The 240,363-nt window shown below is 43.4% G+C and overlaps 9 protein-coding genes and 1 pseudogene across 25 annotated transcripts in view; 6 read left to right on the plus strand and 4 right to left on the minus strand.

Moving 5' to 3' along the window:
* Nucleotides 1-16,000: 16,000 nt before the first annotated feature.
* Nucleotides 16,001-18,100, plus strand: LOC112263919 (annotated as a pseudogene).
* Nucleotides 18,101-32,779: 14,679 nt separating this feature from the next.
* Nucleotides 32,780-43,253, plus strand: LOC112262621 (ELMO domain-containing protein 3). Its single transcript, XM_024438264.2, has 13 exons — nucleotides 32,780-32,865; nucleotides 33,566-34,061; nucleotides 34,799-34,873; nucleotides 35,473-35,547; nucleotides 35,685-35,754; nucleotides 36,102-36,164; nucleotides 38,426-38,514; nucleotides 38,644-38,767; nucleotides 38,877-38,999; nucleotides 41,547-41,677; nucleotides 41,813-41,889; nucleotides 42,075-42,202; nucleotides 42,302-43,253. The coding sequence occupies exons 2-13, from the start codon at nucleotides 34,026-34,028 to the stop codon at nucleotides 42,517-42,519; spliced, it is 1,209 nt and encodes a 402-aa protein (XP_024294032.2). The 5' UTR covers nucleotides 32,780-32,865; nucleotides 33,566-34,025; the 3' UTR covers nucleotides 42,520-43,253.
* A 26,480-nt stretch (nucleotides 43,254-69,733) lies between these two features.
* Nucleotides 69,734-99,408, plus strand: LOC112263920 (adipocyte enhancer-binding protein 1). The gene is made up of 22 exons (XM_042331392.1): nucleotides 69,734-70,603; nucleotides 82,976-83,176; nucleotides 83,852-84,580; nucleotides 87,183-87,266; nucleotides 89,416-89,493; nucleotides 90,083-90,148; nucleotides 93,123-93,200; nucleotides 93,413-93,522; nucleotides 94,010-94,149; nucleotides 94,228-94,312; nucleotides 94,576-94,720; nucleotides 94,805-94,896; nucleotides 95,087-95,210; nucleotides 95,309-95,505; nucleotides 95,803-95,979; nucleotides 96,155-96,327; nucleotides 96,513-96,977; nucleotides 97,080-97,210; nucleotides 97,472-97,611; nucleotides 97,711-97,810; nucleotides 98,028-98,194; nucleotides 98,284-99,408. Exons 1-22 carry the CDS (start codon nucleotides 70,351-70,353, stop codon nucleotides 98,653-98,655), a joined length of 4,107 nt encoding a protein of 1,368 aa, XP_042187326.1. The 5' UTR covers nucleotides 69,734-70,350; the 3' UTR covers nucleotides 98,656-99,408.
* Nucleotides 99,212-112,223, minus strand: pold2 (polymerase (DNA directed), delta 2, regulatory subunit). Of its 7 annotated transcripts, none has more exons than XR_006084800.1 (13): nucleotides 112,063-112,223; nucleotides 111,488-111,728; nucleotides 111,266-111,387; nucleotides 111,020-111,143; nucleotides 110,765-110,879; nucleotides 110,247-110,445; nucleotides 109,967-110,047; nucleotides 109,689-109,846; nucleotides 109,368-109,495; nucleotides 106,005-106,106; nucleotides 100,538-100,994; nucleotides 100,041-100,108; nucleotides 99,212-99,910 (listed from the first exon to the last, which is right to left on the minus strand). XR_006084800.1 is itself a non-coding variant. In XM_042331393.1 (11 exons), the coding sequence occupies exons 2-11, from the start codon at nucleotides 111,720-111,722 to the stop codon at nucleotides 100,834-100,836; spliced, it is 1,425 nt and encodes a 474-aa protein (XP_042187327.1). In that variant the 5' UTR covers nucleotides 111,723-111,728; nucleotides 112,063-112,223; the 3' UTR covers nucleotides 100,428-100,833. The 7 variants fall into 7 exon arrangements, 1 of the variants encoding a protein (XP_042187327.1); XR_006084798.1 differs by having other exon boundaries at nucleotides 100,006-100,108; XR_006084796.1 differs by having other exon boundaries at nucleotides 99,212-100,108.
* An 8,370-nt stretch (nucleotides 112,224-120,593) lies between these two features.
* Nucleotides 120,594-126,298, minus strand: sb:cb288. Of its 7 annotated transcripts, none has more exons than XM_042331398.1 (6): nucleotides 125,890-126,298; nucleotides 124,945-124,996; nucleotides 123,384-123,452; nucleotides 122,871-123,007; nucleotides 122,486-122,570; nucleotides 120,594-122,105 (listed from the first exon to the last, which is right to left on the minus strand). In XM_042331398.1, the coding sequence occupies exons 2-6, from the start codon at nucleotides 124,982-124,984 to the stop codon at nucleotides 122,080-122,082; spliced, it is 357 nt and encodes a 118-aa protein (XP_042187332.1). In that variant the 5' UTR covers nucleotides 124,985-124,996; nucleotides 125,890-126,298; the 3' UTR covers nucleotides 120,594-122,079. The 7 variants fall into 7 exon arrangements, with proteins under 7 accessions (XP_042187332.1, XP_042187328.1, XP_042187329.1 ...); XM_042331394.1 differs by having other exon boundaries at nucleotides 125,938-126,267; XM_042331395.1 differs by having other exon boundaries at nucleotides 122,877-123,007; nucleotides 125,938-126,262.
* A 2,469-nt stretch (nucleotides 126,299-128,767) lies between these two features.
* On the minus strand, nucleotides 128,768-133,607 carry LOC112262624 (synaptobrevin homolog YKT6). Its single transcript, XM_024438274.2, has 8 exons — nucleotides 133,444-133,607; nucleotides 132,797-133,002; nucleotides 132,435-132,517; nucleotides 131,687-131,787; nucleotides 131,281-131,385; nucleotides 131,089-131,154; nucleotides 130,682-130,783; nucleotides 128,768-129,787 (listed from the first exon to the last, which is right to left on the minus strand). Exons 2-8 carry the CDS (start codon nucleotides 132,898-132,900, stop codon nucleotides 129,752-129,754), a joined length of 597 nt encoding a protein of 198 aa, XP_024294042.1. The 5' UTR covers nucleotides 132,901-133,002; nucleotides 133,444-133,607; the 3' UTR covers nucleotides 128,768-129,751.
* A 28,005-nt stretch (nucleotides 133,608-161,612) lies between these two features.
* LOC112262625 (hexokinase-4) lies at nucleotides 161,613-173,151 on the plus strand. Of its 3 annotated transcripts, XM_024438276.2 has the most exons (11): nucleotides 163,857-164,028; nucleotides 165,314-165,476; nucleotides 167,500-167,654; nucleotides 167,805-167,924; nucleotides 168,374-168,469; nucleotides 168,620-168,719; nucleotides 168,873-169,056; nucleotides 171,153-171,308; nucleotides 171,484-171,717; nucleotides 171,853-172,040; nucleotides 172,470-173,151. In XM_024438276.2, exons 1-10 carry the CDS (start codon nucleotides 163,948-163,950, stop codon nucleotides 171,998-172,000), a joined length of 1,437 nt encoding a protein of 478 aa, XP_024294044.1. In that variant the 5' UTR covers nucleotides 163,857-163,947; the 3' UTR covers nucleotides 172,001-172,040; nucleotides 172,470-173,151. The 3 variants fall into 3 exon arrangements, with proteins under 3 accessions (XP_024294045.1, XP_024294044.1, XP_024294043.1); XM_024438277.2 differs by lacking the exon at nucleotides 163,857-164,028 and adding an exon at nucleotides 161,613-161,644 and having other exon boundaries at nucleotides 171,853-173,151; XM_024438275.2 differs by having other exon boundaries at nucleotides 171,853-173,151.
* A 505-nt stretch (nucleotides 173,152-173,656) lies between these two features.
* myl7 (myosin, light chain 7, regulatory) lies at nucleotides 173,657-179,451 on the plus strand. Its single transcript, XM_042331401.1, has 7 exons — nucleotides 173,657-173,758; nucleotides 174,269-174,370; nucleotides 178,210-178,285; nucleotides 178,380-178,484; nucleotides 178,801-178,879; nucleotides 178,993-179,041; nucleotides 179,260-179,451. The coding sequence occupies exons 1-7, from the start codon at nucleotides 173,756-173,758 to the stop codon at nucleotides 179,362-179,364; spliced, it is 519 nt and encodes a 172-aa protein (XP_042187335.1). The 5' UTR covers nucleotides 173,657-173,755; the 3' UTR covers nucleotides 179,365-179,451.
* A 5,689-nt stretch (nucleotides 179,452-185,140) lies between these two features.
* On the minus strand, nucleotides 185,141-201,227 carry agpat9l (1-acylglycerol-3-phosphate O-acyltransferase 9, like). Of its 3 annotated transcripts, none has more exons than XM_024438281.1 (14): nucleotides 201,129-201,227; nucleotides 199,136-199,308; nucleotides 198,366-198,432; nucleotides 192,142-192,290; nucleotides 191,679-191,824; nucleotides 191,160-191,234; nucleotides 190,964-191,053; nucleotides 190,685-190,769; nucleotides 190,316-190,431; nucleotides 189,886-189,941; nucleotides 187,195-187,280; nucleotides 186,922-187,050; nucleotides 186,436-186,515; nucleotides 185,141-185,736 (listed from the first exon to the last, which is right to left on the minus strand). In XM_024438281.1, exons 2-14 carry the CDS (start codon nucleotides 199,277-199,279, stop codon nucleotides 185,622-185,624), a joined length of 1,338 nt encoding a protein of 445 aa, XP_024294049.1. In that variant the 5' UTR covers nucleotides 199,280-199,308; nucleotides 201,129-201,227; the 3' UTR covers nucleotides 185,141-185,621. The 3 variants fall into 3 exon arrangements, with proteins under 3 accessions (XP_024294049.1, XP_024294046.1, XP_024294047.1); XM_024438278.1 differs by having other exon boundaries at nucleotides 190,685-190,778; XM_024438279.2 differs by lacking the exon at nucleotides 201,129-201,227 and adding an exon at nucleotides 200,398-200,527 and having other exon boundaries at nucleotides 190,685-190,778.
* Nucleotides 201,228-214,622: 13,395 nt separating this feature from the next.
* Nucleotides 214,623-240,363, plus strand: part of adamts12 (ADAM metallopeptidase with thrombospondin type 1 motif, 12) — a 69,133-nt gene continuing 43,392 nt past the window's right edge. Inside the window, 14 exon segments of the mRNA XM_042331403.1 lie at nucleotides 214,623-214,977; nucleotides 215,205-215,566; nucleotides 235,762-235,945; nucleotides 236,133-236,262; nucleotides 236,501-236,594; nucleotides 236,864-236,947; nucleotides 237,271-237,395; nucleotides 237,561-237,710; nucleotides 237,791-237,934; nucleotides 238,088-238,232; nucleotides 238,577-238,669; nucleotides 238,799-238,944; nucleotides 239,045-239,214; nucleotides 240,188-240,321. Of these exon segments, the coding sequence (XP_042187337.1) occupies nucleotides 214,860-214,977; nucleotides 215,205-215,566; nucleotides 235,762-235,945; nucleotides 236,133-236,262; nucleotides 236,501-236,594; nucleotides 236,864-236,947; nucleotides 237,271-237,395; nucleotides 237,561-237,710; nucleotides 237,791-237,934; nucleotides 238,088-238,232; nucleotides 238,577-238,669; nucleotides 238,799-238,944; nucleotides 239,045-239,214; nucleotides 240,188-240,321 (2,079 nt within the window). The 5' untranslated portion in view covers nucleotides 214,623-214,859.

Consider the following 240,363-nt stretch of genomic DNA (forward strand, 5'->3'; position numbering starts at 1 on the left):
TGTCTCAGGGGGAGTTGGGATATGCATAAAAACACATGTCCAATTCACACATGCGTATTAATATATGTGTGAAATAGGACAAATATAAGCTCTTCAATATTGTTATTATTAGGGTTAGGGTTAGACTAATGTATGGACCAATGGGACGGCTAGCAGGAAGTTAGACAGACAATGTAACTGAATGTTGTTTTTTATGAGTCTTAAGATTTAAACACTGTCCTTATGCCTCAAAACACACACACTGTACTTGGCTAGTGGTGGAGGGTGGGAAGTGAGGAGAGGGAGGATAAGAAGGAAGTGAAAGGAGGGTTGAAAAGAAAGTGGGATGATCTCCTGCTATTGTTGTACATTAGAGTGCTGAGTATAGACTTTTTAAAGCCAAACCAACTGTGTCCTGCAGTTCCTAATAAATCAGCTCTGTGCTGGCGTGAGCACCTCTCTACCATCTGTGTCTCATGTCTGGGTAGCAAATACAACAGTCAGGGTTTTCTCATATGGATGGATGGATACAAGATTCATCAGTTTCTTACATTTCCATAAGATTAGTTGATACTACGATTCATTACAGTAGTTGATGCTATGATTCATTAGTTGATACTACGATTCATTACAGTAGTTGATGCTATGATTCATTAGTTGATACTATGATTCATTAGTTGATACTACGATTCATTACAGTAGTTGATGCTATGATTCATTAGTTGATACTACGATTCATTACAGTAGTTCATGCTATGATTCATTAGTTGATACTATGATTCATTAGTTGATACTACGATTCATTACAGTAGTTGATACTATGATTCATTAGTTGATACTACGATTCATTACAGTAGTTGATACTTTGATTCACTAGTTGATTATTGTCCGGTTTCATAGACCCAGATTATATCAATTCAAAAGCAGACCAAATTCCTTCTCTGTTCACCAACAACTATAAATGTGATTTCATGAACATTCATTACAGTTTTTCTTAATTGCGTACAAGAAATGTTGGGATATGTTTTGACAGGTATCTATAGCCGAACAGCAATGATCAAATGCTCAAATACTGTACATTTACAGATTAATTTTTTGCCTTAGTACCGGACTTGCATATCTTAAACCACATTTTGTAAAACATCAAATACAAAATGTCATCAGTGAATACAAAATTCACTTAAGTGTTTTGTTCACAAAATAGTAACATATTGTTTTCGTCAGAAGAGAAAAGTGTGTAATTGTGTTCACTGTTTCCGTCAATCAGTAAATACTACTGCATGGAATTCTAAATCATCCCATCAGTGTCAGACCATGTACAATGGAAATATATGGAAATATTTAGCCAATAGGACTGTCTAAATGTAATGATATTCTTTTACAATATTGCAGAGAATGTAGTTGGGGCCACTTCTATGTAACTTTGGGTTAAAACTAAGTCATCAACTCCAGCATTGTGACCTTCCGTTATAGAGCCTTGCTTTGGTGTGGACTTAGGCCTATACTATACATTTATATCAGTTGTGTTCCTCCATTGTATTCACCTTTCCTTATTTCTAGTGTTCTTCTGTGCGCTAATGAGAAAACCAACCTTTGTATTGAATACATGGAATTGGATTGTGATTATGCTGATGAATGAATCCTGCACACAATGTGCTTTCAAAACAAATCTGAAATAATATTTGATTTGATATGTATGACATTGTTTGGTGAAATATGTATACAGGGTGAGTAATTGCCCATAATTCTGCACCTTTGGATAGTTGTACTCATCTTTAAAACAAAAACTATGTAGGTCAAAAGAGTTCATCTTCAAAACTGGATGGCGAAACTAACAGTACAGATACTGTAGATAGCAATAACAACTGTAGAGGCACATAACAAAAATACATGGAGGAGCTTATTCAAAGAAGATCAAGTCTTATATATATTTTTTAAATAAAGTGAACTTGGTGGAAAATGTTTCCCTGATCACAACAGACCACAGTTGGGAGAACTGGACAGGTTTCCACCCTACCGAGGCCTCCCGAGTGGTGCAGTGGTCTGATGCATTTCACAAATGAAGAATCAGAAATGCCTCCTTGTTAGCCTGTTCCTCCAGTTGAAGCACACACAAATATTTCGCAAGTTTTTTAGTCTCGTGATCTGTTCCTTTATGATTCACCCACACACAGGGGGGTGGCAGGTAGCCTAGCGGTTAGAGCGTTGGGCCAATAACCGAAAGGTCGCTAGCCTTTTTGTCCCTGGCCGTGACCCCACTCTCCTAGTGGAGCAGTGGTCTAAGGCAATGCCTCTATAGATTCTGGGTTCGAGTCCAGGCTCTGTCGCAGCTGGCCGGGTTACGGGAGGGTTTGGCCGGCAGGGATGTTCTTGTCCCATCGCGATCTAGCGACTCCTGTGGTAGTGTTTCCTCTGACACGTTGGTGCGGCTGACTTCCGGGCTAAGAGGGCATTGTGTCAAGAAGCAGTGCGGCTTGGTTGGGTTATGTTTCGGAGGACGCACAGCTCTCGACCTTCGCCTCTCCCGAGTCCGTACGGGAGTTGCAGCAATGGGACAAGACTGTAACTACCAATTGGGGAGGAAAAAGAGGGTAAACAAATGTAAAAAAGGTTTCCACCCTACCTATTTCTTATTGGGGGATAATAAAAGGAAGAGTCATCCATGATTCACCAAACAATATTTTGAAAGACAATCATTCACCACTAACTGAAATTAATTGTAAGGATTTGTTTCTATTAATAGTGTAAATGAACAACTATACAGAAAGACTCATGTGAAGGCCTAATTACAGAGGAGGAACTTCTAGATGCAATGAAAGCCTTAAAGGCCGGGAAAACTCCATGGATGGATGGCATACCAGTTGAAGTATATCAAATCGATATATTCAAAGGTCCTCTATTAACATGTTTTAACCACTTCTATAAAAATTGTAGACCTTAAAATGCTCACTAAGGTCTGATTTTACTATTACTGAAGCAGGACCCAGATGGTAAAAATAAAGATCCAGTCCACTTAAAAAAAACGTAACACTTCGGTGTTGTGATGCCAAAATCCTAGCGATATGCATAGCACATAGAATTAAAAAGGTAATCAAACAGTTTTTTTTACATGGACTATACATTGGAGATAATGACTATTTTACACCTAACGTTACTATACATACTCTTTTGCCACACGGAGCCCTGCTGATCCACGACGACTGGTCTCCCGAAGTAACAGCACGAGGGGGCTACAACAGACTTCTTCCGTTGCGACATTCCTCTAAGGCCCTTCTGCTAGCTTGCTAGCGCTGGCCTGCTAGCTGCCTGAATCACTTGTTTCCGGCCCGAGCCATTCACCTGACCCCTATTATCACTCGGCTACGCATGCCTCTCCCTAATGTTAATATGCCTTGTCCATTGCTGTTTTGGTTAGTAAGTATTGTCTTATGTCACTGTAGAGCCTCTAGCCCTGCTCAGTACGCCTTAGTTAACCCTTTAGTTCCACCTCCCACACATGCGGTGACCTCACCTGGTTTAAATGATGTTTCTAGAGACAATATCTCTATCATTGTCACAAACTGCATAGGTTTACCTCCACTGAATTCACATCCTACCATACCTTTCTCTTTACATTATGCCTTGAATCTATTCTACCGTGCACAGAAACCTGCTCTTTTTACTCTCTGTTCCGAACGTACGAGACGACCAGTTCTTATAGCCTTTAGCTGTACCCTTATCCTACTCCTCCTCTGTTCCTCTGTAGAGGTTAATCATTGCCACTTTTAGTGAGTTTGGTACACATCCGGTGGATAGAGAGCCGTTTATTATGTTCAACATAGGAGGGCCAAGCACAGGAAGCAGCTCTTTCAGTAGTTTAGTTGGAATAGGGTCCAGTATGCAGCTTGAAGGTTTAAAGGCCATGATTATTTTCATCATTGTGTCAAGAGATGTAGTACCTAAACACTTGAGTGTCTCTCTTGATCCTAGGTCCTGGCAGAGTTGTGCAGACTCAGGACAACTGAGCTTTGGAGGAATACGCAGATTTAAAGAGGAGTCCATAATTTGCTTTCTAATGATCATGATCTTTTCTTCAAAGAAGTTCATGAATTTATTCATGCTGAAGTGAAAGCCATCCTCTCTTTGGGAATGCTTGTCAAGGATTTCCTCCTCTTCTTCCGAAGAGGAGAGGCGAAACGGATCAGAGGACCAATATGCGGCGTGGTAAGTGTCCATGGTTCTTTTAATATGTAAATGTACACATGAACACTACAAAACAATAAACATGGAACGTGTGAAACCCTAAACAGTCCTATCTGGTGCAAAGACCGAGACAGGAACAAACACCCACAAACACACAGTGAAACCCAGGCTACCTAAGTATGATTCTCAATCAGAGACAACTAATGACACCTGCCTCTGATTGAGAACCATACTAGGCCGAAACATAGAAATACCCAAATTATAGAAAAACAAACATAGACTGCCCACCCAACTCACGCCCTGACCATACTAAATAAATACAAAACAAGGGAAATAAAGGTCAGAACGTGACAGTACCCCCAAAGGTGCGGACTCCGGCCGCAAAACCTTGACCTATAGGGGAGGGTCTGGGTGGGCGTCTGTCCGCGGTGGCGGCTCTGGCGCGGGACGCGGACCCCACTTAACCATTGTCTTAGTCCGCCTCATTGTCCGCCTCCGTGGCTTTCTACCCATGGCCACCCCTCTCAATGACCCCACTGGACAGAGGAGCAGCTCGGGACAGAGGAGCAGCTCGGGACAGAGGAGCAGCTCAGGACAGAGGGGCGGAAGCTCGGGACAGAGGGCAGAAGCTCTGGCGCCTCTGGGCTGAGGGGCTCTGGCGCCTCTGGGCTGAGGGGCTCCGGCAGCGGCGCCCGGACAGGCGGGAGGCTCCGGCAGCGGCGCCGGACAGGCGGGAGGCTCCGGCAGCGGCGCCGGACAGGCGGGAGGCTCCGGCAGCGGCGCCGGACAGGCGGGAGACTCCGGCAGCGGCGCCGGACAGGCGGGAGACTCCGGCAGCGGCGCCGGACAGGCGGGAGACGGCGCCGGACAGGCGGGAGGCTCCGGCAGCGGCGCCGGACAGGCGGGAGCCGGCAGCGGCGCCGGACAGGCGGGAGACTCCGGCAGCGGCGCCGGACAGGCGGGAGACTCCGGCAGCGGCGCCGGACAGGCGGGAGACTCCGGCAGCGGCGCCGGACAGGCGGGAGACTCCGGCAGCGGCGCCGGACAGGCGGGAGACTCCGGCAGCGGCGCCCGGACAGGCGGGAGACTCCGGCAGCGGCGCCGGACAGGCGGGAGACTCCGGCAGCGGCGCCGGACAGACAGGACCACCTGCAGGGAGGAGACAGAGAGACAGCCTGGTGCGTGGGGCTGCCACAGGAACCACCAGGCTGGGGAGACCTTCAGGAGGCTTGGTGTTAGGAGGAGGCACCTGAAGAACCGGGCCGTGGGGAGCACTGGAGCTCTGGTGCGCAACCTTGGCACCACTTCCCCAGGCTGGACAACTACTTTAGCCCGGACCCTCCAGAGTGCAGGCACAGGTTGAACCGGGCTGTGGGTAAGCATGGGAGATCTAGTGCTTACTACACGCACCTCTCCCTTAGGCTCCACTCCCACATTTGCCCGGCACGAGCGGAGCGCAGGCAGAGGACGCACTGCACCCTCCCAGCTCCCGGAGACACAGCACGCAGAGCCGGCGCAGGATAACCTGGACCAAAACTGCGTACCGGCGACCAGACCTGCTGAGCAGGCACCATACGCCCTGGCAAAATGCCCACACTCGCATGGCACTTTCGGGGCTGCCCTATAGCGCACCGGGCTATGGGCACGCACTGGCGACACCGTGCGCTTAACCGCATAACACGATGCCTGACCAGTAATGCGCTGCTTATAATAAGCACGAGGAGTGAGCTCAGGTCTGCTACCTGGCTTAGTACCACACCTCGTCTGCCCCCCAAAAAATTTTGGGGGCTGCCTCTCGTACCTGTCGCACTGCCGTGCTGCCTCCTCATATCGCCGCCGCTCAGCTTTCACTGCCTCCAGCTCTGATTTCGGACGGCGATGTTTCCCAGCCTGTGCCCAGGGTCCCTCTCCGTTCAGTATCTCCTCCCATGTCCAGGAGTCCTGTGATGCTGGCCGCTGTTGTTGCTGCTGTCGTCGCTGCTGTTTACCACGCCGCTTGGTCCGAGTTGGGTGGGTGTTTCTGTCACGGATTTCCTCCTCTTCTTCCGAAGAGGAGAGGCGAAACGGATCAGAGGACCAATATGCGGCGTGGTAAGTGTCCATGGTTCTTTTAATATGTAAATGTACACATGAACACTACAAAACAATAAACATGGAACGTGTGAATCCCTAAACAGTCCTATCTGGTGCAACGACAGAGACAGGAACAAACACCCACAAACACACAGTGAAACCCAGGCTACCTAAGTATGATTCTCAATCAGAGACAACTAATGACACCTGCCTCTGATTGAGAACCATACTAGGCCGAAACATAGAAATACCCAAATTATAGAAAAACAAACATAGACTGCCCACCCAACTCACGCCCTGACCATACTAAATAAATACAAAACAAGGGAAATAAAGGTCAGAACGTGACAATGCTGCTTTTTAGTTAGCTTTGCGACAGTATCAAAAATACATTTCGGATTGTTCTTATTTTTCTCAAATAAGTTGGAAAAATAGGATGATCGAGCAGCAGTGAGGGCTCTTCGATACTACACGGTACTGTCTTTCCAAGCTAGTCGGAAGACTTCCAGTTTGATGTGGCGCCATTTCCGTTCCAATTTTCTGGAAGCTTGCTTCAGAACTGTGGTATTTTTTGTGTACCAGGGAGCTAGTTTCTTATGACAAATGTTTTTAGTTTTTAGGGGTGCAACTGCATCTAGGGTATTGCGCAAGGTTAAATTGAGTTCCTCAGGTGGTTAAAACCTCTTTGGGCTGAGATCCCACTAACAGGATCGATATGACAACAGCTAGTGAAAGTGCAGGGCGCCAAATTCAAAACAACAGAAATCCCAACATAAAAATTCCTCAAACATACAAGTATTTTACACCATTTTAAAGATACACTTCTTGTTAACCTCTAGCGACGAGCAATCCCGTATCCGGGAGTGTAATCATAGCCTCAAGCGCATTACCATAACGCAACGTTTCCTATTATGAAAATCGCAAATGAAATGAAATAAATATATTCAAACACAAGCTTAGCCTTTTGTTAACAACAGTCATCTCAGATTTTCAAAATATGCTTTTCAACCAAAGCTACACAAGCATTTGTGTAAGAGTATTGATAGCCTAGCATAGCATTAAGCCTAGCATTCAGCAGGCAACTTTTTCACAAAAACAAGAAAAGCATTCAAATAAAATCATTTACCTTTGAAGAACTTCGGATGATTTCAATGACGAGACTCTCAGTTAGATAGCAAATGTCATTTTTTCCAAAAAGATTATTTGTGTTGGCGAAATAGCTCTGTTTTATTCATCACGTTTGGTTAAGAAAAAGACCGGAAAATGCAGTCACTACAACGCCAAACTTTTTTCCAAATTAGCTCCATAATATTGACAGAAACATGGCAAACGTTGTTTAGAATCAATCCTCAAGGTGTTTTTCACATATCTATTCGATAATATATCAGTCGTGACAGTTGGTTTCTCATCAGAAGCAAACGGAAAAATACTGCAGCTGGAGATTACGCAATAATTGCAACGGAGGACACCAAGCGACCACCTGGTAGATGTGTAGTCTCTTATGGTCAATCTTCCAATGATATGCCTACAAATACGTCACAATGCTGTCGACACCTTGGGGAAGCGACAGAAAGCCTAAGCTCATTTGTGGCCCATTCACAGCCATATAAGGAGTCATTGGCATGAGGCGGTTTCAAAAAATGCGGCACTTCCTGATTGGATTTTTATCTGGGTTTCGCCTGTAACATCAGTTCTGTGGCAGTCACAGACAATATCTTTGCAGTTTTGGAAACGTCAGAGTGTTTTCTTTCCAAAGCTGTCAATTATATGCATAGTCGAGCATCTTTTCGTGACAAAATATCTTGTTTAAAACGGGAATGTTTTTCATCCAAAAATTAAAATAGCGCCCCCTATATCCAAGAAGTTAATCCCACCACGGTGTCCGATTTCAAAAAGGCTTTACAGCGAGAGCAAACCAAACGATTATGTTAGGTCAGAGCCAAGTCACAGAAAAACACGTTTTTTTCGATAAAGTTGATATTTATATAAAAATATCTCAGTTTACATTGGCGCGTTACGTTCAGTAGTTCCAAAACATCCGGTGATTTTGCAGAGAGCCACATTAATTTACAGAAATACTCATAATAAACATTGATAAAAGATACAACTATTATGCACGGAATTATAGATACACTTCTCCTTAATGCAACCGCTGTGTCAGATTTCGAAAAAACTTTACGGAAAAAGCACACCATGCTATAATCTGAGTATGGCGCTCAGAGACCAAAACATCCCAAACAGATATCCGCCATGTTGTGTAGTTAACAGAAGTCAGAAATAGCATTATAAATAGTCACTTACCTTTGATGATCTTCATCAGAATGCACTCCCAGGAATCCCAGTTCCACAATAAATGTTTGTTTTGTTCGATAATGTCCATAATTTATGTCCAAATACCTCTGGTCTCAGTCTATTTTATAAGAATTTGTAAGATTCCTATTTGCATAAAATAGACGGAGACCAGTCTTATCAAAATTAGATAATAGTATTTATTCTCGGAGCTCGCTGCCATGGAACCACGAACAACAGTTTATATACAAAATATGACATCATAGGTTATAAAATGTCCTTTCTCCTATCGACCAGGACAAAGCAGGTTCAAAAGTTTATTCCAACCCCCTAGCTCGCTCACTCCAGACACACACTTATCAAGATTAACTTCTGAAGTCTTCATCTATCACTATTCAGCAGACAGTTCCTGATAATGGAAAACCTAGGGAGACACTCGCTGCCTTATCTAAACATCCCAGAGCTAAGATGAGTCGGTTCAACCATAGGTTAACGACCCTCTTTGCTTACTTAAAATCCACAATCCATTCCTCCCCTACCCAGCTGGAATGGTGTATATTATGTTTAATTATGGGGCCACAGATGGGATGGGGCCACAGTGTCTCCTGACCCCTCCTGTCTCAGCCTCCAGTATTTATGCTGCAGTAGTTTGTGTCGGGGGGCTGGGGTCAGTTTGTTATTTCTGGAGTACTTCTCCTGTCCTATTCGGTGTCCTGTGTGAATCTAAGTGTGCGTTCTCTAATTCTCTCCTTCTCTCTTTCTTTCTCTCTCTCGGAGGACCTGAGCCCTAGGACCTGAGCTCCAGGACTACCTGACATGATGACTCCTTGCTGTCCCCAGTCCACCTGGCCATGCTGCTGTTCCAGTTTCAACTGACCTGAGCCCTAGGACCATGCCCCAGGACTACCTGACATGATGACTCCTTGCTGTCCCCAGTCCACCTGGCCATGCTGCTGCTCCAGTTTCAACTTCCACCTGACTGTGCTGCTGCTCCAGTTTCAACTGTTCTGCCTTATTATTATTCGACCATGCTGGTCATTTATGAACATTTGAACATCTTGGCCATGTTCTGTTATAATCTCCACCCGGCACAGCCAGAAGAGGACTGGCCACCCCACATAGCCTGGTTCCTCTCTAGGTTTCTTCCTAGGTTTTGGCCTTTCTAGGGAGTTTTTCCTAGCCACCGTGCTTCTACACCTGCATTGCTTGCTGTTTGGGGTTTTAGGCTGGGTTTCTGTACAGCACTTTGAGATATCAGCTGATGTACGAAGGGCTATATAAATAAATTTGATTTGAATTACCCCCTGTTTCATGCCACACAATCCCTTCCTTATGAATTAACATTATTAATCAGATATTGTAAAACAGGGTAGAGTTCAATTAATTATAGTTCTATTTAAATGTATATATTGTTTAGTCATTATACATAAAATTCCTAACAGAGACAATCAACACTTGTCAACCATTTTTATTAATGAAGCACGCACTACACTTAAATCGCTTTGGATTAAAAGTGTCTGCTTAATGGATACAACAATACACAATACAAAAAGATAAATTGATTGCATTTGACTAGAAGTCGTCTCATCATAGAAATGCAACGAGTTACAGTATAAAGAAATCAGTCAATTGAAATAAATTCATTATGTCATTATGGAATACAGATATGCATCTGTTGGTCACAGACACTTTTTAAAAAAGCACGTTGTGGATAAAAAAAAAACAGTCAGTATCTGGTGTGACCACCATTTTCCTCATTCAGCGCGACACATCTGCTTCGCATAGAATTGATCAGGCTGTTGATTGTGGCCTGTGGAATGTTATCTCACTCTTCTTCAATGGCTGTGCAAAGTTAATGGATATGGTCAGGAACTGGAACATGCTGTCTTACATGTCGATCCAGAGCATCCCAAACATGCTCAATGGGTGAAAAGTCTGTGGGACATTTTCAGCTTCCAGGAATTGTGTATAGATCCTTGCGACATGGGGCTGTGCATTATCATGCTGAAACATTGAGGTGATGGCGGCGGATGAATGGCACGACAATGGGCCTCAAGATCTCACGGTATCTCTCTGTGCATTCAAATTGCCATCAATAAAATACAATTGTGTTCATTGTCCGTAGTTTATGCCTGCCCACACCATAATCCCACCGCCACCATGGGACACTCTGTTCACAATGTTGACATCGGCACACCGCTCGCCCACACAACGCCATACACGTGGTCTACGGTTGTGAGGCCGGCTGGACGCACTGCCAAATTCTCCAAAACAATGTTGGAGGCGGCTTATGGTAGCAAAAATTTACATTAAATTATCTGGCAACAGCTATGGTGGACATTCCTGCAGTCAGCATGCCAATTGCACGCTTCCTCAAAACTTGAGACATCTGTGACGAAACTGCACATTTTAGAGTGGCCTTTTATTGTCCCCAGTACAAGGTGCACCTGTATAATGATCATGCTGTTTAATCAGTTTGTTTATGCCACACCTTTCAGGTGGATGGATTATCTTGGCAAAGGTGAAATGCTCACTTTAATATATATATATATATATATATATATATATTAATCTTTATTTAACTTGGCAAGTCAGTTAAGAACAAATTGTTATTTACAATGACGGCCTAACAAAAGGCAAAAGACCTCCTCCGGGGACGGGCTGGGATTAAAAATAAAAATATATAAATACATATTCAATCAATCCCTATCCCAGTCTGTTGTCCCCACATGCTTCAAGAGGGCCACCATTGTTCCTGTTCCCAAGAAAGCTAAGGTAACTGAGCTAAACGACTACCGCCCCGTAGCACTCACTTCCGTCATCATGAAGTGCTTTGAGAGACTAGTCAAGGACCATATCACCTCCTCCCTACCTGACACCCTAGACCCACTCCAATTTGCTTACCGCCCAAATATGTCCACAGACGATGCAATCTCAACCACACTGCACACTGCCCTAACCCATCTGGACAAGAGGAATACCTATGTGAGAATGCTGTTCATCAACTACAGCTCGGCATTTAACACCATAGTGCCCTCCAAGCTCGTCATCAAGCTCGAGACCCTGGGTCTCGACCCCGCCCTGTGCAACTGGGTACTGGACTTCCTGACGGGCCGCCCCCAGGTGGTGAGGGTAGGCAACAACAGCTCCACCCCGCTGATCCTCAACACTGGGGCCCCACAAGGGTGCGTTCTGAGCCCTCTCCTGTACTCCCTGTTCACCCACGACTGCGTGGCCACGCACGCCTCAACTCAATCATCAAGTTTGCGGACGACACAACAGTGGTAGGCTTGATTACCAACAACGACGAGACGGCCTACAGGGAGGAGGTGAGGGCCCTCGGAGTGTGGTGTCAGGAAAATAACCTCACACTCAACGTCAACAAAACTAAGGAGATGATTGTGGACTTCAGGAAACAGCAGAGGGAACACCCCCCTATCCACATCGATGGAACAGTAGTGGAGAGGGTAGTAAAGTTTTAAGTTCCTCGGCGTACACATCACAGACAAACTGAATTGGTCCACCCACACAGACAGCATCATGAAGGCGGCGCTGCAGCGCCTCTTCAACCTCAGGAGGCTGAAGAAATTCGGCTTGTCACCAAAAGCACTCACAAACTTCTACAGATGCACAATCGAGAGCATCCTGCCGGGCTGTATCACCGCCTGGTACGGCAACTGCTCCGCCCACAACCGTAAGGCTCTCCAGAAGGTAGTGAGGTCTGCACAACGCATCACCGGGGGCAAACCACCTGCCCTCCAGGACACCTACACCACCCGATGTCACAGGAAGGCCATAAAGATCATCAAGAACAACAACCACCCGAGCCACTGCCTGTTCACCCCGCTATCATCCAGAAGGCGAGGTCAGTACAGGTGCATCAAAGCTGGGACCGAGAGACTAAAAAACAGCTTCTATCTCAAGGCCATCAGACTGTTAAACAGCCACCACTAACATTGAGTGGCTGCTGCCAACACACTGACTCAACTCCAGCCACTTTAATAATGGGAATTGATGGGAAATGATGTAAAATATATCACTAGCCACTTTAAACAATGCTACCTAATATAATGTTTACATACCCTACATTATTCATCTCATATGTATACGTATATACTGTACTCTATATCAGCTACTGCATCCTTATGTAATACATGTATCACTAGCCACTTTAACTATGCCACTTTGTTTACATACTCATCTCATATGTATATACTGCACTCAATACCATCTACTGTATCTTGCCTATGCCGCTCTGTACCATCACTCATTCATATATCTTTATGTACATATTCTTTATCCCCTTACACTTGTGTCTATAAGGTAGTAGTTTTGGAATTGTTAGCTAGATTACTTGTTGGTTATTACTGCATTGTCGGAACTAGAAGCACAAGAATTTCGCTACACTCGCACTAACATCTGCTAAACATGTGTATGTGACGAATACAATTTGATTTGATTTTTGATTTTATTTACAGGACTAAACACACAAGAGAGACCGAAGAAAACAACATAGCAAGGGAGCAACACATGGCAACACAGCAATGTAGCAACACAGCATGGTAGCAGCACAAAACATGGTACAAACATTATTGGGCACAGACAACAGCACAAAGGGCAAGAAGGTAGAGACAACAATACATCACGCAAAGAAGCCACAACAGTTAGTAAGAGTTTCCATGATTGAGTCTTTGAATGAAGAGATTGAGATAAAACTGTCCAGTTTGAGTGTTTGTTGCAGCCCGTACCAGTCGTTAGCTGCAGCGAACTGAAAAGATGAGCGCCCCAGGGACGTGTGTGCTTTGGGGACCTTTAACACAAAGTGACTGGCAGAACAGGTGTTGTATGTGAAGGATGAGGGCTGCAGTAGATATCTCAGATCGAAGGGAGTGAGGCCTAAGAGGGTTTTATAAATAAGCATCAACCAGTGGGTCTTGCGACGGGTACACAGCGATGACCAGTTTACAGAGGAATATAGAGTGCAGTGATGTGTCCTATAAGGAGGATTGGTGGCAAATCTGATGGCCGAATGGTAAAGAACATCTAGCCGTTCAAGAGCACCCTTACCTGCCGATCTATAAATTATGTCTCTGTAATCTAGCATGGGTAGGATGGTCATCTGAATCAGGATTAGTTTGGCAGTTGGGGTGAAAGAGGAGTGATTACGATAGAGGAAACCAAGTCTAGATTTAACTTTAGTCTGCTGCTTTGATATGTGCTGAGAGAAGGACAGTGTACTGTCTAGCCATACTCCCAAGTACTTGTATGAGGTGACTACCTCAAGCTCTAAACCCTCAGAGGTAGTAATCACACCTGTGGGGAGAGATTGTTGTTGGATTAAGAAGGCTTTGTTGTAGAGCATTTAACACAAAATCCGGGGAGGGGCCAGCTGAGTGTAAGACTGTATCATCTGCATATAAATGGATGAGAGAGCTTCCTACTGCCTGAGCTATGTTGTTGATGTAAATTAAGAAGAACGTGGGGCCTACGATTGAGCCTTGGGGTACTCCCTTGGTGACAGGCAGTGGCTGAGACAGTAGGTTTTCTGACTTTATACACTGCACTCTTTGAAAGAGGTAATTAGCAAACCAGGCCAAAGTCCCCTCAGAGAGACAACAATACTCCTTAGCCGGCCCACAATAATGGAATGGTCTACCGTATCAAAAGCTTTGTCCGAGTAAATAAACATAGCAGCACAACATTGCTTATAATCAAGGGCAATGGTGACATCATTGAGGACCTTTAAGGTTGCAGTGACACATCCATAACCTGAGCGGAAACCAGAGAGAATATTATAGACATCAAGAAAGCCAGTCAGTTCAACAGTTATGATAAACAGGGCAAAATAGAAATAGGCCTATAACAGTTATGATCAACTTGATCTCCCCATTTAAATAAAGGACAAACCGTGGCTGCCTTCCAAGCAATGGGAACCTCCCCATAAAGGAGAGACAGGTTAAAAAGATCAGAGATAGGCTTGGCGTTGATAGGGGCAGCAACCTTAAAGAAGAAAGGGTCTAAACAATGTGACCCAGATGTTTTTTGGGGGTCAAGTTTCAGGAGCTCCTTTAGCACCTCGGACTTAGTGACTCCCTGCAGGGAGAAACTTTGTAGCGGGGAAGGGGAAAAAGAGGGAGAAGCATCGGGGACAGTCGCATTAGAAGGGGTGGGAGATGAGGAAATGTTGGAATGGCAAGAAGGTGTGTCTGAGTCAAATAGGAATCCTGACTTAATGAAGTGGTGATTAAAGAGCTCAGCCATTTGCTTCTTGTCAGTAACAACCACATCATCAACTTTAAGGGACATGGGCAGATGTGAGGAGGAGGGTTTATTCTCCAGGTCTTTAACCATTTTCCAGAACTTCTTGGGGTTAGACCCACAGAGAGAGAACTGCTCCTTAAAGTAACTAACATTGGCCTACCAGATAACCTGAGTGCAATTATTTCTCATTTGCCTGAACGAGATCCAGTCAGCCTGAGTATGCGTGTGACGAGCCTTTCACCAAATGCAATTCTTGAGGTGGAGTAACTCTGCAAGATCACGGTCGAACCAGGGGCTGAACCTGTTTTTAATCCTAATTTTCTTTATGGGGGCGTGTTTGTTAACAATACCACTGAAAATATTTAAAAAGAAGGTCCAAGCATCTTGGACAGAGGAGATAAAGCCGATTCTAGACCTCTTTACAGAGGACAGCTCATGAAGGAAGGCTTGCACATTAAAGTTTTTAGCAAGCGTCTATGACAAATCAGGACAGGTCGTTTCACTGAGCAACCATTACGAGCACAGGCTGTAAAACAGTGATCACTAAGGTCATTACAGAAAACACCAGACTGGTACCTATCAGGTTTATTTGTGAATATAATATCAAGAAGAGTAGCCTTTTCTGGGTGTTTGGAGTCATACCTTGTGGGATTGGAAATAATCTGAGAAAGATTTAGGGAGTTCCATTGCTTTAGGACTTGGTCAGGTGGTTTAAGCATGTCCCAGTTTAGGTCACCTAGCAGGACAAATTCAGACTTAATGTAAGGGGCCAGGAGAGAGCTTAGGGCATGTAGAGTACAGGCTGGTGCAGATGGAGGACGATAGCACCCAGCAACAGTCAACAAAGAGCAATTTGAAAGTTTAATACTTAAAACGAGCAAATCAAATTGTTTGGGGACAGACTTGGTGGAAACAGCCGAGCACTGAAGGTGGTCATTGGTAAAGATTATCACTCCCCCACTTTTGGAAGATCTCTCTTGCCAAAAGAGGTTATAACCACAAAGGTTAACATCAGCATTCAAAACACTCTTCCTTAACCATGACTCAGTAATGACCTGCACATCCGGATAGGAGCTGTAAACCCACACTTTCAATTGACCAATTTTATGTAATAAGCTTCTGGTGTTAAAGTGCAGAAAACCCAGGCTTTTGCGAGAGCAGAAATCAGTGATGCAGATATCAGAGCACAAGTCAGAATTGGGGCTAGCAACAGTAAATGGGCCAGGATGTACATGCACATTTCCAGATATCAACAGTAATACAATCAGGGCACGGCAGAGGACAGGGAGAGCACTGCAGTGCTGATTCATGACATCTGAATGTGCATCAGTTGGCAACAAGATCAGAACAGGGATGTCACTAACAGGGATGTTTACTTTTGATTTATTTAACCTTTATTTAAGTAGGCAAGTAAACACATTTTTGCACAACATTTGAGAGAACTAAGCTTTTTGTTCATATGGAACATTTCTGGGTCTTTTATTTCAGCTCATGAAACATGGGACCAACACTTTAAATGTTGTGTTTCTATATTTTTGTACAGTGCAGGTTTTTGACTCCCTTCCTCCTTCACTAGATTCTCCAGAAGATAGGTCAGGAGACCATGGTGACCCACGAGGTGTCTGGACCCACACCTGGTAACATGGTGGGGCCGCGGGACTTCGTTGGTGTTCGCTATGCCAAGCGCCGGGGGTCCACGTGCTTCCTGGCAGGCATGTCTACTCAGCACCCTACCATGCCCGAACAGAGGGGCGTTGTCAGGTAGGCTTGTTCATATACTCAAGGGACGGACAAAAAGATGGATGGATGGCTATAAATCACTAACAATACATCATAGAAAAATAATATTTGTAATATTGTGTTGGACTTCAACATACACACATATTCTACACCGTATTGTTGACTTTGTCAGGGCGGAGAACGGACCAACATGTATAGTGATGTGGCCCAGTGTTGATGATCCAAACAAGTCCAAGTTCACCTGGTTATTAAGCATAGATTAAACGGTAAAAGGCCATTACCCTGCATCTCATCACTAGGCTAGACAAATACAACTGTAACTATATTGTTTGACTTTCACCCTCTGCTAGAAGCATTTTCATCAAATCCTTTCTGGAACTTATTGCCTCATAGATACTGTTTGTCCTTTTATCACGGTCACTGACTAACTTTGATGGTTGAAGGTGGTTGTATTGACAATCCTGAGCCCTAGATTCAGTCAGTTCAGCGTTAGCCCGCGATAACCTGCACCTGCATAGCAGATCATTGTTTTTATTTAGGTGATATGTCGGAGGTGTAACTGCGTTGGAGTTGTCAAATCAGTGAGCGGATGCTCCTGTGGTCATTGGCCCGAAGACACACCCGTTCCACTTGTGCTGGAAGTTGAAAATGAATGTGTAGGCTATATAGAAATAATGAAACTCAAATGACATGTAATCAGTTATTCCTCAACACTGCCTATGGCAATGTCCGCGATAGGTATAACACTGGAAGCCGCTTGTGAATTCCACTTCTGACACCGTCATAACAACAGCTATGTGGGAGTCTGGTAGCGTGACTCTGATTTGGATCTAGCCCTTAGATACTGTTTTTCATTGTGTCTTTCTCCCTGTTTCACCCTGTCTCTCTCCCTGTTTCACCCTGTCTCTCTCCCTGTTTCACCCTGTCTCTCTCCCTTTATCACCCTGTCTCTCTCCCTGTTTCACCCTGTCTCTCTCCCTCACAGGGTTGGATCCCAAAGACCATCATAAACAAAGTGCTCTCTCAGACACAAGTAGATTTTGCCAAACACCTGAGGCAGAGGATGGCCAGCAACATTGATTCTATGGAGATTGTGCCAGCCTGTTGACACACCATCTGTCGTGCCCTCTGACCTTTCGATTGGCGTGCACACCAATGGCAGGCCACAAAATGGACAGCTCTGCCCAGTCCTTAGGACAGAATTGGAGTACAATTGAGTGAAGCCTTGTTCTTCTGAACCCTGGCTCCAGTAACTGTCTAAAGTGGCTCTCTCCCCATGTCCTTCTCTTCATACCAATCTCAAAGAACTGGTCTATATCCTCCTCTAACCTGTTCACACACAAATCCAGATGAAGAGGAGAGACTAGGGAAGGACACTTAAGAGTAGATGTGCCTATTTTACACAGCACACACCCTCTTCTCAAAACATGCACACATTCCCCTTTACCACGGAGTCTGTGATCCAAATAACTTTTTATCCAGCCATAGCACACATTGTTATTGTACCTTCAATGTGAAGTGTTATTTAAACATTATATTTATTGTAAAACAATGTCATTGCATTACACTGGGTTAGGATGAGTGCCAAGTGAATAAATGATTCCAACATAATTCAAATGTACAAGGATTTTTCTTGTACTATTATTTAAAGACATCTTGACGATTGTAACATGTCTCACTTGACAAAATGTGGGAAAGCACTTACCAATCAAAACACTGCAGTACTGTGGGCCTGGGCCTTCAGTACATTCCCTGGGATCAAGTCAACAGCACAACTAACGCCAAAGGGGAAGTCTGCCCTCTGTTAATGTCAACCTTGTAAAATCTTCCCATGATGTACAGAAGTGGTTCTCCATCCTGGTCCTGGGGACCCAAAGGGGGGCATGTTTTAGTTTCTTCCTTAGCTCTCCACACCTGATTCAAATCCTCAAAGCGTAAAGCATTGATGATGAGTTGAATATTTGAAGCAGGTACAGTGGGGCAAAAAAGTATTTAGTCAGCCACCAATTGTGCAAGTTCTCCCACTTAAAAATATGAGAGAGGCCTGTAATTTTCATCATAGGTACACTTCAACTATGACAGACAAAATGAGAAAAAAATCCAGAAAATCACATTGTAGGATTTTTAATGAATATATTTGCAAATTATGGTGGAAAATAAGTATTTGGTCGATAACAAAGTTTATCTCAATACTTTGTTATATACCCTTTGTTGGCAATGACAGAGGTCAAATGTTTTCTGTAAGTCTTCACAAGGTTTTCACACACTGTTGCTGGTACTTTGGCCCATTCCTCCATGCAGATCTCCTTTAGAGCAGTGCTGTTTTGGGGCTTGTGCTGGGAAACACGGACTTTCAACTCCCTCCAAAGATTTTCTATGGGGTTGAGATCTGGAGACTGGCTAGGCCACTCCAGGACCTTGAAATGCTTCTTACGAAGCCACTCCTTCATTGCCCGGGTGGTGTGTTTGGGATCATTGTCATGCTGAAAGACCCAGCCACGTTTCATCTTCAATGCCCTTGCTGATGGAAGGAGGTTTTCACTCAAAATCTCACGATACATGGCCCCATTCATTCTTTCCTTTACACGGATCAGTCATCCTGGTCCCTTTGCAGAAAAACAGCCCCAAAGCATGATGTTTCCACCCCCATGCTTCACTGTAGGCTTTGTTACTTTGGTCCCAGCTCTCTGCAGGTCATTCACTAGGTCCCCCCGTGTGGTTCTGGTATTTTTGCTCACCGTTCTTGTGATCATTTTGACCCCACGGGGTGAGATCTTGCGTGGAGCCCCAGATGTATGTCTTCCATTTCCTAATAGTTGCTCCCACAGTTGATTTCTTCAAACCAAGCTGCTTACCTATTGCAGATTCAGTCTTCCTAGCCTGGTGCAGGTCTACAATTTTGTTTCTGATGTCCTTTGGCAGCTCTTTGGTCTTGGCCATAGTGGAGTTTGGAGTGTGATTTTTTGAGGTGGTGGACAGGTGTCTTTTATACTGATAACAAGTTCAAACAGGTGCCATTAATACAGGTAATGAGTGGAGGACAGAGGAGCCTCTTAAAGAAGAAGTTAGAGGTCTGTGAGAGCCAGAAATCTTGCTTGTTTGTAGGTGACCAAATACTTATTTTCCACCATAATTTGCAAATAAATTCATTAAAAATCCTACAATGTGATTTTCTGGATTTTTCCTGTTCCTGATTTTGTCTGTCATAGTTGAAGTGTACCTATGATGAAAATTACAGGCCTCTCTCATCTTTTTAAGTGGGAGAACTTGCACAATTGGTGGCTGACTAAATACTTTTTTGCCCGACTGTATGTAGTGCTAGGGCAAAAACTAAAATGTGCACCCCTCTGGGTCCCCAGCACCAGGATTGAGAACCACTGTATAGTTTTAATTGTTCCACAAAGTTCTGTATCTTTCTAGGATATGGTGACTGCACTCTAAGGGAAAAGGGCTTTCGGGGGAGAAAAAGGGGCAATGGGTTCGTCAAAGAGACAGGTTTTCCTTAAATACAAGTTAGTGGCCGTGTTCGAGAGGATCAAACTTGAAATGTATCATGGGTAAATTGTGAGTGACTGACTGATCTACAAATAATATTGAGTAGTTATTATTGTTGCAAGGTTCTTTGTAGATCAGCCAGTCGGCAGTCGCCTACAGATTAGCCTACAGATGCAGTCTTTTTAATTGCACTCTTCAAAGCATAGCACAGCATGCTGCACAGCACAGCATGCCTCACTCGCAAATCTATGAAAGGCAGACACAAAATAATTTCATTTGGATGGAGAAATCTGTTTTTTATAGGTAAAGGATGTTTTCTGAACTAGAGTAACAGCTAACATCGAAGTAATGAGCCAAATCTAACATGAAAATTACAGTGCAGTGCATGATTGTCACAGCTAACATTGGGATATTCTTAGCAGCTGTTTAAACTCTAAACTGTAAACACTTCTCAGGCAATTAAACTCATAGTAGAAATGTTGGCTGTTGCATACAGAGATTATTAGATGATTGTGAATAGTTAAGAGGTCTGGTTTCTGTTTTGTAAAATTAATGTATTGGAACCATGTTTAGAGGCATAATAATTGACGTTTGCATGAAATCCTTCACAGTTGAGTACAAGCAGATGTGAACAATAGTCTTCAAGGTACTCCAAGGCCTTGGTCCATACCAGAGCTCTCCAACCCTGTTCCTGTAGAGCTACTTCCTAGGTTTTCAGTCCAACCCTAATCTAGTGCACCTGATTCTAATAAATGGCTGGTTGATAAGATGAATTAGTTTAAGTCAAATCACATTTTATTGGTCGCATACACATATTTTGCAGATGTTATCGCAGGTGCAGCGAAATGTGTCACGAATCCCGCTTCCTGAGTCTGTGTTTGCCTGTGTTTCTGTCCTGGAGTGTGTTTCCGGTGTCCTGGAACGCATCCTGTCTGGTTGCCGGGCGAATTAGCTTGTTGGGAGATCATGTTCACCCGCACCTGTATCCCATCAGTAATCTGCACACCTGTCCTGATCATCACCTCTCCCCTTCAAAAGCTCTGACCTGACATCCATTCCCTGCCGGATCGTTAGCCATGAACAGTATGTTGTGCCATAGTATCAGCCTCAAGTTGGATAGAATTTGTTTTGTTGTTTTTTACGTATTGCTTACCTTAAACTTACCTCCGTTTGTTCTGTCTTCAGTTACTCACCCGGATCATTTACCCCATTCCCGCCTGGTCGTCGGAGGATTCCGCTACCCCATTGGATCCACCTATTTACTCCCATCAACTCACCACCGCTGCCCGCTACGCCACCTGGATATATCTACCCATTCACATTCACTTGTAAATAAATACTCACCTTCTTCCTACTCTCCTTGTCCTGGTCTGCTTCTGGGTTCGATTTTGAAAGAACGTGACAAATGCTTATGTTTCTAGCTCCAACATTGCAGTAATACATAACAATACAAAACAATACACACAAATATTTTAAAAAATGAAAAATTAAGACATTTCATAACAAGTAATGTCAGATTCTAGAATATATACAGTGCATTCAGGAAGTATTCAGACCCCTTCCCATTTTCCACATTTTGTTAAGTTCCAGCTTTATTATAAAATTAAACATTTCCCGCACGCAATAACCCATAATGACCAAGCAAAAACAGGTTACATTTTTTTAAAACAAATTTATTAAACATAAAAAAACTGAAATCCCTTATTTACATACATATTCAGACCCTTTGCTATGAGACTCAATTGAGCTCAGGTGCATCCTGTTTCTACAACTTGATTGTCCACCTGTGGTAAATTCAATTGATTGGACATGATTTGGAAAGGCACACACCTGTTTATATGAGGTCCCACAGTTGACAGTGCATATCAGACCAAAAACCAAGCCATGAGGTTGAAGGAATTGTCCGTAGAGCTCTGAGACAGGATTGTGATGAGGCACAGATCTGGGGAAGGGTACCAAAAGATTTATGCAGCATTGAAGGTCCCCAAGAACACAGTGGCCTCCATCATTCTTAAATGGAATATGTTTGGAACCACCAAGACTCTTCCAAGAGCTGGCCACCTGGCCAAACTGAGAAATCAGGTGAGAAGGGCCTTGGTCAGGAAGGTGACCAAGAACCCGATGGTCACTCTGACAGAGCTCCAGAGTTCCTCCGTGGAGGTGGGAGAACCTTCCAGAAGGACAACCACCAACCAGCAGAACAGACAAATAAAGAACCCCAAGCCCAGGGGATCTCACCTCCTCTGAGTACCCCCCCGCATCAGCCACCCTGATAGCCCTCCTGACAACCCCCCCCACACCCACTGAGGACATACAAAAGACAGATTGTCCCCCTTATGGACTCAAATGGGAAATGTATACAATAAAAACATTTTTTCCCCCCAAACACAGTGTCTAAACCCTGTGTCCAAGCACCTAGCGCGCCCTAGACCTTCTGTCTGAGGACCAACTAGGTTCACCTAGCCACACAATAATACACACAGGCACAAACGACCTGAGAACACAGCAGGAAAGGGTGGCCACAGCACTGAAGGGAGTGATTGAAAAAGCTTCTTCTACTTTTCCCAATGCACAAGTGGTTATCTCCACCCTGCTACCACGAAAAGACTTCCACCCTGCTACCATACAGCAGGTAAACACAAGTATTTCCCGTGACTGTGCCTCAAAACCAAATGTTTTCTTGGCCCACCACTCCACACTGGACTTGAACAGCCTCTATGACCAGGTCCACCTATACAAGGCAGCAGTGCCCACCTTCGCCCGGACTCTAAAGGACGTCGCTCTCAAACGCAGCCCCAAAACTTCAGAACGGAAGAAACAGATCAATAGATACCACAGCCAGACCAGCGAGACACTCTTCCAGACCTGCTGGACCCCCCCCCTGGACCTACACATAGAGGTCCCACACCGAGAGGACCTACATCCAGACTACAACACCACCAGCCATATACACTCCCCACCCCAACCAATCAACACCCCCAAGTCAACCATGCCCACACCCAATTTAGGACCTCTCAGATCAGACGTATGCCCCTCCTGCCCACCCCATGCACCCCACCCCCACAAAGAGAGCCTCAACATGGAAGTCACACATACGCCCAGACTGTGAGTGGGCAAAAATGGCCCAACCCATACTCTTACACTAACCTAAGTCAATGGCATGTACCAGAAGCTCAGCAGGCTCTGCTCACACTTACTGGCCTGAGGCCAAACCACACGAGCAACAACATTGGACACTTTATGGAACACAAAGCCTTCACTATCTCATCCTGGAATATCCAAGGCCTGAGATCATCTGCCTTTGGCCTAAAGAGCAGGAACCTGGACTTCACCAAAGAAATGGGAAATTGTCATCCTACAAGATACCTGGAATATAGGAGATGTACCCACTGGTTGCCCTCTAGGTTACAGAGAGATGGTAGTCCCATCCACCAAACTATCAGGTGTGAAACAGGGAAGGGACACAGGGGGTATGCTAATTTGATATAGAGCAGACCTAACTAACTCCATGAAATTAATCAAAACAGGAACATTTTACATTTGGCTAGAAATTCAAAAGGAAATGATCTCAACAGAGAAAAATGTCCTCCTGTGTGCTACCTATATCCCCCACTAGAATCCCCACACTTTAATGAAGACAGCTTCTCCATCCTGGAGGGGGAAATCAATCATTTCCAGGCCCAGGGACATGTACTAGTCTGTGGCAACCTAAATGTCAGAACCGGAGAAGAACCTGACACTCTCAGCACACGGGGACAAAAACCTGCCAGTAGGTGACAGCATTCCCTCCCCCATATGCCCCCCTAGGCACAACTATGACAACATAACCAACAAAAATGGGTCACAACTCCTGCAGCTCTGTCTCACGCTGGGTATGTACATAGTCAATGGTAGGCTTCGAGGGGACACCTATGGTAGGCACACCTATAGCTCATCTCTTGGCAGTAGTACTGTAGACTACTTTATCACTGACCTTAATCCAGAGTCTCTCAGAGCGTTCACAGTCAGCCCACTGACACCCCTATCAGACCATAGCAGAGCAATACTCAATCATGAGGCATCAAAGCCACAGAAACTGAATAATATTAAGAAATGCTATAGATGGAAGGAATGTAGTTTGGAAACCTACCAAAAAACAATTAGGCAACAACAAATTCAATCCCTTTTAGACAACTTCCTGGACAAAATGTTCCACTGTAATAGTGAAAGTGTGAACGAAGAAATCGAACAACAATGACAAATGGTTTGATGATTGATTTGAAAATTATTTGATTTCTCCATACTGACTCTCATCAGGAAAACTGCCGCGAACTGCTCAAAGGTCAGACCTGCCAATGTACAAATATTCTGTGCGTCAGAGCGCATATAGCTCCAACTCCAATCTCCTGTTTTAAATGTTTCAGTTTTTGATAGAAGTCAATCTGAGGATGCCAGTGCAACCCTCTTGTAACCAAAATCAGTCAGAGCAATGATAAATACATTTGAGACAAGGCACTTTAGTATGGGTTTAGTATGGGTTTCGATAGCAGGCTCGTTAGCTTAGCTCACCCCCTCGCTATCACCTACGTGTAACAGTTTTGGTACAGTATTCTCTGAAGAAATCTGAAGAGCTTAAATTATTAGGAAATAAAATGATACAACAAAATATTAAATTGCAATGCTTTCCAAGTGTCCATTTGGTTTCTGTAGCCCCCTATCCGCCCATTCACATCACATGTGATGACTAACAGCCAGGTCTTGGTGTTTAATAGCAACTACAGTGAAGCATAAATTACAAGATGGCGCCGAAGAACATTGCTGACATTTTACATTCTCCCAACCAATTGTGCAATAGTTTTTTTGTTTTTTTTTGCGTTTTATGTAACTTATTTTTTAACTTATTGTGTACATAATGTTGCTGCTACCATCTCTTAAGACCGAAAATAACTTCTGGACATCAGAAAAGCAATTACTCACTATTTAATTAACGAGTCCGACGAGAACGATTTACTGCTTTCACTGGAACAGTCCCAGATCCGCACCTTTTGCTTGAAGAAAAGACGCCGGAAAAGGGGACACAGATCGGGGATCCTTCTGAGAAGCAGGAGGCGAGCAAGTAAACTCCCAACGCCTTCCTCCCAATTCTCCTTACTAAGGTGCAATCGTTAGAAAATAAAATTGATGACCTTATATTAAGATTATCCTACCAACGGGACATTAAAAACTGTAACATCTTATGTTTCACTGAGACGCGGCTGAACAAAGAAACTGACAATATAGAGCTGGCAGGATTTTCCATGCACCGGCAGAAAAGAGACATTACAAGGGGGGGTCTTTTTGTCAATAACAGCTGGTGCACGGTCTAATATTAAATAAGTCTCGAGGTATTGCTCGCCTGAGGTAGAGTACCTTATGATAAGTTGTCGACCACACTATCTACCAAGTGAGGTCTCATCTGTATTATTCGTAGCCGTCTATTTACCACCACAAAGCAAAGCTGGCACTATGACCGCTCTCAACCAACTCTATAAGGCCATAAGCAAAGAAAATACTTATTTTCCACCATAATTTGCTAATAAATTAATTTAAAATCCTACAATTTGATTTTCTGTTTTTTTTTCTCATTTTGTCTGTCATAGTTGAAGTGTACCTATGATAAATTACAGGCCTCTCTCATCTTTTTAAGTGGGAGAACTTGCACAATCGGTGGCTGACTAAATACTTCTTTGCTCCACTGTATGCGAGAATGCTGTTCATCGACTACAGCTCAGCGTTCAACACCATAGTTCCCACGAAGCTCATCACTAAGCTAACGACTCTGGGACTAAACACCTCCCTCTGCAACTGGATCCTGGACTTCCTGACGGGCTGCCCCCAGGTGGTAAGAGTAGGCAGCAATACGTCTGACATGCTGATCCTTAACACTGGGGCCCCTCAAGGGTGTGTACTTAGTCCCCTCCTGTATTCCCTGTTCAAACACGACTCCAACACCATCATTAAGTTTGCTGATGACACAACAGTGGTAGGCCTGATCACCAACAACGATGAGACGGTCTATAGGGAGGCAGTCAGAGAACTGACAGTGTGGTGCCAGGACAACAACCTCTCCCTCAATGCGAGCAAGACAAAGGAGCTGATCGTGGACAACAGGAAAACGCGGGCCGAACAGGCCCCCATTAACATCAACGGGGCTTTGGTGGAGCTGGTCGAGAGTTTCAAGTTCCTTGGTGTCCACATCACCAACAAACTATCATGATCCAAACACACCAAGACAGTTGTAAAGAGGGCACGACAAAGCCTTTTCCCCCTCAGGAGACTGAAAAGATTTGGCATGGGCACCCAGATCCTCAACAGGTTCTACAACTGCACCATCGAGAGCATCCTGACCGGTTGTATCACCTCCTGGTATGGCAACTGCTCGGGTTCTGACCGTAAGGTGCTACAGAGGGTAATGCGAACGGCCCAGTACATCACTGGGGCCAAGCTTCCTGCCATCCAGGACCAATATACCAGGCGGTGTCAGAGGAAAGCCCATAAAATTGTCAGAGACTCCAGTCAAGTTATAGACTGTTTTCTCTGCTACCGCATGACAAGCGGTACCAGAGTGCCAAGTCTAGGACAAAAAGTCTTCTCAACAGTTTTTACCCCCAGTCCATAAGACTCATGAACAGATAATCAAATGGCTACCTGGACTATTTGCATTGTGTGCCTCCCCAACTCCCCACAACCCCTCTTTTCACGCTGCTGCTACTCTCTGTTTATCATATATGCATAGTCACTTTAACTATACATTCATGTACATACTACCTCAATTGGCCCGACCAACCAGTGCTCCCGTGGCTAACCGGGCTATCAGCATTGTGTCCCGCCACCCGCCAACCCCTCTTTTACGCTACTGCTACTCTCTGTTCATCATATATGCATAGTCACTCTAACCATACCTACCTATCTACATACTACCTCAATCAGCCTGACTAACCGGTGTCTGTACGTAGCCTCGCTACTTTTATTGCCTTGCTACTGTATATAGCTTGTCTTTTTACTGTTGTTTTATTTCTTGACTTACCTATTGTTCACCTAATACCTTTTTTGCACTATTGGTTAGAGCCTGTAAGTAAGCATTTCACTGTAAGCTCTACACCTGTTGTATTCGGCGCACGTGACAAAAAAACTTTGATTTGATTTGTGTTATTAGGTTAAGCAGACTGTGTTTGTCAATTGTTGTGACCTAGATGAAGATCAGATCAAATGTTATGACCAATGTATGCAGAAATCCAGGTACTTCCAAAGGGTTCACATACTTTTTCTTGCCGCTGTATATACTGTATTTTATAACATCTATTGCATCTTGCCTATAACGGACATATTCTTATTCCATCCCTTTACTTAGATTTGTGTGTATTAGGTACAGTTGAAGTCGGAAGTTTACATACACTTAGGTTGGAGTCATTAAAACTTGTTTTTCAACCACTCCACAAATATCTTGTTAACAAACTATAGTTTTGGCAAGTCGGTTAGGACATCTACTTTGTGCATGACACAAGTTATTTTTCCAACAATTGTTTCCAGACAGAGTATTTCACTTATAATTCACTGTATCACAATTCCAGTGGGTCAGACATACACTGAGTTGACTGTGCCTTTAAAGAGCTTGGAAAATTCCAGAGAATGATGTCATAGCTTTAGATGGGCTAATTGACATCATTTGAGTCAATTGGAGGTGTAACTGTGGATGTATTTCATGGCCTAACTTCAAACTCAGTGCCTCTTTGCTTGACATCATGGAAAAACCTAAATAAATCATCCTTGGGAGCAATTTCCAATTTCCAAATGCCTGAAGGTACCACATTAATCTGTACAAACAATAGTAGAAAAGTATAAACATCATGGGACCACACAGCCGTCATACCGCTCAGGAAGGAGACGTGTTCTGTCTCCTAGAGATGAAAGTACTTTGGTGCAAAAAGTGCAAATCAATCGCAGAACAACAGCAAAGGACCTTGTGAAGATGCTGGAGGAAAAAGGTACAAAAGTATCTATATCCACAGTAAAACAAGTCCTATATCGACATAACCTGAAAGGCCGCTCAGCAAAGAATATGCCACTGCTCCAAAACTGCCATAAAAAAGCCAGACTATGGTTTGCAACTGCACATTAGGAAAAAGATTGTACTCTGGTCTGTTGAAACAAAAATAGAACTGTTTGACCATAATGACCATTGTTATGTTTGGAGAAAAAGGGGGAGGCTTGCAAGCTGAAGAACACCATCCCAACCGTGAAGCATGGGGGTGGCAGCATCATGTTGTGGGGGTGCTTTGCTGCAGGAGGGACTGGTGCACTTCACAAAATAGATGGCATCATGAGGAATTAAAATTATATGGATATGTTGAAGCAACATCTCAAGACATCAGTCAGGCAGTTAAAGCTTGCTCGCAAATGGGTCTTCCAAATGAACAATGACCCCAAGCAAACTTCCAAAGTTGTGGCAAAATGGCTTAAGGACAACAAAGTCAAGGTATTGGAGTGGCCATCACAAAGCCCTGACCTTAATCCTATAGAACATTTGTGGGCAGAACTGAAAAAGTGTGTGCGAGCGAGGAGGCCTACAAACCTGATTCAGTTACACCAGCTCTGTCAGGAGGAATGGGCCAAAATTCACCCAATTTATTGTGGGAAGCTTGTGGAAGGCTACCCGAAACATTTGACCCAAGTTAAGCAATTTTAAGGCAATGCTATCAAATACTAATTGAGTGTGTGTAAACTTCTGACCCACTGGGAATGTGATGGAAAAAAATAAAAGCTGAAATAAATCATTCTCTCTACTATTATTCTGACATTTCACATTCTTAAAATAAAATGGTAACTGACCTAAGACAAATACTTTTTACTAGGATTAAATGTCAGGAATTGTGAAAAACTGAGATTAAATGTATTTGGCTAAGGTGTATGTAAACCTCCGACTTCAACTGTAGTTGTGGAATTGTTCGATTATTTCTTGATATTGTTGCAGTGTCGGAACTAGAAGTATTTCGCTACACTCGCAATAACATCTGCTAACCATGTGTATGTGACCAATACAATTTGATTTTAACGTAACAAAATGTGGAAATAGTCAAGGGGACTGAATTTCTTTCCAAATGCACTGTAAAAACACTGAGCGCACAAAACATTAAGAACACCTGCTCTTTCCATGATATAGACTGACCAGGTGAAAGCTATGATCTCTTATTGATGATACTTGTTGAATCCACTTCAATCCGTGTAGATGAAGGTGACGAGACAGGTTAAAGAAGGATTTTTAAGCATTGAGACATGGATTAGGTATGTGTGCCATTCAGAGGGTGAATGAGTAACACAAAATATTTAAGTGCCTTTAAACAGGTTATGGCAGTAGGTGCCAGGCACACCGGTTTGAGTGTGTCAAGAACTGCAACACTGTTTGGTTTTTAACACTGAACAGTTTCCCATGTGTATCAAGAATGGTCCACCACCCAAAGGATTCAACATGCGCCAGCGTCTCTGTGGAATGCTTTTGATACTTTGTAGAATGAACAACGAATTGAGCCAGTTCTGAGGGCAAAAGAGGGTGGCACAACTCAATACTGGAAGGTGTCAATGTTTTGTGCACTTTGTGTATATAATGTTGTGATATAGACAGTATATGAATGGAAAAGGTGTGCACAGCAGTAGTTATGTAGGATGAGCCTTGACTAGAATACAGTATATACATATGAAGTGGGTAAAACAGTATGTAAATATTATTAAAGTAACCAGTTTTTAATGACTATGTACATAGGGCAGCAGTCTCTACAGTGCAGGGTTGAGTACTGGGTGGAAGCCGGCTAGGAACAGTAACTAAGGTTCAGGGCAGTGTGATGGCAATTGCGTCATCCTTGGATCTGTTGGGGAGGTATGCAAATTGTAGTGGGTCTAGGGTGTCGGGTAAGGTGGACGTGATACGATCCTTAATTAGACTCTGAAAGCACCTCACAATGACAGTCATTTACTTCAGTTACCTTCGTTTTCTTGGGTACAGGAACAATGGTCGGCATCTTGAAGCAAGTGGGGACAACATACTGGGATAGGGAGAGATTGAATAGGTCTGTAAACACTCCAGCCAGCTGGTCTGCACATGCTCTGAGGCCTCGGCTTGGGATGCCGTCTGGGCCAGCAGCCTTGTGAGGGTTAAGACGCTTAAATGTTTTACTCATGTTGGCAACAGAGAATGAGAGCTCACAGTCCTTGTGAGCGGTGGTGGCCGGTGTTGATGGCTCTGGGTTTTCCTTCAAAGCGGGCGAATAAGGTGTTTGGCTATTCTGGGAGTGAGGCGTCGGTGTCCGCAGCGTGGCTGGCTTTCCCTTTATATTCCGTGATTGTCTGGAGTCCCTGCCACATAAGTCTCATGTCTGAGCCGTTGAATTGCGACTCCACTTTGTTCCTGTATTGTCGTTTGTAAGTTTTCGCTCCAACTCTAATCTAGCGCTCCCGCTTCTAATAATTAGCTGATTGATAAGATGAATCAGGTTAGTTCAAAGGAAATCAAATCAAATGTTATTGGTTGTGGACACATATGTTGTTGATGTTATCGCAGTTGCAGCGAAATGCTTATGTTTCTAGCTCCAGCAGTGCAGTAACACCTAACAATACAACTGGGATTGTAGTGAAAACCTACAGGAGGGTAGCTCTCCAGGAACAGGGTTGGACAGCCCTGGTACTGTTCACATGATACATGGGAAGAGAATAAGATACTAAACCTATTTCATGAGTAAAGAGGGAAGGGAATGTATGACCTCACAACACAGCCAAGTGATGATAAGTGAAGTAACTAAACAAAATAGACAAAAAACAACGATCTGACTATCAAGTACACTCCATGACAAAGATGACAACCATGGCTCAATTCCCTCTTCTGAAAAAGCCTTTTCTATGTCCTCAATGGTAACGTAGCTCCCATGCCTCAGTCTGTTTCTCTGTGGCCGCCTGGCCGGCTAACCCTGATGCTGGATGGGATGGAGAGCACCAGTCTAACTATCTAGTGTACGTCACTCCAGCCCACCCATGTTCTACCACAATGATGTCAAAGGTTTACATAGCTGGCATGCCAGGCGGGATCTGGTCAGAGAGATGTTATTTCTCAGCGTACATGTCCACGCTGAGCCCTGTGAGCTGACCACACAGCCAGGGACAGTCAATCACCAGGAATAGCTGCTTTCCTACCAGCAGTTGCCCTTCGCCATTGGATAACTGTTAACACATTGGTGAACTAACCGCATGTAGAGCTTATCGTAAAAGTTTTGGCGAAATGTTGAAATATATTCAATTTGAGGTATTTCTACCCCTTAATATGTATTTAAAAGCAGAACAACATGTGAATGTGCTAAGTTAGTCAACTAATACAATGTGACTTGGTTCAAGTGTTGGACAGTTTTGTGATTTTCCCTTAAAGTTATGATTGGGTGGGGTTAACCTGAGTTTAGGGGCGTGTTCCTCTGCCTAGGCCCTGCTGACGCCTGCCAGATCTTACAACGCCTGGATAGGTATTTTACTTATCAGCTAACCAAATAATTTGTCAAAGCAATCTGTCAGTCGATGACGTGGCACGCAATCATTGGTTGAGCAGGGGAACGCAACCTAGATCTGTGACAATGTGAAATGGTCCATTTTTATTGTCATTTTTTATTACTGGCCAATCTACCACCACCCCTCTTCGGAGGACAAACATTTATTTGTTAAAAATACATTTTTGTTACAAATACATTTTTACATACATGGTACTTTTATACATAATATTCCATAACATATATGTATTTTATATACACATGTGGATTCATAGGATTAAAAAAAAAACATTTGGATTCATAGGATTTTTTAAAAAAGCATTTGGATACATAGTGCTCAGACATGTCCAGTACACAGAATATATATTATTTTCAGTCACAACTACTACAGATTAAATCCACTCCTCAATTGCTCTCATCCCATCCCACCTATCTCCATAGACCACCCTCTCTTGATGTCCTTGACCCATATAATATTTAACTGTGCTGTGATGTCATACATAGATTCTGAATCTTTCTAATCGCATATCATCAACAGATTGTAAGGTTAATTGTTTTGCTAAGTGTATTATTATGTTGTTGATTGATTGACTATGACTTTCCAGATCGCCCAACAGTGCTATTTGTAGGGTTAATTCATTTTAAATGCCAGATGTTTTTGAGGGGTTTGAAGGATGGACGATATGAAATGAAGGTCACTTCATTTTGACCTGTAGACCTTCAGTAGGTCTACCATGCAGCATCCTGCCATATCACATAAAGGGCCTCAGTACACACACAAACACGTGGCAGGTAGCCTAGCGGTTAGAGCGTTGGGCCAGTAAGGTGGAACAAATCTGTTTATGTGTCCTTGAGGAAGGCACCTAACCGTAAATACTCCAGGGTTGCCATTGATAATGGTAGACCCTGGCTATGACTCTCTGTGTGTGTCTCAGGGGGAATTGTGATATGCAAAAGAAATTCTGATGTGTATTATGCACACTTGTACATGTGTGAAACAAGACAAATATAAGCACCCATATATATTATCACACACACACACTTTATTTCTGGCCACTTTACAGGACAGGTGCATTATGGTTATATACGTTTTTATATTACCATAAATTGCTAACAATACCACCTATTTGCATTGTCCAGTACAATCAAGGTCCATTCTGGGAAACGTATCCCTGGGTTAGCTTTAACCATGACGTAATCGAAAAGGAACCAGCACAGGCACGGCAGGAAACCACAATTCCCAGAATGCACTTGACGTTAACTGTGGAAAGGGGGAAGGGAAACTGAGATTGGAGGGAGAGAAACTGAGGTAAAATCAATAGTATTAAACTATGATATAGACAATCGCTGTTGTTTGATGAATGTTTAAGAAACTGAGGGAAATCTAAAATATAAAAAAACGTTTTTTTAGTCTCCAGAAGGCCAGTAGCTACTGTAGTTAGTGATATGCTTGTGGAAACAGATTGCATGATTGTGGAAAAAGGCTAGCTGGGTGACAGTTGTTGAGTTAGATAATAGCCAGTTGCCTGTCTTCGCACAAATTATATGCAACCAAAAGAAAACATGCATTCATGATGTATGTAGATAAATAACAAGATTGACCTGACATTAAAAGCAATGTACTGTAGACTAACTAGCAGATAGCCTGCCAGCCCCGCTCAGTGGTCAGCCCACGTAGCTTCCTACAGCATACCGGTAGTTAGCTTAGCTATGTCAGTTACTGGGAACGTTAACCAAGATTCAGATTGTACCTTAACGTTTTTTTTAAACTAACCACTTTTTTGTGTAGGGTGTGAGTTGATCTTTGGCACTAGCTACAGTAGCTCACGTTGGCCATTAGTTGGATAACGATTCTATGTACTATAGCTAGATAATCATTCAATGAGTTTGGATACTTTCCCCAAAGAAAAAAGAACGTCATTGATCAGTGTTTATGAACAATTATAATTTCGCTTTTGGCATTATATTTATGAGCTACCCACCTTATTTTTTTCTGCCCCAAATTGCAGATATCCATGACAACCAGTTTGACATACCATGTCATGAGTGCCCCCTATTGGTTGGATCTTGTCAAGGAGAAGGCACACTTCACCAAGACTCACCCCACCTTAGTTTGAGCATTGTTATATTGTGGATGTGAGGTGCCAACATTGAGTGTCAAAGCAATGAAGCAGCTGGGAAAGAGAGAGGCCACCCTAGATCTGCAGTGTCCATACCCAGCTCTACAGCCCCTCTAATGGGGCAGGATGCAAAACAAAATGTATTCAATGAGATCTACCTGTTGACTACTCAGGACCGAGAGAGCGAGAGGAAGGAAGGGGACGTTTGACAAATAGTATTTGTGGAAAGGGACACAGCAGACATGGGGGTCTTCCCAATACCTCTTCTGACTGCCTCATTCTGGGGGAAAAGGCTTTAAAGGGTAGAACAGGGATTACACAGTCACACACAGACACACACACTCATGCCATGGAAGGGGACAGTGGTGTCACAGCACACACAGAGGTAGGTGGTTTAACCTTGCATAGCCTAACCTTTTAAAGGAGTTTAAACTGTGTGTAAACTATGTGATTGGCAGTCTCACCAGCTGTATACAATGAAATGGAACAGTATCAGTCAAATTCCAAATCAACATTTTGGCCTTGGTTGCAGTCTGTTTGATCTGTTCACGTTACCTGGATACTGGCTGTGTGATACCATCACAGGTGTAGACGGTTTGGGTGTGGTGGTATTCGATCAGATTGCACATAGACCTGTTACTGCAGCAAGTTTCCATCTGCTTCACAGTAGTACTGTATACACATCTATTTCTCAGGTGCGCATGGCTGAGTTCCCTTTTGGGGGACCTAATTAACTGCACGTATCTCTGTGTCTGTCTATTGACACATCCTTAAAATGTGTGTTGTTTAGGGGACTTTCCCTCTCCCTTCTGTTTTTAATCCCCTTTGTTTTAGTGAGTGAAGGAGGAAGTAATGAAGCAGCTTCCCCTCTAGAGTGTTTACATGGGGAAATAAAAAGGTGTCCACTAACAGTTCGCTCTCTGCTTAGCAATAATCTCCCTGCAGTGTCTACCTGTCTGTCTGCCCTGGCACTGTGCCACCCTGCCCAGGTGAGAAGGCTACCGGCTAATCCTCTGCTGCATCTAATTCCACAGAGACGGTCCTGCACTCTTTTCTCTGGTGCTGTGTGTGTGTCTGAATCTGTGTCTGATGATGCCTCTTGTTCTGTGCTGCCCCCCTCAGGGTCTGAATGGTGTGTTCCATCATGAATGTAAAGAGACAGAGGAGCTAACCAATGGCCACTCCAACCACAAACCTGTGAGTACAACAACTGACCAGAGGATCCCGTTTAGAGATGTTTTTTTACAATGTTTATTAAGAAGGAATTGTTGTATATACCTCTTGTGTTGTCAGAGTTATGTACTGGTAGTTTTTTAGTCCTGCTGTTCTATGCTGCATTATAGGGCTGGGAATTACCGGAGACCTCACCATACGATATTATCACAATACTTAGGTGCCGATACAATATGTATTGCGATTTGACGTTCCAAACATATTGCTAACTATATGTCTGCTGCAGAGAGACTAGAGAGCGTGAGAAAACTAGTTTTGATCAGTCATGGAAATAAAAGTGCTGAAAACATGTTGACTCACTATTTAAGAAGAAGATGGAGAATAAGCTATTGGATGAAAAATAAGGGAGTTTTGGCGCCGGTACAGCCGACTTGTGCTAGCTAACGCTACCTACAGTTTGTTTTTAACAAATTGATACTTGGAGTCACATATAATACAATATCGTTCCCAAAATAATATTGTGATATGTAACTATGAACCCCCCCATCACTATTGCATTGTGTAACCTGTTAGTAAACCTGTTGTTTTGTGTTATGTAACCTGTTGTGTTTCTGTATTCCCAGGTGATGAATGGACTGATGCCAGGTCATAGTGTGAAAGAGCATGGCAACGGTAGTTCAGTGCTCAAATCTCTGCCAGTGAGTTGCTCTATACTGGCCCTCATGATGTAAAAAATGTGACCGAAACCATCCATCACAGCACCACTGTCACTGTTCTCTTTCTATTAGAGTGTCTGTGTTTACATATATTATATATTTTATTGTGATTCGTCTAGATTTCAGCTCTGAAGCAGAATGGCCTTCTGCAGTCCCTGGCAGTAGGAGGAAAGCAACCCAAGACAGAAAGTAAGACAAAGGAACAACCATATATCCTAGCTACCAGGCCTCCCTAGCACGTCCCCTCAGGAGCGAGGTTGGAGAGATGAGGGGGGGCAGTATATTATATGGTTATATATTATATTATATGTCATGGTCTAGAACAGGGTTTCCCCCAAAGCTCAGGTCTACCCCCCCAGGACTACACAGCTGATTCAAATAACAAACTCATCATCCAGCAGATTATTTGAATCGGCTGTGTAGTGCCAGAGGGGGTCACCATATCAACATGGCTGAACGATTACTCCTCACCTGTGTATGTTGTTGCAGGTTAGCTGTGTCTGTGTTGTGTTCTCCTCACCTGTGGGTGTTTTCAGGGGAGAGTGCGGATGTGGAGCAGGCTAGAGAGGAGTGGGAGGCTCTAGAGAGTATCCAACCAGGTGAGTTGTTGTTAGGGGCAACATCTCCCTACTCCCTGGCTGCCTGAAAGCTACCTGTATTTCTCTTCCCCTGTCATTTGTGTGTCTGTATTCGTGTTTTATTTTTATACATAAGTCTGTAATGTCTTTGTTAATGTTTTAAATGTAAATTGTAAAGTATTTTTGTCTCTTAATGGGTTGGAACCTAAATCATTTCCGAATCATTCGTTCTGAACAGAACCATCATTTATTTTGTTCTGTTCCACTATTCTGACCTGCGAAATAAAGTTTTGAACCGGTTCGAACCCCAAAAATGTTTGTCGTTCCTATTTTAACCTGTAAAATCCATATTTATTTTACATTTAGCTCATTAAATGACTTCACCAATCAGTGCGGATAGAGCAGCTTGCTATGCTGCGTTCAAGTTAGTTGTTTCCATGCGTGGTGGACAGACAAGTGTAGGGAGCGAGATGCAATGTAAATGTTGCACATGGGGAGAGAGGGTGGAGGAGGAAGCTTGGCTCCACCCTCTCTCTATCTCTCCCCACCTGCAACATTTCCATTGCATCTCGTGCTATACACTCGTTTGTCCAATTTATGTAAATAGCTTGCCTGCTCCATAGCAAGCTTCTCTATCTGAAGTAATTTAATGTTGAGCTAAATGTTTTTAAAAATACACACCTACTCATTCCAGGGTTTTCTTCATTTGTATTGTTTTCTACATTGTAGAATAATAGTGAAGACATCAAAACTATGAAATAACACATATAGAATCATGTAGTAACCAAAAAAGTGTTAAACATATCAACATATATTTTGTTTGAGATTCTTCAAAGTAGCCACCCTTTGCCTTGGTGAGAACTTTGTACACTCTTGGCATTCTCTCAACCAACTTCACGAGGTAGTCACCTGGAATGCATTTCAATTAACAGGTGTGTCTTATTAAAAGTACATTTGTGTAATTACTTTCCTCAATGTGTTTGAGCCAATCAGTTGTGTTGTGACAAGGTAGGGGTGGTATACAGAAGATGGCCCTATTTGGTAAAAAAAAAAAACAAGTCCATATTAAAGCAAGAACAGCTCAAATAAGCAAAGAGAAAAGACAGTCCATCATTACTTTAAGACATAAAGGTCAGCCAATCTGGAAAATTTCAAGAACTTTAAAAGTTTCTTCAAGAGCAGTTGCAAAAACCATCAAGCGCTATGATGAAACTTTCTCTCATAAAGACCGCCACAGGACAGAAAGACCCAGACTTACCTCTGTTGCAGAGGATAAATTCATTAAAGTTACCAGCATTAGAAATTGCAGCCCAAGTTTAAGTAACAGACACATCTCAACATCAGCTGTTCAGAGGAGACTGCGTGAATCAGGCCTTCATGGTCGAATTGCTGCAAAGAACACACTCCTAAAGGACACCAAGAAGAAGAAGAGACTTGCTTGGGCCAAGAAACATGAGCAATGGACATGGAAATCCGTGGAAATCTGTCCTTTGGTTTGATCAGTCCAAATTTGAGATTTTTGGTTCCAACCACTGTGTCTTTGTGAGATGCAGAGTAGGTGAACGGATGATCTCTGCATGTGGTTCCCACCGTGAAGCATGGAGGAGGAGGTGTGATGGCGTGGGGGTGCTTTGCTGTTGACACTGTGATTTATTTAGAATTCAAGGCACACTTAACCAGCATGGCTACCACAGCATTCTGCATCGATACGCCATCCCATCTGGTTTGCGCTTAGTGGGACTGTCATTTGTTTTTCAACAGGACAATGACCCAACACACCTCCAGGCTGTGTAAGTTCTATTTGACTAAGAAGGATAGTGATGGAGTGCTGCATCAGATGACCAGGCCTTCACAATCACCTGACCTCAACTCAGTTGAGATGGTTTGGGATGAGTTGTACCGCAGAGTGAAGGAAAAGCAGCCAACAAGTGCTCAGCATATGTGGGAACTCCTTCAAGACTGTTGGAAAAACATTTCAGGTGAAGCTTCTTGAGAGAAGGCTAAGTGTGCAAAGCTGTCATCAAGGCAAAGGGTGGCTACTTTGAAGAATCTAAAATATATTTTGGTTACGACATGATTCCATATGTGTTATTTCATAGTTTTGATGTCTTCACTATTATTCTACAATGTAGAAAATAATAAAAAGAAAGAAAATCCCTGGAATTTGTGGGACTGGACGAACTAACGAAATGATTGGAAAATAATTTTGGTTCCAACCCCATGATCATAAATCCTCCATTCTATGTTGTATATGAGTCTGTTATTGACCTGTGTGTATCCAGTGGTCAGTGAGGAGTCCAGTCCCACCCCTCTCATCTCCTTTAACGAGGCGCTGCAGCACTTCCAGACTACAGACCTTGGAGAGCTGCTGGTAAGGTCCGTCTGTCTGTCTGTCTGTGTATGGGGGTTTGAGGACTACATTGTAGATTCTCACTCTCACCATCAATTGAGAACATTTTTCAGTTTCAGTTTGTATTTTGTCCCATATCTCTCTCTGTAGAAGAAGATCCAGCCCACCATTCGCAGGACGGGTCTGGCCACTTTCACACACTTCCTGTTTGGCCCGCCGCGACTTCACCGGGAACTACTGGAGGAGAGGGACCTGGTCTTTGCCATCGCACAGTGTAAGAGAGAGAGAGAGTGTGTGTGTGTGCGTGTTTAAGAGCGAGGGCGAGAGATGAGATTTGCAGACAATAAGAGATCGATTGTGTGTGTGTGTGTGTTCCTCTGTAGGTTCTCTGGATAACAGTCAGGCTGTACACCTGCGTGTTCTACAGACCATCTATAAGAGGCTGACAGGCAGTAAGCTCGACTGTCCTCGGTTCGGGACACACTGGGAGAATGTGGGCTTTCAGGGTGAGAGACGTCTCCTGCATCATACTTTATTTCAGAGGTCACCAACCTTTTCTGAGTCAAGATCACTTTCTTAGTCTAAATGTAAGCCGAGATCTACCGCTCAGATTTTCTTTTTACATGACTTAAAAAATGTAAGCCTATGCAACATTAACCAATTAAAAACAGTTCTGTAGCAATGAGGATTGTGCAGTAAGCTATAAGCCCAATACATTATCACTGCATATTGGCTTGCCAATGTTGTACTTCTCAGACCATTTAGAAATTATACTTCAACATTTTTGGTATGATCACACTGGTAATAAATAATTTGTTGTAAATACATATATACACACTACCCTTAAAAAGTTTGGGGATCACTAAGAAATGTCCTTGTTTTTTAAAGAAAAACACTTTTTGTCCGTTAAAATAACATCAAATTGATCAGAAATACAGTGTAGACATTGTTAATGACTATTGTAGCTGGAAACGGCTGATTTTTAATGGAATATCTACATAGGCCCATTATCAGCAACCATCACTCCTGTGTTCCAATGGCACGTTGTGTTAGCTAATCCAGTTTATCATTTTAAAAGGCTAATTGACCATTAGAAAACCATTTTGCAATTATGTTAGCACAGCTGAAAACTGTTGTCCTGATTAAAGAAGCAATAAAACTGGCCTTCTTTAGACTAGTTGAGTATATGGAGCATCAGCATTTGTGGGTTCGATTACAGGCTCAAAATGGCAGAAACAAAGAAATTTCTTCTGAAACTCGTCAGTCTATACTTGCTCTGACAAATGAAGGCTATTCCAAGACTCAAGCCGCTAATAATAACAGCGTAAGCTTATCGGAACACTTCATTCATTGCAGCTGCAGTGCTGGTTGTAGCGTGAGTAGAAGTAGGGAGAACGCACATTTTATGACTTATAAAAGTGTTGGAACAAGGTGTTGACAGTGCTGAATAATAACAACTTAAACATGAACTCACTCATAAAAACAGCAGCTCTTGGCTGTTTTCGTTGAGTCTGTCTCTCGTCATGGTTTTGATATCTCATAGTATCAACTTTCTGTGCGCTCAAGGCTTCTTTTTACAGTCTACGGTGTGAGGAAACTACAGAGGGCTGTTGAATCAATTGCACCTACTGCCAACAGCGCAAAGCTATTCAAAAAATAGCAACATAAGGCTTTATCGTTAGGTTTTTTACAGAAATGTTTGGTAATCGAATAGGAATGCCTTGTCAATCGACCAGTGGGTGACCACTGCTCTACTAGATGCCACGCTCACACAGAGATGAAAAGATGAAAACCCTCGAGTCGATTGACGCACCGGCACATCAATTTAAATGAAATGTTTAAAAAAACATCTCCATCAAAAATCTTTCCATTTAAGAGAGATATTTGTTTTGTATTGGATGAGTTTCAATCCTCCACATCTGCCAGTGTCGCACTTCCGCATCTGTGGTGAAAGGTGGCAGAGCTAGAGCGGTGTTTGTCAGACCATGAGACATCTGTGGTGAAAGGTGGCAGAGCTAGAGCGATGTTTGTCAGACCATGAGACATCTGTGGTGAAAGGTGGCAGAGCTAGAGCTGTGTTTGTCAGACCATGAGACATCTGTGGTGAAAGGTGGCAGAGCTAGAGCAGTGTTTGTCAGACCATGAGACATCTGTGGTGAAAGGTGGCAGAGCTAGCGCGGTGTTTGTCAGACCATGAGACATCTGTGGTGAAAGGTGGCAAAGCCAGAGCGGTGTTTGTCAGACCATGAGACATCTGTGGTGAAAGGTGGCAGAGCTAGAGCGGTGTTTGTCAGACCATGAGACATCTGTGGTGAAAGGTGGCAAAGCCAGAGCGGTGTTTGTCAGACCATGAGACATCTATGGTGAAAGGTGGCAGAGCTAGAGCGGTGTTCGTCAGACCGTGAGACATCCTGAAAATCTGTCTTCTCACAAAGTCTGTAGCGTCTGAACTGTTTGGCGTAGAAAACTATTATGCCCAGCCAATGGAAAGATGAGACTTTCATGAACATGATGTTCTCCGTTTTGCTCTACAACCCCCACAAGTGTCACCGGTGACTTGTCTGAAGGTAACCGGTAGAGGTTTTAAAAAACAAATGGATGTATGAAGGGAGTTTTGTGCCTACCCAAAAAAGGGGTTAAATATATATTTTTTATATCCTAGATTTAGGGCAGACACTTCAAAACGTATAAAGTTTCTTATGATACATTTTTGTACTGTCCTTTTTTTGCCATTAATGAATGTTATTCAATGTTTCTACATCCTTTAATAGTAAAGGCCAAAATCAATATTTTATAAAAAATCATTTTTTAAATAAATATTTTTATACCTAAAGGGGTCCTAAAATTCCAAATCAAATAGCTAAATGATCTAGTACGACCATCTTAAAACAATTCCATATGTCAGCTTAGCACCCCACCTTCAACCCCAACGTTTTAGACTAAATCATTATTGATTATAGTTGAAAAGATTTATATTTTATAAAGAAATGAACAAAACACTGAAATGATAACGTGTGTGTCTGTGTATTTGTGTGTATGTGTTTTCTGTGTAGGTACGGACCCAGCCACAGACCTGCGTGGTACAGGTTTCCTGGGGCTGATGCATGCCTTGTACCTGGTAATGGACCCTGAGACGCTGCCTTTAGCCAGAGACATCTTCAAGCTGTCCCAGCACCCCACACAGGTACATACACACACGGGCCACAAACTGTTCAGGTGAGGGCAATTTCAAAGAAGTGGGGACATTATTCAAGTACGCAATCACACATTTAATAGTCTATTTACAAACCTCTACTCTTTCTGCTCAATCTTTCTCTAGAACTTTCCTTTCTGTGTGATGTCCATCAATATGACCTGTATCGCCCTGCATGCACTCAGAGAAGAGGCCCTCTCCAAGTAAGTGTCCTGCCCTACTCCTCTACGACAGACAGACAGAGATAGACAGTGACAGAGACAGACAGACAGACAGACAGACAGACAGACAGACAGACAGACACAGACAGACAGACATTGGCTTGACTGTCACTCACAAGAGCGAAATCCTCATTTGTTTGTGTGTTCTTCTTTGTGTGGTGCTTCAGGGAGTGTAACCGTCGACAGCAGGTAGTGGGGGTGTTAAATGAGTTCTACGTTGCCACGTTCCTGCACCTCTACCAGCTGTGGAAGAGCCAGCAGAAGACCATCTCTGACTCCGGCTTCGTCCTGAAAGGTAACTTACTTTGTTTGTACTCCAGGCTTAACCGAGTCCAGTTGTTAACATCCCTCTGGAACACAATCACTTCCCCACTGTGCCTCTGCTCCCCTCCAGAAGTGGAGCTGTTTGCCAAAAAGAACCCCAAGCAGATGCTGCGTCGACTGGACGTCTTCTTGAGGGAGAGGAGGTACCCGGACCCCACGGCCCAGCGACCCTCACCTTGCCTGGGGGGGAGAGGGGCCAGGTCTGAGGGAACCAGGGGCAAGGAGATGCACTTCACTGGAGTGTGTGAGCTACCACTAAACATGGAGGGAGAGGCCAGGCTCATCTGACACACAGAGAGTCTGTGTGTACGGCTAGACTAGTCTGAGCTAGAGAGAGAGTGTGTTTGTGTCAGTTGTGTGTGTAGGGACCCCACCAAGCTTTGACCCACTCCCTGCGGTCCTTTCCCATTGATGCTGTAAAACTGCTGTCAGAACAGTTTGTATGGAGTCACTGACTCCTCTCCCAACAGATGTACTTGTCGGTGTGGCATGGGACTGATGGATGAATAGAAGATGTCATTAAATAGAGAGAGAGAGAATGAAAGGTTAGCGTTTCAAGGACTGGTGTGGGTGCAGGCTTTGCTCCAGACAAGCAGTAGCACACCTGATTCTACTAATCATCCAATCATAGTTGGTTTATTGAGGCCAAATCAGAAGCTGCCAAACCCCAGGGCTTCTATGTGTCTGCAGCCCTAGTAGAGTTTTGGAAGGGTGTAGGGTCATTGACTGTCTTCTACTGTCAGCAGAACTGTGTGTGCGTGCACTAGGTATGGAGATTAAGGTGTGTGTTGGCTATAGGGAGTTGGAACAGTGAGGCCTGTGTTTCTGTATGTTGTCAGGTCGATATGTGTGTGTCTGGGTTCGGATGGTTCTTGTCCCAGTGCAGGTTAAATAGGCTTTTGTGTGTGTGTGTGTCTGTGTGTCTGTGTGTCTGTGTGTCTGTGTGTCTGTGTGTCTGTGTGTCTGTCTGTGTCTGTCTGTGTGTCTGTCTGTGTGTCTGTCTGTCTGTCTGTCTGTCTGTCTGTCTGTCTGTCTGTCTGTCTGTCTGTCTGTCTGTCTGTCTGTCTGTCTGTCTGTCTGTCTGTCTGTCTGTCTGTCTGTCTGTCTGTCTGTCTGTCTGTCTGTCTGTCTGTCTGTCTGTCTGTCTGTCTGTCTGTCTGTCTGTCTGTCTGTCTGTCTGTCTGTCTGTCTGTCTGTCTGTCTGTCTGTCTGTCTGTCTGTCTGTCTGTCTGTCTGTCTGTCTGTCTGTCTGTCTGTCTGTCTGTCTGTCTGTCTGTCTGTCTGTCTGTCTGTCTGTCTGTCTGTCTGTCTGTCTGTCTGTCTGTCTGTCTGTCTGTCTGTCTGTCTGTCTGTCTGTCTGTCTGTCTGTCTGTCTGTCTGTCTGTCTGTCTGTCTGTCTGTCTGTCTGTCTGTCTGTCTGTCTGTCTGTCTGTCTGTCTGTCTGTCTGTCTGTTCTGTCTGTCTGTCTGTCTGTCTGTCTGTCTGTCTGTCTGTCTGTCTGTCTGTCTGTCTGTCTGTCTGTCTGTCTGTCTGTCTGTGTCTGTCTGTCTGTCTGTCTGTCTGTCTGTCTGTCTGTCTGTTGTCTGTCTGTCTGTCTGTCCCTGTCTGTCTGTCTGTCTGTCTGTCTGTCTGTCTGTCTGTCTGTCTGTCTGTCTGTCTGTCTGTCTGTCTGTCTGTCTGTCTGTCTGTCTGTCTGTCTGTCTGTCTGTCTGTCTGTCTGTCTGTCTGTCTGTCTGTTAAATGTCTGTCTGTCTGTCTGTCTGTCTGTCTGTCTGTCTGTGTCTGTCTGTCTGTCTGTCTGTCTGTCTGTCTGTCTGTCTGTCTGTCTGTCTGTCTGTCTGTCTGTCTGTCTGTCTGTCTGTCTGTCTGTCTGTCTGTCTGTCTGTCTGTCTGTGTGTGTGTGTGTGTGTGTGTGTGTGTGTGTGTGTGTGCTCGGATGGTTCCTGTCTCAGTCCCAGTGCAGGTTAAATAGGCTGATGTGTGTGTGTCTGGGCTCGGATGGTTCCTGTCTGTCCCAGTGCAGGTTAAATAGGCTGATGTGTGTGTGTCTGGGCTCGGATGGTTCCTGTCTGTCCCAGTGCAGGTTAAATAGGCTGATGTGTGTGTGTCTGGGCTCGGATGGTTCCTGTCTGTCCCAGTGCAGGTTAAATAGGCTGATGTGTGTGTGTCTGGGCTCGGATGGTTCCTGTCTGTCCCAGTGCAGGTTAAATAGGCTGATGTGTGTGTGTCTGGGCTCGGATGGTTCCTGTCTGTCCCAGTGCAGGTTAAATAGGCTGATGTGTGTGTGTCTGGGCTCGGATGGTTCCTGTCTGTCCCAGTGCAGGTTAAATAGGCTGATGTGTGTGTGTCTGGGCTCGGATGGTTCCTGTCTGTCCCAGTGCAGGTTAAATAGGCTGATGTGTGTGTGTCTGAGCTCGGATGGTTCCTGTCTGTCCCAGTGCAGGTTAAATAGGCTGATGTGTGTGTGTCTGGGCTCGGATGGTTCCTGTCTGTCCCAGTGCAGGTTAAATAGGTCCAGAGCCCCTAGTTGTTTGGGGGATATATTTTTTAATAATTGAAAAACTATTTTAGTCCTTTCCTAAAGGATAGATGCCATAACAATACATGAAATTATACTGTATATGAAAATGATATATTATATTATGGATATAGCACTTGATGATAGTGGCAGAATGAGAGGGACCTCTTCTGCTAAGAAACTCAGGAAGACAATGATTCCCTGTTCCCTGTATAGAGTTCTACTGTTGACCATCTTCCCTGTAGTGAATAGGGTTTTACGTAGTGAATAGGGTTTTACGTAGTTTATAGGGTTTTACGTAGTGAATAGGGTTTTACGTAGTGAATAGGGTTTTACGTAGTGAATAGGGTTTTACGTAGTGAATAGGGTTTTATGTAGTGAATAGGGGTGTTACTTAGTGAATAGGGGTTTTACTTAGTGAATAGGGTTTTACTTAGTGAATAGGGTTTTACTTAGTGAATAGGGTTTTACTTAGTGAATAGGGGTTTTACGTAGTGAATAGGGGTTTACGTAGTGAATAGGGGTTTCACGTAGTGAATAGGGGTTTCACGTAGTGAATAGGGGTTTCACGTAGTGAATAGGGGTTTCACGTAGTGAATAGGGGTTTCACGTAGTGAATAGGGGTTTCACGTAGTGAATAGGGGTTTTACGTAGTGGATAGGGGTTTTACGTAGTGAATAGGGGTCTTACGTAGTGAATAGGGGTTTCACGTAGTGAATAGGGGTTTCACGTAGTGAATAGGGGTTTCACGTAGTGAATAGGGTTTCACGTAGTGAATAGGGGTTTCACGTAGTGAATAGGGGTTTCACGTAGTGAATAGGGTTTCACGTAGTGAATAGGGTTTTACGTAGTGAATAGGGGTTTTACGTAGTGAATAGGGGTTTTACGTAGTGAATAGGGGTTTTACGTAGTGAATAGGGGTTTTACGTAGTGAATAGGGGTTTTACGTAGTGAATAGGGGTTTTACTTAGTGAATAGGGGTTTTACGTAGTGAATAGGGGTTTACGTAGTGAATAGGGGTTTTACGAAGTGAATAGGGTTTCACGTAGTGAATAGGGGTTTCACGTAGTGAATAGGGGTTTCACGTAGTGAATAGGGGTTTTACGTAGTGAATAGGGGTTTTACGTAGTGAATAGGGGTTTTACGTAGTGAATAGGGGTTTTACGTAGTGAATAGGGGTTTTACGTAGTGAATAGGGGTTTTACGTAGTGAATAGGGGTTTTACGTAGTGAATAGGGGTTTTACGTAGTGAAATAGGGTTTCATTTGAGATGAGCATTTAGACTGGTCAGTCAAGCCAACAGCTATTGGCTGGTTTAGTCTGACCAGTGATAGAAGTCGTCTGGGAGGTTTTCTACATGCATTCCGTTACAGAGCATCCAACTGGACTTGATTGACCAGTGCCAGAGTAATGTCAGTCGTGTGTGTTATCTGACTCGATCGATAGTGCACACAAATTACACACGTGCCTAACTAAAGGTTCGTGTCCAGAGATGATATTTTTCTAAATTCTGAATTGATAGTGATGAGAACAGTGAAAGGTGTGTCTCTATGAAGGTGCAAAGTAAGCAATCCCAACTCTGTCAGAGATCACAATAATACTGGTGTGTGTGTGTGATGGTATGATGGTACAGTATGACAGGGGAGCGTACCTCTGCAGTCACAATCAGTAGCATGTTCAGGTAGCACCGGTACTGTAGCTTCCTTGTTGTTTTACCTTCCTTGTAAAGCTTGTTTCTCTTGGTCATGTGGTCTGATTTACAGTCTTTAGCGTCGGTGCTGTTACTACAGTACATTCACAACATCCCCTCTACAACAGACATGTAGTTAGTAGAGCTACTCAGTGGATCCATGTTTTGTGAGGTACTTGTAGATCTTCAGTAGCCGGTTCTTAAATATGATCTTTGTCTTCTGGGATGAAAGCAGAACAAGCAGGAGGGTCCTCTCTCTAAGAGCAGATCATCAGGTTGGATGTATCACTGGGTCAGGGGTTAAAGTGTACACATCTAGAAACATGATATAAACATCTATAGGTGTGGACATGATCAGCTACAATATGTAGCCTATCTTGTCTTATTGGGTTATTTACAAGCACATCACTATCCACATATACCCCCCATTTTCAAAAAAGGAATACGTGCTGTTTTTGTTAGTCAGCTAAAGGTGCACTCTTCTAGAATGCTGGAGGTGTGTACAGTGTAAGTGTTTTTGTTAGTCAGCTAAAGGTGCACTCTTCTAGAATGCTGGAGGTGTGTACAGTGTAAGTGTTTTTGTTAGTCAGCTAAAGGTGCACTCTTCTAGAATGCTGGAGGTGTGTACAGTGTAAGTGTTTTTGTTAGTCAGCTAAAGGTGCACTCTTCTAGAATGCTGGAGGTGTGTACAGTGTGAGTGTTTTTGTTAGTCAGCTAAAGGTGCACTCTTCTAGAATGCTGGAGGTGTGTACAGTGTGAGTGTTTTTGTTAGTCAGCTAAAGGTGCACTCTTCTAGAATGCTGGAGGTGTGTACAGTGTGAGTGTTTTTGTTAGTCAGCTAAAGGTGCACTCTTCTAGAATGCTGGAGGTGTGTACAGTGTGAGTGTTTTTGTTCGTCAGCTAAAGGTGCACTCTTCTAGAATGCTGGAGGTGTGTACAGTGTGAGTGTTTTTGTTAGTCAGCTAAAGGTGCACTCTTCTAGAATGCTGGAGGTGTACAGTGTGAGTGTTTTTGTTAGTCAGCTAAAGGTGCACTCTTCTAGAATGCTGGAGGTGTGTACAGTGTAAGTGTTTTTGTTAGTCAGCTAAAGGTGCACTCTTCTAGAATGCTGGAGGTGTACAGTGTGAGTGTTTTTGTTAGTCAGCTAAAGGTGCACTCTTCTAGAATGCTGGAGGTGTGTACAGTGTGAGTGTTTTTGTTAGTCAGCTAAAGGTGCACTCTTCTAGAATGCTGGAGGTGTGTACAGTGTAAGTGTTTTTGTTAGTCAGCTAAAGGTGCACTCTTCTAGAATGCTGGAGGTGTGTACAGTGTAAGTGTTTTTGTTAGTCAGCTAAAGGTGCACTCTTCTAGAATGCTGGAGGTGTACAGTGTGAGTGTTTTTGTTAGTCAGCTAAAGGTGCACTCTTCTAGAATGCTGGAGGTGTGTACAGTGTAAGTGTTTTTGTTAGTCAGCTAAAGGTGCACTCTTCTAGAATGCTGGAGGTGTGTACAGTGTATGTGTTTTTGTTAGTCAGCTAAAGGTGCACTCTTCTAGAATGCTGGAGGTGTGTACAGTGTAAGTGTTTTTGTTAGTCAGCTAAAGGTGCACTCTTCTAGAATGCTGGAGGTGTGTACAGTGTAAGTGTTTTTGTTAGTCAGCTAAAGGTGCACTCTTCTAGAATGCTGGAGGTGTACAGTGTGAGTGTTTTTGTTAGTCAGCTAAAGGTGCACTCTTCTAGAATGCTGGAGGTGTGTACAGTGTAAGTGTTTTTGTTAGTCAGCTAAAGGTGCACTCTTCTAGAATGCTGGAGGTGTGTACAGTGTAAGTGTTTTTGTTAGTCAGCTAAAGGTGCACTCTTCTAGAATGCTGGAGGTGTGTACAGTGTGAGTGTTTTTGTTAGTCAGCTAAAGGTGCACTCTTCTAGAATGCTGGAGGTGTGTACAGTGTAAGTGTTTTTATTAGTCAGCTAAAGGTGCACTCTTCTAGAATGCTGGAGGTGTGTACAGTGTAAGTGTTTTTATTAGTCAGATAAAGGTGCACTCTTCTAGAATGCTGGAGGTGTGTACAGTGTAAGTGTTTTTATTAGTCAGCTAAAGGTGCACTCTTCTAGAATGCTGGAGGTGTGTACAGTGTAAGTGTTTTTATTAGTCAGATAAAGGTGCACTCTTCTAGAATGCTGGAGGTGTGTACAGTGTAAGTGTTTTTGTTAGTCAGCTAAAGGTGCACTCTTCTAGAATGCTGGAGGTGTGTACAGTGTAAGTGTTGCTAGGTGACTATTAGGCTTTGTTTGTGTTGTATTTTTAACCGACCTCGAAAGAACAAGGCCTCTATCTCTGAAGCTATAATCTCATCATAGCCCTTGTTAATCTGAAACATTTACTAAAGTCATGTAATTTAACTGAACCTGTATTTCAGATTGGGAAGATACACAAAGTTATTTTATTTTAGCAGAAGTGCTTGTTCCAGTTTAGTGTGTGAATCATGAAGTACAAAAGGTGATTGTTACTGTGTGATTGTTAGTAAGGTATTCTATTGAAATCAGTCAGATTTATTTATAAATAAAGCAATTTTTACATCAGCAGATGTCACAAAGTGCTATACAGAAACCCAGCCTAAAACCCCAAACAGCAAGCAATGCAGATGTAGAAGCACGTGGCTAGGAAAAACTCTCTAGAAAGGCAGGAACCTAGGAAGAAACCTAAAGTGGAACCAGGCTCTGAGGGGTGGCCAGTCCTCTCCTGGCTGTGCTAGGTTCAGAGGAACCAGGCTCTGAGGGGTGGCCAGTCCTCTCCTGGTTGTGCTGGGTAGAGAGGAACCAGGCTCTGAGGGGTGGCCAGTCCTCTTCTGGCTGTGCTGGGTAGAGAGGAACCAGGCTCTGAGGGGTGGCCAGTCCTCTCCTGGCTGTGCTGGGTAGAGAGGAACCAGGCTCTGAGGGGTGGCCAGTCCTCTCCTGGTTGTGCTGGGTAGAGAGGAACCAGGTTCTGAGGGGTGGCCAGTCCTCTCCTGGCTGTGCTAGGTAGAGAGGAACCAGGCTCTGAGGGGTGGCCAGTCCTCTCCTGGTTGTGCTGGGTAGAGAGGAACCAGGCTCTGAGGGGTGGCCAGTCCTCTTCTGGCTGTGCTGGGTAGAGAGGAACCAGGCTCTGAGGGGTGGCCAGTCCTCTTCTGGCTTTGCTGGGTAGAGAGGAACCAGGCTCTGAGGGGTGGCCAGTCCTCTTCTGGCTGTGCTGGGTAGAGAGGAACCAGGCTCTGAGGGGTGGCCAGTCCTCTTCTGGCTGTGCTGGGTAGAGAGGAACCAGGCTCTGAGGGGTGGCCAGTCCTCTTCTGGCTGTGCTGGGTAGAGAGGAACCAGGCTCTGAGGGGTGGCCAGTCCTCTTCTGGCTGTGCTGGGTAGAGAGGAACCAGGCTCTGAGGGGTGGCCAGTCCTCTTCTGGCTGTGCTGGGTAGAGAGGAACCAGGCTCTGAGGGGTGGCCAGTCCTCTTCTGGCTGTGCTGGGTAGAGAGGAACCAGGCTCTGAGGGGTGGCCAGTCCTCTTCTGGCTGTGCTGGGTAGAGAGGAACCAGGCTCTGAGGGGTGGCCAGTCCTCTTCTGGCTGTGCTGGGTAGAGAGGAACCAGGCTCTGAGGGGTGGCCAGTCCTCTTCTGGCTGTGCTGGGTAGAGAGGAACCAGGCTCTGAGGGGTGGCCAGTCCTCTTCTGGCTGTGCTGGGTAGAGAGGAACCAGGCTCTGAGGGGTGGCCAGTCCTCTTCTGGCTGTGCTGGGTAGAGAGGAACCAGGCTCTGAGGGGTGGCCAGTCCTCTTCTGGCTGTGCTGGGTAGAGAGGAACCAGGCTCTGAGGGGTGGCCAGTCCTCTTCTGGCTGTGCTGGGTAGAGAGGAACCAGGCTCTGAGGGGTGGCCAGTCCTCTTCTGGCTGTGCTGGGTAGAGAGGAACCAGGCTCTGAGGGGTGGCCAGTCCTCTTCTGGCTGTGCTGGGTAGAGAGGAACCAGGCTCTGAGGGGTGGCCAGTCCTCTTCTGGCTGTGCTGGGTAGAGAGGAACCAGGCTCTGAGGGGTGGCCAGTCCTCTTCTGGCTGTGCTGGGTAGAGAGGAACCAGGCTCTGAGGGGTGGCCAGTCCTCTTCTGGCTGTGCTGGGTAGAGAGGAACCAGGCTCTGAGGGGTGGCCAGTCCTCTTCTGGCTGTGCTGGGTAGAGAGGAACCAGGCTCTGAGGGGTGGCCAGTCCTCTCCTGGCTGTGCTGGGTAGAGAGGAACCAGGCTCTGAGGGGTGGCCAGTCCTCTTCTGGCTGTGCTGGGTAGAGAGGAACCAGGCTCTGAGGGGTGGCCAGTCCTCTTCTGGCTGTGCTGGGTAGAGAGGATAAGAAAAACATTGCTTACCTCAAGACTTGAGACAAATCTTCTCTTTCTCTTCTTTTGGATGTCTGTTGACAAGGACAATGGCTTCTCACTTCATATAACTGCAGGCCTTATCTTTTCTCTTTCCATTGTTAGACACATACTCCCTGTGTATTCCACACCTGAAACACTAGTGAACTAATGCTGAAGCTGGTAGGCTATGTATTCTATTTCAAATGACACATGCTTGATCCACATGGCTTTATATCAGCCTGACTGCAGATCCACTCCATGTTGACTATGTTAATGAAAAGCAAATGTTCTTGTGGCTGCGACAGTATCCACTTTTGCTGTTGTATTGGTGATTGTTCCCACCTCTGACCATGTCAGGATCATACAGGAACATTGTGCTGCTCCTCCAAATTGGATTTGCATTCCCAAATCAAGGTTTTGGCTTGAATTCCTTGCGTATGTTTCCACCCTATTTTATTTTCACCGGTTAGATCTCAGTTCAGAACCAATAGAAAACGGGTCTATAGGCAGCATGCATGGTACTGAATATAACAAATCACTTCCTTAATCTCTTGCTCTTTATATGAAGGTGTTTTACTGTTGCTGTCGTCGTCATTTGTCCCCGAAAGCATTCTATGACTGTACCTTGATTGTAGAAGCCCTATTTTATAATGAGTTATTTCAGAAAAATGTGCTGATGTACAGTAATGTATTGTATGGAGAAACTTAAATAAATGCCATTTAAAACACAGCCATTTGCTTGTTATTTTTTCTCTGTGCTGTGATTTATTATTCTCAGTTTGCCTTTTTCAATGCTATTTTTAGAAACACTTAAGTGACCTGCGTAGACCAGGGTTTCTTAAGCTTGGGTTGGGACCCAAAGTGGGCCTGGGCATGTGATAGGTGGATAGTGAGTTATGAGTAAACATTTAAAATCACACACCATTTCCTCTTCATTTGGGTCATTCAAGGACAGTACATTTCTCATTTGGGTCTGGAGCTGAAACGGTTTAAGAACCTCTGGTCTAGACTGTTCCCCAGTTTTGTGGAGATACTACTGATTCTAGGCCTATTCACGCTTCAACAACAGAAATGGATTGTTAAGGTGTCCACAAACAGGTTCAGTTTGCTCCTAGCAGGACTCGGCTAGAGGACGCCAACGTCTGTGCTCACATAGACACACCCCCTAAAGCAGATTCAACCAGATTCAGACACAGCCTGATTATTTTTTCTTTTTTTCTTGAGCGCATGAATACAAATCATTTGTAGACTGCAAATTCACCACAAGAATCCCAAATGGATATAATATTTGACTGAAACATCATCATTTCAAACCTTGCTTACATTTGTGTATGATCACATGTCTCTGTGTTATACGTGGAAATACTTGGGAACAATTTTCTTAAATTAAAATCACTTGGAGCTGATTTCCTGGTGTTTTTACAGTCATGTCCAACAATTAAAAAAATATATGATTTTTCTTTTGTATTTATTTTTGCTCAGAAAACTTTGTGGCCAAATTAAACCACCCACGGGCTGTCAGTTGGGGAACCCTGCCCTAAAGCTTCAGCAGTGATGGGGTTTCTCTCGTAGTTTTATAGCTTTACCACTTGAGGGCGTCCTTTGACAGTGTAATTAAGATTTGTACAAGGGTTCAGGGTGCCAGGTTCAATTCCAGGGGTGGCAGGTTAGCAGGTTAGCCTAGTGGTTAGAGAGTTGGACTAGTAACCGGAAGGTTGCAAGTTCAAACCCCCGAGCTGACAAGGTACAAATCTGTCGTTCTGCCCCTGAACAGGCAGTTAACTCACTGTTCCTAGGCCATCATTGAAAATAAGAAATTGTTCTTAACTGACTTGCCTAGTTAAATAAAGGTTAAAAAAATATTCTTCACACTAGAACAGTTCCTAAATGAACCCCAACCCTGCACAATTTGTACAGTGGAAAGATGAGACATTTAGCCATCGCGTGTGTATTTCAACCCCACATCAGTGAATCACACATGGCTGACCTGTCCTGTCTCTTCACACTTACTATAGAGGCTAAAATTATCTCCTGAACTGACGGAGGTGAAATGGATTTGAACCCAACCCTGATTTCTACACATATCATTGTTGTCATGCCACTCCCCATTGTCCCTTCGTGTGATGGCTTCCATGTGATGGACTGTGGGTTATACAAAGTGTGATGAAATAAGTAAATATCTCCTGCAGTTGTGCATATTTGAGCCATTTGTGTTTCACGCTCTGAAGGGAGCCCGGGTTCTCTGCTTCACTTCAGATTCACAGCTCCAAACCAGCTTCTGTGTGGCTAAATATGGACACAGTGTATGAAGACCTGAGTGTTGCCAGTCCTCCACTATTACATCCCTAAGCACAACTCCAGTGTATTGGCTTGTTTGCCAGATATGTCACTGCCGCTCTAGTTTATTGACCTGTTGTGAGGGTGTCTTTCCTCCTGTTCAGGAATATGTGACTCAGTCATGCACATGGGTAGACCAGACAAACAGACGGAGCTGTGGCTCAAACCTCTCCTCTGCCGGAGAAGGAGAGGTAATAGAGAGGAGAGAAGCCAGGCAGGTTAGAGAGAGTGTCTGCTATGGAGCACCTTAACACCTTTTGACATCAGGCCCGTTCACATCCGTTAGGCTGAAGACCATCTGTGCCACAGGTACTGCGTTTGCAACGCCAGGGTTGTGGGTTCGAAAAAAGTCTGAAAATGTATACACTCACGACTGTAAGTTGCTCTGGATAAGAGTGTCTGCTAAATGACGTAAATGTTGACTGTTGTTTTCGTCATTTTTCTTTCCAGGTGCACCATGTCTCGCTCTTTCGCTACTAACAGATCTGTCTGGATGTGTTTTCAAAGAAAATAAAGACAGATGCAGAGCGCGCCAACCCATTCGTCACGCTCACGTGTTTTTTCTAATAAAGAGGCTTTGGCGTCCTCTAGCCAAGCCAGAGTGGAGGACAAGAGAGACCGATCTGAGATCCAACCAGACAGCACCTGTTGCTTCTATCTACAGTAGAGCCAGACACAATGGTTTCTCATCAATATTTTTTATAGTGTTCATATTCAAGCAATGAGAGTTTTTTTGTTTTTGTTACTATATTTGGCTTGATATGCATTCCACTGGTACTGTAACAAACGTCAATTCATTTATGGGGAAAGAATTGGGCCTCCACCAGTTCTGTCTGTCTGTAGTCCTGAAAGGAGACCTCACCTCATGCAGTGGGCTATTAGGGTGGAGTAGAGCGAGGCAGGCACTATTAAAACCGTGGGCTCCCGAGTGGCGTAGCGGTCTAAGGCACTGGATCTCAGTCCCATAGGGCGGCACACAATTGGCCCAGCATCGTCCGGGTTTGGCCGGGGTAGGCTGTCATTGTAAATAAGAAATTGCTCTTAACTGACTTGCCTAGTTAAATAAAGGTTAAAAAAAATGAATAATACTAAAAAATAAAAACATGTTTAACCCTGAGGCCTCGGAGCATATTAGTTTACCTTTTCAAAAGGGTAGACAAATTACACTTAACAAGCAATTGAAGGTGCATTTGCATAGTAATAATGTTTTAAACTTCTCCCACACTCCTTGTAAACTGTGCATACAGCATAGCATACACCCTAACACTGCAGTTTTTAGGATCAGGTCAGAGGGTTGTTCCAGCAGTCATTGGCCAACCAAAGCCAGATGGGTTACTCCATAGTTCCCAAATGCTATAGTAGTATTTATTCTAAATGTCACAGGTTTGCTACCTTTAGACCGAACAGGAGAACACTTTCTTTAAGCCTAATGTCTATCACAGCCTGTTTGCAGCTGGTGATAGTGATATGATCCATACGCCACAGAGAGGCCAACCTGCCCTGACAGAGTGAAAGTACTGTAGGAACCTACAAAACGAGATCTGCTGGACTTCTATGGCACAGGCGTTTGCACTTGCTATAACCACAGGGTCACTGGTTCAAGTCCCACTTCAATGGGACATGTTAGGTTCTAAATGAACCTATTAAAACTCACGGACAATTAGTATAGTTTAAACCAACTCTATTCACTCATTGGTCATACAGTTGCATAAGACAAGGAACATTTTCACACAAGCTCTGGTATTTAACCCTTTCTCCCATGCTGAGCCCCTCCTACACACCTGAACAGCCAATACACCCCTGTTGCTAACCAGAAGATTAGTGGTATATGTTCTTCCTCACTTCATCTAACTTGACCTCTGCCCCAAAGTGCTTCACTCCTCCCCAACTCACGGCTGTCATGTTGACACGTACCAGACTGTGTCTCTTCTCCTCCCATAGGATCCCTGATGTCTGACAATAACATATCCTGGTAGAATGTAAACATCATACATTCCCCTCTCCTTCGGTACCATGAATAAGGATATTTCATATTTTCAAGTTTAAAAGCTAGTTCCCAACACCCCTAAAACTCTGCACTATACACAGTCATCATTGTGCTTATGGGAAATCACTTTACACAGGCGACATCCACTGTTATTATAATAGGACAGTTGGCCAACACCAACATGCTCAGACCACAGGAAATGCATCTTATAAAAACATACTGTGAGCTTGTTTGGAATGCATTACTCTTCAGAGGTCCTGGGGCAATAAAGGCTGGGTAGGCTACTCTCACTGTCTTAGTGTCTCTCCACCTCTTCCCCTCCCCCTTTCGCCTACCCATAGGTATTTTAAAGCATGCAAAAGTGATTTATTTTCTAGCTTCCAGACTGTAGCTGTGTATGTTAGACATCTAAGAAGGTTTAGGAGGGGTTCAGAATGTTACAAGTCTAAAGGAAGAGCGGGAGAATGAAGGCATGAAGCTGGGTGTAGTTTAAAGATCTGTTTCCATGTGTACCTAGAGAGCCTTCTGGAACACAGCATTTCTCTCTCTCTCTGTCTCTGTCTCTGTCTCTCTCTCTCTTACTCACCCCTTTTTCCTTCTCTCTCTACCTCCTCTCCTCTCTCACGTCTCCCTCTCTCTCTCTCTCTCTCTCTCTCTCTCTCTCTCTCTCTCTCTCACATACACACTGACACATCTCTCTCTTACTCTTTTTCCTTCTCTCTCTCTCCTCTCTCTCTCTCTCACATACACACTGACACATTCTCTCTCTTACTCACCCCTTTTTCCTTCTCTCTCTACCTACCTCTCCTCTCTCTCACGCTCACTCCCTCTCCCTCTCCCTCTCCCTCTCTCTCTCTCTCTCTCTCTCTGATGTCATTGTTTCCTGCCCCTGTAGACGCTGAGCTCAGGACTGTTTGCTGAGGTACTGCTGCAGTCAAAAGCATGACATAGAAGTTGACGTCATGGACTAGACATCAACAGAACCACAGATATACAGTTGAAGTCGGAAGTTTACATACACCTTAGCCAAATACATTTATACTCAGTTTTTCACAATTTAATCCTAGTAAAAATTCCCTGTCTTAGTTCAGTTAGCATCACCACTTTATTTTAAGAATGTGAAATGTCAGAATAATAGTCAAGATAATTATTTATTTCAGCTTTTATTTCTTTCATCACATTCCCAGTGGGTCAGAAGTTTACATATGCTCAATTAGTATTTGGTAGCATTGCCTTTAAATGGTTTAACTTGGGTCAAATGTTTCAGGTAGCCTTCTACAAGCTTCCCACAATAAGTTGGGTGAATTTTGGCCCATTCCTCCAGACAGAGCTGGTGTAACAGTCAGGTTTGGAGGCCTCCTTGCTCGCACATGCTTTTTCAGTTCTGCCCACAAATTTTCTATGGGATTGAGGTCAGGGCTTTGTGATGGCCACTCCAATACTTTGACTTTGTTGTCCTTAAGCCATTTTGCCACAACTTGCTTGGGGTCATGCTTGGGGTCATTGTCCATTTAGAAGACTTTAGCTTTAACTTCCTGACTGATGTCTTGAGATGTTGCTTCAATATATCCGAATAATTGTCCTGCCTCATGATGCTATCTATTTTGTGAATTGCAAACAGTTCTATTTTTTTTCCATCAGACCAGAGGACATTTCTCCAAAAAGTACGATCTTTGTCCCCATGTGCAGTTGCAAACCATAGTCTGTCTTTTTTATGGCGGTTTTGGAGCAATGGCTTCTTCCTTGCTGAGCGGCCTTTCAGGTTATATCGAAATAGGACTCGTTTTACTGTGGATATAGATACTTTTGTACCTGTTTCCTCCAGCAGGTCCTTTGCTGTTGTTCTGGGATTGATTTGCATTTTTCGCACCAAAGTACGTTCATCTCTAGGAGACAGAACGTGTCTCCTTCCTGAGCGGTATGATGGCTGCATGGTCACGTGGTGTTTATACTTGCGTACTATTGTTTGTACAGATGAACGTGGTACCTTCAGGCGTTTTGAAAATACATCCACAGGTACACCTCCAATTGACTCAAATGATGTCACTTAGCCTATCAGAAGCTTCTAAAGCCATGACATCATTTTCTGGAATTTTCCTGTTTAAAGGCACAGTGAATTATAAATGAAATGTCTGTAAACAATTGTTGGAAAAATTACTTGTCATGCAAAGTAGATGTCCTAACCAACTTGCCAAAACTATAGTTTGTTAACAAGAAATGTGTGGAGTGGTTGAAAAACAAGTTTTAATGACTCCAACCTAAGTGTATGTAAACTTCCGACTTCAACTGTACATACTTTTAGAATTAGAAGTGTTACATACATGCAGATGAAGTGACATGTTCAAGGAGCAGACCTAACAGAAGGAAGCCATGCCAACTCATATTATCCTGTGATGGACAACATGCTGAGTCAGTCAGCAATCAGCAATGATCAACATGGTAGTGACATGAGGATGAATCTGTGAATATGCTTTTCCAACTTGGCCTTGGAAGGTATCGCTACTCTACAATGGCCGTCTGTGTCCCATTCTCTGATTAGGTTTATAAAAACTTGCAAGTTGAACAAAGGAGTGTGTTTCATTCGTGGTGAGTGGTGAGTGATTGCAACTGCAATCCAGCCCACAAACTCTTTCCACTTCACAAATTATTCTTAGTGCAAAATAGATATTTGAATGCCCAGTGCCCACTATCTAATTTATATTTCATCACAAACGATGGGAAGTTTACTTCATTCACTGTTTTCACAGGTTAAGCACATTATGATAATGAGTTTATAATGGTGGAAGTTGTTTTTGGCTGACATCCATTTTGGTCAAATCAGTATCATGCCATGTAGTCAATACTCCCACTTGGAGAGAAATTCAAGAAAACCATGACATTATGCTTTTACAGACAGTAGGAAGAGATAGAATGGGAGAGAGTGAGGGGACAGAGAGATGGAAACTACACTGAGTCAGATACAGTAATGATCCCATTTGCAAAGTTGGAAGGAATGTTTTGAGAGAAAATGGGATGCTGTGTGTACCTTGGTAGAATAAGAACAGCTAGTTTTTATGTTTTTTTTTCAGCAATCTCAGATAGTTTGATTTATATTTTATTTATAATCTCTGCATTGGGCCCCCAGTGAAATTCTTGTGATGGGTAGGACATGAGAGCATAGGAAAACCACATACACTCACTAGGGCCCACATTTCCTGGGGTTTGACGTTTTGTTTCTGCTCTCTTGTGAAATGAGTAAAACTCCAGTCACTGGAGTTTTACTAATAAACTGGCTTCTCAGTTTGAGTTTAATGTAGTCTGAACCGAAATCTGCAGCATTCTTTGGCTGGAAGGTCATCCCTGGACACAGACTGAATCCCCATCAACCGCAGTTAGCAGAGCCCTCTCTGAAATCTAACTTTCCATTACATGTTTATCTATTGTCTGCCAGGTTTTCAGTATTTGCATATTGGCATATTTTTCTGCTTTTCTCTCCAGTGGCGTGCAAAGTATGGGATTATAATGACAGAACTACGTGAGTTTGTATTTTGAATTTCGTGGTCGCAAATTGAGATTTGTGGTTGTAAATCTGATTCTCAAATGTGTAATTTGACATTTGAAGACATTCAATAAGATTTGCAAGTATAATTTATTTTCAGAATGATTACAAATCCATTTCCGAGTATGAATATTCTGCTGTGAATCAAAAATACACTTGCAGTTTTGTGAAAAGATATTTGCTAGTGAAAATATGATTAGCACTGTGGGGGCAGCACCTTTTACTCCTGACCAATCATTTCCCTCTGCCAAAACCACAACAGCCTAATCATTGGCTGGATTGTTCCATCAATCAAATCTCAGGAATTAGCACCCCACATGAGAAAGAGAGGATGAAGTAAATGAAACGAAAACGATCTACTTGAAAGTAATAATCTCTTTTGTCTGTGTTCAATATTTTTTGTGAAAAGGAATTACAGTAGTTTGCCAGCCATTGCATTGACAACCGCTATTGCGTTACCTACAGCCTCTGACGTTCATTCTAGCTTTACTATCAACTGGCTTGTTTTATCAGGCAGCTTTAAATGTGAGGGGAAAACAAATATATTTGATGGTTAGTTATCCACCTGATTGATGGGGTTGATTATAAATGCCATTAGCTAGCTATATAGATAAATTGAAACTGCTAGGGGAAAGATAGTTAGCTAGCTAGCCAACTCCCACCATAATTAATATTATTTATTTTTTATTTCACCTTTATTAGGTAGGCTACATTGAGAACAAGTTTTCATTTACAACTGCGACCTGGCCAAGATAAAGCAAAGCAGTTCGACACATACAACAACACAAAGTTACACATGGAATAAACAAACATACAGTCAATAATACAGTAGGATAAGGGAGCTAAGGCAATAAATAGGCCATGGTAGCAAAGTAATTACAATAAGCAATTAAACACTGGAATGGTAGATGTGCAGAAGATGAATGTGCAAGTAGAGATACTGGGGTGCAAAGGAGCAAGATAAATAAATACAGTATGGGGATGAGGTAGTTGGATGGGCTATTTACAGATGGGCTATGTACAGGTGCAGTAATCTGTGAGCTGCGCTGACAGCTGGTATTTAAAGTTAGTGAGGGAGATATGAGTCTCCAGCTTCAGTGATTTTTGCAGTTCGTTCCAGTCATTGAAAGCAGAGAACTGGAAGGAAAGGCGGCCAAAGGAAGAATTGGCTTTGGGGGTGACCAGTGAGATATCCCTGCTGGAGCGCGTGCTACGGGTGGGTGCTGCTATGGTGACCAGTGAGCTGAGATAAGACGGGTCTTTACCTAGCAGAGACTTGTAGATGACCTGGAGCCAGTGGGTTTGGCGGTGAGTATGAAGCGAGGGCCAGCCAACGAGAGCGTACAGGTCGCAGTGGTGGGTAGTACATAGGGCTTTGGTGACAAAACGGATGGCACTGTGATAGACTGCATCCAATTTGTTGAGTAGAATGTTGGAGGCTAGTTTGTAAATGACATCCCCAAAGTCGAGGATCGGTAGGATAGTCCGTTTTACCCTCATATGTTTGGCAGCATGAGTGAAGGATGCTGTGTTGCGAAATAGGAGGCCGATTCTAGATTTAATTTTGGTTTGGAGATGCTTAATGTAAGTCTGGAAGGAGAGTTTTACAGTCTAACCAAACACCTAGATATTTGTAGTTGTCCACATATTCTAAGTCAGAACCGTCCAGAGTAGTGATGCTGGATGGGCGGGCAGGTGCGGGCTATCGGTTCAATAGCATGCATTTAGTTTTACTTGCATTTAAGAGCAGTTGGAGGCCACTGTAGGAAAGGTGTATGGCATTGAAGCTCGTCTCGAGGTTAGTTAACACAGTGTCCAAAGAAGGGCCAGAGGTATACAGAATGGTGTCGTCTGTGTAGAGATGGATCAGAGAATCACCAGCAGCAAGAGCGACATCACAGTAATGTCTCTTATCGATGGCGGTTATGATATCGTTTAGGACCTTGAGCGTGGCTGAGGTGCACCCATGACCAGCTCTGAAACCAGATTGCATAGCGTAGAAGGTACGGTGGGATTCAACTGTTTCAACGGTTCTGCCTGTGATTATTATTATTTGACCATGCTGGTCATTTATGAACATTTGAACATCTTGGCCATGTTCTGTTATAATCTCCACCTGGCACTGCCAGAAGAGGACTGGCCACCCCACATAGCCTGGTTCCTCTCTAGGTTTCTTCCTAGGTTTTGGCCTTTCTAGGGAGTTTTTCTGAGCCACCGTGCTTCTACACCTGCATTGCTTGCTGTTTGGGGTTTTAGGCTGGGCTTCTGTACAGCACTTTGAGATATCAGCTGAAGTACGAAGGGCTATATAAATAAATGTGATTTGATGATTCAAAATTGTCAGTAATCTGTTTGTTAACTTGGCTTTCGAAGACCTTAGAAAGGCAGGGTAGGATAGATCTATAGCAGTTACTCTAGTGGGTCTAGAGTGTCTCCCGCTTTGAAGAGGGAGATGACCACGGCAGCTTTCCAATCTTTGGGAATCTCAGACGATACGAAAGAGAGGTTGAACAGGCTAGTAATAGGGGTCGCAACAATTTCGTCAGATCATTTTAGAAAGAGAGGGTCCAGATTGTCTAGCCCGGCTGATTTGTAGGGGTCCAAATTTGGCAGCTCTTTCAGAACATCAGCTATCTGTATTTTGGTAAAGGAGAAATGGGGGAGGCTTGAGCAAGTTGCTGTGGGTGGTGCAGGGCTGTTGATCGGGGTAGGGGTAGCCAGGTGGAAAGCATGGCCAGCCGTAGAAAAATGCTTATTGAAATTCTCAATTATAGTGGATTTATCAGTGGTGACAGTGTTTCCTAGCCTCAGTGCAGGGGGCAGCTGGGAGGAGGTGCTCTTATTCTCCATGGACTTTACAGTGTCCCAGAATTTTTGGGAGTGTGTGCTACAGGATGAACATTTCTGCTTGAAAAAGCTAGCCGTTGCTTTCCTAACTGCCTGTGTATATTGGTTCCTAACTTCCCTGAAAAATTGCATATCAGGGGGGCTATTCGATGCTAATGCAGAACGCCACAGGATGTTTTTGTGCTGGTCAAGGGCAGTCAGGTCTGGAGAGAACCAAGGGCTATATCTGTTCCTGGTTCTACATTTTTTGAATGGGGGCATGCTTATTTAAGTTGGCGAGGAAGGCACTTTTAAAGAATAACCAGGTATCCTCTACTGACGGAATGAGGTCAATATCCTTCAAGGATACCCGGGCCAGGTCGATTAGAAAGGCCTGCTCGATGAAGTGTTTTGACATCGATGTGGGGTGGTCGTTTGACCGCAGACCCATTACAGATGCAGGCAATGAGGCAGTGATCGCTGAGATCTTGGTTGAAAACAGCAGAGGTGTATTTGGAGGGCAAGTTGGTTAGGATGATATCTATGAGGGTGCCCTTGTTTACGGATTTAGGGTTGTACCATTGTGTGTTCATTGATCATTTGTGTGAGATTGAGGGCATCTAGCTTAGATTGTAGGATGGCCGGGGTGTTAAGCATGTCCCAGTTTAGGTCATCTAGCAGCACGAGCTCTGAAGATAGATGGGGGGCAATCAATTCACATATGGTGTCCAGGGCACAGCTGGGGGCAGAGGGGGGTCTATAACAAGCGGCAACGGTGAGAGACTTGTTTCTGGAAAGGTGCATTTTTAAAAAGTAGAATCTTGAATTGTTTGGGTACAGACCTGGATAGTAAGTCAGAACTCTGCAGGCTATCTCTGCAGTAGATTGCAACACCGCCCCCTTTGGCAGTTCTATCTTGTCGGAAAACGTTATAGTTAGGGATGGAAATTTCAGGGGTTTTGGTGGTCTTCCTAAGCCAGGATTCAGACACGGCTAGGACATCCGGGTTGGCAGAGTGCTAAAGCAGTGAATAAAACAAACTTAGGGAGGAGGCTTCTAATGTTAATGTATATGTGGGAGGTGGAACTAAATGGTGGGTTAAGGCATATTAAGCAGGGCTAGAGGCTCTATGGTGAAATAAGAAAAATAATCACTAACCAGGATAGTAATGGACAAGGCATATTGATATTAGGGAGAGGCATGCGTAGCCGAGTGATCATAGGGGTCCAGTGAGTGTTTGGGCTGGCTGGAGACATGGCGATTCAGACAGTTAGCAGGCTGGGGCTAGCACGCTAGCAGAAGGACATCGCGATGGAGGAAAGTCTGTTTTAGCCTCCGCGTTCGGTGACGTCGATAGACCAGTCGTGGTGGATTAGTAGGGTTCCGAGGAGCAGAGGGGTCCAAGTCCAATTGGCAAAATGGGTATAGTGGCCCAAGAAATTGACCAATGGATCTATTTAGCTAACAGTCCAATATACTCTAGACAGCTAGTGGGCCGTGGCTAGCAGATGGGCATTTAGGGGACGTTGTGGCGTAGGAGCCAGTTGAGTACCCCCTCGAGCAGGTTACGTCGGTAGTCCAGTTGTGAAGGATCGGCGGGGTTCCGTGCCCCATACCGGCAGTAGAAGGGGTCCAGGTATTGTAGCCCAGGAGTGGCTGATGGGCCTCTTCAGCTAGCCGGAAGAATGGGCCTAGCATGGGCTAGCTCCAGGCTAATTGGTGCTTGCTTCGGGACAGACGTTAGCCAGGGGTAGTCACTCAAGTTGCAGCTAGGTAGCTGCGATGATCCAGTGAAACGGTTCCGAGCTTGCGGTAGGAATCCAGGGATTTGGAGAGAATATAGGTCCCGTATTCTCTGGTTTGAGTCGCGTTGTACAAACTGGCAAGAGCTTTTCGAGCTGAAGGTTAGCCGATGACCGCTAGCAGTGGTTAGCTGACTACTAGATAGTAGCTAATGAGCTGGCTAGCTTCTGTTGGGGGATTCCGGTTCCGAGGTAAATAAAAATACTTTAGAAAAAACAGATCCACACCACATTGGGTGAGGTGGGTTGCAGGAGAGTATTTTGAAGTTGAGGTTTAAAATATAAAAAAAGATATGTAAAGAAAAAGATATATACATGGGACACGACAAGACGAAGGACAAAGACGTCTGACTGCTACGCCATCTTGGATCAATGCAGTGTAGCTAATGTTAGCTAGGTTTTTAGAAAATAAATATATATTTGAAGCTGTTTTAAAGACTTGTTACTGACTTTTGAACACTTGTCAAACTACTTAATTTCACTGCCTGTTTATTGATTAATTGGTGAATGAAAAAGTTGGATTAATGTTATTCATGTTTTTGTTATTGCATTTCAGGTGGAGAGGGAGTAAGAGACAGCCATTTTATATTGCATTGTAATTTGCACTGCACTATTTATTAGACCTAGATATTGTATGTACTGGTATGTAGGCTGTGTGTGACATTTAAAATGTATTTATTTCAGTCCTTGACTAATAATGTTCTGTACTCTGTATGTGTTACTGATATAGACATTTATATGTTTAAGGTAATGACTAAACATATTCCACCCTGTTACTGTATAATGGAGTGAAATGTATTTGAATCATAGGACAAGATAAGACTTTACTATTTAGCAATATAGGCGAGACAGTGTGTGCATAGGAAAAGAAGAACTGTCAACAGACAGCTTGTGACAGATAACGTGTGACCACTGTGAAACTGATAACAGGAAGGACGTCTCCCAACCATTAGGTTTGCAGTAGATTATGTAACATGTTGTAGGATATGATAAGCAATGTATGTGTTAGAGAAAACTTGTAAATAGCATTGACAGTGTTAGAGAGGAGGGCATTTATATGACCAAATGTGAGGTATAAAAGGCTATGTGCATTGTATGAATTTTTAGAGCTCTCTTGAATAAACGTTTTGACTATTGTAAGCTGGGGCTCTGTCTGTTTCATTCAACCGGAATCTTACAAATTTTAGGTTGCAGACTGAGTGGTTTAATTGAAGTTCAGTTTATGAACATTGATAACATAATTCTCATAACAGTTACGTATGCCTCTTGGAGGAGGGAACGCAACACCCCTCTACATTGTACATTGCAACACCCCTCTAAAAAAAGTATGTGATTGTAGGTGCGGGGAAGGACGACAGAGGCAGAGAAACACACTGTTTACCATGTTTAGGAATTATACATTCCCTATAATAAGGGGAAAAGGGGCAGGACGGAACCAAAGCAAAGAAAGTAAAAGTTAGAGTCCCCTCTCCTACCTTCCCACTTCTTACCTAGCCTTAAGCACCAACTGGCGCGCTAACCAAAATACAGGTGGTGGTCCACCCAGGTCTTACCTAGTGTGCATAGACAGATTAAATACTACAGGTTATGTATGCCCGCAAGCCTCTTGCCTAAACACTCCCACGGTGTGTTCCCCTTCCCCTCTGGGAACAAATGAAACAGAATAATTTACGTGAACACTTTCAATTAACCAAAAACACTAAGTTCTACTGGCATATACATATCTCTGAAGGAGCGGCTACAAAATAATATCAACAAAACTTTCACTGACCGCCACAACAACCAACACAGGACATAAACATGAAGGTATTTTCCCTAACGAAGGAACACAGGCTTTTAATCAAGCTGGAGAAGGAGTTGGTAATGAAGAGACAGCTGTATCCCCTGACGAGAGGGAGGGGTCAGAGCTCCAATCAGCGATGGGGCCAACCAATCAGCTGCTTCAGGAATCCAGGAAGCCATTTCCTGAAATATACACACACACAAACCCACAACAACACAGAAACTGGGGAACGTAACAGTATGTCACATCCTGATCTGTTTTGCATGTCCTTGTGCTTGTCTCCACCCCTCTCCAGGTGTCGCCTATCTTCCCCATTATCCCTTGGGTACTTATACCTGTGTTCTCTGTTTGTCTGTTGCCAGTTCGTCAAATCAACCAGTGGTTTGGCTCAGCGCCTGTTTGTACCAGTCTCTCTTTTTCCTCACCCTCCTGGTTTTGACCCTGCCTCTGAGCCCGCCTGCCTGACCACTCTGCCTGACCCTGCCTGCCGTCCAGTACCTTTGCCCCACCTCTGGATTACCAATCTCTGCCTGACCTGAGCCTGCCTGCCGTCCAGTACCTTTGCCCCACTACTCTGGATTATCGACCCCTGCCTGCCTTGACCTGTCGTTTGCCTGCCCGTTGCTGTAATAAACATTGTTACTTTGACACAGTCTGCATCTGGGTCTTACCTTCTAACCTGATAATGTATTATGTCATGTTTCATGTGGACCCCAAGAAGAGTAATGGGGATCCTAATACCAAAATATCACTAGAAAGCAGCATGCTGCCAGACCACCAAAGGACCCTAGAGGTATTAGTCAATGCTTATGAACTGGATATTGGATTTGAATTGCCCATTTATATCAATGACACTAACAAAATGTTTGGATTGTTCAGCAGCGTGCAGTAAATGCTAACACGGATTTGATGGTGAAACGTACTCATTATCATCTCCCTATCAGGCCACTGCATGCTGTGACATGGGCCTGGATTGTGACATGTGCATCAAGCTATCTGCCTGAAGTCTGGGGCTTTCAGTGGTACCTTCCCTTTGCTTAGAGCATGAGTCTCCTTATCTCATAGCCATTTAATATTTATTTATTATTTAACTAGGCAAGTCAGTTAAGAACAAATTCTTATTTTCAATGACTTGTTCAGGGGCAGAACGACAGATTTTTTACCTTGTCATCTCAGGGATTCAATCTTGCAACCTTTCAGCTACTAGTCCAACGCTCTAACCACTAGGCTACCTGCTGCCCTAACATGTACTGTATGAGGTCACTAAAATTCATAGAAACAGCTAAAAACACAACTAATTTATATTCTCTTATCAATGGCTGTGTTTAGACAGGCAACCCAATTCTGATCTTTTCATATTAGATCTTTTTCGGAGATGATCTGATTGGTCAAAAGACCAATTTGTGAAAAAAAGATTAGGCATGGGCTACCTATCTAAACACAGCCCATTTGTACTATTCTTCAGTCTCGTCTGGGATATATATTTTAGTTGGCACACCTGTGTGATGTCCTTTATACATTAATACAAATGTATTCACCATTCATATAAGTGGAGCATTAGATATATATATATATAAATAAAATAGATATATACTGACATGGAGTGCTCCATGTTCCTGCTGGTAGCAGGCCTCAACCTGGTTGCAGGAAAATGTACTGCATTGGGTTATGGTTGTATCCATCTCCACCAGTCTCCTGGAAATCACGTGACAAATCTGTATAGATTAACAAAAGAAAATGGTAACTGTATTTATTCAATTGAAGTCATGACAGCCATAGGTTCTTTACACAGGAGTGTACAGAGTTTTGTTTCAGGACTTCACTAACACCTCATTCAACTAATTGTGGTCTAAATTGAACAAAAATGTGCACACAGTTCAGTCCCCTGGGACAGAAATCACCCACGTCTGTATTATTGAATGAGCTTTCCAAGTTAAAAGTTTAGCGACAATTCTGCATAAAGGAAAATAACATGTGGATCTATTTCTATCTAAACTTGTGAATAAACTCCAAGAAAAATGTGATTTTCCTGGTGGCTGGGAGGTTCCCAAGTTCTTTACATCTGTCTGGGTGTTAGGGATGTGCTTCAACCTGAGAAAAGAGCAGAGGGGGGAAGAAATTAACCTCCCTGCTCAAATTTCAGTTCTGGTTCAAGTCGCTGAGAACCCCAACTACCTTTAATGTACCATAGTTTTGTAGACAGTTTTACATATTCATAAGCATGATCAAGTTGTCACGAGTTTACTTTTAGATCGCTAATCTATTTGCAGTAAAATTGGGAGGGGCATTTTTATTGCCAACTTTTTCAGTCACCAATTAATCAATAAACAAGCAGTGGAATGAAGTAGTTCGACAAGTGTTCAAAAGTCAGTAACAAGTCTTTAAAATATAGCTTCAAATATATATTTAATATTTTCTAGAAACCTAGCTAACATTAGCTACGCTGCAGTGATGATGATGATGGGAATTAGCTAGCTAGATTTCCCTCAGCTGTTTCAATTTAACTATCTAATGGCATTTCCAATCAACTTCATCAATAGATGGTTAACTAACTAGAAAATATATTAGTTTTCCCCTCGCATCTAAAGCTGCCTGATAAAGCTAGCCTGTTGATAGTAAAACTTGGAAGAATGTCAGAGGCCAGTTAGCTAACGCAATAGCGGCTGTCAATGCAATGGCTGGTCTGGAGTTCGTCTGAAATGTACCATTATGTTTCACATGATGAGCAAACTACTGTCATGCCCTTTCACAAAAAAAATGATGAACACAGATAAAAGAGAGGATTACATTCAAGTAGATCATTTTCGTTAATTTACCTCATCCTAATTCCTGAGATTTGATTGATGGAACAAATAAGCCAATGGTTCGTCAGTTGTGGTTTTGGCAGAGGGAACTGATTGGTCAGGAGTTAAAGGTCCTGCTCGCAGAGCGAAAATCACATTTCCACCTGCAAATATCTTTCTACAAATTTACAAAATGTTTTACAAGTTTACGTTACTCTTGTTAGCATGACAACAGTGACAGAACTCCCAGCGTGTATTTTTGGTTCACAGCAGAATATTCATACTCGTAAATGGACTTGTAATAATTCTGAAAATAAATGATACTTGCAAATCTTATTGAATGTATTCAAATGTCATGTTACAGGTTTAAATCTTTCACACATTTTCTTGAGTGGGCAGCTTCAAAATTAAATTACACATTTGCGAAGCTACTTGCAACCACGAATCTCAATGTGTGACGACAAAATTCTAAACACAAACTCATGTACTTCTGTCACCATTATAATTCCATAGCCAAGTGAATTACTTCATCAAGCAGGGAGGTCTCTGTGTGTGTAAGGGTATGTGTGTGTGTATAAAAATGGCAGAGATGAGATGGTTTATTCAAACATGCTACTGTAGTAGGACACCATCCACGCACGCACGCACGCACGCACGCACGCACGCACGCACGCACGCACACACACACACACACACACACACACACACACACACACACAATGTTTGACCTACCCTTATCCCCCAACATCACAGCTTGTTGGTTATAAACTGTGTGTCATGGAAAAACTACGGTCTCTCTATAAAAAAGGTCAATCTGTGATGCGTACGGGAAGATAGACTTGAATCAGAGTACTTTGGACAAAACCAAAACCCTCTTACTCACTTTGAGTCATTTCCAACCAGATGCTTATAATTTGATTTGTGAGTTATAACTCTAAACACATTTAAAAATAAGCCCTTTTGGACAAATCTCAAGAGATACTACTACTACTACTCACCATCTAAACAATCCTGCTTAGAATCAGATTTTTTTCCCCCACTGTTTTCTTTTCTTCTGAATTATTAGGCTGTCTGTTTCTGTTTGCAGCACCATAATGTAGTGCTGAAAAACACATTTCCATTTAAGCTTCCTCCAGTAGCTGCATATCTTTTTCCAATTCAGTTTGTTTTCCAATTCCTTCGTCTCAGTTAACCCGAGGTACTGGAGTGGAGACTACTTCTCTGGGGGAGGCCACAGACAGGGCAGAGCAAAGAAAACACAAAGCCCCGAAAAGGGCAAACTTTTGTCATCTGCTCAAATAGTTATTCCTTCTATGTGTGTGTGTGTGTGTGTGTGTGTGTGTGTGTGTGTGTGTGTGTGTGTGTGTGTGTGTGTGTGTGTGTGTGTGTGTGTGTGTGTGTGTGTGTGTGTGTGTGTGTGTGTGTGTGTGTGTGTGTGTGTGTGTGTGTGTGTGTGTGTGTGTGTGTGTGTGTGTGTGTGTGTGTGTGTGTGTGTGTGTGTGTGTGTGTGTGTGTGTGTGTGTGTGTGTGTGTGTGTGTGTGTGTGTGTGTGTGTGTGTGTGTGTGTTGTGTTTTGTTTCTTCTTGGCTGGGAATGAGTTTTCCTTCAAACTAATGGGAGACTTTGCTAAGCTACATCGTAAGGAAAGAATGCTACAGTTCCCCTGAAATCTGGATGGTAAGGAGAGCGGGACATTCCTAAAAACCTAAATCCAGTTTGAGGTGGAATATGTTCTTTATTGTTTTCATTTGCTTTGACTAAGTCCACTCCATGAGTCTACAGATGTTGTGGGGTTCAGTATTGTTAGCACACACACATTCTGTCCTCCCCCACCCTCTTTCCACTCTTTTACCCTCCCCCTCTCCTCCTCTGGAATCCAGCGTCCTGGGAGCCTTTCCATTCGTGCCTGTCTGTGGCAGTCTGCGGAGGGAAGAGCAGTCTGCGGAGGGAAGAGCTGGTAGAAGCACTCTGCTACAGGACTAAGCTCTATTTTCAAATATATAGAGCCAGCCTGGATTCTGCCTTCCCTCTCCTGGCTTCTCCAGTGAGCTGCTCTGCTCAATCTGTGCTGAGATCTCCTTTTGATCTGGGCACCTGTTCCAACTCATCAGCCAGGTGAAGGTGATTCTTTCTCTGTCTCCCTCAGCCATTGTTTTTGGGCTTCTTTTCCTCCCTCCCTCCCTCCTCTCTGTGTTCAGCCCTGCCTCATGCTTTGAGTGAGTGGGTTTGGCTGTGGCTTGCAGTGCGCGTGGAGCTCCAGAATATCCCTCACTAGAGTGAAGGTGTGGAACACTGGAGTAGAATACAGAACAGTGAGGTGTTTTGGTGAGGTAGAATTATTTTGTAGAATACTGATTTAGAACACTGAGGTAGAATTTCTGAGTACCGTTCTGAGCTGGAACTTTAGTAATAACTTTAATTCTGAAGTAGAATACTGTGGTGGAGTACTTGATCGGAATACTGAGCTAGAAGTATTTTGTGGAACATTGAGGTAGGTACTGTAGAGTAGGGAGAATGGGGGGTCATACTGCAGTGGTGTGTTTGGTTCTGCTGGCCCTATGCTGTGTGCTACTGCTAAGAGGAGGGGAGAGCGCAGGAGGCATAGTCTCTATAGGCCAGGCTGTGGAGGAGAGAGGGATGGATGGAGGAATGGAGGCCCTACATGGAGAGGAGTCCCAGGATGAGCCGGCTAAAGAACAGGAGCTCACAGAAACGCGAAGACAGACTGGCAAGGCAAAGAGAGCCACAGAGGAAGAAGCCGTACCAGGTAAGAACAAAGCCAACCTACCTATTATAATAAATGTTACTAAGTGGAGAGTTGGGAGCCACTGGTAGACCCCAATTGAGTTGTGGCTAGAAACATGGATGGTTTTATCTACTTGATGGGGCTCAAGAAGAAAACTGTTTTGGAACCCCTGGCTTGTGTTACACTAGTGTTCTTGGATCCAAGTCTTGGAGACTCACAAGATGTGCAGGACTTTGTTCCAGCCCAGCAATAACACACCTTATCAACTAATGATCAAACCATTAATAGAAAAAAATAATCTACATCGTCTGGTTGTTGGGCTGGAACAGATGCCTCCTTTCCAGGAGCAGGACTGGAGAACATTATGTTACATCGTCAGACAGGAGACAGGGCACAGAGGACAGGGGATAAGGCACAGAGAACATGGAAGATGAATGGAGAGCATTGGTTTCAAAAGAAGCCGGCGGTTTCCTGAATTACCCAGGCACTGTTCAGTCACTATGACCTGTCTAACAGTATACACACACATACCCTGCACACACCACTCTCACCTGTTTGTCTCCAGCTCACAAAATCAAATCACATTTTATTTGACACATGCACCGAATACAACAAGTGTACACTTTACCGTGAAATGCTTACTTACAAGCTTTTTCCCAACAATGTGGTTAAAAAGTAAGAAAATGAGCAAATAGATAAAAAGAAAATAGTAACACAATAAAATAACAATAACAAGGCTATATTTAAGGAGTACCGGTCCCAAGTCAGTGTACTTGGGTACGAGGTAGTTGGGGTGATTAATTGAGGTAATACAGTGTATTCGGAAAGTATTCAGACCCATTGACTTTTTCTACATTTTGTTGTTACAGTCTTACAGTATATTCTAAAGATTAAATCTACACACAATAACACTGAATACTTTCCGAATGCACTGTATGTACATGTAGGTTTGGTTAGGTTAGGTGATTGATTGAATTACTATGTACAGTACCAGACAAACATTTGGACACACCTACTCAAGGGTTTTTCTTTATTTTTACAATTTTCTGAAGATATCAAAACTATGAAATAACACATATGGAATCATGTAGTAACCAGAGAAGTGTTAAACAAATCAAAATATATTTTAGATTCTATAAAGTAGCCACCCTTTGCCTTGATGACAGCTTTGCACTCTCTTGACATTCTCTCAATGAGCTTCACCTGGAAATGCTTTTCCAACAGTCTTGAAGGAGTTCCCACATATGCTTAGCACTTGTTTGCTGCTTTTCCTTCACTCTGTGGTCCAAATCATCTCAAACCATCTCAATTGGGTTGAGGTCGGGTGAATGTGGAGGCCAGGTCACCGGATGCAGCACTCAATAACTCTCCTTCTTGGTCAAATAGCCCTTACTTTTTTTAACGTACTTTAAAATATATATATATATATATTTAACTAGCAGAGTCAGTTAAGAACACATTCATATTTATAATGATGGCCTTGTTCAGGGGCAGAACGACAGATTTTTACTTTGTCAGCTCGGGGATTCAATGTAGCAATCTTTCGCTTACTGGCCCAACGCTCTAACTACTAGGCTACCTACTGCCCCTTACTGTGAGGATCAACGCTGGAGACGAGAAGCAGGTACAGGGAGTGAACATTTAATGAAACACAGACATGAAACAGAACAGGAACAGCATCTGGACAGGAGAAAAATAACATCATCAATCCTGAAACAGGGAACAAACTGAAGAGCAGACAAATATAGAGGGGGTAATCAAATCAAATCAAATTTTATTTGTCACATACACATGGTTAGCAGATGTTAGTGCGAGTGTAGCGAAATGCTTGTGCTTCTAGTTCCGACAATGCAGTAATAACCAACAAGAATCTAGCTAACAATTCTAAAACTACTACCTTATAGACACAAGTGTGAGGGGATAAAGAATATGTACATAAGATATATGAATGAGTGATGGTACAGAGCGGCATAGGCAAGATACAGTAGATGGTATTGAGTGCAGTATATACATATGAGATGAGTATGTAAACAAAGTGGCATAGTTAAAGTGGCTAGTGATACATGTATTACATAAGGATGCAGTAGATGATATAGAGTACAGTATATACGTATACATATGAGATGAATAATGTAGGGTATGTAAACATTATATTAGGTAGCATTGTTTAAAGTGGCTAGTGATATATTTTACATAATTTCCCATCAATTCCCATTATTAAAGTGGCTGGAGTTGAGTCAGTGTGTTGCCAGCAGCCACTCAATGTTAGTGGTGGCTGTTTAACAGTCTGATGGCCTTGAGATAGAAGCTGTTTTTCAGTCTCTCGGTCCCAGCTTTGATGCACCTGTACTGACCTCGCCTTCTGGATGATAGCGGGGTGAACAGGCAGTGGCTCGGGTGGTTGTTGTCCTTGATGATCTTTATGGCCTTCCTGTGACATCGGGTGGTGTAGGTGTCCTGGAGGGCAGGTAGTTTGCCCCCGGTGATGCGTTGTGCAGACCTCACTACCCTCTGGAGAGCCTTACGGTTGTGGGCGGAGCTGTTGCCGTACCAGGCGGTGATACAGCCCGACAGGATGCTCTCGATTGTGCATCTGTAGAAGTTTGTGAGTGCTTTTGGTGACAAGCCAAATTTCTTCAGCCTCCTGAGGTTGAAGAGGCGCTGCTGCGCCTTCTTCACGATGCTGTCTGTGTGGGTGGACCAATTCAGTTTGTCTGTGATGTGTACGCCGAGGAACTTAAAACTTACTACCCTCTCCACTACTGTTCCATCGATGTGGATAGGGGGTGTTCCCTCTGCTGTTTCCTGAAGTCCACAATCATCTCCTTAGTTTTGTTGACGTTGAGTGTGAGGTTATTTTCCTGACACCACACTCCGAGGGCCCTCACCTCCTCCCTGTAGGCCGTCTCGTCGTTGTTGGTAATCAAGCCTACCACTGTTGTGTCGTCCGCAAACTTGATGATTGAGTTGGAGGCGTGCGTGGCCATGCAGTCGTGGGTGAACAGGGAGTACAGGAGAGGGCTCAGAACGCACCCTTGTCGGGCCCCAGTGTTGAGGATCAGCGGGGTGGAGATGTTGTTGCCTACCCTCACCACCTGGGGGCGGCCCGTCAGGAAGTCCAGTACCCAGATGCACAGGGCGGGGTCGAGACCCAGGGTCTCGAGCTTGATGACGAGCTTGGAGGGCACTATGGTGTTAAATGCCGAGCTGTAGTCGATGAACAGCATTCTCACATAGGTATTCCTCTTGTCCAGATGGGTTAGGGCAGTGTGCAGTGTGGTTGAGATTGCATCGTCTGTGGACCTATTTGGGCGGTAAGCAAATTGGAGTGGGTCTAGGGTGGAGGTGATATGGTCCTTGACTAGTCTCTCAAAGCACTTCATGATGACAGAAGTGAGTGCTACGGGGCGGTAGTCGTTTAGCTCAGTTACCTTAGCTTTCTTGGGAACAGGAACAATGGTGGCCCTCTTGAAGCATGTGGGAACAACAGACTGGGATAGGGACTGATTGAATATGTCCGTGAACACACCAGCCAGCTGGTCTGCGCATGCTCTGAGGGTGCGGCTGGGGATGCCGTCTGGGCCTGCAGCTTTGCGAGGGTTAACACGTTTAAATGTCTTACTCACGTCGGCTGCAGTGAAGGAGAGTCCGCATGTTTTAGTTGCGGGCAGTGTCAGTGGCACTGTATTGTCCTCAAAGCGGGCAAAAAAGTTATTTAGTCTGCCTGGGAGCAAGACATCCTGGTCCGTGACGGTGCTGGTTTTCTTTTTGTAATCCGTGATTGACTGTAGACCCTGCCACATACCTCTTGTGTCTGAGCCGTTGAATTGAGATTCTACTTTGTCTCTATACTGACGCTTAGCTTGTTTGATTGCCTTGCGGAGGGAATAGTTACACTGTTTGTATTCGGTCATGTTTCCAGTCACCTTGCCCTGATTAAAAGCAGTGGTTCGCGCTTTCAGTTTCACGCGAATGCTGCCATCAATCCACGGTTTCTGGTTTGGGAATGTTTTAATCGTTGCTATGGGAACGACATCTTCAACGCCCGTTCTAATGAACTCGCACACCGAATCAGCGTATTTGTCAATGTTGTCATCTGACGCAATACGGAACATATCCCAGTCCACGTGATGGAAGCAGTCTTGGAGTGTGGAATCAGATTGGTCGGACCAGCGTTGAACAGACCTCAGCGCGGGAGCTTCTTGTTTTAGTTTCTGTCTGTAGGCAGGGATCAACAAAATGGAGTCGTGGTAAGCTTTTCCGAAAGGAGGGCGGGGCAGGGCCTTATATGCGTCGCGGAAGTTGGAATAGCAATGATCCAAGGTTTTTCCAGCCCTGGTTGCGCAATCGATATGCTGATAACATTTAGGGAGTCTTGTTTTCAGATTAGCCTTGTTAAAATCCCCAGCTACAATGAATGCAGCCTCCGGATATATGCATTCCAGTTTGCAAAGAGTCAAATAAAGTTCGTTCAGAGCCATCAATGTGTCTGCTTGGGGGGGAATATATACGGCTGTGATTATAATCGAAGAGAATTCCCTTGGTAGATAATGCGGTCTACATTTGATTGTGAGGAATTCTAAATCAGGTGAACAGAAGGACTTGAGTACCTGTATGTTGTCATGATCACACCACGTCACGTTAACCATAAAGCATACGCCCCCGCCCCTCTTCTTACCAGAAAGATGTTTGTTTCTGTCGGCGCGATGCGTGGAGAAACCAGCTGGCTGCACCGTCTCCGATTGTGTCTCTCCAGTGAGCCATGTTTCCGTGAAGCAAAGAACGTTACAGTCTCTGATGTCCCTCTGGAATGCTACCCTTGCTCGGATTTCATCAACCTTGTTGTCAAGAGACTGGACATTTGCGAGGAGAATGCCAGGGAGTGGTGCATGATGTGCCCATCTCCGGAGTCTGACCAGAAGACCGCTTCGTTTTCCCCTTTTTCGAAGTCGTTTTTTGGGTTCGCCGGCTGGGATCCATTCCGTTGTCCTGGGTGAAAGGCAGAACGCAGGATCCACTTCGCGAAAGTCATATTCTTGGTCGTACTGATGGTGAGTTGACGCTGCTCTTATGTTCAGTAGTTCTTCTGGACTGTATGTAATGAAACCTAAGATGACCTGGGGTACCAATGTAAGAAATAACACGTAAAAAAACAAAAAACTGCATAGTTTCCTAGGAACAATATTGTGCAGCTGCCCGTAATCATGGTGACAGGTGTGCGTAATGAAAAGCAGCCTGGCACCCTCGAGCCTGGATATGTGTTGGGTCATTGTCCTGTTGAAAGCAAATGATAGTCCCTCTAAGCGCAAACCAGATTTGATGGCATATCGCTGCAGAATGCTGTTGTAGCCATACTGTTTAAGTGTGCCTTGAATACTAAATAAATCACAGACAGTGTCACCAGATAAGCACCTCCACACCATCACAACTCATGTTTCACGGTGGGAACCACAGATGCGGAGATCATCCTTTCACCTACTCTGCGTCTCACAAAGACACGGCAATTAGAACCAAAAATCTAAAACCTGGACTCATCAGACCAAAGGACAGATTTCCAACGGTCTAAAGTCCATTGCTTGTGTTTCTTGGCCCATGCAAGTCTCTTATTCTTATTAGTGTCCTTTAGTAGTGGTTTCTTTGCAGCAATTTGACCATGAAGGCCTGATTCATAAGGTCTCCTCTGAACAGTTGATGTTGAGATGTGTTTGATACTTGAACTCTGTGAAGCATTTATTTGGTCTGAAAATTCTGAGGATGGTAACTCTAAGGAACTTATCCTCTGTAGCAGAGGGAACTTCAAGGAACTTGAAGCTCTCAACCTGCTCCACTGCAGCCCTGTCGCTGAGAATGGGGGCATGCTCGGTCCTCTTTTTCCAATCGGTTCAACATGTACAGCAAGCTGTACAAGTAGATTTGGAAAATATCAGGGAGTGGGTTTGCTGGAACAAACTTGTTTTAAACACTAAGAAAACCAAAGTTATGTTGGTCTGTTCCACTAGGAAAAGGCCAACACAGCATGGGATACAATTAAGTATGGGGGGAGTACAAACTTAGGAAGTGGCAGAAACCAAACTACTAGGAGTGCAGCTAGACAACTGCTTATCATGGTCGTCTCAAATAACTCATCTATGTAAAACAAAATATTAAAACTGCATGCATGATCAGAAGGATAGCTAAATATTTACCGGGAAAGATTCTTAAGTAAACAACCCAAGCATTAATTGGGAGTCAGGTGATCTACTGTTCTGTGTTCTGGGGAAATGCATCCACAAGTTAAATTTGGAGGCTGCAGATTGAACAGAACAAAGCAGCAAGGATTGTTTTAAGGTGGATATATGCTTATTCGGTTGTAGTCATGCTCAATGCTCTTGGTTGGTCATCAGTCAACAAGATATTAAATAAATACATGCTTATTTTATTTCATAATATACACCATTTAAAACAGCCAAACTCTATTCACAACAGTATTCAGTTGGAAAGAGACAGACATTCAGTAAATACTAGGTGTCAAAGTCGTGTGTATAGGTGGCAGGGAAGTCAGGCGCAGGAGAGTCAAACGGAGTGTAAAATGGAGTCTTTTAATAAATGTCCACGTAACATGCTCCATAACACTAATAAGAATAGAATATAAACAAATATGGGTACGAGGACCCGTCGCGCACCTATACAATAAACACAACACTGACAATAAACAATCTCTGACAAAGACATGAGGGGAAACAGAGGGTTAAATACACAACAGGTAATGAATGGTATTGAAAACAGGTGTGTGGGAAGACAAGACAAAACCAATGGAAAATGAAAAATAGATCAATGATGGCTGGAAGACCGGTGACGTCGCCTGCTGAGCACAGCCCGAACAAGGAGAGGCAACGACTTCGGTAGAAGTCGTGACACTAGGAATAGATTGTCCACCATCTATGTGTTATCTAGACAGAAAAGAGAATGCTAAATAACATTTCGATTTAGAGCAATAAAGAAATTGAATAATTTATCTGAGCAAACAAGAAACTTTTCAATATATAAATTCAAACAATACTTTAAAACCATTTAAATATAATACATAGGAAAGCTGTGCTGGACTATGGTAGATGAAGAATCATACTTTTTAGACTGTTAGAGTATTTATCTGGTCAACATGTCAGTGTATCATGTCTGTTTGTAACAGTGTGTTATAAGTGAAAATATGATCATATTATTAATTCTATTTTAAGAACTCTTGGAAGATCAGTCCAAATGAGGACTAAAAGAGATCCTAATAAAATATAATCCCAGGTTCCTTAGCTTAGTGATTATATGGAGGGCACTATGGTGTTGAACGCTGAGCTGTAGTCAATGAACAGCTTTCTCACATAGGTGTTCCTTTTGTCATACCTATCTGGACCGTGTCTCTTGGCATGCACCAGAGCAGAGCAAAGTATACCTGGGCCTGAGACTGGGACTGGTACCTGGACTGGGACTGGTACTTGGACTGGGACTGGGACTGGGACTGGGACTTAGACTGAGACTGGTACTTGGACTAGGACTGGGACTGGGACTGAGACTTGGACTAGGACTGGTACTTGGACTGGGACTGGGACTGAGACTGGGACTGGGACTGGTACTGGGACTTAGACTGAGACTGGTACTTGGACTAGGACTGGGACTGAGACTAGGACTGGTACTTGGACTGGGACTGAGACTGGGACTTAGACTGAGACTGGTACTTGGACAGGGACTGGGACTGGGACTTGGACTAGGACTGAGACTAGGACTGGTACTTGGACTGGGACTTGGACTAGGACTGAGACTGAGACTGAGACTGAGACTTGGACTAGGACTGGTACTTGGACTGGGACTGGGACTTAGACTGGTACTTGGACTAGGACTGAGACTTGGACTAGGACTGGTACTTGGACTGGGACTGGGACTGAGACTGGGTCTGGTACTTGGACTGGGACTGGGACTGGGACTTAGACTGAGACTGGTACTTGGACTAGGACTGGGACTGAGACTGGGACTTGGACTGAGACTGGGACTGAGACTGGTACTTGGACTAGTACTGGGACTGGTACTTGGACTGGGACTTAGACTGGTAGTTGGACTGGGACTGAGACTGGGACTGGTACTTGGACTGAGACTGGGACTGGTACTTGGACTGGGACTTAGACTGGGACTTAGACTGGGACTGGTACTTGGACTGAGACTGGTACTTGGACTGGGACTGAGACTGGTACTTGGACTAGTACTGGGAATGGGACTGGTACTTGGACTGGTACTTGGACTGGGACTGAGACTGGTACTGGGACTTAGACTGGGACTGGTACTTGGACTAGGACTGGTACTGGGACTGGTACTTGGACTGGGACTTGGACTGGTACTTGGACTGGGACTGAGACTGGGACTTGGACTAGGACTGGTACTTGGACTGGGACTGGGACTGGGACTGGTACTAGGACTAGGACTGGGACTGAGACTTGGACTAGGACTGGTACTTGGACTGGGACTGGGACTGAGACTGGGTCTGGTACTTGGACTGGGACTTAGACTGAGACTGGTACTTGGACTAGAACTGGGACTGAGACTGGGACTTGGACTGAGACTGGTACTTGGACTGGGACTAGTACTTGGACTGGAACTGAGACTGAGACTGGTACTTGGACTGGGACTGAGACTGGTACTGGGACTTAGACTGGGACTTGGACTGAGACTGGGACTTAGACTGGTACTTGGACTAGGACTGGGACTGGTACTTGGACTGGGACTGAGACTGGTACTTAGACTGGGACTGGGGAAGATTTAGTCTGCTGCTGCAGTAACAGACCTGGCTGGGCTCTGAGCTGAGCATCTTGCAAACAGATTTGTACAGTCAACTTTTCTTTTCCACTGATTGTGCTGTAATCATGGGTGAACAGTGACCACAGAACCCCACTCTACAGTGGAAGGAATCACCCTCTGAGACAGAGATGATGATGAAGTTTTAATCATAAAGTACATTTGTTTCTGAGTTTCACAGATTAAAATCTAGTAAACTTCAGCACACACATCTGTTGGTTGAATCAGACCAATTTCCCAATTTGGTTGCACTAAAACCATGTATTTATATGGTAATTATATTAGTTAGTAGGTACTGTGTAACCACACTGAAGAAAAATATGAATGCAACATGCCTCAATTTTGAAGATTTCACTGAGTTACAGTTCATATAAGGAAATCAGTCAATTGAAATAAATCTATGGATTTCACATGACTGGGAATACACAGGGCCAGCCCGCTCATTTGGCAGATTTAGGCTGTGGTCGGCACATTGACGAGGGTATCATTTTCTGAACTGAATTGATAAAGATGCACCTCAAACAACACATTAAATCTCACATAATTCTGCCCAAAAACAATGTCAATTTCTCTTTTAAACAGTGGCATATGGGCTTTTTAGGTGAGCGCTGATGCCGCCCTGTGATAAGCATCTCCCACTTTGTCAAAGGCAAGGCTGCAAAATATTTTGATAGTTTATTCCCAACTCCTCTCTCTGTTGGAGAGAAGAATCGCTGCGGCGCGCAACCAACATTCCGTCCCCAAAATAATCTAACATGAATCATGTAGCAGATATAGCCAGGGTAAAACATAACCCATTCACAATAATTACAACTAAATGTCAAGAAAACAGTAGGCTATTACACCACTTTTTATTATTACCGCATGTAAGCGGCAAATAAGCGAATGGACATGATAGGCTACACCTCAGTAAACACGGACCGACACCGACGTCTACTGGATGTCTTTTTGTTGTTGTTGCTCTGTCCGGACTGGATGTCTTTTTTTGGTGCAATCCGGACTGGCCTTGCATTCCATGTCCATGGACGTTGGTTCAGATTTTGTCTGGTATCGACCGGCATTGATTTGGCCCAAACATAGACGTCTATGTTTGGTTCAGACTTGGTCCTGTCTGGACTGGCCTTGATTTGGTCCAAACATAGACGTTTCTAAATGACGTCTTTTCAACTTTTATTCAGAACCAAAAATTATGTTGATTTCAATGTCTGGAAAATGCATATTTTTATTGTCCGGAAAAAAAACACATTTTCACCTTTCATTCAGAACGTAAATTTAACCTAACTTCAATGTCTGGAAAATACTATTTTAGATGTCTTTTCAATGTTATTTTGTTTACTGGGATTGTTCTAGTTTTGCATGGGAAGGCAATTTTTTTAGGCTTGCCTAGGGCGGTAGAATGGCCGGGACCGGCCCTGGGAATACGTGGTCTGCAGTTGGACACTGCCAAATTCTCTAAAACAACGTTGGAGGCAGCTTATGGTAGAGACATTAACATTCAAGTCTCTGGCAACAGCTCTGGTGGACATTCCTGCAGTCAGCATGCCAATTGTACGCTCTCGCAAAACTTGAGACATCTGTGTCATTGTGTTGTGTGACAAAACTGGGTCGGCAGGTAGCCTAGTGGTTAGAGTGTTGGACTAGTAACTGAAAGGTTGCAAGATCGGATCCCAAGCAGACAAGGTAAACAATCTGTTCTTCTGCCCCTGAACAAGGCAGTTAACCCATTAGGTAAAAAAAAATATTTTTAGAGTGGCCTTTTATTGTCCCCAGCACAAGTTACACCTGTGTAGTGATCACTCTGTTTAATCAGCTTAATATGCCATATGGATGGATTATCTTGGCAAAGGACAATTGCTTACTAGCGAGGACGTAAACAAATTTGTGCACAACATTTTAGAGAAATAAGCTTTTTGTGCGTATGGACATTTTTATTTCAGCTCATGAAACATGGAACCAACACTTAACATGTTGCGTCCATTTTTTTGTTCAGTGTATGTTGTACAGTAGGTAGACATTGTTACATAGTTTGTAGTGTGCTATGGGATAGTTGCTACTACTGTTATACCTATTTGTCCACCATTGAGAAGATATGAGAATGACCAACCACATAGAGTCAGACGGGACAATGTTGATAATGCCCTAACAGCATGTCATTACAGTTTGACTGGGTTTACTAATGGAGAGGAATATTTTCCATGAAGACATTGCCGTTCCACAGTTATGTCACTGGCACTGATATTCAGACAGCCATGAAGAGAGATAGTGAAATGCCAATGAGGCTCCACTGACTTCTGGATTTACACAACTTTTTGCTTCCCAATATGTTACATTACAATACCATACAATACAATGCCTTCCAGTGGCGATTGAGGCAGAACCGTAAGCAGCACAAGAGGATAATTACATCCACATATTATTCATAACATGCAAAATTCTGTAAATATGTTCATTCAGAGGAAAGGCCAGAAAGAAGAACAGCTTCATTATCCATTCCACATCAAATAGAAACCTACAGTCCTAGTATGTGATTTTGGAATATTCAAATGGGACATCATGTGGTAACACTTAGATAAGCCCAGATCTCCTTGACCATGAGTATGATGATGTCGCTATAGTTCCTCTTCTTGAGGTTTGTCTGTGTGTACGTGTATGTGTTTGTGTGTCCCGGGCCTCCCGAGTGGCGCAGCAGTCTAAGGAACTGCATTGCAGTGTTTGTGATGTCACTACAGACCCAGGTTCGATCTCAGGCTGTGTCACAACTGGCCATGACTGGGAGACCCAATGAAGCAGAGCACAATTGGCCCAGCGTTGTCCGGGTTAGGGGAGGGCTTGGCTGGCCGGGATTTCCTTGTCTTATCATGCTCTAGCGACTCCAAGCTGACTTTGGTCGCCAACTGGATGGTGATTCCTCCGACACATTGGTGCGACTGGCATCCGGGTTAAGTGAGCAACGTGTCAAGAAGCAGTGCGGCTTGGCAGGGTTGTGTTTCAGAGGACGCATGGCTCTTGACCTTTGCCTCGCCGGAGTCAGTAGGGGAGTTTCAGTGATGGGACAAGACTAACTACCAATTGGATATCACGAAATTGGGGGAAAAAAGGGGAAACTACCCCAAACTTTTTTGTAGATAGAACAGAGGAGGCTTTCTTCTGCACAGGACACCATCATCTCCCCCCCGCCACACACACATACACAGCCTGTCTGCCAGACATTAGCTCAGCTGTGCCCCCTGCTAGTGATGCTGTCTGGCAGACCCACTTCCTGGTACACATGTCTAGACTGGGATCTCTGTCTTTGTCTCTCTCTCTCTCTCTCCGTCCCTCGCTCTCTCATCATTCTGTTTCAATTGCAAAAAGTTGGTGTTGATTTATAGCCGTTGTTTGAATGCCATATTGTCCTATCAATTTCAACATTTACATTACATTTACAATTGAGTAATTTAGCAGACGCTCTCATCCAGAGCGATATACATATCTGTCTGCAATAAGACTGGTAGGAGCTGTAAGGCCTCATATTGGGCCCTCAGGGGTCAACATGATCGAGTTTATTCACTTTCCTTTGCTTCTTCGTCCATCTCCAAGCCCGGGTCAGGAGAGCCCCAGAGGAGGAGGAGGGCAAAGGGAAGAAAAAAAAGGGTAAGAAGGACAAGAAGAACAAGGAGTCTAAAGCAGACAAAAAGCTGAAGGACAAGGGAGGCCGCCGCGGCAAAGCACCAACAACTCCACCACCGACCACTACCACACTACCACCGACCACTACCACAGAGGTGTACACAGAGCCAGGTAATTTAGTTACACACCACTCTAGTTAAAGGTCCAATGCAGCTGTTTTCATCTCAGTATCAAATAATTTCTGGGTAACAATTAAGTACCTTACTGTGATTATTTTCATTAATTTTTAAAAAAAAATAAAACAAAAAACAGCTTCTTAAGTAAAGAGCAATTTCTCAAGCAAGAATTTTGCTAGGACTGCCTGGGAGTGTTCTGAGTGGAGAGGGGAAAACTGACGATTAGCTGTTATTGGAAGAGAGGTTTGGAACTCTTATTGGTTTATTAACTCTTTTGCAGCCTGGTGATGGCACCAGGCAAGCCAAAACTCCATCCCACCTAAACAGGCTAAAATTTCAGGCTATCTTTATAAACAGCTCTAACGCTAAAGGGTATTATTGTAATTTTCACAATTTCACCGTATTATTCCAACTTCAGTGTGTAAATACTGTATATATGAAACACAGAAAATCTCGTTTTTGACCTCACTGGTTCTTTAAGACAGACTAGAATTGGTAAATTAACTATACAATGATTTGTCATTTGTGAGTGCTAAGTTGTTTGGGCTGAGCTGGTGCTTCAGTGTTCTAATACCAATCAAAATGTTGATCTTATTTGTACCATTGAAAAGTATATGGATTTTCTCCACAATAATAATGTTACATCTACTGTCCTGTGTCCCTCTGACAGAGGATGACTACTGGAACCCTGATGATGATAAGCCAGCCACCCCAGAGACTGACTCAGAGGATGACTACTGGAACCCTGATGATGATAAGCCAGCCACCCCAGAGACTGACTCAGAGGATGACTACTGGAACCCTGATGATGATAAGCCAGCCACCCCAGAGACTGACTCAGAGGATGACTACTGGAACCCTGATGATGATAAGCCAGCCACCCCAGAGACTGACTCAGAGGATGACTACTGGAACCCTGATGATGATAAGCCAGCCACCCCAGAGACTGACTCAGAGGATGAGTACTGGAACCCTGATGATGATAAGCCAGCCACCCCAGAGACTGACTCAGAGGATGAGTACTGGAACCCTGATGATGATAAGCCAGCCACCCCAGAGACTGACTCAGAGGATGAGTACTGGAACCCTGATGATGATAAGCCAGCCATCCCAGAGACTGACTCAGAGGATGAGTACTGGAACCCTGATGATGATAAGCCAGCCACCCCAGAGACTGACTCAGAGGATGAGTACTGGAACCCTGATGATGATAAGCCAGCCACCCCAGAGACGGACTCAGAGGATGACTACTGGAAGGGAGAGGAGGAGGAGCCTGCAGGCCCAGTGGTCGACCCAGAAGATGACTATTGGAAGGGAGAGGACCCGACGGCCACATCCCCCCCTCTTGTGGTGGATGGAGAGGTGGACACGGGAGATGAAGACTACTGGGAAGCCAAATGTATGTTTAAACCTCAGTTTCCTAAAATGACTGACAATGACTGACTGACTGACTGAATGGATGAATGGATGAATGAATGGGATAAAGGTACCAACAACTGTAAAATGTCATTTTGAAATAACTTGAATAGTAATTTCCAAGTAGTTAGTAAAGTATTTTACATACTAGCTATTTGTTTATAAGTTTATAACAGCACATACTGAACTATTTGGTTACTTGTACATTTCTTCTCCAGCTCCTCTCTATATCAAACCACCTGGAGTCTTTAACCCAGGGTTTCCCAAACTCGGTCCTCGGGACCCCAAGGTGAGCACGTTTTGGGTTTTGCCCCAGCACTACGCAGCTAATTAAAATAATAAACTAATCATCCAGCTTTGATAATTTGAATCAGCTGTGTAGTATTAGGGCAAAACCCAAAACTTCCGCCCCTTGGAGTCCAGAGTACCAGGTTTGAGAAATGCTGCTTTAACCAATGAGTTTTAAATCAGATGATGGCAAGATCATCTCATATGAAGGTCTGTCAGTGACATTCATAGCTAAGCTCAGCTCATCTGTACTTTGTGTGAAAGTTACAAGTTTTCATTACGTTACTGTGTCCATATTTCCACTACTGTTTTACTCTACCATTGCTCCATATTTCCACTCCTACAGTATCTTACTCTCCAGTACCTCTATTTCTCTCACCATATCACTCCATCGTCTCTTTCCGTTCTCATCCTCTATTTCTCTCACCATATCACTCCATCGTCTCTCTCCGTTCTCATCCTCTATTTCTCTCACCATATCACTCCATCGTCTCTCTCCGTTCTCATCCTCTATTTCTCTCACCATATCACTCCATCGTCTCTTTCCGTTCTCATCCTCTATTTCTCTCACCATATCACTCCATCATCTCTCTCCGTTCTCATCCTATATCTCTCACCATATCACTCCATCATCTCTCTCCGTTCTCATCCTATTTCTCTCACCATATCACTCCATCGTCTCTCTCCGTTCTCATCATTTCTCTCACCATATCACTCCATCGTCTCTCTCCGTTCTCATCCTCTATTTCTCTCACCATATCACTCCATCATCCTATATCTCTCACCATATCACTCCATCATCTCTCGTTCTCATCCTATTTTCTCTCACCATATCACCCATCGTCTCTCTCCGTTCTCATCCTATTTCTCCATATCACTCCATCATCTCTCTCCGTTCTCATCCTATTTCTCTCACCATATCACTCCATCGTCTCTCTCCGTTCTCATCCTATTTCTCTCACCATATCACTCCATCGTCTCTCTCCGTTCTCATCCTATTTCTCTCACCATATCACTCCATCGTCTCTCTCCGTTCTCATCCTATTTCTCTCACCATATCACTCCATCGTCTCTCTCCGTTCTCATCCTATTTCTCTCACCATATCACTCCATCGTCTCTCTCCGTTCTCATCCTATTTCTCTCACCATATCACTCCATCGTCTCTCCGTTCTCATCCTATTTCTCTCACCATATCACTCCATCGTCTCTCTCCGTTCTCATCCTATTTCTCTCACCATATCACTCCATCGTCTCTCTCCGTTCTCATCCTATTTCTCTCACCATATCACTCCATCGTCTCTCATCCTATTTCTCTCACCATATCACTCCATCATCTCTCTCCGTTCTCATCCTATATCTCTCACCATATCACTCCATCATCTCTCTCCGTTCTCATCCTATTCTCTCACCATATCACCCATCATCTCTCTCCGTTCTCATCCTATATCTCTCACCATATCACTCCATCATCTCTCCGTTCTCATCCTATTTCTCTCACCATATCACTCCATCATCTCTCTCCGTTCTCATCCTATTTCTCTCACCATATCACTCCATCATCTCTCTCCGTTCTCATCCTATTTCTCTCACCATATCACTCCATCGTCTCTCTCCGTTCTCATCCTATTTCTCTCACCATATCACTCCATCGTCTCTCTCCGTTCTCATCCTATTTCTCTCACCATATCACTCCATCGTCTCTCTCCGTTCTCATCCTATTTCTCTCACCATATCACTCCATCATCTCTCTCCGTTCTCATCCTATTTCTCTCACCATATCACTCCATCATCTCTCTCCGTTCTCATCCTCTATTTCTCTCACCATATCACTCCATCGTCTCTCTCCGTTCTCATCCTATTTCTCTCACCATATCACTCCATCATCTCTCTCCGATCTCATCCTATTTCTCTCACCATATCACTCCATCATCTCTCTCCGTTCTCATCCTATTTCTCTCACCATATCACTCCATCATCTCTCTCCGTTCTCATCCTATATCTCTCACCATATCACTCCATCGTCTCTCTCCGTTCTCATTTCTCTTCTTGCGCTCTTCTCGTACTTCATCATCCATCACCTTCCTTTCTTCCTGACTCATCTTCCTCTTCTATCTCACTCTCTTCAATCTTGCACTCCTTTCTTTCTCTCTTTTCTTTTTCATTCTCTCTTTCTCTCACGCTTTCACTCTCTCTTTCGCTCTCATTCTCTCAATATCTCGCTCGCTCTCTCAATCTCTTACTCACTATTGCACTCTCTCATTCTCTAACTCTCACTCTCTCTGTTCTCCAATAACAGATGAGGTGCCCGAGAATCTTCCTTTCCCTGACGGTAAAGAGGTCGTCCCCACAGAGAAATATGACTTGAGCTACGCTGTCACAGGTAACTCACAAATTAAATCAATGAATCAATCAATACGTACTGTAAATGTATCTTAGTCAGTCAGTCAGTCAGTCACTGCTTAGAGAGCCACATTGTATGCTGGTGTTCCTCCTTTCTAAGAATGAAAGACAACCTGTGTTCTAGTGTGGGATATGATCAACCGTCCTCTAACTCCAGGGAATCACATCAGGCTAGCTAGATCATAGCTGTTCTTTTAAATGAGAGTGAGTGGGTGAGAGTATAGTTCCACACAATCAAAGGCTTTTCATGGTTTTGTTTTTGATCGAGAAGCCTTTCACAAGATGGTTGCTCTGTTATATTCCTTGTAAATGTAAATTAAACATTTAACTAGGCAAATAACAAGCAGTGAGTTACACTAGCTTTACGTTGGTCCAAACAGAGAGCGTCTGTTGTGGCTGCAGAAATTTGAACATCACTGTATTGGAAGATTACTGCATTATCAAGGCCTTTAGTTAAATAGCCGTAGCTACAGAGAGCCTTGGAAAGCACACATAAAACCAAAGAGAGTCTGTGTCATGTTGTTAAGTAAAAAGAGAACAGTACTACCAAACAGGTTTCTGCTGGAGTCAACTTGTGGTTTTGCCAGGGCAGTTATGTCCCACTGTGCACATGCGTCAGTTCAACGTCTAGTTTTGATTTGCATTTGAATGAGTTGTCAACTAACGTTAATTCAACGTGAAATCAATAAAACCATGTCATTTGATTTATAGTAGGTTAAAAGTTGGGTGAAAAAAAGACAAACATTCTCAAAATGTCTTAAGTTGATGACTTTTTGCAAATTCAATCAGTTTTCCACTGCTGAAATGACGTGGAAACAACATTGATTCAATCAGTTTGTGCCCAGTGGGGTAGTCCTGTTGAATCAATGCAGAAACAACGTGTTACCCAGGCTACAGTATACTAAGACTGTTCTAACATTGTGTTTCTCCCTCTGATACAGTATACTAAGACTGTTCTAACATTGTGTTTCTCCCTCTGATACAGTATACTAAGACTGTTCTAACGTTGTGTTTCTCCCTCTGATACAGTATACTAAGACTGTTCTAACATTGTGTTTCTCCCTCTGATACAGTATACTAAGACTGTTCTAACGTTGTGTTTCTCCCTCTGATACAGTATACTAAGACTGTTCTAACATTGTGTTTCTCCCTCTGATACAGTATACTAAGACTGTTCTAACGTTGTGTTTCTACCTCTGATACAGTATACTAAGACTGTTCTAACATTGTGTTTCTCCCTCTGATACAGTATACTAAGACTGTTCTAACATTGTGTTTCTCCCTCTGATACAGTATACTAAGACTGTTCTAACGTTGTGTTTCTCCCTCTGATACAGTATACTAAGACTGTTCTAACATTGTGTTTCTCCCTCTGATACAGTATACTAAGACTGTTCTAACGTTGTGTTTCTCCCTCTGATACAGTATACTAAGACTGTTCTAACATTGTGTTTCTCCCTCTGATACAGTATACTAAGACTGTTCTAACATTGTGTTTCTCCCTCTGATACAGTATACTAAGACTGTTCTAACGTTGTGTTTCTCCCTCTGATACAGTATACTAAGACTGTTCTAACGTTGTGTTTCTCCCTCTGATACAGTATACTAAGACTGTTCTAACATTGTGTTTCTCCCTCTGATACAGTATACTAAGACTGTTCTAACGTTGTGTTTCTCCCTCTGATACAGTATACTAAGACTGTTCTAACGTTGTGTTTCTCCCTCTGATACAGTATACTAAGACTGTTCTAACATTGTGTTTCTCCCTCTGATACAGTATACTAAGACTGTTCTAACATTGTGTTTCTCCCTCTGATACAGTATACTAAGACTGTTCTAACATTGTGTTTCTCCCTCTGATACAGTATACTAAGACTGTTCTAACGTTGTGTTTCTCCCTCTGATACAGTATACGAAGACTGTTCTAACATTGTGTTTCTCCCTCTGATACAGTATACTAAGACTGTTCTAACATTGTGTTTCTCCCTCTGATACAGTATACTAAGACTGTTCTAACATTGTGTTTCTCCCTCTGATACAGTATACTAAGACTGTTCTAACGTTGTGTTTCTCCCTCTGATACAGTATACGAAGACTGTTCTAACTTTGTGTTTCTCCCTCTGATACAGAGGATTCTATTACACCACCACCTACCCATGAAAGCCCATGGTACGAGGAGTATGACTATGGATATAGTGGTGGAGAGAGTATGTACACACACACACACACACACACACACACACACACACACACACACATGAAATGAACTAACATTAACCCATGGCCAAATCTCCAATAGAAATCTGTTTTTCATTTCATTGGGACCCTGCAGTAAATTAAAGATTTGATAGACACAATCAAGAATTGAACCACTACCACAGAGTCAAAGTAATGGGCCTACACTCTCTCATTCCCCACAAGAATGAACAAGAGACGTGTATAATTGTCAGACTGTTTCAATTACATGGTCAGTCATCTTCTTCATAAAATTGGGTTTAGCGAGACTTTGCCAGCTGAAGTTACAAACTGCAAAATAAGCTAAGTAATGGAGTTGATCCTTTCTTCCAGCACTTATGTTTATGCTTGTGGCAAACATGAAGAAAGGGAAGAGGGGAAAAAGTTGAAGAATGCTTTGTTCACACCTGTTGTGATGGATTATCTGTCAGATAGAATAGGGAATCATGACAGCTGTTGGTATTCTATCTGCAACGTTTAGAATGTTTCACATCTGAAACATGGGGAGGTGGGGAAAATGGATTCACCCATTGAAGTTTTTCACTCCTTTGTTTACTACAGCAAAAAAACAGGAGGAGGAGGAGGAGAGGGAAAGACAAAGGAAAGAAAAGGAGAGAGAGGACAGAGGTATGATCTGATATGTGGTCTGTCTGTCTGTTCCATTATGATCTGAATGACTGTGATCCATCTGTCTGTCTGTCCGTCCATCTGTCCTAGGTTGTGGATACTTCCCATCATACAGTAATATTTGACACTACGTTTACATTTTGGTAATTTAGCCGTAAGACTAAATATCTTTGGTAATTCTTATGCAGAGCCGCTAATAATCTGTGCATTCAATTAAGGGAGGTAAAACATCCACACATTGCAACAAGTAAAACTTAGTAACACTGCAATGCCAAACGTTGTACTGTCAAAGCTCTCAGCCAATCAGAAGATCATATGACACACAGATAGAACATGTCATGTTACTCACAGATTCATGTACAGGATGTTTATCAGTCCCATGTGGTTCATGGTTCCAATAAAAGCCAAAAGAACGAAATCACAGATGTTAGTCTCTGCCTGGGCTTCACTTGCTAAGACTTACAGACGAGGGACAAAAGTTAATTCTCTCCAGAACAGGACAAATCTCAACCGTAGAAATGTGTTGTGAAGGAAGGATGGTAGGGAAGAAAGGCCTGGGGTATAGTGGTGACCTGTACTGTTTGAATTATTTATGAGCTGGAGTGGAGCAAAGAAAGAGGGAGGGATGGGCCAGCCAAGAGAGGTTACAGTACTAACAGGAAAGATGAATGAAAAGAGAGAAAAAAACAAGATAAGGGATAGAAACAGAGGAGCATAGAGTCCCGGTTAGAGAAGGAAGGCAGAGATCTAACCATAGAGTCCCGGTTAGAGAAGGAAGGCAGAGATCTAACCATAGAGTCCCGGTTAGAGAAGGAAGGCAGAGATCTAACCATAGAGTCCCGGTTAGAGAAGGAAGGCAGAGATCTAACCATAGAGTCCCGGTTAGAGAAGGAAGGCAGAGATCTAACCATAGAGTCCCGGGTAAGAGAAGAAAGGCAGAGATCTAACCATAGAGTCCCGGTTAGAGAAGGAAGGCAGAGATCTAACCATAGAGTCCCGGTTAGAGAAGGAAGGCAGAGATGGAGATCTAACCAACAGCTGTTGCCACATGTTCCGGTCTCTTTCTGTACCTCGTGCACTGTGACCATGTTAGAACCACAGGAACTGTATAATCATAATATGGAACATTTGTCTGTGTGGGATAGCCAGGGTGTGGGATTAACCAGTAAAGGGATGCCAGATGTACTGTGTTTTCAGTGTGGGATATCCAGGGTGTGTTATTAACCAGTAAAGGGATGCCAGATGTACTGTGTTTTCAGTGTGGGATATCCAGGGTGTGGGATTAACCAGTAAAGGGATGACAGATATACTGTGTTTTCAGTGTGGGATATCCAGGGTGTGTTATTAACCAGTAAAGGGATGACAGATATACTGTGTTTTCAGTGTGGGATATCCAGGGTGTGGGATTAACCAGTAAAGGGATGACAGATATACTGTGTTTTCAGTGTGGGATATCCAGGGTGTGGGATTAACCAGTAAAGGGATGACAGATATACTGTGTTTTCAGTGTGGGATATCCAGGGTGTGGGATTAACCAGTAAAGGGATGACAGATATACTGTGTTTTCAGTGTGGGATATCCAGGGTGTGGGATTAACCAGTAAAGGGATGACAGATATACTGTGTTTTCAGTGTGGGATATCCAGGGTGTGGGATTAACCAGTAAAGGGATGACAGATGTACTGTGTTCAGTGTGGGATATCCAGGGTGTGTTATTAACCAGTAAAGGGATGCCAGATGTACTGTGTTTTCAGTGTGGGATATCCAGGGTGTGGGATTAACCAGTAAAGGGATGACAGATATACTGTGTTTTCAGTGTGGGATATCCAGGGTGTGGGATTAACCAGTAAAGGGATGACAGATGTACTGTGTTCAGTGTGGGATATCCAGGGTGTGTTATTAACCAGTAAAGGGATGCCAGATGTACTGTGTTTTCAGTGTGGGATATCCAGGGTGTGGGATTAACCAGTAAAGGGATGACAGATATACTGTGTTTTCAGTGTGGGATATCTAGGGTGTGGGATTAACCAGTAAAGGGATGACAGATATACTGTGTTTTCAGTGTGGGATATCCAGGGTGTGGGATTAACCAGTAAAGGGATGACAGATATACTGTGTTTTCAGTGTGGGATATCCAGGATGTAGGATTAACCAGTAAAGGGATGACAGATATACTGTGTTTTCAGTGTGGGATATCCAGGGTGTGGGATTAACCAGTAAAGGGATGACAGATATACTGTGTTTTCAGTGTGGGATATCCAGGATGTAGGATTAACCAGTAAAGGGATGACAGATATACTGTGTTTTCAGTGTGGGATATCCAGGGTGTGGGATTAACCAGTAAAGGGATGACAGATGTACTGTGTTCAGTGTGGGATATCCAGGGTGTGTTATTAACCAGTAAAGGGATGACAGATGTACTGTGTGTTCAGTGTGGGATTAACCAGTAAAGGGATGACAGATCCTTGAGGTTAAAAGTGTCTGTGATTAAAATCACTCAACTGAAACAGTCATAAAACAGGTGTGTACAGTGTGTCTGTCTGCAACTTCATGGAGTATGCTGTGAAAGCCCATGCACGCATGCCTGTCTCTAGGTTTACTGAATACAATAAAATTCATGTGAATTTAATCAGCACATTCCTGGATTTGGAGAGATAGAAAGGAACCCAGAGGCATGTGGGTCCTCCGAGGCATTACTGCATTTGGCCACATACGCACAGGCACGTTTTCATTTGAGTGATTTAGCAGGCGCTCTTATCCAGAGAGACTTACAGGAGCAATTAGGGATATGTGCCTTGCTTAAGGGCAAATGGGCAGATTTTTCACCTGACTGAAAGGTTGCTTCTATGGCTCTGGGATTCGAAGAAGCAAACTTTAAGTTACTGGCCCAACACTCTTAACGAGCTCATGTGCACACACACACAATCGATTACTGGAATGGTAGTTAGTGATTGACTATGGGTGCTCTTTAACAGAGAGAGCTCAGCAGAGGAGGGAGGAGGAAGATAGGGAAAAAGCCAAGAAGAGACCACCCGTATTCAAAGAGCCCAAAAGTAAGTCAACTACTACCATCCAATTACAAAAATACCTTTATCATCTCCATGTCATCTTCATATTCACAATTTTTGTAATCTGACTAGTTTAATACTTCCATTTATTTGAGATAATCGGTTTCCAGAAACCATTAGCATACCTTATGATGTTTTCCAGTGTGGTTAGGAATGTTTGTGAAGTGTGTGTGACAGATGTTTTCCCCTGGTGGCAGAGTGTCCTCCCCTGGGCATGGAGTCTCACAGGATAGAATCAGACCAGCTGCTGGCCTCCTCCATGTCTCACCACCGTTACAGTCAGGGCAGGGCACGGCTCAACATGCAGGTAACCCTAATCCTTAACCCATACACACTAACCTCTCACACATTAACCCTAACCCTGAGGGTAACCCCTCACACATGAACCCTGAGGGTAACCTCTCACACATGAACCCTGAGGGTAACCCCTCACACATGAACCCTGAAGGTAAGCCCTCACACATTAACCCTGAGGGTAACCTCCCACACATTAACCCTGAGGGTAACCTCCCACACATTAACCCTGAGGGTAACCTCCCACACATTAACCCTGAGGGTAACCTCCCACACATTAACCCTGAGGGTAACCTCTCACACATTAACCCTGAGGGTAACCCCTCACACATTAACCCTGAGGGTAACCCCTCACACATTAACCCTGAGGGTAAACCCTCACACATGAACCCTAACCTTGAGGGTAACCCCTCACACATGAACCTTGAGGGTAACCTCCCACACATTAAGCCTGAGGGTAAACCCTCATCCCCTAATCTCTAAAATGGTATGGTTTCCAGGCTTCAGAGGATGAGGACAACATGCATGGTGGGGCGTGGTGTCCTAACCAAGAGGACAACATTCACTGGTTTGAGATTGACGCTCGCAGAGTAACAGAGTTTACTGGGATCATAACACAAGGACGAGACTCACACAATGAGTAAGACACACACACACGTATGCGCATGTTTTATCTACAGAGATTTAAATAAAATGGTGACTAAACTTTGTGTTCCAGGAGTGACTTTGTGACATCGTACTATGTGCAATTCAGTAATGACAGCAGAGAATGGACAACCATGAATGACGGTTACTCTGACTGGGTGAGTCTGTTAGCCTCACAGCTACTGTTTCAAATGAGGCTTTTGTCAGCTTTGCTCCCAAGCAGGGTTCATTCTTATCCTCTCTTCATGGGGTGTAAATGTTTACTGTGTCTGGCCATTGAGTCCTATATTTCTCTCTCTCTATCTCTTACCGCCACTCTCTCTCTTTACCTCTTACCTCCTCTCTCTCCTCTTATCTCTCCCTCTCGCTATCTCTTCCTTTCTCTCGCTCTCAATCTCTCTCTTCTCCTCTCTCTCTCCAGTTGTTCTTTGGTAACTCTGATAAGGACACCCCAGTGCTGAATCAGTTAGCTGAGCCCATACTAGCTCGCTACATCAGAGTCATCCCTCAGAGCTGGAACGGCAGTTGCTGTATGAGGCTGGAGGTGCTGGGATGCCCACTGCCTGGTGAGTCACACACACACACCAACACACTCACATACAAACACACTCACACACAAACACTCATGCTGTGTGTTTCTGTCTCCTCAGACCCCACCAGTGCCTACCAGAGGTTGCAGAATGAGGTGACTCCAGTCCAGTACCTGGACTTCAGACATCACAACTACTCAGATATGGTCACGGTGAGATGGTGATGAATACCACCTTCATGAACTGGATTCAGATCTAATGTTACAAATGACTTCAACATTGTCTTGACACTGATGATTGGTTAAAATCAGATGTGTTTGACTGTAACAAAGTCCTGCACAGACTGTAGGTTTCCAGAACCAGGGTTGGTGACCTCTGCTTTCCATTGTGTCTCTACTGTAGCTGATGAAGTCTGTGTCTGAGGAGTGTCCCAACATCACCAGTATGTACAGCCTGGGCCGCAGCTCCAATGGTCTAGACATTGTGGCCATGGTGATATCAGGCAACCCCACAGAACACGAGATAGGTGGGAAGAAAAAAAGACTGTCTTTTTCACAGAAAGCTCTGTACTTGTGTCATCTTTAGTATGGAAAGACTATGACGATCTGTGTTTTTCCCCCTTAGGTGAGCCAGAGTTCCGATACACGGCTGGTCTCCATGGAAATGAGGCAACAGGGCGGGAGATGGTTCTTCTTCTGATGCAGTACCTTTGTAAGGAGTACAGAGACGGCAACCCCAGAGTGCGCCGCCTGGTGGAGGGAATACGTACCCACCTGGTGCCCTCTCTGAATCCTGACGGACAGGAGAAGGCCCTCATAGCGGTTAGTACTGGGCACTATACGTGGTATTACCGGCTGTACCTCCTTTACTCTTCCAGGGTACAAATGTTTTTTTCTTTAAAGAAAAAGAAAGTTAGGTGCCAGACAGTTTCTGATTTAGCCAACTTGCTGTAGGCAAGTATTGTTTCAAGCAGGAACAGTCTGGCACCCAACTTTATTTTTCCTAAGAGAAGATATTTTAAACAAGACAAGACAAGACTAGACACATTCAAGCAAATCGTTCTGTAAGGATGTTCTTTCAGGTTCTCTCCATAACATTGTGTCCCATTGCCACCACAGGGTTCAGAGTTGAGTGGTTGGACCACAGGCCACTGGACGGAGGACGGCCATGACATCTTCAACAACTTCCCTGACCTGAACAGTGTTCTGTGGGAGGCAGAGGACAAGGGTATGGTGCCCAAACTGACCCCCAATCACCATGTCAAGATCCCTGCTGACACAGTGGGGGACGACAAGGTGTGTGAAGGGAGGGAGGGGATGGGGAAGAGGAAGGGGCGGAAGAGAGGGGATGAAGACAGGAGAGGAAGGAGAAAATAAATGTAGATGTGTGAAGAGCAGAGTACGAGTAAGTCCTATTTCTCTGTCTATCGCCTCAATATGACAGCTGCTGTTTGTTTTTCTTGTCCTGCAGATAGCTGTGGAGACTCAAGCCATCATCTCGTGGATGGAGAGCCACCCGTTTGTACTGGGGGCCAACTTCCAGGGAGGGGAGAGGGTAGTGGCCTACCCCTACGACAACCACCGCCTAACCAAGGCCGCCAGCACCAGCGAGAGAGACCGGGCACACAGCCGCAAGAAGAGACAGTACGAGGCACTTACTCTCCCTCTCTCTCGCCTACTCCCACCCTCTCTCTCCCTCTTTCTCGCTCTCCCACTCACTCTTATTCTCTCGCTCTCTCCCACTCACTCGCATTCTCTCCCAATATCTCTCTTCCTCTCTTTATGGCAAACCAAATAAACTATCAATGAAATCTAAATCATTCTTCTAGGTTCGAGGATGAGTATGACAGAGGGGCAGATTGGGATAGAGGCTACGACCGTGAGGAGCCAGAGGATGATGATAGAAACAGGGGATACCAGGAACCAGAAGAGGAGCGTTGGAACAGGGGATACCAGGATCCAGAAGAGGACCGGCGGAACAGGGGATACCAGGAACCAGAAGAGGACCGGCGGAACAGGGGATACCAAGAACCAGAAGAGGAGCGTTGGAACAGGGGATACCAGCAACCAGAAGAGGACCGTTGGAACAGGGGATACCAGCAGCCGGAAGAGGACCGATGGAACAGGGTATACCAGCAGCCGGAAGAGGACCGGCAGAACAGGGAGCTGGAGGAGGAGTGGAGGGGGCATGGCTATGGCCACAGGGAAGAGGAAGAGGAGGATGACAGAGGGGGACATCAGGAAGCAGAGCCTGAGGATGAACCCAGGACCACGGCAGACGCCTCCTTTTTCAGGTGTGTAGCCTGAAGATAACCACAGGTCAACAATCAGAATATCCCACATATCTGACTATCTGAGTGTGTGTGTGTGTGTGTGTGTGTGTATGGGGCCATCAGGTGGTTGGCTATCTCCTACGCCTCTACTCACCTGTCCATGACATACACTTCCCACGGCTCCTGTCACGGCGATGACATCACTGGCGGCGTCGGAATCATCAACCGCGCCAAGTGGAAGCCCATCACAGGAAGTGAGTACACAGTCAAACCGACAACATCCCTTTCCATTACATTGTTGTCTGCTGTTCAATAAGGAATTTGTTAGTCAACATTACATTCAGTAGTTCAACAAGGTTAAACCGTGTAATGAAACATGAATCAGTCATCAGAGTAAAGTACCCACTTTTGAGGACAATGCCACTCTCTGGTGGCCAATAATTGCTACCTTTGTCTCTCCCTCGTCCCTTTCTCCTTCCCATCTCTCCCTCCCCCCGATCCTCCTCCGTCCTCAGGTATGAATGATTTCAGCTACCTGCACACTAACTGTCTGGAGCTATCAATGTTCCTGGGCTGTGATAAGTTCCCCCATCAGAGTGAGCTGGTCATTGAGTGGGAGAAGAACAGAGAGGCCATGCTCACCTTCATGGAGCAGGTAATCACACACACACGCATAATTTACCAAACACACCTAGTCATGGAGTGGCTGTATAGTGACCGTGACCCTTTGACCCCTGGTTTTCACTTCACCCAGGTACATCGTGGGATCAGGGGCGTGGTGAAAGACAATGAGGGGAACCCCATCACTAATGCCACAGTGTCTGTAGAGGGGGTTAACCATGATGTCACTACAGGTGGGTACAGTGTCAGCCATACCCCAAACTGCCTCCTGCATTACTGCTTAACAAATCACTGTTGCCATGCACTGCCATATTGGCAGATTCATGAAACCTCAGGTGAGCACTATTGGTAACAGCCTGCTTTCCCTTTGCCCCTGAACAAACCAAAAGCACTCCAGGAGCCCGCTATCCTCACTGAATGTGCAGTCTAACCCCTCTCCTCCCTCCACAGCTGTAACAGGGGACTACTGGCGCTTGTTGAACCCAGGTGAGTACCGTGTGACGGTGCGGGCAGAAGGCTTCACCCCCCTGACCAAGCTGTGTGTGGTGGGCTACGAGCCAGGGGCAACTACCTGCAGCTTTAACCTGGCCAAGTCCAACTGGGACCGCATCAAACAGGTGGGTACTGCTACACCTACAATGAGGTTACCCATTAGCCCTTTGAGAGCCAATGAAGCACTATATAAATACTATCAATTCATCAACAGATCATGGCCCTGCACGGCAACAAGCCCATCCGCTTGCTCAGCCACGGCAACAGTGGAACACGACGGAACACCGCCTCCAACGGTAACAGCCGTGTGATGCATAACAATGGCGCTGCCGCCAATGAACCTGAGACGAGTCGCATGCGCCAGCAAAAGCGGAGGCTCGGCCGCCTCCGTCGTCTACGACAACAGAAACTGATGAGATCGACAACAACTTTGCCCCCGACAACCACGCCGGTTCCCACGACAACAGAGGCAGAGCCCACCACTGCCTGGTACGACTCGTGGCTCATAGGAGAGGGGCAAACATCGGCGCCAGAAGGTTTCACAGACTCCATCTTGGATTACAACTACGAGATCGACGATTACTAAGGGTAACACCAAGACCTTGTTCCAATACATCCTTTCTCCCCATTTCCTTAAAATAATCAAGGTAGGGAAGGAAGAAGTTGAACAGGACCAATTTGTCAGTCAAGCCCAGACTGTTAACTCAATTCCTGGACAATTAAGTGACCCCTTGAAAATCTAAGTGAACTGGATATGTTTAAGCAATATGGCTTAATCTCCAATAGGATAGATTGACTCTCTCCCTCCTATATTACTGAACCCATCCATTCTTTCAGATCTAAAAATGGGCCACAAGAAGCGTTTAGGTATATTTACAGAAACTCAAAAGGAACAATGATGTTGAATAGTCAGGCACACACGCTAATGTCAGTGTTCTGTATAACTGCTTGAGTAGGTCTTTTGATACAAAGTTCAACACAAATGAAAATGTCAGTACCGATATCTGGGAAGGTCCTTTTACACCAATTCAAGGCCTTCCTGGAGAATGTGCTTCAGAGATCATGTATATGTGCTGGTTGTAAATTAAATATATTTTTACCACCTCCACCCCTGAAGAGTAAAAACAAAGAAGCAAAATGTATTTCTTTGAAAAGTGAGGATTTATTTACATTATTTTCACCCATGACAGCAAAACCATAATACCGACAAGACATTAAAATGTTAACTTCACAAAATGTTAGTTGAAGGTTGAGAGAACGCAAGAGATTTCTGAAATGTTCCTCATAACGTAGCTGAGGAAAGTTATTTTTCCAATGAATAAAGGCTCATTTACGTACAGCATTTGTGTTTTGTTCTTCTTCATGACGTCATCTACCGTACTAAAATGGAAACAATGTGTGTTGACAAATACAGGAGTCTGGGCACCGGCACACAAACAAAGAGCTTCATTAGACAGTCCGTTCCATCACACACACCTTTCATTAGACAGTCCCTTCCATCACACACACCTTTCATTAGACAGTCCCTTCCATCACACACACCTTTCATTAGACAGTCCCTTCCATCACACACACCTTTCATTAGACAGTCCCTTCCATCACACACACCTTTCATTAGACAGTCCCTTCCATCACACACACCTTTCATTAGACAGTCCGTTCCATCACACACACCTTTCATTAGACAGTCCGTTCCATCACACACACCTTTCATTAGACAGTCCCTTCCATCACACACACCTTTCATTAGACAGTCCCTTCCATCACACACACACCTTTCATTAGACAGTCCGTTCCATCACACACACCTTTCATTAGACAGTCCGTTCCATCACACACACCTTTCATTAGACAGTCCCTTCCATCACACACACCTTTCATTAGACAGTCCCTTCCATCACACACACCTTTCATTAGACAGTCCCTTCCATCACACACACCTTTCATTAGACAGTCCGTTCCATCACACACACCTTTCATTAGACAGTCCCTTCCATCACACACACACCTTTCATTAGACAGTCCGTTCCATCACACACCTTTCATTAGACAGTCCGTTCCATCACACACACACACACACACACACCTTTCATTAGACAGTCCGTTCCATCACACACACACACTTTCATTAGACAGTCCGTTCCATCACACACACACCTTTCATTAGACAGTCCGTTCCATCACACACACACCTTTCATTAGACAGTCCGTTCCATCACACACACACCTTTCATTAGACAGTCCGTTCCATCACACACACACCTTTCATTAGACAGTCCGTTCCATCACACACACACCTTTCATTAGACAGTCCGTTCCATCACACACACACCTTTCATTAGACAGTCCGTTCCATCACACACACACACCTTTCATTAGACAGTCCGTTCCATCACACACACACCTTTCATTAGACAGTCCGTTCCATCACACACACCTTTCATTAGACAGTCCGTTCCATCACACACACCTTTCATTAGACAGTCCGTTCCATCACACACACCTTTCATTAGACAGTCCGTTCCATCACACACACCTTTTATTAGCAACATGTTTCCTTCTACTCAAACACTAATGGGATGACTGCACAGCATCATTGATCCTCCATATTTACTATATATATAATGACTGATATCTTTGCTGATCAAGAGAAACCAATGAGAGACTTCAGCAGACACTTTAAAAACATGTTTGATAGTGTACAACCTGATTCCATTTGAGGACCAGGGGAAGGGGCTGAGAACAAAGAGTGTGTGTTGCTCCTTCAGTGGCTGATGTTCATCTCACTCTCCTCATCATCACCAGCAGAGAAGGAAGAGAAGCGGATTGGCTCACAGTCCAGAGTCCGGAGGTTGACCAGGCAGGCTGTCTGAGTGCTGCTGAACTCTGGAATAGCCACCAGGAGGACTTCCTGACCTTCAGCACCTAGGGAGGGTGGGGCATGTAACTGGTCATTAGATTACACCCCATGTCACCCATGCAACTACAGTACACCAGTTGCTAAAACATATGTAGATTGCAAAAGATCCCATAAAATGTACACTGAACATTTTTTTTAACAGAACAAGTGTTGTTCCCATGTTTCATGAGCTGAAATAAATGATGCCAGAAAATGTTGCATACAAAGTGTTTACATCCCTGTTAGTGAGCTTTTCTCCTTTACCAAGATAATACATCCATCTGACAGGTGTGGCATATCAAGAAGCTGATTAAATGGCGTGATCATTACACAGGTGCACCTTGTGCTGGGGACAGTAAAATACCCCAATAAAATGTGCAGTTTTGTCACACAACACAATACAACAGATGTCTCAAGTTTTGAGGGAGCGCGTAATTGGCATTCCGACTGCAGGAATGGTCCCCAGAGCTGTTTCTAATTGATAATTTAATGTTTTTCTCTACCAACCAGCAACCTCCAATGTTTTAGAGAATTTGGCAGTACGTCCAACCGGCCTCACAACCGCAGACCACATGTAACCACACCAGTCCAGGACCTCCACATACGGCTTCTTCACCTGCGGGATTGTCTGAGACCAGCCAACTGGACAGCTGATGAAACTGGGTTTGAACAACTGAAGAAATGTTGCACAAACTGTCAGAAACCGTCTCAGGGAAGCTCATCTGCATGCTCGTCATCCTCAGCAGGGTTTTGACTTGACTACAGTTCAGCGTTGTAACCGACTTCAGTAGGCAAATGCTCACCGTCGATGGTCACTGGCACGCTGGAGAAGTGTGCTCTTCACAGGTGAATCCCGGTTTCAACTGTACCGGGCAGATGGCAGAACAACATGTATGGCGTTGCGTGGGCGAGCGGTTTGCTGATGTCAATGTTGTGAACAGTGTGCCCCATGGTGGTGGGGTTATGGTATGGGCAGACCTAAGCTACGGACAACAAACAATTTCATTTTATTGATAGCAATTTGAATGAACATAGATACCATGATAAGATCCTGAGGCCCATTGTCGTGCCATTCATCCGCCGCCATCATCTCATGTTTCGCATGATAATGCACAGCCCCATGTCGCAAGGACCTGTACACAATTCCTGGAAACTGAACATTTACCAGTTTCTTCCATGTCCTGCATACTCATCAGACATGTCACCAACTGAGCTTGTTTGGGATGCTCTGGATTGACACGTACAACAGCATGTTCCAGTTCCCGCCAATGTCCAGCAACTTCACACAGCCATTGAAGAGCAGTGGGACATGGGCTGTTGCAGTGACTGTATTACCGCCACAACAGCAGTCATGACCGCAGTAAAATTCCATGTGGCCGTTGAGTCATGGTAATCTCCTTTAAGGCACTCTGGACATGCTTTGGTATACCCAACCTGCTAACTACCATCAGGTCTTAATGGCCTGGTACTCAGGACTGTATTGTCCCTCGAACCACACACATCAAAGCAAATGCAATCAAAAATCACATCCAACACTTAGGCCTATCATACTTCTAAAACTCACCTCACTATGATGATCAATTTGAAGAAAAGTTCAACAGGGGGTTGAAACTGTAAAAACATGGTTGCTGTGGATGTTGTTTCAAAGCCTAAACTCAATGAAATGGACAGCGCTTTATAAGGTGATGATTAATGCAAAACACCTTCAAGCATACAGTGAGGGAAAAAAGTATTTGATCCCCTGCTGATTTTGTACGTTTGCCCACTGACAAAGAAATGATCAGTCTATAATGTTAATAGTAGGTTTATTTGAACAGTGAGAGACAGAATAACAACAAAAACAATCCAGAAAAACACATGTCAATAATGTTATAAATTGATTTGCATTTTAATGAGGAAAATAAGTATTTGACCCCCTCTCAACCAGAAAGGTTTCTGGCTCCCAGGTGTCTTTTATACAGGTAACGAGCTGAGATTAGGAGCACACTCTTAAAGGGAGTGCTCCTAATCTCAGCTTGTTACCTGTATAAAAGACACCTGTCCACAGAAGAAATCAATCAATCAGATTCCAAACTCTCCACCATGGCCAAGACCAAACGTCAGCCTCAAAATCTTAATGACTTGGAGAAGATCTGCAAAGAGGAGTGGGACAAAAATCACTCCTGAGATGTGTGCAAACCTGGTGGCCAACTACAAGAAACGTCTGACCTGTTTTGACTGTTTTGCAGAGGGGTCAAATATTTATTTCCCTCATTAAAATGCTAATCAATTTATAACATTTTTGACATGTGTTTTTCTGGATTTTTGTGTTGTTATTCTGTCTCTCACTGTTCAAATAAACCTACCATTAAAATTATAGACTAATAATTTCTTTGTCAGTGGGCAAACGTACAAAATCAGCAGGGGATCAAATACTTTTTTCCCTCATTGTATTACTGGAAGGGAATAACTAGTCGATGTTTTCAGTTTAGTGAAATGTGTCTTCCGCATTTAACCCAACACCACTGAATCAGAGGTGCGGAAGGCTGCCTTAAAATTGACATCCACGTCTTCGGTTACAACTCTGAATATGCAAATCTGTCCGAGGCAGCCAGCTAATCAGATGACCTGGCTGTATATTAGGGGGCTTCATTAGAGCTTATGCATAGGCTTAATGAGCCCAGGCCCAGAAAAAAAACCTGAATTAAAATGATGATTGCGCCATACAATACATAGCCTACCCCATATAACCATGGCAGAAAAACTAAACTGATTTAAGATGTCTTTAGTACATAATTGGTCTAGTCTGTACTCTAAAATCAAACAGAATGAGTAATTGCCTTTGAGTGTGGACTATATTATTATGCATACTGGATGGACTGGTTACTTTATGCTAAACCAAAATGTCTATCCATGAGTCTGGGAGAACGTACAGCCCTGGGCAATGCGGTTGGTTCATTGACTGAAGGGCGGCTTAGAGTTAGCCTACAATTATAGTGAATTTGTATTTGAATAGTCTAGTTAATAAGGCATTTTTATTTATTTTCATAATTAATTGGGTGACATTACCTTTAGCTATACAGAATCTCACCACCATGCCTTTCCATCTCCTACTCCTTTAATAAATTCTCCAGCGCGCAGACGGCCTGTCAACAGTTTAGTGAAATATGTTTTGTTTGCGGAAACATGCTACTATCGATGTTCCCGAACAAATTTCACTTGGTTTCCCATATTAAGCACTGGGTAGCTGCAGGAACAAGGTTGGAAAACCCATGGCATACAGAGTTTGGGCGGAATATCACCAGTCAGGCAGCGAGAGCATGCTTCTCAAACAGTGGTTGATGCATGGAGTGAAATAAGTGATGTTATATACATTTTTCAGCTGCTCATATTAAGCACACGCTCCGCTATAAAACCCAAGTAGCCTACAAAACGGACCGGCGGGAAAGCACTCACTATTCTAGTGCATACAGATTGCATGTCTTTTCCCCCTGCCATTTGGAAAATGGGCCATTCTAAATCTGAAACGAATGTTAAATATAGGTAAAGACAAGATTAAATTGGAGGATAGTCCGATGGGTGAAAATATGATCACTTGATGAGAGAACAACTGTGCAGCCTGAGACAAGGAACAGAGCACAAACCTTTTTTTGCTACTTTCTCAAATCATCAAAAGCACCATGCAGTCCATATATATTGATTTCTAAGGTTTGTATCATTCACAACTAAAGTTGCCAAATAACTAAATCTAGCATATAGGACCTGTTTCAAATGATCACTTTTATGCTCAATATATTCACTTCACATGCAAACTCACTCTACAATGGAAAAAAATATCCTTTCTATTTTATTCAGCTAAATTATATTCTTCTTACTATAAAATCATATAAAAAAATGGCACGGGACTAAAACATATATTGTCAGATAAATGAACAGTATGATGCATAGCCAGATAACGTAGGCCTACAGTAGGCCAACTCCTATTCTATTTACCTGAAATACACAAAAGTATTTGGACACCCCTTTAAAATGAGCGGATTTGGCCATTTCAGCCACACCCGTTGCTGACAGGTGTATAAAATTGAGCACACTGCCATGCAATCTCCATAGACAAATATTGGCAGAATGGCCTTAATGAAGAGCTCAGTGACTTTCAACGTGGCACCGTCATAGGATGCCATCGTTCTAACAAGTCTATTTGTAAAGTTTCTGCCCCGGGCAACTGTAAGTGCTGTTATTGTGACGTGGAAACGTCTAGGAGCAACAATGGTTCGGCCGCGAAGTGGTAGGCCACACAAGCTTACAGGGCAGGATTGCTGAGTGCAGAAGCGCGTAAAAATAGTCTGTCCTCGGTTGTAACACTCACTACCGAGATCCAAACTGCCTCTGGAAGCAACGTCAGCACGAGAACTGTTCGTCTGGAGCTTCATGAAATGGGTTTCCTTTGCCGAGCAGCCGCACACAAGCCTAAGATCATCCATACGCAATGCCAAGTGTCGGCTGGAGTGGGGTAAAGCTTTCCACCATTTGACTCTGGAGCAGTCGAAATACGTTCGAGTGATAAATCACACTTAAATCACACACTGGAAGTCCGATGGACTAACCTGGGTTTGGCGGATGCCAAAGTGTAAAAAAAATAATAATATCATAATGTTTCTTTAGACCTGACCAAAATAAATCAAGGATTTATTGTGATGGTGAACATTCAACTAGTTTATTCAACTTTATTAAGGCACGCATCAGCTGGCGTGTATGTGTGGAAGCCTGGAGATGCTGAACGTGCTTATCTTAATTCACGGTAAATTACTGTGAGACAGGCAGTCTTTTGCATGACAATAACCAGCTGACAAAATTTGATGACTGCCACAGCCCTAATGTGGGACAACATTTCACAGGCCACAATCAACAGCCTGGTCAACTCTATGTGAAGGCAATGTGTCGTGCTTCATGAGGCAAATGGTGGTCACACCAGATACTGACAGGGTCGTGGATCACAGTGCAATGCTCCAATGAGAATAAACAGTCATGCCAGGTTTCCAGTAACAGTGGGGACTCACCGGTGATGCGTTTGGCCTGGTAGGAGGGGGCGTTGCCACTGAAGTAGACATGAGGACATTCCTCCAGGATGAAAGGGTCCTTCAGGTAGAATGGATAACACCCTGAGAGAACACCAGATAAGACATGTACCTTAGTCTGCACAACCAGAGAAAGTGAGGGAGAAAGTGTGTGTGTTCTTACCCAGTGGGTCAGGTATGAGGTGTGTGTGTGTGTGTTCTTACCCAGTGGGTCAGGTATGAGGTGTGTGTGTGTTCTTACCCAGTGGGTCAGGTATGAGGTGTGTGTGTGTTCTTACCCAGTGGGTCAGGTATGAGGTGTGTGTGTGTGTTCTTACCCAGTGGGTCAGGTATGAGGTGTGTGTGTGTGTGTGTGTTCTTACCCAGTGGGTCAGGTATGAGGTGTGTGTGTGTTCTTACCCAGTGGGTCAGGTATGAGGTGTGTGTGTGTGTGTGTTCTTACCCAGTGGGTCAGGTATGAGGTGTGTGTGTGTGTGTGTTCTTACCCAGTGGGTCAGGTATGAGGTGTGTGTGTGTGTGTGTGTGTTCTTACCCAGTGGGTCAGGTATGAGGTGTGTGTGTGTTCTTACCCAGTGGGTCAGGTATGAGGTGTGTGTGTGTGTGTGTTCTTACCCAGTGGGTCAGGTATGAGGTGTGTGTGTGTGTGTGTGTGTTCTTACCCAGTGGGTCAGGTATGAGGTGTGTGTGTGTGTGTGTGTTTCTTACCCAGTGGGTCAGGTATGAGGTGTGTGTGTGTGTGTTCTTACCCAGTGGGTCAGGTATGAGGTGTGTGTGTGTGTGTGTTCTTACCCAGTGGGTCAGGTATGAGTGTGTGTGTGTGTGTGTTCTTACCCAGTGGGTCAGGTATGAGGTGTGTGTGTGTGTGTGTTCTTACCCAGTGGGTCAGGTATGAGGTGTGTGTGTGTGTGTGTTCTTACCCAGTGGGTCAGGTATGAGGTGTGTGTGTGTGTGTTCTTACCCAGTGGGTCAGGTGTGAGGTGTGTGTGTGTTCTTATCCAGTGGGTCAGGTATGAGGTGTGTGTGTGTGTGTGTTCTTACCCAGTGGGTCAGGTATGAGGTGTGTGTGTGTGTTCTTACCCAGTGGGTCAGGTATGAGGTGTGTGTGTGTGTGTTCTTGACCCAGTGGGTCAGGTGTGAGGTGTGTGTGTGTGTGTTCTTATTCTTACCCAGTGGGTCAGGTGTGAGGTGTGTGTGTGTGTTCTTATCCAGTGGGTCAGGTGTGAGGTGTGTGTGTGTGTGTGTTCTTATCCAGTGGGTCAGGTGTGAGGTGTGTGTGTGTGTTCTTACCCAGTGGGTCAGGTATGAGGTGTGTGTGTGTGTGTGTTCTTACCCAGTGGGTCAGGTGTGAGGTGTGTGTGTGTGTGTTCTTATCCAGTGGGTCAGGTGTGAGGTGTGTGTGTGTGTTCTTACCCAGTGGGTCAGGTATGAGGTGTGTGTGTGTGTGTGTTCTTACCCAGTGGGTCAGGTATGAGGTGTGTGTGTGTGTGTTCTTACCCAGTGGGTCAGGTATGAGGTGTGTGTGTGTGTGTGTTCTTACCCAGTGGGTCAGGTATGAGGTGTGTGTGTGTGTGTGTTCTTACCCAGTGGGTCAGGTATGAGGTGTGTGTGTGTGTGTGTGTTCTTACCCAGTGGGTCAGGTATGAGGTGTGTGTGTGTGTGTTCTTACCCAGTGGGTCAGGTATGAGGTGTGTGTGTGTGTGTGTTCTTACCCAGTGGGTCAGGTATGAGGTGTGTGTGTGTGTGTCTTACCCAGTGGGTCAGGTATGAGGTGTGTGTGTGTGTGTGTGTGTGTTCTTACCCAGTGGGTCAGGTATGAGTGTGTGTGTGTGTGTTCTTACCCAGTGGGTCAGGTATGAGGTGTGTGTGTGTGTGTGTGTGTTCTTACCCAGTGGGTCAGGTATGAGGTGTGTGTGTTCTTACCCAGTGGGTCAGGTATGAGGTGTGTGTGTGTGTGTTCTTACCCAGTGGGTCAGGTATGAGGTGTGTGTGTGTGTTCTTACCCAGTGGGTCAGGTATGAGGTGTGTGTGTGTGTGTTCTTACCCAGTGGGTCAGGTATGAGGTGTGTGTGTGTTCTTACCCAGTGGGTCAGGTGTGAGGTGTGTGTGTGTGTGTTCTTATCCAGTGGGTCAGGTGTGAGGTGTGTGTGTGTGTTCTTATCCAGTGGGTCAGGTGTGAGGTGTGTGTGTGTGTTCTTATCCAGTGGGTCAGGTATGAGGTGTGTGTGTGTGTTCTTATCTAGTGGGTCAGGTATGTGTGTGTGTTCTTATCCAGTTGGTCAGGTGTGAGGTGTGTGTGTGTTCTTATCCAGTGGGTCAGGTGTGAGGTGTGTGTGTGTGTTTCTTATCCAGTTGGTCAGGTGTGAGGTGTGTGTGTGTGTTCTTATCCAGTGGGTCAGGTGTGAGGTGTGTGTGTGTTCTTATCCAGTGGGTCAGGTATGAGGTGTGTGTGTGTGTGTGTTCTTATCCAGTGGGTCAGGTATGAGGTGTGTGTGTGTTCTTATCCAGTGGGTCAGGTCACGAGGTGGCAATGCCCCCTTTGTTTGTATCCCTAATTCTGTCCCACAATCTGCCCCCTCCGTCATGCCCAACCGATTTGTTGTGTATGCTTCATTCATGCAACTCCCTTACACACATCATACGTACTTCAAACACGAAAATAATGAAAATAAACAGAAGGGCAGGGTCAATTTGACCGTTTGGGTTTATACTTTCAGAGTTACCTACTACAAAGAAATTTTTCACCGAGCAGCTGGATGGAATTTAGCTAATGTTAAGTTAGGTAGGTAGCTGATAACCACTTTAAAATATCCACCATGCTTCACCAGGGCACAACGGCAGGATTGGATCAAAGCAGCGGGGAGGTGGAGAAGCCTGTCACCGAGGCCAAGGCCGCCGAGCCGCCGCTAAATCACCGAGGCCAAGGCCGCCGAGCCGCCGCTAAATCACCGAGGCCAAGGCCGCCGAGCCGCCGCTAAATCACAGAGGCCAAGGCCGCCGATAAATCAGAGGCCAAGGCCGCCGATCCGGTAGGGGTGAGATGTGTGTTCATACCCAGTGTGTCAGGTGCAGTAGGGGTGAGGTGTGTGTTCATACCCAGTGTGTCAGGTGCAGTAGGGGTGAGGTGTGTGTTCATACCCAGTGTGTCAGGTGCAGTAGGGGTGAGGTGTGTGTTCCTATCCAGTGTGTCAGGTACAGTAGGGGCGAGGTGTGTGTTCATACCCAGTGTGTCAGGTACAGTAGGGGCGAGGTGTGTGTTCATACCCAGTGTGTCAGGTACAGTAGGGGCGAGGTGTGTGTTCATACCCAGTGTGTCAGGTACAGTAGGGGCGAGGTGTGTGTTCATACCCAGTGTGTCAGGTGCAGTAGGGGCGAGGTGTCTAAGCCTCAGTGTATTCTCCAGTATCTCCAGGTGACTGTCCATGCTGCTGTACTTCTGGATGTCTTTCACATTCTGCCCTGACGTCCCCAGGATCCTAAGGCACACAGGGAAGACCTTTGCATTGGCTCCTTACAGACAACTTCACATGACATACACAACCCAACGTACACCTAGCTAGCACATATCTGTAGTACAAAGGGCATCAGGAAATACATTAGCTCACTTAATGCAAAAGGTTATGGCAATAAAAAAAATCCCATTTGAGCCCCAGGGTTGTTGAGACTCACCTCACCCCATCCAGGGTGGCCTGGTGTGGGTTGGAGGCCAGCTGCAGGGTGGGGTAGGAGGAGGAGAGGGGGAACATACAGTGGTGTAGGGGCTGCTGGGGCAGGGTATAGTTAGTAGGATCATACTGGCCCGGCATCACATCCACTGGAACTGACGACTAGGAGAGGAGGACACACTTCAGATAACTGAATGAATGGCACATTCTATGGCAAACTAGATAAATACTGCCCAGGCTGTGACATCCCTGGTGTAAGTGGTAGGAATCTCTGGAACTCACCACCAGCTGCATCAGCATCTCATCCAGCAGACGCATGGCATCCACAGTGCCTGCCTGGGTTTTCTTAGTCAAGTACTTAGCCTGGAGGGACAATACACAGTTAGGAAAACATTGCATGCACGCGCACGCACACGCACACACTGGACAGTTCAAAATGAACCAGTAGCCTCTAAGTCAAGACAATTCTACTATAATGATTTGATAAGTGTAAGCTACGGTAATAGCTCACTTTCTCATCAACTGAAATGAATGGATGTCACAGCTAAATAAGTCCCCTCACCTTGGTGGATGCGTCCTTGTCCTGTGTGCTTTGGCTCAGAAGGTTCCCGGCCAGTAGAACCCTGGAGATTGTCGATGCACCACTCTGCTCCCCCTGGTCACCTAGGTGACCCGTTACCATGTCAACAAGCAGCTGTAAAGCCAGCATACTGTCTGCATGACTACCGCCCAGACCCAAACCTGACAACAGCAGCACAAACCTACACACAACATAATATATTAGTTTAGTGTTGTCACAATACCACATTTTCCATGGCAAAATAGAAAAAGCAGACTCTACGCTTTGGTCCTTTAAAACCTACTTTTGTTAAATATTGTGTGCTATAGTTTGTACAATAAACAAATGTGACTCTGGGTGACAACACAAGGCTGTTTAATCCAACATTAAGACTGTTTTCCTCTAGAATTTAGGTCCGCTTCCTGTTTACTTTCCTTTGCAGTGTTGTGATACTGGTACACTTCTAAAGTTTGACATTTCACAAGGTTAGGTATGGTGTGTGTGTGTGTGTGTGTGTGTACCTGTCTGAGCTGAGAGTGGTTCTGGGGGCCTGCGGGGGGAGGTCAGCAGTACAGAAATCATCCACTGTGAATTTCCCATCATTCTTTTCTGCACCATAAATAGCAATAACACTACCTAAGAGTGAGAAAGGAGAGCGAGAAACATAAATAATAAAAACAACAAAACAAAGGAGGCGGTCATAATTACTACATGAGAACTGAGCCAAGCTTGTCTATCCTGATACACTAGGTAGAAGGTACAGAGGAGACAGAAACCTGTGACAAACTTGTCCACATCAATATTGCCCTCTAGTTTGATCCTCTGCAGCTCGTCCTCCAGTATCAACTCATCTGATTCGCTGATGTACCTCGTGCGCGGAGGCTGGGGCAGCAGATTGTGCTAAGAGAGAGAGAGATGTAGTTGAAGAGTTACTACCAGAACCAGTATACAGACTTTGGCAAACGATCCTGTTTGTTGTTTCATGACAATCAAAGTCTGATTTTATGTTAGCAACTTCTTACTTCCTCACTGATTTCCTTCAGAATGGATGGCTGCAGTTCCATGTGCTTGAACAGGGTTCCCACAATGCAACACTGCTCACCCATCTGCAGATCACACAACTTCCTGATCCGTACATCTGCACCTGACAGGGAGGGAGTCAGGACAGAGTTAACTCTCAGCAAGGTATTTGTGTATGAACTGTTGCAGCAAATTGGAGAGCTAGGTGTCAACCCTGCACTTACCCCATTTCTGCTGGGCCCTCTCCGTGAGCAGGGGGCTCATCTGCATGAGTCGTGTGGCGTAAATGTGCGCATACTGGCGGTTGAAGCTGCGCTCCCCCAGCTTGAAACGCTCAGAGCAGGGTGAGTATGCCGGCTTGACCCTGTCAAACACGGAGGGCTCCTGGTCCTCAGAGCCAGGACGACACAACAGAAGAGAACAGGAACCCTCCTGAGGGGCGCTTACCTCAGAGAACATGGCTGCCTGGGGAGAGTTATTAAGTTAAACACATGATATGGGATCTTGCATTGCAGCTGTAATGAACACGGTATCCTTGCTAGTTTGAACAGGGCTTAAACACAGTCCATATCCCATCTCCACTACTGCTAGCTAAACCTCAACTCAGCTCATAAATAGTTACAATGATTGTAACGTGGTCTGCAAATGTGAGTGTGGTTATTAACGTTAGCTCGCTAATACTTTAGCTTCCGTTAGATAGCTACCTAAGCTAGCTGCTAACGTCTTGTTGTTGTCAACAAAAGCAGTGTCCTGCGAAAGCAGAAAAACATCAATGCGTTAAATAAAGTATTTACATTACCTTTATTGGCCTTTTATTCGTGACAAAAATGCGATTTTGTTGAAATGCACGTTTACTTTTGGAGAGGAGTTTGTTCTTTCAAAAGAGCATAGCTTAGATATCTCCCGCGAAATTTGACTGTTACCCGGCGCGTACGTCGACGTTGCACAACGTCTTACGTAACAGACAAAACAGTCAGACATGTTTGTAAGGTCAAAACGGAGTTTTGAGTTCTTGGACGTCTTATTATACGTCCTCTAAACCAGGGTTCTCCAACCCTGTTCCTATAGAGCTACCGCCCTGTTCCCAGAGAGCTACCGTCCTGTAGGTGTTCACTCCAACCCTGTTCCCAGAGAGCTACCGTCCTGTAGGTGTTCACTCCAACCCTGTTCCCAGAGAGCTACCGTTCTGTAGGTGTTCACTCCAACCCTGTTCCCAGAGAGCTACCGTCCTGTAGGTGTTCACTCCAACCCTGTTCCTAGAGAGCTACCGTCCTGTAGGTGTTCACTCCAACCCTGTTCCTAGAGAGCTACCGTCCTGTAGGTGTTCACTCCAACCCTGTTCCCAGAGAGCTACCGTCCTGTAGGTGTTCACTCCAACCCTGTTCCTAGAGATCTACCGCCCTACGGGATGGTAGCTCTCTAGGAACAGGGTTGGAGAGCCCTGCTCTAAACTATTCAGCTCACTTCCTCCCGAATGTATGCCCACTGGCAGTGGGCCATTGCTATGGTAAGGACGAATTATTATGTTACATTAATAGAGGGAATGTGTGCATCTATCCATAACAGCGGGACGTAGGGGTGCTGAGGGTGCAGCACCCCTGAAAATGTAAAAAAAAAAAAAAAAAAAAAAAAGAGCTGGGCCTTTACTTGTTCTGTATTAGCAGTCCCAGAAAACTATCTCAGCACCCCCAAACTACTTCCTGCGGCTATGCATCTATCTATCAGAATATGGCACACCCACACACAACACGTTTTGACCAGAGAAGAAGCATACCCATTGAGTGAATAGAATAAGCAGTCCACATCATGTCAATAAAAAACATGATTCAGCAGGTCACAAGGTGTCACAATCACACCTGTGTGTGTGTGTTTGTCATGCCCTCATTGTCTGTTCTTTTTCTTCTCAATAATGGTTATTTTTCTAATTTGCTAATCCCATACATTACTGTATACAGTAATAAATTAAGTATTATTCATGATCATGCCATAATAACCAAAAATGTTACTTCCTGATCCAATTTTTTGGTTTTTATTTTATTTCACCTTTATTTAACCAGGTAGGCCAGTTGAGAACAAGTTCTCATTTACAACTGCGATCTGGCCAAGATAAAGCAAAGCAGTGCGACACAAACAACACAGAGTTACACATGGGATAAACAAATGTACAGTCAACAACACAATAGAAAAGTCTATATACAGTGTTTGCAAATGCAGTAAGATTAGGGAGGTAGGGCAATAAATAGGCCATAGTGGCGAAATAATTACAATTTAGCAGTTAGACACTGGAGTGATAGATGTTCAGAAGATGAATGTGCAAGTAGAGATACTGGGATGAAAAGGAGCAAAAAATAAATAAAAATATGGGGATGAGGTAGTTGGGTGGGCTATTTACAGATGGGCTGTGTACAGGTGCAATGATCGGTAAGCTGCTCTGACAGCTGACGCTTAAAGTTAGTGAGGGAGATATAAGACTCCAGGTCATTTATTCTCAGGAACAGTAGTGGAGAAATATGACTTCCAGCATCTCTTGATAAAATGTGAATGCGTGTGTAATGTGGTGTTTGACACTTATTTTAAAAAATTTAAATAATTGTAACCTTTATTTAACTAGGCAAGTCAGTTAAGAACAAATTCTTATTTTCAATGATGGGGGGGTTGAGGTGGCAGAACGGAGTGCTCGGGTTGGGGTGGAGGGTTTGAGAATAGCCTGAATCAAATCAAATTTATATAGCCCTTCTTACATCAGCTGATAAAATAGAAGTGCTGTACAGAAACCAAGCCTAAAACTCCAAACAGCAAGCAATGCAGGTGTAGAAGCACAGTGGCTAAGAAAAACTCCCTAGAAAGGCCAAAACCTAGGAAGAAACCTAGAGAGGAACCAGGCTATGAGGGGTGGCCAGTCCTCTTCTGGCTGTGCCGGGTGGAGATTATAACAGAACATGGCCAAGATGTTCAAATGTTCATAAATGACCAGCATGGTCAAATAATAGTAATCACAGTGAACAGGTCAGGTTTCCATAGCCGCAGGCAGAACAGTTGAAACTGGAGCAGCAGCACGGCCAGGTGGACTGGGGACAACAAGGAGTCATCATGCCAGGTAGTCCTGAGGCATGGTCCTAGGGCTCAGGTCCGCCAAGAGAGAAAGAGCGAATTTGAGAGAGCGTACTTAAATTCACACAGGACACCGGATAAGACAGGAGAAATACTCCAGATATAACAGATTGACCCTAGCCCCCTGACACAAACTACTGCAGCATAAATACTGGAGGCTGAGACAGGAGGGGTCAGGAGACACTGTGGCCCCATCCGATGAAGGTAGGGAGGGGACATTCCTCTTGCTGCTCTATAGGCAAGCACCATGATATTTTAGTAGATGCGAGCTTCATCTGGTGGGACGCCCAAGAAACAAGAAATGAATCGAAGGCAGACGACGGGAGGTTGAAGTCACCAAGTAGAAAGAGCGGTGAGCAATCATAAGGAAATGAGCTTATCAAGGTGTCAAGCTCATTGACGAACTCTCTAAGGGCACCTGATGGGCGATTAATGACAATGTTACGCTTGAGTGGACAAGTGACAGTGACAGCATGGAATTCAAATTAGCAGATGGACAGGTGAGAAAATCTCCAGTTGTTAGGAGAAATTAGTAGCTCTGTGCCACCACCGCGACAACCAGATGCTCTTGGAGAAAATGTAATCAGATGAAGAGAGCAGCTGGAGTAGCAGTGTTCTCTGGGGTGATCCATGTCTCTGTCAGGGAAATCAAGTCAGGGGACTGAATGGTAGCATTGGCTGAAATTAACTCTTGACCGCAGATCAGCAGTTCCAAATACAGCCAAAGACCAGGAATTGTGCGCAGGGTACACTAAATTAGAAGGGTTACAGCCAAGGGGTGGGGAGCATCTATAAAGGCTACAGGGAGAGGAGTAAACTGGGATAGAAAACACACACTTGCCAAAGCTACAAAATAGCAAAATTAGATCAAGGTAAGATACACAAGTGAGAAAGTGGAGCCTTCCTCTCTTTCCTTCCTTGAATAACTCGGCAGAACAGTCTGTTTCAGCGATGGTATTAGTTTTGTGATGAGACCGCAGCTTACAGCTGCCGCTGTGAAACCAGAGGAGACTGAAGTACTACCACTAATTGCCTAGCAGAAGTGAATAGCACACCTCCCTGTACTAATTGCTGATTACCTAGGAGAGGAGAAGCTGCTGCCCCTCCAATACAGCCACTGATTAACAAAACAAGGCACATATTGCCCTACCCCTTGATCCTGGTTAATGTGTCAACAATCATCTGCAGGTTATGAGCAGTCAGCAAGTTCACACACCAAGTAGGCTACTGGGAAGACAGGCAGCACTAAAAGTAGATGGCCCTGGCTAACAAAAATACAAAAATGATAGTCCTCTAGTTATAGAATGAAGCACATTGAAATGGAGTCTGAGAAGCTGGTTATATACACTCAATTATTATAAATTATAATATGGCCTACCAAACGTTGGAAATTATAATCAGAAATGTTTCTAAATTAGGGGTGAAAGTAGCCTAAGCCTGTAGGTCCAGTATGGAATATCAACAAAATAAACTTTTATGGAATTATTATGGTGGATCAAACTGTGCAGGTATAGCACCCCATGATATGCGAAAATGACCCTGCGCAGACTGCGAGAAACAACAGTAAACAGGATAAGATGTTTAACATGCCACAGTATCCTGTCTAAGATCAGCATATCCCAGGCATCTTATCCCGGTTATGAGAAAACCAGATAAAAGCTTTATCGAGTTATTGTAAACAGGATATGATGTCTATATACCACAACTCAAAAACAGAATACTTGAGTATACCGAATGATAACAGGATATTGGTGTGCACGTAAACGTGGTCACTGACTCTCTGACTAGGTTCATCAGGAAGTGCATAGAGGATGTTGTTCCCACTGTGATGATTAGAACTTTAGATCCAAAACAAAATCTGTGGATATATGGTAACATTCACGCAAAATAGAAAATGCGAAACATCACATTTAACCATTGCAAGATCACTGGGAACATGGATGTGTACAAATTATAAAGGGAAAGCCAGCCATGTCGCGGACACCGATGTCTCACTCCCGGACGATCTAAACACACATTTTTTCACCCACTTTCACCCACTGTGCTCTCATTCTCCATGGCCTACGTGAGTAAATCATTTAAGTGTGTCAATACTCTCAAGGCTGCTGGCCTGGACGGCATCCCAAGCCGTGTCTTCAGAGCATGTACAGACCACCTGGTTGAACTGTTTACGGACATATTCAGTCTCTCCATATCCGAGTCTGTTGTCCCCAATTGCTTCAAGATGTCCATCATTTTTTCTGTACTCAAGAAAGCAAATGTAACTGAAATAAATGGCCCCGTAGCACTCACTTCTGTCATCATGCTAGTTAAGGACTATATCACCTCCACCTTACCCGACACCCTAGACCCACTACAATTCGTATATCGCCCCAACAGATCCACGGACGACACAATCGCCATTGCACTGGACATTGCCCTTTCCCACCTGGAAAAGAGAAATACCTATGTAAGAATGCTGCTCATCGACTACAGTTGAACACCATAGTGCCCTCCAAGCTCATCACTAAGCTCAGGGCTCTGGGTCTGAACCCCTCCCTGTTCAACTGGGTCCTGGACTTCCTGACAAGCTGATCCCAAGTGGTGAAGGTAGGCAACAACACCTCCGCCATGCTGATCCTCACACGTGTGCCCCACATGGGTGTGTGCTCAGCCCCCTCCTGTACTCCCTGTTCACCCATGAGTGCGTGGCCACGCACGTCTCCAACTTAATCATCAATTTGCTGACGACACAACAGTAGCAGGCCTGTTTACCAACAATGATGAGGCAACCTACAGGGAGGGGTGAGAGCCATGGCAGAGTGGTGCCTTTAAAATAACCTCTCCTTCAATGGCAACAAAACTAACGAGCTGATTGTGGACTACAGGAGACAGTAGAGAGAGAGAGCATGTCCCCATCCACATTATTTGTAACATATTTTGTACATAATGTTTCTGCCACCATCTCGTATGACTGAAAAGAGCTTCTGGATATCAGGACAGTGATTACTCACCTCGTACTGGACCAAGATTTTTTCTTTAACTTCTTGGTGACGGGGCAGTATTTTCATGTCCGGATGAAATGCATGCCCAAATTCAACTGCCTGCTACTCATCCCCAGAAAATAAGATATGCATATTATTGGTATATTTGGATAGAAAACACTCTGAAGTTTCTAAAACTGTTTGAATCATGTCTGTGAGTATAACAGAACTTATTTAGCAGGCGAAACCCCGAGGATAAACCATTCAGATTTTATTTTTTGAGGTCACTCTCTTTTCAATGCGTTTTCATTGGGAATCCAGATTTCTAAGGGACCTTCTTGCAGTTCCTATCGCTTCCACTGGATGTCAACAGTCTTTAGAAATTAGTTGAGGTTATTCCTTTGAGTAATGAAGAAGTATGGCCATCTTGAACGAGGGTCACTTGAAGTGTACTGTTAGATAGAGGCGCGTGACCAGAAAGCATGCTACAGTTTGTTTTCCTCCTGTATTGAACACAGATCTTCCTGTCTTCAATTGTATCGATTATTTACGTTAAAAAATACCTAAAGTTGTATTGCAAAAGTAGTTTGAAATGGTTTGGCAAAGTTTACAGGTAACTTTTGAGATATTTTGTAGTCACGTTGCGCAAGTTGGAACCGGTGTTTTTCTGGATCAAACGTGCCAAATAAATTGACATTTTGAATATATATCGACGGAATTATTCAAACAAAAGGACTCCTCCCTCTGCAACTGGATCCTAGACTTCCTGACGGGCCGACCCCCAAGCCATAAGTCTCCTGAACAGGTAATCAAATGGCTACCTGGACTATTTGCATTGTCCCCACCCCAAAGCCATTTTTTTACACCTCTACTCTCTGTTTGTTATCCATGCATAGTCACTTTACCTCTAGCTACATGTACATATTACCTCAATTACCTCGACTAACCAGTGCCCCCGCACATTGACTCTGTACCGGTACACCCTGTATATAGCCTCGCTACTGTTATTTTATTGTTGCTCCTTAATAATGAGTTATTTTTCAATTTTTGAAAATATTTTTTACTTCAATTTATTTTTGTAAACACTTTAATTCTTACCTGCATTGTTTTGTTATGGGCTTGTAAGTAAGCATTTCACTGTAAAGTCCACACCTGTTGTAATAGATAGTATAAGATACAGTATATATACAGTAATGTAAGATATGTAAACATTATTAAAGTGAAATTATTTAGAGTGAAATTGTATAAAGTGACTAGTGATCCATTTATTAAAGTGACCAGTGATTGTATGTCAATGTAGTCAGCCGCCTCTCTATGTTAGTGATAGCTATTTAGCAGTCTGATGGCCTTGAGATAGAAGCTGTTTTTCAGTCTCTCGGACCCAGCTTTGATGCACCTGTATTGACCTTGCCTTCTGGATGGTAGCGGCGTGAACAGGCGGTGGCTAAGGTGGTTGATGTCCTTGATGATCTTTTTGGCCTTCCTGTGACATCGGGGGCTGTAGGTGTCATGGAGGGCAGATACTTTGCCCCCGGTGATGCGTTGTGCAGACCGCACCACCCTCTGGAGAGCGTTGCGTTTGAGGGCGGTGCAGTTGCTGTACCAGGCTGTGACACAGCCCGACAGGATGCTCTCGATTGTGCATCTGCATCTACTGAACAACGCTCTGTTTAATATCATCTGCCAGCTGATGTTTGGGAGCTGTTTTGACTATAGCGACCCCAGCTTCCAGACCCTGTTGAGCTACCTGTCTGAGGCCATGCTGATAGAGGAATCCCTATAGACCCAGGTAAGACACCAGCAGGAGGACACCAGCAGGAGGACACCAGCAGGAAGATACCAGCAGGAAGACACCAGCAGGAGGACACCAGCAGGAGGACACCAGCAGTACAAACCCACTGAAGCTCCATGGTTAATTCCTGTAGCTGTGTGAGAGAATCCCTGGTGTGATGAAGCACCTCCAAGGACCTCACAATGCTGTCTTCAGCCACTACCAAGCCATGGAAGCCTTCATCAGGGAGGAATTGGAGGGACACAGGCAGGACCTGGACCCCAGGCACCTTCCTCATAGAGACATAGAATGTAAGCGGCTCTTTCTGTTACTCTGACGTTATTTACCCCCAATGATGAGTTTTGAAAATATTAATTTGTGATTGATGAACCCCTCCCCTGACAGCACAGGGTTTGACCTTGCCAACCTGGTGCTGTGTTATCTGAGACCACCTCCACCACCTTGCTCTGAGACCACCTCCACCACCCTGCTCTGAGACCACCTCCACGCTCTGAGACCACCTCCACCTCCCTGCTCTGAGACCCCCTCCACCTCCCTGCTCTGAGACCACCTCCACCTCCCTGCTCTGAGACCACCTCCATGCTCTGAGACTAGATGTCTACCAGAGCCAGTATTCCCCACACGGAAGATGTCATCATTAGATCTCTCAACGCACCCTGGATGGCCAACAGAGACACTATGCTGGATGGTACCTCATACCAAAGGTGTGTGTGTTCTCAGTGTTGTGTGTAGGGCAGTTGTGTGTTACTGTTCATATAGTTGATGCTTACCCTGAACTCAGTGCTGTTTGATCAGGCTGAATGGGAGACACCAGACATCTTCAACCCACAACACTTCCTGGATGCTGAGGGACACTTTAGTAGGTGGGATGCATTCATGGTCTTCTCTGCAGATAATCTTAATCTCACCTAAAGAGGGTGTGTGTCATCCCTAGGTAAGCATGTGTCTGGCCAGGATAGAGCTTTTCCTGTTCTTTATTAGTCTGTTTCAGAAGCGGAGTCTGGATGGACAGGAGGGAGCAACAAGAACACCACACCACTAAGTTCCACACCAGACCGTGATGAATCCCCCACTGCCCTGCAGGAACCTCTCACCCCGTGCACTAAACACAGCAGAGATCAAATATAGACCTTTTTGTGGTTGAGGGTTAGGCTACATTAAAATTACAACAGGACAGTTTGAAAATTTTACAAGTTTATTAGTTACATAAAACCCAAAGGACTTAAGACTTGAATTCCTTAGAATCATCTAATTTTGTATGATTTCAAGACCTCCCACTAACACAATTTGTTAGTATTTGATAGAGCCAATTTTGAGCTCATTTTAAACCTCTCCTTTCCTAGTGTTCTGTTGCATAATTTGCATTGTTCGTTAATCAGGATGAATGTACATTCATCCCAACACTAAGCAGTAACTCGGGTGTAAATTAAGATTTAACTCTGAAAAGTAAAAACTCAGTAAAAGTGCAAGAACACAAATCACAGTTTAATGAAAGGAACAGTAAGTCACATCCTGAGGAAAAGTAACATGACAAAACCTGGATATCATAAGGCCATTAACTCCAGCTCAATCATTCACCTAAAGCCATCATATCACATGCACAACCAAATACATAAAGTATTAGCAAATTTCCCATTCATTATCACTTTCCTTTGCTTTCAAACACATGTAGTCAACCCTAATCAAAATCTACACACACTTTCACCCAAACAGAGAGAGAAAAAAACATACCCATGTTTGCCAGGCCAGTAGGCTTGTTGACCGATAGGAAGAACAGTGACCTGTGCTGCCTCCTTCCTCAGTAGTACAGATTTCACTGTCAAATCTCAGTGACCCGCAGACAACAGTATAGCTACGCTTCAGTTAAAGTCAGCATCTCACGCAGGCATAGCACTGTGGCATACAGTGGATCCTAGAATCATTTAGATCAGGCTCTCTCAAACTATTGGGGTCCGGCACCTCTTTTGTGATAGCAAATATATAAAGGGACCCCCTCAATCAGAACTCGAGTGAGAAAAATAGCACACACTGTGTTTTACTATGACTTCAGTGTATGGCCGGACGAACCAAGGCATGTCCCGGAGAGGAACATTTTAAAAGGCCAGCCTCTTGACATATTTTGTCATGGGGCAAAGAGTTTTGGGCAGCTTTAGCACTAATATTCTGCAATTCTACACATTTTCCCATGAGACAGAAAGAAAACTGCAGTTTAAAATACACACACACACACACACACACACACACACACACACTATGGGTTATTGAGTTGAAAAATGTATAATTGGTGAGTACTGTAGATGCCAATATCCCTGTGAGCCTCCCAGGCCCACGTTGTCCAGGGTTTAAGAACATAAATTGTATATTAATGATATGACATTTTATTGTATTTACACTCTAAACTAATTCAACAGATCTCTTGGCAAAAATGTGTTTGACCTGTTAGTAATATTCAGATTTTTTTTTTTTTTTTTTTTTTTTTTTTACATACAAAAATGTTTACAAGTTTGATGGGTCTGCAGACCCCAGCTTAACTGATTTAGATTGTTTGATCATGCTCTCTGACGCACTTCAGTTGGATCCTTTAGCCATTTGAGTGGATCCTCTTAAGGCAATTTAGAAGATCCTTTTAGATCCATTTGACCGGATCCTTAGATTCCGATCCATCCTCTGACCATGATAAGCTAGATCCATAATTATGCCATCCCCTAGCTCTATGCAAATGTTTCTGAATCTCCATTTCCTCTCTGATGTCCAGGAACATCCTGATGAGAGACTCAAGTCAGTATGAGTGGATCTTTTCGGGTCCGTTTGACTGGCCGGGGTTTGATGCAGGAGTTGGATCCATTGGATCCTCTGGCCTAGATGAGATCCTGATTGTCAGTCAGCATACTTGGCTCCTCTTGTCTCGAACCCTCACCCTCCTCTTCTTCCTATGTTGAGTGTTCAGCTGTTACTTAGTGACTAACTCATAATGCGCTGTAGGTTAAATATAAAATGTTAATCATTTCTGAATCACTTGAGATTGAAAAAAAAAAAGATTAAACATAATGTAATTTCAGGTAAAATGATCCACTTTAATCTTAAACTATGGTATCCAAATAAGTAAATAAACAATTCTGTGTTTAAACAGAGATGATTACCTCAGAGAGTAATTAGAGTTCACTTCAAATAAACTGACATTACTGGTTACTATTTGAGAAATAAAGATTATTATGGTGGCAATGTCAGACTAGATCCAAAACCTGACCCACTGGAGATAAGATTGTGATGTCACATCCTATCAAGCCTGGACAAGTATTCCTTTTCAAACCAATGTCACATGAGAATGCTGTTTGGATTGGTTTCTTGTTCCTTACCTTTGGGGTGGTGAGACCATACACTTCCACAGAACTGCATAGAGACCCAATACGAAACCAATGAATACTGCAGCTGCAATGGCTCCTACACACAGACAGATTTACGGAGAGAAATCATTGTTCACACATTTAGGAAGTATACACATTGTCACCGATGGCTTTGAGTGTCAAAAATAAACTAAATTCAGTGAAATTCCATCACATACAATATGCTACCCTCACACTACCCTGTCACGTCCTGCAACTTCAAACGGAAAAGGCGTCTTCACAGAGCAGCTCAAACTCATCTACAGGACATGTAACTGTTTGCAGCAGTACAGAGACGACACTTAGCAGTGCAATGCCAACTGCACTGCCACTTGGCAGACCATGAACTATTACTGACCATTACCGTGGCTAGCGGAATGTCACGCTGTCTTCCAAACCTCTGGCCTGCCTGGGTCTGGCCACCTGACACGTGTCTGATTAAGTCTTTTTCTTTTCCACCATGGAAACAAACATTGAGCATGTTCCAACTGAAACCTTAAAATCAGATAAGAGGATAGCAAGAGAGTGATGTCATGACCCACCCCAAACAATGTTTTTCTCAACAACAAAAAAGGCAAAGAGAGACAGAGGAATGCTAAACTTTACCCAATTTAGAATAAAAACACAGTTAAAAAGCCAGGAGCCATGGTGACAATGAGGACACCTCAGCCTGGTCGTTATTTGACTGGTCAGAGGTTTACATTTGGCCAGCCTTTATCTGGATCGTCTATGTCTAGAGGGATCCAGATAGACCAGAGAGGAGATGAAGGGAAAGGTGAATTGAGCTACAGCTTGTTTAATCTGCCCGACACATCAGTGTACCAAGGTAACAGACTAGCCTTTGTCAATGCAAACAAGTGATGAGTCTCACCTGGGATGATGCCGCTGCCTCTGGCCTGGGGGTCTTCTGTGTATGAGGGACGAGGGATGGCCGTTGACTCTTAAAAAATAAAAATAAACTCTTGAATGAGATTTGCTGTGTGTAGCAACTGTCATCAAAATTGTTAAAAGGTTGTTTGTTTGTTTCTAATAAATGTATCAGTTGGACAAGGGATGAAGATACTCCAAACTTTTAGAATTGTTAAAATCCCTTAGATATTGACAGAATTATAGCACATGAAACATTTTCCTGGCACGGACAAATAATGAATTCAGGGATTTGTGGGAATTCAGTTATTCAATTTAAAATGTCATGTTTTTTTTTATTTGTGTGTGCCTAATTTGCATATGGCTAAATTAGTTTGCATATATGTATACATTAACATAAATGAGTGAAACAGGGCTGTAACCACCAAAAACACGCTGTCTTCTAGGCCCACCTGCACTCACCTGCTGTGTCTAGGCCCACCTGCACTCACCTGCTGTGTCTAGGCCCACCTGCACTCACCTGCTGTGTCTAGGCCCACCTGCACTCACCTGCTGTGTCTAGGCCCACCTGCACTCACCTGCTGTGTCTAGGCCCACCTGCACTCACCTGCTGTGTCTAGGCCCACCTGCACTCACCTGCTGTGTCTAGGCCCACCTGCACTCACCTGCTGTGTCTAGGCCCACCTGCACTCACCTGCTGTGTCTAGGCCCACCTGCACTCACCTGCTGTGTCTAGGCCCACCTGCACTCACCTGCTGTGTCTAGGCCCACCTGCACTCACCTGTGCCTTCTTGACTGCATTAAATTACTGTTGTCCTGTTCTCTTGCATAATTCAACAAGTGTTTCAATAGCAGGATACCCTCAGATTTAAAATCAACACGCTTGGCTCTAGATTATACCCATCTATACATACTTTAAATTATTTGTGTAATCAGACAAATATAATCCAAGTGTTTATTTTTGGAAGTTACTTTCATTTCAGCGCACCTAATTTGTAAACATTTCAAAATGTATTAAATTACTTTAAATTCCACAAAAAAATGAACACCAAACAAAATAAAGTTATTTTTCTTGTGATGTAAGTGTCGAGGAGATGTGTTAAATCCCAGATGAAGATTTAGCGTTTTTATAGATGCAATGGAAAGCCAATGTTTTCAGCCATTACCAGGGTGTCCGACAGGTCCCTACAAACATTCACGCCATCAGAACGTTCAAAAAATGAGACACAAGCGAGAGTAGGAATGAGTCGCAGGAGTAAAACGGAAGCAATCAAGCCAGCAATATTTAAGTGACAAGTGGATTTTGTGGACCCCTCAGACACAGGAAATAGATAGCTGAAAGGGACAGTTCCCGAAGTGGGCGGGTCATGCACATTTCTACTGTGTGTGTTGGAGATTGACACCACACCTGGTCCCAATTCCAGTCAATTCAGGAAGTACACTGAAATTCTAATTCTCGTCAAAGCTTTTCAATTAGGAAAATTTGGAATTTAAATGTGGTTTACTTTCTGAATTGACTGGAATTTTAATTAAATTGACCCCAAACCTGACTGATACACACTCACCATTGCGCTGTTCATATGTAGCGAGGACCCATGTGTGCATTGGAACAGCTCTCTGAAAGACAGAGACAGACTGAAAACATACAGGACACACACACAATCCCAACGAAAACACAGTACTGGTGAGCACAGGAGGTTGGTGGCACCTTAATTGGGGAGAACGGGCTCCAGACAATGACTGGAGCGGAATCAGTGGAATGGTATCAAACACATGGTTTCCAGGTGTTTGATGCCATTCCATTTGCACTGTTCTGGCCATTATTATGAGACGTCCTCCCCTCAGCAGCCTCCTGTGCTGGAGAGTGGAGACAAAAGTTCCTGGGAAAAAATCCCGCCAGAGGCGTTCAGTAGCATCAGCTTGTCTGTGCATGTTGTCAGACTCATCTCCTGTTGACAGTTGCACTCTGATCCAACTCAGAGGCCTACTTCAACTCATGCAACACTAAAAAATGTGTGATTTTGAGTCAGCTTGCATTCCCCCTTCCCTGGAGAAAAATTACAAAAACTGTCCTTGGCCACTTTTTAATAACAAGACACAGTAAACACATAAAATCGGGTTTTAGCAAAAACATTGGAGGAAGTCTTGCAGAATGGAAAATTAAACTAGGCCTACGGCGCGCCATGATTGTTTGTCCAAGATAAGAACTGAGCCAGCGACAGTTTCCAAAACATCTGTAGGGTTTTTCACAGCCTGCATGAAAGTCTCCCATCAAGAAATACGAATAATCGCATAGGCAGTTTGCAGACCAATACTAAACACTTTAATATATGCAGGGATGCTCGTAGGAAAAAAAAAATAGGTTCAGTAAATTACTTTTATTCTTTACAAATATTCCCTCGTCAATCACGTTGCAACAATGTAACAGCTGAGCAAGCACGTCCACGAAAACATGCAGGCTACAAATTTCTCTTTAAAAATATCTAATGTAAATATACTGGATGACCTACCTGTTTTTATTTGTTTATTCGCCTACGATGAGTTTGTCTAACGCTTACCTCCGAGGTGTTTCCATCGCTAAATACAATTTTGGTCTGGTTTTTCACCTCCGTCCACATTTTTGCACGCGTGTTGTGAAATTAAAGGGAGTGATGACGCTCCTCTCGTCCGCCGCTGGTCGGTTGCGAGCTCACCAGGAAACCCTCTGTCGCTTCGTAGCTTTGCTCCGCCAGCGAACTTTCTCAAAACACTTTACATCAGCTGACTGCGATCTTCAGGAGGGCGGAGAGTAGGGTTCATGGGACGTACAGCCTTGATTCGTCTGATAAAAATACCTATTGTGATGTATACAAATAATTTAATCAGATCTGTTTCTCTAGTTGTTGTATTAATAGGCGTACCCTATCCACACGGGTGGAAAAACGACCCAATTGTCATACTTGAGTAAAAGTGAAAGTCACCCAGTAGAATACCTCTTGAGTAAAAGTCTAAAAGTATTTGGTTTTAAATATACTATCATGATTACCATTACTATTAGTTGTTATATCTTGTCTAGGTGGTTTGCTTGATTGGTTTATTACAAAATGATTCCCACAGGTTGGTTATAACACTACACTTTAAAACAATGAATTTACAGGACACATCTGTTCAAGGCCTTTTGTTTTTTATCTAGGCAATATTACAACTTCTGTAAACAGTGTTTCAGCTAAATAAATGTCCAAAATATGTATTAATACAACATCTTCAATGTTTGATTCCAATTCCATGATGTGCTATTTAACTAAATAAATGACAGAACATCTCTCTCCCAATTACATGATATTTAAAGTGGAGAAACAAATCACTAAATAGCTACAGCTTAACTTTAATAGCATTTGTAACAGTATTTCAGTTTTCAGCACAACTTAAACGTTTACAGAACAAAATTCCTCAGAGAAAATGTTTTTTTTGTTGTTCACCCTTGGCTTACTTCATTTGGGGAGTTGATCAGAAGTGTACAAGAGTCATCAAAGTGTCCTTCATTGGAAACACTGGTGTCAAGTTAACTATCTGTTTGCCCCACATCGAACATTATGGAGAGGGTAGTCAGCTTCTAGAAGTTACACACAGAAGTTGTGCAATAAAGCAATAAGAGCAGTTCAGGTCACAGACTAATTATGTATTTGCACACAGACGTTCACAAACACACACACACACACACACACACACACACAAAATCAGGTCATAAGACACAAAATAAAGCAGCAAGATAAACTACATCTAAAATATCAAAGGCCTCTCTCCATCTCACATTGTCCAACAACTCGTCCTCTGGAGTCTGGGAACACAATGAAAAACCATCCAAAGCCAAATAAGTGTTACGGTACTGATTACAAGGAGTGCTATCTGGGATGTTGGCCTGTGAGGAGTGTGTTTTTCACACAAAACTGAGCCAGTTAAATGAAACAGAATGCTTTGATAGAAATGTTTGTTGAACACACCTATGTTATGCTGAAAGGGGAATCTTGTCTGTTCTACACTGTTCTTTACAAATAGTCCCTCGTCAATCAAGTTGCAACAATGTAACAGCTGAGCAAGTACGTCCATAACAGGTCCTGCATGGTCAATCCGTCATCTGCAATGGCCATGCAGCATTTACAGTGATACAGCCTCTGCAGAAACCTTGCAATTCATACTTCCGCTTCACAGAGCTGTTGTGAAAGAAGTGAGTTTGTGTTTATACAGGACCTCCCACCACTACCTAACATCAACCAATCATGTCAATGCAGAGATATTTTTATTTAACTAGGCATGTCAGTTAAGAACAAATTCTTATTTACAATGACGGCCTAGGAACAGTGGTTAACTGCCTTGTTCAGGCGCAGAACAAAAGCTTTTTACCTTGTCAGCTCAGGGATTCGATCTACCAACCTTTCGGTTACTGGTCCAACACTCTAACCACTAGGCTACCTGCCACCTCAATCCCCTTCACATTGTTCAAACATTTGGGAGGCCCACAGCAACGTGGTACGGAACTCAATTTGGCCTCAGCGTGCCTCCGGATGCTCTGCAATTATGTCACACCCTCCATACAGAGTTTCCGACCACACTTTCTGATCAAGCATAAATGACCTCTTATGGTGGATCATAACTATAGAGAATGATAAAGGCCTCTAGTGGCCAAAATGCCGTTTTAGCATTGGCAGCGCCATTGAGGGCTTCCACCATACTTCCGCCATTTTAAAATAGTCAACTGGGTGAGGATTCCTACGGGTTGCAGCCTCAATGGCGCTGCCCATGCTGTGACAGATGCTATAATGGCACAGCTAAAAAAGGTGTCCTATATCTATCTCTATGATCAGAACCCATTGGTGGGTGGGTGATGGCTGATTCATTGTGAGAGCCGTCTTAAGACTGCATCCAGACAGACCAATGATTTAGATAAACACTACATGACTAATAGGGGGTGCTGTGTTGAAGCCAGCATGCCTCCATCTTGGCACTCCCCAGCATTATAAAAAATATTTTGGAATCTATAGAAATGCATTTATTAATGTCTACATTTGTTTTTGCTGCATTTATTCTACTACAGACACCTTAAATGCATACTTTTAAATTATGTGAGCTAAACATAAAAAATTAAATAAAAAAAATAAATTTCTTTAAAGTATCATTTTTCAGAGATTACTAATCTTACAACAAAAACATTTCAATATATGTAACTTTGTCCTTGAAAAATGTAATTGAAATACTGTAGAATTTCAATAATTCCTATGGAGGATTGTTCCTACTGGGGAGTACCAATATGGCCAACCAGTGGCTTCAAAGCCTCTCAATAATCAATACATAGTGTCAACAATCCAGTTTTTATATACATCAATGGTCCGGACAACAAACACTTTTTTTTAGCCTACTCTGTGAAACACAAAATTTAAAAAAGCTTTGGAGGGATTACAGCGCAACTCCAGTAGGACACTGCAAGACCTGCCTTTCATACCACATACTCATACACAGCAGGACTTCAATGTAACCCATAATTCAATAAGGCTTAGTATCTCAAGACGAGTCTATAGACATCACTACACACTGCTTTCTAAGTACAGGCTACCCAATTTAGTTTAACAAGCCCATCTGCACGAGCAATACCAATCAAAAACTGGAAAGTTTTCACATGCCTCCACAAAACCCCCATGATTTAATACGATTAAATCACTACCCTAAAACATTCTGTGGAAATGAGCAATTTGATCATGGAGTTCTGATGTCTCAGACCCAGTTACAAACAGCCACTGCTCCCCCAAATCACAATACATAGAATATAATTCCTCCAGGATACAGAGGCCCTTTAAATATGTAACTGAATATACCTGAACTACGAATGTGAGGAAACAGCACCATCTAGTGGGAAAAGAAAATACACCGACACTACAATACCTTTACGAGAACACCAGCAGATCCTGGGTTCCAGAAGTCTCTTGTTTAACGTTAGCTGTGAGTTACTACATAGAACAGAGCGAGATTGTCAGGGTTGCTTTAAAGCCAAGCATGAGAACTTAATCTCTCCTCCTTCAAAACACAAGATTCTGATACAGTCTGAAATTCAGGAAACACTTTAAGCCTTTTTTCAAAGAACAAACCACCAAAGATACAAACAACACGTTATTGATGGACCACATCCTGGCTGGCTATGAACCACCTCAATGCCTTTTGAGAGGTTACAATGAAGCAAATAAATATAATAATTTCCACTGCCAACCCCCCCACCCAACTGCCTCTGTGCCCTCCCAGTGACTGAGCGGAGGCCATTCTATCTCCTGGAGGCTGGGGCATGATGGGAGTTGTAGGATGAGCAGAAAGGCCAAGAGATGTGTCTAAGAGGACAGTTCACAGTCATTACATGACCTCGCAGCATGAGTTCTGCTTCCGTGCCTGTGGGATAGAAAACAGAGAGTGATTGATTAGCAATTACTATATCAATTGCACACGGAGGCGGCTACCGCCGTGAAGAAAATGAGTCGTAATAAAGAGTTTTAAAAAGGCAGAGGCCGCGGATCTGTAAGTAACCCCGTCCCGGATCCCTTTTCATCACAGCTGACGATCCGAATCACGTTCTGCGCACACAAATTTGTGGTCACCCTCCCTTCACATTTCTGACTGTCGATCTAGAATTATAATTCTTCAAGTTTTACAGGTGAAACATCCATTCAGCTTCTGCACACCAACTATTTGATCTCAATCAGTTTCATAAGGAAATTCATTTAGATCTTGAGTTCCACAGTGTTGTTTCAAATTAGCCTACATTGTTGGTTTGAATTATGTACAGTGAGCAAATATTAGAGCAAATGGTGTTCAACTGTAGCATACCTGTGTTTAGTTTCAATCAGCGCACCTACTTTGCCTAGTGACACACGCTGTTGAGTTTTAGGCCACGAGAGAAAAATGCAACGATTCGCACAATCATCCTAAAATCTAAAGAAATTAGGTGTTGTTACAGTAACGTTATACTATGCAATTATATTTGGTTCTGTTATGTAGGATACTATCATTGTGATCTTGCAGACATTGATTCCGCTTTGATATAACTATTATCAGCGCACCATTCACCATTCGTTAGAGTAGCCTGTTCTCTGAGCTACCGAACGAATAGAGCAGTAGAATGTAGAGTAGAGAATCCTTCACATGCAGAAGCTTCTAAACAGTCAAGAAGAAAAGTCGGATCAGCAGCCACTCCGTTTTTATAAAGCCTAAAAATAGCCCAAGTTTCATCTAAAATGCAACGACAGTTTGAACCGGAGAGCTCAGTCCAGTCACTACAGTACTTACAGTCTTATAAAAGGCTTTAGACTGGTTCCCAAGGTGTTCAGACTTCTGCACCAGATCATCCAGCTTCTCCCCTCTTTCCAACAGAGACTCCATGGTGTTGTGCTGCAGAGACAATCACACCACACTTCATATACAGCATCACACCAACCACAGGCACTAGCAGTGTTAGACATGCAGTAGTGCAAGTTTCAGCTTCCTATATGGGGAAAATCATGTTAGAGTCCATAGCAAAAGAAAGTAAGGTTGAGAATCCAGAATAGAGACAGTTTTTCACACAAATCACCAACTGGCATAAACAGTTGATTTACACTAGAGGCAATTATATTAGCTTATCTCAAGTTTGCCCATTATGTGAGAGATTCTCAGAGATGTGGTTATGTCAGGGAGTGTCGACTGAAGAGACTTACCAGAATGATCTTTGTCTCGTCCAGTTCAGCCTGCACTTTGGTCATAGCATCTGCCTCTCTGGGGTTCTGAGGAGAAAACACAGACTCCGTCAAACTATCACAATCATGGATATTCAAGTGTTCTTCAAAGTTATTTAATTGTATGTGTAATGTTTGTTGTGTGTCATTTTAGAGACAGGATGCCATGTGTACCTGGTACTTGGCCAGGTGGATGTCCAGAGCTTTGTAGTTGATGGTTTCAGGGTTTCCAGATGGCCAGTCTATGCTGTCCACTTGTCTAGAGAACTCCTCTAGCACCTGCATGATCAAACATCAAACCATTCAATCAGGATTTCTAAACTATGAGTCGAGACCCAAAGTGGGTCCTGGTCACATGAGAGGTGGGTTGCAAATTTAGAAAATACATCTATAATCATACACCATTTCTTCTTAGTTTGGAGGATCCCTACATTAAATGCTGAAACAGATACCGAAAGGGCCTGGTGAGGAGCAATAACTCTGGAAGAAAACTTGAGACGAACAAGATCCAGACCAGAGAGTAATTCTCCACTTGTTGCTAAGGGAATAATGTATCTCTCTGCACAGCATCTCTACCCACCTTGTCTAGTAGTGTGAAGGCGACCCTTTGAGGGTACTCGCTGTCTGCTATCACCACTGCACTCAGACTGTCATTCCTCACATACACGTGGCACAGGTACTCTGGAGGGAGAGGGTAGGAATTATAGGAATAACCTCCTGTGAGCAGGTCGAAGACAGCACTGTGAGCAGGTCTTTCTCCAGGCTCCACCATCACCTGCTTTTACAGCTTTCTTAACTTATAACATGGACGTAGGGTTCTTCCACAGCCCAAGTGCAGAACAGGACAATCGCTTCAGCAACAAGTAGAAGAAACTTCTAAAGAAACTTCAGTTTTATCTCAATCTCTTCATTCAAAGACTCAGTCATGGACACTCTTACTGACAGTTGTGGCTGCTTTGTGTGATGTATTGTTGTCTCTACCTTCTTGCCCTTTGCCCAACAATGTTTGTACCATGTTGTGGTCATGTGTTGCTACCATACTGTGCTGTGCTGTTATGTGTTGCTGCCTTGCTATGTTGTTGTCTTAGGTCTCTCTTTGTGTAGTGTTGTGTTGTCTCTCTTGTAGTGATGTGTGTTTTGTCCTATATATTTTATTTTATTTTCAATCCCAGCCCCGCAGGAGGCCTTTTACCTTTTGATAGGCCATCATTGTACATAAGAATTTGTTCTTAACTGACTTGCCTAGTTAAATTAATGTTAAATACATTTATTAAATTTAAAAATCAGAACACCGCCAAATGCTATGGCCCAGTGTGTCAGGAGTTTACCTTGTTCTTTGACTGAGGCTCGGCTGCCGTGTGCAGAACGCTCCACAATCAAGGCGCTGGTGAAGGTCATGAACTCTTGGACACTGCCAAAACCAAACACACAGACAATGGTGAAAACAGTGTTGGTGTTCTTGTCAATTCTAATGAATTCTGTTAAACCATGACAGGATACTATTAATGACAGGGAAGTCATCTTCTCCTTCATCTGCACTGATGTACAAGAACTGGACAGGTGACAGAATATTCCCAGTCGGAGTCCATCCCACAGTGCTTTCATATATCCTGTCTTCAGATCAGTGGAGATTGAGGGGAATCCCCTTTAGACTATTAAAATGCACCCAGGTGCCAAGAGGAAGACCCACCTGGAGCGTTGGAAGAAGCTAAAGGAGGATAGGTCATAGGCAGATTTAAGGAGGTTGGATTTTGTCGCTCCTTTGTGGAGGACGCTGAGGCTGTACAGCTTCATGATGACGCAGGGACAGAGAGTCACAGCGCTATGGATGATAGGCGTGTCCCCGCGCAGAAGCCTCAAATCAACAACAACCACAATGCCAAGAGGTCTCAATGCCTGCCGGCCAAGAAAGGGAAACAATTAAAATCACATGAGCCAAAGCAAACCAAGCATATAGCCACAAAGGACATACTCTGTAAGATTGTACTGTGTGTAGTAGGCTATCTAAACGACTGCTAAACTAGTTAACATTACCACGATAGAATCACAGACGGAACAAGGGTTAGTTAAACATATCTTTGAAATAAGTCGACATGCACCGCTTCGTCATATACTGGATCTTCATCAATATCGCTGGTTAGTTAGTTAGCTCACACCGATTGCTAGCTCGTTAGCTAAATTATTTATTTTAGTTTCCTGGCGAGATAAAGAGCAATTTGACACTGGATGAATGAATCTAAATGCGATCCCACTTCATAGAGAGCTGGCTAACGTTACAACAACTCGTGTTCTTTCGACGACAGAGTTAGCTAAAGTTAATTTGTCGTACTTACTTACCAGATAAGACTGCACTGTTTGACATATGTTGAGAATAAAATACCAACTGAATTAGTCCATAACTACAGATCGTTCACTAATGTAGTTTATTTCTATCACTCCAACCACGTCACGATATAAGCAATGTCCCACAGGATAATTGTTCCGGAATGCAACACCGCCTCATCTTCTTCTTCTATGATATCATGGCGGTCCGCAAACAATCGTTAAAGTGCATGCCGTCACCTACTGTGCTGGAATGATCTGCCCAATTCTGTACTACCATGAAAATAAAATTCAAAACCAAATAAATCCTAACTTCTACCACACCCTCCCCAACCCCATAGAACTAGATCTATATCATGTTGAAACACTCCACCCTTTCAACCATTTCAACAGTAACATCTGTTACCCCCAATATCTCTTTTGGAGTCTCCACAATAACCTTCAACCGGGCATTTCTGCTTTCCACAACCAAAGTTATATTGATAACCTTACCAATAAAACCTATGAAGTCAACTTTATTCATTATTAAAGTGTCATTTGACACCGCACATTCATGAGCACAAGATTTCTGAACAGGCCTCAAAACCATGCCAGGACCATCAGAAGCACCAAATCAAAATCAAATCAAATTTATTTATATAGCCCTTCTTACATCAGCTGATATCTCAAAGTGCTGTACAGAAACCCAGCCTAAAACCCCAAACAGCAAGCAATGCAGGTGTAGAAGCACGGTGGCTAGGAAAAACTCCCTAGAAAGGCCAAAACCTAGTAAGAAACCTAGAGATGAACCAGGCTATGTGGGGTGGCCAGTCCTCTTCTGGCTGTGCCGGAAGATGGCCACGATGTTCAAATGTTCATAAATGACCAGCATGGTCAAATAATAATAATCACAGGCAGAACAGTTTAAACTGGAGCAGCAGCACGGCCAGGTGGACTGGGGACAGCAAGGAGTCATCATGTCAGGTAGTCCTAGGGCTCAGGTCCTCCGAGAGAGAGAAAGAAAGAAAGAGAGAATTAGAAAGAGCATACTTAAATTCACACAGGACACCGGATAGGACAGGAGAAGTACTCCAGATATAACAAACTGACCCTAGCCCCCCGACACATTTGCCACTCATCAAACACTATCACCACTTTCCACTCCAACACATCACTACTCTTGCTTCCTACCTTGGCCCTCTTTATGCTTTCTTTACTAGACACTCCACTGCTTTCTGTATCATGATCTCTCTTCTTCCTATGTCTTTCCACAACCAACCATTCCGGCCCTGGACCCTCATTCTATGTTGTGGTATAAGTTAAGGATTTATTTGGTTTTTAATTTTATTTTCATGGTACAGAATTGGGCAGATCATTCCAGCACAATAGGTGGTGGCATGCACTTTAACAATTGTTTGCAGACCGCCATGATATCATAGAGCTTAAAAGGTCAATCCATCATCTGCAATGGCCATGCAGCATTTACAGTGATACAGCCTCTGCAGAAGTCAAGCCATTCATACTTCTTGCGCATCACAGAGATGTTGTGAAATAAGTGAGTTTGTGTTTATACAGGACCTCCCACAACTATCTACCATCAACCAATCATGTCAATGCAGAGATATTTTTATTTAACTAGGTAAGTCAGTTAAGAACAAATTCTTATTTACAATGACAGCCTAGGAACAGTGGGTTAACTGCCATGTTCAGGAGCAGAACAACAGATTTTTACCTTGTCAGGTCAGGGATTCGATCTAGCAAACTTTCGGTTACTGGTCCAACGCTCTGACCACTAGGCTACCTGCTGCCTCAATGCTCTTCACATTGTCCCAAAATTTTGGAGGCCCACAGCAATGTGGTACGGAACTCAATTTGGCCTCAGCGTGCCTCCGGATGCTCTGCAATTATGTCACACCCTCCATACAGAGTTTCCGACCACACTTTCTGATGAAGCATAAATGACCTCTTATGGTGGATCATAACTATAGAGAATGATAAAGGCCCCTAGTGGCCAAAATGCCATTTTAGCATTGGCAGCGCCATTGAGGGCTTCCACCATACTTCCGCCATTTTAAAATAGTCAACTGGGTGAGGATTTCTACGGGTTGCAGCCTCAATGGCGCTGCCCATGCTGTGACAGACGCTATAATGGCACAGCTAAAAAAGGTGTCCTATATCTATCTCTATGATCAGAACCCATTGGTGGGTGGGTGATGGCTGATTCATTGTGAGAGCCGTCTTAAGACTGCATCCAGACAGACCAATGATTTAGATAAACACTACATGACTAATAGGGGGCGCTGTGTTGAAGCCAGCATGTCTCCATCTTGGCACTCCCCAGCATTATAAAAAATATTTTGGAATCTATAGAAATGCATTTATTAATGTCTACATTTGTTTTTGCCACATTTATTCTACTACAGACACCTTAAATGCATACTTTTAAATTATGTGAGCTAAACATAAAAACAAAACATATTTCCTTAAAGTATCATTTTGTAGAGATTACTAATGTTTCAACAAAAACATTTAAATATATGTAACTTTGTCCATAACAAATGTAATTGAAATACTGTAGAATTTCAATAATTCCTATAGAGGAACTGCTAATTTCACTTAACCCAGCTAATTTCACTTCACCTACCTCTTTCTCTACAGCATTAGTTAGTTGGACAGGGTGTAAGTGAGGCCCTGTGGTCTCATCAAACACTATCACCACTTTCCACTCCAACACATCACTACTTTTGCTTCCTACCTTTGCCTCTTTATGCTTTCTTTACTAGATGCTTCACTGCTTTCTGTATCATGATCTCTCTTCTTCCTATGTCTTTCCACAACCGACCATTCCGGCCCTTGACCCAGGTCCTCTGGTGTCAGTACCCCTTGCAAGTCTTCAGATGTAAAATCCTTAGGTCCCAAAAACCTTTCTGCCACAGCCACAATTAACGTCCAGTTTCTAAGACTTCTTTGAGACTTGTGTCATACAGTTTATAACTGTGGCAAAGAATGCAGCAAAATCCTTTTTAATACACAAAGTATCTTTTTACTGGCAACAAACATTCTTATTATTCTTTAAAAATGCCTTCCTCACCATCTTAAATAAGCATGCTCCATTCAAAAAATGTAGAACCAGGACCAGATGTAGCCCTTGGTTCTCTCCAGACCTGACTGCCCTTGACCAGCACAAAAACATCCGGTGGTGTACTGCATTAGCATTGAATCGCCCCCGTGCAACTTTTCAGGGAAGTTAGGAACAAATATACACAGGCAGTTAGGAAAGCTAAGGCTAGCTTTTTCAAACACAAATTTGCATCCTGTAGCACAAACTCAAAAAAGTTCTGGGACACTGTAAAGTCCATTGAGAATAAGAGCACATCCTCCCAGCTGCCCACTGCACTGAGGCTAGTAAATACTGTCACCACCGATAAATCCACTATAATTGAGAATTTTAATAAGCATTTTTCTATAGCTGGCCATGCTATCCGTCTGGCTACCCCTAACCCGGTCAACTGCCTGGCAACCCCCACAGCAACTTGCTCAAACCTCCCCTATTTGTCCTTCACCAAAATCCAGATAGCTGATGTTCTGAAATATATGCAAAATCTGGACCCCTACAAATCAGCCGGGCTAGATAATCTGGACCTTCTCTTTCTAAAATTATCTGCCAAAATTTTTGCAACCCCTATTACTAGCCTATTGAATCTCTCCTTCGTATTGTCTGAGATTCCCAAAGATTGGAAAGCTGCCGCGATCATCCCCCACCTCAAAAGGGGGAGACACTCTAAACTCAAACTGCTACAGACCTATATCTATCCTACCCTGCCTGTCTAAGGTATTCAAAAGCCAAGTTAACAAACAGATTACCAACCATTTCGAATCCCACCGTACCTTCTACACTATGCAATCTGGTTTCAGAGCTGGTCATTGGTGCACCCCAGCCACGCTCAAGGTCCTAAATGATATCATAACCACCATCAATAAGAGACAGTACTGTGCAGCCGTATTCATCGACCTGGCCAAGGCTTTCGACTCTGTCAATCACCACATTCTTATTGGCAGACTAAACAGCCTTGGTTTCTCAAATGACTGCCTCGCATGGTTCACCAACTACTTCTCTGATGGAGTTCAGTGTGTTGTCTGGACCTCTGGCAGTCTCTATGGGGGTGCCACAGGGTTCAATTCTTGGGCCGACTCTCTTCCCTGTATACATCAACGATGTCGCTCTTGCTGCTGGTGATTCTCTAATCCACCTCTACGCAGATGACACCATTCTGTATACTTCTGGCCCTTCTTTGGACACTGTGTTAACTAACCTCCAGACGAGCTTCAATGCCATACAACTCTCCTTCCGTTGCCTCCAACTGCTCTTAAATGCAAGTAAAACTAAATGCATGCTCTTCAAACGATCGCTGCCTGCACCTGCCCGCCTGTCCAGCATCACTACTCTGGACGGTTCTAACTTAAAATATGTGGACAGCTACAAAATACCTAGGTGTCTGGTTAGACTGTAAACTCTCCTTCCAGACTCACATTAAGCTTCTCCAATCCAAAATTAAATCTAGAATCGCCTTCCTATTTCGCAACAAAGCATCCTTCACTCACGCTGCCAAACATACCCTCGTAAAACTGACCATCCTACCGATCCTCGATTTCAGCGATGTCATTTACAAAATAGCCTCCAACACTCTACTCAACAAATTGGATGCAGTCTATCACAGTGCCATCCGTTTTGTCACCAAAACCCTATGTACTACCACCATTGCGACCTGTACGCTCTCGTTGGCTGGCCCTTGCTTCATATCCGTCCCCAAACCCACTGGCTCCAGGTCATTTACAAGTCTCTGCTAGGTAAATCCCTGCCTTATCTCAGCTCACTGGTAACCATAGCAGCACCTACGCGTAGCACGCGCTCCAGCAGGTGTATCTCACCAGTCACCCCCAAAGCCAATTCCTCCTTTGACCGCCTCTCCTTCCAGTTCTCTGCTGCCAATGACTGGAATGAATATCAAAAATCACTGAAGCTGGAGACTCATATCTCCCTCACTAGCTTTAAGCACCAGTTGTCAGAGCAGATCACAGATCACTGCACCTGAACACAGCCCATCTGTAAATAGCCCATCCAACTACCTCATCCCCATACTGTATTTATATATTTATCTTGCTTCTTTGCACCCCAGTATCTCTACTTGCACATTCACCTTCTGCATATCTATCACTGTTTAATTGGTATATTGTAATTACTTCGCCACCATGGCCTATTTATTGCCTTATACCTCCCTTATCTTACCTCATTTGCACACACTGTATATAGACTTTTAATACTGTATTATTGACTGTATGTTTGTTTATTCCATGTGTAACTCTGTGTTGTTGTATGTGTCGAACTGCTTTGCTTTATTCTTGGCCAGGTCACAGTTGTAAATGAGAACTTGTTATTAAGTAGCCTACCTGGTTAAATGAAGGTGAAATAAATCAAACTAAAACTACAGGCTGTGGTGTGTTCACTACCATATCTTCACAAGCATCACTTGTCTTCTCAATTATTTTAATCGCCTTCTGAATAGGAGATTCAATTGACCTTTCTAACCTTTGCCACCTCAATCTCTTTCACCCTTACAGGGCACTCCAGGATCTCGGGATCCTGATCCCCCACCACAATTGCAACACCAAAGTCCTTCTACACACCGTTTTTCAGTATATTATGTCCGTCTGCAAACACTTGAAACATGGCCAAATCCTCTGCAATTCTTACACTGCAATGATTTGGGGATGAAAGCTCTAACAGCGTATCTTGCTTAACGAAGCTTCACATGCGTAGGTATTTGCTATTTATCGAAACACAACAGGACCAACATACTTTTTTATTTTTCTCCATTCACCCATCGGGTCAGACACAGGGGCACCAACCACACCAGGAATTCTCTTCATGGATTCAACCTGAACATCCATCGTCACCCCTGAAATGACTCATTTGACGGTTGATCTACTCCGAAGTTTAAAACACAAAACTTCTGTTGTTCGGATTCTTTTGAGGCTCACTGCAATCTTCCTCTGTTCTTCAGAAATACAATTCATCAAAATAAGACCACTAGTGGTCACTGACAGACTCCACTTGTCCCAGTGCATACTTCACCATTTTTGACACCTCAAACGGGTCTCCCACATATGCATCCTTACTCAACAAATGCATCCCAACAAGGAGCGATTCATTTTCATTCATACATGTATCATCCACTCCAGTTTTCGATACCACTGTTGTCCTTTCAGAACATTTGTCTTCACCAACTTGTCTCGACGAGCTGTTTGATTCTAACTCAGCATCCACTTCCGCCATCTCTCCCTCCCTTGCCACACACCGCCCTATCAGAGACAGTGCAGCGCATCATCACAATCTGTGTAGAGGGGTTGCAGTGCGTCACAAATCACCTAGCAACCACACCAGGTCCGATGTTGGAAGACCAGAGTCAGTCTTTACATTATTTTTATTTTGTATTATTATTTATTTTATTATGAATCAAATCAAATCAAAAGCAAATTTATTTATATAGCCCTTCGTACAAATCACCTAGCAACCACACCAGGTCCGGCTGTTGGAAGACATGGCAGAGTTCAAATGTCTTTACATTATTTTTATTTTGTATTATTATTTATTTTATTATGAAACTGGAACACAAGGTGGACTGGGGAAATACAAAAAAACAGAAATATACAAACAAGGCTGAGACAGGACACAACAAATACAAAAAAACAGAAATATACAAACAAGAGTACATAAACCTAACAGGTTATGTATTATGATATGTATTACAAGAGTACATAAACCTAACAGAGAGGGGTGTTACATATCAAGACTCATTTTCAATTTGTTAAATACTTTGATGGTGTGTATTGCTTTTTTGTTTTTACATTTACTGATCATTTCAAAATAATATTTCAATTCTATCTTAAATAATGTGAAAAGGGTTTGTTCTCTGCCCACTTCATTTTATGGACAAAGAATCTTCCATGAAAGATTAACAAATTAACAATGAAAGTTAAATCAGGGTCCATATCATTTGGTTCAAAATAAAACATAATCAGAGTCCCGGGACTGGGGACCCTGGCAGCGGGCGACTCTGGCAGCGCCGGACAGGCGGGCGACTCTGGCAGCGCCGGACAGGCGGGTGACTCTGGCAGCGCCGGACAGGCGGGCGACTCTGGCAGCGCCGGACAGGCGGGCGACTCTGGCAGCGCCGGACAGGCGGGCGACTCTGGCAGCGCCGGACAGGCGGGCGACTCTGGCAGCGCCGGACAGGCGGGCAAACCTGGAGGGAGGAGACGGTGAGACAGCCTGGTCCTTGGAGGAGGCACAGGATAGACCGGGCCGTGGAGGTGCACTGGAGGTCTCGAACTAAGGGCCTGCACAACCCATCCTGGCTGGATGGTGATTTTAGCCCGGCACGTGCGGGGCGCAGGCACAGGACGCACTGGGCTGTGCAGACACAGTGCGCAGAGCCAACGCAGGATATCCTGGCCCGAGGAGACGCACTGGCGGTCTGGAGAGCAGGGCTGGCACCATCCGTCCTGGCTGGAACCTCAACCTAGCCCGGCAGATGCGGGGAGCTGGAATGTAGCGCACCGGGTTCAGAGCACGTATTGGAGAGCTGTAGCGCCGAGCTGGCACTGGACGTGCAGGGCTAGTGAGGCGCACAGGAGGCCTGGTGCGTGGGGCTGGCACAGCCTTCACCAGACGGCTAGCACGCACCTCAGGACGAGTATGGAGAGCTGACTCAGGTGACATCAAATCGCGGACACGCTCCGTCGGGCGGATGTCGTGCCTCATGCACCAACACAGCAGCTCTCTCATTGCTCTCTCCTCTAATCTCCCCATCAACTCCTTCACAGTCTCGGCTTCGCTTCCTTTGCTCACCTCCAATTTCACCCCATAGCCCGGGGCCTGACCAGTCCCATGATCACCACGGTGAGCATGGGGAGTGGGCTCAGGTCTCCAACCTGACTCTGCCATACTCCCCGTGTGCCCCCCAATTATTATTAATTTTTTTTTGGGGGGGGGGCTGCCTCTCGGGCTTCCTTGCCAGCCGTGTTCCCTCGTATCTCCGGTTCCCTTCTCCTGCTGCCTCCGCCTGTTCCCATGTCCAGTCCTCTTCTCCACGTTGCTTGGTCCTTTGGCGGTGGGTAGTTCTGTAACGGCATTCAGAGGAAGAAGGTGAGGACCAAGGTGCAGCGTGGTACGTGTTCATATTATTTATTAGAAACTGAACACTAAATACAAAATAACAAAAGGATTAACTGAAACAGTTCTGACAGGTGATACAAACACTCAACACAAAACAACAACCCACAAAACCCATGTGGGACAAGGGTACCTAAGTATGGCTCTCAATCAGAGACAACGATAGACAGCTGCCTCTGATTGAGAACCACACCGGCCAAACAACAAAGAAATACAAAACATAGAATGCCCACCCTAGTCACACCCTGGCCTAACCAAAATAGAGAATGAAAGCCCCTCTATGGTCAGGGCGTGACAGTCTTTCAAATTAACATTAATAGTTGTTTCTTTTAAAATAAAATCTTCTAACTCACAACAAAATTTTCTGACATAAGAACAGTCCCAAAATAAATGGTCAAGAGTCTCTGGGTCACAACCACAAAATACACATTTGTTATCAATAGCTATTTTAAATCTGTGTATAATAAAGGTCTTTACAGGGTAGATTCTATGAATGAGTTTGTATGATACTTCAATCACCTTATTAGATATAATATTTACCAGACAACAATGAGACTTTGTTCCATTTCACTTGTCCTAGGGCTGCATTCCATTTCACTTGTCCTAGGGCTGCATTCCATTTCACTTGTCCTAGGGCTGCATTTTTCACTTGTCCTAGGGCTGCATTCCATTTCACTTGTCCTAGGGCTGCATTCCATTTCACTTGTCCTAGGGCTGCATTCCAGTTCACTTGTCCTAGGGCTGCATTCCAGTTCACTTGTGCTAGGGCTGCATTCCATTTCACTTGTCCTAGGGCTGCATTCCATTTCACTTGTCCTAGGGCTGCATTCCAGTTCACTTGTCCTAGGGCTGCATTCCAGTTCACTTGTCCTAGGGCTGCATTCCAGTACACTTGTCCTAGGGCTGCATTCCATTTCTCTTGTCCTAGGGCTGCATTCCATTTTACTTGTCCCAGGGCTGCATTCCATTTCACTTGTCCTCTGCATTCCATTTCAGTCCTAGGGCTGCATTCCAGTTCACTTGTCCTAGGGCTGCATTCCAGTACACTTGTCCTATGCATTCCATTTCTCTTGTCCTAATTCCATTTTACTTGTCCCAGGGCTGCATTCCATTTCACTTGTCCTAGGGCTGCATTCCAGTTCACTTGTCCTAGGGCTGCATTCCAGTTCACTTGTCCTAGGGCTGCATTCCATTTCACTTGTCCTAGGGCTGCATTCCATTTCACTTGTCCTAGGGCTGCATTCCATTTTTACTTGTCCCAGGGCTGCATTCCAGTTCACTTGTCCTAGGGCTGCATTCCAGTACATTTTAGCAGAGGGAATAGTAACATATTGACATAGTTTCCTTATATACATGTTATTACATTTATAGTTTAAAATGTCAATTCCTTCTAGTTGTATTGAGGTTACAAAATCCTCAACAGCTGCACTTGGAGTACTGTCATATTCTCCTAAAAGAAGAATAGCACCTTTAGGGACAGCTCTAACAACAATGTGATACTCCTCAGGAGTGAATGTAACATTGTGTGTTCTAATAAATTCTGGATAATCATATAGTTATTAGTCATAGTCATAGTCATAGTCATAGTCATAGTCATAGTCATAGTCATAGTCATTATTCAATAATTGTTTAACACAAATAATGTTGTTGTCAAACCAGTTTTGGAAAACCAAAGACTTGTTGTTGTATTTTATGTCTTCATTATTCCAGATTGTATACCTATGTGGGGAAAATTGTGTTTGTACATGAGGTTCCAAGTTAGAAGTTCTTATTTATGAAAGTTTGCAAGCTTAATAGGGATCTTACCCATATCAAAGTTACATTTAAGTAAGAATTCTAGACCACCAATCTGTTGGAATATTAAATTAGGGATGATATTCCAGATGCAATCCTTATTTCTTAAATAGTTTTGTATCCATTTAATCTTAAATATTATAGTAGAGGTTTTAAAATCCAGAGCATTCAACCCTCCCTCACTTTGGGTGCTACATATTACCGCTTGTCTTAAATAATGAGGTTTATTCCTCCATATGAAGTTAAATAATTTAGTATCAACCATTTTAGTTACTGACAGAGGCAAGGGAGGTATAAACTAATCTGGACCTTCAGATGTTGACAAAAGTACACGTCCAGATAAAGAAAGATCTCTTAATAACCAGGAGTTAAATCTATTTCCATTGTCCTCTACAATAGGAGAGAAATTTAAGTTGGCCCTTTCTTTCTGAGCTTTGCTAACTGTAATACCAAGATATGTGATCACATCTTTTACAGGGATATTACATATTAAGTCACATCTTTTCAACGCAAATAATTCACATTTCCTACTATTCAGAGATAAACCTGATACATGTGAGAAGGCATTAATACACTAAATAGCTTTCTTGACTTCCTTATGATCTTAAAAAAAATGCTGGTGTCATCAGCCAATTGTGAACATTTTATCCCTTTGTCTTGTATCTGAATACCCCTAAAACTATCCTTACTTATATGAAGTGCCATAACTTGTGTCACCAATAAAAATAAGAAAGGAGAAATTGGGCATTCTTGTTTAATTCCACGTCTAATGTCGAATCTTTGCGAAGTCCCATGGGATAATTTAACAGAGCTGTTACTATTATTGTGAAGTGTCTTAATTACACTTTGAAAATATTGACCAAAGCCAAAAAACCGAAGAGTCTCAAAAATAAAACAATGTTCAACTGTGTCAAATGCCTTGTAAAAGTCTACAAATAAAATAAAGCTATCTTCCATAATGTGCTCATTGTAGTCTATCAAGTCCAATACTAGTAGAATATTATTACATATATGTCTGCCCTTCATAAAACCAGACTGGGTATCGTCAATGATTTGTTCAAGACCTTTTTTAAGTCTTTCTGCAAAGATGGATGCAAGTATCTTTCCATAATTGTTCATTAATGTGATTGGTCTAACATCATAGAATCTTTGTTTGGTTTGGGTATTACAGAAATTAGGCCCTGTGTCATAGAAACAGGCAGGACCCCTAAATCAATTGCCTCCTTAAAAACATTCAATATAAATTCAATAATATCCTCCTGAAAATATTTATAGAATTCACTGATAATGTCATCATTCCCTGGAGATTTGTTCTCTTTTAACTTTCCGCTCATTTTTATTATTTCATTAATATAAATAATTTCCTCACAAGACTTTTGGAAGTCTTCATCTATGAATTTTGCAGTCTTTGAAAGAGTCTAGAAAGGCAGATAGGATATGCATTACTGGTATAAAGGTTACCATAGAATTCTGAAACATATTTTGAAATATCTTTGGGGTTTTCATTTTCTTTGCCATCTATATTGAGCTTATGAATTGATGTAAATTCAGAATTCTTTCTAAATTGCAAAAGTATTTTGTATGTTTTTCACCTTCCTCCAACCATCTCCTTCTTTATCTTACAAATGCCCCTTTTGCTGTCTCTTCATACATTCAGTCCATTTCTAGTTGTAAAGAGAATAACTGACCCTTTCCTTCTTCATCAAGGTCCTCTATAGAGATTAGAGAAAGTATTTCCTTAACAAGTTTATCTTCCCTCAATCTTTTAAGTTCAGCAATTTCTTTACCTCTCTTCATGGCTGTTTGTCTTATTTCATACTTCATTAATTCCCAATATTTCCCATAAGACTTAAATAGTTGGGCTTTCCTCCAATTGTCTTGTATAATATCTTTGGCATCCATCTTGAAATGATCATCTTCCAACAGTCTACTATTGAGTTTCCAATAACTCCGATTCGGTTTAACTTCAGATCCATTCATATTTAAAGATAAGAATATAACTTTATTAACTTTATAGATGGTTCAATTGATACCTTGACTACCGAATTATCTAATGAATTAGAAATCAACCAGAAGTCAATTTTTGACTGTCTGGACATGTCCTTGTTACTCCAAGTGAATTCCTTTTTATCAGGATATTTACATCTCCAAATATCTACTAATCCAAGACCAAGACATAGGTTATTAAACTCAGGATTAACTATGCTGGATCTGTTAGGAGGGGGATGTCTGTCAATCATCACATTAGATACAGAATTAAAATCTCCACCTAAGATAATTTTGATATCCTGAAATACACCTATAACTCTATTAATTTCTTCTTCAAATTCTTGAAATAATATCCAGTTGTTTTGTTTGTTGTTGGATGCATAAATATTCCCCAATAAAAACATTTCACTGTCGAAATTTACTGTTAAAATTAACAAAACATCCAGAGTGGTGAGTCTTACTACTGTTGAACTTCCCTTTAAATGCACCTCTTAAAACTGCTACACCTGCAGAGTGGTGAGTCTTACTACTGATGACCTTCCCTTTAAATGCACCTCTTAAAACTGCTACACCTGCAGAGTGGTGAGTCTTACTACTGATGACCTTCCCTTTAAATGCACCTCTTAAAACTGCTACACCTGCAGAGTGGTGAGTCTTACTACTGATGACCTTCCCTTTAAATGCACCTCTTAAAACTGCTACACCTGCAGAGTGGTGAGTCTTACTACTGATGACCTTGCCTTTAAATGCACCTCTTAAAACTGCTACACCTGCAGAGTGGTGAGTCTTACTACTGATGACCTTCCCTTTAAATGCACCTCTTAAAACTGCTACACCTGCAGAGTGGTTGTTGCCATATGATAACCAGATATCGTTACCCCATAGATTTTTCCAAAAAGACAGATCGGAAGAACAAGCATGAGTCTCTTGTAAAAAGTAAAAGTCTGCATTAAACCGTTTGCAATACAGGTAAATAGCCTTACACTCAAGTAAATTACAAATACCCCTGACATTAATTGAACAAAGAGATACAGACATAAACGTCAACCAACAACCTTGTTATGCTAATATAAGCTTTCCCTAAGGATATGTAACTCAAAAGGATTTCCATCCCATTATTAACCTCTCCAACAAAAAACGAATATTGGTCATAAAGTTACCAAAGTATTCTTACTCCCACAAGGGGGAGACATTGTGTAGACTTTACAATAAGCAGTTATTCACCTATAGTTAGTGTTTAGTGTACCAGTTCTCAGGTCAGCCTTTTCTTATTCAAGTGTTTGTGTACATTTTTATAATAAAAGGCTGCTTTTCATCTGGTAATCAGTTTTTTGGCCTGACAGTTCTGTCCGAGTTAGACTCTGGCTCTCACTCAAATGTTCTGATTTGGCCGCATTTCTTTCCCAACGATGATCACTCTTGCACCGATAAAAAAATTCAGTTTTCCCTGCCTTTCGAGCTGCAGCCACCATCGGCCACAGTTTCTCTCTTGTCACTTTGTCTGCTGAGGTCAGATCCTCCGTGAACCTCAATTTTTGCTTGATGAGGAATTCACAATTCTTCGCTCGCCTCCAAAGAAGATCCCTTGTAGATCTGTTGGTGAACCGGATGATGGTTGTCCTCGGTCTCTTGTCTTGATCCTTAAGTCTTCCCAAATGATGGACGATGTCTACATTTTCCTGAAGTTTGGCTTTTGATTTGGGAATGACAGCTCCACAGATGTCAACAGCTCTGCATTTGATGTCCTCACCCGCCTGCTCTGGTATTCCATGGAGCCTCAGGTTCCACCTGCGCTGGTATCTCTCCGACTCATTCACCTTTTGCTTGAGTTCAGCCACCTTCTTTTCATTTTCCTGGCAGATAACTTCCACTTTCTTCATATTGAGGGTTTTCACTTCTCCAAAGATGAAGTCAACTGATTTGTTAATGGCCTCAATTTTCATCATATTCTCCCTAACCATGACCTCCGAGCCATTTGCCCTTTCATTTATCTTTGTTGTCAAAAGCATTACAATATTGTTTTGCATCTCAAGAAGTGACATACCCTCCTGGCCTCTCATCTTTATTCCCTGGGGCTTGACTGGAGTGCCGGGGCGGGGTCGTAAGGTAAAGGCCTGAGCTGGGGACTGGAGGGGCGCAAGTTGTGAGCATTGTTGTCCGTGCTCACCACATTTTCATCACCCATTGCAGTATTTCCCCCCACAGTTACATTCTGAAGAGGAGTACCCAAAATCATACTACAGTGCCTTGCGAAAGTATTCGGCCCCCTTGAACTTTGCGACCTTTTGCCACATTTCAGGCTTCAAACATAAAGATATAAAACCATATTTTTTTGTGAAGAATCAACAACAAGTGGGACACAATCATGAAGTGGAACGACATTTATTGGATATTTCAAACTTTTTTAACAAATCAAAAACTGAAAAATTGGGCGTGCAAAATTATTCAGCCCCTTTACTTTCAGTGCAGCAAACTCTCTCCAGAAGTTCAGTGAGGATCTCTGAATGATCCAATGTTGACCTAAATGACTAATGATGATAAATACAATCCACCTGTGTGTAATCAAATCTCCGTATAAATGCACCTGCACTGTGATAGTCTCAGAGGTCTGTTAAAAGCACAGAGAGCATCATGAAGAACAAGGAACACACCAGGCAGGTCCGAGATACTGTTGTGAAGAAGTTTAAAGCTGGATTTGGATACAAAAAGATTTCCCAAGCTTTAAACATCCCAAGGAGCACTGTGCAAGCGATAATATTGAAATGGAAGGAGTATCAGACCACTGCAAATCTACCAAGACCTGGCCGTCCCTCTAAACTTTCAGCTCATACAAGGAGAAGACTGATCAGAGATGCAGCCAAGAGGCCCATGATCACTCTGGATGAACTGCAGAGATCTACAGCTGAGGTGGGAGACTCTGTCCATAGGACAACAATCAGTCGTATATTGCACAAATCTGGCCTTTATGGAAGAGTGGCAAGAAGAAAGCCATTTCTTAAAGATATCCATAAAAGTGTTGTTTAAAGTTTGCCACAAGCCACCTGGGAGACACACCAAACATGTGGAAGAAGGTGCTCTGGTCAGATGAAACCAAAATGGAACTTTTTGGCAACAATGCAAAACGTTATGTTTGGCGTAAAAGCAACACAGCTCATCACCCTGAACACACCATCCCCACTGTCAAACATGGTGGTGGCAGCATCATGGTTTGGGCCTGCTTTTCTACAGCAGGGACAGGGAAGATGGTTAAAATTGATGGGAAGATGGATGGAGCCAAATACAGGACCATTCTGGAAGAAAACCTGATGGAGTCTGCAAAAGACCTGAGACTGGGACGGAGATTTGTCTTCCAACAAGACAATGATCCAAAACATAAAGCAAAATTTACAATGGAATGGTTCAAAAATAAACATATCCAAGTGTTAGAATGGCCTAGTCAAAGTCCAGACCTGAATCCAATCGAGAATCTGTGGAAAGAACTGAAAACTGCTGTTGACAAATGCTCTCCATCCAACCTCACTGAGCTCGAGCTGTTTTGCAAGGAGGAATGGGAAAAAATGTCAGTCTCTCGATGTGCAAAACTGATAGAGACATACCCCAAGCGACTTACAGCTGTAATCGCAGCAAAAGGTGGCGCTACAAAGTATTAACTTAAGGGGGCTGAATAATTTTGCACGCCCAATTTTTCAGTTTTTGATTTGTTAAAAAAGTTTGAAATATCCAATAAATGTCGTTCCACTTCATGATTGTGTCCCACTTGTTGTTGATTCTTCACAAAAAAATACAGTTTTATATCTTTATGTTTGAAGCCTGAAATGTGGCAAAAGTTCACAAAGTTCAAGGGGGCCGAATACTTTCGCAAGGCACTGTATCTGTTGTGGTTAATTGTCCATCTGACGATCTCTCAATTTCTTTCCTTTTGGTTCTGGTCGTGGCAGTTTCCATGTACATTCGACAATCTAGTTTTTGTGCTAGCTAACTTATCAGGCTATCTAGTGTTGTCGCAAACTTCCTTTTAGAGGTGAATAACTTGCAGAAATTAATCAATTGGTAAATAAATACTTTGGTAAATAAACTAAACCATATTCATACAGAGTTTTATGACAGTAGAAATAATCCAATGGTCATAATTGGGTAAAGAAATCCAATAATTCCTTCAGCTACCAAAACAAATGAACTGCACTGACCACCATCTTGCGCGCCAAATCGACCAGTCAGTCTGCTGCCTGTCCATCCACATGGCTCTGCATTTTGCTACCAATGAAAACATCAAGACGATTGCCCTTATTTTGTTGTTCTAAGGACCCAGAAAACGGAGGCAGTGGTAAAACCTATTCAAGTAAATAAATATATTTTGAAAATGATAAGCAAATTAAAGCAATGTTTTATCAGCTAGCTAGCTAACATTAACATTAGACTGTGCAGTCTAACTCAAATGAGTTTTTACCCTTAATGTTAGATAAGGGTTGTAGTACTAGAGACCACATATTTAGTTTCTTGGTCTGTGTCAGATACATTTGTACTAGGTCTTGACTCGATCTCTGACAATGAGGACTCTTAATTTCTTCCCAAGACCAGCAAAGTAGAAAATGTATAATTATTAGCTTCCATTCAGTCCACGCATAAAACTGCTTAGCCAGACCAAATATATACACTCCTTTCTTGAAACATGAATATCTTAACAGCCTTTATCTATTATAGAAATGTTTGCGCAGTGGCGAATCTATAGGCCTTCAGTGTGTGACAGGTTTGTGAGTCTGAAAGGACAGAAACCGTAATCCCGGCGCATGTAGGAGAGTGCACTTTTTGTAAAACCCAGAGGGCCAGTGGTGTAGTGGAGGCTATATTCAAGCATCGCTTATACTCACTTCTCAATCCCTACTGATGTGTCTCTAAGTAAAGTAGTTGTGGTGTACGATTGATCAATTATGTAGTACAATAGAGAAATCGTGCACAAAGTATCCTACACAATCGCAAAGCACATGAAATGGGGTGGCAAGGTAGCCTAGTGGTTAGAGCATTGGACTAGTATCTGGAAGGTTGCAAGTTCAATTACCCAACTGACAAGGTACAAATCTGTCGTTCTGCCCCTGAACAGGCAGTTAACCTGTTCCTAGGCCGTCATTGAAAATAAGAATTTGTTCTTAACTGACTTGCCTAGTTAAATAAAGGTAAAATAAAAAAATGTCACACACACAGCCTAGTTTCAGCTGAATATCATCTGGAGGCAGCAAGAGTATGCAGCTCTCAACTGGTTTTAGCATGGAGCAGCTCACATAAGAATGTACCCAGTAGAGTAGGAAAGACTTTCAATTTATGATATCTAACAGTAAATGCTAACTAAGGCAACAATGGGTAGGCAAACCAGGTAATGAAAAAGTTTTGTCCCATGTGTTGTAGGCTATCAGTAGGCTATTTGTGGCGTGCAATTGATATCATGCTCTGTTTGGATCAGAGCATGATGTAAGAATTTCCACGACAGGTGCATGTGATAAATACAATTGTATTTTATTTATCTACTATTTATCTAGTGGAAATCGGGTCAGGCGGCCGATGTAGAAATCGCTCCACCTGGTTGATAAAATTCTACACTGTTCTATTTGAGTTTATGTGGGAAAACAAGCACTAGTGTAGGGAATTATTGTGACATCTAAGTCGCTGTGAAATATATTTTCAAAACCACGGAACACTGTTTTTACAGCTGTTTGAAGCTGGTGGACAAAAATTAAAGTAAAAGGCTCAAGCGGGAGTATTGGCCATGTTACAGATAAATGGGACGTGGGGGAGGGGGAGATTGGTTTTGAATAAAGCCTACTGCTGTTGCAATTCACCTAGCTTCCACACAGGGGAGGATTTCGTAGTAATTCTAGGTGTCACACCTTTTAGTGAATTAAATTTCACCAGCTAGCTTCATATTATCTAGCTATCTTGATGTATATATCATTGGTAACTAAAAACACAAACTCCAAATGCATTTGTAGCTAGCTGATTGACAACCATGGAAGAGGGTGAAAAGATTAGCAGCTCCAGCTGTCAGAGAAGGGAGAGAGTAGGGTAGACTAACATTACTCTGGATAGGGCAGGTACCTATGTGAAAATATTTTCCAGTTCTAGTCAGCAAGGAAAACTATGAGAACAGAGAGATATGGCAACACCACATTCAATCCTGTCTCATTTGAGTATAATCAAGCCTGTTTCTTTGTGATGTTTTCTGTCCTACATTTTCAAATTTTAGTCATTTAGCAGACTCTTATCCAGAGCGACATACAATTATTCCATTCATCTTAAGATAGCTAGGTGGGACAACACATCACAATCTTATTCAAGTACATTTTCCCTTAAAGTATTTATCAGCAAAGTAAGTGCAAGTTGGGAAAAGAGAAATGCCTTTTTGGAGGTGGGGAAGGGGTCTGGTGCGCAACTGTATGTCAAAGAGGTAGGGTTTCAGACGTTTTTGAAAGATGGGCAGGGACTCTGCTGTTCTGACTTTAGAGGGAAGCTAGCCCGATAATGGACTAAAGGAGCATAATATTACTCCTTATTGTCCAAGGACCTTTCATGTTCTGTTTAAAGGCGAATTGGCTCTGGAAGCCAAAACAGCCAAATACTCCATCTAATCGTTAATCGATTCTCAATTGCGGGTACAGTTCTAGAAACCTAGATGCCTCTACTTTCATATCACAACAAAATGATTTCACAAACACAAAATACACAACTGTACACCGTTAAGAAGTTAAAAACTTCTTTGGGATCAGTGTCCCTTCCACAGGACAGTTGAGCTAACATAGGCTAATGCGATTAACATGAGGTTGTAAGTAACAAGAACATTTCCAAGGACATAAACATATCTGATATTGGCAGAAAGCTTAAATGCTTGTTAATCTAACTGCTCTGTCCAATTTACAGTAACTATTATAGTGAAAGAATACCATGCTATTGTTTGAGGAAAGTGCACAATTTTGAACATGAAAATTTATTAATATACAAATTAGCCATATTTAGGCAGTCTTGATACAAACTTTTGAACAGAAATCAAATGGTTCATTGGATCAGTCTACAACTTTACACATATACTTATGCCATCTAGTGGCCAAAACCTAAATTGCACCTGGGCTGGAATAATACATTATGGCCTTTCTCTTGCATTTCAAAGATGATGGCACAAACAAAATACAAACGAGCAGTTGGTTTTGTCTTTGTATTATCTTTTACCAGATCTATTGTGTTATATTCTACTACATTCCTTTCACATTTCCATAACCTTCAAAGTGTTTCCTTTCAAATGGTACCAAGAATATGCATATCCCTGCTTTAGGGCCTGAGCTGAAGGCAGTGATATTTAGGTATGTCATCTTAGACAAACATTGAAAAAAGGGGCTAATCCTTAACCAGTTTTAACATAGTTGCAGTCAACAGTATTTTTCAGTGACAACACGTTTGTGGCATCCATCTTCCTTTTACACACGGGTGTTTCGGAGACGCAGATAGCTAATTAATGCAGATAGTACATTCAGTCTTCAGGCTGTTTTCTGTAAACAAGCGCAGTAACATGTAAATATGGCCATGTGGGAACCCTAACCCTATAAAGGTGCATATCAACCTTGTGTTTAAAAAATGCTTCCAAAACCGTACCACAAGCAATGCTTGTTGATGTTCAGACCGAGCATCGGGGCTCTTAACAAAACTCCCCCGTACAAAATACATCTTCTTCGAAAGACTCTTATGTGTAACGTAATGGAACTGAGAGTCATGATTAAGGGCTAGGGGGAAGCTTGTACCACCATTGGGGTGCCAGGACTGAGAAGAGCTTTGACTGGGCTGAGCGGGAGCTGCCCTCCAAGAGACCGTAGGTGATAGAACGGAGTGCTCCGGTTGGGATGTAGGGTTTCAACATATCAGATATAGAGAGCTGTGAAACCCTGTCTGCAGATGAAGAAGTCCCAAATGAATGTCCCAAGAGAATAAGGGTACATCCTTGTATACTTTGGGTTATACAGTGCCATCATAAACTATTGATACCCCTTGACTTTTTCCACATTTTGTTGTGTTACAGCCTGAATTTAAAATGGATTACATTGAGATGTATTTGTCACTGGCCTACACACAATACCCCATAATGTCAAAAATCTGAAATGTCTTGAGTCAATATTCAACCCCTTTGATATGGGAAGCCTAAATCATTTCAGCAGTAAAAATATGCTTAACTAGTCACATAATACGTTTCATGGACTCACTCTGTGTGCAAAAAGTGTTTAACATGATTTTTGAATGACTACCTCATCTCTCTACCCTACATACAATTATCTGTAAGGTCCCTCAGTCGAGCAGTGCATTTCAAACACAGATTAAACAACAAAGACCAGGGAGGTTTTCCAATGCCTCACAAAGAAGTGCACTTATTGGTAGATGAGTAAAAAAGCAGACGTTGAATATCCCTTTTTTAATGTTTTTTAATGTAACTTTTATTTAACTAGGCAAGTCAGTTAAGAACAAATCCTTATTTACAATGACGGCCTTCCAAAAGTGGGCTGGGATTAGAAATAAATATGTAGGACAAAACAAACATCACGACAAGAGAGACACCACAACACCACATAAAGAGAGACCTAAGACAACAACACAGCATGGTAGCAACACATGACAACACAACATGACAAAAACATGTTGAATGTGGAGGATGAGGGCTGCAGTAGGTATCTCAGATGGGGGGGGGGGGAGTGAGGCCTAAAATTGTTTTATAAATAAGCATCAACCAGTGGTTCTTGCGATGGGTATACAGAAATGACCCGTTTAAAGAGGAGTATAGAGTGCAGTGATGGGTCCTATAAGATGGCCGAATAGTAAAGAACATCTAGCCGCTCGAGAGCACCCTTACCTGACGATCTATAAATTATGCCTCTGTAATCTAGCATGGGTAGGATGGTCATCTGAATCAGGGTTCGTTTGGCAGCTGGGGTGAAAGAGGAGCGATTACGATAGAGGAAACCAAGTGTAGCTTTAATCTTAGCCTACAGCTTGGATATGTGCTGAGAGAAGGACAGTGTACCGTCTAACCATATTCCCAAGTACTTGTATGAGGTGAAAACCTCAAGCTCTAAATGCTAAGGCATTCTAAGGCATTCTTCTTACCGAATCACATGACCTTTGCTTTGAGGGTGTCCAGAACAAGGTTAAGGGCATAGAAATCTTGTTGGACACTAAGAAAGATTTGTTGTAGAGCGTATCACAAAATCCAGGTGGGGGCCAGCTGAGTATAAGACTGTATCATCTGCATATAAATGGATGAGAGAGCTTCCTACTGTCTGAGCTATGCTGTTGATTGAGAAGAGAGAAGAGCGTGGGACCTAGGATTGAGCAGTTGGGTACTCCCTTTAAATTGAGAAGAGCGTGGGACCTAGGATTGAGCAGTTGGGTACTCCCTTTATGACAGGCAGTGGTTAAGACAGCAGATGTTCTGACTTTATACACTGCATTCGTTGAGAGGCCAAAGACACCTCAGAGACACCAATACTCCTTAGCCCGCCCACAAGAATGGAATGGTCTACCGTATCAAAAGCTTTGGCCATGTCAATAAAAATAGCAGCACATTGCTTAGAATCAAGGGCAATGGTGACATCATTGAGGACCTTTAAGTTTGCAGCAACACGTTCATAATGGCAGGTAGCCCAGTGGTTAGAGCGTTGGGCCAGTAACTGTAAGTTTGCAAGATCAAATCCCTGAGCTGACAAGGTAAAAATATGTTGTTCTGCCCCTGAACAAGGCAGTTAACCTACTGTTTGTAGGCTCTCATTGTAATTAAGAATTTGTTCTTAACTGACTTACCTAGTTAGATTTTTTTTTAAAGAAACCTTAGTGGATTCTGGACTGCATATCAGAGAGAATGCTATAGACATCAAGAAATCCAGTCAGTTTAAGAAGCTCCTTTAGCACCTTAGACTCAGTGACTGCCTGCAGGGAGAAACTTTGTAGCGGGGCAGGGGAAAATGAGGGAGGAGCAACTGAGCTAGTCACATTTGAAAGGGTGGGAGATAAGGAAAGTTTGGACGGGCAAGGAGGCACTGCTGAGTCAAATAGGAATCATGACTTAATGAAGTGGTGATTAAAGAGCTTAGCCATGTGCTCCTTGTCGTTAACAACCACATCATCAACATTAAGGGACATGGGCAGCTGTGAGGAGGAGGTTTTATTCTCCAGGTCTTTAACCGTTTTCCAGAACGTCTTGGGTTAGACCCACAGAGAGAGAACTGCTCCTTAAACTAACTAACTTTGGCCTTCCAGATAGCCTGAGTGCACTTATTTCTCATTTGCCTGAATGAGAGCCAGTTAGCCTGAGTATGAGTGTGCTGAGCCTTTCGCCAAATGGAATTCTTGAGGTGGAGTAACTCTGCCAGATCACAGTCAAACCAGGGGCTGAACCTGTTTTTAATTATAATTTTAATTGTAATTTTCTTGTTAATAACAATACCACTGAAAATATCAAAAAAGAAGGTCCAAGCTTCTTTGACAGAGGGGATCAAGCTGATTCTATACCAATTTACAGAGGCCAGGTCTTGAAGGAGGTCCGATGCTTTAGGAAGATCTGCTTGCCGAAAAAGGTTATAACCAGAAAGGTTAACATCAGTGTTCAAAACACTCTTACTTAACCACGTCTCAGTAATGACCAACACATCTGGATTGGAGCTGTGAACCCACACTTTCAATTGATCAATTTGAGGTAATATGCTTCTAGTGTTAACGTGCAGAAAACCCAGGTCTTTATGTTTGTAAATTAATTTGGTCAAGCTTTGTAGCCTGTTCGGCCTTTCTCTATAAATATACAGTATGCTTAGATAACCTACATAGAAAAATATACAGATTTGTACATAGAATTAGGCATAATGATTATGGCTCTAGATTGCAGGAAAAAATTGTTTCCAGTGTTTTAAAAATGTAAGATTGAAATAAATTCGTACCTCCCCCCTCGATCCTCATCTACTTCATGCCCCTTGATGCATGACGCCCCCGGTTTCAACGTAATTTGTCAACATATTGTGACGTGGAATCTATATGTAAAATACATTGGATTTGCTAAAAGTTGTTTTGAGAATGAAATTTGAACGACAGGATTATGCCATCATGGTTACAAATTTTCAAAATAGAATTTAAATTTGTGCCTTTGAAACAACGTCAGATCTTCAATGTTATATCCACTACCAGAAAAAAATGGTGGGTAGCACCTCCTACTGGATAATTGATCTACCTGCAGCTATCCCTTTGGTCTCCTATCCAAGGTTTTAACTAAGCCCTGCTTAGCTTTGATATTTGTCACTGACTATTACCAATGTGCTATTGTTGTCACGACTTCTGCCAAAGTCGGTTCCTCTCCTTGTTTGGGCGGTGTTCGGCGGTTGACGTCACCGGTCTTCTAGCCATCGCCGATCCATTTTTCATGTTCAATTTGTTTTGTCTTGTTTTCACACTCATCTGGTTTCAATTCCCCAATTACATCTTGTATATGTTCCCTCTGTTTTCCCCATGTCCTTGTTGGCAATTGTTTATTTGTAAGTACGTGTGCATTGTGTGACTGGTGCCATATGGGTTTTGTGCCCATGTGTTTGTTGTTGTTCGTATGCCGGTAGTTATGTTTATTAAACGGCTCCAGCTACTTACCAAGTTCTGCTCTCCTGCGTTTGACTTCACTGCCACCAGTTACGCACCCCTTACAGAATTCCCGACCAACTATGGAGTCAGCAGGAGCAGGTGCCCCTGGTATAGGGGTCGAGGAGCGCATCCAGGAGCAAGCGAAAATAATCCACCATCTCGGCGCCATCATGGATCAAGTTATCCAGACACCTTGGACCATTGGGAGAGACAGGGAGGTCCACCAGCGCCTTCAACAATCCAACCCGAACCTCCACTACTCACTCCTCCTGCAACCGGTCCCAGTAGGATGCGTCTCGCCCTTCCCGGGGAGTATGATGGGACGGCGGTAAGGTGCCTGGGTTTCCTGTTACAGTTGGACCTATACCTCGTCACCATTTTACCCAGCTCCCTCGAAAAGGGAGAGGGTGTCCGCCCTCATCTCGTGCCTCTCAGGGAGAGCTCTGGAGTGGGCCAACGTCGTGTGGGGAGAAGGAGATGCGACGTTTGACTTCACAGAGTTCACCCGCCATTTCCGGCTCTGTCGACCACCCGCCCGAGGGTAGAGCGGCGGGTGAGCGCCTCTTCCAGCTGAGGCAAGAGAAGAGGAGCGACAAGGAGTTTGCCATAGAGTTTAGGACCCTGGCTGCTGGCGTGGGATGGAACGACAGGGCCCTGATCGACCACTACCATTGCAGTCTGCGCAAGGACGTCCGTCGGGAGTTGGCCTGCAGAGACACCACCCTCTTTTTGGATCAGCTGGTGGACCTGTCCATCCGGCTGGATAACCTGTTGGATACCCGTGGACGTTCAGACCGGGGTCTGGTGGTTCCATCCCCTCGCACCCCCTCTCCTGAACCTATGGAGCTGGGAGGTGCAGTGCGTAGGAAGACCGCGTTCCAGTTCGTGCACCATCTGTGGCCGCAGAGGACACACTGCCGGTCGGTGCCGGGTTGGTCCCTCTGGGAGTCGAGGCAGCAGGCAGGGCACTCTGGCGTCACCCCAGGTGAGTCTACACCACTCTCATCCAGAGTCCTCTGTTGTCCAAATGTTTGCACCTGTTTGTTTTCCTGATTTTCCCCCCGCATTCCCAGCATAAGGCGATCGTCGATTCAGGTAGAGCTGGGAATTTTATTGACAGAGCACTCGCTCTTAGTCTTATGATCCCCATTATTCCTGTGGATAGACCTGTCCCAGTGCACGCTCTGGATAGTCGACCATTAGGGTCCGGGCTGATCAGGGAAGCCACCATCTCCCTGGTCATGGTGGCGCAGGGGAGTCACGAGGAGAGAATCAGTCTCTTTCTCATTGACTCTCCTGCGTCTCCCGTGGTACTGGGCCTTCCCTGGTTAGCTCATCATAACCCCACTAATTCATGGCAACAGAGGACTCTCACGGGGTGGTCGCGAGAGTACTCGGGGAGGGGTGTAGGGATTTACGTTGGTGCTACTATGGTGGAAAGTCCAGACCAGGTCCCCAATGTGCGCATCCCTCCCGAATATGCCGATTTGGCTCTCGCCTTCTGTAAAAAGAATTACCACCCCATCGACGGGGGGATTGTGCGATAAATCTCCTGGTAGACGCGGCACTTCCCCGGAGTCACGTGTATCCCCTGTCTCAAGCGGAGACGGTGGCTATGGAGATATATGTCTCTGAATCCCTGCGTCAGGGGTACATTCAGCCCTCCACTTCACCCGTCTCCTCGAGTTCCTTTTTTGTGAAGAAGAAGGAGGGAGGTCTGCGCCCATATCGAGGTCTCCTGCGTTTGACTTCACTGCCACCAGTTATGCACCCTTTACAATTGTGAGGATGCCTGTTGTGAAATAGCCACATAAAATAGATTCACTGTCAATGTCAGTCATTTCAAAGGGTAGGTCAAAGAGCCAATGAAATGTAAGCACCATACTTTATCAATATCATCAATGATGCCATTTAAGCCTATATAGCATTTGTGAAAGTTTCAACTCAGTATTCAACCAGAAATAGACAGTACATATAACCCTAGGGTTTAGAGCTTTGGTTAACTTCCAAATTAATCTACAAGTTAATAACTGATATGTTGGATTCACGTCTCCATCTCAACCAAAAATCAAATTTAAAGAAATGTAAAATTTAAAGAATAGGACTAAATCAAATCATGATTTTGTCCTATTCTAAATCAAATCATGATTTTGTCCTATTCTAAATCAAATCATGATTTTGTCCTATTCTAAATCAAATCATGATTTTGTCCTATTCTAAATCAAATCATGATTTTGTCCTATTCTAAATCAAATCATGATTTTGTCCTATTCTTAGATTTTTATTTTCGGTTGAGATGGAGACGTGAATCCAACATATCCATTTTTATTTGTAGACAATTTGAAATTAAAGCAACTAAATCAGTGGCACAGATGTAATTATCCAAACAGAAGATACATGTTCTTCAAATGTTGATATTTGGATGTGTTGACAACCAAACACAATTCAATATTACTTTTGTAGTATAGTAAATAGCCTAAAGTTAAGGTTTTCTTACCAACTAACATAACATTATTTATTTGACCATCCATGGCAACATTGAGGTTACCGTAACTGCATTTGTCTCCTTATGTAATCATAGAATGCATGTATGTTCAAGATAGCATGCAAAGTCACAGATCTGTGGAGATCTTCAAAATTGCTATAATAATCTGCATAGAATCTCGAACAGCATTGATGTACTTTTTATGTAATCTGAACTGCAATCCAGGACATTTGGTGGTGCTATTAGATGAAGCACAGTGATGACACATTAAGTTGTTGTATAAATAAACACATTATCTGACTTTGTATTCCTATTTGAACTTGGTTGTGCTTTTAAATGCTTGAAATTGCAATGATAGCACATTTAGGTGACAACTAACCCAAAATCTGACATTGTTTTTAATTGGAATTTGGTTGTGTTTTTAGATGGTTGACAGCGTATTAACAACACATTCGGGAATTCAGCATATGTTTGGCTGTCTTTTTGAAAGGGTGAATATAAACCGAGTGGACAAAATATTAGGAACTCAGGCTCTTTCCATGACACAGACTGACCAGGTGAATTCAGGTGAAAGCTATGATCCCACTTGTTAAATCCACTTCAATCAGTGAGGATGAAGAGGAGGAGCAGGTTAAATAATTATTTTTAAGCCTTGAAACAATTGGGACATGTATTGTGTATGTGTGCAATTCAGAGGGGAATGGGCAAGACAAACAATTTAAGTGCCTTTGAACAGGGTATGGTAGTAGGTGCCAGGTGCACCGGTTTGAGTGTCAAGAACTGCAGCACTGCTGGGTTTTTCATGCTCAACAGTTTTCCGTGTGTAAGAAAAATGGTCCACCACCCAGAGGTCATCTAGAGCCAACTTGTCACAACCGTGGGAAGCATTGAAGTCAACATGGGCCAGCATCCCTATGGAACGCTTTTGACACCTTGTAGAATCCATGCGAATTAAGGCTGTTCCTAAAGTTTTGTACACTCAGTGTAGGTTGTAATCTCATTGGTCAATGTCTCAATCAAATACTATCCACGTTGATATTACGTGGTGTGCCCAGGGGGTAGTAGTTTGGTAAACTATATTTTCAGAGTAGCTTTCCCAACACTGGTATAATGTCAACAACAGGACAGGCCATGATGACCTAAGCCTCACCTAGGCTACTGTCATTTTTCAGCACCCCCAGTCTTTGTTTCCCTAAGTAATTTTGCTCCATTTAACAATTCCCACTTGGCCACTTTCCTCAGTGCTAAGTGTTTTCCATACCAGAAGTGTCCAGATAAATTGATTTCCAGGGCAACGGATTAAAAACATTGAGCATGGAGACTGTGAAAGAGAGTTCTTGGAAGCATCTGTTGATGGGGTGGTTGTGGCAGGATGAGGGGAGTTTTTCCCCCCTTGAATAGGATAGTTTTGGTTGCCATAGATATTCAGAAAAAAATAGCCCTGCCTAGTCAATGAGACGAAGCTTTGGAGCTGTATACCGTAACCGTACGCAATTGTTTTCTCAAATGGAAAAGCAATAAAACATGTATTTTTTGGATACACATTGAGATTCATATTTGGTTGAAAATTACGATCTGAGGACCAAGGTGAGAAGGACTTGATTTAACCTGATGTTGAGTAGTTTGCTTTTGGCCAGTACACTTATATAGACTGCCGCAGTGGATGCATCATTAACTGCAAAAGCACACGAATTAAGAAAAATAGTTTCCAGGCCTTTGAGTGAACACTTTTAACTGAATTAGCTATTGTTGTAAATTATTATTTTACAAAATAACTAGCCTACCAGCAGACAAAATGTTCAGCAGGGAGGAATTGGTTGGACATAAATGACTGGACATGTGTTCAACACATGTTAAATAAATAGTTTAAAAATAATAATAAAAACATTTATGTATTTACAGATGAAGACCAATCATTTCTAAGTTTGTTATTTATCTTTACGTTTTCTGCGTTCTTCATGTAGCACCTTTAAAACAAACCGCTACTTTTTAACCTGCTCCTGTTGCCCACCTGGACAACACTTTACTATTCCACAGCAGACAGCACCCATGACCGGCAGGACTTGTATTATATGGACCCTCATACGATGGACAAGGTAAAAACAGAAAACTATTACCATGTGTTTTTAATGTTACAAATTGTCATTGTGATAATCTAATCCGTGAATGGAAAATTCCCTAAAGTGCCCTTTTAAATTGTCCTAAGAAAGTCTCAGAAATCTCACCTCCTCCCAGGGCAATGGAAACTTTACTTATCTAGCAAACTGAGTTTCCAGAAGTTTAAGAATAAATCACTGCAAAAGTCCATGAAAGCATGAAACAGTGTAACAGATCATGAGGATATGAATGAATTAGCAGGTATTTGGATATATGTTCTGGATATTTTTCTTGTCTTCAGCATTCTAAATGCCTCATTATACAATTGGTTCTATATTTGCTTTACTTCTAAGTGATTACTTTCACCATATTCTCAATATAGAACGTATTATTATTATTTTCTAAGTCAGGGGTCTTATCTGATGAGTGAGGCAGGTGGATGGAAGCCTCACCCATCAGGCCATCTCAGCAAACAGCCTAGCTGGAGAGCTCTAACTGGGTTCAATTAGCTGGCATAATCAGCTGTGGAGAAGCACTTGGCACACGTTCAAGTTCCATCCATAAAAGGACCTGACACAAATCAAACATGGCTGGATTTCTCAAACAGCAGCATGCATATGCCTGTGTGTGTGTCTGTATCTCTGTGTGTGTGTGAGTATGTGTGTGTATATTCAATCAAACTTGAATGATTTATGAATTATTACACAAGTTTATACCGTTTGTGAATAAAGAATGTTTGAATTAACTAAATTCAGACGTTCTTAATTTGCAGTTCAAGGTTTGGCCAAACAGTCTACTGATAAGAAGAATTGTAGTGGACCCAGTGTGTGTCAACTTGTATGTCTGGATTATTGATGCATTTACTCTGAAACCAGGAGGTCCTGGCACCGAGGAAAGGGTCACCACGGCTATTTTTGGAGCAGTTTTTGATAACCTTTGAGTGATAAGCACAGGAACCCTTTGCCTACAAAGCTCCATTATTGATTTTATGGGCCATTCAACTTTGCAGTGTGCTAAATTTAGATGTATATTTATCTAGTTAAATAATGATAGACTTTGAGTAACGCAAAATTAACCTGCATCTACCAGTATCTGATCTGCCTAGGTACACGTATACAGGCACAAATCATGTGCATTTTGAACCCAATGACATAGGCTACTCTTAAACCCACTGATATAGGTCACATCTCTGCCACGCTTTCAAAGCAAAGACAATAATCTGCATTTCAACTATTTCTAGGTTATCTGTTCTACTAAATAAAAGTCAGGTCATCGCATAGATACAGATTGGAAATTAACTTAATGGAATTAAAAATTCTGTTGGAAAAGCAAGAAAAATAGTTTAGCTGTATGTATTTTCAGTGGTTTTTAGTTTAGATCAACATTTACCTCTGTCTGAGGTGTTTATTTAGTTAGTCTGCTTTGGGGGTTTGTCATTACCAGCCAGAATCTTTATTCAAATTGGTAAAACATTGAAATCTTGTTGGCCATTACACATGTGACAGATTTAGTCACAGCAAAGTCAAATTGACCTGTGATGATAATAGAAAGGCATAATATACACTGAGTGTACAAAACATTAAGAACACCTTCCTTGAGTTGCAGCCCTTTTGCCCTCAGAACAGCCTCATTTCGTCGGGCCCTGGACTCTACAAGGTGTCAAAAGCGTTCCACAGGGATGCTGGACCATGTTGACTCCAATGCTTCCCACAGTTGTGTCAAGTTGGCTAGATCTTTGATACACACGGGCCATTCTTGATACACAAGGAAACTGTTGAGCGTGAAAAATCCAGCAGCGTTGCAGTTCTTGACACACTCAAACTGGTGCGCCTGACACCTACTACCATACCCTGTTCAAAGGCACTTAAATATTTTGTCTTGCCCATTCACCCTCTGAATCCATGTCTCAATTATCTCAAGGCTTAAAAATCATTTGTTAACCTGTCTCCTTCCCTTCATCTAAACTGATTGAAGTGGATTTAACAAGTGACATCAATAAGGGATCATTGCGTTCACCTGGATTCACCTGGTCAGTCTTGTACACTCAGTCTATAGCTCTCCTGAAATCAGGTCATAGATATTTCATCTGACCATATGACCTTGGCCAGATGGGATGAGGCATTAGGGTGTGGGCGTTTGTGTGTGTACAGAGGCCACCATCTTCTCCGGCCAGCCCCTTTTACCAGAGCATAAAAACAGCTGAGGTCCTCATTCAACTGTATTTACAGTCCACTGGCTCTGCAGACTCACACTCTCCATACACCTAGATACACACAGAGAGTCATTTGTAAGGCTAGAAAAGATGCCGTGTGTCAGCTCCTACACGGGCCAGATGGGGAAGATGCCTTGTAACCTCAGCTCTGTGCTAGAGACAGCCCTCATGGTAAGACACACAATTCTGAAGAGTTTAGATGAGAACTAATTTTGGTATCCAGTCTAGGTTTTTTAACGTCAGAATTAGTTTACTTAGGATTGAGTTACTTGAATTGATTTTCAAATCATTTGTACATTATTGCCTTAATTATGTTATAATTTGACTACTATTATTACTCATACTGTTCTTCATGAATATTGTCTGAATTAACTCGTCTTCACACACAGACTGCCCCGTGTTTGAGAAGAAATTATGGGTGAGAAGCTTTGCCAGATGTTCAGTTCACTACTTTGTCCTCTTTGTGAAATAGCTGGATGAAATTCTGTGTGTCTTGGTGGTGACGTATTTCAGAGCAACCATCAAACAGGGCATACTGCAAATAGCAACTTCTTTGACTTTCAACTTATTACATTTTGTTTTATTTGTTTTCAATGTTTGTGTTTCAGCAGGTCACATTTTAGATGAACAAAAATGGAGAGCAAGGGTTGAAGTGAAATATTACATCTTCATTATCCCTTACTCTCCTACACAACTTTTTTTTCAATATTTGCTTTATTGTGCTATAAATTATGTTTTTTATTTTACCTTTATGTACTCCATCGTTTCCCAAACTAGGGTTCACGACCCATGTGGGGTCACCTGATTTAAAATGGGTTCGTGAGAAAAACTCTGAAATCAAATGTAAAAAATAGTGCTTGGTTCATAGCCGCTAGACGCGGTTGTAATAACAGAGCGGTTTCTGTTTTCTTCCTACAAATGTGGCTCACTCTTTTAAGTTACAAAATATTATGACCCCATCACTGAAAGATAAGGAACACGTATGTGTCTTCTGTTTCCCTCTACAATCCCACAAGCTGCAAGGGACACATTAGAACAGAGTGGATAAGACCAGGCACTAAATCAGACTGGGGGGAAAATAACATCATCAATGATAACGTTATTTTCTAAGTTTCTAGAACATTATAGCCTGGTGATCTTCTGAACTTCCCAATACCTTTCTGATGCATTTCAGTCAATTCAAACCATACTTCCTTCAGATTGAAATACCATCACAAGTACTATCAGACTGATTTGTAATAGACTGTCATAGACTCAACTTAAAGAGTAAACATTGACCGTTGATTACAACAGTTTGGGAACCCCTGCTGTACTTTATCTGTGACGTATGTAAAGTGTCCTTGGGCTTGAGAAATGCCACACCTGACGTTTCCTTGGGGGGAAATAATCTTATTCTATTCTAAAGGTATTTTATGAATGAGACCTGCTCTGACCCTGTTCGTCCCTCCCTCCCCAGGTGGAGCAGATTCTGTCGGAGTTCAGGTTGAAGAAGGAGCAGTTGAAGGAGGTGATGAAGAGGATGATGAGGGAGATGGACCGGGGACTGCGTGTAGAGACGCACCAGGAGTCCAGCGTCAAAATGCTGCCCACCTATGTCTACTCCACTCCTGAGGGATCAGGTAGAGGCATTTACCTCATTTGGGTCGCTCAACGAAATGAGTGCCTTTTGCGTATCTTTCATATTTTAAGTAGAAATTGTGCACCAATATTGCATTTTTAAAAGCCTGTTATATTGAAGGATCAGACCCTTTTTTAAAATTTTCGCCTAAAATGACATACCCAAATCTAACTGCTCAGGACCTGAGGCAAGGATATTCATATTCTTGATACCATTTGAAAGGAAACACCTTGAAGTTTGTGGAAATGTGAAATGAATGTAGGAGAATGTAACACATTAGATCTGGTTAAAGATAATACAAACAAAAAAACTTTTTCTATAAAACAAAAAATTCATCTTTGATTTCAAAGCTTGCTGTGGGACTGTGTGTGTGCAAAGTTTCAGATTGATCCAGTGAAGCATTGCAATACTGGACAATATTTTGTATCAAGTCTGCCCAAACGTGCCGAATTGGTCAATTGATACATTTTCAAGTACATAACTATAGAGAACATACAAAAATGATATGGTAATACAAAGTGTAAGTTTACACACTCCAAGGAATGTCCTACATGATGGATCATTAGCTTATACACTAACTTTCACACATCTAGATGGCCATGCGGGATGGGTGTGGAGCCAGAGACTGTAGAACCCAGTTCCTACATTTGAATATAAAAAAGTATTTTATGAAACAAAACTACGCTACATTTTATCTCTGGGAAATCAGAGCAAGATTACAGAATGTAAGTGCATTATTTACCTTGAGAGGTGAATGTATCAAACCAGTTGCCATGATACATTTTTTGTTGTTGTGGACTCTCCTCAAACAAGAGCATGGTATTTTTTCACTGTAATAACTACTGTAAATTGTACGGTGCAGTTAGATTAACAAGAATGTAAGCTTTCTGCCCATATACGACATGTCTATGTCCTGGAAAGTTTGCTGTTACTTACAACTGTCATGTTAATCACATTAGCACACATTATTGCAACCGTCCCGGTATAGGGACACCAATTCCGTAGAGGTTTTTAAATGAAGTGCCCTTTAATATAGACAACTAAGAGAATTCAACTTATCTGAATTTCAATATGAAATAGAAGTCACACCCTCTGACTTCTAGGAAGGTTTTAACCCACTTACTCACAACATTTCTCAAAGTTTTCACCAACAATGTAAAACTCTAGTTATTTTGTTGCTTTGACAGTCATTTCTGAAGATGATTAATTATTTAATGTGATTACTGATTAATTCACATTGGTCCCTCATTTTAAGGTCAACCCTGTTACGTGAACTGAACTCTTGTTTTAATGTGGTGAAATTATTCCTTTAAAAACATTTATTTTATAGAAACATTTAAATCATATTGTAAAAAAAAGATGAGCTGGTTTTAAAAATGTTGGCAATTTTCTGGTGTCTTGTGGTGGAAAACTGAGCAGGCATAACACGGCAACCCTGTTACCCATACAGGCTAGAAAGGTTTTAACAATTTCCCCTAAAAAAATAAGCTTGCATTCAATTGCCCCTCACTGTTGCACACAGCTTCCATTCTCCCTGTCACAAGCATATTTATGGCTGATTTAAGATGAAATCACCAACCCTGTTACAGTCAAACCTGTGACATTAAACACTTACTTTATTTGGCTCTTTATAGGCACTTACTATAGTCAACTTGATTGTTTTTTACCTCTTGAGATTGGAAAACATGTTTTTTATTAAGTTTATGAAGTTTGTGAAGTTATTAATTTTTTTTTGACCAAGTTACACTTCACATAAGCCACCGATTTGGTTCAACAACCCATTTATTCAATGCCTTCTTGTGAAATAACAATGTAAATTCATGATAGCTAGTCTATTTGTACCGAATGGTACATGAAAGAACATGAAAGAACATTACATTTCTTATTAGATCTAGTTTACATTCAGTGTCTAGGGCTTTTTGAAATACAATATTCCACAATAAAACTGTATTCCAAAAAACCCTGGTTGTGTGAGTGTGTGTTTGATCCTTTTTGACAACTTTCTCTATGCTGCGCTGTGTCAGAGGTGGGGGATTTCCTGGCCCTGGACCTGGGGGGGACTAACTTCCGTGTGATGTTGGTGAAGGTGGGGGAGGATGAGGAGAGGGGGTGGAAGGTGGAGACCAAACACCAGATGTACTCCATCCCTGAAGATGCAATGACAGGCACGGCTGAGATGGTGAGCGTGCAGCACTAGTGTACTTAGAAGTGTTCACTCAGAAGTGCACTGTGCTGACCAGTGTAATTAGTGTCCCATAAATCCTGTCTTTCCATTTCTCTGTCTTCCCCTCTTTCTCCTTTTCCCTCTTCCCTCCCTCTCTCTTCTCAGCTCTTTGACTACATTGCAGAGTGTATATCGGACTTCCTGGACAGACACCACATCAAACACAGGAAGCTTCCTCTGGGTTTCACCTTCTCCTTCCCCGTACGACATGAGGACATAGACAAGGTATGATATGATAAGGTATGGTATGATAAGTACAAGATCCACACAAGTTTAGAGACTTCAGATTAGAGAGTTGACCTCAGTGACTATCTGATTGTCTGAGTTAGTGTCTGTCAGAGGAGGCTGGTGGGAGGAACTATAAGTGGACGGGCTCATTGTAATGGCTGGAATGCAATGAATGGAATGGTATCAAACACATCAAACATATGGACACCACAAGGTTGACTCTGTTCCATTTACTCAATTCCAGACATTACAATAAGCCTGTCATCCTATTTTATTTATTTATTTTTACCTTTATTTAACTAGGTAAGTCAGTTAAGAACAAATTCTTATTTTCAATGACGGCCTAGGAACAGTGGGTTAACTGCCTGTTCAGGGGCAGCCTACCAGCCTCCTCTGAGCCCTGCTACCAACCCTACCCCTAACTCTAACCTGTGTGTTCCTCCCAGGGCATCCTACTGAACTGGACCAAAGGGTTCAAGGCTTCTGGAGCCGAGGGTAACAACGTGGTGGGACTACTGAGAGATGCCATCAAGAGGAGAGGGGTAGGGTTTTTACTACAGGATAAGGATTCTATGTTTACGATACACACAATTATAAATATGTTATGATAGACATGCTATGAGACATTTGTAAAACATGCGCAGTAGATTCATGTAAATAGATCCGTACTGAAATGTTCCTTTACTCTTCAGGACTTTGAGATGGATGTAGTTGCCATGGTGAACGATACAGTTGCTACCATGATATCTTGCTACTATGAGGACCGCAGCTGCGAAGTGGGAATGATTGTGGGTGAGGACACACACACACACACATTGATTGCTCATCCACTAATCTCCTGTTACCTACCACCTACTCTACCCCTCTTTAAAGCCAACTATGTTGGTGTTTGTCTGTAATACAACACACAAATCAAGTGTAATATGAGCATTGTCCTGTCCCCAGGTACTGGGTGTAACGCATGCTACATGGAGGAGATGAGGACAGTGGAGCTGGTGGAGGGAGAAGAGGGGAGGATGTGTGTGAACACAGAGTGGGGGGCCTTCGGTGCCAACGGAGAGCTGGAGGAATTCAGACTGGAGTACGACAGGGTGGTGGATGAGACATCACTCAACCCTGGACAACAACTGTGAGTAATGGAGAGCTGTCTGTTTCACAAAGAATCAACCAGGCCCTTCTAAGTTTAGGCGGTGTTCCAATCTCCACTGGTGATTAAACATTTCATAGACATAAAAGTGGCTAAATGAATCGATTCTTGAAAGTAGTACCTAGAGGTAACTGCCAAAATAAAGGAAAAGTGTTTTCATAGGGCATTGGTCCACCACAAGCCACCAGAACTGCTTCTATGCACCTTGGCATAAGTGTCTGGAACTCTATTGGAGGGATGTGACACCATTCTTCCACGAGAAATTCCATCTTTTGGTGTTTTGTTGATGGTGGTGGAAAACACTGTCTCAGGCGCCGCTCCATAATCTCACATAAGTGTTTAATTGGGTTGAGATCTGGTGACTGAGACACACACACACACACACACACACACACACACACACACACACACACACACACACACACACACACACACACACACACACACACACACACACACACACACACACACACACACACACACACACACACACACACACACACACACCCTTTAAACCCCCTGTGTTCCTTTGAGACCCCTCTTTCAAAGTCACTGAGATCTCTTCTTCTAGCCATGGTAGACAAAATAAAGGGCAACTGGGCATTTTTATACATGACCCTAAGCATGATGGGATGTTTTAATTGCTTAATTAATTAAGGAAACACCTGTGTGGAAGCACCTGCTTTCACTATATTTTTTACCAGTAGTTCCAGCTAATACTGCACGTGTATCCAGACATTCTTAGAAGCTCAAAGTAAGAGTCCAATGTGTTACTGAGAGCTGCACATAATTCTGTGACACACTGCACATGTTTCTGTGACACACTGCACATGTTTCTGTTTCTGTGACACACTGCACATGTTTCTGTGACACACAGCACATGTTTCTGTGACACACAGCACATGTTTCTGTGACACACTGCACATGTTTCTGTGACACACTGCACATGTTTCTGTGACACACTGCACATGTTTCTGTGACACACTGCACATGTTTCTGTGACACTGCACATGTTTCTGTGACACACTGCACATGTTTCTGTAACACACTGCACATGTTTCTGTGACACACTGCACATGTTTCTGTGACACACTGCACATGTTTCTGTGACACACTGCACATGTTTCTGTTTCTGTGTTTCTGAACACACTGCACATGTTTCTGTAACACTGCACATGTTTCTGTGACACACTGCACATGTTTCTGTGACACACTGCACATGTTTCTGTAACACACATGTTTCTGTGACACTGCACATGTTTCTGTGACACACAGCACATGTTTCTGTGACACTGCACATGTTTCTGTAACACACTGCACATGTTTCTGTGACACTGCACATGTTTCTGTGACACACTGCACATGTTTCTGTGACACACTGCACATGTTTCTGTAACACACTGCACATGTTTCTGTGCACATGTTTCACACTGCACATGTTTCTGTGACACACATGTTTCTGTAACACACTGTGTGACACACTGCACATGTTTCTGTGACACACTGCACATGTTTCTGTGACACACTGCACATGTTTCTGTGACACACTGCACATGTTTCTGTGACACACTGCACATGCAGCCTGAGGATAAGCACAGGTGGAAACGTGCCTCTCTCTCTCTCTCTCTCTCTCTCTTGTTCTCTCCCTCACCTGTCTATGACGCTCACCTGACTGACCTACAGCCTGTGTGGTCACTAGGTAACCAGGTTGTTTTCCTGGCTGTGGCCAGTGGCAGCCCCATATACGTCAGGGTCAGATTAATGAGCTCCTGTCCAGTGCTCAACCAGGCTAATGGCTGTTTACCGTTTGCTCTGACAGTCTCTTCACACAGGCAACCGAGGAGCTGAGCCTCACTCACCCTAGCACTTTATCTCTCTCTTCACTCACAACGACAGAGAGATGGAGAGATCGCTCTCCTGCTTTGCAATCCTTCTTATTCTTCAGCCTAGCTGGGAAATTATGATGACAGGGATATATATATAGGTTCACGTGTTATGTGACGCACGACTCTCTCTCCATCCACCTCCTCTGCCCTGCGGCTTCCCTCTACTGTCTCCCCCCCTCCATCTGTCTGTAGCTACGAGAAGTTGATCAGTGGGAAGTACATGGGAGAGCTGGTGAGGGTGGTATTGTTGAAGCTGGTGAATGAAGAGCTGCTGTTTAACGGGGAAGCCTCTGACCTGCTGAAGACTCGCGGCAGCTTTGATACGCGCTACGTCTCCCAGATAGAGAGGTGAGGGGTCAAGACACAACCGTGAAATGACAATAACATCTGTCAACACTATTAGAATTACAGCAACACAGTTTGTGCCAGTGACTGTCTTCTGTGTGAGACAGTAAAGCTATGCTCAGTAAGTCTTGGTTCCTTAGTAAATGTTGTGTGTCTTCTCACCCTGTGTGTTTCTCAGTGACTCTGGTGACAGGAAGCAGATCTACAACATCCTGTCCACGCTGGGTGTGTTGCCCTCGGAGATGGACTGTGACATAGTGCGTCTGGCGTGTGAGAGCGTGTCCACGCGGGCAGCACATATGTGTGGAGCGGGGTTAGCCGCCGTAATCAATCGCATGAGAGAACGCCGCAGCCAGGAGGTGCTGAAGATCACCGTGGGCGTTGACGGCTCCGTCTACAAACTCCACCCCTGGTGAGGAGGGGGAGGGAGAGGCAGAGAGAGAGAGACAGAGGATCACTAAGTCTGTAACATACAAATGATGCTAGTCATATCTAGTAAAAATGTGATGGATTTTATTCTAACCCTGATGATGATCTCCCTCCACAGTTTCCAAGACAGGTTCCACAAAGTTGTACGTGAGCTGACGCCTCACTGTGACATCACCTTCATCCAATCAGAGGAAGGGAGTGGCCGGGGGGCAGCACTTATCTCTGCAGTAGCCTGTAAGATGGCAGCGTGCATGCTGACACAGTGAGAGGGTCGTAACAGCCTCCCACCTATAGGGGGTGATACAGGTGAACCAGGCTGAACTGAACCACTACAGTAAATTACTCTGGAGAATCTCAATTGGTTTTGCTCAACTCGCATCCTCTCCTCCATCCTCACCTCGCCTCCTTTTGAAAAAGGTCAACGGTAATCGAGGAGAGGAAGGGAGGAAACATGTAAACAAATGACGTTTACAGAGGCGTAAAGTAGTAAAAACTAATGTAGCTAGTTGTGCTAGACATTTTATAGATAAAACTACAATTATTGTTTTGAAATATGTGCATGCTTTCTCCTCCAAGTGAACAACAGCTGAATCAAAGGGGGCAGATTTCAAAACTCTGCCGCGGAGGATGCACTTCAGTATCCTTCGCGAGAGGAAGCTATAGAAGTGAGGAGGACACTCCTCTGTTCGCCTACAAACAAATTAACTCTCTCCTTGACCACTTATCGGTTTCCAGGTCACACAGGAGAGGAGGACAGAAGAGTCGAGGAGAGGATGGACTGTTGTCCAATTAAGAACCCCCTCCCATCTAAGGTCACCCAACCCTTTTTTCGAGGCTCTCACAGAGTAAAGCATCCCTCCTCACTGGTGAGAGAGGGAATATATGTGTGGAGAACTCATTGTACTGACATATAACCCTACCACACAGCACACACACTATGGAAAACAAAGAGGCAGGTTAAATCAGTATTTTTCCTAGTGTACAGTATTATACAGAGTCTCTGTAAATTTCCTGGAGTACCCACAATGCACAGGTGGTGTGTCAGAGAAAGTACTGAACCCTTGTTATAACATGTTCACAAGCTACCACCGATTGCAGGTGTTTGAAGCCTGGTTAGGACTGTAATATAACATTCATGTGAAAAGCATTGACATTGATTTATAATATCTGTATGTTTTCAGTTTGCTGATGTCCGTACAATCCAGAGATGTTACCTTAGATACAGTAACTCAAAAGTAAAGGATTTATACGTTTCAAATTTATTGCAGTTTAGTCTTTCACTTACTGTTAGTGGGAAATGAAATGCTTCTTTATAAAAGGTATGTATGATGAGTTTAGGTCTTAATTGCTAATATGTATATCTAAGAATGAGAATGTGCTTTGTTTATTGTAAATAAAGTTGCTATAAAAAAATTAATTTATTTTGTGTGTCTATCATCATAAAACATTTAGGCTTTTGCTGTACATGACCACATACTTTGGTGTCATAAAGAACTGTAAAGTTTCTGTTCAGCAAAGTCTAAGAGTAGGTGAGTAACACAAAATCAGGCAAACACCCAACGCAACTGAAATAAGAGTATAAACAACAGCCATACCAATGGGTAACATCTCAACTCTTCATCGGTAGAGATTTTACTGACTACTCACATTGCATCACATAATACCCACAATCCTCTAAATCCCACCTCCTCGTTTGCCGTATCCCGCCATCCCCGCTCTCACCGTATCTCTGCACATCCACCCCCCTCTCTCACTCTCCCTTCTCTTCTCTCATTGTATCACCCCTCCCCCCCTGCACTATATCTCTCCCTATCTACTTATACCACCCCAGTGGAATCCTGGTCCTTGGGTCCTTATCGTGTTCCCACAGAGAGAGGTTAGAGATGGCCATGTAAGGGACTATGGCACCCACTGCAGGCTTATTATAGGAGGGCAGAAGATAACATGGGCCATACATATGAACCCTCCCCACTGATCACACATAGTCCTGGATCAAGAGAGACATCGCACCACACACTGACATGGTGAGTAGAAAAATGACATTCTCCATATTATTCATCGTTTGCCATCTAACTTTTCTTTTGAGCAATATGTCTCTGTAATATTGATCTGGAATGGATTTAATTGTTGTGATACAATATTAGAAGCGTTTTTGACTATGTAGAGAGTAAATCTGGTGTTAGCTTTCTATTGGAACTCCTTTTACAGTGTTCAAAGCCCTTTTATAATATCCTACTGTTTTGATTACAAATATAAGTCCTTAGAAAGTAAATCATGCTGAATTGAATTTAAATCATACCGACTTTGGATGACCTTGGTCAAGTAAAACTAGGATGTTTTAGTGTAAGAAGAAGAGGCTAAAATCTATGTGACATGTTTGAATTCATCACTCAATACTCTTTCACGTAGAATACATGGTTCATTTATTACATGTTGATGTAAGTGCTTTTGTTTGACTCCCTCTCTCCTCTCACTCTGGTCAGACTGAGTGACAGCAAAGATCATGTGTCTGTCAATTTGTCCTGGTTTCTCAGGCCAGTAAGAAGGCTGCTAATAAGAGACAGAGAGGAGCCCAGAAGAGCTGCTCCAATGTCTTCTCCATGTTCGAACAGTCCCAGATACAGGAGTTTAAGGAGGTATAGTTACACTTTGTCTAATTCATAAAAGTGCTATATTGGTAGTTTGGATTGCTGGTTCATAGACATTAGACATCAGAGGAAACTGCTTTAAATATAAGTGATAAATACATTTGGATAATAATTATTTATTTTATGATGAAGGTTAAAACCAAACAAAAGCAATATATCCACTGGTGAAAAAAGTACTCAATTATCAAACTTGAGTAAAAGCAAAGATACCTTCATAGAAAATGACTCAGGTAAAAGTGAAAGTCACCCAGTAAAATTCTACTTGAGTAAAAGTCTAAAAGTATCTGTTTTAAATGGACTTAAGTACAGTGGTGGAAAAAAATATTTAATTGTCATTCTTGAGTAAAAGTACAAGTAAATTCTACACATCAAATTCCTTATATGAAGCAAATGAAAAGACAAGATTTATTTTCGGGACAGTCAGGGACACACTTCAAAACTCACACATAATTTACAAATGCTCTATTTGTGTTTATTGAGTACGCCGGTTAAGAGGCGCTAGGGATGACAAAGGTTACGTATGTGACCACGATTAGACTGGTCCACTAACGCCTTTCAGAGGCCGAGCCCAAAGCTGGAGGCGGTGCGGGTCCGGATGCCACAGTGTCTGAAAGAGCAGGTTGGGCCTCAGGGGCAGCTGCCATGGAGTCCCCGACAAGAGGGACAACAGGAGGCTGAACCATGGTGGTCTCGGCCAGCATGGAGCTATCAAGTGCAGCTGGTGGCCCATCAAAATGACCCTGTCTAGCATAGCTGTGATCAGGGGAAATGGTGGGAACACATAAGATCCAATCGTGAGCGAGCGTGTCCAGACCCAGAGGTCCTGTAGGGTCCGACATCGAGAACCAGCTGGGGAAGTGAGTGTTTTCCTGAGTTTCAAACAGGTCCACCTGTACAGGTGCATCTAAATATATACATACTCTGGACTCCGACATTGCTCGTCCTAATATTTCTCTATTTCTTAATTCCATTCTTTCACCTTTAGATTTGTGCGTATTGTTAGATATTACTGCACTGTTGCAGCTAGGAACACAAGCATTTCTCTATACATACAGAGCATTCAGAAAGTCTTCAGACCCCTTGACTTTTTCCACATTTTATTACATCACAGCCTTATTCTACAATTGATTCAATATTTTTTTGCAAATTTATATATATATATATTTTAAAAAACTGAAATAGCACATTTAGAAAAGTACTCAGACCCATTACTCAGTACTTTGTTGAAGCACCTTTGTCAGCATTTACAGCCTTGAGACTTCTTGGACATGACGCTACAAGCTTGGCACATCTGTATTTGGGAAGCCTTACCATGAGCGGTTCCTCCTCAATTAAGGTGCCACCAACCTGTGGTTGGGATGTATAGAAATGATGGACAGTATGTGGATAGACTATATAGTATATCTGAATAATACATGGATAGGATAGTATATGTACAGCAATAGTTGAAAAGGATGGACTTGACTAGAATACAGTATATACATTTTAAATGGGTTAAACAGTATGTAAACATTATTAAAGTGACCAGTGTTCCATGTCTGTACATAGGGTAGCAGCCGCTAAGATGCATGGTTGAGTAACTGGGTGGTAGCCGACTAGTAACAGTGACTAAGTTCAGGGTAAGGTACTGGGCGGAGGCCGGCTATTGACCAGCCTTCAGATAGAAGCTGTTTTTCAGTCTCTTGGTCCCAGCTTTGATGCACCTGTACTGACCTCACCTTCTGGATGTTAACGGTGTGAACAGGCAGTGGCTCGGGTGGCTGAGGTCTTTGATGATCTTCTTGGCCTTCCTGTGACACCAGGTGCTGTAGATGTCCTGGAAGGCAGGCAGAGTGCCCCCGGTGATGCATTGGGCTGACCGCCTCACCCTTTGGAGAGTCCTGTGGTTGCGGACGGTGTAGATGCCGTACCAGTGAGGGGCCAAGGTGAATTTCTTCAGCCTCCTGAGGTTGAAGAAGTGCTGTTGCGCCTTCTTTACCACATTATCTGTGTGGGTGGACCATTTCAGATTGTCAGTGATGTGTACTCCAAGGAAAGCCGAGGAACACCGAGGAACTTGAAGCTTTTTACCGACCACAGTCAATGTGGATGGGGGCGTGCTCCCTCTGCGGTCTCCTGAAGTCCATGATTAGCTCATTCGTTTTGTTGAGGGGGAGGTTATTTTCCTGGCACCACTCTGCCAGGGCCCTCACCTCCTCCCTGTAGGCTGTCTCATCATTGTTGGTAATCAGGCCTATCACTGTTGTGTCCTCTGCAAATTTGATGATTGAGTTGGAGGTGTGCGGGGCCACGGAGTCATGGGCGAACAGGGAGTACAGGAGGGTCCCGAGCATGCACCCTTGTGAGGCCCCAGTTTTGAGGACCAGCATAGTGAAGGTGTTGTTGCCTACCTTCACCGCCTTGTAGAGGTCCATCAGGATGTAAAGGACCCAGTTGCACAGGGTGGGGTTCAGACTCAGGGCCCCAAGCTTAATGATGAGCTTGGATGGTACTATGGTGTTGAAGGCTCAGCTGTAGTCCATGAACAGCTTTCTTACATAGATATACCTCCTGTGCAGACGGGACAGGGCAGTGTGCAGTGTGATGGCAATTGCATCATCCATGGATCTATTGGGGCAGTATGCAAATTGCAGTGGGTCTAGGGTGCCGGGTAAGGTGGAGGTGATATGATCCTTAACTAGCCTCTCAAAGCACTTCATGATGACAGAAGTGAGTGCTACGGAGCGATAGTCATTTAGTTCATTTACCTTTGCGTTCTTGGGTATAGGAACAATGGTGGACATCTTGAAGCAAGTGGTGACAGCAGACTGGGATAGGGAGAGATCGAATATGTCCACAAACACTTCAGCCAGCTGGTCTGTGCATGCTCTGAGGACGCGGCTAGGGATGCCGTCAGGGCTGGCTTAACACTCTTAAATGTTTTACTCACGTCGGCCACGCAGAACGAGAGCTAACAGTCCTCTTGAGCGGCCAGTGTCAGCTGCACTGTGTTATCCTCAAAGTGAGTGAAGAAGGTGTTTAGCTGCGCCTTGTGAGAGATGAAAACGTGGTGCCTCGCGACACCTAGCTCACTATCATGTGAGAACTGCAAGTCCGCCGGTGCAAAACATACACAGTCTCCCGATCTTGCGGGGTAGGCGTGGCCGCCGAACCCGAAGGCTAAAACCGATGAGGGTTCCAGTGTATAGACAAGTCACACAGTCTACTAAGACAAACCCTCAGCAACTAAACCGAGTATCACCCCTTGTTGGTACACTCTGTCACAAGTAATATAAAACAACGACAAAACCCAAACGAGATGACACAAGCCAAACGAGTGGGGAGGGGGGGCAGTAGACCACCCAGATGGAGAGGCTAGCTAGCTAGCTGCTCCAAGCTATTGAATAGCTGTGGTTATACTTCTGCCCCCATATACTATAACATAGAGCTCTTACCAAGCGGATCCACTCTGGAATGAGACGAAAATAGGAGGAGGATGAAGTAGTGCGGCAACAGCTATTTAAGAGGGTCAGCCTCAGCACTACCAGGTACACAGGAATAATCTGCATTCCTTACTTGGAATGTATGCTGCTGTGTGGAAGGATACCATATTGGAGTGATCCAATATAGTGCAACATAACTTGTTATATTGATAGGTGCGTGAAATGGATTATATTGCTATCGAAATGTAACAAGTACTTTTGGATGTCAGGTATCATGTATAGAAGTAAAAGTAAAAGTTCTCAAAAATATTAATAGTAAAGTACTTAAGTAGCACTTCAAAGTATTTGTACTAGTTACCTTACACCACTGTTACTAACTTACGGTTGTACTGTGTCTGTCTCCAGGCTTTCGGCTGTATTGACCAAGACAGAGATGGTGTCATCAAAAAACAGGATCTGAGGGAAACCTATGGACAGCTAGGTATTCAGTCTCTTTACAAATGCGTGTGTGTGTGTCTGTGTGCATGCGTTCATGTGCATATGTTGGTATAATCATTTGTTTTTTTGTTTCCCAGGAAAGTTGAACGTAAAGGATGAGGAGCTGGATGAGATGTTGAACGAGGGGAAGGGTCCTATCAACTTCACCGTTTTCCTCTCATTGTTTGGGGAGAAACTCAATGGTGAGATCCCTTGGCATCACACACAATCTACTTCACAATTAGAAGGCTGAGTCTCTTTTAATCTTGCCATAGGGACAGTCATTTATTAGTGTTTCCTCTGTATGAATGTCCTGATATCAATGTTATGATGTCATGTCATATAATGTGGGTTATACTGTTGGTTATTAGGCTGGATTGTGTGTGTGTGTGTGTGTGTGTGTGTGTGTGTGTGTGTGTGTGTGTGTGTGTGTGTGTGTGTGTGTGTGTGTGTGTGTGTGTGTGTGTGTGTGTCCGTGCTAGCTGAACTATGGAATATACCGTGACTCTCCCTCTACAGGCACAGACCCCGAGGACACCATCCTCGCTGCCTTCAAGCTCTTTGACCCAAACGGCACAGGCTTCGTCAACAAGGATGAGTCAGTATCATTTGAATCTCTTCCTAGTTTGCCAAACTGTACAATGACGTAGAGTATAATGTTAGTTTATTCGATTTGTTCTGTCTTTTCAAAAATGTTTTTTTTTTTTTTAGGTTTAGACGATTACTGATGAACCAGGCTGATAAATTCACAGCAGATGAGGTTGGTAGTGTCTAACTCCTTCTTACCTCCTTAACAAGAATTCTTCTTTTTTTTTAAAATCACATAGTTGACAAATTACTAGAGAGAGAGAGGGATCAATCATTCAATCAGTAGTACAGTCCTACAAGGACAGTAGAATCAATATCTGTGCACATTTTTTGGGATCCGTTCCCAATGAGTTGCCTAACCCCACTGTCCTCTCCTGATGAAATCCTCAGGTGGATCAGGCCTTCTCTGTGGCTCCAATTGACGTGGCCGGCAACATCGACTACAAGTCACTGTGTTACATCATCACACACGGAGACGAGAAGGAGGAGTCCTAAAGACCTTCTGACACCTGATAGGGCAGAACTGGAATCTCTTCTGTGCTCGTCTTTTGCCACTACATTAAAGACATTTTCAAAAATCAACACCTGTCTGTGAAATGTTTAGGCTTGTTTCAAATCAAATCAAACTTTATGTAACGGTTTTCTTGTGTCGAAGGAGAGGAGGACCAAAATGCAGCGTGGTTACTATTCATGGTTCTTTAATAAAGCAACTACACATGAACAAACTAACAAAACAAGAAACGTGAAAACCCAAAACAGCCCTATCTGGTGCAAACAAAGAGACAGGAACAATCACCCACAAACACACAGTGAAACCCAGGCTACCTAAGTATGATTCTCAATCAGAGACAACTAATGACACCTGCCTCTGATTGAGAACCATACTAGGCCGAAACATAGAAATACCCAAATCATAGAAAAACAAACATAGACTGCCCACCCCAACTCACACCCTGACCATACTAAATAATGACAAAACAAAGGAAATAAAGGTCAGAACGTGACACTTTATTTGTCACATTGGCCGAATACAACAAGTGTATTACCATGAAATGCTTACTTACAAGCCCTAAACCAACAGTGCAGTTCAAGAAGAGTTAAGAAAATATTTACCAAATGAACTAAAGTAAAAAATTAGAAAAAGTAAGACAATAAAATAACAATAACGAGCCTATATACAGAGGATACCGGTACCGAGTCAGTGTGCGGGGGTACCATTTAGTTGAGGTAATTTGTACATGTAGGTGGGGGTGAAGTGACTATACACAGATAATGAACAGCGAGTAGCAGCAGTGTACAAAACAAATGGAGGGGGGGGGGCAATGTAAATAGTCCGGTGGCCATTTGATTAATTGTTCAGCAGTCTTCTGGCTTGGGGTTAGGAAATGTTAAGGAGCCTTTTGGTCCTAGACTTGGCGCTCCGGTACAGCTTGCCGTGCGGTAGCAGAGAAAACAGTCTATGACTTGGGTAACTAGAGTCTCTGACAATTTTATGGGCTTTCCTCAGACACCGCCTGGTATAGAGGTCCTGGATGGCAGAAAGCTTGGCCCTAGTGATGTACTGGGCTATATGCACTACCCTCTGTAGCGCCTTACTGAGCAGATGCTGTTACGGGATTCTTCCTGGGAAGGAGAGGCGGACCAAACTGCAGCGTGGTTATAATTCATGGTTCTTTAATAATGAAACTATACATGAATAAACTACAAAATAAGAACCGTGAAAACCCGAAACAGTCCCGTGTGGTACAAATACTGACACAGGAGACAACCACCCACAAAACCCAACACAAAACAGGCTACCTAAATATGGCTCCCAATCAGAGACAATGACTAACACCTGCCTCTGATTGAGAACCATATCAGGCCCAAACACAGAAACAGACAAACAAGACATCCAACATAGAATGCCCACTCAGATCACACCCTGACCAAACAAAACATAGAAACATACAAAGCAAACTATGGTCAGGGTGTGACAGATGCTGAGCAGTTGCCATACCAGGTGGTGATGCAACAGGTCAGGATGCTCTCGATGGTGCAGCTGTAGAACTTTTTGAGGATCTGGGGACCCATGTCAAATTTTTCAGTCTCCTGAGAGGGAAAAGGTTTTGTCATGCCCTCTTCACGACTGTCCAGGTCACATTTAGATGTTGCAGTTCAATGAAAGCGTTGTCATCTTTATAGTTGTACAAACTCTTGTTTCTGACAGCTGACTGACACGGAAACGGAAACAAAACTCACAAACTACATCTGAACACTATAAAATAAAGCAAAACATACTCAATTCAACATATTTAGTCCCCTTAGTCCCCTCCCACATTCATATCCGCCTCAAAGCGTGCAAGATTTAGATTAATACCCCAAATAGGACTTTTTTTAGGCACATTCAGGAGAAAGGGCCACACTTCAATGAGGGCTGTGTAGTTCCAGTCAGAGCCATATATTTATATGTGACTCTGGTTCCAGTCATTTAGGCTTTGGTTGTCGTGGATACAACAACAAACCCTTTTGTAAACTCCACTGCCAGACAGCCACCACATTCTCCTGGTCAAAACAGATGCAGAACTGGACGGACAAATTTGTACACAAGGCTTAGGATACCAGCTATACTCTTCTAAGTCCCTAGACTTAGGTGTTTGTGCGATGTTTTAGTTTTTGCAGTGTGAGATGTAGTCGTTGTAGAAGAAGCAGAGATGCCTATATCTTCTGGAGTTGCAGTAGATGTGGGGATAGATACATCCATAGCATGGGCACCAGATGGCGTGAAGAAAGAGGCAAAACCTGTCAAGAACTGTGATTCCTATCTGAGAAGGTGGGTGAAATTATCTTTACTCTCTGTTGAATTAAATAAAGGAGACATCTTGTTTAAAACAAATGTTGCATCCTGATGAAGCAAAACATATTTTTGGATTCATGTCCATGTGTGGCAATTATTGCAATGCATCAAGTTCTCTCTGCTAAAATGGTCAATTAACATTTAACAATAATACAACTATTTAATAAAACCATGCCTCACACCATTTTAGGCTATTTCATTCTAACAGCATCTATGGATGTTTTCCATCAAAAGCATGTTTTTGTTGATGTGTCAAGCAAAACGTTACTTGTACAAAACAACGTTCCTGTTTTCATCTGGCCTACCTGTGATTTGGCTGGAGGAGTGGGAGGAAGAAATAACCTGTACATCAGTGGAGGCTGCTGAAGGGAGGAAGGCTCATAATAATGGCTGGAACGGCATATATTGAATTGCATCAAACACATAGAAACCATGTTTGATTCCATCCCACTGATTCCGCTCCAGACATTACCACAAACCCGTCCTCCCCAGTTAAGGTGCCAACAACCTCCTGTGATATACATGCATAATGATCTGCATGTCGTTGTGGCAGTAAAGGGAAAACACTGCGTGAAACCTTAACACACACATTCTCTCTGTCTCCCTCATACACAACTTTTAAAACGTTAGGCACCAGAAATAAGACGTTTGACATAGTTTTGGCTGACATTACCCCTATATAAATCATACATTTTGAAGCACATCGTTGTTTGTTTTCAAACCAATAATTAGCGATCTGGGATAGGTTTAAAACGGCCCGCGACATGGTTTGTGAAATTATATAAAATGCGCACGAATCGCGATAGAAATGTTAAAAATGGCACATCCGATAACATGGGTCATATTGTTTTAACCGTTTAGGCTAGAGACGATACGCTTTATGTGTTGTAAAACTGCCATTTTCCCTCTCTGACACTCAGAGGCTGCATGACAGTGAACTGGCAAAGTCTACTCAGACTGATCTGTGGTCTTGGTTATAACAGGCGATTGCTCGCTCAGCAGCGAGCTGCTCCATTGTAACAAATGTAAAAATCTAACAGAAGACTCATTAGAGTCTGGGTCTGCATCCCCGCTAAGTCTTTTTTTTAAATATATACTGACGGAGGAATAGACGCGAAGAGCTGGTTGATGACATCTGCCACACGTGATATGACATGCTCATGCAAGAGACTAGTGGCTGTTGCTTAAATTCAACTTAATTTATAAAAACAGACGTTATAAACATTTTATAACAGGCTCTAACAGGTTCTTTAGAACGGTAGGGCTGAACAACTCGGTAGTATCATGTGAAGGTACTAGGGTATTCTAAAATGTTGGTATAAATGTATGTTTTGGTAGCACGATATAGTGCGACCCGTCATTCAGGGCAGGTTTTGAGCCCCACATTTTTTGCAAAAAAAAAAAATGTATTAAAAATACTTTTTGGGGGAGCTTGCCTGTTTTGCATTTTATTTTGGTATTAATACGTGTCACATATCAGTTTAAAAATTATGTAAAAATAATATATATCATTGAGTTAACAAGGCCGCATATAAACGTGGTCTCTTTTTTGTTTTCTTGAGTAAGGCAGCTCCAAAATGTAGGTTTTTCAGCCTAGCTCAGTGCTTTCTGTGGTGGGGCAAGCCAACAGAAAATATGGAGCGTTGCACCGTGATTGGCTCAGTGTTCTGTCACTCATGGGGTACTACGTCACCGCCAAGTCTAAGCGTAGACTTCGAAAATTCTAGAACCTTGGGTGCTGCCATAGAGTTACATTAGAAGTGCCATCCAAGAAGGCTCCAGGTCATTGGGCACAGATAAAATGACTTCAAATCACGTTATATGTACAGTAGCTTTGATTGGAATGATCATGTCAACATCATACTTTCACAATCTTAGCTAGCAGTGATCATCATGAATCAAGTCGACAATCTACTGGCAAATAATTTTTAATCCTTGTCATAGGAAGAGAAATAATGAAAATATATTATAGATAAAACGTATCGGTGCTCATTGGCCATCCAACACAAGTTGGAAACCACAAATTCAACGAGTGGTTTGGAAGGAATCAGTGACGGTGGCTGTGTGGTCCCAAATCTAGGATTAAGGGGCACTTTTCTACGTTTCAAATTATAAAATTCAACATTGGCCATGCTGTCAATGAAGCAAGATTTGTGCAGCGCTCAAAATAACTTAACTTGGAGGACCTCCGCTCCACCTTCCTGTTCAAGTGAGCCGAGCACAACAATGTGAGTCCAAAAATGTTTTGTATGCTGCTTCATAAATTATGTAATATGCCAGGGAGATATGTATACTGTAGCTAAGTGTCACGACTTCCGCCGAAGTCGGCTCCTCTCCTTGTTCAGGCGGCGTTCGGTGTTACCGGCATTTTTCATGTATCCATTTGTTTTGTCTTGTTCCCTGCACACCTGGTTTTCATTCCCCAATCAATTCATATGTATTTATTCCTCTGTTCCCCATCATGTAGGATTGTTTGTGTTGTGTATTTTGATATTGTGGATATTGTTACGCTCATTATTTTTTGTCTATGTTCCGTGTTTTGGGCACATTTTGTGTTATTTTGTGCTGTCATTTTAACCGAAATAAAAAGTGTGCCTGTTCACTACACTCTGCTCTCCTGCACCTGACTTTGACTCCGATACACACCCCTAACACTAAGAAAGTAATACTAAGCATGTTGTGTAGTAAGATGTTAGTAGCCATGTGCCTCACCCTAATAACTTGGTCTATATACCTCTCTTAACTTTGCCTACTTTTGACTGTTCTACTGTAGCCTATAACCTGTTTTAGAGAAATGAATCATTGAATATTGTATTATTTAGCCGACGGTTCTAACTGGGTGTACAGAGAGAGCACTGTAAGAACAGCCCATGTTCTGAATTCTGTCGCTGTATGTTTTAAGTGCTAAACAAATAGTTGTATTGACTAACGTTACATCTGTCCTAGCTCGCTCATTGTCTTTATTGAAATGACGGATTGCCTCCTGTCCGCTTGGCATTCCCTTATGCCAGTTTGTAAAATCTCAATTTGTTTAAGCAAGTTAGCCATGTTTTTTTAAGGGTAGCAAAAGAGGCTGAATGAACTGTTTCACTTCCAGAAAAGGCTCCACTGATAGCCAGTTGTAGGCAGTGGTAAGATGTCAGGACAGCTTTATGTAGGTCCTAACAGTTTGTGGGCACCGTTTGAGTGCAATTAATGTATTGTTTCGTGTAGTGGCTTTGCATTTTGTTGTTCATATTTTTTGCCCCACCAAGATTTACATGCTAAAACCGCCACTGCCGTAATATCAAATCCTGGTAGCGGCATACCATGTAAAACTAGTCACAGCACTGTTTATAAAACATTTAAAATCATCAATTCACAATCAGTTTTACTGATTCTGACTACCTTGTTCTAGTAGCTGAGCTTGTTAATAAACACACCCCTAAAATAGGGAACAGCGGAAGACTAATGTTTATTTTCAAACAATTAGCAGCATTGATTGATCTACTGGGCTCAACATACAGGGGGTCGAAAAAACATTCACACAAAAAATAAACAGTCATCGTATATGCATAACGAAACTCTGACATTCAGAACTCTGGGATTAAACAAAAAGTTATACGGTCACAAGGTTATTAATTCATTCGAATGCCAAACAGGATTTCATAGTCATTTCCTAGTAGAACCATTTTTTACTGCAGCACGATAAAGAGCTATTCCAATCGGACCTGCCACCTCATCTCCTTTACAGTTCCATTGCACTAGTGTTGACACAGTCTTTCCAATGTAATGCGAATTGGCTTATCAGTTATCATACAGTCTGCAAGACACGGTCAATGTTACATCCCTGAATGGTCCATCCACACGATGGCAGTCTAGTCCGTGGTCATCGGTGTTAGTCAGTCATCAGGCAGGGATGTGGTAGTGGAGGGTGTCAGTCGCTGTGACTGCTGTTGTCCTTCTCACTCCCAACCACCATGCTGCTGTACATCTTCTGCTGCTCCTCTTTAAACATATCCTTCACCTTGGCCCTCTTCAGGCCCCCATCCCTACACAGGAACAAAACACACGTAAGAAACTTTTACATTTGTAATTTAGCAGACACACTTATACATTTCCTACTTTTCCCAAACTGGTTCCCTGTGGGAACTGAACCCACAACTCTGGCGTTGCAAGCGCTATGCTCTACCAACTGAGCCCCATGGGACCAATGTTCTTTAAGAAACGAACGTATCTGTGCTCAAGCGAATCTACTGCAATTGTGTGTGCCTTTTTTTTTTTTTCCCTTTATTTTAACAAGGAGAGACCAAGGTCTCTTTTACAGGGGAGCCCTGCATATTTATTTAACTAGGCAAGTCAGTTAAGAATAAATTCTTATTTACAATGACGGCCTACATCGGCCAAACCAGGACGATGCTGGGCCAATTGTGCTCTGCCCTATGAGATTCCCAATCGCGGCCTGGATTCGAACCAGGGTTAGTGACGCCTCAAGCACTGAGATGCAGTGGCTTAGACCGCTGCGCCACTCAGGAGCATATTCACAATAAGTGAATAAAACATAACACACATTTACAAGATGACAAAACACACAAGAGAAACAATCCCATTCCTCAGCAAAGAGGCCAATGCCTTCACTGCCTAGGTCAAAGACAGTACGAGGCAGTTAGGCTGTCAAATGTTTATGCCTAGGTGCTAGTGCAAGTGAATTATCAGAAAATCCTTATAGAAGGACGGAAGGATATTCTTACCAGGACAAGTCCACTAGTCCCCCCCGATGTGCGATGGCAGACTTGACTCTGTTGGCAAACTGGACAGCATCCTCCCCTGCCTGTGAAAAGAGGAAATAGATCAGTGGCACTTGGTGCATGGCTGGCAGGTTGTGTGTGTCTGTGTGTTGTATACACACACCTGTTGGGTCATGGCTGGCAGGTTGTGTGTGTCTGTGTTGTATACACACCTGTTGGGTCATGGCTGGCAGGTTGTGTGTCATGGTTGGGTCATGGCTGGCAGTGTGTGTCTGTGTTGTATACACACCTGTCGGGTCATGGCTGGCAGGTTGTGTGTGTCTGTGTTGTATACACACCTGTTGGGTCATGGCTGGCAGGTTGTGTGTGTCTGTGTTGTATACACACCTGTTGGGTCATGGCTGGCAGGTTGTGTGTGTCTGTGTTGTATACACACCTGCTGGGTCATGGCTGGCAGGTTGTGTGTGTCTGTGTGTTGTATACACACACCTGTTGGGTCATGGCTGGCAGGTACCAGACGTTGCAGACTATAGCCCAGCTGGTCATCATCCTCAGCAGGTAGCTCACCATGTTGTACTTGGCACTGTTCCAGAACGCATCCCCAAACTGAGGGTCATACTGCGGGAGGGAGATGGTCCCACAGTTGACAGAACACCTCTTCAAAGACGTGCTGACATTTTCTTGCAACTTTCCCAATGCCATCTTTGCGTGATTTAGGGAAATGTCAACTACTGAACAGAAGCAGTGATATTGATGCCTCACCTTTATGGCTACTGGGTATATTGTTCCTCCAATCTCAAAACTTCCCTTTTTGAACATCATGACAGACGTGTTGTTGATACAGGTCCCTGAGGACACCAGAAATATGCACTGTAGATAAGCCACAACCACCACAAACATACAGTATATAGATCCTAAGATAACAATGCTCTCCAAAATGACAGAAAAGGGTGAAAACTGCAAGGCCCTGCATATGAGATATATTACACACACGTGACTTGCATATACTGTATACAGCAGTCGTTCCCAAACTTTTTAAAGTCCCGTACTCCTTCAAAACATTCAACCTCCAGCTGCGTACCCCCTCTCGTACCAGGGTCAGTACACTCAAATGTTGTTTTTTGCCATCATTGTAAGCCTGCCACACACACTATACATTTATTAAACATAAGCATGAGTGAGAGTTGTCGTCGTAACCCAGCTTGTGGGAAGTTTCAAAGAACTCTTATAGGACCAGGGCACAAATAATAACAATAATCAATCATTTTGCTCTTTATTTAGCCATCTTACACATAAAACTTTATTTGTTCATCAAAAAATTGTGAATAACTCACCACAGGTTAATGAAAAGGGTGTGCTTGAAAAGATGCTCATAACTCTGCAATGTTGAGTTGTATTGGAGTCGGTCTTGAATCATTTTCCACACACAGTCTGTGCCTGTATTTAGTTTTCATGCTAGTGAGATCTGAGAATCCACTCTCACATATGTACATGTCTTAACAGCGCAATTTGCCAAGGCAAGAAACTCTGAGCGTAGTATCCAGAAATCTGGCAGTGGCTTCTGATTAAATTTAATTTTCACAGGCTCTTTTTTTCAGATATCGGTAAGTGGACTAGAGGCAGGGCATGAAAGGTATAGAGAATCCAGTGGTATGTGTCGTCTGTTTCAGGAAAGTATCTGCGTACCCAGCTTAATCAGGTGCTTCGATATATCACATTTGACATTGTCCGTAAGCTTGAATTGATTTGCACGCAAAAAAAAAAAAATCATACAATGATGGAAAGACCTGCGTGTTGTCCTTGTTAATGGAGACAGAAAAGAGCTCCAACTTCTTAATCATAGCCTCAATGTTGTCCCGCACATTGAATATAGTTGTGGAGAGTCCCTGTAATCCTAGATTCAAATCATTCAGGCGAGAAAAAACATCACCCAGATAGGCCAGTCGTGTGAGAAACGCGTCATCATGCAAGCTGTCAGACAAGTGAAAATTATGGTCAGTGAAGAAAACTTTAAACTCGTCTCTCAATTTAAAAAAAACGTGTCAATACTTTGCCCCTTGAAAACCAGCGCACTTCAGTATGTTGTAAAAGCGTTACATGGTCGCTGCCCATATCATTGCATAATGCAGAAAATACACAAGAGTTCAGGGGCCTTGCTTTAACAAAGTTAACCATTTTCACTGTAGTGTCCAAAACATCTTTCGAGCTGTCAGGATTTCCCTGGCAGCAAGAGCCTCTGGGTGGATGCTGCAGTGTACCCAAGTGGCGTCGGGAGCAACTGCTTGCACACACGTTACCACTCCACTATGTCTCCCTGTCATGGCTTTTGCACCATCAGTACAGATATCAACACATCTTGACCACCAAATTCAATTTGATGTCAAAAAGATGTCCACTACTTTAAAAATATCCTCTCATGTTGTCCTGGTTTCCAGAAGAGGATGTCTTCCTTAATTGACCCCCCATAAACGTAACGGACATATACCAGGAGATGTGCCAGGCCCTCCACATCTGTTGACTCATCCAGCTGAAACGCATAGTAATTGTTTCAAAACATCTCCTGCCATGTCACTGATGCATCGTGAAACAGTGTTGTTTGATGAAGGCATTGTCTGTATAGTTTTTTGGGCCTTTTCTCCCCAACATTGTCTCTGCCATATCGAAGGCAGCAGGAAGAATGAAGTCCTCCACAATAGCATGGGTCTTGCCTGTCCTAGCCACTCGGTAACTCACCATATAAGACGCTTCTAGCCCAGTCTTATTAATTGTATCTGTTGCTTTTATACATGTCTTACTACTCGAACATCTTTATTTTTTATTTTAAAAATCCTGTGGCTTATTTTTCAAAAGGTCATGTTTCATTTCTAAATGTCTGCGCAAGAGTGAATGTTTCCCGTGAGAGAGTAACGGTGAATGTGATTGGATGTTAATTATGACAAGACTACCTGTATTTGACATTGTGTTGTTATTTCGCTGAACACTAGATGGTTTAAATGTATTTTTGGCAGTCAAACTAGGCTACTCAGGCGAGAAAGAAAAAAAACTCACCCAAATGTATAGCTTGGAAAATACAAATGTACTTGTTTGAAAATGTGAAGAAAATGATTTCAGTTTGGGAATACCTGGTATACAGCATATGTATATTTGTAGGTGTAGGATCAGAAAACCCTAACTAACCAAGGCACTGGCTTAAATCAGTGTCTAAGGGCAACTTCATGCTAATCCATTTGGCCAATGTAGCACTTACCGATTCGGATAGTCCGGATTTTCCATCTGTAGATGCTCTACAGATAGTTTGTTGTTAGCATGACCATCTGTTGATAAGCAACTGCTTGCTAGGGTTAGGAGTAGAATAAGGGTGAGGGTTAAGCTTGGGGTTAAGGTTAGCGTTAGGGTTAGTAGATTGTAGAGCATCTACAGATGGACTGACTATCCAAATTAAATAGAACCCACCTTCTGGAAAGATCAATATAGGAAGCTTTGTGTTGTCATTCACGTGATCCGTCAACCTGTAAATATTAATAACAGTTAGAAAACCTAACTTCATATCTGGGAGGAGTATGAACATAGCTCCAACTGGAACTATAATGCATGTCCATATCAGAAAATGTCAGTGTTAAATTATATCCCTAATTGTCAATGGCAATGACTTGTGACTAATACATTTGTGCATGAATGTGCTAGAGTTTGGTTTTACTGACAAGCACCTATAAAGCAGAGAACATATTGTAAGTAAGCTGTCTGGCAGGAGTACATTATCAGGATGAGGAAATATGATTAGATATGACTGATTATTTGTCTGTAGCCATTTTCAATGGGCATGTCATTGCTTGTCTGAACATTGTAGGTAGAGATAGGAATAACAGTGAACAGGTAAGCTCACCTCTTGGCCACCAGGTGGCGATCTTTCATATCAGCTCTCTCAAACCAGATGTGAGGACAGGACCTGGCCATGGCCCTCTGCAGCACTCCCATCAGGCCACCATGTGACTGGCCCACCTAAAACACATCAGATCAAATCCCAAATAAAGTCCTCAGAATTCCTTTCACAGACAATTCATCCGATTAGGATTAAAGAAGAATAAAGTAGTAAATTGTCAGATAAATGTAAGGTACACAAACATGTATAAAATGGTGTACAAAATAAAAATAGGCTACACAGAGAGAAAGCAGTCAATTGAGCGTCAATCAACAAATTTCACACAGTTCAGCCATTTCAAGCGAGGCTTAATGTCAGCTTTATTTCACGTACCATGGCGTAACACCCATCGTTGCAGAGAATTACGATATCAATCGGGGAGGTGTGATTGGCCACACAGATTCCTCCTTTTCTGGGTCTGTTTTCTCTGTAAAACAAGATGGAGACCACACACACACACACACACACACACACACACACACACACACACACACACACACACACACTAAAGTAAAATAAAAAAAGGACCAACAGTAGGGTCACTTGGGGACAGGATGGTGTGTAATAGCTTGCTGAGTAGAGATGTGCAAGAGGGGAGGTCAGTTAACTGACTTGTTATAGTAGTGGATGGTGCAGGAGAGGCCTCGGGCACAGATCCTGTAGCACATCACATGGACCCAATCGCTCAGCCAGGACTTCAGCCTACAGAACACACAGGCACTACCTTAAAGATGACTAAAATACAATGACGAGAGGAATGTCTCACAATCCTGTGTGAACTTGTAGATTGAAAGCTGTGTGAGTGTACCTCCAGTTGGGGAGGAATCCTACAGCAGTGGTTCCTATCACCAGCCAGGTCAGGCCTATAGATGCCAGCGTGATCCTGAAAGAAAACATTCTCACTCAGGAACATACATGACACAACACATTATGCTGGTCATGAGCCAACACTCCACACCACAGGAGGTTGGTGGCACCGTAATTGGGGAGGACGGGCTCGTAGTAATGACTGGAGCGGAATCAGTGGAATGGTAACTAATACACCAAACACATGGCCTCCAGGTGTTTGATGCCATTCGCACTGTTCCGGACATTATTATGAGCCGTTCTCCCCTCAACAGCCACCTGTGCTCCACACTTTATTGATATCTGTGGTTGTGCATCCTGTCTATTCAGCCACTAGCTGGATTATTTGTGGTAAGCACTGCATTTAATATTACTGGTACATGGCATGTATGTTTGGTTCAGGGATGTGAACTGTAGGAGAACTGAGGCCTTGCTATAGGGGAAGAGTGATTCTGAATGATTTCACACTCCCAGGTGTTACCTGAGTGGAGCCAGGATGCAGTAGCGTATGAACACACCCAGCCCCCAGACCATGGTCAGTTTGAGGCTGATGTACTGGAAGTCAATGTTGGTGCGAGTTAGCAGGTTCCACGACACCAGCTCCTCTGATGAAAACCGCTGGGTCACCTTGAAATCAGAAGAACAACATTACAAATAATGTAGGCCTACCTGTACAGAAAGAAAGTCTGGACTTTGAATAGACGTTGTACCGTTTTTCTCAATCCTGAATCAACCCCTGGCCCTAAACACTTCCTGATGCCCCTTCGTTGATATGAAAGGACTGGACGTGTGCAGTAAAGGCAATAACTAGGAAACTCATCTTAGCCTACCAGAGAGTTAAGCATTACTGTATAGCTCAGATCTATCAGGGGCCATCATAGAATATCTAGCATTAGGGGTACATTTGGAATTAGGCATCAATCTTATTCTAGTTGTGATCTCACCTCATCCTCTACGATGTCTTCGATGCCTCGTCTGTAGAAGTAGAAACAGTCGCTGAGTGTGAAGTCCCCTCCCACTGGTGGTTTAGGGCGACTGCGCCTCAACTCCCCAAGCGCCTCCTCCATAGAACCATCATCCCTCTGGATGAGGCCTGGAAATCCACACACAAAGATATCACCTAGTCAACCCTATATCATTTTCAGATGTGATCATATCGTACCGCTATCTGTAGTTGATAAAGATTCATTTGTTTTATATTTTACCATCAATACAGACAACATTCACAGAGTCACAAACAAAGAGCTTCAAAGTTCAATAAGTTTATTCATTTTGAATGACAAATATGTCAAACGACCATGGGCATGTTAGGAGCTGTCGAGAAAGGAAATGAGTCACAGAACTGCAACACATTTAGGAGTGTCACCAACTAACTCACACTGTTGCTCCATATTGAGAAATATTGGGCCGATAGCTGAGTCACTAACAACAACCCTAGTCCTGATCCTAAACAGTTTAAATCACCAATATCATTTTCCTACAAAATCCATAAGAAATGACAGGCCATCAAACATAGTAAACGGCCCTTTGTGTGTCTGTCATCTCGAGGTAATCACAGGTCTAGGATCAGATTACCCCACCACAGTGTATCCCTTCCTCCTAGAGGTCTGAAGGCAGTGAAATCAGCTGAGGAGACTCAATCTGATGACGCACGAGGCAAAGTTCAGGAGAGAGAGACAGAGTGACTGACTTTATGCTGAATTCAATCAATCCTGCTAAAGCAATGTTTATGCTGGACCCATTTGTTTTCTTTGAAAACTACAACCAGCATCTACAGTGAGGGGAGTACAATACAGAAACCATCCTGTGAGTTTTCTATATAACAAATTGAAAGAGCATCTTGATGTGCTGTGCTAGCTAGTGAACACAGCGCTGTGAGTTTGATTGAATTGCCCCCTGACAAACCAGTTTTCAATCGCTGGTTGAAAACGGTTTTCTGCCCCTCCCAAAAGATAGAATTTGTAGATAATTGGCCCTCTTTCTGGGACTCAGCCACAAACAGGACGAAGCCTGACCTGCTGAGGAGTGACGGACTCCATCCTAGCTGGAGGGATGCTCTCATCTTATCTACCAACATAGACAGGGCTCTAACTCCTCTAGCTCCACAATGAAATAGGGTGCAGGCCAGGCAGCAGGCTGTTAGCCAGCCTGCCAGCATAGTGGAGTCTGCCACTAGCACAGTCAGTGTAGTCAGCTCAGCGTTCCCCATTGAGACCGTGTCTGTGCCTCGACCTAGGTTGGGCAAAACTAAACATGGCGGTGTTCACCTTAGCAATCTCACTAGGATAAAGACCACCTCCATTCCTGTCATTATTGAAAGAGATCATGATACCTCACATCTCAAAATAGGGCTACTTAATGTTAGATCCCTTACTTCAAAGGCAATTATAGTCAATGAACTAATCACTGATCATAATCTTGATGTGATTGGCCTGACTGAAACATGGCTTACACCTGATGAATTTACTGTGTTAAATGAGGCCTCACCTCCTGGCTACACTAGTGACCATATCCCCCGTGCATCCCGCAAAGGCGGAGGTGTTGCTAACATTTACGATAGCAAATTTCAATTTACAAAAAAAAAAGACGTTTTCGTCTTTTGAGCTTCTAGTCATGAAATCTATGCAGCCTACTCAATCACTTTTTATAGCTACTGTTTACAGGCCTCCTGGGCCATATGCAGCGTTCCTCACTGAGTTCCCTGAATTCCTATCGGACCTTGTAGTCATAGCAGATAATATTCTAATCTTTGGTGACTTTAATATTCACATGGAAAAGTCCACAGACCCACTCCAAAAGGCTTTCGGAGCCATCATCGACTCAGTGGGTTTTGTCCAACATGTCTCTGGACCCACTCACTGTCACAGTCATACGCTGGACCTAGTTTTGTCCCATGGAATAAATGTTGTGGATCTTAATGTTTTTCCTCAAAATCCTGGACTATCGGACCACTATTTTATTACGTTTGCAATTGCAACAAATAATCTGCTCAGACCCCAACCAAGGAACATCAAAAGTCGTGCTATAAATTCACAGACAACACAAAGATTCCTTGATGTCCTGCCAGATTCCCTCTGTCTACCCAAGGACGCCAGAGGACAAAAATCAGTTAACCACCTAACTGAGGAACTAAATTTAACCTTGCGCAATACCCTAGATGCAGTTGCACCCCTAAAAACTAAAAACATTTCTCATAAGAAACTAGCTCCCTGGTACACAGAAAATACCCGAGCTCTGAAGCAAGCTTCCAGAAAATTGGAACGGAAATGGAGCCACACCAAACTAGAAGTCTTCCGACTAGCTTGGAAAGACAGTACCGTGCAGTACCGAAGAGCCCTTACTGCTGCTCGATCATCCTATTTTTCTAACTTAATTGAGGAAAATAAGAACAATCTGAAATTCCTTTTTGATACTGTCGCAAAGCTAACTAAAAAGCAGCATTCCCCAAGAGAGGATGACTTTCACTTTAGCAGTGATAAATTCATGAACTTCGAGGAAAAGATTATGATTATTAGAAAGCAAATTACGGACTCCTCTTTAAATCTGCGTATTCCTTCAAAGCTCAGTTGTCCTGAGTCTGCACAACTCTGCCAGGACCTAGGATCAAGAGAGACGCTCAAGTGTTTTAGTACTATATCTCTTGACACAATGATGAAAATAATCATGGCCTCTAAACCGTCAAGCTGCATACTGGACCCTATTCCAACTAAACTACTGAAAGAGCTGCTTCCTGTGCTTGGCCCTCCTATGTTGAACATAATAAACGGCTCTCTATCCACCGGATGTGTACCAAACTCACTAAAAGTGGCAGTAATAAAGCCTCTTGAAAAAGTCAAACCTTGACCCAGAAAATATAAAAAACTATCGGCCTATATCGAATCTTCCATTCCTCTCAAAAATTTTAGAAAAGGCTGTTGCGCAGCAACTTACTGCCTTCCTGAAGACAAACAATGTATACAAAATGCTTCAGTCTGGTTTTAGACCCCATTATAGCACTGAGACGGCACTTGTGAAGGTGGTAAATGACATTTTAATGGCATCGGACCGAGGCTCTGCATCTGTCCTCGTGCTCCTAGACCTTAGTGCTGCTTTTGATACCATCGATCACCACATTCTTTTGGAGAGATTGGAAACCCAAATTGGTCTGCACGGACAAGTTCTGGCCTGGTTTAGATCTTATCTGTCGGAAAGATATAAGTTTGTCTCTGTGAATGGTTTGTCCTCTGACCTATCAACTGTAAATTTCGGTGTTCCTCAAGGTTCCGTTTTAGGACCACTATTGTTTTCACTATATATTTTACCTCTTGGGGATGTTATTCGAAAACATAATGTTAACTTTCACTGCTATGCGGATGACACACAGCTGTACATTTCAATGAAACATGGTGAAGCCCCAAAATTGCCCTTGCTAGAAGCATGTGTTTCAGACATAAGGAAGTGGATGGCTGCAAACTTTCTACTTTTAAACTCAGACAAAACAGAGATGCTTGTTCTAGGTCCCAAGAAACAAAGAGATCTTCTGTTGAATCTGACAATTAATCTTAATGGTTGTACAGTCGTCTCAAATAAAACTGTAAAGGACCTCGGCGTTACTCTGGACCCTGATCTCTCTTTTGAAGAACATATCAAGACCATTTCAAGGACAGCTTTTTTCCATCTACGTAACAGTGCAAAAATCAGAAACTTTCTGTCCAAAAATGATACAGAAAAATTAATCCATGCCTTTGTCACTTCTAGGTTAGACTACTGCAATGCTCTACTTTCCGGCTACCCGGATAAAACACTAAATAAACTTCAGTTGGTGCTAAATACGGCTGCTAGAATCCTGACTAGAACCAAAAAATTTGATAATATTACTCCAGTGCTAGCCTCTCTACACTGGCTTCCTGTCAAAGCAAGGGCTGATTAAGGTTTTACTGCTAACCTACAAAGCATTACATGGGCTTGCTCCTACCTATCTCTCTGATTTGGTCCTGCCGTACATACCTACACGTACGCTACGGTCACAAGATGCAGGACTCCTAATTGTCCCTAGAATTTCTAAGCAAACAGCTGGAGGCAGGGCTTTCTCCTATAGAGCTCCATTTTTATGGAACGGTCTGCCTACCCATGTCAGAGACGCAAACTCGGTCTCAACCTTTAAGTCTTTACTGAAGACTCATCTCTTCAGTGGGTCATATGATTGAGTGTAGTCTGGCCCAGGAGTGGGAAGGTGAACGGAAAGGCTCTGGAGCAACGAACCGCCCTTGCTGTCTCTGCCTGGCCGGTTCCCCTCTTTCCACTGGGATTCTCTGCCTCTAACCCTATTACAGGGGCTGAGTCACTGGCTTACTGGGGCTCTCTCATGCCGTCCCTGGAAGGGGTGCGTCACCTGAGTGCGTTGATTCACTGATGTGGTCATCCTGTCTGGGTTGGCGCCCCCTCTTGGGTTGTGCCATGGCAGAGATCTTTGTGGGCTATACTCAGCCTTGTCTCAGGATGGTAAGTTGGTGGTTGAAGATATCCCTCTAGTGGTGTGGGGGCTGTGCTTTGGCAAAGTGGGTGGGGTTATATCCTTCCTGTTTGGCCCTGTCCGGGGGTGTCATCGGATGGGACCACAGTGTCTCCTGACCCCTCCTGTCTCAGCCTCCAGGATTTATGCTGCAGTAGTTTGTGTCGGGGGGCTAGGGTCAGTTTGTTATATCTGGAGTACTTCTCCTGTCCTATTCAGTGTCCTGTGTGAATCTAAGTGTGCGTTCTCTAATTCTCTCCTTCTCTCTCTCTCTCTCTCTGAGGACCTGAGCCCTAGGACCATGCCCCAGGACTACCTGACATGATGAATCCTTGCTGTCCCCAGTCCACCTGGCCGTGCTGCTGCTCCAGTTTCAACTGTTCTGCCTTATTATTATTCGACCATGCTGGTCATTTATGAACATTTGAACATCTTGGCCATGTTCTGTTATAATCTCCACCCGGCACAGCCAGAAGAGGACTGGCCACCCCACATAGCCTGGTTCCTCTCTAGATTTCTTCCTAGGTTTTGGCCTTTCTAGGGAGTTTTTCCTAGCCACCGTGCTTCTACACCTGCATTGCTTGCTGTTTGGGGTTTTAGGCTGGGTTTCTGTACAGCACTTTGAGATATCAGCTGATGTACGAAGGGCTATATAAATAAATTTGATTTGATTTAAGACTGATAATTGTGAAGTGATTGCGTCAGTGGATAGATAGGCAGCCACCACAGAGCCACATCATTCAGCACAGAACATTGTAAATTCTCACGATCACAGTCTGCTAATTAACAGAGACTGCTCCAAGCATTTCACTGCAAGCACTATAAAAATAAATAAAATAAAATCAGGTTTACACCGTCTCTAGGTTCTCAGTGGTATAATTAAGCAATAAGGCCCAAGGGGGTGGCGGTCCTGGGAATATACCACGACTAAGGGCTGTTCTTATGCGTGATGCAATGCGGAGTGCCTGGATACAGACCTTAGCCGTGGTATATTGGTCATATACCATAAACCCCAGAGGTGCCCTATTGCTTTTATAAAGTGCTTACCAATGTAATTATGGAGTAAAAATGTAAGTATTGTCATACTGTCAGCCAATCATCATTCAGGGCTTGAACCATCCGGTTTCTAATTTCATATAGGTTACCCCATCCCACCTAACGTGCCTTGAGCACATTGAAAATATATATATTATAAATGCAACCTATTTCAACCATTGACAGCTGACTGAAATCAGTCCTGACATGATATTGTCAATGCACTCCAGAGGAAAACCTGTTTAACTACTATGGTACACTAACATACAGGATTTGTTCTAAGGCACTTTACATGTAAATTAGCTTCTGAACACAGCAGATAAACAACAGTGTCTTTGGGAACCAGTGTTGTTGAGAGAGAGGAGAAACAGACCGAATAGAAACATTCTGTATATGTTTCTTTAAGAGTTTCTCAATGGCAACGGGAGTGTGAGTAAAGGGAGTGACTGAAAACATTTAGGTTTCTCTTTCCAACACATTGGCCAGACTTGTACGCCTAAATTATCAACCATGCAACTTTAGGGAATGCCCACAATCATTTCCTTATCAGAGACCAATGAGTAAATAAATGTCTCTATCCATTCATCCATCCTATATATCGATCAAGCAAATTAATCCAATGAGCTCTGCTCATTGGCTCACCGTTGGATGAGGAGGATTCGATTATATGCTGCTCTTTGTTGACTGTCTGGATCCTCAACGTGGCCCACTGGAGAATATGAGAGATGAGAAACATCTTTAGCCTTTGACATCTCACCCCATGACCCACAACAGGACAGGAGAGAAAGGACATACACATATTCACCCCTGAACTCTCACCCCAGATAAGCCCCTGGACAGGGTTTGAAAGTTTGTTTTTTTCCCCAGGAGGCCACAAGGTTACAGGATGTTCAGATGGAAAAGTGCAGAGAACATATGTGCTTTTCTGTCAGAAATCATGTCAGTTCTATACATTTATTGCGATTCAAAGTTCCAAACATATTGCTCACCATGTCTGCTGCAGAGGGACAAGAGCCATGAGAAAACGACTTTTGATCAGTCATGGAAATAAAAGTGCTTAAAACAAATTGGCTCCATATTTAAGAAGATGAGAACATGCTATGAAGGGAAATTACTGGAGTTTTGATGCAGTTACAGCCCACCTGCTCAAAATAATATTGCGATATGAAACTGTATCGATTTGTTTCTCCCTCACTAATGCTGTGGTATAAATACATACATTAAGGCCACAAGTCTTATATTTAGGACATGATGAATAGATAACATTTAAGACAACTATAGACACATGAAGCTGTGCCCCTCACGCTGTCTGAGTGATGCAGTTTACCAGATTTTACAGAGTGTGTAAGTATTACATTTTCTCTTTCCCATTTTGTTGTACCCCCCCCTACTTCTGAACAGAGGCAGTTTACCTCAAGGGTTTTGACCAGGATCTTCATGTATGTCTCAGAGATGCCCAGGGAGAAGCCAAACATGGCAGGCACCATGAGAAGAGCCACAATGAGGTAGACCCACACCTTCAGCCCTGCCAGGACCACCACCCAGAAATCCTCCATCGCTACAGACCTCTCTACAGTATGTCACCCTGCAGAAACAACAACAGGTGATTGATAGCAGTAATAGCATAGCAAGCTTGTGTGTAGGCTATGGGAGATAGGGACATAAACACACACATTGAACCAACATTGAAGGGTGTCAGAATAACCTCTCTGTGTTTAAGCGCAGGGTGTTGTTGGTTCAATATCTAACAGTACTACCTCAATTGCTACAGTTAAAGATATAATTCACCCAAATGACATATTGGTTTCCTTACCGTGTAAGCAGTCTATGGACAAGGTGAGACAGCAAATTAAATCCATGCTTTGATGCTTTGCATATGACATGTGAAAAATGCTAATATCGGTGATATTGACTTGCATTGGATTTGTTCCAAAATTCCTTAAAGAAAAAAAATGTAGATTTTGGAGACAGTGGCCAGGTAAACAAAACCAAAACATAGATCTCTGTCATACCATTTTCATAGACTGCTTACAGGGTAAGGAAAACATTTTGATAATTTTGTTATTTGGGTGAACTATCCCTTTAACTATAGGCTAGAGAGGGTGGGAAATGATACCACTCAGATTTCAGGACAAACACCGAACATGGCTACACATCAGGTATGTGTGTGACTATGTAAAGCAGAATGAAACAAATATATATGAATAACATAGAATGTGCAATCTATTAGATCAAAAACACAAGGGGAGCTGAAATAGGCCTTCTATACTAAAATATAAACGTGACATGTAAAGTGTTGGTCCCATGTTTCTTGAAGTGAAATCAAAGATTCCAAGAATGTTCCAAACGCACAAAAAGCTTCTCACAAACGTTGCGCACAAATTTGTTTACAATCCCTGTTAGTGAGCATTTCTCCTTTGCCAAGATAATCCATACACCTGACAGGTGTGGCATATCAAGAAGCAGATTAAATAGCATGATCATTACACAGGTGCACCTTGTGATGGGGACAATAAAAGGACACTCTAAAATGTGCAGTTTTGTCACACAACAATGCAACAGATGTCTCAAGTTTTGATGGAGTGTGCAATTGGCATGCTGACTGCAGGAATGTCCCCCAGAGCTGTTGCCAGTTAATTAAATGTTAATTTCTCTACCATAAACTACCGCCAACCTCATTTAAAAGAATTTGGCAGCACATCCAACCGGCTCACAACCATGTGTAACCATGCCAGCCCAGGAACTCCACATCCGGCTTCTTCACCTGCGGGATCGCCAGAGACCAGCCACCCGGACAGCTGATGAAACAGAAGTATTTCTGTCTGTAATAAAGCCCTTTTGTGGGGGAAAACTAATTCTTATTGGCTGGACCTGGTTCCCCAGTGGGTGGGTCTATGCCCTCCTTGGCCCATCCATGGCTGCGCACCTGCCCAGTCATGTGAAATCTATAGATTAGGGCCTAATACATTTATTTAAATTGACTGATTTCCTTATATGACCTGTAACAGTAAAATCGTTAATTACATGTTGCGTTTATATTTGTATCAGTATAATAATGAGCTAACGTAGGCGCATGCCTGAAATGACAATTTCAAATGCGACAGAAAGAAGCCCAGCAATTTGATTATAGGCTAATACAAATCTATCTAGGCTGACGATTGGAAACTCAATTTAAAATAAACTTCACCAACTTTAGATTGCGCAACATATACGCTCGTCACGAAAATCCTCAACCGGAGACGCTCAATTCATTTCAACGTCAATAGCCAATTATAAACAGAGTAGGCTATTGGACACAGCTAAACCAAATCGCTTGACAAAAAAACTGTCAGCAAATTGTCCAGACCTGGCCGGACAATTACAAAGTTTGGTTCCCGATATTCAGCCCGGCGTGGTGGATCTTACCTGTCAAACTCCAGTCCATGTTACCATGCCCTTCCCTATTGTAGAGCTCATACGACTATGTGTGAAGCTAACCACAATAGGGATTATCCACAATAGTGGAATTTGCGGATCGCTTTCAAAATAAAGGTCCATAATTGAAACTGATCCAAACGGCAACAAATAGGGGAATAATTCCACATTTGGATTAGATAATGCTAAACAAGGTTGAAATGTTGTTACATAACTTAATAATAAATACAATAATGTATTTATTTGACAATAAACAGTAAACAAACTGTTCAGATCCCACTGTGGCTGGAATAGACTGCATACTTGCATTGGGGCATATGCATTGTACAGCCTTAACTATAGAGAGCAGTGGTGGCTGGTGGGAGGAGCTATAGGAGGACGGGCTCATTGTAATGGCTGGAGTGAAATTAACGGAATGGTATCAAACACATCAAACACATGGACATCACATTTGACTCAGCTCATTAATTCCATTCCAGCCATTACAACAAGCCCATCATCAAATCAAAGTTTATTTGTCATGTGCGCCGACAGTGAAATGCTTACTGACAGTGAACGCCGACAGTGAAATGCTTACTTACTGCTCTAACCAATAGTGCGGAGAGAAAGTGTGTGTGTGTGTGTGTGTGTGTGTGTGTGTGTAGGTCAGTCAAGAAATAAAACAGTAAAAAGACATTTGAAAATAAGAGTAGCAAGGCGATATACCTGTTAGTCAGGCTTATTGAGGTACTATGTACATGTGGGTTGGTTAAAGTGACTATGCATATATGATGAACAGAGTAGCAGTAGCGTAAAAAGAGGGGTTGGCGGGTGGTGGGACACAATGCAGATAGCCCGGTTAGCCAATGTGTGGGAGCACTGGTTGGTCGGGCCAATTGAGGTAGTATGTACATGAATGCATAGTTGTGGCTATGCATATAAGATAAACAGAGTAGCAGCGTAGAAGAGGGATTGGGGGAGCAACACAATGCAAATAGTCCGGGTAACCATTTGGTTACCTGTTCAGGAGTCTTATGGCTTGGGGGTAAAAACTGTTGAGAAGCCTTTTTGTCCTAGACTTGGCAATCCAGTACCGTTTGCCATGCGATAGTAGAGTGAACAGTCTATGACTGGGGTGGCTGGGGTCTTTGACAATTTTCAGGGCCTTCCTCTGACACTGCCTGGTGTAGAGGCCCTGGATGGCAGGCAGTTTAGCCCCAGTGATGTACTGGGCCGAACGCACTACTCTCTGAAGTGCCTTGCGGTCAGAGAATGAGCAATTGCCGTACCAGGCAGTGATGCAACCGGTCAGGATGCTCTCGATGTTGCAGCTGTAGAACCTTTTGAGGATCTCAGGACCCATGCCAAATATTTTTAGTTTCCTGAGGGGGAAGAGGCTTTGTCGTGCCCTCTTCACGACTGTCTTGGTGTGTTTGACCCATTCTAGTTTGTTGTTGATGTGGACACCAAGGAATTTGAAGCTCTCAACCTGCTCCACTACAGCCCCGTCAATGAGAATGGGGACGTGCTCGGTGGTCCTTTTCCTGTAGTCCACAATCATCTCCTTAGTCTTGGTTACGTTGAGGGATAGGTTGTTATTATGACACCACCCGGCCAGGTCTCTGACCTCCTCCCTATAGGCTGTCTCGTTGTTGTGCGTGATTAGGCCTACCACTGTTGTGTCGTCAGCAAACTTAATGATGGTGTTGGAGTCGTGCCTGGCCATGCAGTCGTGGGTGAACAGGGAGTAGAGGAGGGGACTGAGCACGCACCCCGGGGAGCTCCAGTGTTGAGGATCAGCGTGGCAGATGTGTTGCTACCTACCCTCACCACCTGGGGGCGGCCCGTCAGGAAGTCCAGGATCCAGTTGCAGAGGGAGGTGTTTAGTCCCAGGTCCCTTAGCTTAGTGATGAGCTTTGAGGATACTATGGTGATGAACGCTGAGCTGTAGTCAATGAATAGCATTCTCACATAAGTGTTCCTTTTGCCCAGGTGGGAAAGAGCAGTGTGGAGTGCAATAGGGATTGCATCATCTGTGGATGTGTTTGGGCGGTATGCAAATTGGAGTGGGTCTAGGGTTTAATGGTGTTGATGTGAGCCATTTACCATCCTTTCAAAGCACTTCATGGCTAAGGACGTGAGTGCCACAGGTCTGTAGTCATTTAGGCAGGTTGCCTTTGTGTTCTTGGGCACAGGGACTATGGTGGTCTGCTTGAAGCATGTTGGTATTACAGACTCAATCAGGGACATGTTGAAAATGTCAGTGAAGACACCTGCCAGTTGGTCAGCACATGCCCGGAGCACACGTCCTGGTAATCCATCTGGCCCCGCAGCCATGTGAATGTCGGCTACGGAGAGTGTGATCACACAGTTGTCCGGAACAGCTGATGCTCTCGTGCATGCCTCAGTGTTGCTTGCCTCGAAGCAAGCATAGAAGTGATTTAGCTCATCTGGTAGGCTCGTGTCACTGGGCAGCTCGCGGCTGTGCTTCCCTTTGTAGTCTGTAATAGTTTGCAAGCCCTGCCACATACGATGAGCGTCGGAGCCGGTGTAGTATGATTCAATCTTAGCCCTGTATTGATGCTTTGCCTGTTTGATGGTTCGTCGCAGGGCATAGCGGGATTTCTTGTAAGCGGCAGCTCTACCTTTTAGCTCAGTGCGAATGTTGTCTGTAATCCATGGCTTCTGGTTGGGGTATGTACGTACAGTCACTGGGGGGACGACGTCCTCAATGCACTTATTGATAAAGCCAGTGACTGGTGTGGTGTACTCCTCAATGTCATCGGAAGAATCCCGGAACATGTTCCAGTCTGTGCTAGCAAAACAGTTCTGTAGTTAAGCATCTGCTTCATCTGACCATTTTCTTATAGACTGAGTCACTGGTGCTTCCTGCTTTCATTTTTGCTTATAAGCAGGAATCAGGAGGATAGAGTTGTGGTCGGATTTACCAAATGGAGGGCGAGGGAGAGCTCTGTACGCATCTCTGTGTGTGGAGTACAGGTGATCTAGAATTTTTTTCCCTCTGGTTGCACATTTAACATATTGATAGAGATTTGGTAGAACCGATTTAAGTTTCCCTGCATTAAAGTCTCCGGCCACTCGGAGCGCCGCCTCTGGGTGAGTGGTTTCCTGTATGCTTATTTCCTCCTATAGCTTCTCCCACCAGCCTCCACTGCTATAGAGTGTGCACCCATGAAATGGGGTACCTGCCTACACAGTGACACCCACAGCACACAACTATGTAGAGTTTACGCAAATATTATCATCACCATCCATCCATCTTCCCATCAATTTTAACCATCTTCCCTGTCCCTGCTGAAGAAAAGCAGGCCCAAACCATGATGCTGCCACCACCATGTTTGACAGTGGGGATGGTGTGTTCAGGGTGATGAGCTGTGTTGCTTTTACGCCAAACATAACGTTTTGCATTGTTGCCAAAAAGTTCCATTTTGGTTTCATCTGACCAGAGCACCTTCTTCCACATGTTTGGTGTGTCTCCCAGGTGGCTTGTGGCAAACTTTAAACAACACTTTTTATGGATATCTTTAAGAAATGGCTTTCTTCTTGCCACTCTTCCATAAAGGCCAGATTTGTGCAATATACGACTGATTGTTGTCCTATGGACAGAGTCTCCCACCTCAGCTGTAGATCTCTGCAGTTCATCCAGAGTGATCATGGGCCTCTTGGCTGCATCTCTGATCAGTCTTCTCCTTGTATTAGCTGAAAGTTTAGAGGGACGGCCAGGTCTTTGTAGATTTGCAGTGGTCTGATACTCCTTCCATTTCAATATTATCGCTTGCACAGTGCTCCTTGGGATGTTTAAAGCTTGGGAAATCTTTTTGTATCCAAATCCGGCTTTAAACTTCTTCACAACAGTATCTCAGACCTGCCTGGTGTGTTCCTTGTTCTTCATGATGCTCTCTGCGCTTGTAACGGACCTCTGAGACTATCACAGTGCAGGTGCATTTATACGGAGATTTGATTACACACAGGTGGATTGTATTTATCATCATTAGTCATTTAGGTCAACATTGGATCATTCAGAGATCCTCACTGAACTTCTGGAGAGAGTTTGCTGCACTGAAAGTAAAGGGGCTGAATAATTTTGCACGCCCAATTTTTCAGTTTTTGATTTGTTAAAAAAGTTTGAAATATCCAATAAATGTCGTTCCACTTCATGATTGTGTCCCACTTGTTGTTGAGTCTTCACAAAAAAATACGGTTTTATATCTTTATGTTTGAAGCCTGAAATGTGGCAAAAGGTCGCAAAGTTCAAGGGGGCCGAATACTTTCGCAAGGCACTGTATGTAGTTTGCACCAATATGAGCGTCATACCTCTTATAACTCTTATTGCAGGACTGCAAACACTGTGAAATGAGCCACATTAGCTAATCTATTGTGCGTATTGAACATTAATATTGGACTGTATAGCCTTATCTATGGAGTGTGCACCCATGAAATGGGTAGCCTACTCAGTGACAACCACAGTTTACAATCTAAAAGAATTTACACAAACATGAGCGTCATAGTTTTATTAGCGTCAAGTTGCCGTCGCTATTTCAACATGAGGAAATGCACTTTTAGGCTCCACCTCCGAAGAATGACGAAGGCTACTTGGTGCATTTGATGCCGCGTTCAAAACAACTGGAGGGGAAAAATAAGAGTTCCGAGTTGTGTTGACTCGGCACGAATTGGGTGTGGGAATTTCCCAGTTTATTTCCATGTGGATTTAATTAACATCAACAAATAGGGCACTGATAGTTGTCAGTGTAGCTAGCTAGCATGCTGTTAACACTATCTAGCTAGCTAGCTTGCTAACCTTATCTATCTAGCTAATTTTATATATTGTTGCTGTAATTTATTTTTTACTACATTTATTCAAAAGATTAGTCCAGAGCTGTGAACTCTCACGCATTGTCCGTGAGACACAACAAATTGACCCTCTTCTCACGCTACACCTCTTATTTCACGCATTGAAAAGTAGCCTACTGCTTACATTTTCTCTAATAGTCCGTTATATAATCCGCGCGTTCACTTTTTAATTGTGCTCCATATCGCTTTGAAATAGGGGCTTCTGCGCATGCAATTTAACATCAGGAAAGGAGCCTTTATCATTGTCCTGCCACGGCACTGTGAACCGCGGCACATTGAAGCATATGATTGGTTTAGTTATGTAAGGGATCTCTGACAACGAAAAGACAGCAGCGGAGACCTGTATGTTTTAGCAGGGAAGTTTGGTAGGGTGACCTGATTTGTAACTATGAAAATAATTTTTGTCTAAGAGATTGTGAACCCAAAAGTTCGATTCTAGAGGGGGGACAATAAATATAACAATTATTTGGTTAGGGTGTAGAGACAGATTTGATTATGTATTTACTTTATTTAGTCTGATCAGTGGAACAATTCTCATTCTTAACAATGGGCTAAAATACAGGGGAATTACTGTGCTTGTCAGCAAGAACCGTACTGTATTTTATTACTCCACTTCTTCCCAATTTTGCCAGTGTAATCACATATTTGAAATCTGATGCCTTACGTTTGTCTTTTTAAATGTATTATATGAGGCTATGCATTTTTGCAGCCATTCGTGGACAGTTTTGAATAAGTCATACAAATAACCATAGGATATTAAATGCTCCATGAATCAAATATCATTTTGTAAAACATTTTAGTATTGTGCACATGCTAGACAGAGATGGTAGGGGGACTCATGACTCAAACACATATGTTGTCTATGTAGAGTAAGATGATCGTCAACTAGTGGGCATAAACCATCTGCATATTGGTATTCATTACATTTTTCTTGGTGATTGAGAAATACAAAATTAAATTTAAAAAATTGAAATGAATAACGAATACAAATAAAGAGTAGAAATAACATGGCTATATATAGTAAGTAGAAAATAACATGGCTATATACAGGGAGTACCAGTACCGAGTGGATGCGCAGGGGTAATAGGTCAATGAGATAGCTATGTACTGTACATAAAGGTAGAGGCTGTTACCTTCATTGACCACGTTTACATGTCCAAAGTATTCCGGATAGTAGCTCATAGCACCTTTATCCCGTTCATGAGTATCCCAGTAACCGTGAATAAACAGAATATTCCTAATTGGTTCATATGGCTTAAACTGTAACTGAAATCTGGACACTGAGTGTAGGCCTATAACCTCTCGCATATAGAGTAATAAAATATTAACTCCTGCAGAATTATGCATTTCTTTCAGTAAAATTATACAACAAATGTACATTTTTACTCTGGAACAGGATTGGAGAAATGTCTTTCTTACAGCATCTCTTGAGAAAATGTGAGTATTTCAGTATTTCAATTTCAATAAAATATGCACCCAAGAAAAACTGAGTCTTATCAAAAATGTGTTTAATCGTTTTATCAGCTTTTCATTTCCTTAAAACCGGTCAAACTGATGACATTGGACATTTTGCACAGGACCAATCTTTAGTGTTTTGGAATTACTGCATTTTCTCCCAGTCCCTAAACAAAACAGACACCTTTACTGGTGTTACCTAGATTACTAATGTATTCATTATATCGATGTTAGACATTATTCTGGTGAGCACTACTTTATTTAGTCATGCAGGGCAACAACTTATGATAGATACATGCAGCTTCTCTTCTAACTATACTTGATAAACAAATGACCAACCAAATGTCCAAACTTATATGTGACCGACCAGATCGATCTTATGTACATTGGCTTGAGAATGTATTCACCCCCCTTGGCATTTTTCCTATTGTGTTGCCTTACAACCTGGAATTTAATATATATATTTTTTGTGGGGGGAGTTGTATCATTTGATTTACACAACATGCCTACCACTTTGAAGATGCAAAATATTTTCTCTTGTGAAACAAACAAGAAAACCCACAAAAAAGCTTGAGCGTGCATAACTATTCATCCGCCCAAAAGTCAAAACTTTAAAGACCCACCTTTTCCAGCTCTTACAGCTGCAAGTCTCTTGGGGTATGTCTACAAGCTTGGCACATCTAGCCACTGGGATCTTTGCTCAATTTTAGTCTCATCTGACCAGAGTACCTTCTTCCATATGTTTGGGGAGTCTCCCACATGCATTTTGGCAAACACCAAATGTGTTTACTTGTTTTTTTTCTTTAAGCAATGGCTTTTTTCTGGCCACTCTTCTGTAAAGCCCAGCTCTGTGGAGTGTGAGGCTTAAAGTGGTCCTAGATACTCCAATCTCCGCTGTAGAGCTTTGCAGCACCTTCAGGGTTATCTTTAGTCTCTTTGTTGCCTCTCTGATTAATGCCCTCCTTGCCTGGTCTGTGAGTTTTGGTGGGCGTCCTGGTAGGTTTGTTGTGGTGCCATATTCTTTCCATTTTTTTAATAATGGATTTAATGGTGCTCTGTGGGATGTTCAAAGTTTCTGATATTTTTTTTTATAACCCAACCCTGATCTGTACTTCTCCAGAACTTTGTCCCTGACCTGTTTGGCGAGCACCTTGGTCATGGTGCCACTTGCATAGTGATGTTGCAGACTCTGGGACCTTTCAGAACAGGTGTATATATACTGAGATCATGTGACACTTAGATTGCACGCAGGTGGTCTTTATTTAACTAATTATGTGACTTCTGAAGGTAATTGGTTGCACCACATCTTATTTAGGGGCTTCATAGCAAAGGGGGTGAATACATACGCACGCACCACTTTTCAGTTTTTTATTTTTGGACTATTTTGTGTATGTCCATTACATGAAATCCAAATAAAAATCTATTTTAGTGACAGTTTGTAATGCATTAAAATAAGAAAGTACTACTTAAGTAGTTTTTGGGGTATCTGTACTTTACTTTACTATTTATATTTTTGACTACTTTTACTTCACTACATTCCTTAAGAAAATATTGTACTTTTTACTCCATACATTTTCCTTGACACCCAAAAGTGTTGGAGTGTGCCCCTGGCTTTCCATAAATAAATAAAAACAAGAAAATGGTGCCATCTGGTTTGCTTAATGATTTATACTTTTGATACTTAAGTATATTTTAAACCAAATACTTTTTAGACTTTTACTCAAGTAGAATTTTACTGAATTCTACTTTTATTTGAGTTATTTCCCATTAACGTATCTTTACTTTTACTCAAGTATGACAATTGGGTACTTTTTCCACCACTGCGTATAGGGCTTTTCAGTCTCAAATGGCCATAATCTTTTCAACGTGATGGGGGCAATGAAACAATAAAGACCCACAAAGGGAAGCGAAGTGGGCGGAGGGACGATTTGCAAGTGGAGCTTGGCCAAGGGGGCATGAATTGTTGACATAATTGTAATGAAAACCCAACCTTCATTTACTCGTGATTCACTCAGGTTCCAAACTCAGTTTTACATGAGACTTTATGACACAATTATCCTATTTACACTTTGTAATCAATATTGACAAGAATAAATGTTTCTGACTCATATCAATGCCATATAGGCCATTTTATAAAACATTGGTTGTTTTTTTAGGGGGAGTCATTCTTTAAATGTTTGTGGGACACTAACAGTTTGAGCTGGAGGGAGAGATGAGCAAGGAAAGACCTGTTCTTGAGTGGCCCAGCCAGAGCCTGGACTTGAACCCGATCGAACATCTCTGGAGAGACCTGAAAATAGCATTGCAGCGACGCTCCCCATCCAACCTGACAGAGCTTGAGAGGATCTGCAGAGAAGAATGAGAGAAACTACCCAAATACAGGTGTGCCAAGCTTGTAGCATCATACCCAGGAAGAATCAAGGCTGTAATCGCTGTCAAATGTGCTTCAACAAAGTACTGAGTAAAGGGTCTGAATACTTATGTAAGTGTGATATTTAAGTGTTTTTCTTATTTTTATAAATTTGCAAAAATGTCTGAAAGCCTGTTTTTGCTTTGTCATTATGGGGTATTGTTTGTAAATTGATGAGGAAGAATTTGATTTAATCCATTCTAGAATAAGGCTGTAATGTAACAAAATGTGGAAAGTGAAGGGGCCTGAATGCTTTCCGAATGGAATGCACTGTAGCATACCCTAAAGGGCAATAATGCAGTCTAATAAGTCCACAGTGTTTTTTAAAAATGTTTATTGTTTATTGTCAAATTAATTCATTATTGTATTCATTTTCAAGTTATGTAACAACATTCCAACCTTGTTTACCATTATCTAGTCCAAAAAGGGCAATATTCCACTATTTGTATCCGTTTGGATGTTTCAATGGGGAACTTTTATTTTGAAGGCAAACAGCAAATTCCACTAGTGTGACTAGTCCTTAGTGTGGCTTTCTTTACACAGTTACTATCGTTGAGAGGGCAAGCCACCACTGTACTAAAAGAGTCTGGACCAAAGTTCACCATGTCAGGTAGAACAGCGCCATCCAATGGACAGAGAAAGAAAGGCAGACAGGTGTACATACACCTATCAAAGTAAAATTATGAATAACCTATAAAACGACATTGCCAACACTGCATTACGCTCCGTACCTTCCTTCTTGGTAGTGTGTGAATTTTCCTTAACCTGCAGACTCAGGTGAGTAAGTCCCTATTGTGAGTCTGATATTAAACCAAGCTGGTGGTCCAGGACCATAGTAGAGACACACACACACACTCACAAGCAAACAAACACACAATAACACACACACACACACAGACATGCGCGCACACACACACTCGATTTATTTAGGTCATCTCTGGGACTGATTAAAAAACCACTGTTGATTCTGACTTGGAAAGCCTTTTGGGATAAGCCAGAGCAATATACAGTGCATTCAGAAAGTACTCAGACCCCTTGACTTTTCCCCAAACATTTTACATTATATCCTTATTCTAAAATTGATTAAATAGTTTTTTTCCCCCTCATCAATCTACACACAGTACCACACAATGACAAACCAAAAACAGTTTTTAAAAAAAGTTTCCAAATGTGTTAAAGATAAAAAAACATAAACCTTATTTACATAAGTATTCAGACCCTTTGCAATGAGACTCGATATTGAGTTCATGTGCATCCTGTTTCTACAACTTGATTGGAGTCCACCTGTAGTAAATTCAATTGATTGGACATGATTTGGAAAGGCACACACCTGTCTATATAGGGTCCCACAGTTGACAGTGCATGTCAGAGAAAAAAACAAGCCTTGAGGTCAAAGGAATTGTCCGTAGAGCTCCAAGACAGGATTGTGTAGAGGTACACATCTGGGGAAGGGTACCAAAACATTTCTGCAGCATTGAAGGTCTACAAGAACACAGTGGCTTCCATCATTCTTAAATGGAAGAAGTTTGGAACCACCAAGACTCTTCCTAGTGTTGGCCGCCTGAGCAATCGGGGGAGAAGGGCCTGTCACTCTGACAGAGCTCCAGAGTTCCTCTGTGGAGATGGAAGAATCTTCCAGAAGGACAACCATCTCTGCAGTACTCCACCAATCAGGCCTATATGGTAGAGTAGCCAGACGGAAGCCACTCCTTGGTTAAAGGCACATGACAGCCCGCTTGGAGTTTGCCAAAAGGCACCCAAAGGACTCAAACCATGAGAAACAAGATTCTCTGGTCTGATGAAACCAAGATTGAACTCTTTGGCCTGAATGCCAAGCATCACGTCTGGAGGAAACCAGGTGGCAGCATCATGCTGTGGGGACTTTTTTCAGCTTCAGGGACTGGGAGACCAGTCAGAATCGAGGGAAAGATGAACGGAGCAAAGTACAGAGAGATCCTTGATGAAAACCTGCTCCGGAGCGCTCAGGACCTCAGAATGGGTCAAAAGTTTGATGGCCCTAAGCACTCAGCCAAGACAGGAATGTTTTCAAGACAAATCTCTGAATGTCCTTGAGTGGCCTGGCCTTGAACCCGATCAAACATCTCAGGAGAGACCTGAAAATAGCTGTGCAGCGACGCTCCCCATCCAACCTGACAGAGCTTGAGAGGATCTGCAGAGAAGAAGCTTGTAGATTCATACCTAAGAAGACTTGAGGCTGTAATCGCTGCCAAAGGTGCTTCAACTAAGTACTGAGTAAAGGGTCCGAATACTTCTGTAAATGTCATATTTCTGTTTGATATTTTTTATACATTTGCTAAATTATTAAACCTATTTTTTCTTTGTCATTATGGGGAATTGTGTGTAGATTGATGAGGGGGAAAAAATATTTAATCCATCTTAGAATAAGGCTGTAACGTAACAAAATGTGTAAAAAGTAAAGGGGTCTGAACACTTTCTGAATACACTGTATTTAGATTTATTGCTTTGGGATAAGAACTGATTTTTTAAAAATACTGTGAGCATGATTCTGAGTTGAAAAGCCTTTTGAGATATTTACATATATGTTTCTGGGAAAAAACAGAATCTGGTGCCTTGGCAAAGGATCATGTTCCAACAGAATGGCTGCCATGTTTCTTGTATTGGACATACAAAAAATGGTTTTCATTAAGAGTAGCTAAACACATGAGAATATTGTGTTTAGACAAGTCATTTGTCATAGGCTATTTCGTTTGAAGATTAAGCAACATATCAAACCAACAAATTCACAAACTCGGACCCCTGCCCCATCTCAGTTTATAACCGGTCATATCAGATAATGCCATCTCTATTGCTCAGCTTTGAAATAGCTAGGGGTTGCTCTTATGACATAAATGTCTCAATAAAATTGGTTTACTATGCTGTTATGCGCTGGCTGGAAAATCCCACAGGTTTACTGAGAAGTGTGTGTGTGTCCAGAGGGCTACAACATGATCCACGTTCTCTAGAAAATCTATGTGAAACTTCCTGGGAACAGGGTTTTCCTCAAACCTCCATTCATCTTTTATCTAATGAATCCGTCTATCAACTCCCCCCCCACTCTCTCACTCTCTCTCTCTCTGTTTGTCTCTCTCTCACTCACCCTCTCAAATATCAAATCAATCATTCCTAATTTATTCAATCACTCATTCAGTCCATACCTCCCTATCCTCCCTCTATCTCTCTCCCCCTCTCTCTCTCCCTCCCTCTCCCTCATCCCATCATTCACTCTGTCCCCCACTGCCTCCCAAAACCCTGCTGGTTCACTGAGAATTGTTATTGTGTGTGTGTGTGTGTGTGTGTGTGTGTGTGTGTGTGTGTGTGTGTGTGTGTGTGTGTGTGTGTGTGTGTGTGTGTGTGTGTGTGTGTGTGCGTCTGTGTGTGTGTCTGTGTGTGTAGGTCCTCCAGACCTCAGTTATTTAACATGAAACAAGGCTCCTCACTCTCATCTCTGTATGTGGCCCCCAGACAGATGAGTATGCTGGGTCTGAGTCTGGGTCTAGGCCTGGGTCTGGGTCTGATCTGTGCCTGGGCCTCGGCCTGGGTCTGGGTCTAGGCCTGTGTCTGGGTCTGGGTCTGATCTGTGCCTGGGTCTGATCTGTGCCTGTGTCTGGGTCTGAGCCTGGGTCTGTGTCTGGGTCTGGGTCTGGGTCTGATCTGTGCCTGGGTCTGGGTCTGTGCCTGGGTCTAGGTCTGGGTCTAGGCCTGGGTCTAGGTCTGGGTCTGATCTGGGTCTGGGTCTGGGTCTGATCTGTGTCTGGGTCTAGGTCTAGGTCTAGGTCTGGGTCTAGGCCTGGGTATGGCTATAGGCCTAGGTCTGAGCCTGGGTCTGGGTCTGATCTGTGCCTGTGTCTGATCTGTGCCTGGGTCTGATCTGTGCCTGGGTCTGATCTGTGCCTGTGTCTGATCTGTGTCTGATCTGTGCCTGGGTCTGATCTGTGTCTGATCTGTGCCTGTGCCTGGGTCTGATCTGAGTGGTGTGGTCTCCAGAGTGGTACAGTGGTCTAAGGCACTGAATCTCAGTGCTTGAGGTGTCACTACAGACACCTTGGTTCAAATCCAGGCTGAATCACAACTGGTTGTGATTGGGAGTCCCATAGGGTGGCCAACAAGTCGCCCAGTGTCGTCCAGGTTTGGCCGCTGTATGTTGTCATTGTAAATAATAATTTCTTCTTAACTGACTTGCCTATTTAAATAAAGGTAACGTTTTAAAAAAAATACCTAGACCCTGGCCGCAACAGTAGGTCAGGTTATGACTGAGAGACATGCGGTTTTCATTCATAAAACAATCACTTCAATAGATGGATAGGTAAATAGGTTTAATTCATTCACAATGTATCTTAAATCACCAAAGAGTCAAGACAAAAAGTAATTTCCAGGCAAATCAAGTCAAATCTTCAATTTCTAGTCCATCTTTTTAATGGTCTTGAGGGGACACGTTCTTTACTCACACCACTCAATGTGCATATGAAACACCACTTTGGCTCTTGAAAAGTAGTAGGAGTAGAACTCAAATTAAACCCTGCAGAGACTTGACCGCAAGGTATACTGAAAATGAAAAAGGAAGCTATTTTACAGGGTTATCCTACTAATTCTAGGCCTACTTAGGCATCGAATTGAATTGGAATATTGAATAAACGGTTTAGAGTATAGCGTTTGCATTGGTTTGCTCTAAAAGCACACGGGGTGAGTGAGCGAGCATTTGAGTTATCTTCCACTGCGTTGCAGCTGCACACCACACCGCTCCCCTCTCGCCCCTGGCAAGAAACGAGACACTACTAGCCTATTACTCCTCCCCTCCCACACAAAGTTGCAGCTTTCTCCCTTTCTCACACTTTTACAATGTTCTGTAACCAGCCTAAAGTTGTCCTCCTCATCCATGACGCTGGCCGTTGATGGAACGAAGAGGTCGCTAGACCACCTATAAAGCACAATTGGGACTTCAATGCCTGTGAATATTTTTAAATCTCTTGATTTTGGTTAGATGAAATATGCAATGTCCGCGGGTGAGCCAGGTTCTTTCTCTGCTACATTCTGTTTTGTTTTTGGCAGCAAGCCATGCCGAGTTCTCGCTGCCTGGCAGCCTCCTCTCTCCCGATGCAGAATCAGGTCAGTATGTCTCCGTTGTTACAACTTGGCTATAATAACTGCAACAATGTTGCGATTTTATTGTTGCAATTTCATACAAAGTTCTTTATAGCCATTGCAAGCTTAGTGCATGAATTTGCGCTGGAAGTCAGTTTTTTATAAATTATCTTTATTAATTGAATTATCTTGAAATGATCTTGTAGGCTATTGATAATTCCACTGAACTTCCTTTTCAATTTTATCCTCAGGTCGCTCTCTCCAGTCCCAGTCAGATGTGTCCGTGGTCCATCCAGTCAAAATTTTCAGAGATGGACAGTTTCTCTCCCACTCTCTGGTACACCGCTTTAAGCATGGGCGGCATAAACGAGACTTGGGGCCTTTGGAGGAACGCGTTTATTATAAGGTGAACTTCAAGGGTCGTGATTTGGTTTTCAATTTAACAGTCAACAAATATTTGGTGTCGAACGATTATATTCTGGAGAGGCGAAATGGGAGTGTGAACCGGACTGAGCACCGTACCACAGGTGAGAACGCGTGCCACCTGATCGGCACGGTGACGGATTCTACTAATGCGCGCGGGACAGCCGCCATCAGCACCTGTGAAGGCTTGGTAAGTAATCAGGATGCTGACCTTATTTAAAATTTAATTCATGCATGTGACAGAAATCCTTGTCATCGCTCATTATGTACTCTGATTTTAACACAAAGTGAGGTAGTTAAAAGACTTTGAGTCAGTGATCAATATAAGGCTTCACAATAAGGTTTCACAATAAGGCTTCACTATAAGTCTTCATAATAAGGCTTCACTATAAGGCTTCATAATAAGGCTTCACAATAAGGCTTCACAATAAGGCTCCACTATAAGGCTTCACAATAAGGCTTCACTATAAGGCTTCACAATAAGGCTCCACAATAAGGCTTCACTATAAGGCTTCACAATAAGGCTTCACAATAAGGCTCCACAATAAGGCTTCACTATAAGGCTTCACAATAAGGCTCCATTATAAGGCTTCACAATAAGGCTTCACTATAAGGCTCCACTATAAGGCTTCACAATAAGGCTTTACTATAAGGCTTCACTATAAGGCTTCACAATAAGGCTTCACTATGAGGATTCATAATAAGGCTTCACTATAAGGCTTCACAATAAGGCTTCACAATAAGGCTTCATAACAAGGCTTCACTATAAGGCTTCACTATAAGGCTTCACAATAAGGCTTTGCTATAAGGCTTCATAATAAGGCTTCACAATAAGTCTTCACATTAAGGCTTCACTATAAGGCTTCACAATAAGGTTTTACTGTAAGGCTTCACTATAAGGCTTCACTATAAGGCTTCACAATAAGGCTTCGCTATAAGGCTTCATAATAAGGCTTCACAATAAGGCTTCACAATAAGGCTTCAGTATAAGGTTTCACTATAAGGCTTCACTATAAGGCTTCACTATAAGGCAAATCCACCACATTGAGAAGCAGGTGCAGATAACTAAAATAGGAATGAAATATTTATTTAGCTCCATTGATTTAGCTTCATTGATTTAGCTGAGATAGGGCATTTAGTTTGTGTAATGTCTTGCCCTATTTCCAATTCACCTAGAAGCCACACCATCCCCAAAGTCAGGAGAACTTTTGTTGAAATGTACAGGAGAGAGGCATCAGACCAGTACTAAAATATACAGAAGAGAAGCATAAGAGGAATTGATATGTGGTATGGCTGGTCACAGGCTGCTGAGCAAACCCTCTTTTAGACTGACAGTACCCAGTCTGTTGGTCCAGCTTTCAAAGATTTCCTGAGATAGTTTGCAGAAATACTTTAGCTCCATGGCCCACAAATGACTGCGGCTGCCTCCTCTCTGCCTATACTGGGAGACTCTGTCTCCCTTGCACAATCTTTCCCTCTCTCTCCCCGCTCACCCTACCTCTCTCTCACTCTCTCTCTCACTCTCTCTCTCTCTCTCTCTCTGTACAGTGCTATGTTTCTCCTTGTTTGACCACAGACAGTAAGTGAGAATGTGGCTTCTATGGCTACTGTTTAGAAAGAGACTGAAATAAGACTTGTCACACACACAAACGAGACATCTGTATTTTTTAGAATTCTTGAATGTTTCTTATAAGAACAAAGGAAATTAATACTTTGACTTTCATCACAATGATAGTTGTGATCTTTGCTCTCTGTCTGCTGACCAGAAAACTGCTGGACAGCAGAGAGAGACAAATCAAAATATCTGGACAGCAGAGAGAGAAAAAGGAAAACAGATGAACTGCAGAGAGAGAGAGACAAAGGAAAACAGATGAACTGCAGAGAGAGAGAGACAAAGGAAAACAGCTGACAGCAGAGAGAGAGAGACAAAGGATAACAGATGGACAGCAGAGAGAGGGAGACAAAGGATAACAGATGGACAGCAGAGAGAGAGAGACAAAGGATAACAGATGGACAGCAGAGAGAGAGAGAGAGAAAGGAAAACAGCTGGACAGCAGAGAGAGAGAGACAAAGGATAACAGCTGGATATCAGAGAGAGAGACAAAGGAAAACAGCTGGACAGCAGAGTTAGAGAGAGACAAAGGAAAACAGCTGGACAGCAGAGAGAGAGACAAAGGAAAACAGATGGACAGCAGAGAGAGAGAGACGAAGGATAACAGATGGACAGCAGAGAGAGAGAGACAAAGGATAACAGCTGGACAGCAGAGAGAGAGAGACAAAGGAAAGCAGCTGGACAGCAGAGAGAGAGAGACAAAGGATAACAGATGGACAGCAGAGTTAGAGAGAGACAAAGGAAAACAGCTGGACAGCAGAGTTAGAGAGAGACAAAGGAAAACAGCTGGACAGCAGAGAGAGAGACAAAGGAAAACAGCTGGACAGCAGAGAGAGAGACAAAGGAAAACAGCTGGACAGCAGAGAGAGAGAGACAAATCAAAATATCTGGACAGCAGAGAGAGAAAAAAGAAAACAGCTGAACTGCAGAGAGAGAGAGAGACAAAGGATAACAGCTGGACAGCAGAGAGAGAGAGACGAAGGATAACAGCTGGACAGCAGAGAGAGAGAGAGACAGAGGAAAACAGATGGACAGCAGAGAGAGACAAAGGAAAATATCTGGACAGCAGAGAGAGACAAAGGAAAACATCTGGACAGCAGAGAGAGAGAGACAGAGGAAAACAGATGGACAGCAGAGAGAGACAAAGGAAAATAGCTGGACAGCAGAGAGAGAGAGACAGAGGAAAACAGATGGACAGCAGAGAGAGACAAAGGAAAATAGCTGGACAGCAGAGAGAGACAAAGGATAACAGCTGGACAGCAGAGAGAGAGAGACAGAGGAAAACAGATGGACAGCAGAGAGAGACAAAGGAAAATAGCTGGACAGCAGAGAGAGACAAAGGATAACATCTGGACAGCAGAGAGAGACAAAGGAAAACATCTGGACAGCAGAGAGAGAGAGACAGAGGAAAACAGATGGACAGCAGAGAGAGACAAAGGAAAATAGCTGGACAGCAGAGAGAGACAAAGGATAACAGCTGGACAGCAGAGAGAGAGAGACAGAGGAAAACAGATGGACAGCAGAGAGAGACAAAGGAAAATAGCTGGACAGCAGAGAGAGACAAATGAAAACAGATGGACAGCAGAGAGAGACAAATCAAAATATCTGGACAGCAGAGAGAGAGAAAAAGGATAACAGCTGGACAGCAGAGAGAGAGACAAAGGAAAATATCTGGACAGCTGTAACGATTTTCTGTATGGGAAAGAGAGTCGGACCAAAATGCGGCGTGTAGATTGCGATCCATGTTTATTAAACTGAAGCAACACGAATCTAAATACAAACACTACAAAACAATAAACGTAACGAAAACCGAAACAGCCTAATACTGGTGCACATACACACAGAACAAGGTCATCAAGACACTAAGGACAATCACCCACAAAACCCAACACCAAACAGGCTACCTAAATATGGTTCCCAATCAGAGACAATGACGAACACCTACCTCTGATTGAGAACCATATCAGGCCAAACATAGAACTAGACAAACTAGACATGTAACATAGAATGCCCACCCAGCTCACACCCTGACCAACCAAAACATAGAAACATACAAAGCAAACTATGGTCAGGATGTGACAACAGCAGAGAGAGACAAATCAAAATATCTGGACAGCAGAGAGAGAGAAAAAGGAAAACAGCTGGACAGCAGAGAGAGAGACAAAGGAAAACAGATGAACTGCAGAGAGAGAGAGAGACGAAGGATAACAGCTGGACAGCAGAGAGAGAGAGACAAAGGAAAATATCTGGACAGCAGAGAGAGACAAACCAAAATATCTGGACAGCAGAGAGAGAAAAAGGAAAACAGATGGACAGCAGAGAGAGAGAAAAAGGAAAACAGCTGACAGCAGAGAGAGAGAGACAAATGAAAACAGATGGACAGCAGAGAGAGACAAAGGAAAACAGATGGACAGCAGAGAGAGAGAAAAAGGAAAACAGCTGACAGCAGAGAGAGAGAGACAAATGAAAACAGATGGACAGCAGAGAGAGACAAAGGAAAACAGATGGACAGCAGAGAGAGACAAAGGAAAACAGATGGACAGCAGAGAGAGACAAAGGAAAATAGCTGGACAGCAGAGAGAGACAAAGGAAAACAGCTGGACAGCAGAGAGAGAGACAAATGAAAACAGATGGACCGCAGAGAGAGACAAAGGAATACAGATGGACAGCAGAGAGAGAAAAAGGAAAACAGCTGGACAGCAGAGAGAGAGAGAGACTAAGGAAAGCAGCTGGACAGCAGAGAGAGAGAGACAAATGAAAACAGATGGACAGCAGAGAGAGACAAAGGAAAACGGCTGGACAGCAGAGAGAGAAAAAGGAAAACAGCTGGACAGCAGAGAGAGAGAGAGAGACTAAGGAAAGCAGCTGGACAGCAGAGAGAGAGAGACAGAGGAAATCTCCTGGACAGCAGAGAGAGACAACAGAAAACAGCTGGACATCAGAGAGAGACAAAGGGAAATCTCTGCACAGCCGAGAGAGAGAGAGAGACTAAGGAAAGCAGCTGGACAGCAAAGAGAGACAAAGGAAAACAGCTGGACAGCAGAGAGAGAGAGACAAAGGATAATAGCTGGACAGCAGAGAGAGAGAGACGAAGGATAATAGCTGGACAGCAGAGAGAGAGACAAAGGAAAATAGCTGGACAGCAGAGAGAGATAACGGAAAACAGCTGGACAGTAGAGAGAGACATAGGAAAACAGCTGGATAACAGAGAGAGAAAAAGGAAAACAGCTGGACAGCAGAGAGAGAAAAGGAAAACAGCTGGACAGCAGAGAGAGAAAAGGAAAACAGCTACACAGCAGAAAGCGAGACAAAGGAAAACAGCTGCACAGAGAGAGAGAGAGACAAAGGAAAATACCTGGACAGCAGAGAGAGAGGCAAGAAAAACATCTGGACAGCAAATAGAGAGAGACAAAGGAAAACAGCTGGACAGCAGAGAGAGAAAAGGAAAACAGCTGGACAGCAGAGAGAGACAAAGGAAAACAGCTGCACAGCAGAGAGAGAGACAAAGGAAAACAGCTGGACAGCAGAGAGAGAAAAGGAAAACAGCTGGACAGCAGAGAGACACAACGGAAAACAGCTGGACAACAGAGAGAGACAAAGGAAAACAGCTGGACAACAGAGAGAGACAATGGAAAACAGCTGGACAACAGAGAGAGACAAAGGAAATCAGCTAGACAGCAGAAAGAGACAAAAGAAAACAGCTGGACAACAGAGAGAGACAAAGGAAAACAGCTGGACAACAGAGAGAGACAAAAGAAAACAGCTGGACAACAGAGAGAGACAAAAGAAAACAGCTGGACAGCAGAAAGAGACAAAAGAAAACAGCTGGACAACAGAGAGAGACAAAGGAAAACAGCTGGACAGCAGGGAGAGACAAAGGAAATCAGCTGGTCAGCAGCAAGAGATACAATGGAAAACCGCTGGACAGCAGAGAGCGAGTCAATGGAAACCAGCTGGACAGTGGAGAGAGACAAAGGAATATAGCTGGACAACAGTGAAAGAGACAAAGGAGAGAGTTCCATTCTGTACCTGATTATTTACTTTGGTAGAGGATTTGGAAGAGGATTAACTTTGTTCTGTAAAATGACCGGAAGAGTCAGGCCTTTCTCCTGTCACATCAGGAATGTCTTTCCTGCAAGGTCTTGTCTCACTTTCAGTCAATCATGTTTGGTTTGCAGTCATTTTTAATGAGACAAACTGTGTAAATTCATGGCCTTGGGGGTAAGCAGCTGTTGTGATAGTGCATGCGTTTCGGCTAGGGCAAAGAGACATTGAGTGTGCAAAGACCTCCATGCATTTGTTATCTAATGGTTCCTAAATGTTTCTTGGACTGTGACCTACCCATCTCAAACTTAAGTTCTCATTTACAACTGCGACCTGGCCAAGATAAAGCAAAGCAGTGCGACACAAACAACAACACAGAGTTACACATGGAATAAACAAACGTACAGTCAATAACACAATATAAATGTCTATATACAATGTGTGCAAATGAGGTAAGATTAGGGAGGTAAGGCAATAAATAGGTCGTAGTGGCAAAATAATTACAATTTAGCAATTAAACACTGGAGTGATAGATGTGCAGAAGTCGATTTGCAAGTAGAGATACTGGGGTGCAAAGGAGAAAGAAAAGAAAAAACAACCATATGGGAATGAGGTAGTTGGATGGGCTATTTACAGATGGGCTATGTACAAGTGCAATGATCTGTAAGCTGCTCTGACAACTGATGCTTAAAGTTAGTGAGGGAGATATGAGTCCCCTGCTTCAGTGATTTTTGCAGTTTGTTCCAGTCATTGGCAGCAGAGAACTGGAAGGGAAGGCGGCCAAAGGAGCAATTGGCTTTGAGGGTGACCAGTGAAATATACCTGCTGGAGCACGTGCTACGAGTGGGTGCTACTATGGTGACCAGTGGGCTGAGATAAGACGGGGCTTTACCTAGCAAAGACTTATAGATGACCTGGAGCCAGTGGGTTTGGTGACAAATATGAAGCGAGGGCCAGCCAAAGAGAGCAGACAGGTCGCAGTGTTGGGTAGTTTATGGGACTTTGGTGACAAAATGGATGGCACTGTGATAGACTGCATCCAATTTTTAGGAGTAGAGTGTTGGAGGCTATTTTGTAAATGACATCGCCTAAGGATCGGTAGGATGGTCAGTTTTACGAGGGTATGTTTGGCAGCATGAGTGAAGGATGCTTTGTTGCGAAATAGGAAGCCGATTCTAGATTTAATTTTGGATAGGAGATGTTTAATGTAAGTCTGGAAGGAGAGTTTACAGTCTAACCAGACACCTAGATATTTGTTGTTGTCCACGTATTCTAAGTCAGAGCCGTCCAGAGTAGTGATGCTGGACGGGCGGGCAGGTGCAGGCAGCGATCGGTTGAAGAGCATGCATTTAGTTTTACTTGCATTTAAGAGCAGTTGGAGGCCACGGAAGGAGAGTTATATGGCATTAAAGCTCGTCGGGAGGTTAGTTAACACAGTGTCCAAAGAAGGGCCAGAGGTATACAGAATGGTGTCGTCTGCGTAGAGGTGGATCAGAGAATCACCAGCAGCAAGAGCGACATCATTGATGTATACAGAGAAAAAGAGTCGGCCCGAGCATTGAACTCTGTGGCACCCCCATAGAGACTGCCAGAGGTCCGGACAACAGGCCCTCCGATTTGACACACTTCTCTATCAGAGAAGTAGTTGGTGAACCAGGCGAGGAAATCATTTGAGAAAACAAGGCTGTTGAGTCTGCCGAAAAGAATGCGGTGATAGACAGAGTCGAAAGCCTTGGCCAGGTCGATGAATACGGCTGCACAGTATTGTCTCTTATTGATGGTGGTTATGATATCGTTTAGGACCTTGAGCGTGGCTTGAGGAGCGAGACCAGCTCGGAAACCAGATTGCATAGCGGAGAAGTTACGGTGGGATTCGAAATGGTTGGTGATCTGTTTGTTAACTTGGCTTTCGAAGACCTTAGACAGGCAGGGTAGGATAGATATAGGTCTGTAACCGTTTGGATCTAGAGTGTCTCCCCCTTTGAGGTGGGGGATGACCGTGGCAGCTTTCCAATCTTTGGGGATGTCAGACGATACGAAATAGGGGTTGCAACAATTGCGGCAGATAATTTTAGAAAGAGAGGGTCCAGATTGTCTGGCCCAGTTGATTTGTAGGGGTCCAGATTTTGCAGCTCTGACAGATCATCAGCTATCTGGATTTAGGTGAAGGAGAATTGGGAGGCTTGGCCTAGTTGCTGTGTGGGGAGCAGAGCTGTTGACCGTGGTTGGGGTAGCCAGGTGGAAAGCATTGGCAAATAAAAAGCTTATTGAAGTTCTAAATTATCATGGATTTATCGGTGGTGACAGTGTTTCCTAGCTTCAGTGCAGTGGGCAGCTGGGAGGAGGTGCTCTTATTCTCCTTGGACTTTACAGTGTCCCATAACTTTTTGGAGTTTGTGCTCAGGATGCAAATTTCTGTTTGAAAAAGCTATCCTTTGCTTTCCTAACTGCTTGTGTATATTGGTTCCCTGACAAGTTGCATATCGCGGGGGCTATTCGATGCTAATGCAGTACTCCACAGGATGTTTTTGTGCTGGTCAAGGGCAGTCCGGTCTGGAGTGAACCAAGAGCTATATCTGTTCCTGGTTCAACATTTTTTAAATGGGGCGTGCTTATTTAAGATGGTGAGGAAAACACTTTTAAAGAATAACTAGGCATCCTCTACTGACGGGATGAGGTCAATATCCTTCCAGAATACCCGGGCCAGGTCGATTAGAAAGGCCTGCTCGCTGAAGTGTTTTAGGGAGCGTTTGACAGTGATGAGGGGTGGTCATTTGACCGCTGACCCATTACGGATGCAGGCAATGAGGCAGTGATCGCTAAGATCCTGGTTGAAGACAGCAGAGGTGTATTTAGAGGGCAGGTTGGTCAGGATGATATCTATGAGGGTGCCCGTATATACGGATTTAGGGTTGTACCTGGTAGGTTCCATGATAATTTGGGTGAGATTGAGGGCATCTAGTTTAGATTGTAGGATGGCCGGGGTATTAAGCATATCCCAGTTTAGGTCACCTAACAGTACAAACTCTGAAGATAGATGGGGGGAAATTCATTCAAATGTGGTGTCCAGGGCACAGCTGGGGTCTGAGGTGGGTCTGTAAACCAGTGGCAACAGTGAGAGCCTTATTTTTGGAGAGGTGGATCTTTAAAAGTATAAGCTCGAACTGTTTGGGCACAGACCTGGATAGCATGACAGAATTCTGCAGGCTGTCTCTGCAGTAGATTGTAACTCCATCCCCTTTGGCAGTTCTATCTTGACGGAAAATGTTGTAGTTGTGGAAGGAAATTTCAGAATTTTTGGTGTCCTTCCTAAGCCAGGATTCAGACATCAATCTCCTGGTTTCAATGATGTTTCTAGAGACAATATCTCTCTCTTCATCACTCAATACCTAGGTTTATCTCCACTGTATTCACATACTACCATACCTTTGTCTGTACATTATACCTTGATGCTATTTTACCGCCCCCAGAAACCTCCTTTTACTCTATGTTCCAGACGTTCTAGACGACCAATTCTCATAGCTTTTAGCCGTACCCTTATTCTACTCCTCCTATGTTCCTCTGGCGATGTAGAGGTGAACCCAGGCCCTGCAGTGCCTAGCTCCACTCCTATTCCCCAGGTGCTCTCTTTTGACGACTTCTGTAACCGTAATAGCCTTGGTTTCATGCATGTTAACATTAGAAGCCTCCTCCCTAAGTTTGTTCTATTCACTGCTTTTGCACACTCTGCCAACCCGGATGTTCTAGCTGTGTCTGAATCCTGGTTTAGGAAGACCACCAAAAATTCTGAAATTTTAATTCCAAACTACAACATTTTCAGACAAGATAGAACTGCCAAAGGGGGCGGTGTTGCAATCTATTGCAAAGATAGCCTGCAGAGTTCTGTCCTACTATCCAGGTCTTTTACCCAAACAATTTGAACTTCTACTTTTAAAAATCCACCTCTCTAAAAACAAGTCTCTCACCGTTGCCGGCTGCTATAGACCACCCTCTACCCCCAGCTGTGCTCTGGACACCATATGTGAACTGATTGCCCCCCATCTATCTTCAGATTTCGTGTTGCTAGGCGACCTAAACTGGAACATGCTTAACACCCAGCCATCCTACAATCTAAACTTGATGCCCTCAATCTCACACAAATTATCAATGAACCTACCAGGTATCTCCACAAAGCCTTAAACCCTCATAGATATCATCCTAACCAACTTCCCCTCTAAATACACCTCTGCTGTCTTCAACCAAGATCTCAGCGATTACTGCCTCATTGCCTGCATCTGTAATGGGTCAGCGGTCAAACGACCTCCACTCATCACTGTAAAACGCTCCCTGAAACACTTCTGCGAACAGGCCTTTCTAATCGACCTGGCCGGGGTATCCTGGAAGGATATTGATCTCATCCCATCAGTAGAGGATGCCTGGATATTTTTTTTAAATGCCTTCCTAACCATCTTAAATAAACATGCCCCATTCAAGAAATTTAGAACCAGGAACAGATATAGCCCTTGGTTCTCCCCAGACCTGACTGCCCTTAACCAACACAAAAACATCCTATGGCGTTCTGCATTAGTATCGAACAGCCCCCGTGATATGCAGCTGTTCAGGGAAGCTAGAAACCATTATACACAGGCAGTTAGAAAAGCCAAGGCTAGCTTTTTCAAGCAGAAATTTGCTTCCTTGTAACACTAACTCAAAAAAGTTCTGGGACACTGTAAAGTCCATGGAGAATAAGAACACCTCCTCCCAGCTGCCCACTGCACTGAAGATAGGAAACACTGTCACCACTGATAAATCCACCATAATTGAGAATTTCAATAAGCATTTTTCTACGGCTGGCCATGCTTTCCACCTGGCTACTCCTACCCCGGTCAACAGCACTGCACCCCCAACAGCAACTCGCCCAAGCCTTCCCCATTTCTTCTTCTCCCAAATCCATTCAGCTGATGTTCTGAAAGAGCTGCAAAATCTGGACCCCTACAAATCAGCCGGGCTAGACAATCTGGACCCTTTCTTTCTAAAATTATCTGCCGAAATTGTTGCCACCCCTATTACTAGCCTGTTCAACCTCTCTTTCGTGTCGTCTGAGATTCCCAAAGATTGGAAAGCAGCTGTGGTCATCCCCCTCTTCAAAGGGGGGGACACTCTTGACCCAAACTGCTACAGACCTACATCTATCCTACCGTGCCTTTCTAAGGTCTTCGAAAGCCAAGTCAACAAACAGATTACCGACCATTTCGAATCTCACCATACCTTCTCTGCTATGCAATCTGGTTTCAGAGCTGGTCATGGGTGCACCTCAGCCACGCTCAAGGTCCTAAACGATATCTTAACCGCCATCGATAAGAAGCATTACTGTGCAGCCGTATTCATTGATCTGGCCAAGGCTTTCGACTCTGTCAATCACCACATCCTCATCGGCAGACTCGACAGCCTTGGTTTCTCAAATGATTGCCTCGCCTGGTTCACCAACTACTTCTCTGATAGAGTTCAGTGTGTCAAATCGGAGGGTCTGCTGTCCGGACCTCTGGCAGTCTCTATGGGGGTGCCACAGGGTTCAATTCTTGGACCGACTCTCTTCTCTGTATACATCAATGAGGTCGCTCTTGCTGCTGGTGAGTCTCTGATCCACCTCTACGCAGACGACACCATTCTGTATACTTCCGGCCCTTCTTTGGACACTGTGTTAACAACCCTCCAGGCAAGCTTCAATGCCATACAACTCTCCTTCCGTGGCCTCCAATTGCTCTTAAATACAAGTAAAACTAAATGCATGCTCTTCAACCGATCGCTACCTGCACTTACCCGCCTGTCCAACATCACTACTCTGGACGGCTCTGACTTAGAATACGTGGACAACTACAAATACTTAGGTGTCTGGTTAGACTGTAAACTCTCCTTCCAGACCCATATCAAACATCTCCAATCCAAAGTTAAATCTAGAATTGGCTTCCTATTTCGCAACAAAGCATCCTTCACTCATGCTGCCAAACATACCCTTGTAAAACTGACCATCCTACCAATCCTCGACTTTGGCGATGTCATTTACAAAATAGCCTCCAATACCCTACTCAACCAATTGGATGCAGTCTATCACAGTGCAATCCGTTTTGTCACCAAAGCCCCATATACTACCCACCATTGCGACCTGTACGCTCTCGTTGGCTGGCCCTCGCTTCATACTCGTCGCCAAAACCAATGGCTCCATGTCATCTACAAGACCCTGCTAGGTAAAGTCCCCCCTTATCTCAGCTCGCTGGTCACCATAGCATCTCCCACCTGTAGCACACGCTCCAGCAGGTATATCTCTCTAGTCACCCCCAAAACCAATTCTTTCTTTGGCCGCCTCTCCTTCCAGTTCTCTGCTGCCAATGACTGGAACGAACTACAAAAATCTCTGAAACTGGAAACACTTATCTCCCTCACTAGCTTTAAGCACCAACTGTCAGAGCAGCTCACAGATTACTGCACCTGTACATAGCCCACCTATAATTTAGCCCAAACAACTACCTCTTTCCCAACTGTATTTAATTTTAATTAATTAATTTATTTTGCTCCTTTGCACCCCATTATTTTTATTTCTACTTTGCACATTCTTGCCTACCTGGTTAAATAAAGGTAAAATAAATAAATAAATAAAATAAAATAAAACATGGCTAGGACATCAGGGTTGGCGGAGTGTGCTATTGCAGTGGGGGAAAAAACTTCTGATGTTAACATGCATGAAACCAAGGCTTTTACGGTTACAGAAGTCAACATATGATAGCATCTGGGGAATAGGAGTGGAGCTGGGGGCTACAGGGCCTGGGTTAACCTCTACATCACCAGAGGAACAGAGGAGGAGTAGGATAAGGGTACGGCTAATCGCTATAAGACCTGGTCGTCTAGTGCGTTTGGGACAGAGAATATAAGGAACAGATTTCTGGGTGTGGTAGAATAGATTCAAGGCATAACGTACAGACACGGGTATGGTAGGATGTGAGTACAGTGGAGGTAAACCTATGCGTTGTGTGACGATGAGAGAGGTTTCATCTCTGGAGGCATCAATTAACATAGGTGAGGTCTCCGCAGGTGTGTGGGGTGGGACGAAAGAGCTATCTAAGACAATTTGAGCAGGACTGAGGGCTCTACAGTGACATTAGAGAGAGGCATAGCAATCACAGGTGTTGATCAGGAGAGCTAAGACAACAAAGGGTAAATGGCGATAAATGGGCAGAGCGGATCAGTTAGGTACAAAGGCAAAGGAGGTATTGTAGCCCTAGAATTAGCTGATATATGGGCCTAGCTCGAGGCTAGCTCAAGGCTAGCTGGTGCTTGCTTCGGGACAGAGGCATTAGCTAACAGTAGCCACTCATTTGCAGCTAGCTAGCTGCGATGATCCAGAGTAATGATCCGGTGTAATGATCCAGAGTGGTATGGTAGAGAGAAGTAGTCCGCTCTTGGTTGATATCGTCCTGTGCAGACTGGCAGGTGATTGTCCGAGCTAAGGCTGGCTGATTTCGGGGGGAAAAGGCGAGGACCGCTAGCCGTGGCTAACAAGAACTAAGAGCTAGTTAGTTGGCTAGCTCCTGATGGAAGTTCCAGTTATAAGGAATAAAAATAACAGATCCGTACCACATTGGGTGTGGCGGGTTGCAGGAATCCGGTGATATGGTAGAGAGAAGCAGTCCGATATGCTCTGGGTTGATATCTCGCTGTGCAAGACTGGCAAGTGTTGTCCGAGCTAAGGTCCGAGCTAACGTAGAGATAGTTATTAAAGTGACTACGCATAGATAATAACAGAGAGTAGCAGCAGCGTAAAAGAGGGGGGGGGGCAATGCAAATAGTCTGGGTAGCCATTTGATTAGATGTTCAGGAGTCTTGGGGGTAAAAGCTGTTTAGAAGCCTCTTGGACCTAGACTTGGTACTCCGGTACTGCTTGCAATGAGGTAGCAGAGAGAACAGTCTATGACTAGTCTTTGACCATTTTTAGGGCCTCCCTCTGACACCGCCTAGTAGGTCCTGAATGGCAGGAAGCTTGGCCAAAGTGATGTACTGGGCCATACTCACTACCCTCTGTAGTGCCTTGCAGTCGGAGGCTGAGCAGTTGCCATACCAGGCAGTGATGCAACCTGTCAGGACGCTCTCGAAGGTGCAGTTACTTACCCCCTAAAATGGTCAACGGGACAGTATTGTTGGTGGACCGACAGGGTGCACACGCAAAAAAGCTATAAGCAAAATGTACATACAGTACCAGTCAACAGTTTGGACACATCTACTCATTCAAAGGTTGTTCTTTATGTTATTTTACTTTTTTATACATTGCATAATAATAGTGAATACATTAAAACTATGAAATAATACATATGGAATCAAGTAGTAACCAAAAAAGTGTTAAACAAATCAAAATAGATTTTAGATTTTAGATTCTTCAAAGTAGCCAACCTTTGCAATAACGACAGCTTTGCACACTCTTGGCATGCTTGAACCAATCAGTTGTGTTGTGAAAGGGTAGGTGTGGTATACAGAAGATAGCCCTATTTGGTAAAAGACCAAGTCCATATTATGTCAAGAAAAGCTCAAATAAGCAAAGAGAAACGACAGTCCATCATTACTTTAAGACATGAAGGTCAGTCAATCTGGAAAATTTCAAGAACTTTGAAAGTTTCTTCAAGTGCAGTCAATAAAATATATTATGATTTGTTTTGGTCTTCACAATTATTCTGCAATGTGGAAAATAGTAAAAATAAAGAAAAATCTTTGAATGAGTAGGTGTGTCCAAATTTTGACTGTTACTGTATCTAGGATCTTAAAATAATCCTGCAATAAGAGGACATTTGAATTATTATCTGGATTGTAATTAATGGACGTTTTTGTAGTGGTTGATTACATTCGTAAAGGACAATGAAGTAAAAAAAAAGTGGAAATTACAATCTTCAGAAAGCCTTTTGAAACCCAAACACACTAAAAGTTTTACATTTCTGAATGTTCTCCTGCAACAGGGTGATCAAATTAAGATCATACATGTGTACAGTAAAAGCTTCACCCAAAGCAGTAGAGTATGATCTGAAGGTGCACAATGACAACATTAACAGTGTCCAGACTAACGGATCATAAATGTCATTTTATTACCTTTTTTTTTACGCGACTGGACCAGTAATATAGTGTGTGAAACTTTCGTCATTTTCTACACCCAGTCTTCAGCCACAACTGCGGGGTCCCCAACCCACCATTGCACTAATCCTCCCAGTAAGGCAGGAGGTCAGTGTATGACCATTGGACCAATCTACTATACACTCCTAGAAGAAAGGGTTCCAAAAGGGTTCTGGGCTGTCCCCTTAGGATAACCCTTTTTGCTTTCAGATGGAACCCTTTTAGGTTCCATGTAGAACCAAAAAGGGTTATTTAAAGCAGTGGTTCTCAAATGGTTTTGCCTCGTGACCCAAATTGAACCAGGTTGTCTCTGCTGCAACCCAATATTCGCATCACGAAAAGGAATCAGCAAAATAAAATCTGGAAAACAATTTTTAATGATATATCGATAATAATTGTAGCAATTGTATGACAAGGGAATAACATTCCCACCTCTTTCATTGTCAATAATACATTTTTGCCCCTATTCTTAATGAAGGATGTTAATAAATGTACTAGTTTGAGACCCCAAAAAAATCGACCAAAATAGCGCTGCTAATAGCTCTATATTGAAAATACAGTGATTGAAGTAAAATTGTTCAGAGATTAAATTATTTACAAATGTATGTTCATTATAATTTCTACACATGTTCTACCTGGTTTAAGCCGTTTAAGTTCAGACTGGAGTATTTCTACATAATTATTGTAATTTTCTGTTTTACTCAGACACCCTCAGAAAACCTTTTGGGTCGTGACCCACCAGTTGAGAAATGCTGCATTAAAGGGACAGCCGAAGAACCCTTTTAGGTTCTAAATAGCAGCTTTTTTCTAAGAGTGTAGTGTTCCTCAGGAAGGAGGGAGGGAACATACGTAAATGACCAGACCACAGGCAGCCAGCTGTGGGAGGGAAACACTACCAGATCCAAGCTGCAGGAGAGGCCATATCACTGACTCCAGAGACACAGAGGCAGTAGAGGCACTCTTTCCAAGTATGAAATGATGGGTCAAAAATTGAACTCGCGTTTGCTCCAATGTACATTTTTTCTCTACTGATTTCAAGGAAGAAAACAATGAAACAAAGTTTTATCAGGAAAATCTGTCGATGTGTGAGGTATAGACATATCAAAGAGTATACATTTTTTACTTCAAGTTTGTCATGCCCTGGCCATAGAGAGGCTTTTATTCTCTATTTTGGTTAGGCCATGGTGTGACTAGGGTGGGCATTCTATGTTCATTTTCTATGTTTTGTATTTCTTTGTTGTTTGGCCTGTGGTTCTCAATCAGAGGCAGCTGTCTATCGTTGTCTCTGATTGAGAACCATACTTAGGTAGCTTTTTCCCACATGGGTTTTGTGGGTAGTTATTTTCTGTTTAGTGTTTTTCACCTTTCAGGACTGTTTCGGTTATTCCATTAGTTATTTTTGTATTTAGTGTTCAGTGTCAATAAACAAACATGAAGACGTGCTGCGCTTTGGTCCTCACCTTCTTCCACCAACAGCCGTTACAATGGTTGTCATAGTGAACACTTCCATCATGGTATAACACATCACCCTACGTTATGTTTGCATAACACAACTCCCTAGAAAATAGCTCCATAAACCTGCCTTGACCGACAGTAGGACAAGGCTTGGTTTTTCTCTCACTCATTGGTTGTCCTGGATTTGAGTGTTGATGTGTACAGGTGTAGGATCTTCATTTGATTACCCGGTTGTAGGACATTTTTAACTTGTAGTACATTTGAGGTTTAAAAAGGCTGCCGGAGTTTGTCATTTCCATTTTGAAATTTCCGGCTTGATTTTCCCTTACGAAAAATGTATCAACCCCTACAAAAATATCCATGATTTGTAGTCCACCTATTCATTCACATTTCCTGTTGCCTTTGGATTATTTTCCTGCTGCAGCAAACTGGCTCAAATTAAGATGCCACATCTGTAGCTTGCCATGGAGTGGGAGTAAGCCCAGGCGACAGCACGCGGGCATGCCTTTGGAATGCAATAAGCCACAGCGTGGTTACTGTTACCAAGTGAACACCGTGCAACCTCTGATTCCAGCACACTCCTGGGAGAGTAAATAAAGACCAGATAAGGTGAAATGGGTTCATCCAAACAGAAAGGATAGACAATACTACCAATCATGATAATGTACAGCACTATCTCTGGTGAGCTGGATTTGGTGTGCAAGGATGTGAAAGGACTAGCAGTTGATGGTGTTCTCATATAAAATGCTCAAGTTGTATTTCATAATAATGTCACAGGACGTTGGAATTTTTGGATGGTACAGTGCTCCCATTTCTTCTTTTTTTCTGTTTTCAAGCGCTGCAGTCAGACCAAACCCAACACTTTTTCAATGGAGGAGTTGGTTTCCCCAAGGCACTAAAAGGAATGAGTAGTTGAACACTCAGTGCCATTATTTCAGTACATTGTCTTTTGTGAAATGCATATCTCCTCAAGCTGTCCTGATTGAAAATAATGATACCTCTGAAGCCAAGTAAAGATGCCACTCACATAATAATTTGACAAGACCTTGAAAATGACTCTGCCTGTAGTCCAACTTGTTATCTCCCGCATGTGTGCAAAAGAGAGCAGATGTCATTAAAGTACTCTTAAAATGTTATTTTTTGGTCTGGTTGTGTTTGTGGTTGGAATCATTATGGTGAGCTGTTGTGTGATCACTCATCACACAGTCCCCACCTCCCCTCCCCATGTGTCCCAGTAAGGAGTGGAAGGCCACAGACTCACTCTGTGTTACAACAGGCAGGAGGCAACTTACCCCAAGCCCTCTTGGCCTGCAATCCAAAGTCCAGCAGAAGCAGTAAACAGAGCTAAAGCAGTTCCACATGGCTTCTGTATTTAACACACACACACACACACACACACACACACACACACACACACACACACACACACACACACACACACACACACACACACACACACACACACACACACACACACACACACACACACACACACACACAGAGACCTATGTTATTACAGCCTACCCTCGCTCTGGCTGGCACCTCACACTCAAACACACTTCCTCTCAGATACCCACAGGTGAGGAGGAGGAGGAGGAAATAGAGAAGGCAGGCTGGGTCTGTTGGCAGAATTTAGGTCATTTAGAATGCACCACAAAGGCCTTTGAAAAAATCTGAGCCGATTATGTCCTAATTGGTTTTGGTCGTTCTGAGTAGAGCTCTTTGTTTGTTTGTTCTCAATATCCATGTTTGTTTCCTTAGGTTCTCTGAAAGTACATTAATTAAATGCACTTTGAATGAGGAACAAATGTTTTGTTCATCCTTTCATGTTCTATGTCGTTGAATGTTATTGGTGTAATAGGACACCTTGTTAGTTTGTGGACGGTAGTTTAAGGATTACAGGTAGGAACATGCATTGATCCCCACAGGGACTCTGGATCTGTATTCTATATGCAGATCACTGCTGAGTCAGGCTGAATGTTGGAATGGGCCTCTCTCTTACATTCCTTACTGGAGGATCTGATCTGCAACCATCCACCTGGTTTTGTCTTTTGGGACTGAAATCATAACTGATTGAGGAAAACATGTAGAGGAAACAGCCTCCAATCCATAACCCAGACAGATATGGAGCACAGGCGACTGGTGGCACCTTAATTGACCCAGCATATGCATCACACGGGATTTTTTTTGTTTTTTTGAAAGTTGCATATCTTGAGAACTTGATTTCTGACAAGCAAAACATTTTGGGACTATGACAGCAATGGACGAATGACACAAACACCAAAATATAGTTTTTGGGTGGAGTTTTCCTTTAAGTGTTTTACACTTAGCACACAGCAACTAGAAGCCCAACCCTACTCTCCTGAGACTACTTCATCAACTTGCATGGAGAGAACAGCAGATTTTCTAGATAGAGATATGCAGTAGACTGCAGGATTCCCTAGAGCAGAACAGCGCAGCAGTAACTTCAGTGGATGAGTGAATGGCAATGTTTGCCCTCCAATGGTCACTGGTTTGATTTGCTGCTAATTTATCTAGAACAGAACAGGATCAAAACGAATCAGGAACAGTGAAGAGCAAAACTCCTGGGAAGAACATTCAGCTTATTTGACTCATTCTTGGAGAACATACCCCTCCTCCCTCTCCCTCTTCTTCTCTTTTGCATGTTGGTTTAGAGATGGAGAGAGAGGCACACCCCGGTGCAGTTTGGGCTTGTTAGGTCGTACATACACTTGACATACCAGTGTTTCCCCTAGGGTTCTTTTCAGCAGTAGGGGTTTTTAAGGCCCTCCTCTTGGCCGTAGAGACAAAATGTTGCTTATTTTAAAGTTCATTTCCTGCAATTCCTGCCATGGTGTATGCCTTGCTATCTGAGTGTCTCGAACATTATTACAAAATCAATGGGGGCCCCATGCCATGACGTTTCTGGAATTTTAGAATCTAGTTTTTATTTTGGTGGATGTTAGTTCTCAAAGAAGATCTTATTTAAAAATAAACAGCTCCATTATATTTTCCACATACGGTTTTAGTCGTTTAATTTCTCCCCTAAATTGCTTTACACCCCCCCCCCCTAAAAAAAGAAATAATAATAATTCTGTAGCAGCGGAAACACTGCACACATTCGTTGCACTCTCCCTGCAGATAACTGAATGATCACCCAGACGAATAGCCCTGCAGAGAGAGAGAGAGAGTGTGTGGGAGGGGGGGGGGGTGTCTGCACCGGTAGGAACATGTAGGGCATACTTCAGAGACAAACACTGTCCCATAAATGAACCACTGCATGAGGGAATGCGTCCCAGGGCACTGAAACATGCCTTCCTCAAGGAAATTACTCTGCCCTGACCTTAAAGGCCCAGTGCAGTAAAAAAAACATAATTTTTCTGTGTTTTATGTATATTTCCACACTGGGGTTGGAATAATATTGTGAAATTGTGTAAATTAATGATAATGGCCTTTCAGTGTAGGAGCTGTTTGAAAAGACCACCTGAAATGTCATCTTGTTTTGGTGGGATGGAGTTCTGGCCTGCCTGGTGGCATAAATTGATTAATAGACCAATAACAGCTAGTTTTCCGTTTTCCCCTCCCCACTCCGACCACTCCCAGATAGTTCTTGCAAAATCCTTGCTTGAGAAATTGCTCTTCGTTAGGAAGCTATTTTTGTTTCTTTTTGACCATTTGAATCATAGTAAGGTACTTAATTGTTACCCAGAAATGATTTGATATTGAGATAAAAATGGCTGCATTGGACCTTTAACTGCAGGCTTTTAGTAAGGTACCTCACACAACACGTAAACAGCACTAGCTACCTATTGACATTTTCACGGCTCAGAAATTATACATCAGAGTTGTGTTCCATTGTGACTCACGTTTTCCATTTTAGTCATAACAAGTTACAATATGTTGCATACTGCGAGATGGATGGATTGGTTCTATGTCTATATCCCACAGATAGGGCTTGACACAAACACACACACACACACACACACACACACACACACACACACACACACACACACACACACACACACACACACACACACACACACACACACACACACACACACACACACACACACACACACGAATGCAGCACACACACAGACACACATGTGTACACATACAGTACAGTATGTGTGTTTCCCCCACAGAAAGGTTTGTTGACCTTGCCTGAGGGACCACACTTCATTGAACCAGTCCAGGGGTCAACTGATGGTGCTGTGGAGGGGGAGGGACCAGAGCCCCATGTGGTCTACCCCAGCATTACAGCGGCAACGCAAAGACACAAACGCAGCTCTGAGGCCCTGGACACACCGAGCCCCTGTGGGGTCAAAGGTTAGTAGAATAGAATAGAACACAATTCAATAGATTTTGTTTAATGTAATTTAAGATATTTTGTTTTGTCTAGATTGCTTTGCGTTTTGTAAATGTATTTTTTTGTTTGAGCATGAGGAATGTTCCAGGTCCTATTTTTCCTCTTGTCTCTTATGTTGAGCGTATCTCTGTGTTGTCTGTCCTGCAGATGCGGCACGTGATTCCCTAGTGGTGGAAAGAGAAAGGGAGGACTGGGCGAGGGAGCAGCAGGAGGAGGATAGGGAGAAAGAGGAGGAGACGGCTCAGCATCGCTCCCAACGCTCCGTCAGCAGAGAGAGGTGCACAGCAGTGTTTCCCCTACTATAGGTGGCTGGTATAAATAGGCGGGTAGAATAAAAGAGTTCACAATTCGATTGGCAAGTTTTATTCCACAGGAAAGCCTGGGCCAGAGTCTGGATCTTTCCTGGAATTCTTGGAATATTTATAATTCTTGGAATCTCTTCATTTTCCGACATCATCGCCTATCACCGAAATGTACCTCTCATTCTCAATTGTGTTTCTCACTCTTGTGTGAAGGTGGGTAGAGACCATGGTGGTGGCAGACTCTGAACTGATTGAATACCACGGCAGTGACAACGTAGAGTCTTACGTCTTCACCATCATGAACATGGTGAGTAGGGAGGATCAGCCTTTACCTGAGCCCTCTGTCCACCCCAGACAGACAGACACAGTAACAGTGACACGTCATGACAGCAGTGTGGTGCTCCAGTCATAGCCTGTGTGTGTGTGTGTGTGTGTGTGTGTGTGTGTGTGTGTGTGTGTGTGTGTGTGTGTGTGTGTGTGTGTGTGTGTGTGTGTGTGTGCGTGTGCGTGTGCGTGTGTGTGTGTTTGTGTGGGGGGGTGTGCGTGTGCGTGTGCGTTTGTGCGTGTGCGTGTCAGGTGGCAGGGATCTTCCATGATGCCAGTATAGGGAATGCCATCCACATCATCCTGGTCCGTCTGATCCTCCTGCAGGGAGAGGAGGTAATCAACACATTGACACAGACACTGTGATCAGGCTCTTCATTTACTTTTTCATTAGTAGCACTGGTGTTCTTCCCAACTTGAAAAGGTCAGACGGACTAAAGAGTACAGGAGCACCAGAAATAGAAATGAGCCCTGTATGAATATTAAGTTTGAAACACTGGGGTAGTAATACAGACTCTCCATACTTCTAGCATTGTCAGAACTCATATAAAAGTAGTGCACAATATCAAAACAACGGTAACATCCAGGCCTCCAGACCATGTGTTCCGTTGCCTTTATCTGTGCCTCTGTGATGGTACTGTTCATGGTGTCTAATGCAGAAAGGGCTGAAGATCATCCACCATGCAGACACCAGTCTGGCCAGTTTCTGTGCCTGGCAGAAGAACCTCAACCCACAGAGTGACACACATCCTGCTCATCATGACGTGGCCGTGCTGGTCACCAGGCAAGATCGCAGCCATACACACTCCCGAACACCCACATCCCTACACTTAACCACTGTGGATTGTGTATATGATGGTCCCTGTGTGTGTGTGTGTGCGCGTGTGCGCGTGCGTGTGCGTGTGCGTGCGTGTGCGTGTGTGTGTGTGTGTGTTTGTGTTACCACCAGGAAGGACATTTGTGCAGGGCTGAATCAGCCATGTGAGACCCTTGGTCTGTCCCACCTGTCAGGGATGTGCCAGCCTCACCGTAGCTGCAACATCAACGAAGACTCAGGATTACCTGTAGCCTTCACCATCGCACACGAGCTGGGACACAGGTTTGTAGCTGTGTGTGTGTTACCAATTTCTACTTAATAGATGAAATCCAAAAGGACCATCTCATCTTTGTTTTCCTCAGCTTTGGGATCCACCACGATGGCCAGGGAAACGACTGTGAGATGGAAGGCAGACACCCCTTCATCATGTCCAGACAGCTGATGTACGACACCTCCCCCCTTACCTGGTCCTACTGTTCCAAAGACTACATCACACGCTTCCTAGAGTGAGTCTCTCTCTCTCTCTCTGTTTCTCTCTGTTTCTGTTTCTCTCTCTTTCTCTTTCTCTCCCTGTCGCTCATTCTCTCGCTCTCGCTCTCTCTCTCTTCCATGTTGTTGTTTGATGCTAACATGAATGAGGTGATTATCTCTCCCCCTAGCCGTGGTTGGGGCTTCTGTCTGGACGACCGTCCCTCAAAGAAGGATCTGACCACCCCACTGGCCCGTCTCGGGATTCGCTACACCACACAGCACCAATGCCAACTACAGTACGGCCCCAATGCCACCTACTGTCACGAGATCAATGTGAGTAAAGCATAGGAATAAAATATGTTGTCACATACACCAGATATGTGCAGAGATGTGTTGTTTTACAGGGTCAGCCATATGAGTACAGCACCCCTTGATCAAATTATGGTTAAGTGCCTTGCTCAAGGGCACATTGGCAGATTTGTCACCTTGGGTATTTAAACCAGCAACCTTTTTGCTTACTGGCCAAGCGCTGGAAGCGCTAAGCTACCTGCCACTTACACATACGCGTGCTCATGCACACGCACGTACGCGCACCCACACACACGCACACACACACCACAACAACAACACACAAATCTGGATGGACACTTACTTAGCCTGGGTTTGTTTCCTCCTAGAATGTGTGCCAGATCCTGTGGTGTTCAGTGAATGGGTCCTGTCGCTCTAAACTGGACTCCCCCATAGATGGTACTCGCTGTGGCCCTGAGAAGGTAGGTTGGGGCTGTGTTTGTGTACGTGTGTTTGTGGTGTTGTGGTGCACTGTTTCACTGGCAACTTTGCGATGATGTGTAGTATGTTCTCACTCATGTGTGTGTCCGTGTGTGTGTTCTCTCTGTCAGTGGTGTATCTCGGGGGAGTGTGTGATCGTAGGGAAGCTACCAGAGACAGTGAATGGGAACTGGGGACAGTGGAGTAGCTGGTCTCACTGTTCCAGGACCTGTGGAGCCGGGGTGCAGTCTGCTGACAGGGAGTGTAACCACCCCAAGTAAGAACTGACCCCACATCTGTCTCACCCTCTCCTCGCCTTCTTTCACCTCCCCTTGTTCCATCTTTGAGTAAAATGTATGGTCCTTTGTTTCCTCCAGACCAGAGTTTGGAGGGAGGTACTGTACTGGCGAGAGGAGGCGTTACCGTATCTGTAACACCAAACCATGTCAAAAGGCCAAACCTACCTTCAGAGAGATGCTGTGTAGTGAATTTGACACGGTACCCTACCAGAACGAACTGTACGAATGGGTCCCTGTGGCCAGCCCATGTAAGAGCCAAAATCACACACACACAAATCCACACATACACACACATACCACAGTGAACACACCGAGACGGCACAGGAGGCTGCTGAGGGGAGGACGGCTCATGATAATGGCTGGAATGGAGTGAATGGAATGGTTTCAAACACATGGAAACCATGGAAACCATGTGTTTGATGTGATCGATGCCATTCCATTGATTCAAATCAAATCAACGTTTATTTGTCACGTGCGCCGAATACAACAGGTGTAAACCTTACAGTGAAATGCTTACTTACAGGCTGGTGAGAAAAAAAAGGTTACGTGTGTGTGTGTGTGTGTGTGTGTGTGTGTGTGTGTGTGTGTGTGTGTGTAGGTAGAGAAATTAAACAACAGTAAAAAGAGGGGTTGGCAGGTGGTGGGTGGTGGGTGGGACACAATGCAGATAGCCCGGTTAGCCAATGTGCGGGAGCACTGGTTGGTCGGGCCAATTGAGGTAGTATGTACATGAATGTATAGTTAAAGTGACTATGCATATAAGATAAACAGAGTAGCAGCAGCGTAAAAGTCCGGGTAACCATTTGGTTACCTGTTCAGGAGTCTTATGGCTTGGGGGTAAAAACTGTTGAGAATACTTTTTGACATAGACTTGGCACTCCGGTACCGCTTGCCATGCGGTAGTAGAGATAACATTCTATGACTGGGGTGGCTGGAGTCTTTGACAATTTTCAGGGCCTTCTTCTGACACCGCCTGGTGTAGAGGTCCTGGTTCTGTTCCACATACGTGCACACGCTTCATCATTCCAGGAGATGTGGTTATGTATCTCTAGCAGAAGGGGGCAGCACATACATACACATATATACATTTCTTATACTTCTCCAAAACTCTATAGGAAATTACACTTTTCAATATTTGTACTGGTGTCCCCTAATTTATTGACCCTCTCCCACTCTCATCCCCCCTCCATCTCTGGTTCCATCTCTTCCCTGGGTTCCCAGCGAGTCCGTGCGAGCTTCACTGTCGTCCAGTGCGTGAACATTTCTCTGAGAAAATGCTGGATGCTGTGACAGACGGAACTCCCTGCTTCATGAACAACAACTCCAGAAGCATCTGTGTCAATGGAGTGTGCAAGGTAGAGAGAGAGAGAGAGAGAGAGAGAGAGAGAGAGGGTGGG

This window comes from Oncorhynchus tshawytscha, linkage group LG12, assembly GCF_018296145.1.
Source record: "Oncorhynchus tshawytscha isolate Ot180627B linkage group LG12, Otsh_v2.0, whole genome shotgun sequence".
In the NCBI taxonomy this organism is placed as follows: domain Eukaryota; kingdom Metazoa; phylum Chordata; class Actinopteri; order Salmoniformes; family Salmonidae; genus Oncorhynchus; species Oncorhynchus tshawytscha.

Bases quoted from the DNA above. Each gene is read 5' to 3' on its own strand.
- LOC112262621 (XM_024438264.2), top strand. From the start codon at position 34,026: ATGGAAGGGGACAGTGGTGTCACAGCACACACAGAG. The intron at 34,874-35,472 runs GTGAGTACAACA...CTGTATTCCCAG, and splicing joins GCCACTCCAACCACAAACCT to GTGATGAATGGACTGATGCC. The intron at 38,768-38,876 runs GTAAGAGAGAGA...GTTCCTCTGTAG, and splicing joins GGTCTTTGCCATCGCACAGT to GTTCTCTGGATAACAGTCAG.
- LOC112263920 (XM_042331392.1), top strand. From the start codon at position 70,351: ATGGGGGGTCATACTGCAGTGGTGTGTTTGGTTCTGCTGGCCCTATGC. The intron at 83,177-83,851 runs GTAATTTAGTTA...TCCCTCTGACAG, and splicing joins AGAGGTGTACACAGAGCCAG to AGGATGACTACTGGAACCCT. The intron at 94,721-94,804 runs GTGAGTCACACA...CTGTCTCCTCAG, and splicing joins GCTGGGATGCCCACTGCCTG to ACCCCACCAGTGCCTACCAG.
- pold2 (XM_042331393.1), bottom strand. From the start codon at position 111,722: ATGTTCTCTGAGGTAAGCGCCCCTCAGGAGGGTTCCTGTTCTCTTCTG. The intron at 111,144-111,265 runs GTAAGAAGTTGC...TCTCTCTCTTAG, and splicing joins TGAAGGAAATCAGTGAGGAA to CACAATCTGCTGCCCCAGCC. The intron at 106,107-109,367 runs GTATGAACACAC...GTGTTCTCTCAG, and splicing joins TACTGCACCTGACACACTGG to GGTGTTATCCATTCTACCTG.
- sb:cb288 (XM_042331394.1), bottom strand. From the start codon at position 125,997: ATGTGGACGGAGGTGAAAAACCAGACCAAAATTGTATTTAGCGATGGA. The intron at 122,571-122,870 runs GTCAGTAATAGT...GTCTGTGTGTAG, and splicing joins TTCCGCTAGCCACGGTAATG to GAGCCATTGCAGCTGCAGTA. The intron at 122,106-122,485 runs GTAAGGAACAAG...TTTAACCTACAG, and splicing joins ATGGTCTCACCACCCCAAAG to CGCATTATGAGTTAGTCACT.
- LOC112262624 (XM_024438274.2), bottom strand. From the start codon at position 132,900: ATGAAGCTGTACAGCCTCAGCGTCCTCCACAAAGGAGCGACAAAATCC. The intron at 132,518-132,796 runs GTGGGTCTTCCT...TGGTTTTGGCAG, and splicing joins AGCTTCTTCCAACGCTCCAG to TGTCCAAGAGTTCATGACCT. The intron at 131,386-131,686 runs GTGGGTAGAGAT...TTGATCATGCAG, and splicing joins CCTTCACACTACTAGACAAG to GTGCTAGAGGAGTTCTCTAG.
- LOC112262625 (XM_024438275.2), top strand. From the start codon at position 163,948: ATGCCGTGTGTCAGCTCCTACACGGGCCAGATGGGGAAGATGCCTTGT. The intron at 168,720-168,872 runs GTGAGGACACAC...TCCTGTCCCCAG, and splicing joins CGAAGTGGGAATGATTGTGG to GTACTGGGTGTAACGCATGC. The intron at 171,309-171,483 runs GTGAGGGGTCAA...TGTGTTTCTCAG, and splicing joins TACGTCTCCCAGATAGAGAG to TGACTCTGGTGACAGGAAGC.
- myl7 (XM_042331401.1), top strand. The intron at 174,371-178,209 runs GTATAGTTACAC...GTCTGTCTCCAG, and splicing joins AGATACAGGAGTTTAAGGAG to GCTTTCGGCTGTATTGACCA. The intron at 178,286-178,379 runs GTATTCAGTCTC...TTTGTTTCCCAG, and splicing joins GGAAACCTATGGACAGCTAG to GAAAGTTGAACGTAAAGGAT.
- agpat9l (XM_024438278.1), bottom strand. From the start codon at position 199,279: ATGGAGGATTTCTGGGTGGTGGTCCTGGCAGGGCTGAAGGTGTGGGTC. The intron at 187,281-189,885 runs GTGGGTTCTATT...TGGTGTCCTCAG, and splicing joins TATATTGATCTTTCCAGAAG to GGACCTGTATCAACAACACG. The intron at 187,051-187,194 runs GTGAGGCATCAA...TCCCTCCCGCAG, and splicing joins TATACCCAGTAGCCATAAAG to TATGACCCTCAGTTTGGGGA.